Genomic DNA, 236,101 nt, shown 5'->3' on the forward strand with positions numbered 1-236,101 from the left:
CAATACAATGCAGTTCCTCCAAACAAGACTTAATGCTATCCTTAGTTTGTCTGGTTAATTTTTCATTTACTCAGAAGTCCTTATGTCTCTTAATGGACTGTTCACCTGAAGGTCAGCTCAGCAGGAAACGCGGCAAATATCCAGACGATGGGGATCAGCATCTGGGGACGTGAAAGGACATAAAAGGAGAGGGGACTCCGTGCTTTCCACCTGTGCATCTCAGAAGAAGGGGGAGTCATGACATTTCTACGACCTGTTTCTATATTGTTCGTGTGTGTGATTGGTCACGTCAGGCCACTGACGCACACTCACCACAGGTGGATGCAATAAGTGTAGTAAAAGGTTTGTATCAGCTATCTCCACATCTGATAAGCTGTAATGTGTTTGCAGCATGTTTTTTCCCAAAATATGATGATATAGTATGCATAACTGGTATGTATGCATGTGCATACTGTACACATACTTTCAGCTTTAATTTATTGGAGATTATCTATTCTATTCAGATGAATTCTGAAGCGAGCAGGTCTATAATCGCTGCTCATTCGCTCACAGTGCAAAAGCAACTCCAGAGTTTCTCAAGGTAAAGAAACGGGATATTCTTCAGTGGCAAAGTCGGTCACCTGAACCAGCAGATGTTCAGTTACTGAAGATAAAACCGAAGCAGAAAGACCCACAAATAAGCAGCAACTGAAGGTGGCCCAGCAGAGGATCTAAATGGTAAATGGCCTGTATTTGTATAGCGCTCTACTAGTCCCTAAGGACCCCAAAGCGCTTTACATATCCAGTCATCCACCCATTCACACACACATTCACACACTGGTGATGGCAGCTACATTGTAGCCACATACATTGTGGTCTCAAACCCACAAACATCTAGTGATGTTTGTGGGTTTGAGACTTCAAATGATTTTCGTCTAATCTTTACAAAACACCCTTATATCATCATAATCATATTAGTTTTTCCAGTTACCCATGAGCATCTGAAAAATGGGGGACTGTGTAGAAAATGGTTCCTGTAAAAAGTGAATACTAATTTTTTTTGTTAAATCACTTGAATTAAAGCTGAAAGTCCTCGCTTCATTCACAGGAAACAAGGCAAAGCATTCAGAGGATTTTGTCTGTGGTGATGCACAGAGGAAAAATTACAAAAAATGTTTGATTGTTCAGAAACACGTGGACTACAAACTGGACACCCGGTGAGAACGCTTGTGTTTGTGCCACGAGAGCTGTTACCTATGCAGATGTGTTTGCACAACTCAGTTTGTGTGTGTGCATGTGTGGCATGCGTGTCCACACCCTCCAGGCTGTAGTAGACTGTCCTGGGATCAGACTGCTTTGCGTGAGCCAATTCTGTGACTAATTTGGACTGAGGCAGACTCCAGCAAACAAAATACCTTCTCCCCTTCCACCATTATTGTCATCATCTCGCACTCAGACCTGCTTGTGTCTCTCCTGAATGCATATAGCAATATTTACTCTTACTTTTTTAGCCAAGCTGGCAGCGTGGCTCTATGGATGGCAGCACTGCTCTGTCAGCTCTCTCAGCCAGTTTCGTCCAGACTGAAAAAGCCGCTGTGGGTGGATCGTCACTGAATTTTCATACTTGAGGTCCCCAGAGATGAAGCCCTCCGCCTGTGGTGATCCCTTGACTTCTCGTCAAGAGCTGACATTTGTGGTTTGGAGAGAAACTGCTCTACATATTCACAGCTATTTGGTGGATAGCCATGAAATGAGCTCTCAAGTTCCCGTTACAGCTTTAATTCATTCAGTACTTCGTTTTTTTAGGGTTTTTTTTTTAATGGTTACTCTCCAAACAAATAGCATTCCTGTTGCCTTTATGTTTTGTGGCGATTAGCTAATGGGGCTTTTAATATATCAAACGCAGCATTGGAACCATTTCAACACCATCACCATGTTAGCATGCCGACGACATTCACAGCTGAGCCAAAGTACGGCTTCACAGAGGTGCTAGCTTGAATGTAGACTGATTATATACACTTGCACAGTCTGAAACAAACACTTGAACAAACACACATAATAGATTAACTTAAAAAAAAAAGGTTTAATAAAGGCACGTATGTCATTTCAAAGTCAAGGACACAAAAACAGTTCCCCGCCGAGCTAACGCTTCCAGCAGAACGTATTTCATTTGTGCCTCTGCATTTTTCTTTTCTTGATCATTTCCACTGACACCAGGAAAATAAAGTCATGCAGCTCTTTACTTTGTGATAGTTGGTCATTTATCCAGCAGTACAACACAATCGCTGTGTTTTGTTTTCCATCTCGGCATGCTGCTCCATATACATCCTGCATATCAAAGCTTTCCCTCGTCCAACTCTCAGCTCTGCCTCGAATTCTGCATCGTGCCTCATTGGACTGGAAAAATGGTTTGTTGCATTATCGATAATACTAATCAAACAGGAATATCAATACCTCTCCCCGTTGCTCTGTTCTCTTTCCTTCTTTTTGTTCCTTCCTCTCTCACCTCTCTCCGTCTCTTCTTAAAGATTCTGACAGTAGGATACATTATGTAAGTGTGAAATGTACTGGCAGGGGTTCTTCCGACCAGATGCAGAGTGTTCAAAAACACACAGAGGAAGAGAGAGAGGTGAGATGGACTGAAAGAGAGCAGATGCACGTATGCGTGCGAGGAATGCTGGATCGGGATGTGTGTGCTCGTGTGTGCACGCTTGTGCATGTGTGTGTTGGTCGAGGTGCAGATGGCGAATGTCGGTGTTGAAAAATTCATGATGCCATGTTTGGAGATTCCTGGGGGATATCTTGTTGTTCAACTGGCCTTACAGAGCAGGCATGCACGGCACTCGCTCACGCACACGCAATACACACTGGACCCGTGCATTGCGTGTGTGTGTCTACTCAAAAGACATGGGATCAAAGAAAGAGTTAGAAGTAAGAAACATGGAGAAGCTGAGATACAGAAAGTTAGAAAAGAAAGATCTTTTTGGTATTTGGCTTTTTCTTCTCGCTGGTTTTCTGTTTCATCTATCCCTCGGGGGTTTCTTTGTCACACAAAAGTTCCAAGATCTACTTATCTGTTTCACAAAATTTGCAGAACAATAACATGTTAGCACACTTCTGACAAATATATTCAGATTTCAAACAAACTCTCTTCCCACCAAGTACAAAATAAAGTCAAAAACCTACCGGCACCTCAGATCTGTTGATCTTTTAACGAATCTTGGTTTAATTTCCTCAAGTATACATGAAACTGAGAGCAGGAATGACGTTTAATATTGCACTACATATTTTAAAGAAAAAAACAACAACAACAGATATGTAGTTATAGTTGTGTCCCACAATACAGAGCCAACCCTCTTTGATACATTCTATACTTTTCCAGTCTTTTCTGACTAGATTAACTATGGTAACCAATGCAACATCATTACTGATATTACCAAAAAGAAGAGATTTTCAAAGCTTTTCTTTCACTGATATAACTATATTTAGCCCCCACTATACAATAATAATTTTGTTTCTGTACATTACCACATTGAATTGTAAATTAAACAAATGTGCAGAATCTCATCTTTAACTCAGTGTATTAAACAAAAAGATTGCATAAAAATGTGAGCAACTACAGCATTTTTTGACACAATCCCTTCCTTTCAAGGGCTCAAAAGTATTTGGACAAATCAAATAAGTGAAAATAAAATGTTCATCTCCAATACTTGGTTGAAAACTCTTTGCTGGCAATGACAGCCTGAAGTCTTGAACTCATGGACTTCACCAGATGCTGAGTTTGCTCCTTTTCATTACTCTGACAGGCCTCTACTGCGGCAGCTTTCCGTTGCTGTTTGTTTGTGGGCCTTTCTGTCCAAAGTTTAGTCTTCGACAAGTGAAATGCATGCTCAGTTGGGTTAAGATCAGGTGACTCACTTGGCCGTTCAATAATATTCAACTTCTTTGCTTTAATAAACTCCTGGGTTTCTACGGCTGCATGTTTTGGGTCGTTGTCCGTCTGTATTATGAAACGCCGCCCAATCAGTTTGACTGCATTTGAGCAGACAGTATGTCTCTGAACACCTCAGAGTTCACTCGGCTGCTTCTGTCCTGTGTCACATCATCAGTAAACACTAGTGTCCCAGCGCCACCTGCAGCCATGCATGCTCAAGCCATCGCACTGCCTCCACCGTGTTTTACAGATGATGTGGCATGCTTTGGATCATGAGCTGTTCCACGACTTCTCCATACTTTTTTCTTGTCATCGTTCTGGTGGAGGTTGATCTTGGTTTCATCTGTCCAAAATGTTTTTCCAGAACTGTGCTGGCTTTTTAAAAAAGATTTTTCAGGGTTTTTTTGTTTGTTTGTTTGTTTGTTTGTTTGTCCAATCTAGCCTTTCTATTCTTTAGGCTTATGAATGGCTTGCACCTTGAACCCTTTGTATTTACTTTCATGCAGTCTTCTCTTTACGGTAGACTTGGATATGGATACGTCTACCTCCTGGAGAGTGTTGTTAACTTGGTTGGCTGTTGTGAAGGGGTTTCTCATCACTATGGAAATGATTCTGCGATCATCCACCACTGTTGTCTTCTGTGGATGCCCAGGTCTTTTTGCATTGCTGAGTCTACCACTGCTTTCTGCTTTCTTTCTTTCTCAAACTGCAGATTTTGCCACACCTAATATTGTAGATCGATTTTTTTTTTTTCTGTTTTCACAGTTTAAGGATGGCTTGTTTCATCTGCATGAAGAGCTCCTTTGACTGCATGTTGTCTGTTCACAGCAAAATATTAAAAATGCAAGCACCACACTTCAAATTAACTCCAGGGCTTTTATCTGCTTAATTGATAATGACATAAAGGAGTAATTGCCCACACCTGCCCATGAGTCAGGTGGTCTCTTGGTCTCTTTAAAAAGAGTGCGGCACGTGTTAAGGAGCTGAAACTCCTAAATCCGTCATTCAAGTTGAATGTAGATACCCTCAAATGAAAGCTGAGAGTCTACACATTATGTCCATGTTTATTATATAACTATAACAGGAATCTGTTTCACTGAACAGGTGAAAAACAAAACTTGTGTCAGTGTCCAAATATATATGGACCTAACTGTAAACAGTACTTCTGTTAGCCTGAGCATTTAATTGTCACATTTATGTCATATTATTTTTAATATCATTATCTGAAAAGTTAAGTGTTACCCAAAATTGATTACCTGAGTATTCAGTTTGAGTGCGACTAAAATCTACTTTTCAGGTTGCAGAGTACTGGTAACAGTGTTGTGCCAAGCAAAGCAAACAAAAGCACACAACAACTAAAATATCTCATAAAAAGTGTATTTTTTGATGAAGTGAGCTGGAGACATTTTTTATGCCTCTCATTAAAATGGTTTCAGTTGGAGAAGGCTGATCAGCAATAAATCAGGAATGAGCACCATCTTTAGATAATATTTGGTCCAAAAAAATGAATCAATCATTTTTTGTGTTGTTTGTATGCATGAAAAAAATAAAAGAGGCAGAGGTAGCAATAAAGGTCGAGGGAAGATTGGAGAAAACAAGACGTGTTTTCCTTGCCAATGAACAAAGTGATCCTAACTCCCCATTACACACGTTACTCTGTGGCCGCTCCCTTGACACAGTGTTTGTTGAGTGAGGTGTTCGAGACATTAGCGTGCCAAGATCATTCGTGCAAACAGAGCACTCTGAGCCCAAGTGGAGCGGGTTCGGACTCTGCACTAGGTAATGGAAACTGGCAGCGACCGGCGTGACCAACCCGGAGCCTCACACAGAGCTGAATATGAGCCAGCGTTCTCATTACAGCCCCATTTTCTTCTCTAGTTCTACTTTTTTTAAGGAGCCATCACTGCTTTTGTTTAGAAAGAGTTGTCTTATCAACATGATTCAATAATCCTGATGGCAGTAATATAATCGTATTTGTCTTGATTTCTTAATCGTGAATCTCAGTGGAGGTTTCACTGTTGTTTTACCAGCTTTAAGGTTTATTAATTCTGAATCTGTTATTCAGAAATATACACCAGGGAGTGTGCAGGAGAGGTTTTTTTCTCTTATGAATCAATAAAAACTTTATGATAATGCTTGGGGAGGTCTTCTTTCTTTCAGTCTTATTGGGTGAAAGTGAGTATTTCACTCCTTCTACTTGTGATCACAGGAAGACGGTCACTCTTAACAGGTAGTGCAGCAGACAGTGTCCTCCTTAAAGAAACAATTACACATCACATAACTGTTCAGCTCATATGCATGCAGTACACTCAATATACCCTCTCTTGCAAGGTTAAAGACCCAGTTCAGTCGTTGTTGCACCGTCATTCGTCTACGTGGTCTGTAAAAGAAACCAAGATCTCAAAATAGACCCTGTGCACGAGAAAATGCTAACTTCCTGGTTTGAGACCGGATGTAGGGTTGTACATTTCCGGTAGCTTTACTTTGCGGTCAATCGCTACGGCGAAGATATCCTCCAAAATCATGTCCAAAACTCGAAAACGGAAAGATCGCGTTAAGTTACAAAGAGCAGAAGGTGGGAACACTCACCACTGTTGTGTCATAAAAAATCTAATGATCAACTTTGATGTTTAAAGAGTTTAGATCGATCAGTTGTTTACATCACTCAACGCAAGCAGAACTGCATCACTGCAGCAGAAGACACATCGTCCACATTCAGAAGCATCTCTGTATAGTGACTGGTCTTATGATTTAAACAGGCAAATGTTCAGCATTCAAACTACAGGTGAAGAATAGTCAAACCAGATGTTTCCCCGTTATGTCGATATCAGCTAGTCAAGTACACACCTACACAGCATGTTAACAAACCGTGAAAAAAGCCACACAAAAAATGAATGGTAACGGTTTCTATACATTAGTATTTATGAGGGTACTATGTTGTGACTTACCTTCAAAATTACAGCGGTCCCTCGCTATAACGCGGTTCACCTTTCACCTCGCTGTTTCTCGGATTTTTTAATGCAAATTTGCGTGCTTATTTTTTTTACGTCACATTGTGTCCTGCGTCCTGATCGCTGCAGACGATCTCCTCCGTCTCTCCTGTACAGTACAGAATCGCTGCATCGATCGCTAGCAGTGTGACTCTGAAGTGCAGTACTGTATGTCGACAAAACGTTTTGCACCGTCAAAAAATAAAATTGGCTACTTGATTTCACCTATCGCTGGTCATTTTTTGAACATAACACCCGCGATAAACGAGGGACAGCTGAGAAATATAACATTTGAATCCCTTTTCTCTTTTGCTCTGAGGCGCCGGGGAAAAATATCAACAAGTCGATGAACATCATTTACAGATATATTGGGTAAATGTTCAAGACATCTATAGAAATGTAAATCGCCGCTTGATTCATTCATTTGCGTAACTTGTTTTGGACCGTAAACAAGGCGCGAACAGGACACCGGAAACAAAGCTCCCCACAGGAGTTTCCGCACCGGAAGTAGCATATGCTAACGTGCACATAGTCTATTGCAGTGAAAAGAAATTTGCATGAATTTGAAGAAACTATTTTAACTAAATACTTTCAGAGATTTTTTTGTCTTTTGAGAAATATTGCTAAACTCAGGGTTGTGAACTAGAGATATTCGTTCAGCTTTTCTCATCTGTCTAAAGCATCTTTTAATCACCTTCAGTCTGCCCGAAGATGCTGCTGTAAGTCGATTAACTCAGCCTCATATCACTCCACTGCACTGGCTTCAGGTCAGGTTTAGGTTTCAGTTTAAAATCTTGGATGGCTTCACCTTGTAAGCTTTGGTTAGTAAATGCATTTTTCTTACTTTTGCTACATGACATGAAATATTGCTCCTGCTTTGCGGCACCTGCGCCGCATGTCTGCGCACATAATAACACATAAACGAGCTACGTATTTGCACGCAACGTCTTTTGCATGTGCCTAAATGATCATATCTACACACACAAATTTATTTTGAGATATTTTTTGAAACAGAAGCACAACCATGTGTGCACACACAGACAATAAGACACGATGCACGTCCCCGTCGCACACATGAGCACGCGCAAACGGAGCTTGGCACCATGCCCGGGTTATATCATGCTAATTAGAGTCAGACTCTACCAGCAATCCACAGCATTAACCCTGGCCTGAAGTGAGAGTGAAATACACACATTTGCAGAGCCTCACACACAATTCAAGAAGAGTGAGACAAAGCCCTGGCATGCAAACTTACTTCCGAGCATCTGCCATAAAAATTAACCCAGTTTTGTGTTCAGTGATGGGGGGGAAGTTAAACAAGGAAATGGCATCTTTGGGAGCTGACAGATATAAAAGTAATGGGATGTGAACACAGGTGGAAGCGTGAGGTTGTCTGAGGTAACACGGGAAACGAGGATACAGTGAAGGCAGGGACGGTGCGAAGGAAAGCGCAGGAGTCAAAGGATGTTGGAGGATTGGAAGGAAGCACCGAGTTGTGCGTTCAGTCTTAAGGCCAAGAGAAGTCTGCTACACTTTTCAGTCAACTGTCAGTGAGGTGAGCTCTACGGATTATCCAGAGTGACGGTGATATTGTTTGTGCGAAGGTGTGTGACTGTTTATTCCAAAGCTCCAAGAGCCAAAAACAATCCTCCGTTTGTGTACATCATGCAAGAATGGAGACAAATAGGAAATTAAAAAAAAAAAGTAAACAAATGAAAATATACAGTTAGGCATCACTAATGAAAAGCGGAAAAGTTTATTGTATATATTTATACAGTATATATATATATATATATATATATATATATATATATATATATATATATATATATATATATATATGTATATATGAATATATATGAGGTGAAGTGAAACTATAAACAAGTTGCTAGAGTTGACATTTCTGTCAGCAACTGGGGCAGAGCAACCTTGTCTGGCCAAATGACACCATCTGGCAGGAAGCTGGGACAACATCAACCAGGGAGTGTGTGTGTGTGTGTGTGTGTGTGTGTACTGAAAATGGTGCTATGTATGCAAGAGTAGCTGTAGACCAGGAGGAGAGAAAGCTATAGAGTTTAGGTAAAGTACATCTGTGTGTGTGTCTGTTGAGCAGAAAGTGAAGCTGTGTGTCTGGTCAGATGGGTTTCATGCAGCAGTAGCGGGGCATCCACCTAAAATCAAAACAACAAAAACCTGTAATGTGTTCCGCATCGAGCTCTGAAAGGGAAACTAATTCATCAAAACGGATCTCAAAAGAAACGTAAACTCAGGATTTCACTTCCGAAAACTAAACAAAAAAATCCACCCCTGTATTATTACTGTACGTGTTTACTGCAGAGTAAGGCTGTAAAAAAAATTTGCCTCCATCTCATGACACATCGTCCTCAGTGACAGCAGCGTTCCCTCAGAGAGTAAATGTCAGAGTGACATTGAGTGAGCATCAACCCGGTCTGGGCCGTGTGTGTGTGTGTGTGCGCGCGACCTACTCCGAGTGTCCCCTGGGACTGGAGCTGGCTGACTGTTCCCAAGCTGTCACCAGACATTGACTCAGGCACCTATACACTCACCATCGACACATCGACTCGATCCATCCATCACATTCAAAAACACACTCGGAGAAACTCTGAGTTCCACGCCGAATCTAACGATTTCAGCTTCACACTGAAAGCGTTACTTTTCAGATCTCTCCCTTTTTGTTACACCTGGAATTGGATTTGTTTTCAGGAAGTATTTCCCTATCGAACTCTCTATCAGGATACATTTCGTCCTGTTAAGGCTTCAATGATTTCGCTGGCAGCACCGTGCATTCAGGCCACAGCATCGCTGCTGTTTTTCTGTCTGCAGTGCTGAATGATTTCAGGATATGAGAGATGAACCGGCTTCTAACTGGACCACGGGCCCCTTTCTGCCTCCTACATGTGACCACCAATTCTGAGAGTAACTCAGACTTACTTTATGCAGATTGCTTGTTGGATTGTGTGGGGATTTAAAGTGCTTGAAACAACTTCATTCTGTCCATTTTGTCAAACGGTGTCTAAAAGGAAAAAGTGCACCCGACCCTCTTACCGGTCGTATCAAACTGCCTTCTCTGAAAAAGCATTTCTCATTGAAAACTGACAGTTTCAGAAATGTTGAGAGCCTGTTAGAAACAAAAAAGTTGCAGGTGGAGGGAACGTCATGCGCTGTTAGGACAACAAAATGCTTTAATGCTTAAAAAGAGGTCAGAACAACTAACAGTGCGCCCAGCATGCTTTTGAGAAGAGGTGCTACTGGACAGGAAAAGCAGGAAGAAGAAGCAGATGTGGTCATTTACCCCTGATGACAAAATGATTATTTTGTGGTGGACTGAAGATTTGCTCAAAATCGTAAAATAAATAAACAAATATTCAGTGTAATATAAAATAATAGGCTGCACATCTGATTCGTTCGCAGGGGTTGAGGTGGTGATGCACAGTTTTCAGCTTGTATTTGTTTTACTGGCTCCACAAACAGCTCCGGTTAGTCTGAGCGGTCACATCACACATTGTATATAAGCCTGTCAAACTTAGCAGCCACTTAGCCGATGAGAGCAAAAAGTTATAACTGTATTAATAATCACGCGGTAAAAAGTACAAAGGAGAAGCCGGAGCCAAATGCTTCCAAAGTTTAAGCTTTATTCTAAACTCTCATCAAGATGATTTATCTTAATTAAACTAAAATCATAAATATCACTCAGAGTTTTGGGTAGTTTGTCACTCGAAAGGCTTGAAAGTTATACACATTCAAATGAAAGTGCAGGAGCAAAACAAGACCAGGGAAGCTTTCACTTAACACCGATTGTTTGTTTCCAGGCTTCAGAGCAGACCGAACCTTCCCGTCATTTGAAAGACACAGCTGCTGTCAAAGAATAACATCAAACTAATGCCTAAAAATTCAAAATTGTACAAAGATTACACATATAAAACACCATCCTGTCAACAGGAAAGTCTCAAATACTAGCCTCACTATCAAATGCATTGGATTTTCCCTGGGAAAACTATTTGTTCCAAAGCTACATGCTAACTTCTTTCTTAGGATTTTCAGTGAAGTACAACATATTTTATTCTTTGGATGAAAGTTTCTCACCTTTGTCAAAGGTGCGTGGAGAAGAATGTAAAGTTTGAAGAGGGGAAACAGGGCGCAGACCACGGCACCACCAAAATTATTGGGACTGTGTGCAATGAACTTGTGATCCTGTTGCCTTTGAAATGGTTGCTTTGAAGATGGGACCAGGTCTGCAACTACTCACAGTCACTTACTGTCATCGAGGATACTTTGGATAAAAAGCAGGATGAGGTGGAGTCAGTCTACGAGCGAATGGGGTCAAGATGGCAGTTACATGCAATCTGCTCGTAGTAATATGGCAAAAAACTGCAAATCTGTAGCCAGTGTTGGGGAGTAACGGAATACATGTATCGCCGTTATGTATTTAAAATACAAAATATGAATAACTGTATTCCGTTACAGTTACCGTTTAAAAAGGTGGTATTCAGAATACAGTTACTTTGCTGAAATAAATGGATTACTCGGCGGTATTTTCCTGTTTCATATGTTCGGCTGTGTTCTCTCTATTTTTGGTTTCCATGCCCCAAACAAAACACGCATTAAGAGGCTCCAATGTCTGTGTCTCAATCTCGCGGCCAATGTCACCCCTACTTGCGGTTCGCATAATGATGTGAAGAAATATTTTTAAAAAAATTATTCACAAAAATGATTTAATATGAAGGCAATAGGCAGAGTGTTACAGGCGTAGCCCTAAAGAATGTAGCTTCATGGGCAGTGTAGTCCGTGCTGCAGGGAGAATGGACTGCCGTACCCGTTATGTGTTTGTGAGCGAGGGAGGGAGAAAAAGGAGAGTGGAAAAGTACGAGCTGTCACCGACCAGAAGCGTATGGAAGCCCGTTTCCGCCACTAAAAACAAACAAACAAAAAAAAAAACAATTAACCATAACTCGAAATTTCGAGTTATTTTCTTGATATTTCGAGTTACTTTAACTCAAAATTTTGAGTTAGCTCTGCCAGTCAGTAATCTACGTGAATGAGGTCACTTTCTTGTTACCCGGAAGCATATGGCGCAGAGTAACGCCCACTCAAAACCAGATCGCAACAAATTGCCGCCCTCGCGAGTACATTTGCTGATAGTAACGCCGTGTGATTCAGCTAATAACACAAGGACTTCACCTTTTTTGAAGCCACGCTGAAAATACTCAGCAATCTGTGCATTCATGACTGGATGTAATACCGGTAGCTTAGCTGTAGCATTTGTACCTGAGGGCTTCAGCTTCCGGGTAACAAGGAAATGACGTCATCCACGTAGACTACTGATTGGCAGTGCTAACTCGAAATTTCAACTTATTAACTCAAAAATACGTCGAAATTTTGAGTTAATAAGTTGAAATTTCGAGTTATGGATCCTTTTTTTTGTGGTGGAAACGGGCTTCCATAGAAGCGGACTCTGGAAGCATGTAAATATAATAATAACCACTGCAACCAAAAAAAGTGCCTGGCGAGCCCAGTTGTAAGTACGCTCTTAAGACTCGACTGTACGCTGTGTTCGTGTTTTCCTCCGAAACAATAAGTTCCGTTGGAGCAGCCTTTCAACGCCTCTCTCTGTCTCTCGCTAGCAAAGTTGACCCACACAACAAAGTAAAGCTAGTTTTCGGCTACGAGCCCGACATGAACCTGACGTATTAGCCAGAGGCCCCTTTACTACGGTTCGGAGCCGCGGTCCTGTTTTATATACGCGTGAAACTGTTTTCTATACGAGATCGCTGCAAAACGTGCAGCCTTACCTAATGTCCACCTACTGTTACTCATTTATATTAAGATTTAAACATCTAGTCGGTATTGGTATGGCGAGTAACCTTCAGTAAAAGTAACAATTCACACAGCAATAGTACATTCATGTAGTTGTAAAAAGCATGATAATATAATAGGTAATCCAAAGTATTCCGTTACATGCCCCAAAATGTATTTTGTATCTGTAATCTGTAGTGGAATACATTTTAAAAAATAACCTTCCCATCACTGTCTGTAGCAATCTAAATTCACACAACCTCACTGAAATTCCTCCACAAATAGTGACGTAGTTTGTTTGCTTACTTTAATATATCAAAGTAACCAGAATACAACCAGTGTTTCGGCTCGTTTCATTCACAGAATATGTTACAGACAAACAAAAATCAATAAACACAACAACCATTCATACATGTGCAAGGATACAAAACAGCCATTCGCATACCTACAGTTCCATGGAAGCTCCACTGTGGTTTAAAGCCAGTCAATCTCCTGCCCAGTAGAAAACCAGTAGAAAACCTGGGTGGGGTCTTTTTTGGCTCTTAAACAAGAAGGATGTAAGTGAGGGCTGCTGATTAAGCTTTTCCTCTGATGTCACGCACATCCACTACAAGGGACACTTTAAAAGATAAATAAAAATAGAATGAATACATGAATAAATGGCAATGTTTAGCCATGCAGATGCAATTATAGTCTTTTGTATTCAAAATAAAGAAGTACTGTACACAACGCTGCTGGCTGTTTATTTATAGCACCGCTTCAAGGTCTATTCTTTCATCTTTTTTTAAATTTGCGATAATGCTAGTCCTCACTCCACGTTTTTTGTAGTTTTTGTACGATAAATTGTTAAAGTGTTAGCACTGAGAGCAGGTCCAAACGGGGGACACATGGTTTAATTTAAATAAACCGTACAAACGGGGCTAATCTCCCCCAAAACTTGGCGTATCCTTTTCAAAAGTGTATTTTGCAGCCTAATCCCAGGCCTCCCGCTCTCACTCGGATCTGTGTCAGTGTTGTTAAAACTCTGCAGACAGCACTGTACAAATATAGCTGAGTAACTAGGCCTACTGCAAATAGAACAGAACTGAATTTAATCAAATCAACACAGCATGCTCTATGTTCCAACATTCACCCTCTGGCAGCAACCCTCCTCCTGTTTCCTCTTCCTCTCTCGCTCTCTGTCTGACTCAGTTTCTCTCTCTCACACAGACAGCGAAACACACATATGGAAAGTCTCCCTTTACCACATTACCTTATTACTGCACTTACTCCAAAATGGTCACCTTTTCAATTTGTGTCTCTCTGGATATAACTGTTTAATGTAACTGCTCCACTGTATGTGCCAAAACACACAGACGGCACACACTTTTTACCCACATTCGGATACAGACTCCGTCCTCTGCTCCACATAATATATCACCGCTCCCATCAGGTGGGCTAACACAGCCCATGAGTCATCGCGTTAATCATTCTCACTGACCAGTTTTCTGCAGGCTGCAATTATTGGATGATAAATGCCATTTGGTGGTATTGTCAGAAAATTTAGACGACGGGGGCATTAAGTTGAAAACAGAGCAGTAAATGCGACTCTGATGGCTGGCCTGCGTCTCTGCAGCGACGGGATAGTTTGTAATGGTTTGTGACAGGCTTGCGACAGTGGTAGCATCTATGTGTGTGCATCTACCGCCTCAATTACGCAGCAGTCAGTCAATCGGACGACCAACCAGCCAGCCAGCCAGGGAGGCAGGCAGGCAGCCGGCCGGGTCCAGACAGGGTGAAGCAGCAGGCTGGTAAGCAGAATGAACCACAGTGGCAGTGCAAACAGACCACAGCCAGACCACATCACAGCCACACAGCATCCTGCCATTTACAGAGCTGCATATGGCTGTGTGCAGGGAGGGAGAGGAAGGAGGAGGGAAGGAAAAGCAGCAAAGAAAAAGACAGAAAGTCATATAAAAAAAACACAAAGGAAGAAGAGTGATGGCAGGAAGGACAGGTGTGATGGCAGTGTCAAAGGATGAAGGAAGAAAAGTGGAGCAGGAAGGGCAGGAGTAAGAGTCAGGGAGGAAGGACAACAGGAGGAGAGTTAGCAAGAGGAATGAAGTGCTGTTAAGAAGGCAGGAACAGACTGTCAGGGGAGGAAAAACGGAGCAGAAACACAGAGATGAAGGAAGAAGACATTTATAGGGACTAAGAAGCCAGTTTGAGCAATTTTTCCGTCCTCATCCTGTCTGCGTAAAGCCCGCTATATTTACCGACAGCCGAGCAACGTCACCATGGAGAAACAATTTCCCTTAATAACCACCTGCATGCAATCCTTAACGTTATATTGCACAGGTAACCTGAGATAGCGAGCTACAGGAGCGTGTTACCTGGCAGCACACTGACGCTCCCTTTCAGATTCACTCTCACATTCAAAGAGACAAAGATGCTGAAAAATCAAAAATGAGTGGTTTAAATGAGCCTTTCACCGTCACTCATCGCTGTGGATCTGCAGCCAGTTAAATTCCAAGGTGAGAATGTAACTGGATACATTTGTTTCCTTCCTGATGCAACTACAAAGGGATTTTTGTGCCTCCTCCTGGGATCAAACCAGGGATCTTTCACTTTTTAAGACAAATGTAACTATTTTAATTATTTTGTCAAAGAAATGCAATTTAATCCATTTGGTTTCTTTTTGATTACTCTTACATCAAATGTTTTAAAGCATGCAATAAAGCAGAAAGGATATCTAGAGGCGGCAGATGTTTCCTTAAGTAGAGATCACGCATTACTTTGCACAGTTTGTTGGAGCCTTTCTCAGATGTCAGGAGGAAAGTAGTGTGGAATTTCCAGCACTGAAAGGCGTTCTTGTTTGATGATAACACGTGGTCGACTGGCTGCAGGCACGGCAAATTCAAACTAGAGAAGCGATCGTATTTGATGTTTAAAATGTGAGCACAATTTACCAAATGAATGGGCTCTAAGTGAATGGACTAAAGAGAGCTCCAACATTCCTACACTCGTGGCGTTACCTCATATTTGCTTTGGTGACACATGTTGCCCTGAGATGGAAGAGGAAGAAGGATGCCCCCTCCTCCCAGACCTTCACAGATTTTCTTTTAAAAAAAACTCCAACTTTATGACAGGAATTTCAGGTCCCAAATATCTTTATATTTTCTTACATAAATAAATAAATAAATAAATACCACATTAAAATTTTTAGATATAATATTGACATAAACTTTCTCTGAGGACCCAAGTGCAGACTCTCAGGCAGGCAACATTTAACGAAGAGCGAGCCATTTATTCTTCTGAATGTGGTACAAAAGTAAAAGTCCACAAGTGAACCGAAAACAACGACTGCTGGAACATAACAGGAGAAAACTAGAAAACATCCCAGGGCTCGGATTCAGTGAGGAAGAAGAGCAGATGCTGTGATGATGAGATAACAATATATACACAGAGGGGTCATTTAGCAGAGCGTACAGAGCTGGGGAGAGTAATACACAGGTGAACCAAATCACAGCAGACGAGACAAAGGATGGGAACTAAAAGCAAAACACCAGGACCACAAAGACTCAAAGTACAACAGGTAGTGATAACTAAATGGGGACGGCACAGACACACCAAGGAACTCAATATAAGAGACTTGTAACAGGGGGGAGGAACATCAAACTTACAGTGAGAGGAGGAATACAATAAGTAATACAAGCATTACACAATGCTGGGATCTCGTATAATAACTATAAAATTAAAACGTCCAAATAGTCAAACGCAGGGTAAACAATTCCAGGACCACGACACTGTCATTGTGTTAACTTGAACTGCACTCCTGAAACTAATGACAACAGAGATCTAAAATTTTGCATAATTCCCATTAAAACTACCTCTGGAGTCTTTGAATCTATGACTGGGTTAGGGAGGGTAAACATGGTGGAATGACCCACAGCTGGTTTTATTGTTGTGGCTGATCGGTTTACTGCCATGGGATCATTAATATTTACACAAAGATTTACAACAGTCCGCTGAATTAGTGAACTTAAAAATTCCAAGAGTCCAAATGACCAAAAGATAAACAGCGACCTCGGTACAATCTCGTTCCATCACCGAGGAATCAGCATTCGAGCAATTGAGCAAACCTAATATTTCACAGGCTGACAACCGTGTATTTTTAAGTCATACACAAGATCTAAATGGCTGCCAAAGGCCAGATCTGAAAGGGGACAAAAACACTAAAAAAACAAATAAGTTGGCCACGTGAAAAAAGTCTGCAACCTTGATCTCTGTGCAGCGGTGCTGCAGACGAGTCGCATGCATTTTTAATACAAACAACAAAAGAAAAGAAAGAAGAAGAAAAATAGAAAATCAGGTAAATTAGAATTAGGAAGCACGTGTTGCCAGGAATATATTTGTGAAGCACACAAAGGTGCAGAGAGGATCTAACATTAGCATTACTGTGTTTAGGAGACTAACTAGAGGAAGGCAATTATCTTGTCAGTGGCTCTCGCTGCAGTGCTTCCATCTAAGGGATAAACGCAGTAAGAAACAGAGAGAGGGGGGAAATAAATGGTAAAAGAATAGAATAAACAGAGAATACAAGAGGCACAAAACAAAAACCTCTGACAGTAACTAATAGAAGAGAGAAATCGAAGAAGAAAAGCCAAACTGGGAGAAAGATGGTGTTTTTCTCAGGTAGAAAAAGAGAAAGAAGCAGAGCAGGTTTCATGGTGCAAGGAGGAAGCCAGACCGCTATTGTAGCGAGTTAGCCTGAGGTGTTTTCATACTTGAGCTAGCACTGATGGATGGAGGTCGTAAGCGGATGAATTAGTGATGAGGATCAGGATGAAAGTGCTTTCCAGAAACAACAGGCCTGACCAGACAGAGCCGGGACACATGGGACAGGTAGGCCCAGGGTGTGAGGCCGGAGTGATAGACGGGACGGGCTGGCCATGAACCCACGAACTGTCAACACGTATCACACATGCCAGCCGAGCTTCAGTGCAATCTGCAGACCTGTCAGTGTGAGTGTTATCTCATTTTAGTTTTCGTAGTCTTGTTTTTTTTCCTTTTCTTTTCTCATCCGCTCAAAGATTTTCCTCCAAAGTTCACAGCTCAATGCTGGCATTTTAGCAACAATTAACAGTAAATCAAACAAGCTGAGAAATTAGCCAGGCTTTGATGAACTAGATGCACTTGGAGCGTAACAGCACTCCCTTGAAGATAAAAGCAGAAAAGGTGGAAAAGCAAGGAAGCCAAAAAACAGGTAAGACAAAACGGAGGTCAAACAAAGAAAAAGAAAAAAGAAAACCTCTGCATGAGAGTTTCAGGAGGGATGTAATTTATTCATAACACCAAAGACCAAACAGAGCTTATATGAAACATATATTAGTAAAGTTAAGAAAATGTTGTAACGTTAAAGCCACAGTCGTCAAAACCTGTGTTTTATTAAACATGCGTGCGCTTGTGCTGATTTTCTAGTCTGCGTAAACAGGTTTATTCACCTCATCTGCATAGATTTGTATCCATATGATAAATACGGTCTTTTTCCTTGTTCTCCATTATGATCAAAACAGCATAACGTCTTCTGTTTATATCTAAAACGAATGGAACTAAACTTCCTCTCAAACCTCCCGGCAGGCACTCGGGAGACATGCAAATAAGGAAACTTATGTTGGCCTAATATCTGCAAACATTACAAAAGAAGAGTTGGGAAGGCAGAAATATTTGTGATTACACTTGGCCTTCTCTGCAACAAGGAGCTTACTTCAAAAAATAAAACACTTTGAAATGAAATGACAAAAATATACAAACATATATGACTAATTTATGCTGTATACAATAACGTAGAATTATGGCATGTATGTTGCCTTATATGGAGTAGCAGACGTGCATTTTAAACCCCTTTACAGTATGTAATAAGTACAGTAACATTGTAACAGTATAATATTTAAGGCTCCTGTGAGTCTCAGCCTAAACCGCAAACAAACAGCCAAAGGAAACATGTGAAGTCCGATGTTTGTTTTAGCACATAAATAAATGTAAGATCAGGAATAATTCTGGATCCTGATTAGTTGCATTAACTTTTAGTAACAGTGAAAACAATTTAATCAGACGCCTATAAGCAAACACACAGCGCTGTGCCAAGCCCTCATCACCCATTATAATCAGGGAGCGTACGACTCATCCGGCCTGCTCTCATTCCCAGAGCATCGATTAATGCAGTTTCATCAAACTCACTTAAAGTGTCCCATTCATGCCTTTGACGTGTCTCTGCTACCATGTGATCACATAAGGATGCTCGCAAGGGATTCAAAGTTAAAATAAGTGCATGGAGTACACTGCACATCGAAGCAGAAGAGTTCAAACTGACTCTGACAAATTGCTCCAGGCTTTCATTTCAACTAGCTTCAATTACTGAAATGCTCTATTTGCAGGACAATTACAGGTACGCTGACATTTGACCACATCACCCCAGCACTGAAGTCACTTCACTGGTTCCCAGGGAACTATAGAAGTACCTCAATGGTTTGGTTCCTCAGTACATTTCTGACTTGCTCACTGTTTACAAGCCTAGAATCAGATCTAAGTGTGCTGAAGGTGCTTTCAGTTACTGCTGACCTGAGGTCAAATACACCTGTGCATTCAAAAAGAGACTCAACACAGATTTACACTTAATAGCTTTGATGTTTCATTTTGCTGTTTTCACTGCCTCAATGTACTGAAATCCTACACAGGTTTACATATAATGAAATGTGCCATTGCTGCTGTGGAGGAGCAACTTAAAACCAAAATAAAATGATGGAGGAAGTGAAAACAAAGGTCCGAATGGGATGCAAACTGCTGCCACTCCAACCCACTAATGTGGTTTTTGATGCAGCATCCAGTGCTGCCGTGGCCGGTGCATCGAGGACCAGAGGACACCTTGTGAGTGACGTGGATGCATCAGAGGCTTTGACTGAATGGCAGCATTTGTTGCAGTAAGATGGGAGCGTGCCGAGTTTGTTTAAATGTCACAGATATCCTGAATACATAAATCTCTACGGTGCACAGAATCAGTCCACTTCAAACCACTGAACCTGATCATAACCACTCTGAGCACTTCCACTGAGATGAAGTGCATTCACAGGTGGAAACGTGGCACCAGGACCTTCATCATTCTGAAACGTTTCACAACGTCTGCACAGTAGCCCCAATTTTCCCAAGCTACTTATGTACACAACGTAAATGTATGAATCTATTTACACGCAGAGTTTGTGAATGCACAGTAGTCTGCGTGCAGAGTAAGTGTTGTTCTGTTAAAACTGTGAGAAATGCAGACAGACAAAGGCTCGAAGCAAATATAAAAACAGAAGGAGAGCGAGTTGCTGACAAATATGGAAGGCAGAAAAAAGATGGGAAGACAGAAGGTAGAGGAAGAGAAAAAGAAGACCTGGTTTCTCCTCTGGCAGCCAGGAGACAAAGAGGAGGAGGAGCAGCGTGGCAGGCTGCAAATAGAGCTGGAGAGAGGGAGAGAGGGAGAGAGGGAGAGGGCACTTGCTAAATGAATTTGGCTTTCAGCGATGGGGAGTCTACTCCACTGCTGCGCCAGTAATGTGTGTGCCTGTGTGTGTGTGTAGGCACATGTGCTTGTATGTTCATATCCTCATATAAACACATGTATGACTGCCAGCAATGGTTTCTGTGTGTGTGTGTGCCTCTGCATGGCTGTCTCTGTGCATCTTAATACGCAAATTGTTCTGCAGATTTGTGTGCAAAAAACATCCGTGTGCGTGTTTGTGCATATCTTTTGGACAGGCGGCTAAATAATGTTCCTAAACTATGGTGTGTCGGAAAAAAACGAGGAGTGTGTGTGTGTGTGTGCACGTTCTACACACACACTGTCACTGGGATTGGAAGTGACAGGCAGGAAGTATCAGAGGCAGCTGGGTAACAGCCCACTAACCACACAGGGGAGGGCTCCACACTGAACAACACAACCAGTGGGGCCAGAGAGACTACAGAGGGAGATGTGGGGAGGTTTTAGGGGGCAGAGATGAAAATCAAATGGAAAGAGCACAGAGGAGAATTTGTTTTGGGAACAGCTGTTTCGGAGCTTCTTTGCTTTATTTTCAAGAACTAGATGGAAAGAATGACATCGGTGGCAGATAATACCACGAGGACTATCTGACCCCTGGCAGAAGCGTGAGGTAATGTTTTGATGAGCGATGGTGGGATTTTCATTCCCTCTAACGTTCGAGGTTGTTTCAGTGATTGCGAGTTAATAAGCGTGCGAGCAACAAATAGAGAAACGACTGTGGAAAGTCAGCAGAGAAGGAACTTCGGGAATGAGTGAAACAGAGAGGGAAGAGGAAAGAAAGAGAGAAAAGAGGGATGGGTTGGATGGATGAAGAGCCGGAAGGAATAAATGGATGGAGATGCACCAGACGCAGGCTGACACAGCAGGGCGCAAGGTTTACAACACTGGACATAACCAGGCACACCGCTCAGTCAATGACTCCCTGAAGTGCAGAACCCATGGACACCACCAAATGCTGCATTTCCTCCCTTGAGGTGTTGTGCCAGGCCTTTAAACATGCAACCACACGGTTTCTCTGCCTTCAGTTTTGTCTTCAGTAAATGCCTTCTTGGCTTGAAATCAGGTGACTAAGTCGGCTATTGAAGAATATCCCGTCTTTCCTTTTTTTCCCAGAGAAGCTGTTAATGTAATTAATTAGTACCCTTGAATTAGAGCTGAAAGTCTGCACTTCAATCTAATCATTTGATTTAACATCTAATGTGATCGTGTACAGAGGCGAGGTTAGGAAAACTGTGCCATTGCCCAAACGCTTATGACCTAAAAGCATCCCAAACAAAAACAAACAAAAACACCAGGCACGCTCAACTGTAGACAAATGCAGTCTAATGTGGGCTTAGCGTGCAATAAAGCCCCACCTGAACCTAATCCATGATGGGATTACATTGCAAAAGTAATGATGTGTTTTGTCCACATACAAAGACAACCAAGAACCAAGTCAAATGTCAGGCAAAAAGAAAATATAATTAAAGTTTCTCTTGCTTGTTTGTTTTGTTCAAGAAATACATATGAAGATGTTAATTTCATATACAAATACTTTGGTCTGAAAACTGTGAATGTGTCAGTCTGTGAATGTAGCCTGTGGTGGTAATAGTGACTTTAAGCAAGCTACACCCTGCATCTAACATTGGTGAGTAACATCTGCATGCAGTGACTAAACCTGAAATCTTCCTGGAAACGCCCGGTCTGTGCAGAAACACAACAGCTCTTAAATCAGTCACATGCTCAGAAGTGTTTAGTTTTAACAGCAGCCATGCTGAACAAGTCAAACTCCTTGCTGTAAACCTAAAGCACGGATACAGAGCAGTGTAAAAACTCTAATAACAATATTTCTGTGATTATCTTCACAGTAAATCAACAACTGTTAAAAAAAAAAAAAGACAGTGTTGACAATTTTATCAACAAAGATTCGAAAAATGTCCAAAGGGGGAAAAAAAGGCCTTGGTTGAAGACGGCAGCCGTTAGGCAGCAGAACAAGAGAGGCGGCTCAGGCAGGAAAAAAGCAGCAGAGATAGATGCTGAGTAATAGAGATAAGGTGAGAGTGGTTATGAGTCAAACACGAGGACGGGGTGAGAGATGAAAGACAAAACTGAAAACGAGAAGTGAATGAAATGGGGTGAGATGATGAAGAGAATGGAGAATGAGCAAGGAGGAAAGAGGAGGTGAGCAAAGAGAGGAGAGAACAGAGAGCGGAGAGACAAAGGGTTAGAGTAAAATTTGGGTTGTTTTTTTTTTTTAAGATGAAGATATCAAAGTGAAGAATGAGAGAAAAGGAAAGAAGAGATGAGGAAGGTGAGTAAAGGAGAGGGCAGAGCATGAAGGAGTGAGAGAAAGGTCGTTTGTATCTCGTATGAGTGCATTAAAGTTTGAATAGTCTCTCATCTCTCTTTCTGCATTCGAAAACCAGCCACACACACACACACACACACACACACACACACAGAAAAGATCAGATGCAGCACACACATAAAAGCATGCATGAACTGTGCGTGTGCATGCGTTCGGGAACTGTACAGAGAGAAGACAAGATTAGAAAACCAGGCCAAGAGATGCTTTCCCAGGATGCATCTCTGGAAGCATCTGTATTAGACCAGGCTGTGTCAACACTCAGCTCCTCCAGCTGAGGCCGCGAGAAAAGGAAGAGAGACACAGAGAAAGGCTGAGAATGAGAGAGAGAGAGAGGGTTTTTGCTTTGTGTGTTTGCTTCTTTCCATTTCCGAGCGTGCCTGACAGACACGCAGACACTGATCACTGAATGCAGTAGAGGGAGGAAAAAGGGGGATGAAGATAAATAGAGGAAAGCTTTGAACGGAGAAAGAGGGGAAATTTTATATATAAAAGAGTCACAAAGTGGCAGGAATGAGTGAGGCAGGGAGGGAAAAAGGAAGGAGAGAGGGAAAAGAATGACTGATGGATGGGCCGGGGATGAATGGATGGAGGGCTAGTGCGGCGGCGGGTTAGAGGATGGAGACACGGCAGACGTGGAGATTGACAGCCTCCTTTCCGGGGAGGGATGAATAAAGTGGCGCAGTTGGGTAGGCGTTGAAGGGGGGGGGGTGAGTAGTATTGGTGGTGGGGGGGTTGTCAGAGGAAGAGAGAAAAGATGAAGAAAAGAAGTGAGAGACGGAGGAGGGGAGGTAATGAGAGATAGAGTACGTCTCCGTAATCAAGCCATAAAGGAGAGCTGGAGCGAGGGAGCGAGGGGGAAAAGACGAGTGGGCTCTGAATGAGTCAATCATGATTAATCAAGACGCTTCTTGCTCTCCGCCGCTCTCTCCCTCTTTCTTTTTGCTTGCACTCATCATCATCATCATATACACGCGCACACACACGCACACACAGACGCTTGTTTTCCAGTGCAGGCCCTGTGCATTCCCATCAGAACTGCATACAGAGTCGGTGCTTTCATTCAGTTTGCAGGTCCACAGCCGGCATCTTCAAACGTGTCCGTTCCAAACCTGTTGGCTCGTGCAGCTTTGAGTCACGCACGTGGAATGGATTAAAATATAAATGCACATGATCTACAGATTTGACTTTTCCACTCCGACTCTGTCAACAGCATCAAGCTCAACACAAGCAGCAAGTGGGCAGTGACAATACTAACTTACATTTGTGTGCTATATGAAGAGCGGGCACGGATATAAGCAGAGCTCTCAGCTGAATGGTGGAAAGTGCCCGGTGGGAAAAGAGCAAGCAGAGAACTGACGGGCTCTGAGCGCAGCTGTAATGAAAGAGGTTCATTTGTTTATGCAGCAGTGAGAGCACCATGTCAGATTTTAACCGTTTTAACAAATAGCAGCAGAAATAAATAATGAGTCTCAGTTATGCTCATTTCCTGCTCCGTGTTTTTATTGATGGATTCTACTGGAGTTGCTTTGTATGACTCACAATTTCCCTTCTATTACATTTTTAAGCCAACTTCTTTCTGATTGGCCGCCGCTTGCAAGCAAAAGGTATAAACAGGAAGTGGGTGGAGCAGTGTGAGCGAGATTCCTATGTTGAGTATATACGCTCTTACTAATATTATACTGGGCTGTGTTTGACTCATGTGCTGCACAAAGCCTGACTTTCAAGATCGGATACCACAATATATATGTGGCAGAATTTAAGGACAAGCATAACAAATGTGCCTTTAAAAATTCATGTTGGTTACATCTCAGCATCACAACAAATGTGAGCGGCTTTTGTCTGGTTGTGACTCTCTCATTTATACAAAGTATAATGTATCTCAAACCACCCCCAACCCTGCACTCCTAACCCTCCCGCAGCCTCGATACATTGCCGGGCTGGGCACCTTTAAATAAATGTAGCTCAGCGGCCGGCACTGGCCTGCATCGCCAAGCACCATTAACAACAAATAGCAGCATATTGCTGTCCTAGCTCTGAGTCTTTTATGTGTGCTAGTGAGGAGAGGAGCTATAGGGGACCAAAGACTGACTTTCTCCAGCATGGACTGCTAAAATCTTAAAGTTTTTTTTTTTAATGGCATGTTTTGTTTGCTTTTGTCGTCCTGAGATAGCACTGAGGAATATGCTACAATAGGGATCTTTTCATGGGATTTGTTCACATAATATGACACCAACTTTATCCTTTAAAGTGCCACTAATTAAACAACCTAAGTAAGAATGTGGCACTTTTTTTCCAATGGGGTTTAGAAAGGGGAGGGGAGGGGAAGAAATAATAAAAAAAAAAAAACACTGGATGAGAGAGATGCGCGCCTCCTCTGCTGCCTGTGTAGCTTCTTGTGAGGAATGTGTGAATCCTCAGACAGAAAGAGGAAAAAATAGGGCACTTTCATATTTATTTAAGTGTCAGATCCAGAGCCGTCTGCAGGGAGACAGAATAAGAGGAAAGGGAGGAAGAGGGGAGGAAGGGCTGCAACCACAGGAACTCAGAGGGCTCACAAGTCTTCCTCTCCCTCATCTCTGAACACACACACACACACACACACACACACACACACACACAGAGCTGCTTGGACACACAGTGAGGAAGGCAACCAGAGGGAGACGGTGACAGGGAGGAAAAAGAGAAAACAGACTGAGGAGGAAATGAGAAAGAAACCAATGTAATTTTGCACAAAGAAAAACAAAAATCCACTGGATGTGCATCCACCTGAATGGACCAGGAGGAGTGGTGAATGCAGCAAACCAAGTTAGGGCTCAAACCTGATAAACAGAGCATCCAAATGGGGATATTGTACAGGCGCCAAGCGGGGTCGTGATCCGCTGCCTTCGAGATGTAACATCAAATCTGGACACACACAGTGCAGAATAGATAAAATCTCATCATTGCAGTCTTAAGAACAGAAAGCTTCCCCTCCTATGTGACACACAAACACAGGAGCGCATGTGAGAATACCTCAGAGCAATTACCTGCCGGGTTCACCTCAGTGGGAAAAGGGCTGGTAAACGTAAATCAACACTTCCTCCTGGTGGATCTGACGTGAACTACAGCCACCCTGGGGCGGTCAGAAGACATCAGGACACGTTTAAATGAATAATTCCGGGTCTGGAAAAAACCTCAAACATCGCTGATGTTAAAACACTGAGTGCTCTCTTATCTAAGCTTTGGAGTTAGACCCTAAAATTTAAAAGATGGGTGATTCACTCGTATGTTGAGTTTTTTAGTGCCACTATAAAGAACATCTGCGCTGGCGTGATGAGTAACAGTTTCCCAAAGACACGCACAAGCTCAAGTTTAAGCTGAAACACTCGAGAGAGATTTGATTAATCTGCACATTAATCAGCCATGCCAGCGTTTGGGTTTTTAATCGGTCTCTCTGAATGGTGGCAAAAGAGCACTTCAGTATCATGAAGTGAAACTGATTTAAAAATATATCACTGGCTCTGCATCTTTCATCCAATTAAAAAAAATAAGTTGCCCATGTTCCAAATAATATGTTACCTTGTGAAGTGTGCTTCATGGGCGTATGCTGTAATTAAAGTAGGATCGAGTGGGATCTATTGGCAGAGATCACAATCGTGATTTTTTTTAGAGCTGAAATTAAAAATTGTTAGGTTTGTGTTACCTTAAAATAAATAAGACTTTTACTGTCACCTGTCTAAAGTGGCATAAATCTAGAAAGGGGGTTTTGGGTTATTCTTATTTTTAGGAGTCAGTGTTGCTAAACCTGCACACTTGGAAAAGCAACGGTATTCACCTGATCACAACGTGCATATTTCCTAATAATCAATCCATCCCTCCATTTGTCATTATCCAGTCACGAGCCTGAACAGAGATTATCAGACCTCCCTCTCTCAGGCCTCTAGCTCTTTGTGGGGGTACTAAGGTGGTCCCAGGTCAGCCAAGAGAAGAAACATGTCCTGGATCCACCCTAGGGTTCCCCTCACAGTGGGGCATACCTGAAGAACCTCACTTACCCTGCAATAACATTTTCTTTGTAACTTTTTGGGGTGTGAGTGGTGCAGCAGCCAGCCAAGCTAGGGACTGGTTATTGTTAATGTTGATTGCAAATTTTTCAGTTTGCAAGTTCACACTCGAACGCTGAGATAACCGGGAAGCAACGATTCTTCCATCCTGCCAGCAATAAGCAGAAAAAGGACAATAAAATGTTGGAAGCCCACAAGAGCCACTCTTCCCAGTCAGGAGACGGTGTGCATCAAGTCAAAGACGAGCGAGACTTGTTTATGATTTGATTGACTTTATTTGTAAGGCACCAGAAGTCCTTCCTTACTGCAGAACATTTCATTTTATTTATAGTAAATGTTTGCTGTACGTTTTTTTTTTTAGAGTTTCTTTTTCGTTTGTTTAAATGAAGCTATGATTTCAGACACAAAACATTTTTTTTTTTGCCAAATTACACACTTTTAGGTTTTACATTATACACAAAATAAGTATTTAAAAAAAGACCTTTACAAAGCTCAAAACGCTTACAATGCTTCACGCTATGAGGGCAAAGAGGCGGCACAGGAGTCAAGGGGAGTGGGTGGGAGGGAGGGAGTGTTAGGGTGGTGGGAGGGGGGAGAAAAGGAAAGGGGGATCAAAGGGTGAAAAGGTCAACATACTGCAGTTTCCCTCCCCCCTGGTGTCACATCAGTTTTGTAACACAATAGCACAAGAATCATCCAGGACAGACAAGAGAAGATGCAGCCATATACACATAAAGCTTTCTATGTATAACTGTATACAGAGGCGAGCACCTCCAACTACTTCAACAAATACATAGAATTTCATTTGTACGTCTAAAACGTCAGCCTTGCAAATCTCCCTCTAGTTCATATCGATTAATATTTAAAAACGAAGAAAAGGGGGGAGGAAAGGAACGAGTGCATCGATCACAGAAAGTTTGGATCAAACATTCTTTAAAAAGAAAAAAAAAATATGTCTCCACTAGAAAGAAATCAATCTCAGTTCCCCCGCAGACATGCATTGATGTGTGTGTGTGTTCTGCTTTGTCTACACGCTCTGCATTTCACTACAACAAGTACAGTATGTATGCAACTAGATACATACAGTATGCAGCTAGATGGGAGGACGACGTGCCGCGAGCTTAATTCACAAGCAAGGTAGCATGTTAGCTTTAGTTGTAAGAACAGCAACGCATTTCATCTGGTTTAGCATCGACTACGGGATCTGTACAAGTGTTTATACACACCTTGTTTTATGTATTCACATACATACACAACAATGGGGATCATTGAAAGAGTCCTCCAGCAAATGCCATCAACAGTTTATCACCTGAACCTTTAGAAGACGGAGGCTTTTATTCTGAAAGTCCCTCATATGTATTTTCACTTTTGGATATCAAACGTGCACGTTCGCCGATCTCTTTGAAGGGTACTTCTGCAATAAAAATGTGCTTTATCATCAAACCGGAGACCATTCTGAGCTTATTTTCCCCCAAATGAAAGGAGCAGGTTTTTTTTTAAAAATACATATACAGCTCGAGATGGCTACACTCAATGAAGCCATTCAGAGATGAAAAGAGAGGAGGTCAAGACAGGTGTACGTGCTTTTAAGTGTGGTTCGACATTTTCAAAGTATACGTGGTACCTCTCAAATTGCATGTCATCTTTTTGAAAGCAGACATTTCGCCCATTCGCACTTCTGTTGCCTGACAAATCCCCGGGACAGTAAAAAGAAACTCCAATATATCCAAAAAGCAAACAAATTCAACCCAAACATGATGAAGAACGCGATGTAGTCTCTATTCTTTTTTGTTTTTTAACTATAGACAAATTTTCAGTCCTATTTTGCATTTTTTTTTGGTGTTATAAATGCGCACTGGGTATAAAAATTGGTCTACTTCCACTATTTATTAATTTGCACTGATACTTTTCACAGCAGAGATTTTGACTTGTACTAACAGGTAGAATATCTGTGTTACTGATATAAATTACAGCTCTGGTCAATTTAAATTTCCCACTAAGCAATGACAGTATGATAGCATGAACAGTACTTAACAGCTCAATGGAAGTCATTAATTCTACTATTTACACCTTACCTTACTGGGACATGTCAAAATGTCTGAAGTGAAAACCACCGAACAAAAGATACTGTCAAACTGGCTCTATACTACTTTACAAATAATAGTCTCCTAACTGACTGAGAATTTGGACTGTAATGCTATCATTATACAAATGTTCTTAATTAAATGCAACATAAGACTTTCAGATGCTTCTAAAAGCGATCACTGATTATTCTCCTTACTAATAACATGAATTCTTGCCATGCTGGTTTAAAAAATAAATAAACAGAAGAGTTTATTAAAGAGCTGCAGATGTGTCTTCATTTCCTGTAAAGACCAATTTTAGATCACAGTAAGGAACTGTATGTAATGCAAAAGACACTCTTTAATTTTAAAAAACAAAAAACAAACAGTATTTGGTGATATTATATTATGCTCCTCTCAGATCACAACCCTATTCCAGGAAGCAGGTTTAGCTAAAATTCAGAGTTTGTTAATCCTGAGAAATCAGATAGGAAATGATCGGATTCAATTCTGATCCGATGGCAGGCCTATGGTACAAACTTTTTTCTACGATTATATAGAGCGGCCCAACATAATTTTAGTTTTATTTATTTAACCTTTATGAGACTCAATATGTCACAAGCGACCTCTGTTTCAGACAGCATCATTAAAAATGGCTGCCTACTCTGACCAGCCTCCATGAAGATACCAACTCAGAGTTGCTGATCTGCTCAGTTTACAGTTAGAGTCTGACTTTAGTAAACCTGGTTCCCAGATTAGTGACCGGCTGGTTGCTGCGTTTGCTGCGTGGCATTCAAATCACGTGTGTTGCAGAGTGCCCTCTGTTGGACAAACTATGCAATGTCAACTACTACATTTTTTGCAGACCCCCACATGGAGCAGAACTTTTTTTTCCCTTAAGAATTTGGTAAAAGATGCAGTGGGTATTTTAATAAAATAATCAACCACAACTTTAAAGCCATCTGCCTAACACTGAGTATGTTACCTTGCACCTCCAAAAAAGCTCCAACAGGTTGGTGCATGGAAACGAGACATCTGGGAATTGTCCTTTGGCGTCTGGCACCAGGACGGTGGTAGTAGATCCTCTGACCGGATAAAGACCTTCAGCAATGTGGCAGAGGTGCCGTTGCTCGTAATAACATCTAAAGGAAAGTCAAACCAGAAGATTCCGCAGCTGAACTTTGTATTGCAATGAGATCATCAATGTTGTGGTGGGCTGGCATAGTTTCGCCCAGCTTCCAGCAGACTCGAGGTCTAATCTGAAAACAACCAAGAGCGTACAGGACCTTTCTGTTTGAAGGGGGTGTTTTTGTTTAGTTTGGATTCATAGCAGCAGCTGTAGAATGCACTTGTGCTTCATCTGTGTGAATTACAGTAATGTAACTATATTCAATCATACTCAGTGCCCCATGTAGGCATTAAATCAACTGTATAATGCAGGATTAATCTGATATGTGAAAGATCTTTATGTGCAGTGAATCGTAGGGTATTTAAAAGTGAATTTACAGAGAGCCCGTGTTTTTGTTTCATGCTAGGTGGAGTCGTTCCATTTAGAGACCAAAATAAACCAAAGCAGACAACTTTTCGAGACCTGCATCACTGCAGTAATTGATCCCACCGGTCTAGTGTCTACTGTGCGTTAAGTTTGCACACTCAGACTGGATAAATAAGCCATTCCCTTTGTGACACAGTCTGCACTCTGTCATTGTCCTTGTTCTGCACAAGCGAGGAGGATGGTTCAAAGACACACGCTGCCCTCTGCTGTCAAACACACAACATGCACTCTTTCTCCCCTCAGTGTCTGCTCTGATATTAGTGCACATTAAAGAGGAAAAAGATGGTGGGAAGGTGTGGACGTGAAGTGGCGTTACTTCTCTTTGCTGCACGTTGTGCTACCTCAGCTCCGTTTAATGATGCCTTTCAGTTACGGTGCTGGGTGGATTTATCCAACGCACCTCACAGGGTCGGGCAAGGATCAAACGTCGGGGGGATTACTTATCAAGGTGGGTCTGTTATCTACTCTGATGGCTCTCAGCATTAAGTCGGATCTAAGATGCTTTTATTTTATATAAAATTAGGATTACTCGCAAAATCTCTAATTTGCCCGGATATGTCTTTTCATAACACCGATTCTCTTTTGAAGGCAGAGGTTTTTGATTAGAAAGTGAGTATAGCTTTTAAGCACGCTTCTGTCTTTAGCCGGGGCATTTGAGCCCACTTTTATCTTAGAATGAATACACGCGAGGTGAAACACCATGAAATATCAACACTGCTGATTTCGGTGAGACCTTTATGTTGGGAAAATGAAGTTTTTAGGAATCCTGTGTTGCATCTGACAAGTTTTACAGCTTGCCAGCAAATCCAAGTGTTTAACAGTTTTTCTGTTAACACCTACGGAACAGTGCATTCAGTCTGACGGATCAGTCCTGTCTAACAAGGACCTATGAAAGAGGCAGAGGCAAGAGGTGGGAGGAAGACAGGGAGGAAGAGAGAGAGAGGCATGGAGAAGAAAGGAAAACACGGAAACTCAACAGGAATCAGAAGAGAGAGAAAAAGCAAGAGGGAGGCAGGAAGAAACTGAAATAGAAAGTAGTCCTGATTTTCTTTTTTTTTAAAAAGGGATAAATGTGGCTTAATCACATGCAAAAAAGAGAGAGAGAGAGAGAGAGAGCACTTGAAAATACAAGATACATAAGAAAGCGACAGTCTCATGGCTTAAAAAAAAAAAAAAAAAAAAAGATATAGAAACAACCCAACTATGGTGAATACCAGGATATAAGGTGGTATGTGCCAAAGACCTCCCAATAATGGGGTTGGCTAGGGGGTCGGAAGAGATGAAATTGAAGCCCATGTTAGGTAGTGTCAAAGAGAGGGAGACCTGGGGGAGAGGCTATAGGCCAAGTGGGCTTGAATCTAGGGATTCAGGTCTCTGGATAAAAACAGAGCTGAATAGGGCTGAAACACCATCTAATCAGACTTGTCTCCATCCTCCTCACGGTGGCTGTCGACTCCATCCCGCGATGCTTTCTCCTCCTTGGCCAGCTGGGCTTGAGAGGCCAGCAGGGAAGAGAGGGAGAAGAGACCAGAGGAGGTGGTGACGGCAGGGAGGGTCGGCTGGCTCAGGCTCAGCGGCAGCGGAGTCATGGGCAGGGCCAGGCCCTGAAGCTGAGACAGCTGGTGAGCCTGGAGCTGCTGCTGCATGGAAAAGAATCAGACGCAACTTAGAGACAGTAGGATAGATCAAGCGCACAAATCACTGCAAAACACAGGACAGACCTATTATAGAACCACAGGTCATGTTTAATATATAACCCTTGAGGCACAGCGCTAATAGTTTACAGACAACAGGATAGATGGAACGCACGTATCATAGCACATGCTCAGTAGAAGATACACATAGCTTATTTATAATAGATGCAGTTTTTAAGATGTATAAAAGCCTAAGAAACAAGTGCAGACAAAGAGGTATCTGAGCACAGAACTGGAAAAAACAATATCATGGGATCGACATGCCTTTGATTTTAAAGTACAGAGAGATACATTGTTACTGCCACGCTTCTCTTTTACACACACCCAAAAGTGAGTTCATTTTTACGGCAGCTCCCTCTGACCTCTTATAATCGACACATAACTGCCCCCGCTGATCCTCTAACTTTCTACATGATGCGACTAAAGTCAAAGCAAAAGATGTCTGTGAAGGTTCTCAGTCATCCAGGTCATCGTAGTCGAAGGAGCTTGTAAAGAAAAGCGTCTGGACTTCAAGCGTCTTCAAGCAACTTAAAGAAGTCCAGACGCTTTTCTTTACAAGCTCCTTTGAAAGCAAAAGATCCACCGACAACAGAACGCCCTACCACAAACGCCAACGCAGAGCGCCACCTTCTTTATCACAAGTCGCAGACACAAAGACAAAAGCAACGCACCACCGTGAATCATCTATCACAGTGATGGAGTGGCTGGGCTAGCGAACACTAGACAATAGTGAAATGATGGAGGAGCTAGGATAGCTAACACGAGGCTGATAATGATGAAGCGTAGCTTTAGTAGTTAAAGCTGCCGATATAAAGAATATCTGCGCATAGCAGGCTAACGAGCTGGCCTGGTTTGTACAGATTTGGTATTTTAGCTAGCGAGATAACTGTGCTGTAATTGCTTCAATGGACAGGATTGTGGCTTAATCAAATTTATCCCCTCGATGGGATGGATACCACCACTTTAAAAAGACACAAAAAGTAGTTTACTCGTGATGAAGAGTACTACACACTCCTAAGACGTAAGTGTAGAAGAGATTTTAACCCTAATAATGCCCCGAGGTTATCTCTACTTAAATCTGCACATTTAACATGAAACCTAAACAAAAACATTTCAAGGCATGGAGGCTTTAACAGAAGAATCCAGCATTTCTTTGGAGCTTAGCCACTTCTAGAAAAGTTAATTTCTTATATTCCAACTTTTGGTGCATCAGAAAAAAAAAAGAAAGTCTGTGCTTTAAAAGTTTCTCTTGGACTTCATCAATATAACTCTAAAGAAACCCTTTAAAAATTAATTGTTCCCAGAGCTGCTTAAACAAAACAGTGGGAACAATTATAAATGTTTATTTTACTGTGCAGGCATACATTACCAGCGCTTGAATATAATCATGATTTATGGGTCATTTTAACGTTTTTCATTAGCAACTGGAGCTAATAAATGCTTATTTACTTTTATAATGCTCTGTTTAGGAGGAAACAGATCGGGGCAGGAAACCTTTGAGGTTTAGGGTTTTTCATTTCACACGATATAAAAAAAGCATTAAAAAAACATTTTAGGTTTTTGAGAAAAACCCTGCGATGACACACAAAGGTTTTTATCCTCACAAACAATAAGTCAATAAATGCAAGATGTAAAAGAAAACAATAGAATTGATCGGGTTGGTCAATATTTGCACTTTTTCAGGCAGGGTTAGGGTTGCAACAACGTACCCTTATGATGGAGTTCATCTCCGGGGGGGTGACCTGCTTGGCCCTCTCTATGGCTGCCAGGACCTGCTGCTGGTGCTGGAGATGGTGGGTGGGAGACAGGGGGGAGGCAGGGGGTAAAGACAAGAGGAGGAAAGTGAGAAAGACAAAAGCGAGATAGAAACATGGGGAGGAGAGTTGGGGGGGGGTGGAGAGGTTAGATCAATATCAATAGTCCCAACAGAGACCCGACAACCCTCTCTGGTGTTGCGCCTCCCCCTCTGACCATTTTGCTATTCATCCAGTTACACACACACACACACACACACACACACACACACACACACACACACACACGCACGCCTTGTGTGACACCCGGGAATGGATGGTCGGCTGGTGTGCTGTAATGGGTGGAGGTCAACCCCCTGGTGGGCAGATAAGAGCATGGCTTATCTGAATCGCACAGCCATTTATTACACTGACACAAACACACACATGTATTAAGCAAGAGAAGAGTTGGATGGAGTAGGAGGAGGCAAAGGAGGGAAAAATGGAGGGAAAGAGGGGAGTGAAGGAAGAGGTCAAAAGGGGAGGGGGGAAGGGACAACCGTGAGGATGGGACAGATTGAATATGGCAGAATCGAGGTGGGGGCAGGGTGAAATGGAAATTGAGGTGGAAAGAAACACAGGAAGCAAGTGATGATGAATGATGGGAGGAGAGAAGAGGGATGCTGAGCTTGAGGTCACGGAGGTGGAGAGGTAATGAGGTGGGAATGAGGGTGATCTCATTCCAGGATGTAAGGAATAGTGCTGAGGGTCAGAGGGTTATTGACGGCTCTGTGCCAGAGTGTGCGTGCGTGTGTGCGTGTGCACGCGCTTACCTCCTGAGACAGGTAGGGGAGGACCTGTGCGCAGATCCCATTCAATCTCTTGACTATCTCAGCCTGTTGAAGGAGAGCATAGTGGTTTATAGTATTCCATATTTTTATCACTCCCAACAAACCCAGTGAAAAAATATGTAACTCAAATGGTTATTTTCCATCTTCCCCACCCTGTCAGCATCAAAGCTTAATAATTTTAACCTTAAAAATGGTCATAAATATAAAAAAAACTTTCCACTGTTTCCTAAAAACTGATAGTTGTTGTAATAAACAGGGATAATTGTATATTCAGTGGTTAGAATAGAACGTTGCATGTATGAGTATCTCAAAATAAAACACACTGGGTGTGTTCATAATGAAGTAAGGGGCGGATCTGACTGTGAAATGTAGGCTCAGATCCTGGGTTATTCGCCTTTCTGAATCTTACAATGATCAAAATTTACAAAACGGACTTTATGGTTTATTGAGTTCACCGCAGCGCACAGATTGGGATTAATGACCGGGTTTTATGCTCGATGCTGTTCCAGATGCAACCCTCGCATTTATCCAGGTTTGGAGCATTAGGAGTACACCTCAAACTGCAAAACTACACCACACCACCACTGTTTTATACAGTATGAAATGAGTGACTGAGCCCATAAACTCAGCGGGATAGTGCTTGCAGATTTTTTATTTTTATTTTTAGCCACCACAGGTGTCTCCCCCTGGTGGCCATTAAAGAGAATGGAGGTTTAAGACAGACAACATGGGGGCGCCTACGTCCATATTTATACTGTCTATAGTCAAGAATTAATGGTGCAGGGGACAGAGGGGAAGGATATTCTTACTTTTCTATTAGATTAAGTCACCTAAGTAATGCTCGGTCATGAGGGGATACACTAACAGAAGGAAGCTCATACCAGCTTTGCTTCTGTCTGAGGCTGTTGAGCAACTAAACGTAGGGTGGTGGTGTCTTTAGCACATAGATGTGGATTTGCTGAATGTAAAAAATGTTACTGCACCTCACTGGGTACTAATGCCTGTGAGATCCATGGAGAAGGTTTCATGAACGAATGAATGAATAAAGTCAGAGATGATAACATAGAATAACCAAAGCCAGAAGAGGTGAACAAAAACCATGCCAGGGCAAAGTGTCGAGGACAACAACTCTATGGAACAGAAGAATTCAGCATAATAGCCTCAGGCTACACAGATAAAATGTGATAGCAGCTCACGGCTCATTTTAATCTTTTCATGGGATTTAATGACAGCTCAAAATAAAGAGTATCACCACACTTATCCTTTAAACCCTTGTTAAATGTGAATCGTCATTCAGCGAATTTAAGCCACACTCATCAGTATGGGAAACATCTGCTATGACCTTCCCAAACTGGAGCAAATATATCTCACACACATGCACATATATCAGATGTGTCAGAATCCCTTTATTCACCTCATTAATTTAGTTGCTTGTACTTAATACGCTTCTAAAAACACTTGGACGGACACACACACACACACACACACACCCACGCACACACAGTAATAATCTCCCATACACGCACGCACACGCCGTGTTCTCTTTCACATCATGCACATTCCCTATCTTTCTCACATGCAGGTCTATTATCACATTTGGTTGGTAATCATCCAATCCATAAGAGATATGCAAAGCAGCAGTAATTGTGTTAGAGCCTAATTCGAGGCGCGATGAGGAGAGAGAGGCTCTTCTAACAGACATTAGGCATGCAGAGCACAGTTCCCATCAAGCGCTTCACTCCTATCTGCTCATCATTACACATACAATCTCCCTGACATCTCTAAAATGTCTCTGCGGGACTCGCTCCACGCTAACTATGGCTCTGCCTCTTTTTCAGTGCCCTTTATTCTGTCTATCTTGTTTTTTTCCAACCCAGCTTTTGTCTATTCTGTTATCCCTGCTCTCCATCACCTTCTCTTCTCCCTCAGATTTTTCGTTCTGAATGCAGCCTCCTCTCTCGTGTCCTCACTTTACATTTCACTCTGCTTCATTCTGGCTTTCCTAAAATGCTATTGGAGCACTTTTCACTGACGAAATTCTGTTTCAAGGAAGTATGGAAGGCAGAGTAAACAAACCTAACGTTACACAGACTTCCTTAGAGTGTACTGGCTTTGTCACTGCGTGGGCTCCCCTATAGTCACAGGGTCTCATGGCAAAATGTGAAATACTGAGATTTTTTTCTCGTTTATGAAAGCAAGCTGTCCTGTTTTTTGTAAGCGTGACTTTGAAATATATTTCAATACAAAGAGGAAAAGTAATAGTTTTTATGCCTGCAGCACACACATGATAACATGCTGCAGGTGGCTCTTATCAAAGTGCCATCTGTTGTACTTCAACCCAAACCACGACCTTTTTCAGAACCTAGCTAAATAGTTTTAACACCTAAATCTGCCCTGAGTAGTTTTTTTATCAAGAAGATTTATGATCTAAACTTGTGGTAGCAGGTTTGATTAGCTAAATCTAACCAAGTAGTCCAGATTGTTTAAACCTAATCAAATAGTCTAGATCAGGGGTATCAAACTCCAGGCCTCGAGGGCCGGTGTCCTGCAGGTTTTAGATCTCACCCTGGGTCAACACACCCGAATCAAATGATTAGTTACCAGGTCTCTGGAGAACTTCAAGACATGTTGAGGAGGCCATTTAGCCATTTAAATCAGCTGTGATGGATCAAGGACACATCTAAAACCTGCAGGGACACCGGCCCTCGAGGCCTGGAGTTTGACACTCTTGGTCTAGATTATCTAAACCAGGGGTCCCTAATCCCAGTCCACGAGGGCCGGTGTCCCTGCAGGTTTTAGATCTCACCCTGGGTCAACACACCTGAATCACACGATTAGTTCATTACCAGGCCTCTGGAGAACTTCAAGACATGTTGAGAAGGTCATTTATCCATTTAAATCAGCTGTGATGGATCAAGGACACATCTAAAACCTGCAGGGACACCGGCCCTCGAGGACTGGGATTGGGGACCCCTGGTCTAAACCTAGCCGACTAGTCTGAATTGTCCAAACCTAATTGAAAGGTCAAGACTGTGCAAACCTAGCAAAGTAGTCCACATTATCTAAACCTACCCAAGCAGTTTTGACTGCTTAACCCTAACTAAGTAGAAAAACAGGTCGACAGGAAGGCAGAAACAGAATACAGCTTTATTAGCCATATTCCAAGTTTAATCCTCGACTCAACCTTGCTTTTTTTCCAGACCCCAAAAAATGGCCTCTGGTATGAGTGGAAAATGAAGTCAAATTGCCCCTCTGTCCTCTAAATTTATACTTTTTCTCCCTTTAAAAGGTTGAAAATATTATTTTCATGTACACAAATGTGACCAGTTACATGACTAATCAAAAGGACTTTTGCTCCAGTTTCCATATATATCTTCAGTTTGTTATCAGATAAAAAGAATTAAAAAAAAAAAAAAAGTAATGCTCACGAAACGAGGTCAAAATAATTGGCATTTTTGTTTTGAAATTTCCTAAAACTAGGACTGGATAACTGAATCACAGCCTTTTCAGTGTCGCCACTTCTGCTTAACAAAGAGTTTCCACCATGCCGAACACGAACAACTATTCCTGCAGATGCAGCTCACATACAGATGAATATACTCAGAATTGCCTTCATAGTTTGGTTTATGTGATGAGCACAATGAGAACATATATACTATACACAACACAAACAAAACACAAATGCTGTCAGGAAGAGAAAACGAGGAAAAACAGATAAACGATACAGCTTCATTCAACACACTCCCAGTTCGATCCGCAACTCAACCTTGCTTTTCCTCACTAAGACAAAACAGAGATGCAGAGAGCAAAGAGACAGACTGCACAGAGTGGAGAGGCATTTTTTGAATTGAGTAGGACAGAGTGATCAAGAGGGAGCAATTGAATGTGTGAGTGTGAGAGAGAGAAAGAAAGAAAGAAAGAAAAAACAGGGAAACAGACAGAGGAGGAGGAGGAGGAGGAGCAGAGAGGGGAGTGTGGCTCTGCACAATAGGCCTAGACATGAATGCTCCTCGACACTCGTTTCCACACATCCCCTTCAATTTCAACTCTCTAATGGAACTAGCGATTCTCGGCACCCACTCACACTGTGCACAAAGGACGGGCGTGTGCGCACACACAGTAACAGCAGCACACACGAGCAGAGAGACACAAACGTTTATGAACATGCGCTGGTAACATACGCGCACACACAAAAAACGCAGGCACATGCGGTGATGGAGTGACTGGAGGGGCTCAGGAGCGTGCACGCTAACACACCGAAGCTCACGCTGGCTCTACCCACACACTGACATTTCTAAAAGATTGCAGACAGCCAATGGGAAAGTACATGAGCTAATGTACACACACGCACGTACGAAGATTGCTGGGTACACACACAAACACACAACTCCATTTGTGCCTATGAATTTAATCCCTATGAGATAAAGGAGAAAGGTGTGTGCGTTTGCTCAGCATGCATCGCGGTGCCCGTCTTGTGCTTCCAACCTCAGAGTTTGTGCGGGTGCATACAAGTGAAGGTCTTTAAATCATGGAAGCTGCTACTTTCATGTGTGTCTCCATTCGTCAAAGCATGCTCCCTTCTTCCAATATGGCTGTCAGCGCACGCCGTCAATCATACGACAGCGTGCGTGTGCGTTTGTGAGTGTGGATGGGCAATACCAGACGAGGTCATCGATAAGGGTTGGCCCCTTGGAGGCCCATCGCTCTCTCCTCCTGCAGGCTGAGCATAAATTACTCCCCCTGCTGCAGCAACACAAACTGATGTATGGACCACTCCCTCACCCACGCCCTGCCTGATTGAGGGCCTTTTTTTCTCCTCCATTTCAAAATACCTTACTAGTTCTTACAGCACCGTTTTCACTGGATGTAAATATAATGCCATTTTGCCAAGACCTACATCCACATGAAATGACTGCGTGATGCTCAAAATTACTAAAAACAACAAAAAAAATCAACAACAACTGGATTTACACACAGAATTAGGTGACCTCACTCAAATGAGATCCCCAAAGGAAACAGAGATTATGTTTAATAATCACACCAACAGTTCAATAAGCTGTCGGTGCATCACGAGGAATGCACAGCTCCTTTGACACTTTGTATTTTATTCAACTGAATCAATTTTAGACTTCGTCTGCTACAATCCTATGATATTTAGTTGACTAAAACTAAAAGGATTTAGTCCTAATTAGGAATAAAACTAAACGTTTTTTAATCAAAAGACTATGGCTACAACTAAATCAAAAACTGCTGGGCCAAAGGTGAGGGTAAGAAGGTACATCATAGATGTACTTTCATACTTTATCTTCACCACAACAGCCCAGTACTGCGTCTGCATCACTGTTGACACCGCATTCATCTATCTGTCAGCCTCCTGCTTTCCTCTTCCCTCACTTGTAAACAAGACCCTAAGATATCATCCACTTGAGGTAGCAGCTCGCTCCTGCACCCTGCAGTGGACACGCTGCCCTTTTCTGACTAAGAACCGTGGCTTCGGAGTTTCAGGTGCTAAATTCTCACCCCAGCTGCTTCACACTCGGCTTCCGGAACAAGGTTGATGAGTCCAAAGGAACCACACCATCCGCCAAAAGCAGAGATGAGACTCCTGAGACCATGAACGGAAATCCTAAAAAAATCCTTTTTACAAAAATTACTGGACTTATTCTAGTAATGACCATAATTGCCAAACTGAACTTCGTGTTTTAATCAGTGACCTGAAACTAGTGACTGAGCCCATGAACTCATCAGGAAGGTGATCTGATGTCAGACAGCTAGGTAGCCAAGGGCCATTGCCCCATAGACATCTATACTACCAGACATACTTTTGTTAGGAAAGGAGTCGCCCCCTGCTGGCCATTAAAAAAATGCAAGTTTAAAGTACTTCCACATTAGCTTCACTTTCAGATGTTGGCACAAAGTCCATCTTTTATACTGTGTATGGTAAATCTTTGTACCTGTCACTGTTTACTCACCCGTCCCATCAAAAAAAAAACAAAAACACTAAGCTGCTCTCTGAGTATCCATGTCTGTAGCATAATAAGGCTACCACAATACAGCAATGTGGATCTGCCAGTCAAACATCAGTGAGGCACATGCAACAGGTAACTTATGGAGACATTCCCAACCCTGGCAACCAATGCATCTGAGCCAGGTTAAAGAAAAAAAGAACCCTGTAATGAAGTGCATAATTCAAGGTTCAGTAAGTATTAAAAGTCTTTTTATCTGCATTGATGAGGTTAGCCAACTGGCACCTCAAAGTCCAGGAAATTCTCCCAGCTGAATCGTCAGTATGAACAACAAGCAACGATACAGGACAGCGAGTCCTTGAGACATTTTTCAATCACAGAGTACAAAATGACGCTAGATTATTGGTAAATGTATGATTCATCTGTAAATATTAAAACAAATTGCTCTGAAATTACTACAACTTTTATTTGTGGCTCTCGCAGGTTTATCCATAACACGTATAGAGAGAGCACTGCCTGTCAGACAGCTGCTAGCCAGGTTTATAAAATAATTCATTTATGCAGAGGAAAGTAGCTACTTCCTGCTGACAGCACAAAAGCATTTTTCACTCAGATTTGGCTTCTTTGGATTTTTTCCTGTAGTATTTAAATCCACATGTCAAAGCTAACTGACAGGAAGAAAAATTCTAAACATTGGTAAAAGCAATAACAAAACATTAGACTGATAACCCTCGGCAGTAGTTGCATGACGATGGAGACACCTCAGTTTATAGAAGCATGTTAGAAAGGAAGCCTTAAGCAACATAATACACACAGGAGGTACAATAGAAACTTGATAAACATGCATGCCCCTCAGTTTGAATCCATCACATCCTGCAAGCAGAAAAGGCATCCTCCTGTGTTTCAATTTTCTTCACAAAAGCAATCTTCTGTTTATGATCATACAACAGTTTTACATCCTATGTGATGGGAATAAAAGAGCGAACTTTAAGGAGACTAAATACAGACTTACCTGTTTGTGCATCTCAATGTTGAGCCCGTAGGACATCTCATAGTACTACACAAAGAAGAGGAGAAGAAGAAGAAGAAAAAGCTATAAAAACACAGGCACCGAACTGTTGCCAGAAAAATTGTCTGTGCAGGAGCTCCATGCTAACAATTTATCATGCTCAACTGACTGCATGTGACAAATCACGTTTGAAGCTAATGTGCATTTTGATTGCACCACAATCGGAAATCGCACAAAAATTCTGTTTCTCAGCTGGAACACTCGAAGCATCTTCAGTTTGCTTCGTTGCTTTTTTCCACCAAAAGCAACGAATGCTAATATGATCATAAAAAACATTATACGGGCCTTCTTAAATCCAAGAGATGATTCCCGAAAGGCATCATTACACTGCAGATTAATAAGAACAAGAATTCACATGGGTACAGTAATCTTGAAACACTGCGGAAGACTTTATTCGCCTTTTCATTTTTGCCTTTGTTTTTAAGTAAACAGCTTAATAACAACCTCCAATGTTCTTTGTTCGATGTTATTTGATGTAAAATGATGAGCTGCTGAAACCGAAGCTACGACGGCACATAAAAATAAACCGATCAACTGATTTGCATAATTAATCTGCCAGTTTGTCATTTTATCCTCCTTCTCATGTACACGCCAGCTCCCTCATACAAATGAAATTTGCATGTATGAACTGCCAGAGAATATAAACAGTTGCTTAATTTAAAGGGCGTACTGAAGTTCTGTTTGTCGCTTACAGCTGTTTGTGTGCAGGATGAGTTTCATTAATCTCTGCAATCATCACACAGCAGCAGGATCCACATGTGTGCGCACGTGGAACAAGAGACGCTGCCTCATTTATTATTTAGAATTATTAATTATCCAGACAAGTCGATGTGATCGGTAACAGTCCCTTTACTTACTTCTACACTTCAGACATGTTCACACACACACACATGCAAAGAGAAGACACAAAGAGGAAGAGAGACTGCGAGAGAAAAGGAGAGACAGAAGAGAAACGGCTTCTGTTGTGTGTCTGTGTGTGTGTGTGTGTTCAGTGTTAATGAGAGGGCCACCTTCTAGGCGTCAACCCTGTTAATCACCCACTCTGTCTGCAGGGGGACTGGCTCTGTCACTGGAAAACAAACAACACACAGATCTCTCACTCACACACACATTTTTGTCTCTCGCTTGTTGTCACTCACACACAAACACACACGCACATATGCACGCACACACAGTTGTTTGTGTTCAATTTCACACTGGCTCTCTCTTGTAAGTGAATGCACGTGCACGCACGCACATGCACGCGCACTAAAACATAGCTCCGTAGCTGCTTGTGCCCACGCGGAAGCTCCCTAAAGTAATTACAGCGCTGGGGAAATGGAGGTGCTGCCGCTGGCTGGGGGAGTGGGGCAACCTGATATGCTATTAGAGGAGGAGTGGGGAGGTCGTAGTGGGGATACAAGACTCGGCCTGCCACTGATGGAGTGGAAGTGCGATTGAAAGTGCGCGTATGTGTGTGCGTGGCTGACTGTGTGTGCGTTCGAGTCAGAGTGGGCGAAGGAGGCTGTTTTGGCAATACTGCATTCACAATTCAATTTTACAGGTTTTATTTCAGCTGAATGTGAAGATGGCTGCACAATTACATCAGCATGTATCCAATAAGGGCTGTGCACATATTAAAAAAGACAAATGGTAAGCAAATGGTAACAAACGTGTAATTTATCTCAGTTAATCCAATACAGCGGATCTACAGAGGGGTGATAAAGTGAAGGAAATATCTCAACGCTTGACCTCTACAAACGAGGAGATCCAGTAATTATTTTGGGGCAGGTGTCCCCTTGCAGGAAAGAGCAACTGCAAATCAATACAAATCCCTTCTGAGGCATCACCTTTATCCTATAATGAAAATTTTCCATACTGATGGGAGTGGTGTCTTGGCAAGTGATGCCAATTCTTCATCAACTCTTTCCCCATAAAAACCTTTTTTCCAAGGGTTGCTCCAGTAAGCTATACAGGCAGAGATCACTCTCACTAACTAACTTTTGATGCACAACCAGTTATTTTGATATAAAGCAGTCATGGGGGAAAGAGTTAAAAAGGTAAAGAATGCTTTAAATAATTAAGAAAATGTGATTCTTTTGGAAAAGCATGATTACTTCCCTCCAGTAGAGATCCAGAGGCTTGTGAAATAAATGCCAAGACACTCCAAAGCTGTTCTGGCAGCACGTGGTAGTCCCACTCCTCACTAAAGCCGTTTTCACATAAAAACTCTGAAACTTTTGGCAGAATCAGGTCAGGGCATCATCTGCTCTCCTTTCTCACATGTATCGATGGTGCAGCGGTTAGCACTGTCACCTCAGAGTAAGACGATCCTGTGTGAAGTTTGCGTGTAAACCCTGTATGTGCTTCCTCTCAAAGACATCCATGTTAGCTTGACTGCTTTCTTGCATTTGTGCAGAACAATCCTGTGTAAGAGTGATGTGAAAAACTAGTTTAGAGTTTATTGGCTGGACTATTGTAATTCATTATTATCAGGTTGTCCTAAAACATCCTTAAGAAACCTCCAGTTCATTTAAAATGCTGAAGCGAGAGTACTGGCAGGGACTAGGAAGAAGGAGCATATTTCTCCCATATTGGATTTTCTTCATTGTTAAATCCAAAGTCAAATTTTAAATTCTTCTCCTCACATTTTGGATAATCAGTCCCCATCTTATCTTAAAGACCTCATAGTGCCATATCACCCCAATATAGCACTTCAGTCTCAGCCTGCTGGTTTACTTGTGGTTTTGAGGGTACTTATAAGTAGAATGGGAGCCTTCAACTTTCATCACATTTCCTATGATGGCTTATTTCTTCTAAACACACCTCTTATAAATATGTGTTGCACACCACTTTGTATTTAAAGGTGGCTGTCCCTGCCTGAGCTCGCTGGAGGTTTCTTCCATTAAAAGGGTGTTTTTCCTTCCCACTGTCACCAAGTGTCAGCTGATTGTTGGGGTTTTCTCTCTATTGCTGTAGGATCTTTACCTTACAATATGAAACACCTTGAGACGACTTCTGATTTTGCCCTCTCTAAATTAAATTAAACTGAACTGAAATTAAACGTGGCTGCCAGTCTAAAGCACAGCTGGCGAAAGTGATCCATGTTCTCACTTCTGGAAATGAGGCTGCTGCCTGAGTGAAGTGCAGGAAAATGGCACAGATCGGATTTAATCTATAGGGAGAACACATATAATATTGATTAATTTAGATGCAGCAAAGAAGGAGCTGAGGTGGAATTGAATGTGTGAGATGATCAGCTGGGATTGCAGATAAGTTGGCCTACCTGCTAGCCTCAATACTGTGGCTTTTTTAAAACTGTCACAGATCTCTAGACAACATTTTATTTCTTCTTTTAAATCTGTAACAGGGTTGGACGCAAACTATTTATTTATTTGCTGGCTGCCTTTTTTTTTTTTTTTTTTAAATGTTGTTTTATTTCCCAGACCCAATTACATGTTTATAAAACAACTGGTGCGTTCACTGTTATATATGGTTTTAAACTGCTCAGATTCAAGCAGATTGCACTTTTATGCCCCTCACATTTTATATATGAAGCTTGAGTTTCAAATAAAAATGAAAGACCTTGTAACGAAGAATCAGAACTCCTCAGCAGACTCTGGAAACACTGCAAAGTGCTACTTGTCTGGCATTTTCTCTTAAAAGTGTCCATGTTTCATTCAGCTGCGCATTTCCTGTCTCACTGTTTTCCAGCACGATAGCTATAAGATGCAGGCTGAAGAAAAAGCTGCCTCATATTCTCCTCCTCACTAAAGTTAGACATGTGAGGTTAAGCAGGATTTACGCTCTGTCTGAATTGCATGTCTGATGGTCAGATAGCGTTAGAAACCCCTTTCACCCGCATCCTTCCTGACATTTGATAGTGGGTGACACACACACACACACACACACACACACACACACACACACACACACACACACACACACACACACACACACTCTATCTTTAATGTTCTAAAGCCGACATTCACACCCGCTTCATGCCTTGCAGAGGTGAGAGAGAGAAGCCAGGGATCTTACTCAACTATTTGTTCTATTTTTCCAATGTTTCCCTGGAAAGTCTTATCCCAGTTTTTACATAGTATCACATAACATCACTGCAAAGTTTTAAATGGGGCTTATTTTGCAAAATCAATGCTTCCATGGCTTTTGCAAAATAATTACACCTACCAATAGGGCTGTTTGATATAAACATAAACATTTTATGCTATTGTTTGTTTCGTGGTGTCGCAAAATTCATTGTTTACTGCAATATTTTTTCATTGTTTTGGTCACTGTAGTGTTTATATTAATTTCTTAAAGTTCTCTCTTTCTCTTATATTTAATATAACCACACTACGGACGGACAAGCGCCTGTTTTTATGCGTTGTGGTTAGCAACAACGACGGTAACAGCATCGCGTGTCCGCTTGTTTATGTTCCACATAAACCTTTCACAATAAAGCTCAAGATCCTATTGAGACTTTTCAAAATAAACTAAATCACGTGAAAGAGCAGATTATTTATGGATGAGAATTAAAAAAGAGCCGCCAGGTGCTAAAAAATAAACCTTAGACTCAAACGTTAGAACAGGCTTTCCCCCGCAGCACGCTGTGTAATAAATACTCACAAAGAAAACGGCGGCTGTTACAACTTATGTCTAAAAATCTATCGTTTCATGCATCAGTTAAAACACTCGACTCCAGCTACATGACGCGCAGCTGGAAACACTTCCCGCAAGTCGAGCTGCCCGAGATTCACAGAATTTACAGAAAATGTTAAAATTTTGTGATTTATATCATTATCAGGACGATAGAATTCTTATATCGGGATATGAGATTTTGGTCATATCGCACAGCCCTACCTACCAAATAGAGAAAAGATCATTCCCCTCTTGTAACATCAAAATGGGGAAAAGCACCACCTATTACCAAATCTAAGCAAACCAATTTATCAGTTTTGTTTTGGCCAATTTTAGCAGCTTCACCTGAGTAACTTGTTGGCGTCTTCACACGATCCAAAGGCAGGAATGTTAAGTTTCCTGTTGATTCTTGATTCGCCACATGTAAGATAGGGAAGTTCATGTGGTTGCAAACCATCCAGAGTGAACCTTGCCTTTTGACCAGTGTCTGCTGGGACTGGCTCCAGCCCAGTTTTCCCTCCTGGCTGCAGTATTGTTCTGAACGATAGATGCATCAAGTCAGAAGAAGTAGAAGATGTGGAAATGGGAAGCAAAGTTTGCTTCAGAACGTCTGACATCTCTTGATGTGTAATCTGGGAATCTCTGAGCTCCTGCACTGATATATCATTGAAACTGCAGTAAAGACCAACCCACTCGAGTATCCTGAATCAGTGTGTTTCTGTTTTAAGATTTAAGATGTCCAAAGTGCAGCTATCACATTAGAAAAAATGAAAGACAGAAAGCTAAACTTTCTGCTAGCTTTCCTTTCTTGTAGCACCAGTGTTCCCTTGTGCTTATATTCAACATATAAGAAACATATGATCTGGTCTTCTTAACAAATGTAAGAAGCACTCAGTTAATCAATTTTGTGCAGAAGAGTCAAATATACACTCTGATACTATTATATTGCAGACAGAATCTGATAAAGAAAGTCTAGCTTAACAATGGAAGCTGATAACCACTGCTGTGATACCCATTTTCTTAAACTAGAGTTTTAGGGGTTTTCAAGCCTGGCTATGTAATGTAATGTAGCACCAAGCTGCTAACTTGTACCAAAGCTGACTGTTGTTAAGCAAGAAAGGTTCAGTAACTTCAGTAAAAGCAGGAACAACCATCTGTTTAGAAATAGACACAATGCTGGGACATTAAAGACTTACATTATCTTGTTAAAACTTGGTACAATATAGGACTTTGAAGTGGTCCTAAGAGATAATGATCTGTCCCTTAGTCATTTAAAAGCAGGACCACAACATTTAAGGGGATAGAAACTACACAGAACACTCAAACTGAGCTTTGCCTCCATCAGCCTTTGAATTACCCATTGCATGTATGCAGCCTTGTCTGGTTTCTGTCTTTTAAAGTGTCCCTTAAATTGATTTAGCACATGCATCACAGAGTCACTGAGTGAACTGGAGGCAAAGGAGCACTCTTAAAAAGAAAAAAAGAGATGCTTTGGTTAACGTTGCCAAAAAACAGAGCAGCTGAAAGTTGTATATCACTTTGTAGTGCCTCACAAGCTGATCAGAAAAATACCAAACCCTAATGAAAACTTTGTGCTGATAATATCAGCCTGCAGGCTACTAAACAGTCTGTAGAACATTTTTCTGACTATAAAAGTCATCATGTCCCTTATTAATTTGTGCAGCTGCGTTTCTTCAAAACATTTAAATGCTTAAATCAACTATTACCTATAATCTGGATAAATCACTGCAATTACACAAAGAAAAAACACACAAATCAGAATTTGATGGATTCTGCAACACACTTTAGTAAGAGTTTCCATTTATTTCTGAAATTCGTGGCATCGGTTTTTCATTAAATCTGTTTTACACGACTGTGCTCTTGTTTCAGTGGGTGTGTGCTTATGTGCACAAGGACGACAATGCCCGAGTGTGTGTGTGTGTGTGTGTGTGTGTGTGTGTGTGTGTGTGTGTGTGTGTGTGTGTGTGAGAAACTGTGTGTACACATGTCTGCCTGAAAGATACACAGAGGAATTGTGTGTTTGTATGTGTCTGCTGCCCTGCTGATGGTGGAGAGAGCAGTGCGGCAGCGCAGATGAGATGAGATTAAAGCCAGTCAGAGGATCAATTAGAGGCAAAACATCAGACGGCTACACAGCTACGGCCAGCAACAATGAGATTAGCCCCGAGGTGGAGCAGAGAGCAGGCAACCACATCTGTGTGTGCATGTTTGTGTGTGGATGTGAATGTGTGGACAGAGACAGAGAGATGGGGGGGAAAAAAGAGGAAATGAAGGGGGCTGGGGGAGGCGAGTAACACATACATTAACTACAGAAGCAAAAGGGAACAAAGCATGAAAAATTCTGGTTTATTTCAGTTCAGGTTTTGTTTTTAGGGAACATGATACCATCATTTCAATCATGTTACGTGTTGAGATTTCAAGTCTAACGGGGCTACAATCAACACCAGTCAGCAACTGGATTTGATTGCACTGCGCACTTTAGGGTTTCACCAACATGTCCTTCAAACTGAACTAAAAGAAAATGTTTTTTCCAGATATGATATCCTAATTTGAAGGATGGCGTTATCTGTCTGTGCCAAAATTGTGCAAATCACGGCTGGAAAAAATTACATTTTACGATCCATTAGCACGGCAAAAGTTTTGTTTGCTCACTTAGTCCAATCTCCTCCTGCTGCAGGCTTCGCGGCTCTGTAATAACATCACCCAACTTCCTTCTTTGTTCGCTGACAGACAACAGCCTTTGTTCCAGCAAACACTAAAGGGACATGTCGCTTGATCATTAAGGCATGCTTTTTCAGGGCATTTGCTGAAACAACTGATGCCGTCCGTTTTCTTCGAAGAAGAATCTAATTAAGGGAGTTGTTAGACTGTTTAGATGAGTTTGGAAAATTAATAATGTAACTGTCAGATTCCCAAACAAAGGAAACATTTTTCAAGAGAAGCACAACGACGGCGTCACTTCTTTGCTAACTGAAATCATTTGCAAGCAATTTTAAGAAAATCTATGAAAATGACTTGCTGTGCAAAAGGGAAGATGATGAAGGGTATGGAGGAGGTAGAGTGAAAATACAAAGAAGTTGCACAACAACAAAAATCTACATTAGTTAAAAACAGTGAAAAGATGGCATTTTGTGTCAACCATCAGCTCTGATGCGCAGCACACACAGCTTAACTCACCATGATATAATGGCGCTGCATCTCTGACTTCTCACTGGCCAACTTGTCACACTCGAGCTTCAAACTGGAGAGAGAGGGAGGGGAGAGGAGGACAGAGTCAGACCTTGTTATTCAGCTCGACAGTCTTCCTTCTAAAAGTGCTGACACCAGGTGACTTCTACCCCCCTTCATCATCATTACCTCCACTTTCACCGGCAGCACTGTCATCACTTTCATCATTGCTTCAACCGCCACCATCATCATCAGCAGCAGCAGCAGCACCACCTCCGTTCTCATCATCCCCCGCCACCATTTTCATCTATATCATCGCTGCCAACTGCATCATCATCATTAGCACCATCATCATCATCATCCTCGCCTTTATTAGGTCAGTGGCAGCGTGTTCGCCACACCTGACATGTGTCGATTGACAGGAGGAGGTCAAACTCCCTCTGAACTCCAGAGACGAGCCGAGCCAAAATGTCTGCTCACTAAATCAAAGAAGAGGCAGCGAAGCAAAAAGTCTAAATATAGTGTTGACGCGTTCTCTGCGACCCTTTCCCTGCGACAGCCATTAGCTGTAATCATGTCAGCGTTGATGTCACGCGAGGCGACAGGACAAAGGAGGATGCATCAACAAGTCAGCCTGATTGTCAAATAAAAACGACAGAGGTGGAAAAAAAAGAGCCCCTCTGTGATTTTGATTGAAGCAGCCTTTTATAGCGTGTCAGTCACAGGCGGAATCATCCGATGTGAAGCGTGGGTAAGACTCATCAAAATATGCAGACACACATGCTAGATAGGTTCAGATTTAGGATAAGTCTGTAACCTGTTTGATGGTGTGTGTATATTTATGCAGGGTTGTTCTTCGCAGCTGTCTGCAGGAATGACAGCTCGATTATAGCGAGCGATGGCTCAGTCTTTGTCGCTGTTAGTCTTAACTGGCAGACTGAACACCGTGTTACACACAGGCAATAATGTAAGCTTACTCATACACACAGAATTGTGCTGCTTTTTCTATACTTACTGTAGCTACTGCAGTGTAGACTGCAGCTAGAGCCTCCACCCTTGCCCTGACTTTAAATACAAAAACCACAATATAATGAAAAAGTATTCAAGACTGGTTTGTGATAGGATGCCACCACAAATCCAGTCAAGAAATTTCCATGGTACTAAATATTCTACAGTCAGCCGTTAGAGGTATTATAACAAAGTGAATGCGACTGGGAATGACAGCAACTCAGACATGAAGTGGAAGGTCCATGTAAAGTTACAGAGCGGGGTCAGCAGATGTTGGGCACAGCACAGTGCACAGTGCACGCCAACTTTCTGGAGAGTCAATCGCTACAGACCTCTAAACTTTACGCGGCCTTCAGATTAGCTCAAGAACAGTTCGCAGGGAGTTTCATGGAACGGATTTCCACAGCAGCTGAGGGAATTATGGAAGGGGTTGTATTTCAGGAGGTGGGCTCAACCCCTTAATTAATAAAAGGAACTCTTAATGCTTCAGCATCCCAAGACATTTTGGACAATTTCATGCTTCCAACTTCGTGGGAACAGTTTGGGGATGCCCCTTTATTGTTCCAACGTGGCTGCAGACGAGCGCACAAGGCAAGATCCATGAAGACATGGTTGAGCGAGTTTGGCTTGGAAGAACTTGACTGATCTTCACAGAGTACGAAACCTGATTTGGATGATTTAGAGCAGAGACTGTGAGCCAGGCCTTCTCGCCCAACATTAGTGTCTGACCTCATAAATGCGTTACTGGAAGAATGGTTAAAAAAAAGAAAAGAAATTCCCATAAACGCAATTCTAAACCTTGTGGAAAGCCTTCCCAGAAGAGCAGAAGCTGTTATAGTTCCAAAGGGTGGGCTGACATCATATTAAATCCTATGGATTAAAAAACGGGATGTCACTGAAGTTCATATGCGTGAAAGCAGAAAAGTGAATGCTTTTGGCAATAGAAAAAGCAAGTTTTCACAGTACTATGCAGGGCTGTGAACTCCTTACTGCTTCTATAGGAAGTAGGAGGTTAAGTAGCAGCCAGGTGCTGCTAATCAAAATAAATTTATTAACTCATCAACCAAGAGCTACATCTCAGTCTCCAGAGTCCTCAGATTGAATTTCATGACTGCACAATTGTAAAAAGACTAAACAAATAAGGCTTGATGACAAGGCAAGGAAAGCCACAAACTCAGTGGATGAAACAGGTGCTGAGAAGCTTTCTCAATTCTATGGAATTCACCCAAAGTCCAAGACTCCAAGGATCTTCCAGAAAAAAAACCCAGAAGAGGGAACAAAGATTCATGTCTATACCACTATCCAGGACGTGTGGAGCAGTCATGAATAGTAAGATGCCCTCCTAGAGTGAACTGCAAGGATTGCTGCTAAGCAGTGAGAGTGCCTCAGGCAGCAGAAGACAGAGGTGTTAAGGAAAGGCGAATAAGACCAATGCTGATCCATCCACCATTGGCAGACAGAAGAAAAAACGTGCACCAAAAAAACATCCTACCAGTAGGTACAATTTACAAAAGGCCAGGGTGAACAAAAACAAACACATTGTTCAGATAAAAGCAGCACTGGAAGAGGCCCCTTCAGTCTAGTTCATTAAACACAACCACAATTGCGGAAAAAAACTGCTGACTTGACTCTTATCCAGATGACAATCGTGAATCCCACAGCCACAGAAGGTCATTACTGAAAAGTGGATTTAAGCATGTTAATGGAGAGCTGACTAGAAAGGAAAAGCAAAGCAGAAAAAGAAACAAGGACGGCTGCAACCTTGAGTGGACTGTGAAGGAAAGTTGATTCAAGAACTTGTAAGAGTTTCACAAGGAGTACCTGAGGCGGGTGTCATTGCATCATCAGCCACCACCCACAGAAATGTTCAGGAAAGGAACTTCAACTAGTACATTTCTAATATCAAGCCACTCCTGAACCAGATGCAATGTTGCAAGTTCTTATCTGGGCTAAGGAGAAAAGGAACTGGACAGATCCAATGTATCATTTCATTGGAAATCAAGGTCATAAGGAATAGAAAAAGAGTGCAGAGGCACAGAAAGTAAGGTTGGATTTTGATGTCCAGTGTGATGTTTCCACAGTCTGTGAAAATTTAAGATGCCATGTCATCTGCTGGTGATTGGCTCACTGTGTTTTATCAAATCCAAAGTCAATACAGCCATCTACTAGGAGATTTCAAAGCACTTTATCCTTCCATGTGTTGGCAAACGTTATGAAGATGCTGCTTTTCTTTTTCAGCAGACCTTAGCAACTGCATCCATGCCAAAACATTTGCTGAACATATTATTAATGGTCAGCAAACATTATTTTGCAGAGGTTTGTGATTGGCTAGCCATGTCCGCTGACCTGAAGCACATTGAAAATCCATTGTCAAGAGGAAAACTAGAAACAATTGATCCAAGAATACAGATGAGATGAAGGCTACTATCAAAGCTTCTATAAAAGTTTGGCAGTGCCACAAGCTGACCACCTCCACGCCAAGCCGCATTAATGCAATAATTTGCAGTAAAGGACCCCCAAGTACTGAGTGTATAAGTGAAATTGAACATTATTCAACTGGATTTCTCATTTTCATGAGCTATAAGAACATAATCATCAAAACTAAAACGTTAAAAAAAAAATATTAAAGTTTACCTTCTGGAATGAAAATTTTTATTTAGTTTTTTTCGCACAATTGTAACTGATGATGGGATATCTGTGTTTGTAAGTAGATAGAAACATCCTCTTCTGTCTTATCTCAGCTCTCACGGTGCTCTCACAGCAGCTGTTCCTAATGTAAACGCTAACAGCCAAACAGTTTACCTTTTTCCCCCCGCTCTGTCTCCTGTGTTTCCTTTTCTGTCTCCCTTCCTTTTATATGTGTATTTTCTGTCACTCTGAACTCTGTTAACAACTCTGTAACCCTGTTACTTCCTGCTTTTTTGTTAATAAGTCACCTTGTGTGTCTTGTGTGCTGGTTTGCCTTACTGTGTTAGCATTTTCCCCTCGTCTGCTCTGCCCTCATTAGATTCACCTGAGTCTTCTTTCCCAATTAGTCTTCTCTGTGTATTTATAGATGGTCTCTTCCTCCTTTACTTGTCAGTTCATCTGAGTTGCTTGGCTGTTTTCCTGTCTGGGTTACTGCCTCTGTCTTTCTCCACGTCTCTGTGTTGTTCTGAAGTTTTAGCTTCTCCTTTTGGCTACTTCTTCGTTCTTCCATTTATTACCTTTAGTTTGACATTTGTCATGCCTGAGGTTTCCTTTTTTTAAAAAAAAATCCAACCAGCCTCCCAGTATCAGCTTTGAGGTCTTCATATCAGTAACATTTTTAATGCCCTTTATTTTTATTATTTATTTGCCATAATATTTAAACTCATGTAATGATTGGTTCTTGCTGCTGAAAACAAGGATGTCATCTTCGTGCATGACAATGTTTCTCAAGAATCCACACGTGTATAAAACAAGTAAACAGTGACCCGCTTTAAAAGAAAATCCACTCTGCAGCAATAACACTCAACATTTATCGTATCAACCATCCAACTCTTTTTATCGATACGAAGAAATTGAGAACAGTTGCAGCCAAAATGCAACCAAGCAAAATAAAGATGTGCACTTGTTGGCTGCTCCAAGCTAAGGATATCTGGTTATGACTGCTCACACCTTGGTAAGCAACAGATGTCCAACCTGATAACACTGACATGTGTGAAGGGTTTTTTTTCTTTGGGCTGGTGATTTTAATCCTTAATCCTGTTTTCGTACGAGCAGCCTCCACTCGCCCAAAATGTTCCCCTTCCCACTTACATAAAACCCTTAGCACCATCCCTGTGTACATGCGTAGGCTGTATGGTGGGTTGTCATGACAACAGGCGTCCCCGCTGCCAGCCTACCTGGGATTGGCTCCGTGCCTCCTCTGATTGGTGCTCAGCAGCCCCCGGGCCTGCGCCACTGTTCTCAAACGACACTTTGATGGAGTTTTATTGCCGATTCTTCCGCCTCTAAATCGCTCCTGCTGTCATCTTTATTTTGATTTATGTATTCCCTGATCTATTTATGCATGTGAACGAGGGGAGGGGAGAAGAGACGGGGGAAGGAGGGTGGGCTGTCGGGTGGGAAGAAGAAGACAGCGACAGCTACAATGCTCGGTACTATACCCGGGGGAACGCCTGCGGTACATTTGCCTTTTAAAGTCTTCAGCAACAGACACACGCAGCTCAGCAGAATACTACAAAGCCTCGTCTATGGCTCCCAAGCCCCCCCACCCAATCCTAGCTCCCCTCCTGAGTCAATAGGAACTGTATGCATGTTCTGTATGCTCAGACAAAAAAGGCATTCTTTCAACTGCGCCGTGACTCTCTGAAGGGGGTTAAATGGTGCTGCTCACTGTTGTGGGAATTACAAAAACCAAAGTCGAGGAAAAAGACGCACAGGGCATTACTGCAGCTTTAGAATCCCCTACAAACAAAAGCGATCAGACCAGAGCAAGGATTTTACACACAATGTGTTACTCTTTCATCTGCCTTTGCCTGTGTCTGTAACCGGCTGAGGCAAGCCTCTGGAAGGTTCTGGGAGTACAGGTACAGAGGAACAAACCAACCTCCTCAGGAAGGAAGACAGGCTTCAAAGACTCCACTCGCACAAAGAGTGGATTTCTTGATGCAGACCCCGTGGCATCCCTCCTCTTTACAACAGCTATCAAACAGATCAGTGAAGGTCGGAATTTGGAAGCACCTCAGACTTCTGGAGCTGTAGCGGTATTTAAGCAGTAAAGGAAGATCAATAGCCGAGGGTAAACGAGATTGATTTAGGTATGAGTCAATAAAGGCTTCCTTAGTGTGCAGTATGGCAATAGAGCTGAGATACTACTGAAACAAAGGCACACATCTCCATTTTTTTCTTACCACAGAACAGTTCTCTTCGAGTTCACACTGTGCTTGGCTGCAAACATTCATCTTAAAAGTCTAATGATTTTTATTTAAATTCTTGAAGGTATCCTGCAAACAATGATACCATTTGTTGTTTTTTTAAAGTGAAAATACAGACTTAACCCTGGCACTGTTATCATATTTTGTTAATTCTTTGTATTCATCCATCCATCCATTCGCTTCCGCTTATCCTTTTCAGGGTCGCGGGGGGCGCTGGAGCCTATCCCAGCTGTCATGGGGCGAGAGGCGGGGTACACCCTGGACAGGTCGCCAGTCTGTCGCAGGGCCAACACACACAGGGACAGACAACCATTCGCACTCACATTCACTCGCACATTCACACCTAGTGGCAATTTGGATTATCCAATTAACCTATCCCCACAAGCTGCATGTCTTTGGACGGTGGGAGGAAGCCGGAGTACCCGGAGAGAACCCACGCAAACACGGGGAGAACATGCAAACTCCACACAGAAAGACCCCGGCCTGATGGTGGAATTGAACTCAAGACTCTCTTCTTTGTATTCGATTAAATTTAATTAAGAGGACGTGAACCATCAGCAAACCCTCTGTTTGCTACTTCTTTACAATTCCTATAAAATTAATTATCACTATTATTATCTGAATTTATTTAATATTAAGACAGTAAATGTTGTCTGAATATGCTCACAAATATAAACTACTTCGCTGTCCCTGAGTTTTAGCTAGCTGTAGAGTCAGGCAGTTTCCAAGTGTTACTGTTAGTGATTATTGATGTAAAACAAAGTGTTTAAAAAAAGAAAAAAGGACATACATCCGCATTAAAAGCCATTCTGACCAAGAAATGGTAGGTTTTTGTTGCCACAACACAGCTCAGTTTATGTTTAACATACCGGCTACTGGTACACAAACACAGTATGTTCAATAAACAGAAATCCTGAAAATACACATGTACAGCCTGGGGATATATTCCTTATTAAAAAGAGCTGCACTTAACAGGCTGTCATATGTACAGCTTTTCAATTTTGTTTGCATGCAGCAGTGTTTTCACCTGTGGTATTGTGCTTGAAGAAACTGGAACTCATCCTTGATCCTGTCACAGGAATCAGAGGTCGTGAATTTCAGCTGCTGCGATGAGGCCTGCAAAAACATAGAGAGAAAAACGTTAGAGAAGAGCTACTGAGAACCATGTTGAAAGAGGAAACAAAAAAAGCAGGATAGGTGAGTGAAGGCAAGAGAAGCAAGAGACCAACGTGGAGAAATAATTAAAAACACGAACATGAAATCAAACAGTTTTCAATTTGCCACAGTCCAACGAGCAAAGCATTACGAAGAAATTGGTTGCCAAGCATGTTTCCAAGTGCGACGGGCCAAATGAAAACACCCGAAACTGTGTGCATGCTCAAAAACAGAAACATCTAAACTTAACGTTCCTGCCAGCTTTTTAAACCCCTGCAAACGAACTGTTCTCTTACACACCCGCACACAAACCTGACCCACACAGAGATATAATTAGCCATAAATAGATTAAAACACACCCCTACTTAACCTTCAATAGACATAACCCAGACTCAGTCTGTCCTTGGTTTGGCACACACTGCTTCTTTACAGTGCTGAAGCAACCTTATGAGTTATTAGCCAGGGCCGTGATGAAAAACAGCCATGCTGTGAGCCATAACATCCTATTGTTTGATGATGCATGAGGTACAATGGTAATACAAAGTGGGTAATGATTATCTTAACATTCCTTTTTGTTATTCCAGCATTCACTTTGAGTGACAGTGAGTAAACATTTAGGCCTGCTTCTTGTATAACTAATGATACTTTTATGAAGATACTTTATAAAAGTATCTTTATGGGGAATTTAAATTCCAATGCTGACGTTATGTGTCTCTCTGCCACACTGTAACAGTACTTGCAGTGTTTGGAAATCCCAACAACAGCTGCTTCAAGGCACTTTATATTGTAAGGTAAAGACCCTACAATAAGACAAAAGAGAAAACTCCAGAAATCATATGAACCCCTATGAGCAAACAGTTTGGCGACATGGGAAAGGAAAAACTCCCTTTTAACAGGAAGAAACCTCCAGCAGAACCAGGCTAAAGGAGTGGCAGCCATCTTCCATGACCGGTTCGGGGTGAGTGGATGAAGACAGGACAAAGATATGCTATGGAAGAGTGCCAGAGATAATAATAGCAAATAATAATTAAATGCAGAGCGGTGTATAAACACATTGCGAGTGAAAAAGGTTACTGAAGAAGAAACACTCCATGCTGGACACTCACTGGACTGCCCCAGGACCCTAGATCTATTGCTGCTGGTTCCTACTCTTGAAAGTAGAGTGGGTGCCTGTCTCCAGAATCCAAACCGAAAGCTGGTTCCACAGAAGAGGGGCCTGAGAGGTGAAGGCTCTGTACAATAACCTCAGTTTTATCTGAAGTTAGAATCAGAAAATTTGAGGTCATCCAGGTCTTTATGTCTTTAAGACATTCTTGCCGTTTAACTACTTGGTGTGTTATCGGGCTTCATGGATAAAGCTGGGTGTCATCAGCATAGCAGTGAAAATGTATGCTATGCCTTCTGATGATACTGCCTAAGGGAAGCATGTATAATGTAAACAGAATTTGTCCTAACATGGAACCCTGTGGAACTCCATAATTAACCGTAGTGTGTGAAGAGGACTCTCCATTTACATGAACAAATTGGAGTCTGTTAGATAGACATGATATAAACCACTGTAGCACAGTACTTTTAATAACTACAGCGTGCTCTAATCGCTGTAATAAAATGTGATGATCAACAGTACTGAAAGCTGCACTGAGATCTAGCAGGACAAGCACATAGACGAGTCCGCTGTCAGAGGCAGTAAGAAGATCATTCGTAACCTTCACTAAAAGGTGTTTCAGCCAAGACAGCAAGTACTGTTATGAATAACTACAGAGACTATGTTGTAACTTACCCATATGCTAACAAAACAGGTATGACATAGTAGGGCACAGACACAGGATTTCTGAGAATTTCCCCTGTGCTGTCTTGGAAAGAGGATATTGGAAGCGGATACTTTGAGTGCTGTGGGCAGGGTTTCCATGGGGCAGGCTTGCTCCGACGTGTACTTTGGATGCTCAGTGATGTTGGGATCTGTGCCTTTAACTCTCCTCAAGTCATTCCTGAGGATTCTGGCTGGAAGCGCTGTCTTGTGGGTGCTTCCTTGGTTTCCAAAAACGTTTAAGATGGGTGGTATGTTTCAAGGTAAAAATCACATTAAATTCCACTACTCAGGGTTTCCCTTCAGATGACTTCATTTGAATTTGCTTCAGTCGCTGTTTTTTTATGTTGTAGCCAAAGTCATGTTAAATTAGCATACATAAAATAACACAATGACACTGTCTGTTTGGAGCTAATTTGGAGAATCACCTGACAAGGTTGTTTTTTCACCACATTAATACAAAAAAATAACAGATTTGGTTATGGTGACGAGGACCATTATTTGTGTTTCACTGTTGTCTTTTTTAAGATTCATTTCTGGCATTCTGCCTTTATTGATAGGAAAGCACCGAAAGCAGACAGGAAAGCAGGGAGGGGGGAATGACACACAGGAAATGGTCTGAGGCAGATTCAAACCCAAGCTCCTGCAGCAGCCTTCAGCATAAGCAGTGTCAGCTCATCTCTGAGATATTTTGCCGCCACTGATGCCTTTAAAAAGAATCTTAAAAGTTCATTTCTTGGGAGGCAAAGGTTACATGGGTTGATAATCGTCTTTTAACAGTGAAACAGATAAAAGACAGTAAGGCTACCTATTTAAAAGTTTGTGTTACTTTAAAGTGGTTTAACTCAAAGCCATGTTTTAATGCCCAGAGTGGCCTGTGCATTCACAATTAACCTGCCACACAGAAAAAACAAAAAACAAAAAACAGAGCGTTTTAGATATACTGTGATTCAAATGACAACCATGTCATGTCAAAGACACATTGGGATTTTTAGCAAACAACATCTTTTGCCTAGCCTGGATGTTGCCATTAGCCCTTATTGTAATTCTCTCCACACTACATTCCCCGGGCAGCAGTGGATGCACTGGTTGTGTGTTGGAGCACAGAGAGCATCAAACCCAAATAGGGACAAAATCTCATTATTTCTCAGCAGGCTGCATAATGGGTCATGTGGGGGGGGAGAAAAAAAAAGAAAAAAAGAGACATTTTCCACACTGCGATCGAGCAGTTACAAAAAACCATCAGAATTCTGATTGCCGCACTTACGGGAAGCTAGCCCGACATTGTTAGGAATGACCTGTCGCTTTGTACCCCGCTCACCACGACATGCCGCTCAGTCTCATTTTTAACTGCAAATAGCCTCCTCTGCATTCATAGAACAATAGACTGAGACTATACGAAGCAACAAGATAGCTTCAGGTTGTAAGAGCAGATCTATTTGATTCACAGGATAAAGTTTTTTTGTTTCTCTTTTTTTGTTAATGGCTCGGTAGCGAGTACTCTACCATGGTTTTAAGTAGGGAAGGCATTCTTTCAGGGTAACAACATTTGGTATCCTGTACATGCATGAAATGCGTTTCGTACTATGGCCGCAAAACATTTGGAAATTCAGAAGCGCTAAGGTCGGAAGAGGCACAGGCACTTAAGACTTTTATTTAGAAAAACATAAAACGTGCAGTCCTGTAAAACTCTGACAGTGACCTCGGCCATTACACATCCAAATGGTACGAGAAGCCCTGACATTATAATTCTGCCTACAGACACAAAAAAAACCCCAATCCCAAACAAACCAGTCTGCTGCTTGGAGACAGAGGCTTCGACTGTAAAGAAGAATAACCTTTTCCATTATCTCTCTAGCCAGTACGGCATGGACCAAGCTCAGCAAACAAGAGCTCAGCTATATGGGCCTGTGCCACACAGAGCCTGTGTCAACACAAGGCACTTGGCTAGAGGCAGCCGTGAAGCTCACACTGCACTGTGTGTCCATGCTTGTGTGTCTATGTACAGGTTGCCCCCTGTGCCAGAGGGCAGAGCTGTTGCTCAAGATCCGATTTCCTCAATGTGAACTGTAATATGCAAGCGTTTAACATGCCAAAGAGTCAGCTGCCCCAGGTAGCTGAAGAAGAGAAAAGAAGTGGAGGCAGGAGGAGGAAAAATAAGAAACAGAAAAAGCAAGAAAAGGAGCAAGAACTTTCTAAGGCTACGTCCACACTAATGCGTTTTCAAACGAAAACGCGTCGTTTTCTCTCCGTTTTGGCCTCCCGTTCACACTGAGACGACGTTTTCCTCAAGGAAAAAAATGCAGCGTTTTGGAAACGCTCTCAAAAACGCATTCATTTCAAAATGGAGCTGCCCCGTCGCAGTGTGGACGCTCGAAAACACAGACTTTCTAAAACAATGCCGCATTTTAGTCATGTGACCAATTAAACAAAGCTAGTTGAGTGCATTATAAAGCAGTTGTTATGATTGCTCTCAATTTTGACAGCCCTAAAAAAAAAAAAAAAGATTAATATCAGTTTGTACATGCTCCAGATAGCTTTTCTTCAAATCCTTTAATTCTCACTCGCTTTCGCGCATGCGCAGGACTGGAACGTAAGCGTTTTCGGTCGTTTCAATGTGGATGCACGCCTCTGTGAAAACGACTTCAAATCTATCCGGGCTAATGTGGACATAGCCTAACAAACACACCATAAAACCAAACACCAAGACTCACAAGGGCCAGATTAGGGCTTTTATGGCAATAACAGCTTTTCTGTCTCACCTTCCCATCACTATCTTGTGAAACAGGTGAGAAATGTTGGATGCAACAGCAAAAGATTCACATTCTATAACAGCCTACCAGCATGAAATAAAAAATAAAAAAAATCAGCTTTTGGCTGCCATAGTTATAACATGTCAATTAATAAACTAAACTGGATAAAGAAACAGCGATGATAGATCTGCGTGACGTATCAGGCAAGATAATGAAAATGTCACATTAAAAAAGTCATTTTTAGTTTAGTACATCACACACAGCACACTGAAGTCGCTGAGGACAAGTGGCTCAGTTTCACCAAAAATGACAAACAAACAGTGTCTGACAAATATTGCTCCTCCACATTTACAGCAGCCACAGCCTGAATGACAACATCTGCAGCCTGCACGAACCTGACGCTTACTAACTTATCTACTTTGACTCCAAATCACTGATGACATTTTCACATCTGATTGATAACTCTGCTTCTTGAGTAATTATTCTACACTCTCTACTTTCAGCTTGATATTTTTCATTTTATTTCATTTATTTGTGCAGCAATGGCAACACTGTCATTTACCCCAGTGCATCATATGACCCTAAGGGAAAGAGATTTGACTATATTACTTGCAGCGCTGGGTGTAAATATTGTAATCACATTACCTTTTTCAGTAATGCATTACTGTACTAAATTCAGTAATTAATTTTCAGTTACAATTATTAGTAAATTTAGTTACTAATTAGTTAAATGCATTGCAAAGTCTCTTCAGTTTCTCCAGAAATGTAAAAAAAAAAAACGTCAATCAGCTTATTTCAGTTCATGTGCCTGCAGGAGGAAAAAGGTGGCGTGATCTAAAGCCTTTAAGGCGGGGAGATATAGACTTTACTTTTATTTGTATTGCATAAAAGGACATGGTGATGGTGAAATGCAAACTGTGTCGTATGTAGGAAGGTCGATAGACTGAGTGGTTGGCAGCTGTCAACAAGTGGCTGCATAAGCCAATATAGCTTTAAAAGAAAAAAAATGCTTCACAGTTTTAAATATATTTTAAAACTCTACAGCAAAATCAAACCCTTTTTCTGATAAGACATCCAGCAAAGTACAAGAGCTATGAGCACAGTTCTCACAGTGCTAGTGAGAGATTTTTACCACTCTACAACCAGAGTATGTAGGGCTATCCGAGCGCCATGAAACATACATTGTTAACCATGTTTATTATCTCTTTCTCTGTCAGTGACTAAAACAAGGTGCTCTATGGGGACCTGAGAGCACACAACAGATGGATGCCCATAATGTTAATGAAATACTGCCGTAATATTGTGACACATGCCATCTGCGGTGACAAAAAAAAAGGTGCTTGCATGCTGCGTGAAGTGGATGTGTTTGTCCAAGAGAGAGCTGGGCTAATGCATGTGTGTGTGTGCGCGTGCGTGTGTATCATTTTGTTTGTGTTGCAGAGTGATAGCCTAGACAGCGTAAACGGTTGAGAGGATGTGTGTGTGCACATCTGTGTGTGGGGTGTGATAAGCCTCTATATATGGTGCTTGGCTGCCAGAGGAACAAATATTCACTGCCATGAATCATACACAAGGATAAAACAGCCCACACACACACAAATTTGCATAATACACACACACACACACACACGTGCGCACAGCACCTAAATGTAGGACAATCTCTAATTTGATTCTGCCCTGCTCCTTTGAGACGTAATTAAAGCATTAAAAAGCTTTGTGCGCTGGTGAGGCAATTGAGACAGTCTTCAGCGAATAAATGGGATTCATCGTTTCAGGAAATTGCTGCCCCACCTCCATCCCCCACCCACCAACCCTAAGCACACTCATCGCCCACCCCCGCCCCTCCCCACGCACCCACCCTTCCTGGCCTCATCATCTGGTCCAATCCATGTGAAGTCTACTGTGAACCATAATGTCTATTTTAAATAAGAATCAGGCAAAGGCCGTTTCTGCTCCACGGATCAGTCGACAAAAGCGATGGCAAAGGATGGAGATTACAGAGGGCACTCAGCTTTACGCACACACACATAGATCACACTACAGTGATTAGACACACCAACAATACAAGAATACAGTGGAGCATTTAGACACACCAACAGAGCCGAGACAGCAGCATGTATCCACACACACACACACACACACACACACACACACACACACACACACACACAATAACAGCAGGATACATTGGAAAACATCCTCCTCAGTATAAATCCTGCCTGAGGGTAGCAGCAGTGTGGGGATTGTATTTCCTGGAGCACTGCCTAACTGTTTACATCTCAGCCGGAGTGTGTTTCTGTGTGTGTGTGTGTGTGTGTGTGTGTGTGTGTGTGTGTGTGTGTGTGTGTGTGTGTGTGTGTGTGTGTGTGTGTGTGTGTGTGTGTGTGCTGGGGGCAGGGATGAAACCTTGGCATTGTAATCACTCACTAATGACTGGATGTTATCTCACTCCCACTTTTAAATGAATGCAGAAGAGCCACACTGACGAACAGTTGGCCTATTTTTCAATGCCAGGATGTGTTTGCTCCATAGCAACAGTCTCAAGGATGCCATTTGAGCCATCCGGCTTTTCTGTCCATCACAGATTCCCACTGCCCATCTAAGTGTGGAGTATAGGCATATTATTATTCTTCAGGCGTGACGTTTTTTTCTACGTGACTGAAAAGAACAAGTGTTTCCATCTGATTTTTTTTTTCTGCTGAAAGCAAAAAATAAAGAGTATTCTTTTTTTAGCTGAGTCTGAATGAGATTATACATTTTATGGGTAATTTACTGCTGGCAGTATGCATGTGGGCGATGCCCCAGTTCAACTTACTTTCACACCAAGTACAAGTGCTTACATTTAGACATATCTTAATACCAAGGACTCAATAATAATAATGCAGATTTTCAACCATAAAAGTGAGAAGCACCCTAAAAATCCAGTGATAATGTACACCAAATACTCATCATGAATCTGAATCTGTAGGCTCTGTATGATTCTGAAACCAGCACATATACCTGCCATGTATTTTACTGACTTTATGCAACAGGAATAAGTAAAGACAAATAGATAATACACAGGAAATACAACAATAAAACTCAGTGCTTTTTTTAAAATACAAACACTTCATGACTATAAAACTGATATGCACCACCTGTGTACTACTCTCACACCTGCTACAGCCACGTTCACTGACTGCAGTAGAAATGCGGTGTTGGTGCATCCATTCTGTGCGCTGTCATGATTTAAAATCAATGGGAGATCTCCTCAAGAGCAAAGACGGTGACATAAGTATAACTTCCAGCTGGAAGAGTGTGTGGAGTCAAAGTCTGTAAACTTTCTGGCAGCTTTTATTAAATTTGATGATTTTATACAAGCAGTTTTTATGCACTAGTATTCACTGAAATTTAACTCAATTTAGATAGCATGTCAAACCTGTGTGTACAGCTGCTTTATAATGCTACAGTCACACCAGAGAAAGCAGCAGTCGGAGACCGCAGAACAACAAAAGTATTGCAACGGTGTGAAAAAATAATTTGCAAACGCACCGTCTTTGAAATAGCCGTTTCAAAGATGGAGTCAGTCTATGATTTAATGGGGAGAAGTTGGCAGTTAAGTGCAATCTGTTTGTGATTTTAAAAAAAATCTGCAAACCTGTGGCTTTCAACAGAGAAATTCACATTAACTACTTGCATTCGGAGTCCAGCCAGTAATGCACGGTAGAGCAGGGCGATATGACCAAAAATATTTATCACGATATACATTTGAAAATTTGCGATAACGATATAACTGATGATATAACTGACACTAGACAAAATACTTTACAACTACTCAACTTTATTAGTGCAAAGAAAATCATCAATGTATTTTCACTTAAACAAGCAGCTGTTTTATATGCATTAAAGTTATATAAAAAAAATTAACAGTGCAAATGCAAATTTCTCGCTGACAGTTTAACCAAAAGGCGTTTCCAGTGGAAACTGGCCGACATATCCTCAGCATAACCATGTATAATATCCACAAAACTTAAAAAGAGCTTATACACATACAATACGGTAATATTATGTTGAAGCACAGTGAGGCGCCTGACTACGATAGCCGTAATGCTCCAACAATCCATCAAGCGGTGCGGGTTCGTAGCAAAATCGTACTGAAACATTTGACAGATTTTCGAGCGCCGTGTACATAAAATCGTTTCGAGGTCAGTAAACACAACCAGAGTTCATACATAAGGCACACGGGATTATAAGGGGCACTGTCGATTTTCAGAAAAATCAAAGGATTGATTTTAAGTGTGCCGTATTTTCCAAAAAACACGGTAATAACGACGGCCCACTAGCATGCTCTACCAAAAATAGTGCTTTGTTGTGTATCTGACGGACGAAAGCCAAACCAGTTCCACACCACTGAAGTTGCAGCATTTTTACAAACCAGTTCTGGTTCATCTGTTTCATTTAACGATCCACTTTCGCCCTTCTCATTCTGCGTCGCCGCCATGTCCGTATGTAAACAAAGGCACTGTGCATGCGCGTTTTACCCATATTCTATCGCGATATTTCATTTTCTTATTGTTGCCCAACATTACACCAGTATTACCGTGAACGGTATGATATAGCCCAGCCCTAATGCACAGAACTGAAACAGAAAGTAAGAAAATCCTCCGCCTTTAGTGATGAAGTTGCTGCAGTATGCCGATTTAACTGCAAAAAACCTTGCTTTTACATAGGAATATAACAGGCTGACAGCCACCTGACCTTATGGCAAAGGCACACATCGCAGATGAGTTTCACTCATCGACTCAGACTGATTCCAACATGTGCTGTAAACAATGTCTGTCTGCATTTATAAATATACATGCAATCCATCGCCCATTTGTCTGAGCACGACTGCAGTCATTCCACTTTCAGCATCATCCCGTCTCTTTGTACTGGTGAAACGAACGCATGGTGTGTGCGTTTATTTGGGCAAACGTTTCAGCAAAAATCCATCCTGACATGATTCACAGAGCCTTTGAGGGCTTAAGCTTTTTGCTAATACACGAGCAGCAAACAAGATCACATCCTCCATCTAAGAATAGCTCCAACCAAACAATTCCATCTAAATATCCCGGATTAGTGTTTGGACTAAAGCATATGAGCCCAGTGATCTGAGAGAGGGACAGGGCTAACTGGCCCACATCCAAGCTCACCCCCAGCCAACTCTGTCTGGGCCAAAAGGAAGCCTCGCTATGTTAGCGGCTAAGTGTGTGTATGTGTATCAGAGAGGAGAGGCTGAGGAATAGGATTGTGTCTTCAGCCGCTCTGGACAGGGGCTTTAGAGCACGGGGAGAGCCTAATCCTGTTTCGGCCAGGAATTTGATTTTGATTATTATCTCTCACAAACCAAGCAGAGGCTTACCCCCATTTCTGCAGCATTATCCCCACAACACACAAGCACACATACACACACACCTCCCTCTTGCAGCCCAACAGATTTGACCTCGTTAAGACGCTTTAAAGGGGATTATTCTACTTTTATCACTTCGAGAGAAGTGCCCTTGCAAACATAGGCTTGGCATGTCTTACCTTCCCTCCCCATTCTGAACTATCTTGACCCCCCCTGGCAAGGCCAGCCAAGTACACAGTACAAACACATACAAACACGACAGTTATAGCACACTGCCCTGCAAACACAGATGCACCTGTGTACAAAAATATAGTACACTATACCCACACGCACGCAGGCTTGTACACAATAAGACCTAACATAAGGTGGGGGAGGCATAGTGTAACACACACACACACCACAGGAAAAGAGTGCAGAGATTGCAAAGCCAAGGGAAATGGGCAATTTGTCAAAAGTGGGGAAAGTGGTGAGGCCGACAGTACTGTGGGTTTGGAAACCATGGCTGAGATTAAAGCCAGACTCGCAGAAGGGGGGCTTTAAGATTACACCCAGTACGGCTGTGTAGATGATTGATGCCTGCTTGTAAAAACCAAGGTTATTACTTACAACAGCCAAAGGAGGAGAAAAAAAACAGGAACGAAGAAGGGAAGATTAGATAAGTTTGCAACAAGTTAACAATGAAAGGAGAAAGCTGGAGCTCTGACATTTGGGCAACACCGGGGGAACTCCAAAGTTCTTTGGCACATATTGTTTTCTATCAGAGTATTGTAATTTCAAGTGTATGCTGATGAGCTCTATTTGATTTCATGTTTACGCCAACAGCATGCAAATTAGTTTTTTATAGTAATGGGACCAGGACAGACTGAACAAGGGAGGTTCTCATTGCCCTGCTCTTGAATGAAAAGGCTGTTGGTGGGGATGTGGTAGCATATTGTTTCAGTCATGGCCTTACCGCTGTTAGGCACACAAACAGAACAGCTAATTCTCCTTTGCACATTGGCAGATCTGCGGGCTGTGGCCAGGCAGGGGCAATCAAGCCGCCTCCCGTCGAGCCGCTTTGTTCCAGCCCATCGCACCGTTCTGCTCTGGGGAAGGTTTACCCCACCCACCGCCACCCTCCTTTCTTCCCACCTCCCACACTCTCCTCCTAGGAAGCAACTGCTGAATACTGATGCAGTTCCTCACTACATCCCCCCAACATTAACTCCCACACGAGAAAACCACACACGCACTTTAAGAGGAACTTGCGAACATGCATGCAAAGACACACACGCACAAAGTCATTACCACATTTTTTTGTGTGGAAACGCACGCACGCACACACAATTTGTACACATGCTAAAAGAGAAGAATGTATACAGACAATAAAAGGACATCCCACGTCAACAAAGCCGTCTATTACTTGTGAATTTGTAACCTTGACATGCAGGCCTCGTCCGTGAAGGCAATGCAGCAGAAATACACGCATGCACACTCAGAAACACACACATCAGTGTCTCCCGCAGGTTTGAGCGAAACCAACAACAGGACATCTGTTTTTGTTTATGGTCACATTCTTTCTGGTAAATTTGCTGTGGTACTTTGTGTAAAGCAAAGCAGCCCGAGCTGACAAAGTGATGCACCGACAACTCAACTGGCAAGTCTCATGCTTCTGCGGATCCTTTAGTTTCTGTATTATAATCATACAGAACCAGAATGTCAATGACGCAGTCCCTCATCTGGCTTGTGATCCATCACAATTCATAGGTTACTGCAATGTGTGAAATACATAAGGAAAGTTTTGTTTTCATTGGTTACCTGTATTGGACTAAGTGACAGTAAGAAAAGACACTGAGAAGCTAAATAGGCTCACAAAATCTGACCAGTACTCCTATAAAATGGAAAAGTGATCAAAAAAAGACAAATATGACCTTGAGCACATTTTGGATAAAGACATTTATCATCATTTTGTGATCAGTGTGTTCAAGTTTCAAGGAGGAATACTGAATCTTGTGAATTGGAGTCAGATAGATGGACAAATAGACAGATAAGAGATGGATAATTGACTCCTCGCCACTAAAGAAGTTTAGGGGAGGAGCTAAAATGAAAATAATTATTATGAAATATATTTTCATTTTAAAATTACAATTATTTTATTTTTTAATGACAGTAACTGTAACACATACAGCACATAACAAGCATTTACGAGCTCTCTCATAAAGGTTTAGCCTTGCTTGTAACTTAAAAATACGCCATTAGTTGTTTATTTCTTTCCTCAGAATCGGTGGATAATCATGTTAATTTCTCTTTATTTATTTATTTATAAAATCACCACAAGGTGAGAGTTTTGTAACTGATTGGCCCAGCAGGGAAGTGCATCATTTATAGAGCGGTGACACGTTTTCAGTCCTCTTGATTCAGTACTTTGTTCAAGCCATATGCTTCTCTGGGGTGCCATAAACTCCAAGGTGCTTGTGCGTTTGTTGTTATACATAATATACTTAAAAAATATTCCTCTTTGCAGACATACTTATGAATCCTTTATCGCATTAAAAAAAAAAAAAAAACAACTGCATGGAAACGTCAATAACTTTTTTAAAAGTTCAAACTAACTAATGTACAGTATGCTTTAGCTTTGGCTAAACTGCAGTGGAAACAATATTGATAAAAGCCAAAAGAGGCTGAAACTGACTCAGAGCATAAATCGTGATGTGGGTGAAGAATCTGAATCACCGAACACTACAGCGTCTGCTCAACTGAAGCAGCAGCAAACAACCAAAGCAGACATGACGCCAGACCACCAACCTATGACTCTCTCCCCCACCGATGTAGGAGCGGTGCTGAGCAGGATCAATGTCCACAAGGCTGCAGGCCCTGATGGCATCCCCGGGCGTGTTCTCAGAGCGTGTTCTGGGGAGCTTGCAGGAGTGCTCACAGACATATTCAATCTGTCCTTGGCCCACGCTGTGGTACCGGCCTGCTTCAAATCCACCTCCATCGTCCCGATACCCAAAAACTCCAACCCATCTTGCCTCAATGATTACCGCCCAGTAGCACTCACCCCCATCATCACTAAGTGCTTAGAGCGACTGGTCCTAGCACACTTCAAATCCTGTCTCCCCCCCACCCTGGACCCCCACCAATTCGCATACCGCCGGAACAGGAGCACAGAGGATGCAGTCTCCATCGCAATGCACTCTGTCCTCTCACACCTGGACAACAACAACACCTACGCCAGAATGCTGTTTATAGACTTCAGTTCAGCATTCAATACAATCCACCCCTCACAACTCATCAGGAAACTGACAGACCTGGGTATCAGTTCCCTCATCTGCAAATGGTTACTGGACTTCCTGACCAACCGCCCCCAACATGTCCGGCTGGATAACCGCTGCTCATCTACCATCACAATGAACACCGGTGTACCACAAGGCTGTGTGATGAGCCCTTTCCTCTACTCCCTCTTCACCCACGACTGCAGACCGGCTGATGGTTCCAACACCATCATTAAGTTTGCAGATGACACCACGGTGATTGGCCTCATCAGTGACAACGATGAGGCCGCCTACAGGGAGGAGGTAGATCGTCTGGCTGAGTGGTGCGACAGAAACAACCTGCTGCTTAACACCGAGAAGACCAAGGAGCTCATCGTGGACTACAGGAGGAATGCTGACCCACATCCACCCATCCACATTAAGGGGACGGCTGTGGAGCGTGTGAGCAGCTTCAAGTTCCTGGGAGTCCACATCTCCGAGGATCTCACCTGGACGACCAACTGCTCCAAGCTGGTCAAGAACCACCTGTCCTCAGACATCCTGGTGAACTTCTATCGCTGCACCATCGAGAGCATCCTGACCAACTGTATAACAGTCTGGTACGGGAACTGCTCTGCCTCGGACCGGAAGGCGTTGCAGAGGGTCGTGAAAACTGCCCAGCGCATCGCCGGAGCACCACTTCCTGCCATAAAAGACATCTACAGGAAGCGGTGTCTGAAAAGGGCTGGGAAAATCATCAAAGACCCCAGTCACCCATCACATGGACTCTTCACCCTCCTGCCCTCTGGGAGGCGCCACAGGAGCCTCCGGACTAAGACCACCAGGTACCGGAACAGCTTCTTCCCCACAGCTGTCAGACTCCTGAACTCTGCCTCCTGACATCTGACCCACGTTAAACTCATGGACTGAACATACACACACCCACAATGGACAACTGTACCCTCAAACACAATAATAACATGGACTGAACCACCACTCACAACCACTAGCACTTTATATAGCCTCTGTAGAAACTATCTACACCCTCACTTATCTTAACTGCACTACTGTATAGCTCCGTGTAAATAATCATTCTGTACATTCAATAATCTTTAATCCTACAACTGTTTACAACTTGCATAGTTCCCATTTCTGTATAGCTGTATATCCCAGATTCTGTAAAGTTATTTATTTCATATTCTGTATAGTTTTTCATATTTATATCCTGTTCATATCCTGTACATAGCTTGTACTCACTACAGCCTGTACATACTTATAGTTATAGAATATTCACAACATACTTCATACCGTGTACATTATAACATACCATAATAGACCCATTTCTGTAATATACTCACATATCTATATTATTGCTAATATATATTGTAATATATCTATATCACTAAAGCACTTCTGGATGGATGCAAACTGCATTTCGTTGCCCTGTACCTGTGCATGTGCAATGACAATAAAGTTGAATTCTATTCTATTCTATTCTAAAATAGCATCGATATTTGTATGATGAGAAAACGCTAACCGTCAACAATTATTACATGAAAAACTATAAACAGTACAGTAATGACGTTTTCAGCACTGTCATTCCACAGCAAGAAGATTTCGACTTTTAATCCAGACTGGGGTTTCGCATGTTCTCCCTTTGCATGCATGGGTTTCCTCTGAGTGCTCAGGTTAAATCCATGTTAGGTTAACTCGTGCTTCTAAAATAGCCAGAAGTGGCAGACAAAGTGCTTTAAGTGTATAGAATGAAGCAATGTGTGAATGTATAAATGTGGGTTGAAGTTGAAAGTGCTTAGAGTGGTCAGCAACTCCAGAAAAGCCCCTATATGCAAGCCAGTCCATTACCATGTTGTTTATAACGTCATCTTTTTCAGTCTCAATTTATCTTAATGCACTCAACTCTTAATATTTTCCCAACAGTAGTGAATTAAAATTTACATTAATCTGCCTTTTCTTCACCCCATTTCACAAAAACATGGTCATATTTTTCTAGTAACTTGTCAAACTGATGACGTGCAAAAGACAACTTATTTATGGAGTCAAACACAAAGAAGGCATACATGCGGGGAACTGCAAGGTAAGGGGTTAAAATGGCAATCATGAACCACAGAACCCCAGTTACCCCTATGCTATCATCAAGGCAAACCCAAATACAAATCAATTAAGTGAAGCCACTGATCTATTAACTTTGTTTGTGCTGTTGATGCCTTTTTGAGCATTTTTAATGCAGCTATATAACTAATAATATAGCTTCTTGTGTAAAGTTCATCCAAGAAGTTTTGGTCAGTGAAATTGTAATTAGATTAATCAGATGTGTCTTTGCATTGCGCCCCTCGGCAGTTCAAACACCATGGACCGATCGTCACTCTTGTTCTACTTCTGGGAATTCTGCTGGAAGTCTGCCTGAAGGGTCCATGTGTATAATTGATACACTGCAGTGCAGTTTCTCAGTCTGTGTGATCATATAAAATTTACAGGAACGCAGACGTGTGCACGGAGCCTCGCACACACAGTATGTGGACAAAATTTATGTCACCCAAGCACACTCTAGCAGGTTTGCAGATACAGAAACTATGACAGGTCTGAAGCACTTTACTTCTTGTGCAAATTAGAGCAGCACCGATTGCAATTTCCTCAGCAAATTATGATTTCTGATTATTTGCTATCTGCCAATTATTCTTATTCTTTCTAAGAACTAAAACTGACAGCCTATACAACACATATACTTTATAACTTCACTAAATAACAGGACATTAAACCTTTCTCTCGGATTCATGCGGCTCCATAATTTTTCTCATAACTGTTTTTATCCTTTGCTCAGACTGAGGCTGTTAGTTTGTGGCTGGCTCAGAGTTCTGGATAGCTCTAGTTTAAGCCACTTTTTCTTTGTTAATTTCTATAAAATGTCCATGTTTAAGTGACTCATTAGGTTTGATGTCACGAACATTTATGCGGTTTTCTCTGCTGTTTACTTTAGTGAAATGTCTGAGTCTTCACTCAGTTCCAAGCTAACAACAAAGTAAGTGGCTTTAAGTGTGTGTCCAACTATTTGCCTGTGCGGCTTTGTGGCATAACACAGACTAGCGCTTTAATGGTCATATGAGCGGAGAGCAGTGGAAACAGACCAATTCTTGTCTCTGGACAGTCAACTGGTGAATCTCTAATCCAAATATAATAATTTCTTGCTCAAAAAAAAGAACATGGCAAGGCTTCAATATGCACAATACATGAATGACTACATCCATCTATTGTTTTGACTACATAGCATGTTCCCACATCTGATCTACTCTATAGGTGAGCAGAAACGGTTCCTTCTACAACCAAACACATAAATGGGTTGTTGAAGAAAAAGAAACCATGAAAATTATGCTGGCACTGCAGTGTTTTCTCATTTTTAGCTGGGCTTTCTGTGTTTAGAAACAAAGAAGAAAAAGGAACAGACTCAGCTCACTGTCGTCCAATGTGCATTTGCAGAGTTTGGGAAGCCAGCCACCAGCAGGAGGTATAAGTCAGTGTCTGAATCTGTACTCGCATCTTTTCTGCCTACTTGAGTCTAAGTCAGTATGTGTGTATGCTCAACAAGAGAAGGGCTGTACCAATCTACACCCCTCCATTTTAGCCAAACCCCAAAGCACTCTGACAATCATCCACCGTGGCCTTTCACCAAAATCAACATCACCTGTGACCCATGGCCTCTACTCGGCCACTTAAATGAGGGGCCTCCTGCAGGTTGGTGATGTTTGGGTGGGTTGGTAGGTGGGGGGCACATGCAGGGCTGTGTTTGTCATGCTAATCAGCTGGCCTAACCTCAATGACCCAGACATCTGCTGGCCTGCGTGTGTCAAGCCCCACATTCAATTTTTTCCCCAGATACAAAAAGCAGATAAGACCCTTGAGGCTGGTAAGAATGTGTGTGTGTGTGTGTGTGTGTGAGAGAGAGAGAGAGGGGGAGGGGGCTCTTATTGACGTTGAAAGGGAAAAATCCTTTTATTTCTATGCATGTACTAGAGCAATAATTACCAGAAAATAAAGCCAACGTGCATGTTTGTGCGTTTTTATGCTCGCCTCTGTGCACGCACTAATGTCCAGTACCCCCCCCCTCGCCAATCATCGGACACACATAGTTAAGCTTGTTGCTCTCTCTCATACACACACACAGACACACGTTACTGTGTGTCTGTGTGTGTGCAGCAGAGCAATGGAGCAGGGGCGGGGGGAGTTTGTTTAATGGGCGAGACAGGGGACCATGGGGATTAAGCTCTCCCCAGCTGGAGGCTTTAGAGGAAAGGCTGGGGGCTGTTCTGTTAATTCAAGTGGGCTTAATAATGCCTGTGCACCCTCTGCCCCTGACCCTCCCACCACTACATTAGATCTGGGAGGAAACACATGATAAAGGGAGACAGACAAGAGGAGGTGGAAGTGTGTATGCTGTGTGCAAGAGTCTGTGTGTGTGTGTGTGTGTGTGTGTGTGTGTGTGTGTGTGTGTGTGTGTGTGTGTGTGTGTGTGTGTGTGCGCGCGCGCAACCTGTGGCCATCTCTACAGTCGAGCACATGCTCAGGGGACTTGTGAGATTTTGCCTCCCATATTACTTGCGCTACTCTCTGGATTTGGCACCAGGCCTCTCGGTTGCTCCACTTTCACGCCACTGCCAGCTTTGTTGAAGCTGCATTAGGATTAATCAACACCCAAACAATATGGCAAATGCTGTCAACTGGGTCAGGCACTGTGCCACGATCAAATGAGGCTTTTCCCTCTTAAACCAATGAACTGTGCCCGTAACCTGCAACGGGGGATTAAAACGTGCCCACTGACATAAAATGACAAGTGAATCCCCGTTAAACCTCAGAAACCTTAGTCTTCTTTGTTTCTAAAGCCCTTTTCAGACATGGAATATGCAACGTTGCTGGCTGTATCAATATATTAAAGGATTCTGACACTCAGACATGAGGGTTTTTCTTGCATGGAGAAAATCTGGCGCCCTTCCAGCGCCAAATAAAGATCACTAGTGTCAACATGAAAAGAAGCGCAAACAAAAAATATCAATTCAACCGCTGAGCCAGCAGTGCATCAGCTTAAATACAACATCTCTGTCTTACAACAGGAGCAGTCAACTCTGCTCCGTCCACAGCCGCAATATTTTGCACAGGCACTGGATAAGCCAGCTAAGCCGCGTGGTTTTAACAAGACCTGGATTCTCTGCTCAGCGCTCAGCACAAGTTATTGTCCACAGCTGGGTTGTACCAAACTCTCCCACTGGTTCTAACAGTAGAGTCAGAGCCATGCTGCAGCTCTTTGGGCTGGATATCCTCCTCCATCACTGCCAGCTGAGGAGTGCACGTTCAACTTTCTCGAAAGTTCTATGGAAAAACAATTATTCCGATGCCATAAAGCACCAACTAATAACACAAACACAATGTGAAAGTTAATTGTGTATATTTACTTCTTTTTAACGCTGTAATAAATTATGTGAAAGTTACAGTACAATTTGAAATTTCCAACTTTCCACTATAAACCAAGGAACTTAGAAACCAAAGCGATGAGCACAGTGCCAGATGTTTAAAAACCTTAGAAATGTGTCAGTCCGCTGAGATTACTCCAATTCTTTTTTAACTACAAGTGTAAAATATTTGATTCCTTAGCTGATATATGAACATCAGATAACTCACTGAAGGACATTTTAGACCAGCATCTGCGGGGCTCTTTGACATATGAGTGGGTGGCAATTACATTACAGGGTTACCTTGGCAACTGGAGGTTAAAATGTCCACTAGCAACTAGGGCTGGGCTATATCATACCATTCACGGTAATACCGGTATAATGTTGGGCAACGACAAGAAAATGAAATATGGCGATAGAATATGGGTAAAACACGCATGTGTAGTGCCTTTGTTTTCATACACACATGGCGGAAAAAGCATGGCGGCGACGCAGAATAAGAAGGGCGAAAATGGATCGTTGAATGAAACAGATGAACCAGAACTGGTTTGCAAAAATGCTGCAACTTCAGTGGGTTTGAACTGGTTTGGCTTTCGTCCGTCAGATACACAACAAAGCACTATTTTTGGTAGCGCATGCTAGTGGGCCATCGTTATTACCGTGTTTTTTGGAAAATACAGCACACTTAAAATCAATCCTTTGATTTTTCTGAAAATCGACAGTGCCCCTTATAATCCTGTGTGCCTTATGTATGAATTCTGGTTGTGTTTACTGACCTCAAAACGATTTTATGTGGTACACGGCGCTCGAAAATCTGTCAAATGTTTTAGTACGACTTTGCTAAGCTACGAAGCCGCACCGCTTGATGGATTGTCGGAGCATTACGGCTATCGTAGGCAGGAGCCTCGCGGAGTGATACGTACTGTGCTTCAACATAATATTACCGTATTGTGTGTGTATAACCTCTTTTTAAGTTTTGTGGATATTCTACATGGTTGTGCTGAGGATATGTCGGCCAGTTTCCACTGGAAATGCCTTTTGGTTAAACTGTCAGCAAGGAATTTGCATTTGCACTGTTAAATTGTTATATAACTAATGCATATTTAAAAAAAAACAAAAAAAACAGCTGCTTGTTTAAGTGAAAATACATAGTTTTTTTTTTTTTTGCACTAATAAAGTTGTGGAGTTGCAAAGTATTTTGTCTAGTGTCAGTTATATCGTCAGTTATATCGTTATCGCAAATTTTCAAATGTATATCGTGATAAATATTTTTGGTCATATTGCCCTGCTCTACTAGCAACCAATTTTCAACTTACCTTTTTTGGAAAAGCATGATATCTGGGAGTTTTTTCAATCCACATTTAAAACCCTTCCTAGTACAGATTCTGGTGACTATGTAATTCTTCTTCTGCTTGATAGAGTCGACTATGATATCCTAATACCGTATTTTCACGACCATAAGGCGCATTTAAAAGTCTTAGATTTTCTTCAAAAAGTACGGCGCGCCCTATAGCGCAGTGCGCCCTGTGTGTTGTAAGGAGGACGTAGTAGAGAACACCATGAGAACGCTAAAGGGTGAAGTGTGGGTGCAACCCTGAAAATGGCAAAGAGACACGCTTATGAAGCACAGTTTAAACTGAAGGCCATCAGCTACGCGGAGGAACATGGAAATCGAGCAGCGGCGAGAGAATTTAAGATTAACGAATCGATGGTTCGCAAATGGAGGAAGCTGGAAAACAAGCTCCGGCAGGTCAAGAAAACGCAGCTGAGTTTCCGCTGAGTTTCCGCGGACATAAGGCGAGGTGGCCCGAGCGGTGGATCATCGAGCAAAGAACGAGCGGGAGAAGCGTTTCGACGGTCACCATTCGGCTAAAAGCAGTTTCACTTTCACTTTTTATGAAACGGTGCCATTTTTCCATCCGGACCAGGACTACGGTAGCGCAGCAACTTCCAGCGGATTATAAGGAAAAGCTGGCCATCTTCCGCTCCTACTGCAGCAAACACATCGGCGACAAAAACATCCAGCCCAGCCACATCACAAACATGGACGAGGTCCCGCTCACTTTTGACATCCCGGTGAGTCACACTGTGGAGAAGAAGGGGACCAGCACGCTAGCGATACGCACAACGGGGCACGAAAAGTCTTCTTTTACTGTTGTGCTTGACTGCCATGCTAATGGACAGAAGCTGCCGCCTATGGTGATTTTTAAGAGAAAGACTTTGCCTAAAGAGAAGTTTCCAGCAGGAATCATCATTAAGGCAAATGAAAAGGGCTGGATGGATGAGGAAATGATGAAAGAGTGGCTGAGGGAGGTGTATGTAAGGAGACCAGGTGGTTTTTTCCACGCATCACCATCGCTCTTAATCTGTGACTCTATGCGTGCCCATCTCACAGCCGATGTGAAAAAACTAATGAAACAAATGAACTGTGAGCTTGCTGTCATTCCGGGAGGCCTGACAAAGGAACTCCAACCGCTGGACATCGGTGTGAACCGCCCGTTCAAAGTAAGGCTGCGAGCGGCCTGGGAGCGATGGATGACCGATGGAGACCACAGTTTCACTAAGAGTGGAAGGCAGCGCCGGGCGAGTTACGCCACAATTTGCGAATGGATTGTAGATGCTTGGGCTAACATGTCTGCTGGCACTGTTGTTCGAGCTTTCGCAAAAGCCGGCATCATTTCCGAGGAGCCGCACGGCACGGAAAGTGACTCTGACAGTGAAGAAAGTGAACCTGGCATGTTTGATGGAGATTTAGCGCAGCTGTTCAATTCAGACACAGAGGATGAGGACTTCGATGGGTTTGATTGATGATAAAAATGTGAGTACCAAACTTTGTTTTGCTCCTGCTTTATTGTTAAATATGCACACTTGTATGCTTGTGTGTTGTTGATGATGACGATTACTGGTAATAAAAAAGTTGTTTACAGCATCTTGTGGCACTTCTTTAGGTCTATTTTCCAACTATTTTCTATTTTCCAACTATTTTCCAACTATTTTCTGTCTCACTGATTCTGATCCCTGCAATGCGGAGTTCCACAGGGCTCAATTTAAGGGCTTCCACTGGGATCCGTTCAAAAAAATTGGAACCTCCTTTCACTGGTATGCTGATGATAGTCAACTCTATCTCCTGCTTTTGTAAGTATTTGGTGGCATCATCGCTTAGATGGCCAGTTAAATTGGTGCACTAGTGAAATCTAGCTTCTTTCATTTAAGGTAATTGGCAATGGTGAAACCTTTCCTCCATAGGCAGAATTTAGACAGTAATAAATGCATTTATTATAGTCTTGGCTCGATTACTGTTACACTAGCTCACCAGTCATCTGACTAGCAATGCCAATTTATACAGAAACAGTGATCTTATTTGTTTTTATTGTATTATAGTTGTTCTTACTTTTGTTGTTTTTGGACTTTTATCATTTTCAACGTAATTACTCACTTTTTCAACAGCATGTTCTATCTGCTGTGGCTGTTTTCAAAGTGCTTCATAGTATAGCAAACAAATGTAATAACCAAGCAGCATGCAATGAACTGGCCTACTCACTTAACAAAAATCATGTATGAATAGCTTAAACGGTAAAATGACCAATAAGCTCACAGCAAGGGATGCACTGACCAAAATTCACAAGAATCTCTATTTTTCCTAAAATATTACTGATAAACTAATGGGTGTTCACCCAAACTGTGCTTAAGGTCAAGGTCGAGTTCAGTGTTTACATATTCGCCAACTGATCGTGTCCCGAGTGGATCCCGGAGGAGACACAAGTCCTTATTGGGTTGCATCAGGAAGGGCATCCAGCGTAAAAACTCTGCCAAATCAAACATGCCGAGCTACCTACTGTGAAGACCCCTTGTGAATAACAGAGCAGCTGAAGATAGCCTCTTCTTTGTCATTGAGGTCACATTTTTTATTCTCACCTAAAACAACTTGTAATTCCAGCAGATATTTCAGAAGCGTTCCTGCAGCAGTTCTCCACTCTGTGCTGCTTTTAACCGAAGCAGTCAAGTTGCACAGAACACTTGAGGAGGGCAGGAAATCAAGCCACAGGAATAGCAAAGAGAATCTAATCAATTTTCAAATTAAAAGACCTTATACAGACTGAACACTGCTTCTGAAATGCTCCCAGTCTGATCTAAAGCCATGCCAAGTATGGAACAAAACTGCTTCCAAGACCCAGCTGCCCGTTGTATTCCCAGCGTCAGACAATATGATAGCGTTTGCTTCAGTGTATATGAAACCTATAAAAAAAATTAGAATCAGTATATTTAAATCTGTAGCCTCAACAAAGGTAGAGTGGACTGAAAATACAATGAAGCAAATAAATTGCACTTAAATGTTTGCTAAAATTGTAATGTTATCGGACTTAGCTGATATGGTCCATGGGTTCAGATATCCGTGGAAAGAAGCAACTATCCAAACAGCAAAAAGTACGGAGACGGGAAAATCTGTCACTTGTGTACAATTATGAAACAGCTAAAAGCCTACCGGCCTCTGCAAATATGCCTTTTAGATACACTTTGCATTGAGGAAATGTGCCTCAAGTGTCTCAGTAAAGTCAACAGCTTTAAAAAAATACCTAAATATTTTAATAACCATCCCAACCAATAAAAGCTTCCCCTGAAAATCTGACATGAGAGGATTGTTGAATGTGTATGTAACTAAATTTGTTTGCGAGACCCATCAGTTTGCTATATCGCGGTGCCACTTCTCTCATCCGCCAGGTCCTTATCGGTGACACTCATATCTATATGGGTGTCACATATACTTCCCATCCCTGAACCTTTATGACAGCAGCAGCAACTGAAGAGAGGATCTGAACAGGGAATGTGTGTGTTTGTACAGTTTATTTATGTGAAAAATCACAGTGGAGGGCGGTGTGTATGTGAAAGGTTAGGCGTGACCGACTGTAGTCGGTTAAGACTGAACCAGCTGCAGCTCCGGTGAAAAGACGTTAAATTCCCAAACCCCACGTCTAATCCTGTGAGTTTGGTCTTAATACTCCAATAAAGCGTAAAGAGCACTCAATTGGATTAGAAAAATAACCTCCTAGATAAGTAGACAGGCAGGAGTGGAGTGGCCCAGCTGCTCTCACCTTGGAAAAGGTGACTGAGGACTCACTCCATCAGGAGGTGACTGGTTTATAACTTCAACCAGAGACGAGAGAAGACCGAAGATGGCATCTCGTCCCAGTAATTACCCAATGTGAGGTGCAGGTTTTAATATTAATAATACAATAAAAACAACTGTCTGACATAAGTACCTTTACTGTACTCTCTGATAAAAGGTTTTCTTTAGGATCCACAGAGATCCACTGGAAGCAAACAAAATGCAGAGGTTGTTATTCACTCAAATGTTAGGAGTATCTGGGAGGATATACACAGTGTTGTGGTAACCAGCACTCTGGCAAAGACAAAGACAAAAGCTACAATAATAACTTTCTCTTCCAGAGATAGTCATGCACAATTAGGAGTGGGCGATATAGCCTCAAAATGACATCACAATTTTTCAATAAAATTTGCGTAAATGACAATGCAAAAAAAAAGAAGAAGTACCGAACAATGTTTTATTGATGCTTGCAGTAAGTGCAAGTAAACAACTAAGTAAACAAGGTGCTGGCAGCTGCGTTATTGCAGTAGCTCCACAGTGTTGTGGTTTACACAACACACCTTACACAAAAATGTACACCAGTGTTTATATGAATAACTATAATGACTAAATGTTCTTTTCTATCAGGAGACTCAAGTTGCAACACTGCTGGGACTATGCACAGGTGGTACTTGTTTTCTTTTAGACAGCCACTACAAAAATTAGGTAACCTAACAGACTCAATTGACTGTTACACAGAACAAACACTTAACATTAACTTTCAGTATTTTTTTTTAAATGCTACTAAATGTTATGACTTTACAGTTTTTCCTGTTTCTGTACCTGATATCTATCCACTTCTGTCCTCTAATCAAGGTAGACTCAAGTATTCATCTCTATCTGTAAACAAGTTCAACATGTTACTGTCTTCATGGTGAAAGTGACAAATAAAAACTCCCCAGTGTCTCTCACATACACACTTGCAATTTTTCACAGTAAGGAAATAACTAAATTGTAACCAGATGGCACAAAAGTACTTGTATGCAAACGTTGTCAAATTCTAAGCCCATTTGTTCTTACTAAGGAAATTTTCAGAGGTATGAACACAACCTAAAAGAGTTGGTTTTCTGAAGCTTGAAAACATGCAAAACTAGAGGACTGCCAGTAGCTTTTGGACTTAGCGTTCCTGACAGATCTGACCGGCCTGCTCGATGAATTTAATTTAGAACTGCGGGGTGAGGATAAAGATGAAATCACCATGATCAGTTCAGTGAACACATTTAAAGCAAGCAGTCAAGTACGCTGCCACCCTGTGACCCGAGGAAATCCTCATATGCAGGCAGAACTTTAATGTCAACCCATTCTTGCCGCTTGACAGTGCACGTTATGAAGAGGAAGTCCAAAACATCTTGTCAGAACAGGAGTAGCGCTACACTGCATTTGAATCCATCGAGCCTCTTGGCAGCTATCGGTTTTCTGTTTGATGCAAGTATTGATGTAGATTACACTGGCTCTAAAGTTGCGTAACTGTTTAAACTGGATTGCTCTGCTACTAAGAACAAGGTGGTTTCTATGCATTAGGGTTCAATTTAGTACATCTGCAATAAATGCAGGGTTTGGGAATGGATTACGAGGGAAAGGGGGAGTGGTCTCCCAAGCTCATGAGAGCAACCTTGAACTGCAGTTTGTTAGTGAAGCAATAATTCAAATCTGCTTTCTCTCACATGAAATTCAGCAGTTTTAAATACACATAAAGAATAACGGATTTGTGTCCTGTCTAATGTTTGATTTGTAGTACTGTGTTTAATCTACAGGGTAGACCTCAGAGAGCTCCATACGCCATGCTGGACCTGCACTTTCCAAAATATGTAACTACACGTTGTAGCTACACAAACCTCAACAACTGTGAAAGGTCTGTTTGTAACTGAAGCATATTAATTAGCACAAAGACAAACAAAATGTAAGAGGCTGTAATTGTATCTGATTTGGTTATTATGCTAATAAAATGGTTGTAGACAAATAAATTTTTTTCCTCTTGCTTTCATACCTCTGATAAACTCTCTACTTTAGGAGATATTCATAAGGATAAACAGAGACTTATGTATTCTCGGATTTGCAGATGGCATTGAAAATAACATAATTTAGCTGAGGTTTCTTGGGACTCTGTGCTTATGAAGGGTTTCACCGATCTGACAAGCCAGACTGCAACCAGAGGTTCCCAAATCCTTCCATCCTACTTCTGAAGACTCACATCAGTGGCAGCAGCAGCACAGTGCAGCATAATCAGGCTGCCACACAGACTGCCAAAGGGCAAAGCATTCGTGTCAGAAGACATTCTGGTTTCGGCTTCAGCAAACAACCCTTACCCTTTCAACAGTAAGAGAACTAGCGGTGGCAACAAAATGTTGCCAGAGAAAAACAGAGGGCATGATTCATAACAGCAAAGCAAAAGTCTTTTTGCGGTTTGTTGTGTTTACCTGGATCTATCACTCTGTTACTTTCACCTTTGCAGAGGGCAAAAACTGGAGGCCATCAAAAGGTTTCTCATAACACAATGGAGAAGGTTTCCAATGTAATTTTAAGTCACATGTAAGCCCAGAAAGATTGAAAAAACATACTTATTTAATTTAATTTTCTAGCTAATAGAATCAGGGCTCTAAAGCCATGCAGTGACAGGTGACACAGTTCTGCCAGTCACTAAACATAAATGTTTGACCAAAGGGCTGAGAGTCTTCCTCACTGATGAATGCATGCCCTGGACTAGTATCTGTTACCATGGAAACTTGGAATTTAGGAGAACAGAGATGTGCATTTTCCACTCATAAAAATAAATAAATAAATAAAATAGGAAAAAAAAAAATCACCCACCTGCATGTAACAGTGCACAGCTCAATTTGCCTAAATGCCTGCTTTTTGGCATTTTGGAGAATGAAACTAAACGGCACAAGGGAGTGAAAGCAGCGTGTGGTTATGAAACGTGACAGCATTCAACTGAGGTTTGATTTGGATGATTTTCAGTGCAATCATCTGGGAGAAAAAAAAAAGTTTAACAGCTTTTCAATGCAAATATTACAAATACTGCCATGTCGAGTCCACACGTCCTCTACAGAACTAAACGGTGCCAGTTAGAAACCAACACTGTGCTACTGCCCCACAAAGACTGCTTCTTCTTACTAAAAAACAAAACAAAAACGCAACTCTGTTTAATTGCAGCCAAGAAACAAGTCACATGCGTAATCTCCTCTCTCCCCGACTCAACCTGCATGCGTAAACACGTAGCAGACAACAGTGCTGAAATGAAAAGCCACTTACTGAGTGCCTTGATTGTGGAAACATCATGTCAGTTCCTTGTTTGTTGCTCTCCTTCCCAAACACGATGTTTATATTTCCCCTTGCGTTGCTCTTTCTTTTGTCCAAAGCTAGCCCAGCCGTACACAGGAGCTGTCCAGCGTTAGCAGGATGACTAGCTAACAGTAGCTAGGGGACTCCCCCCACCCCACCACCTCTTTTAAACAAAATAAATAAATATAAAATTAAGCCGATTATAAGTGATGCACTTTGCGGCCGTTAGAGAGGCAAAAGAGTCTGTGTCCTATCTGGGTTGTCCCGACCCCGTATTTACTGCTTTAGCGTGAGCAGGAAAGCACCATCAGTGCTGGCTAAAGCTAGCTAATTCTTCAAAAGCTGTCAGTCAAAATGATTCATCGCCGTCGTAAGCTTTCCGCTTTAGCGCACGAGCGGCAGCGTCGCGAGCTCAGCGCAGGTAAATTAATAACGCCGTGCGTGCACTAAATGTTTGGATGCAGCCCGCGAGCGGAGCGGAAGGTGAACGCCGACCGTGTTTCGCCTCGTGCCGTTGGCCCCCTTACAGCTCGCGGCTCGCTCCCCGCAGCCGCCACAGGGATGAAAAAAGTGAAGAAGAAATCTCAGAAATAACAAAATGTCTGCGGGTTCGTTTCAAGTTCAATCCCGTTTGGTCCAACGGCAACAATTGAGTCGCGTGAGTGGAGGGAGCCAGAGAGATAGGGGGGATAAAAAATAAATTAAAATCGCCGCTAACGCTGAAACTGCAACGCTGCCCGGCTTGGACTTTAACTCTGTGTTTATCCCCTCTTGAACGGAGGGAGTGCGGGAGGATCGGCAGCGGAGCCAGAAAGTCAGCCCCTTCCCGAAGCTGGTGGGTAGGCAAAGGCGACGCTGCTGGGCTGAACGCCCCACACAGAAACACCACGGATAGATGCGCGGAGAGCAGCTCTACACCCCGCGGATCTACAGCAGCAGGCCCAAGTCTGAGCAAGCAGCGCCTCATGCGGACAGGTCAGCACACACAGGCTCTCCCCACTCACCACTGGAGGTTTGTGTGCCATAGTTTATCGCCAAGAATAACGAGTAATTATAACATTAAAAAAAATATAATATTAATACATTAAAAATATATATTTTAAAAATAGGTTTTAGTTGTTAGACAAACATCAGAATCGGTCCGAGAACCACTAATCCAGCCCATCAATGGCTTTGAAACATTTGAATGAGGGAATCAAATTTAGACTTACAGAACTGCCCTATGTCCACTCGCACTACACCAAAGTACACAGACAATAACGTAACTGAAATTTCTTTTCTTTTTTTTAACTACTACAGAAACTTTTTTAAAAGTAGGTCCACACTTACAATTCATACATCAAGCAGTCATACTTGACAGAGTTAGAAAAGCTGAGAATTTTAAGTGCTTAAATTGCACTTCTTTTTCTTAAATTAAGATATCTCAGGGATTAAATGTGTAGTTAAACTGCTTTGCACTGACAGAAACAGAAGTTTCACTGGTTCGGCCCACTTAATATCAAAGTAAACGATGTAAAATGGACATCCCTGTTGTAGAGAGCTGAACTGAAGAAATCTTTTATGTGAACTCTCTACTCTACTGGGAGCAAATGACTGTTATTTACCTTTAAATTCACAGTTATGGGCATAGAACTTAATAGAACCACAGTGAGTGTTTTATACTTTTAAGAGTGAAGTTATGAAAATTCCTTAACTCTACGGTAAGATGCAAAAGTTCTGAATCACCCCTCGTTGCTTCGTTTTGTTAGGAAAAATGGGACAATTCAATAAATGACTGCACCGAAGTGGAAACATGCATGGAAATACCGTATGTGAGGCAAAAACAGTCTGGATGCTTGAAATTCAGTCTGTAGTTTGACCACCTTTGTTCTTCAACAGTGTGAAGCCTCTTTGGCTTTCTTTGAATCACCTTTTAGGGCAAAACACTTATAGCTGTCAAACTGTCATCTTAAAATTCAAACAGTTTATTTGTTTTTGCGTCAGACTGGTGGCAACAAAGTGCTCAAAGATACACTTTAAAACTGATTATTTGCCAAGTTGTCTGTTATGTGTAGACAACTGTGTCTTCAGTTAGGGGCCTTTTGTATGCTTGAATGATTCATAGGTCAGTGTTAAGTGGCATAACAAAACAAAAAATAATATTCCTCTGAAAATGGTCAAGGACAAGACTGAAAAAGCATCCGATGCCTAAAGAAAAAATTTGAAAAACTCTTAGATCAGCTGTAGAAACTGTTCAAGACCACTTTAAAAATTACAATAAAGTCTGGCTCCTTAGAAACAAAATAAGCATCAAGCACCTCGTTCATGTACTTTCCTAATATCAAACCACGCCTGAGCCAGTGACAGCGTCTATACAGCATCTCACCTGGGCTAAAGACAACAAGAACTGTTCAGTTAGCACATTGTCTCTTGGAAAATAAAGGCGAGGCTCAGAATCCAAGTGTCTGAAGTCCAGTGAACGTTTTCCAGTCTGATGATTTGAGGTGTCATGCCATCTGCTTGTGTTGGCGCTTGCCGCATTTTACCAAGTCCAAAGTCAACACAGCGTATGACAATATTTTAGAGCACTTTACGGTGATGCTAAATTCCTTTTTTGCAGGACACAGCACCTGCCCGCAGTGCTAAAACCACCACCAAATGGTTTGCTGACCATCTTGTTACTGTACTTGATTGGCCAGCTCACACACCTGACTCAAACCCCACAGAGAGGAGGATAAGAAAAATCTAACTTTGGTTCAGCAACACCTCCGCAGCGGCACATGCTGATCATATCCACTGCATCAATTTGGGGTAACTCACGGTAAATGAGGCTGAACCACATACTGAATGTATATATTTATATGCATTTCACAAGTTGGGATTTCCATACTTCAAAACCCATTTTAGGACGTCTTAATCTCAGATTTAAAAGGCGCTAAAAGTAAAAAATAAATATGTGCGCTGCGTTATCAAAATAGTTTTGTGAAAAGTAGTGTGCGATTACCTTCAAGAGTCAAAATGATTTGTTACCCAGTCACTTGAGCACTTGTTTGTTAATATCCATTTTCACTAAACAGTATCCTACCTTAAGACTGCAGAGAGAGGTCGCTGCTTTCCAAAGGGCAGCAGTATTTATACAACAAATCATTTTCCAATCCATGTGGATAAAATGCATTCAGAAATTACACATGACCTTAAATGGTGGAATCTTCAAGTCACTATTTATATAAAAAAACAAAAAAAACAAAAAAAAAAAAACTTGAGAATAAAAGTACAGGGATGCAAGAAGAGAGTATAGGAACATATTTTATTCCAATTTAAAACATTTAAAGGAGAAGGCTATGTAAAAATCATCATGTATGAATGAGGTTCAGGCAACAGTGGTTGAAATGAAACATACAAATAGAGAAATATGGCTAAAATACTGTAAATCAATAACCATTAGGACCCTTTTCTCGAGGGCGTTGCATGAATAGAGTATCTCACCCCCCACTCCCTCCCCCAACCTGACAAAACGCATGCAGTTAAAATGACACTTATTTTTAAAAACAGCAGTTCATCATTAATCTTAAATATAGAATAAAACTGTCCTTTTTGTTAATTAATCACACACTTAGTGTTTGCTTTAAAAACTGGACCACGAAATCCACAGGTCCTCTGAATTTTTTCCACAACATTGGCACTTGTTAAGAGTCTGGCTTTACAAAGAAAAGGGGATTGGCACACTCATTGTACAGAATTTACATTTGGTATACTTTAAAACAAAACAAACAAAAAAAAAAAATACATTACTTTCAATTTGTACACCACTACACAAAATTTGAATTGTCTGAAAAGAAAAATCATGTCAAGTGGTCCTAAATACGGTGTGTCAACCTTACAAAAGGGGAGGAAAAAAAAAAAAGATGCAAAGAGCTTTTTAATATCACTATATCCATCCCTGAAACCAGAATGGACCTCAAGCATAAGCAACACCCATCAAAGTGTTCTCTCTCTCTCTCTCTCTCTCTCACACACACACACTCACACACACACACACCTCAGAGTACCAACGAGCGTGCTTGAATGGACAAGTTGCATGAACGCAGGCCCATTGCAGCGGTGTATTTTCAGTGCCTTTGACCCAGGGAAACAATAGACAGTCCAATCAAATAAAGGAGATAAGAGAGAGCGCAGAATGGCAGATGTAAACACGCAGCATATTCAACCACCAAAAACACAATGGCCATTTCAGTACCTTCATTTGGCAAGTTTTTCAATAAATACAATTTAAAAAGGAAAAAAAAAAAAAAGAAAGAAATGAGGCTCAACATGCAAGCTTCATTTGCAAACTAAAACCACAAGTAAGACTCAATTAAATGCTGCAATAACTTTCACTGCACAGGCCTGGGTCAAGTTAAACAGGTTTTTGAAGCCTTTGCTTAACACAGAATTTGCTTGGCACACCATTTTGTACTGGATTGTCATGTGAGTCTTTGTTAAAATGCATTGTGTGTAGAATGAAGCAAAGTAGATATAAAAGAAAAGGATTATTAAAAATAACCGAACCGGCTTTTCTGACGGCTCTGGTCATTGGTAGTGTAACCATGGGACTCTGTGTTAGCGTAAAAATCCACGTCGTCAGCGAGTGGAAACCGACGCCACCGTGCTGACACCAGAGGCTGAACGCAACCTTTGTTTTGTGTTTTTACCGTCTGCAGGACAGTATTTTCTCAAGGTTGCAAGCCACGGCTCAAGGGAACAGCGTTTCCTGAACGTGCCTTTCTGTGGCATCCAAAAGGCCAGCTTCAGTCAGTCAGCATCACATGGGCAAGTGGGTCAAAAATAAAGGCTTTGAAATGTTTCGTGAAGCACCAAAGATTAACCATTTACCATCTAAAACAAAGTAAAGATTACAGTCCAGCAGGGTAAGTTTAATCTGACCCTGCCGCCTCGTTCAATGTGCACTTAAGGTCAAAATATCCCAGCATTCTCTCTCCCCCTCCCGTCCCCATGCAGCCAGTGTCAAAGTCAAGCATGAAAACACTACCAATGAAGAGGCAAATATGTAAAAGCACAGAGGAAAACTTTGCATCGCTGATTTCAGCACATAATTCATAATGGGATCACCTGGGTGATAAGGTCGAATAGAAAAGACACTAAAAACATCCTATTGCAACTTAAGAAACCCAACTTCCTTTAGTTATTCTCTTGAAGGTAAAAAAAAACAAAAACAAAAACAAAAAAAAAACAGGGGGAGGGCGGGGGGTACCTAAACGGCCACCAGCCGTCTATCAGGCTTCTGTGGACTGCTGCTCTCAAAAGGATGTCAACACGCTCCTGATTCAGGCACCCTCCCGAGGCTAATTAATTGCGCCTTTTGCTCTACACCATTCAGATTCCTTTCATTTCTACCAAAGCTGCTAAGAGTAGCCCTTGTGATGAGAAAGTCATGAAAAATTACCTGAATTACATAGTGAAGACAAAAACAAAAAAGCCACATATCAACTCTCGGCTTAATGGAATATTTAAACTACTATCGGGCAAGACGCACAATATGGGATTGGTACCAAGAGCAAACGCATATCCTTAAAGATTACAAAAAGTACAAGCATCTCTGAACAGTAAATATTTAACCACCAAGTAATTTTTTGTCTGTTTTTCATTTTCCTATTTGCATAAAGCACAAACCTGACACAGAAACCTTTTTTTTTTTCCTTTTTCCTATGTCAAGCACTTCAAAAACAGAACTGCAACAACTAAATATATGAAGTATCATTAGAAACAGAACACTTGACCATAAAATAGTTTGATATTTTACAGCAGTATAAAATCTACTCCCAACTTTGATGTTGAAAAAACAAAACTTGAGCTGAAACTAGGGACAACGTCTCATTTACTATATCAATAACAAATAGATCCAATTGATAAATTAGACATACAAAAAAAAAAAAGAAGAAAAATTTATGATTGTGACAGTTTAATCAAATGTTGGCTGATTAATATGGTAAAAATGAAGGCGATTACAGGAGAGGAAAAAGCCATTTGCATGATCATAACCAAAGTTGTGACTGAAGCAAACTGGCAGCGCAAAAGCTTTATTTCATCCAAAACATGACTGCTGCACCAGTTTAATCTGATGCCATCATTCACACATTGTGCACAAGAAAGTTATCCTCACACAAATAAAAATCACAGTACTGTTACACGTGTGATTGAGACAACATAAAGAAATGCCACACAAAGTGAGGTGTTACGCTGTTAAACATCTGGAACGATCCAACTCGGGAGAAAACCTTCACTTAGTTTTTGGCAAAAACCAGCTCCCAAATATGTTTCTTAGTATCTGAACTAGTTAAGGGATTAAAACGATACTGGCAATGTTACTGTATTTACAGAAAAATGTAGGTGGTTTTAATTTAGCAAAGTGATAGAGAATTACAGGGGAGCTGGTGTACAGTACGTAAAATACTGGTAGTGTTGTCTCAGTATAAAATCAGGGGCACTGAATAATAAACAGAACCTGACCACTCCTGAAAGGGTTCCTTTGAGTAGTCGCCGTCGATCGGTTTAATTAGCGAACAACAGAAGAATTAATGACGTTAATATAGATGAAAATATTGAAAGTCAAAAGAGAACATGTAGTCATCTCTGTGTAGCCCTCACTCTGTGTGAGCAGCATGAAAACTTTATTTACATTCAACAGAGCTTCTATGCTCTCATTTAGGGCACGTAACCCCCCAGAAAGAGTTAAAAGAACACATCATGGACAATTCAAGACCCAGGAGAACCAAGTACCTCTCTGCACCCCAGCACTGTCTGATTAATTCGTTACCCTCTGCAGATGAGCAGAGTCCAGTGTGTGCCACCTGGCCTCAAGCCCTCAGGCTGTAGTGTATAGCATGCATGGGTTAAATAACTATGGGAGAGAGCCCTTTGTCCGTAAAAGCTTAGTCTACCGGGAGATGGTCCTCTACCCACACGAGCGCAAGTGAGACTGTAGTGTAGAGAAAGAAAAACGTGAGCCACGGCAAGAGCCGAACGAGGAGCGCCGGAGTAGAGAACAACCTCCCAAGAGGTGACAAATGGAGGGAGTGTTATATCTGAATGTGTTTCATGTGTGATTGTGCAAGACAAGCAGTTAATAAAACCAAAAAAAAACAGAGTCCTTAAAACTGGGCAAAACAGCAACCAAGGGTCTGAGTGAAGAGAGGGCAGAATATGGATAGTGTTGGTCTGGTAAAAGCACAAAGCAATGCTCATCTCTTTACGAGTGCATTTCATGCAGATGTGGACACTGCATTGAGTGTGGGGGCTGTGGGTGTCTTGCTTGCACTCTAACCATCTGTCTTTCCAATTTTCCTTCACACCAGGTTGTATTCTTTGAGGTTGAGCTGCAGGATGGTGTCTTTGACGGCCGCAAAGACGAAACGGATGTTCTCCGTGTCGGTGGCGCACGTGAAATGGGAGTAGATTATCTTGTCACTATCTGGGTTCAAGTCCACAAACATCTTCAAGATGAACTCCCGACCTGCCTGCGCGTCCCGCTGAGGACCTGGAAGGAGGACAGAGTGGTGTAGTTAAATGTATTCGCTATGAATGAGCGAGGAGGAAAGGATTCACTAAAACAAAAATAAAAGACACTTGGGTGACAGGTTGCTCAATAAGAGAGCGATGTGACATTTTACAGGAATATATTAGTTTGTATTGTAGTACAGCATCATGGCCATAAGGTGTCAGTCTACAATAAAACAAACAAAAAAACACAACTGCAAAAGCAAGGTTCCTATATAAAGTAAAAAAAAACCTCAAGCGTGCACATCACATCCTTCACTCTTTGAAACACTCTTGTTTACAAGTCAACTCCTTACCATCAAACTCTGGGAAGTAATCAACCAGGTGAGAATACATGATCTTCTCTTCCAGCAGGTCCTTCTTGTTAAGGAACAGGATCACAGAGGAGTTCTGGAACCAGGGATATGTGATGATGGTCCTGAACAGAGCTTTACTCTCCTCCATGCGGTTCTAACAACGAAACAAGGACGTTAAAGAGAGCGATGTGTTCAGAACGCTTCACTTTCAGCTTCACTCGACACTGAAAGCAACCAAACTGTAAAGCAGACCATTTATCCAAAACCTGCAATTATATGGCATTTCTGTTTCTTTCTAATACAGGTCAGTAACGATGACAGTGTAACTTGCAAGTGCTTTTGGCAACAGTGGCTTTGTAATCTGAGATTTTTAGTAGATGCACTTATTATTTCAATTGAAAAACAGGTCTCATCTTTAGAGCTAGAGACAGAATATTTACGGTGACCTCTGACCTTCACCAATATTTGAACTTGCTTTGAGTTTAGCAGATGTACTCATGGTATCAACTTGAAAATCCTACATCAATTTGTTTGAGTTCTTGTGCTCAAAATTCAGCGTCCGTGCTGTCCAGCCAACCAGGTGACAACAATACCCTACATCAGTCTTTCATGCCTAAGGAGTAAAAATGCTGCAATGAAATTTTGGTAAAATGCACTAGCCTGACGCATCAACTCAAAAACGGTACTCAGCAGTTTGTATGGCCCTCACATTCTTGTATGCATGCCTGACAACATCGTGGCGACTTGACAGAGTCAGACGGATCGAAACACAATGTCCCAGAGGAGTTCTGTGGGATTCAAAGCAGGCGAGTGTGGGGGCAGGCCAGCGGTATCAAATCCTTCATCTTCCAGGAACTGCCTGCTTAGTCTCTCCACACAGGGCCAGCTACTGTCGTGCACCAGGAGGAACCCAGGAGCCACTTCACCAGCATAGGATCTGACAGTAGGTCCAAAGATTTCATGCTGATACCTAATGGCAGTCGGGGTGCAGATGACTAGACTGCAGAGGTGTGTACACCCCTCTATGGATGTGCCTCCCCAGATCATCTCCCACCACTAAACCAGCCATGCTGATCAATGTTACAGGCAGCATAACGTTCTCCACACTTTCTCAAGATCCTTTCAAATTGGTAATACTGGTGGAAGCACACACACGAAAAATTAGACATCGTCTGGCTCTCTCAGATTAAAAACAAACAAACAAAAAAACAAACAAAAAAACAACAACAAAACTTTAAATTTAAAAATCCTTGCCAGCGTTACTCATGCGGGGTCATTCATTACATCATGGCGAGACACGAGACAATCCTGGACAGACTTGATGAAATCAAAGGCAAAGAAAACTCCCGTCAGGCTTGAACTGGTCCACAAGGGTCAAAGTCTCAGTCTTGAGCTTGTCATCACAGCAGGATAATCTCTGCACACTGAAGTCTGCCAAGCTTTGTCTTAGCTGGTAACCTTTCATTAAACGAGTTTAACAATAGCATCATGATTGTCTGGTGTTTGCTATTACCTCTTAGAGTCTGAACATTAAAGGGGGGAAAAATGACTGTAAAAATTAAACCAGATCCGTCTGTCCAGCGAGGTGCCTGAGCTGGCACCATACGCGTGTGCAGTTAAACTGGTAACAGAGCAGCCAGACGACTGGACCCTGCGATACTTGACTTGCAGCAGCTGCTGTACTGATGTACAGCGTCACAGCTGGCAGCTGGGTTTGGTTTATCATATGACCAGGTCAGAGAAAGGGTTTGTTGTCAGAGAGGAGCAGAGGGCACACAGAGGCTGATCACATTAGCTTTATTAGCGATAATTCTATCTGAACAGTCAGAAGCCAAAGCTGACGACACGGGCAAAATATCCCTGAAATAAACAGAAGACCTGCGTCCAGTTTGTTGTGAGAGATTTGATAAATTGTGTCTCATTCATGCGGACATACGACGTTAGTCTGATGACCTGCTTAGTGCTCTCTCGAAAGCTTCTTTGATTGCTCCCATGTTCATATGGTGTCACCACAGAAGATGTTTGATTTGATAGTTTTTCTTCTTTTAAACAAAAGATGCCCTTCCTGAAGCTTTGCACATTAGGTAAATGTATTAACCACAACACGATGGAGCCACTACCTACTAAACTTTCTCCAATTCAAAAGGAGTCATTGAATAATTGTTCATTTGCATTGTTACTGCTCAACTATTGCTGTTAAAACAAGCTAACTGGCGCTGCATAGTACAGCTGCAGAGGTGTTTTACTGGAAAGCAGTTGATGAGTGCAGCAGGAGTAAACAAAAAAGTTAAACCTACAGCTGTGAGCTGCAAAAATCTAAATAAATGCACTTGCACTCCATCGTGGACATGCACAGCTGGAGACCCGATGGCTAAAAAGTCATTCTTGTTATACTTAAGGTGCCAGTATACCCTCAGTATTTGTCACTTCATGCACAGTCACAACATCACACAGTCAGGTCTATTTATGCCTGCTATTAAGCCACAGGTGGCTCCAATGTTCTCCTGAACAACAGGTTTCACTACTCGGACAATAACCGCCACATGATATTGGAAGAAGTCAAAACTGGAACCTCACAAAGTCTCATTTTTGTAACATCTCCCTCTGTCTACTCTGTGACTTTGAGCTTGTCTACCAATATCATTAGAATGGCGGATGGTGGCTTCAACCCAGCTGCGGCAGCGGCCGCAGCGTAACGCCGCAGGTTAGAAAGAGAAATTGCAATTTTCAGCATGCGCAACTCCGTGTTTTCGACGGGGGTAAGCATAAAAGCAGCCTTATGTATGCGCTTGAGGCACACTGCCTAGGGAGCATGTTTATTTAATTAAATAATAACTAATAATTTCTCTGGACGAGTGTGTGCGGGGACAAAAATGGACAGGCACGTGATGTCCACATGAACTCTCGCACTAACTTCTGATGATGAAATTCGCATCACTGGCACCTCAGTGGACTTTAAAGTAAGACTATACGCTCTGCTTACTATTCAAGCACCCTAATAATTTAAGTACACAAACCCGAGCTTGCTCACAATTGCAAAATTCTGGAAATATGTTGATATCAAAACGAACTTTAAAGTTTATTAAGAGCACAGCATCAAACTGTTGTGTGAAATTACAAGTCTCTGTCTCACCTCATTGTCCGACTCCACCAGGACCTGGTCATATTCGCTGAGAGCAACCAAAAACATGATGGAGGTGACGTTCTCAAAGCAGTGGATCCACTTCCTCCTCTCTGACCTCTGACCCCCAACATCCACCATCCTGATTGGAACATGATGGGATGAAGGGCAGAGGGGAAAGAAAAACTTTAATTAGCTGCGAGTCTTTACTGGGTAAAGTTTTCTAACTCACTAAATATTATACTCAGCATCCACTTTAACATTCGTTAAATCTTTGAGCTACTTTAATCAAATAAGACCTGAACCACAGAACGCCAGGGGTACGCATGCCCTGAAAACGTGTTCAGCACATGCGTTACAAATAAATTAAATATTAATATTCAATCCTGAAGTGATTCAGCCAGGAACAAGACACGGATCTGAAGCACGTCAGGACAGAAATACATTTCAGAAAATGGATCTGTGCAAAGAGGATTCTTAATTTGTCATTTTCAGTGGCCAGTCAATAGATTTCAAGGACGCTGTGGTCAGGTGGTTACAACGGAAGCCTATTTCAAAATAAAAATTGTAGTAATGCATTTCAAGCCAAGCAACCCAATATAAAAAGAAATGAATTTGCACTGTCTAATGACAGGGGAAATGTTCCAAGGTGAACCAAAAGAAGCATAGGGAAGTTTATGCACACATACAAACAACACCATCTTCCTCTGAAAAGCGCAATGCAATAGAATCCATGCAGTATAACTAAAGTTGTGCTGCCAATAAGGTGCTAAATGTGAAGGCATATAAGAGGAGCACAGAGAGTGGGGAGGAACAAGAATGCAGAATTAGGAAATAATTATTTTAAATAATCAGGAAGGGGAAAAAGTAAGAAGATGGAGGAAATTTCTTTAAGGCTCATCGTGTTGGCTTTAAATCTAAGGTCAGGAGATCTGGATCATGGATTAAAAAGCACTTCTGTTTGGCTCTGGGCTCGTCCAAAAAAATAAATAAATAAAAAAATAAAAATCAAGAAAATGAAAATGTAGAAACACCGAAGAACCTTTGGTGCTCGATACAGTGCCGGTCAAAAGTTTGGACACACCCACCCATTCTTGGGTGTGTCCAAACTTTTGACCGGCACTGTAAGAATGAAAGTGGGCCAGAAAGTTAAGTCTCAGCTCCATTTAAATAACATATGACACAGTGAAAGTTTGATGAGACAAAGGTGAACTGAGCAAGTCTGCCAGAAGAAATGACGGCATTGATAAATGGGGCCCTCCAAAAGCAAGCCTAAAATAAAACTCCTTTATATTAAATGACCTCCTTTGTTTTCCTCTAGCAAGGATGAGTGACCTACTTAGTTCCATAAGCTCTCCTATGCTGGATATTACTTCAAAAGCCAATTATGATGAAAAAAAAGAAAAGAAACGGGCCTCATGGAGAGGTCCATCATGAAAGCACTCCTTGTTGCAGCAGCACCCCTGTCAGCTGCAAGTATCCTTGGAGTCCTACGTGCGATTATTGCTTACAGATGCACATGTGAGCACTATGGATGAGTAGTTAGTCCTCCCAAACAGCAAGTCAGCTTAGAGTCCACCTGGTGACATAACTGTTGCATTGTTGTGTAACGTTGAGGGGCACGCTGCGTCTTCAGTGAGCCTCCTATTCACCCACTGATGAGAGAATTCATCACTTGGACAAAAGCAGACCTCCACACACAGGTGGGAAGAATATAATCACATTTACAACAAACTGAGCTGAGGAACTTGTCTTGCATCAAGTGCGCTGCATGCTCCACTGCAGAAATCACCAAATTAGCAATTTGTTATTGCATTATTCTTCCATTAAAACCTGACATTTATTGCCTCTTCACATGCATTTTTCTTATGCATATATATATATATATATATATATATATATATATTTTTAATATGCTTCTTCAATCTCAGCAAAAAACCTGATGTCACTGAGAACATGCAGTGATTCACCATCATCAGCACAGCCAAGCAGAGTAGAGCCTATTGGCTATCTGCAATAGGGCTGCTGGGAACCTCTTCAACACAGCCTCATTGCAAGCAGAGTTATTTCTAGCCTTGCCAAGCGTAGGAGGGGGCTGACATGATGGCTTCCTATCGATTTGCACTCTTCTGTAATCACTTGCGTTTCCTGGGTCCATCAATCTGCTCATCCTTTTTTAACAGGAGGAGGAAGGGAAGCGCTTGTACGTATTGGTGGCAGGTCCTAAGACATTTAGTTTTTATGTCCTGTTTTCCAGGTTCCACGTCAGGACTACAGAGAAACAGAAGAGGACTAAGATGTAAAAATACAGCCTTGGAGCCTGAGACGTTTAAAAAAAAACAGCTAGAGAAATGTCATTTGTCAGCATTTTTTTCCCTGTGACTCATTTATCTCGAGCCATTTTTATTACAAATTATACTTCATTTAGTTAGGCTTAAATGCTCTCAACAACCAAGTACCCAGTCCCACTACCAGCCAGCCAGTTTGCTACATGCCCGTCTCCCATTTCCTTTCCATCTCCACTCTGAAGTCTTATTTAAATAAAAAGCATTAATAACGTATGCAAAGTTATTGTATGCATACAATCCAGAAATCACAATTTTAAACTGCATACAAACAACTTTTTATTGTTGTTTCTTTGTGTTTAAAATATTCGATTTGAGATTGCGTGCCTTTTACTGTAAAGAAGCTGCAGTAAATGTAAAATGCTTGTCATGGAGGTTAGAGAATGTGACTGTTAACTGAAAGAGGATCTTCAGCACTGGTCTTTCAGTGCATGAGGATTTCTCAAGGAAGTAATGAAACGATGGAGCACATACAGCAAGTGATAGAAACAACGATTTAGAATCAGTCCCGTTCGATGACATCTTCTTGTGATCCTTTACTTTAGACTGCAGATGGAAATCCCGCACTGAATACTTTCACATTTACAATGAGCGAGAGGTCATGGAGAGAAAGCTGTTTAGATGAAGCTCAAATTATCTGCGATTATCCTTGACATGCACCAGAAACTGCACCCTGAAGCAGATCAGTCAGCTGCAGGTGGTCCAGTTGGTTCTGATCACACATTTCCACACATGGATAGTATGAAATTAGACTGGGATTGCTAATGATATGATAGAAAGTGTACAATTTTTGACTTAATATTAAATGTTGCAAAATAAACTTTACCATAACGACTAAATCTTTAGATCATCAGCTGTAGATATACTAGCAGATCAAGTTTCTGTTGACTTATTAATTGATAATGATATCAGGATAATGCACCGTAGGATAGATCATGGTTATAATCCAACTTTGAGCGCCAACTTACAAATAGAGACAAAACACTTTAACCCAAATTGTGTATACCCAATCCCTTTAAAATCTGTGTCAAGATAATGGATGTCGTCTTCTACCTGAAAATGATGCTTTGCAAGTCGAAAGGGTATTCTATGATCCCAGTGGTTGGGATTCGAACCCTAAGCACATCCTGTTGGGTTGGTAGATAGGACGGGTCAGCAATACGATCCAGATCACTTAGATAGCTAGAGACAAGAAGGACAACAAAAGACAGAGGGAGGAAAGAAAGTGAAGCATACAGCAGATAAAGCATATTCCATCCAAAAGCAAGTGCATCAGTCCAGATGCAACCAAAGATTTCCGAGGGGAAGGTGTGGATGGGGGACATTTCACGCTAGCGCCCCTCCAAATGAAATTGAGCTATATCCGTGATGGCAGCTCTAAAAGACATAATTCTCAGTTTTAACTTTTCGCACTGTCAAAGAGCTCAAAGTGAAGGCTTGTAGGTTTCTAAAAAGATAAGCAGTATCCTCTAAAGTTAAATTAAAAACAAATGTGTGTAAAGTCTTGTAGCTTAAGGCTTAAACTCAAGACTAGTCTTTGAGAGTGTACCATCAGGAATGTGCTGAGCCTTGCTGTGCAACACAGTGTAGATTGAGATAGCGGCATCGACGGTTTCCAACTGGCTGACCAACTTTTCTGCTGCTAGCCAACCAGTAACACCAGCAGGAGCACTAGACACCAGTACCTGAATATAATATTCTCCAGGTTAAATGGGTACTCAATGATGCCGGTGGTGGGCACTCGGACCCGCAGCACATCTTGCTGAGTGGGTACATACCCTGGTGTTGATATTCGTTCTAAATAGTTAAGGTAGCTGCGAAGGGGGAGGGAACATAACAGATGCACATGTATGCACAGAGACACAACTGTCAAGTAAAAGACAACATGCACATGAACAGTGCTTTCATTGTCAAGTTGCTCAACTCATTTTAAAATGGATTCAATAATTCTTTTGTTCTTGTTTTTCTGAGGTGCAGAGCGAAGCATCCAGCATGCTGAGCTCCACCTGGGACCAATGCATACGTTGTTATGCACATTCACGCACCAAAGCACTTAAAGTGCTGGGTAGATGTGCACATGAAAGTAACACGATATAAATGCAGTAAATTTAACCTTGCCATTTAATTAAAAAAAAATATATATATACACATTTCCCCTTTGTTCCAGTACAGATCTCTCACTTAGATTGTCCAAGCTTAGCGCGCATTTAGAAGATGTTTTCATCCTTTTAAGCATTTAGCTTCAGGTCTGAACCCACGTCCTTATGACCCCATTTGTGTCCACAGGTTTCAGTTCCTACAGTCCAGCATCTTTCTAAAGATGAGTAGCTTTGATCTGGCCGTTGTACCATAAAGGCCTGCGTGGTAAAACACTAAAGTGATGGTTGTACATGTACAAAGAAGCTAGTAAAGATAGTTCTTTGTCCCAGACTCCTCAGTTTGAGCGAGTGGCCCAACTAAGTGACTGGTTTCCAAAGGTTACTTTGCTCTTTGACATTTACAATTTTCTTGATTTTCATTGTCCAGAACTGTACTCTGACAATCATTTCTTACAGGTCTACACAGTTCTTTAAAACTTGAGGCTATTTATAATTAGGAGTTTGCATTTTACAATTATCCAATGAAATGAAGTAGCCACAGGTAGACCCCTGCCATAGCAAATGCTCCAAGTATGCATGCAAATTGACATTTCGGTTTTATTAAGTGTAAAAGAAACCTTTTGTTTTGCCCATTTGTGTTGATTCATGTGTAAAAATGAATAGAATCCATATTAAGATGAGTCCGAAACATAAAATATGGAAACCCTGAAAGGGGATGACAAGTTTGTTTCTTAACAAAACACTTACACTATAAATGCATCATGCAAAGCTTCAGTTTCATCCCAATCTTCAACTGTTCAAAGGAGCCACATTTGGCTCAAATAGATTAATGCAGGTTGGAATTGGCTCTATATATATTACTACCGTCATTTATAAACCTGCCAAGAGCTCCTCATGCCATCTGCTGAATTCTGTTCTCTTGCTTCAACCGAATGGATGTCGTCCGTCTGCCCCCCCAATACTTTTTGTGTCATTTTTAGAAAACAAAAATATAAATTCTAACATGCATTCTTACACACTGCTTAAACATAAGGCAAATAGTCATTCAGTAAATTATGAAATGTCAGACGTACTACTTGGTCGAGTCAGAGAGCTGGTACTCTCTCCTGCGATCATACGCTTCCTGGATGCCAGGGTCAGCCCACAGCATCTTTATCGCGCTAATGTACGGCTGCTCGAACGATGCAACCTTCTCTACGTCCACGTCACGCACCACCAGGGCATTGTTCTGGAAGAACAAAACAAAAACATACAAAAAGACGTTTAAGCAATGCTTCACAGCATTTCTAATAATTATTTCATATTAAAGTTCATGATTTGAAGTACCTAAACACATGTGGAGTTAACAGACAGGAGAATACTGTGGATTTATTTTCCACCACTGGAAAACTCTTAAGCCAACACAACACCAAAACCTGAAGTTCGTTAAATGGCCACCTAAGACTGGCACCATAAGTAGGTCCATCCCTACAGGCTTCCATGGTAAAATGCTCAACTTTAAGAATGATATTAGCATGTTTAGAGCCTGGTACAAAAAGCGTTTTGGTTTCAGCCCATTCCTCCTCTCATCACTATACAGAGGTTGAATTTTTTAAACCCATCTGGGTTTTTATAAAGGCTTACAGCATGGCCTATTAAGCAGACACAGATAACTGTAGCTGATCCGTCCACTAGGCTGATCTGAGACACTTAACTGGGCCTCGCCACTTCGTGGCGTTTGTGTGTTCTGGAGCAATTTCAACGCCATTATTTGCCAAATAAATGCAGGATGGAATTAGCTCTTGGATTGTTAGCAATGTTGCTTTACAGCAAAAAGGTTCCCGATTTAAATGGTCTCGCTGGCCTTCTGTGTGGCATTTGCATGTTCTTACTGCGCCTGTATGGCTTTCCTCTGCATGCCCTGGCTTCTTCCCACAGTCCAAAGACATCTTGGCAATGTTCCCTGTAATTTTTTAAGTGTCGGAGCGAACACACAAACTCCCTGAGCGGTCCCTTAGACCACTGTGAGCAACAGCAGACGTGTGCACTGTGGTCACGCCAGCATCGAATCCATCCAAGTTACATGGTTTATTAAAATGTTGTTTTTACTCACAGGTGGAGAGCGCTTTCCAGCACTTTCCTTAGAAAACACAGTTTTTACCGTTTCTTCCCGCAGTAAATATGAACAACTATAGTAATCAGGAAAAAAAAAACCCAAAACATTGCATATATTTTTTTAATTATAACTGGTTTTACGTGGCCTATCAACACATTTAAAAACTGGTCCACACTTTTTCCATCAATTGTTCCGTCTGTCCTGTTCACATCTCCAGTGGTTGTACACGTTGTCATTAACGTGGCTTCACTCCACATCAGCCGTATATGTGAATCGCATTATTGGCTGGACTATGGGATAAGGTGGCATCGTTATAATCCCATACTGGAGCAGCCAGCCACTTACTGACTAACACTACAAAACAGAATTGTTAATGTATTTATTTTAATTTAAATTCAGGTTAGATTTATTTGTGCGCAACACAGACTTTGTGCGCAGAGACCGTCCCAGCAGTGCGCAATTGCGCACGCGCGCAGCTTAGACGGAGCATGTTGGGTTTAGTGTTTATTCTAAATTGGCCGTGGATATGAGATGGAATGTATGACTAACTGTGGCTTGCAGTGTAAAAGCCCTTTGACTGGTCAGTAAGACTACAAAAGTGCTATATAAAATACCAGTCCATTTCCAAATAATATGGCTTGCTGTGTGGTAAAACCCCACCCAAGAAGTCTCTGCTGCAGTTTTCCTGAGTGAAAACCTAGTATTTTCTTAGTCATTACTTCTTAGCAGGTATCTGCGTGATGCAGCCACACAGTTTATGGATGCAGCTTGCTAATGAAGCTAGCTAACATTATTGATGACATGGTATGACATACTATAAAATGCCATTTCAAAAAATATATATAAATAAAGAATAAAGCTAACAGAGGCTTTAACGTCAAAAGGTGTTCACAAACTAATGGGTACATTAACTGTTATACACAATATTTGATGTACACTAAGATCTTCCCACACATGTTCCCAGCAAATTAGCCAGTACAAGTACTTGATGCACCGATGCCATCCAAATGCTATAACAATACATTTCTGCCTCCTAATAATACACACCTTGTTCTGTTCATACTTGAAGGGGATCTTAAGGTTCTCAGTTGCACGGATCATGGCCTGCATCGAGGTGAAGATGTTCTGGTAGACCAGTTTGGTGAAGCCCTTCTTGTCTTCATCTGTATAGCCTGAGCCATGGATTATTCTCATCTGCTTGATGAAAGTGCTCTTTCCACTTTCTCCAGTACCTGGAAAATAGATGGGAGCAGTAAGCAAACTGCTGAAAGCAACTGTTATGAATGGACAAACTGGTGTAAAAGGTATCTTTCAGTGTGCCGTGTGTGCTCTAGGAACAAAAGTTACAGCAGCATTATTATTTTCTTGCAAACATTTAACAAAAGAAGAAAAAAAAGAAAAGACAGATTCAAATGAGATAGTCGTTAATTTACACAAATTGAAATCTAGAGGAAGCAACCATTCAAATAAATACAAATATCAACCATAACACATGATTTGTAACCCATCCATGTAACACTTCTGCACTTGCCATTTTATAGTAATGTAGCCTGAAAATGTATTTTTGCCGAGAGCAAACTAAGCAAGAAGTAAAATAAAAGACTTGTGGGTACAAATCAGTTTTCAACAGGTCAACCAAGCATTCCAGAAACTAGTTTAAAAGTAGCCTTTTTTAATATAACTCGTTTCTGTGGCAATAAATTGGTCTGTCTCTGCAACAGGCTGGCCTCGTCTGTCCACCTACATCTTAGCATTGATGCATGAGGTCAAGAAGAAATGTGCACCATCGTGTCCACAGGCAATAATCCAGACCTCAATGTCAAGCCCTTCTCTGCTTCACCAGTTCAGGGTGTATGCATTTCTGGTGAGATATTTGAGCATTATATAACTCACTGTAAATAACTCTCCAGCTCTAAAAAACAAAGCTTAAACGACATAGAAGTTTCTGGGGTTAATTATGGTCAAGCTATTGTCTTCTTCCCTCCAGTCCAGAAATGTGCAATGTAACAATGCAGTGCAATGGTTGTTTTGGCAGTGGTTCCCAAAAAGGCCCGACTGACCACACGAGGACTGCATGGCTCACCTCAGCTCAACAAAGAGCTGGGTACAGCGAGTTCACTTCTCCAATTTTGTATCACTCATCATGCATATGCACATGTGCATAAACACACAAAAAGACCAAGTCACAGACAAGAAAACCTGCTTGCACATGCAGAGAAGGAACTACACATAACCCCACAGATCCCCCTCTCTCACTCACACACACACACTTTAACTTCCCCACAAGACCGTCCACAGCAGGTTCTGTATCTTTATATGGACATATTCTGTGAGCAAACTACCACTCTGGGCTTGGAGTCAGACTGAAAGCATCAGGGTTTGTATGCTGCGGACATAACCCAAAGAGTACGATTTAAAAAGACAAGGCAGTTAGCAGCCTAACCGAAACTAACCCTCCAGTATTACCATGCAGCGCTTTCTCCAGCGCAATCGTCTCTTCCACCCCCATTCCACCATCTATTTTCTTCCTCTACAACCCTGATGGAGATCTCCACCGCTCATCTCTCCATCTCACTTCTCCCAGCACTCAAGTCTGAGTCACTGCAGTTTTAGCTGCACACGCTCTATCAGGTCTCTACCTTTCAGTCTCATTTTTGCTTTATCTCAACTAAAGCTGCAACTGATAGCATGTGTTAACCAAGTCTTTAGCTTATAGAATTTTAATATTACAGGTTTGTCCACAAGTCTGCTTAACCAGATGTTACAGTTACGATGTGCACAAATCGTGACACTGCATGGTCCGTCTTTATCCTCCTATTCCAAAGGGCTTCAGCTATAAGATAAATTGTACATTTCTGAGCTTACGTCATTATAGTTAATTTACAGATTTCTGTAAAGGAAAGCTACAACTCAAGAGAGCAGGCTGTAAGGTGACCTTTATTTTCACGGTACCGGAATATTGTTAGTTTAATAAAACATTCAACTTAAAGCCATAAATGACAAGATCAAATAGAAAGTTTGATAGCTGTTAAAATATTTCAATATGGGGTCAAAGTAGAACTTAACAATTACACTACCATTCAGCACAAGTGGCTGAAGGCAGGCTATGTGTAAAGGCCTACATTGATATTTACAGCTACAATGTTGAATCATAACTGTAGTTGCTGATTAGATAATGGAAAGCACTTTGCGTTTTGAAGCACAGCTCGTATTCCCAAGACATAGTAGCTGAAATGCCTTCCAAGGATGCCGAGAGACAAGTTTTGCTCTCGCTGAATGAAGAGCACAGTCGCGCGTACAGCGAAGGAGTGCCCTGAGCACTGCCTGCCTTCTAACCAGAGAGGATCTTTCACTGCAGAAAACAGGTCAGGCAACATTGGAGTTTCCCCTTCAGACAGAGTAAGTCTTTGAGAGAGGGACATAAATAGCAATTGTTAAGACAGCCCTGGAGAGTTCACTCTCCTATTGACTGAAGAGTTGAACAGAAGGGAAGTGTGTTGGTGGGTTGTGAGGGACAGTACTGTACACATTTTCTTTCTTACCTCCTTCTAACCAGCAATACGGTAAGTTTAAAAGCAACAGCTGAGAAAAGGTGCAGCTATCCTATGAATTTGGTGTGTGTGTGTGTTCCAGCGTATTTGCCTTTCCCAAACAGCCAGAGGAGAAAAGCATGTCTTGCAGGCATGATCAGCTTAATTCAACAGTTCCTACTGTTCTCCCGCTTAACTGGAAAACCCAGCCGAAGCGTTTCTCACGGACAAGCAACTGTACACTCACTGGAGCTACTCCTGAGGGGTAATGCTAGTTCCCATGGCAACTCCTACACTGGACCTCTAAATACACGGCTGAAAACAGCAGCTGATAGGCTTCAGTGTGTATTCAGAGAGCCCAGTCAAACATGCAACTTTAAAACATTTTTTCTAATCTTACAGCTAGGGCTTGGCAACGAAATGAAAAAGATAATTGGTGCAAAATAACTTCATTAGAAATGAGACGGTGTGAGTCAATAGAACTCACACCATCCATATTTTAACAGACACCATAAAAACCAAAAGACAATAGTAGCGTTGTGCCAAACCAATCGTGCGGTTGGATTATAGCTGGAGCCACGTTGGGTTAGGTTCTCGCACAGAGTATATGAGGGAGAGCTAGCAGGGCACGTGCTAATGTCTGGGCTACTGCACCATACACACCAGCACGTTACGGGCGCGACTGAGATCAGTGACAAAATGACCAAAATGTTGAGTAGCCTTACTGAACATAACACACCAATGCACACAGCCCAAGGCTCAAAACACGAGGACAGTGTAGAAAAGAAAAGGAATTCTGCCAGCAAGCACAGTCAAAATGTCAGACTTAAGTAGCGGATTAACGTAGCTCACCCTCGTTACCAATTCTGTCCATATACATTTCTCTCAGACGGCACTTTCCCATCTACACAGAGTGTATAGAGACAGTGTAACACTTAACTACCGCATCGATTTGAGGTCAAGTCACATTGGATTCAGACGAGCCTCACTTCATTGAGACACTACTTCACTTCTAGTGTTTTTAACTTATTTTTTCTTCATCCATTTCCCCCCATTTCGCCATAAGCAGCCCACAGCTTGCTGAATGTCAAGTTTGTTTGTTTCTATCTCTCTCTCTTTTTTTTTTTCTTTTTTTAAATTTGTGGGGTTCAAATTATTGAAAGTCTATACTATAGAAATGGCAGAGTAGAGCTGTAATATTTTAATTTTGTATTATAATTCCACTGAACTGGCCAAAGAATTTGGTTGTACCCATTTCACTGAAGGCTGTGACCGATCTGTCAATTTAACACTGGCCAAATGCCCAAAGATAACGTGATAAAGACATGAAAGACTAAAGCAGGGCGATGACCAAAAATATTTATCACGATATACATTTGAAAATTTGCGATAACGATATAATTCCACAACTTTATTAGTGCAAAAAAACAAAAAATCAATGTATTTTCACTTAAACAAGCAGCTGTTTTTTTATGTGTATTAAAGTTATATAAAAATGTAACAATGAAAATTCCTTGCTGACATTCTCTGCCATGCTTTTTCTGCCATGTGCGTATGAAAACAAAGGCACTGCGCATGCGCGTTTTACCCATATTCTATCGCTATATTTCATTTTCTTATCGTTGCCCAACATTATACCGGTATTACCGCGAACGGTATAATATGGCCCAGCCCTATGAAAGACCTACCCATCCACTTTTTCATGAAGACTTCGTTGTTGTTTTTTTTAAATGACAAAATGTGAAACAAAATACAAAAACACTTGATCCACATCTGTCCTTTTACAGGCAGTGCATCCTTAGAATTTGAGTTATTAAACAGATAAGTAGACTTCAGCAGGAAAACTGTGTAGAGACTATAAGATTGTGTATTTGCAAGTTGCCCTTTGTTGCTTTCTGCAAAATTTGACTTGCTATATTCTAATAAGGTCCAAAAGTAAAGGTTTTGTATGCAAAAATGAATGCACTGGTGACCTTTAACAATTTTGAAACCCCCAACACAGCAAAACCAGAGTGGAAAAGCCCAGTAACTCACTTTTGATCGTTAACTGAAGCAGAACCATCTCACTCTGCCAACAACATGCTCTAACCAAGGTATTAGTCATTTAGCCAAATAACCATTAACTCACAAGGAACATGAGAGAGGTGGGGGGTGGAGTAGCTACTGATCCATCTTATTTAGTTGAATGCAAGGCTTTACCTTGCATTAACTAACAGCTTTGCACTTAGTCAAAAAGACAAGATGTGCCAAGTGCATGCAGAGTAAATGATTCCTTAAAATTTCTCTGAGCACATCAAAAAGGAAGCTATATCCACTTAAGCTCAGTGCTGGGAAAGACTAAAACGCTGGAGGCTGTAGTTACTGTACAGGAACTGAATGAGTAACTGTCAAGTGGCCGTATTCACCTTGAAGGAATTTAAGAACCAACCTGATGACCAGTGCAGCCATGTTTTGGCTTTTTCCTCCTGTAGAGTCAAAAGGCAGTCTAGTTAAGGTCACCATTCATTAAAATACAAGAGCAAAAAGTACTCATATTTACTTGAGAATTTATATTTTGTTACCGCATACCTCTTAGGCAAGATTCACACAGATATTGCTTCAATGCTAGACAGTGGTCGGGGATCACTGTTGGTGCGATCATCACACTGACAACATTCATTCATTACATTTAACACAACTAACAGTTAGCATTAGCCAGCTTAATGCCTGTACACTGTAAACAGATTACTCAGTGATCATCTTCAGTTTGAGATTAAACTGCACAGACACCAACACTGTTCCCAGGATATTTTTTATAATGTGGTAGCAGCCATGCTGGAGCAATATGAATAAAACAAAATTCGACTGGCTGACTCGTGCATCGGTGCTTGCAAAGTTGAACTTGGCAGCGCAAAGCAGAGCAACAGATACACAATTCAGTTGGGCAGCACATGACACACTTCATTTAACGTGACCGAAGACTGAAACACCCACAACATTTCAACCATACACCAAGCTTTAATCTGGACAAACTAGGAGAGTTTCTTACATCATGGCTGCACAGAGCACTCACTGGTGAACAAACTATTCAACATCCCTCATATACTGAAGGACGTTTATCCCATCTTTACTCTAAAAAATAAATAAATAAATAATAATAATTAAAGAAAAAAAACATCTCCATGTATGAGTCATTTAGGGCTGCAACGATTCTTCGACACAGTCGATGACGTTGACTATGATTACGCAGAATTTTATTGTTGTGACATCAATTCTCAATGGGTCACTTTTAGGGAGTTTGTGCGTCGCATTGATATCTTGTTTATGTTAGTATAGTAATGTTTGTGTTTCTACGGTAATGTTTGAACAGCAATGTTAATGTTTGCATCTGTACAGTAATGTTTATGTTAGCTTACCTGTCAAACGTCTCAGGGTGATGCTTGCTAAGCTAACACCATTTCAGTTTCATTAGCTGAAATGTGACAGTAAAACATTAAACAGAAGTAGCTAATTAATAACTAATAGTTAATATTAGGTAGTTAATCTGGGTGGGACTAATATATAGTGAATGCTACATCGTTTCCAATTCTGCTTTGTTCTGTTTAACTAGTAGGCATATCAGTGAGTTTGTCCTGAAAAGAGACTCTTGCACCTCTCAAATGGATAAAGTCATGACAGTGAGCATCTTTAGCATGGTTATCAGAAGCTAGGAGCATCATCTCAAAGATGAGAGCGAGCCTCACTTCAGAGGATGTTCACTGTAATCGTGAATTCATGAACTGAATCATCTATAAACTTCTTATTTTGGACTTGGGGGGGGGGGGGGGGGGGGGGAATAAAAATTAAAAAAAAATAAAAATTCAGCTTTAGTTGAACTTATGGACAGAAGCCATTTTTAGTTTCCTATTTGCACATTATTTTCTCATTTAAAACAATTCTAGCACTTACCCAATATTACTTAATATTTTTATACATTACATTTTTTATTCTGACGGTCCTATTGAGCAATGTTAAAAATACATTTGATATTTTCAAATTCACACACTTCCTGGGTAATTACTGTAATTTGCTGTGGGACGAGAAAACAGGGCAATATTCACAGGTGGGCAGAATTGAGCCTAAAACAGGAGGTTTGCCCACAGGAAACAGATAAATGTTACTGAAACGATCGAAATAATCTTTAGTTGCAGCCCTACAGTCATAAATGTCAATACTAAAAGAGTGACAAATGGCTAATATTGACCAATATAACTTCCCAACTGAAATATCCAGATGTTTCCCTATAACTTGTTCTGATTGAATGCAGTTAGGTAGACCGTTAAAGGGAGAGTACAGTAGATCCTAAAGTGAACAGGTGCATTGCCCTTGCAGGTGCACATAAAATACTCAGAAGACAAGGGTGCTAATCCTTTCTTAATTAACTTGATTGCACAACTCTGTTGCTTGTGAAGCTCGCACACAAGAATTTCACTCACATGTGCTGTACCAATGTACCTGCACATGTGATGTGACAATAAAAGTGATTTGATTTGATTCTTGAGTTGTGACAGCAATAAATAAAATGTACCAAATCATTTTTACATCTTGAGAATGCATTGCTACAAGTATAAGTTTAACTGAAACACGAGCTGATTCAGAATTTACACAATAAAATACCATTTACCCAACTTTAGCCGGCTGACTTAAGGTGTCACTACAGTATCCGAGTTGCCATAGCTAAAATGGTTCATTTCAAACAATGGATAAACTGAGGCGCTGCATCAAGGATGAGTACAAAATAAATAAGGAATTATCTGAAGTTCATGATGATGCTGCTCGTGTCCAGTCCAGAGCTGATTTTAGCGCCAGTCCAAATCAAACCGATACTGTGGCTCTGTAGTTTTAGATAGCAGCATTGCACAGTGAGTGACAGCAGTGCACCTGGAGTTTTGCACATCTAGAACTCAGAAACCAGTTGTTTGCTTCCACTAACAATAAAAACAAAAAGCAATGTAAGCATGCATATGTTCTGCCTCTGGTGTGTCACATCTCATTAACCACAGGAAAGAAGAAGAAACAACCTTAAATTTTCCTTACACTTTAAAAAAAAAAAAAAAAAAAAAATAGGAAAAATAAATAAACCCACCATGCCCTAGTTAAAAATGCAGACAGACTTGTGGGCACCACATACCAGACACCTGCCAGGCCATTCCTCTAACCAACTGCTAATACATTTACAGCTACATGTGTACTTCAAAGACTGTTCCAGTGACCGTCATTTTTCACATGCCTTCCAAATAAGAGGCTGACTGGAAGGAATGGGTAAGGGGAAAGGGAACCCGAGTCTCCCGTCCTCCGTTTGTAGGGTTGAAATGTGTCTGCATAAAACAAGTGGACTGTAAAAGCACATCAAGATCTTCGCTGAGAGAAAGAATGAGAAAGAGACAGAAAAGGAGAGGGGCAGCAAGCTCAGGATCTCTATTCCAGTTTTGAGAAAATTCCTGGCATACTTTTCCTTCTAAAGGACTTGCATGTCAATTTAATCATTCTGCCTATTTTGGTTCCCATTTAATCAAAACACTTGTTGTACTGGAAGAGCAGCATTTCTCACTAGACAGAGGTTTCGTAGTTCACAATCACTCAAGTAATTGTGATTCGTCTTCAACTTCACTTCCTTCTTCCTAGGCCAAGACTTTGTCAGGAACTTGTCTACAGCAAATTTGTTGCTGTGTAAACATGCAAAAAAAGCTTGTCTTTTTAAGTAGCTGCACAAGCATTACATGTTCCTTTTGGTATTTATGCACACAAGGAGGTAGTTATGTAGAAAGTGCTACCTACAGATATTTACTTAATTCTAGTGATTTCTCAAGAACGTCAGCAAACTGAAACTAGTTCTTTGTGTAAGTGCCACAGCTGCTCATGAAATACAAACCATTCATAACCGTGCCCAACAATGATGTGCTCTATTGAAAATGATCAATATTTTGATTGCTATGTGTCTGACATAATTTAATGGTTCTATAAGGCAGGTAGGCGGGGCCAGAAGGACTGGGCGGTCTTTCACAGGCCTGAATGCCACATAACTGCCGAAACTCTGGGTGTGCCAACATCAGTTTGCTAAACTAACAAAGCTGCCAGACAAACAGTGCAGAACTACTAACACCTACCTGTTGTGTCTTTGAACTACACTGTGAAACTCAAGCTTCCTTCTACCAGGTACAAGAGCTTAGGACTGCATATGTACACATCTGGGGGAAAAAAGCTAAGCAGGATGGCTGATGAAGTACAGGCATAGCAGCACTCATGACATAAAGTGGACTAATAAATCCTTTTACAACAGAACACATGGATCATTGGGTCTATTATGGTCGTCTGTGACGGACTACAGACGCTGCTTACCAAAAGGTCCAGCCTAGAAATGCTTGTTAAAGTAATTATTCAAATTTTACTAAGCAAAGGGCCAGGTAACTGTTGGGTCTATGATATTACACAGCCAAATCTTAGCAGTGTTCTCCCAGCAGATGGGAGCACTCTTCCTTACTTCTATGATGGCAAGATCTAAATAAGATCGTCCAGTGACAGCGATGGAAATCTGCAGTTCTCTCCTGTATTTTGTTGTGTCCAAGTAAACTGGAGCATAGCCATTTGACCGGAGCAATGTGCAACCACTTTCTGCACAGGTGTGTGGACGTTAACCTGCTGGCACAAGCACTGATAATGTTGACAACACTCAGCAAACAAATCGGACATTATGTATGCAAAGTAGGGCAGCGCAATATGGCCAAAAATATTTATCACGATATACATTTGAAAATTTGCGATAAGGCACTGCGCATGCGCGTTTTACCCACATTCTATCGCGATATTTCATTTTCTTATCATTGCCTAACATTATACCGGTATTACCGTGAACTATATAATATGGCCCTGCCCTAACGCAAAGTACGACAGATTCAAGCAAAATTTGAAATACAATTTGATTAAAGAATGTGATCAATGGTTTAAATAGCTTTCAAGTATGGATTTAACCTCATCTACTGGACTGCAGTTTTCACAAAGACACAATCTCTCCAGTGTGTCCTGGGTAGAGTTGCCAGAAAGAAAAACTCTAAGATATTAATACTAAAATGTTCAACAATAGTGATACAAACAGTGCTCTCTTTGCCAGGTGGCACATAATTTTACACGGTACTAGTGGTGCAACGAATCAAAAATCTAATGGTTCGGACCGGATCACGGTTTTAAGTCATGGATCGGATCAATTTTCGGATCAGCAAAAAAGAAAAAAAAAAAAAAGACAGACAACTTAAGTATGTTTTGCCTATTAAAAACATTCAACTCAAGACTCATTCCACCCAATTATATAAAAACAAATTAAAGGTGCAATATAGGGCAGTACAGGGCTTTGTATCTACCACTCCGCTGTGATATAATGAGCGGTCACGCAGCTTTCCGCTGACCTGGAGGTCCACCCGTTTGTAGTTGGGCAACAAAAGATGCCTGGGACAGTTCAGCCATAACTTTTCCTGCTCATATATGCTTGGAACGATCTTGTCACTGAAGTGGACGCGCAACAGGATACCATAGCGTGGCTCAAGCACGTTCATCACAGTTTAAATCCCTTGTTTTGCACAAGGAAATACGGCCTCCCATCTGCAGCTAAACACCCCAGTAGCTTTTGTAATAGCTTTAGCCCGGTCGGACTGGGCAGCAAAGGGCTGCTTAAATACCGCAAACTCCTCTGCTCCTCCACTTGGATCGCTAGCGCTGACCATAACTATCGCTTGACAGACCTACCACGCGCACCATACACACACTTTTTTTCCTTCTTTTTTGAATCTTCGAATCACGTGCGTGCCGAACCATGGAGTGGGATCGGTTCGGATTACGGATCAACCGTGATCCGTTGCACCACTACACTGTACCATGGCAGACCTTCCTCTCACCAACAACCAAAACACTCAATGTTCATCACAATGAACACTACTTTAAGAGAAATTTTAAGAGATCAGTAAAGTTCTTATTTCAACAACATTGAAGTAATAAACAGTTTATAAATGTTAACCTGGCCAACACACATAGTTAGCAGGGTAATTGCTAATAGTTACCAATGACCCATTGGCTACATTAGCCACCAGTTATCATTAACGCAGCGGTCGGCAGACTATAGTCATGGATGGAATATCAAACTGTGGCAGCTCAGACTGTGATCAAATGGAAAACTGGGAGGGTTGCTGGCTGTACAGAGCAGCGGGGGAACCATGGCAGAACTGAGTCAAGAGTCCAGAGTGTGAGGAACTAGTCCAAGCAAATAAGGAGTGATATCAGATGGACAAGCGACTGTTTTTACGTGCTGTCGTTAGAAACAGCGACGGTAAACCCAGCATGTGGCTCTGCCGTCCGCTTGTTTATTTTCCACATAAACCTTTCAAAATAAAGCTGAAGATCCTGTTGAGATTTTTCAAAATAAACTGAAATGATGACAAACAGAAGGACCAGTCAAAGAAAATCGAGGACCTTATTTCTAAACGAGGGGCTAGCATGGACATGGTTGGTTATGAAAAGTCTGACACGGACCAGAAAACTGTACTATGCAAATTATGCAGGAAACCGGTCCCCACCTCAGACTCAAACACGACAAACCTCTTCTGCCACCTACGCAAGAATCACGTGAGAGTATGGGGAGAGTTTACGGATGAGAAGCAAAAGAGAGCCGTCAGGTGCTAGAAACAAATAAACCGTAGGCTTTTCCCCGCAGCACGCCATGTAATAAATACAAATAAAGAAAATGGCAGCCATTACAACTTGTGTCTAAAAGTGTATAGTTTCACGCAACGGTCAAAACACGTTACTCCAGGTACACGACGACCAGCTGAAAACACTTCACGCAAGTCAAGTTGCCTGAGATTCACAGAATTTACTGAGAATGTAAAATGTTTGTGATATATATCGCTGTCGGAACGATAAATGTTTAAAATCGGGATATGAGATTTCACTGCATCCCTTCAGTGCAGATCAGTAGAGGCTATACTTCAAATTACTCCCACATAATGAGCTACCTACAACTCAACACCATAGTTGAGGGTGGGAATGTAGATCAACCAGTATCAGGAGCTTTGCTTTCCCAATACGTTCTCCCTTTATGACAACAGAGAAGATAATAATCTGACAATGTGATAATGAGATGAGCAAAGAGACACTTGGCTCAGCATTTTGATCAAAATGCTAATGCACACATGCACCAAGTAAAAATGGCAATGTAAAACTTGGAAAACATAGTTGGGGTTTAGAACTTTTGGTTTTTATTAAAAACAAAAAACAAAACACAAATGAATGCCCTTATAGTCAGCCAAAAGTACATTTCTTAACATTTCATTGTCTCAGCAGTGAATTAAGAAAAGCACTGCAAATTCATCAAAAATTAAAAGAGTAAGTTGCAACCAAAATCCTTTACTTTCATCTTAATTCAAAGTTGATAAAAATGAGGTTTACTGCAGTGTGACCACTGCTGTTTACATTTCCACAATTCAAAGACAAACTCAAAACTGATTAACCAGTACGAGTATCTGAATACTCAGCTCCACATACAAGTCCTCGCTGTAACAACTGTCTATATCCTGCTAACAGCTGTGACATGCTGTCAGGGAAGCTGGTTTTATCACAGCTGACTGCCAAGTGCAAGTGAACTGTAAGTAGATCCAAATTCTAGGTGGGTGAATGTTAAAAACAAACAAAAGAATGACTGGTAGTTGATACTGTTATGCCACATTTCCAGAAATTAAGCTGATACGGATGACTTAACCACCATTCAGTACTGCTAGACATACATTTGCAGTATTTGAGAATCCAGGAAGGAAACACTGCCTTCAGCAATGCTATTATGGCTTTGACTATAGCTGATAAACCAGAGGGCATCCCCTACCATGGCCCACAACTGTATAAACACACAGCTCTCTCTTTTGGGTCATTTTATCCTGTGTGTGGGTTGTTCATCTGTACTGTCTGCAGTTTTGTTATTTCTACCAAACCCAGCCATGCCAGCCGTTACCTTGGCAGCAGCTAACAGGGATACAAATAAATATGGCTAACACAGGGCTTATCTGCTTGGCTTACTGTAAGCCTTACTAAGAGAAACCATAATAGGCGTAGGTAGGCTGTATACATGAAACATCCTTGGGTGTTGCCAAAAAACAAATACTCATTAACCCAGATACTACCAACCTGTTTGTGCAGTGCGTGCATTGACAGATGAAGTGTGTGTTCAGTGTATGTGCATACATGCATACATAAAGTGTCCTGAATCCCATTTCAGGTAAGTGTTCAGGTGAGTATCGGGGCCTTAGCGTTTGAGCGTACAAAATGTGCTTTATTATCCAGGTTTCACTGAATACGATCTCAACACCAAACAACAGCCACAAGCCGTTAAGGACTAGCCGATGAGCTGAGCGTTTTACTGCAGGGTCTACCAATACTAGAAATGTGGTAGCTTGTCATCTTACTCTGAATGTTATGGTTATTATAAAAAAAATGCTTTTATAAGAGTTGTGTTTCCCATGATTTATGCTGATGTGCTACAGTGGGGCACTGTGTGTTTGCAGGAGAGTTGCAGAGCAAACATAGCTGGGATAGTGACAAAACAAGAGGAATGGTTCAAAATACGTTTGCCATTGTTGCCAAAGCAGTCATAAGAACTTTACATAGCCGACGGCAGGGCTTGATTGATCGCATTTTAATACTAATGAAAATTAAAATAAGGATACTTTTTTTGCACTTCTGCTAATAAGCACTGTTTTCTTGTTTTCTAAATGAAGTACATTCATTTTCTTTGCAGCAGCGCATTTTCACCTTTCCCGAAAAGTTCAAGCTCACTTGCCGTTTATGCAACTTGAGCCAACGTGATTAAAAGGAAGCCCTTAGTAAACACGAGCCATCTAAAGGAAGAAAACAGGCTTTCAGTAGGTGAGCTGATAGCATGACCACTAACTAATATGTCTGCAGCCGCTTTGGTCTGACAATCGCTTGGGATTTCTCACGCGGTCCACTTTCTGCAGTGAGCAGCAGTTGGATCACGGTGGTGCTGCTTGCCCTGTGGCTACTCTGAAAGTATGGCCAAGGCATGCAAGTTCAGTGCTGCCTGGGCTTCTTTTTGCCCACATCCACATGTGCAGACTTCCCACAGTTTAGGATGCAGGCTAAGAGCAGGTCAGCATTTCTTTGCAGGACTTGCAAGTTCTAATTATGAATCCGCTCTCTACAGGATGACCCAGTGTCCCATACAATGGCCAACACTTTATTAATTTGCCTTCCCTCTGAATTAGATTTAAAGTAATAGAGAATACCCTATGAAAACTTCAAAAACTGCCTCATCTATAGGTGTATGAATACTCAGCCCCATAATGTTTAATATTCAAGATCACAATATCGATCAAAACAATTGTAATAATTATTGCTGCCTAAGCCAACAGTCACTATAAAAACCCATCACCACAAAGTCCATCAGTAAAAGACATTTTAACCCCAGGAAGTCAGAAACCAACTTATCAAAATATTTCAAAGAGTGTTTAAAGTTAAACACGTAGGATTTCTTTTAGAGATAAGCAAACTTTTGACTCCTGTGGTGTTAAAGGATAATTAGGAGCAATAAAAGAAGTTTAGTTTAGTACAATTTACTAGTACAATTTACTGTTGTACTTTATTCCTGTAGCACTATTTATATATTACAACGGTGCAGTAAGACAAAACAGCAGTTCTACATAGATGAATGAGAAGTTATGGGAGCGCCAAGCAAAAAACATGCGTTTATTTCCCACATGCAGAATTTTATCTCTGTGGCTTCCGTATAGTTCTAACTCTTTCAAGGACAGCAGAGTCGGCTGCTGACATACATTAACTAAACTGATGGTTGCTGCTTTTGTCATACAAAAAATTAAATAAAGCCCTGGGCTTATATTAAGCAGGCTACCAAGTGTGTAAGACCATTACAAAAACACTTCAGCAGTATGAAAACGTTTGGTTTTCTATTTCTTAAACACGAACAAAAACGGATGCAAGCAGTTTTGACCGTTTTAAAGACGTTTGCACAATATGAGCAGTATTGCATGAGAAAACAGGTAGGTTTATAGGCAAGTTTTTCAGTCACATGACTCATTTAACCTTGAGTCAACAGTCGATCAACATAAATGCCTGAATGTCTCCAGTTATTGTTTGCACACTGCAGTGATGCATATCCTAAACTGCCTTTTCTTATGTTCACTGCTAAAGGACACTGTTACTTAACCCATCACAACGCAACTCTCTGCTCATGATTTATTGTTATATTTCTGAACGCAACTTCACATTTACTTTCAAATTTAAAATGAAAGGAAAATTATCCACCCTATTACCAATATCTGTCAAAGCTTCGTCATTGTTCGGGAAGCCAATTAATCACAGCCTGTATATCACTTATAATTATCACAAGCATTTGTACTAAAACTCTGTATTCAGTAAGGAGAGCAAACAAACTGTACACATTTAATTACTTGTGACTTTCATTAGCTACAGAGCAGGCAGCGAGCACTCCTCTGACCCTGACTTTTACACCGTGTACTTACAGAAGAAATCAGGCCTGTTGCTGATAAACAGCTGGAATAATTGCCTTTCAATAAAACAGCAACACTAAAAGGCAACAGCCATTTTACCGCTATATCAAACCCAACTTAGGAGAACTATAAGCATACTGTACGATTAACTACTTTTGAGCTTCATATTCAATTTGGCACAAACGTTCAAGCAAAAGCAAGCAAATTCCAAGTGTCACTTTCTTCCTTCTTATCAGTCACAAAAATCCCAAATCTAACAGCAAATCTAAGAGGTTACAAGCCAGTGGAGATAAAAGATCTAAGGGCTATTATACATGCAGTCAAAAACATAATAAAAGCTACACTAAGCATGACAATCTATAAAAGGGATGAAAGAGGTCCATAATAGGCTCCACATGAAGAGAGACAACCAGACAGAGCTAAAACCGACGCTGTAGCTAGATAGCGCTTGGGTCTTTTTCACATAGGCTTAAGTAAACAGGCCATTTCTTGTTCTGAGAGGGCCTTTATAACAGCGAGCACGATCAGGCTGCATACAGTAGAAGGCAATGAGTCCGTCTTACCCTAATTAACAGAAATCACCACACTTATTTCATACAATTATTTCTGACCATCTTGTACAAAAAAATATATATATATTTTTGAGTAGATACCCAATTACACCATTGCCATTTTGTTTCAGTTGAGCTTATTACACTGGGAGGTGAGGGATTTATGCAGTCTTTATACTGGAAGACAAGCATCTATGAAATTTCATGATGTCTGTGCAATACACAATAATAATCCTTTAATTAGCTCTTTTTCGCCATTTTCTGTTTTCCTTCCTCCCAATCCCCATTTACTTCTGGTTACCATGAAGCATCGACTCCAGTAGATCAGAGTGACACAGGTATCAGTTTTAGCATCCGAATATAAAGAGAGGAGGAGAAAAGAAAAAACAATTGTTGGTTCTAGTAGGGCTGCATCTCAGTATTTGATTATTATAGAAAGGCATTTTGCCATGTCCTTTTTAGAACTTGGAAATCTCATCCAAGGTTAGGAACTTGACATTTTTGGGAGCATTAAAAAGAAAAAAGGCACTCAGAATAGTTCTCTACAAGAACATTTGATTAACAAAAAAATTATTTTAAACTGTATAAATTACACACGATCTTTCTTACAATCTAGTCATTTTTGATACCACAAGAAAACAGTTACTTTTTAATCCGCTTATTTTTAGTGTTAGATGCTGATGCGGCGGTTTGTGAGAACACCTTTAGCATCAGGAAGTCAGGACTCAGTCACCTGTGACAAACTACACAGTCTCTCAAATATCCTCTGGCATGTCAATGAATTTGTGCGACTTACTGTGAAGTTTACTTAAACTCTATTTCAGGTTACAACGCAAGACACAAACACCAAATGGCATTCAAAGGCATAATGGCTCTGCTAATCTACCTTTAACGCACACAGACACACACCTGAATAGCATTTCCAGCTCTCTGGAGAGGACTCATTTCCCACAGCAAGCCACCTCAGTGCAGGCCTTTTCTAGACTTAATTAAAATGCAGCCCTTGCTCATCACTGAAGCCACACTTCACTCCGAGGTGTGTGTGCACAGGAACAGGCAGAATCTACTCAGGGACAAAAATATTTAGTAGTGGAAGCGTTCCAGTTTCTGACTGTAGTTCAAGTAATACTGGCCATTCACTTTCAAGAGTCTGTGTGAAGGGCAAGAGAGAAGCTCGCTGGCAAGATTTAATTCTCAAATAACCTCCTCCATCATTTACAACCCAGAACTGCTTACATCCACCGACCTTGGCCAGTCTCCTCCCTCTGCTGTCTTATGGGTGGTCTTCTAACAAAAAGAAAATCAGCAGGGGAGACGTTTCTCATGAATCCTTGTGGCCAAAGATGCAAGACTACGGAAGCTTTGAAGAAACACAGTAAAGATTACAGACTGCGGATTTTAATTCAGTCGCTGGTTTAAATTCCTGGGTGAGTGGCTGCTTCCAGCTATTCCACCGTTAGACTAAAAACACAACCTGAACCACACGAGTGCATTTTGCTTTGCATATCACATCACACGCAAATCCTGTGGTGATCGGAGCAATTTAGCTCGAGCAATCGTGGGTGTAGTTTTGCATGCGAAAGCTGTAAAACAACACAATCACACCAGTGGTTTTTCGAGCCAGATGGTTTGTGTGTAGTGTGGGTGCATCCCGAAGCAAAGCAGTGTGAGACAGGAACCTGCAGACTTACCCAGCAGGAGCAGCTTCAGCTCCCTTCTCGCATCTCTCTTGTCTCGTCGGAGCTGCTTCTCGATCTCAGCGTTGATTCGTTTGGACTCCTTCGCCTCCTCACTCAGGCAACAAGCCATCATGGAGTCTAAAGTCATCACCGCATGAGCGGGGGGGAAGAAAGCCCGTTTGAGGAGAGGTGTCGGGCTTACACCTCACACAAAGTACCAGATAAAAAAAAAAGAAAGAAGAAGAAGAAGGCCTCCTGTGTGCACAACAGTCCGATCCCAACAGGTTATATCCAGACACTGATAATGGAGCTCGATAGTCTCGTTGCTTGGTGCAGACTCTGGCCTCCCTTGTTGATGGCAAAGCTGCTGTCAAGTGTTAAATATTTGACAGCTTAACGTTAGTCAAAGTCTCCAGTAAAACCTCAGGCTACAGTGACTGTGAGCTCATCAGAAAAAAAGAAACTAAACATGTCTGCAAATATCCCGAGGAACTACCGAGGGTGCGAATAACCATTTTGATTTCATGGACCGGTATTAGTTTGTTAACTAGCCTGAAAGCTAAACGCTGCTAACGTTATAACCAAGCTAACAGGTTGAATTTTATCTTCAGCGCACTTTGTTTTCTTGCTTAGCCCAGTCAATTTAAAAATATATAGACATATATATTTTTCTTATACTAAACTACTAACTTCGGTCCCACACACAGCGGGACACAACTGCCTGGCGCGGCCACCACATTTGTCCAATCCCCTCTGCTGGCTGCCCGGCCGAGTGCAAGCCTAGCCGCCCCGAAATCAGCGCTCCAAGTTACGCCCGCGCAGTGACAACGAGCCCCAGTCTGTCCATCCAGAAAGGTTGGTTTACTGCCTCGAGTCCTCCACGAACCGCATGCACCTGTGCCGATCAGAGAAAGTGCGCGCTCAGAGCAGGTATGTCTCGCAGGCGGAGGCACCAAGTAACCAGGATAGGGGGCTAAATGGGAAGGCTAATTGTTAGCTAGCTAGGTTAGCTCAGAGAGCCTTCCCTGGAATTGCAGCCCAAAAAACAGCCAACTCCTACTGACAGAGAATCTTGACTGCATTAAACTAGCGTTCCCCAAAATAAACTCGCAAACACCAAACCCCCCTCCCCAAAGTGCCAAAACGTCTTACTGGCAGTCAAATTGACCCTTGTCCTCCGTGCATTTTATCGCTCCTGGTATTTTTTTTTTTTTTTTCCTTTTCCTGGTGGTGCTGATCGCTCCTCATCACCCACTCCTCAGCTCCGGTGTGGCGCTGTCGATTTCGTCACTTGGGATATAAGTGATTGATAAGAGGAAGAGCGAATCAACACGAGGCGTGTGGGTGTTTCAGGCGGGTCTTTCCAGCACGGTTAACTTCCCAAGTTTGCTTGAGAGGAAAAAGTCATCCTCTTTGGAGGCGTGTCGGAGGAAGCGACTGACATTTGACTGGATGGGCAACGCCCATCTCCTGTCAAAGAGCAGCGCACTCACATACAGCCTGTCTGTGTTGTGCAGTCCACTACAAGAGTTTCACCAGGTCATTTCCGAGACTACTCAAACAACGAGCTGCAGGCAGTGGAAATAAACTAAGCGGCCTTCTATTTAAGTGCAGTAACTGAGTGCTGTGCAGTTTTGAGATGAGCTACTTCTCCTTGCACTTTCGTTCTAAAGCACTTTTCATTAGTACTACTACATTCCCAATAAGATGTAATATATGCCGCTCACATTCTGTATAACAACCCCCTTTCCCAGCTTGAAACTTTATAATATCTCATTTATCTGATATTTGAAGTTTAACATTTGTGTGATATTGAATGCAAGACTTGCCACTTCCTCCAGCCTATCCCTGGCATCCTCCGCTGTCACACCAACCCTCTGCATGCCCTACTTCATTAGATCCATGAATCTTCACTGTGGTCTTCATCTTTTCCTCCTGCATTACAGCTCCATACTCAGTATTATTATCCAGTATATCCACCATCTTTCCTCTGCACATTTCTCTCTAACTTTGTCTTCCCTTTCAGCCATCCTGCCATCCCTCTGTCACAAATCACCCCTGACACTCATCTCCACCTTCTCTCCATTTACCTTCTCTGCACGCTCACCTTTCCACCTGACTCCCTCTCATTCGCGCCCATGTATTCTGTCTTGCTTATCCTGACTTTCATTTGTCTTTTCTCCAGAGCATACCTCCACCTTTCCAGTGTCTCTTCCACCTTCTGCCTACTGTCATTACAGATCATTATTCCATTTGCAAACATCATAGTCCACAAAAACTCCTGCCTGACTCCATCTTTCAACCTGTCCATCACATTGCAAACAAGACACAGTGCAGCTCCTTCTGACGTGACTCATTTCGCTCATAGGCTTCAAAAGGACATATAAACGATTTTGTGAAACCGTCATTTGAAACTTTTTCTTGTTTTTAATGACTTGGAAATTTATTCACTATTTTATCGTTCTGATTTTATTACACTTATACGAAACAGGTCTCTGTTGTAAAGGAGACAATGGGACTCAGTGGGACTACCTGTAAATGAAATCCAAGTTAAATAAAACATCTCCACGCCTGCACAGGTATCTGGACTAAACTTGCTTTGAATGCCTTCCTGTACTTCCTCATTCTACCACCAAGTCTCCCTGTCCCCTTTCCTCTGTCCAGAGGATACAGCAAACCCCTTATTGGCACTTTCCTGCAGCACCACAGCTGTACTTTCCCAAACATCTAGTGACTCTTCCATCCCACTTACAGCTTGTCTCAACTTTTCACTGAACTCTGAATATTCTTAATTGTTCAACTTCCACCATTTAATCCTTCCCTCTCTCTGCACACGCTTCCTCTTCTTGACATCCAGAGTCATCCTGCAGATTACCATCTAAAGCTGCTGAGCTACATTCTCTCCTGCCACCCCCTTTCAGTCTCCTTGCTCTGTCAGACTGTACCTCCTTCCCCTCTCATAGATTACCCTATGCTCCTCCCCCTTCTTAAAGCGCATGTTTACCAGCCATTTCCATCCTGTTTGCAAAATCAGCTGCATGTACTATCATGCCAACAAACAAAGGAAACAAACAAGTCATACAGGAATTATAAAACAAAGTTTCACATATACTTAAGAAAGTGACACATGTACAAGGCCAAGTTCAGCAACTTGCACGTCACATACAAATTAACAGAACAAATTGACTCTGAGTCATCGAGTACCAGCTGTGGGAATCTATTCATAATCACATATTCACTTTGCTTTTCAAACCCCTGACTCACTGTCGGTATACTTGCCTCTTAGAACGGTTATTAACGTGTTAAGTTTTGTACTTGAGTTTATGAGTGTGAGAGATTAAAAAAAATACTCAAGGTCTTACAAAAAATGGTGACAATATTTTGTCAAAATTAAAGCAAGTAAACAAAACTAATGTTATGAAAGAGTCAAATGTCAAAACACAGGTTTGTTTTCTCATTTTAAAGGCTTATATTCTAATGTTGTCTTATATGTGCTGTTACGACTGATCACAAATAAATTTCAGTTATTGCTAATAATTACAAAACATATGAAAAAGAACTATATTTGAGTGAAATGTGCAATATTTTCCTCTAAAAGTCGTGAAATTGCGACAAAATCTGGGACAATGTAGCAGAAATAACCTCATTATTTACTTCGTTGTGAGTTTCACAGGTTTGCATTTCCACAACACAACATGCCCAGTGTGTGACAGACTGTTTTAGCTGGTGTGATTTTGTCCACATCTATATGTTCCATACAGACCAACAATGGAGCAAACTTAAGTAACAGTAAGAATGCCACAACTTAAATTAAAGAGTCAGTTCATTGCAGTAAAGGTGGAGAAGTATTCACATCACATCATTAAACCAGCTCCCTGTTTGGATTCGAGACATAGACACCCTCTCTGCTTTGAAGATTAAGCATAAAACGTATTTGACTAAGCTTACAGTTAGGGCTGGATCAGGTGACCCTAAACCATCCTTTAGTTATGCTGGGACAGGCTCAGGCTGCTGGGGGACTTCCCAGAGGTATGAAAGAGTGCTAGACAAATAAAACTGAGTTGAATTGATATTAAATGAATATAATAATATACTGAATATATTATAATATTACGGTTCTCCTAGTTTGTAACAAAAAAAATAGATGTTAATGAAATGTGTATATATATCTATATATATGAACTTCTAGTTAAACTAACTTTAAATAATAATAGTCAATTATTTAATCTTTTGAATATACCACAGGTGTATAAGATCTTCATTCCAACTTTATCTTAAAATAGATGTCTGGGCTAATAAAGGAAAGCAACTCCAAAATTTTGTGAAATACTCATATGAAGATGGGGAAAAAACAGTTATGCTTGTCTACAATGTAGAGGTTTTGTTGTCAATTAAATCAAGTTTACTTTGATAAATGTATCCCAAAGGGAACCACCTTTGTTTTAGCCATTTTTGTTGTTTCTGTTTCGGGTAATACTGGGTGTGCCGGGATGAGGACACTGAAACAAAGAACAATCCTTCTTCACTGCTTAGAGTCGTCACCTGCTCAGCTGCAACAAGCAATGAGCTGACAGACAATTTTCTAGAGCCAAGTGACATCTTGTGGACATTAGATGTATTTGCAAGAGTCAACAACTTTCAAACTCATTTCACATAACGCAGCAGTATTTTTCATTTCTTCCGACTGTGGGTTCGACATGTTTAACCTCTTTAGACCTTGTTAGGTTTAATCTAACTTTGACAGAGAGAATAAATTAAGAGGCCAATGACACTGAAATCTGAGTCATAGACATTGGGTATGACTACAGATGAGAAGCTATCCCTTAAAAATTCAATAACTATCTTTAACCTGGGTGACTAATTGCATGTTGTGTACGGCAAGCTTCGTGCCGAGAAAGATGGCAAATCTGATGTTCTGATCTAAGACTAAAGAATGAAATGTGTGGGATATCAGCACACTCGGTATGCCCAGTATTATCAGGAAAATCTTCAGACGTGACTCATGACATTACAGCCCGACCTGGCCGCCCACATCTTTAATGAGCTGTGCCTCTTGCCAAAATCCTCCACCTACTGAAATTACTACCAACCCTGTTCATTCACTATGAACTCAGTCAGATAATTACAGCCGTTCACCAATTTAGGGTCATTTTCACCAGTAATGCACTGGGTATTTTTTGTTTGTTTGTTTGTTCTTTAAAAAACACATTAAAAAATTTTTCCAAGATGATCACATTATTCCACAAAGCCAAAGATACATAAGTCTGGATTCTCTTTATACACGGCATTGCTCTCTCATTGTCCCACACTTGACTGACGGAGCAGAAGAATGAGGAGAAAATAATCACCAACCAAATATTTCAATTAGAAAAGAAAGCAATTATTATTATTCCACTACACAGCTTTTCATTCTGTTATGTGGCACTTAAGTCAACTCTGAATATTTTTTTAAATTAGGAAATACATAGTTATTTCATTTATTTGACATTCATTTTATTGTGAAATACTGTTTGCCGTTTCATTATCAGTTTGTGGTTGGCTATTATTGTGTATGAGGGGTAGGAGCATATAAGGACAGCACATACTTTTCATCTCAGTGTGAAAAAAAATCTTTATCTTCATTACTCTTGCAAATAGTACCTTAAAAAAATATGCCCAAATTCCTGACTTTTACTAATAACATTTAAGGTTATTTAACTTAAAATCATTGCTTCATCTCTATTGAGGGTGAATGGTCTGGTACTATAGTGCCTTTCTATTCAGCTGACTGTCTTATTACATAATCACACACACACACACACGCACACGCACGCACACACACACACACACACACGAGTAACTAACTTGCCCAAGGATACTTTAGCATGCAGACTGAAGGAGTAAATATGTAGTCCCAGAAATTAGTATATATTTGCACCATCCTTAAAAAAATCTGCATGATGTTCAGTAGGAGTGTAAGACATAATAAATAAAGTATATTAAATATAAAAAATATTCAGTTCAGCTTTATTTCCATAGCGCTAAATCACAACAAGCGTCCCCTTGAAGTGGTTTATACTGCAAGGTAAAAACTTTACAACGTTAGAGAGAAAGCCCCAACAATCAGAAAATCCCCCATGAGCAGCACTTGGAGGAAAAACTCCCATTTAGCAAGTAAAGACCTCCAGCAGAACGAGGCTCAGGGAGGGGCGGCCATCTGCCACAGCTGACTGGAAGTGAAGGGAAAGAGAAGAGAAAAAAGGAGAACACAGAAAGACAAAGGACAAAACACAAACTATGGAAGGAAGAAGACAAGAGTTAATGACGTGCAGTGGCAAATAAAATAAAAGTGAATAGAAGGGAGTGGAGATGAAGAGATCGGTGTGCATAATGGGAAGTCTCCTAGCCTGAACCATATGTTTTACCAAAAGGTTTTAAGCCTAATCTTAAAAGTAGAGGGGGTGACTGTCTCTTAAATCCAAACTGGGAGCTGGTTTTACAGAAGAGGAGTCTGATGACAGTTGAAGCCTCAAATACCACAAGTAAGCTTGCAGTCTGAGAGGAAAGTGGCCTGTTAAGATAACCATGAGGTCTTTAAAATATGACAGGACCTAATTATTCAAAAGTTTGTATGTGGATGGATTTAAAACTTCACACTGTATTTTATAGGGAACCAATGAAGATAAGCTTTTTTTAACCCCATAAACAATAATACGCCACGCTGTGTGCAGAGACTCCTGTTTGGAGTGATGTTAACCTGATGAGAAGCTGCCTGCGGTGCTCTATTGTTTCTGGTGTGACACACTGTCTGATAGATGCTGTCAGATTAATCATTGATCATCTCGTGTTTCCCTCAGCAGCCGGTGACATGGGGATAGAGTCTGTGTTACTGCCGCTGCATGTACAACAAACAAGCAAGCACATAAATAATACAGGTTCTACACAAAGTGTTCCATTGTACTAAGAGATCTGGATCCATCTCTGCCAGCAGGTAAACACTACAGATGTCTAAATCCCTGTAACGGGAAGCACGAGGAAGGGTTTTTTTTTGTTTTGTTTTCCTGTTACTGTCATTCAACGCCCACTTTTTGCGCATAATTCCCCACCGTTTTACCTTTTCCGCTTTCTTTCCTCATTTCTCTTGTGTTCTCTCTCTCTTGTTCCTTGCTCCTCTATTCTGTCTTCCTTTCCTTTTTTTTCTCTCCCTAAATTCTCACTAAACACATCTTTGTTGGCAAAGATTTTAGAGAATTATATAAAGGAAGGGGAATGAAAAGGGGGGGGAAAGCCTACAAAAGGCGTTCTTCAAAACACAATATTTGCTCCATCATCTTAATAAACACACAAATGTCAAGAAGAAGAGCTACAACACAGTCGCACAATACACACAAAAGATGACAAGTATGGCAGGGCTTTGTTTACAGAGTAACACCTCTGTAGAAGTCCAGCCTATTAGAAGCAAATAAAATGCATTACATATATTAAAGCTTTAATTACTTGCTGTAATTGAAAACACACGCACACACATATACACTAAAGACCCAATATTCGCCTCACCTCGTTGCCATGGCAACGTGGGGCTCAGGTGATCTCAATATATGAAACCGTGAAAGCTGGACAAACCGGTTCTGCCAGGTGAGACAAAAGTTGGACATCCAAACAGCAGCCAAGAAGAGGAGTGACAAACCTGCTGCCCTCTTCATCTTTACTCTGAAAAACCTTTGCACGGTGAAAAATCACTGAATCACTGAGCCTTACACGGATTCCTGACGGTTGGAGTACTTTGGGTGTGTGCTTTTGTATTGTACTAGACCTGTAACCATTTTATTACATGTCATAATTTAGATGTTAAATTTTCACAATAATATTCTCGTTTTTTCATAACCTGATAAAAAGAAAATGCTTGGATTTGGTTGTTTTAATGAATGAATTTAATGAAAAGTTCTCTAAATCATTTTGAAATGTAGAAGTGTAAAACAAGCTTTTTTTTTTTTTAAATATAACATCTGGTTATTAAAAATAAATGAGTAAAAAGTAAAAGTCTGTGAGTCAGTGATTGCCCCCAGCTCAGGTGAAACATGAAGCCGTGGAGCCTCTGCGGTAGCTGAAACTTTATCCGCGGACTCTTTGAAAACAGTCAAAACAGACATGAAAAAGAAGAGCTAACTTCCGGTTATGTATTTTCATAATAATAGCGTCTGCACAACAAGCTCAAAGGTTCTCCTGCAGTTTTAAATAAAAATGTCGAATAAAAAATTTAAAAAAAAGAATTTTATTGTTTATAACTGTTAGCCCATTCCTCATCCTGCTTTTCTAAAGTTCTATTTCAGTTTATATATTCAAAAGGGGCAATGCAGTTTAGCATAGTTCCTATATGGAGCATGATAAGGATGTGCTGCCAGAGTTTATAGCCATTGCTTATTTCAAACCCTTGTCCCTTGCTGGGCTTTTAAATCCACATTGCATAGAGAAGATTTACAACTTTCAATTACATGAAACCATACTACACTGTAAAAATAAAATTATAATAAATACACATAAAAGAAATAGAGTAAATAGAGTAAAAATAAAAGAGTAAGAATATCAGTGTGTGGGGTATTTTTCACGCAAAGCATTTTTATGCCTGCATTAAAAGAACATTAAATCAACCTCAGCTGGTGTTATTAAACGATAGGCAAACATTTTTACATTGCACTTCTTTGTTATCACATGCATTGGTTTTTGGAAGCATTTGTCATACTGTGTACTCTGTCACAGGTGTAAATGTCATGCATGATCCAAACTGTGAGGCTCGTGACAAAGTTGTTTACTCTAGAACAATATACCCAAGGAGTGGTCAGTATCAGCAATGAATCAGGTGAAGCAGAGCACAGAATAAGTTTGGCTGTTTTGCCATGTGTGGAGTCAGCATCCCAAGCTCACAATTTCATGGTCATCAGTGTTGTCACCACAACCACAGGTGTTGTGGACAGATGTTTAACATGGGTCCTGATCTTGGAACTGAACGTGAATTATGAACGTGATTTTTGGGATTGCAGCTGGAATGCTGAGCAGCATCCCTAAATCTTAGGTCACTCTGCTCCTCTGGAAAACAACGGCTTGCTCCATGAAGGAGAAGAGAAGGAGTTCAAGTACTTCATGGTACTTTTTATGAGTAACAAAGCGACCATGAAATCCACTGCAAAGTCACTCTACAATACCTTGGACATGATAAGAGAGCCAGGCAAAGGTAAAACTCTTGATATACCAGTCAGCCTACATTCCTGCATTTACCTGTGGTTGTGAAATTTGTCTAATGACCAGAAGTTTCCTTTGCAGGGTGGATGGATTTACTAATCAGGTGAGAAGTTTGGAAATCCAGTGAGGAGCTAAGAATACAAGAATACTTTTTTGTTTTTATTTTTTAACAATAGACACCAATCAATTATTAACTGCAGACATTACATATCATTAAATGCATTAAATGTAGAAAATGTTCAAAGCTGTATTATTATGTATAATGTTAGTGTTATTATTAGTATTAATGCATTAATGTGCAAACATCATTTTTACACTGTACCCAGTGACGATGCATATGTTGTATGCGAAATATCAAAATGTGATGCATCTCAGGAGACCATGGTGGTAATGGTGTTACAAACTCCCAAATATTTCACATATGTAGTTTTTACAGATCTTTCTTCAGTATTAATCACACATAATTGTAACAGCTACAAAACAAATGAATAACACTGGAATCAGTTCAATTCAATTTTATGTATATAGCGCCAAATCACAACAACAGTCTACTTGGGTGACTTTACATTATAAGGTAAAGAACCCCCAACAATCAAATGACCTCCTATGAGAAAGCACTCAACGACAGTCGGAAGGAAAAACTTACTTCTAACAGGAAGAGACCTTTGGCAGACAGACAAAAGAGTCAGACGTTAGCAATAACTAATTATTAAATGCAGAGTAGTGTACTGGTAAAATGAGTGGAAAAAAAAGATGAGTGAAGAAGAAATCACATGCATGAAGCAGGAAAATATAAAAAAAATTCGGGTTTCAATTTAATCTTTCACGTTTGAATGCAACTTGTGACGACATGCTTTTATTTTGTACGTCCAAACCTCTATCTTCCGGCGCTTCTGCCGTCGTTTGCCGCTGTCTTGTGGCGGCGTCGTTCGGGCAGCATTCCAGTCGCGGTGTTTGGAGCGGCTCGGGGAGGCGGCACATTCCTGCGTAGGCGCGGTGGACTTTCCCGAACTGGACGTTGTTCCGTGTGGGCTGGAAAAAAAGGCGTTTAAAATCAGTGGGAGCTAATGAAGCTGCTGGTGGGCCACGGCAGCTGTTAGCCGCTGTCAGCAGGTGCAGAGCTGAGGGAGGGGAAAAATGGCCCGGGAAAAGAAATCTGAACCTGTACCTGCTCGTCTTCAGGGAGTGTGACAGACTGATTGGAGGTGAGAGATTAATTTTGTTTCTCTTGTAAAAGACGAGAAGGAAAAGTTCTTAGTGACAAAGGTGCTGTAGTGTTTACTCACCGAACTGACCGGCGAGTTTCATAAAGGTGGTTAAATGAAGCGTACATAAAAGTATGAAACACCCTTTAAAGTTAACCTTCGGTCGGCATACTTGCAAATGAAGACCACTGGCGTGTCACTGAGCAAGTAAAAACCACTGAAGAGCAAACAGACATCAAGCTGCCTAACAGTGAGTTTATTATTGCGGGTGCTTGGCTACTTAATAATGCATTAACAGTTTGATTTCAGTGTTTTTGGCCATGGCCGGCTGCGGGCGGTGGTGCTACAGCACCTGCGTGTGCTGTCTGTCCGAGGAGGAGAAGAACACCATTGCTGTGGACAAAGAGATCAAGAGGATCCTGAAGCAACAGAAGAAGAAGGAGAGGAGGGAGATTAAAATCCTTTTGCTGGGTCAGTAGAGCACCACACACCTGTTGGTTCATGCAACAAAATAAAAACCCCCACAAAAAACAGGCTAAACAGACATTAAACTGCATTTAAAATTTGACAAGATACTCTAAGGTACACCCTGCATACAAATCAAGACTGTTTGGTGGCCTCTGCACATGAGTGTATAAGCTATGTAAGGCATGTGTCACCATGTGAGTATGTGAAGAATGAACGATGAAAGTAGGGATTGGTTATGCCACCTGAAAACCACCTGTGGCACACGGCCCAGAAACATACAAGCCCAGCTTTGTTTGGGTTTTCTTACAGTTAGTCTGACAAGTTTCGGATTATCTGATTTTAAGATAATTTCACCTTCCTGGCAGAGATACCCTGGGCTGGTGTCATAGGTGAAATATTTACATGATAAATAGTCTAGCTGACAGAAACTCAACTGACAAGTTGATTTTTCAATCGTTTGAATTTGAATATCTCTATGTGCTGACTTTATTTTGTCTTGTTTCTGCAGCTTCTCTGCTGTTTGTTAGACAAAACCAAGTCATTTGAATATATACACTTTTCTTTTTAGTGCTTGTGTCAAACAGCAACCACTATAACACAAAGACCAGAAAGGTTGACACCCTTGTAATTATCAATGCATGATCCTCTTTTCAGATCCATACTTTCATGCTTGTACTTTAATAGAGTCTTAGTCATGGTTCATAATTAACCTAATCTGTAGAGCAGATTGAAGACAGAGCTCACAGGAATTACTTTACATACAATGTCCTCATTATTTGAATCTTTGGTCATATTTAATATAAACGCCCACGATTTTCTAATCAGAAAAATCATTTAAAAGGTCAGCGTTGGGCTTAGGTAGGGTTAGGGTTAGCAAAGCAGTAAAAAGCAGCTGAGGTTGTGGGAATTAGTCCATTGATTTGTATCATCGTGATTTCATATTTTGAATGGGTAGGAACAGACGGCGCCACCCTCACATCTAGATACGCGGGCTTGACAGGTGTAAACAAATTCGAAGAAGTCACTGGGCCGCTGCCAGGTCTCCGTTAAACAGAAAATCAAGTTTATGATGAATCAAAAGATCATAAACAAGAGATCCCTCGCCGGAGAATGCTTGGACGTTCATTTCTCGTAATATACATATACGATTGAAACATGAGGTAGAACATCATAGGTCCACTTTATTGACATATATTGAATAAGTGGGCAGTGCAGTGTTGCAGGAGTTAGCGCTGTCGCTCCATGCTGGGGCCTTTCTGTGTCAAGTTTGCATGTTCTCCTTGTATCTTTGTGGGTTCTCTCTCGGTACTCCCGGGTCCCTCGTGGAGTTCAGAGACATGTGTTTGGTTAACTGGCTGTAGGTCTGCGTCTTTTTTGCATCAGAACCAAAAGAATAACACAAAACCAAATCCAATTTTTCTAAAAATGTCTAATACTGTATTAGTTAATCAACTATCTGTCTCTGCAGCTATGCGTGAACCACAGTATCTTTTATGATAGCTATGCTGCTGCTTTGTGGCACTGTGAAAGAGCAGCAGATACCCAGTAAATAACACACAGTAAATGAGCGTGTCGTTTTTTGGGATGTTTTCAGCAGACTAAGACGATAATGAGACGTGATACACGGGGGCCAGTTTTTCTTACGTCTTGTACAAAAATTTCTGTTTTGCAAAAACTGGACTGTCAGGAAAACATCTTCAGCACGTCTCACACAAACGCTGCTTTATGATTTTCCTTCAAAAGTCGTCTTGATTCCCAGAATAAAAAGTTTCAAGAGTTTCGTTTCCTCTAGCTGACAACTGAATAAAACAAATACATCCAAAGACCACTCACTCTTTCGTCTGAGTGGTTAAGTTAGGATTTCAGGAGCGTTTACTGAAGTCTGTTCAGTCCTCTGCACTCCTTGTCTGAGTGCAGGATGCAGACTTAAAAGATTTAGGCCATAAAAAAGTATAAATGCAATCACAGAGGCAACACAGGAACCATAACAGATACCTGAAAATTAGACAGAGGAAAAGACAGAACTATTTATACACAGAGGGTTGATTACACAGGAAACAGGTGGGAAACAAGGCACAGGTTAGCGCGCTTAGCACAGGTGAGAACAACAAGATATGAGGGGAGGAACAGAAATAAAACTATTAAAAATCAACGCATTCAGCACTAGAATAAAATAAGAACTGAGACTGAAATAATAAAGAAATGAAAAATAGGAATGAAGAACTCAACCAACAGTAATACAAAACACACAGAGCACTAAAACATCAGCGAAAGCAAACAGAACCCTAAAATAATAAACACGACTTAAAACCCTGGGACTGTAACCGTGTGAGAAGCAGCGTAAATCCAGGGCGCTCGTTATGAAATACAGTCACCACACAGAATGATGTGGATACAAAACAATAAAACAAGAGGGGCATAAAATGTTAACAATAAACCGAGGTGTAACAGAACATAAATCAACTTTTCCCCCTCTCGTTCGGTGTATCTTTAACAGAGTATCTTTGCTTCTAGTCTGCAGAGAAGGTACCTGCAAGCTGTATATCAGGCCTTTTGTGTTTTGAATTGAGTGCTCGTTTTTCAGCTTCCTGTGGAATAAAGTCTCCTCATCACGCTACTTTATAGTTTATATTCACAAAAAAGCTTAAGGTTAACACTTTGATCTCCCTGAGGCTACAGGAGGAACTTACCATAGCCTTGGATGCAAAAGAGAATGATTACGTGTTGTTTTAAAGCTGCTTTTCTGACCACATCTACACCCACATCTATGAGAATATTTTTTTAAACTAGGAGCTTCTGCTTTTGTTTTAAGAGACCATCCCATCCACATGAAACATCCACGCTTTTCAGTGACCCTAAAAAGTTGATTCTGTTCATGTGGACGTAGCTTCTTGAGATTTCTTTACCTGGATGATTGAGCATATGCATCAAGACTTCTTTTCAGTGACCTAAAACATGGTTGTGGACAAAAGGCCAAAAACCGATATAAAAAACTGTTTTCCAAAATACCTGTGTGTGTGTGGGAAGGGCTTAAGGATAGTAGAATATGATGCAAACACCAGCATACCTTTTAAAGATGTTGTGTTAAATGTTTAGTAAGCACAGATATTGCAAAAACACTATGAGAGCCTGCAAAAATATACACATGCAACAGTGATAAAAAACAAAGAAAAAACTTTGTAACTGTAAAAGTGAGACTGACGTTGTGTAAGAGTAGTGCATGTTCCATTAATAAATAACATGTACACTCTAAATCTAAGAACAACATTTGCGTGGAGGTGCAATACAGAAGTATTTGTAGAATCTTATGCCTGACAGGTGTGTTCACCTGTCACAGAACGAGGAGTTATTATGTGGTTTTATATCAGTCTGAGGGAGAAGAGCTCTGCAGCCTTTTTTGTCTGAAAGGTGCTGAAGTATTCTTGGAAATGAACGGGAGTTGTGTTCATGTATGAATGTATGAATTACATTAACTCAGGTAGCACCATGGTCCCATCCTCTTAAATATACTGCTCACAGATAAGTGCTTTAACCTTCTCTCACAATTACAGCGTCTCCATTTTTTTCCATGGGAATGCAGTGCATATCTGGCCATTTTTAAAGCACCGTTATTTTCAGTTAACTCGATCTCATCTTTGCTCTGAGGAAACCTGAATGAAGGATTTCTGCTTTAAATGTAAATTATTAGCTGTTCTGTTTGCTGCCTCAGGGACTGGGGAGAGTGGAAAAACCACCTTCATCCGACAGATGAGGATCATTCACGGACGAGGCTACTCAGAGGAGGAGAGGAAGGCTTTCGCCAAATGCATCTACCAGAATATCTTAACTGCCATGACTGCAATGACAGGAGCGATGGCCACGCTCAGAATTCCCTACTCCAACCCACAGAACGAGGTAGATGCAGCATAAACACACACGGACACACCCAGTTACACATCAACGCTTATTCATAAACACGGGCGCCAGCGCAGGTGTGCAGGCGTCTGACCAGAAGTGCACTCCCAGGATTTGTGGGATTACGCCCACATTGAAGAAGAAGCATGAAACACGCTGACACCAATATACGTGCATAGCGTTCTGCAGCCTATAAATAGCTGGTGGTTTTACTATAAACATGCACAAATCCTTGGTGCAAAGCATCTGTTGAAGGATTAATTACACAGGATGTTAAAAAGCTTTGTATTCAGTGTTTTTTAAGCATTCATCATGAAATCTCCTCACACTGAGAATCTTGTGCTGTCCTCCAGATTTACGCCAAGAGGCTGGAGGATGTAAGCATAGTACAGGTCACCCAACTGGAACGGGGCCATGTTGACGCAATCCGCCGCCTCTGGGCAGACTCGGGAATACGTGCCTGTTACAGCCGCCGCTGCGAGTACCAACTCCTGGACTCTACAGAGTAGTGAGTAGCTGTGCTTTGCTAGAAGTCAAAGCTGCACCACACCCTCTGTGAGGGCTGGGACGCAGTATCACATGATGAAATGCTGTCACAACAAAGCACCAACAACAATATCAGGATATGGGAAATGATGATAGACGGCAAGTTTGGAAGAAAGTGCACGTCGATATCTGTGGGGAAAAGGGGATAACCATATATAGACAAAACGTAGTGGCCGCCACCTCCTCTTAATCTTTGAATTCAGGTGCTTTTAGCCTCATTGCCACAAGGGCATAAAATCAGGCACCTACGGTAGGCTTGAAGTCAGCCTTTATAAACATTTGTGAAGGAACTGGTCGTTCTTAAGAGCTTACCGAATCCAAGCGTGGTGTTTTAATCCGGTCGTTAAGTGATGACGTGACCAATCCTACTTCCGGGCCTAAAGTAGTCTGCGTTTAATATGGCTTTTGTGTTGTTAACATGTTTAATGTTTTGTATTTTCTTCTATTTGATCTCAAAAAGCTCCTAAAACAGTCAGTGATCACCGCTGACCTCCCTCGGCTTTTATTACCACTAATCGTTTATTTAAGCTCAGTTTTTAAAACCTTAGGATGTAACTACAGCCCAGCCCATGCAGCAGTATATGAATGACTAACCTCGTATTGTGGATGGATTATCTCAGTTGTTCTCCTGGCTGAAGTTTGGTCCTTTTACAGCATCCTGCCATGCGATTACATTTGTTCCTGACCACCGAGAACACTCACGTTAACTTTTATCGCGTGGAAAAAAAGTTAGCTTGTTTATATTATGCTAACATAGCTGTGTCGCTAGCGGTCACGTAGCACATCATTATATACCAGCTAGCCCAACTTCAGTAACCCTACAAACGTCACTGCTGTTTAGTTTTCTGTCTTCATTTATGTTGGAAGTGATAACAGAGCTGTACGTTTAAATTTGTTTCCAAAACCCGCAGTCAGGACATGCTATATTGTATTTAGATAGAAGCTAGCGAGCTAACTCCCTGCTAACTTCTAACTCCGTTAAATGTCATAAATTCCGTTTTCATGGATGCCTGGATGTTAAACACAATTGTTACACCTGGTAGAGCAGAACGCTGATAATTTTATTAAAGATGAAAGACTTTAGACAGTTTTTCAACTCTCAGTAGTGCCACAGTGATCGTTTGATATATGGACCTGCAGCGGAGTTTAGGCCCAGACGCGGCTAGTGACGTCAGACTGAACGACCGGATAGGATGCCACCACTGCAACAAGTCAGTCTGTGAAGTTTTTTCCCCTTGTGCATATTCCACGATCCACTGTAAGTGGCAGCGTGGAAGCATTTAGGAACCAGAGCAACTCAGCCATAAAGTCTCAAACCATGTAATGGACAAAAACTGTGTGCCTGGAGCTTCATAGCATGGTTTCAATGGCTGAGCAGGTCCTGTTGGTGTAATGTGTAGGTAGCCTGGTAATTTTGTAACTATTCAGATTTTGTTATCATCATTATTGATCGAGCTGCTAATTTTTTAACATCCCAGAGCCAAGAAAAACACTCAAATCACAAAGTAAATAATTCTAACTCCTTATTTTAGGCTGTTGTTTGGGGAAAAAAATCCAACTTAAAACAGAAATGGCTACAAAACCTTCAGTTCAAAATGAACAACCTTCATTTCTTTCAACAAGAGACACGGCATGGCATTCAGTCAGTGTGCCGTTGCTTATTATCAGTCTGAAAAAGTCTTAATAAATAAGTAATACATAAAGGTGTAACATCACAGCCATAAAACAGAGTCGGTGATGCTGATTCTGTTAAAGCTGTTACACAAATGATGCAACAAAAGATGAGCACAACAAACCCATCATCCGTTGTAGTCATACTAATAACAGCTGTCCTCTTCAGTGAATGTGCTACATTTAGACAGGAAGAGATTAAAGTGCTCCTTCTACGCTGTTTGGGGTTTCCATTTTTGCTGTTTTTTTAACATTGTCACGATATAATAACATCTTTGGTATTCATTTAAATACCAAAGATGTTATTTGAAGGTTTTTATGTTGGCTAAAACAATGAGTTGAGCAGTCTAAGGAGCTTGGAAAGAAAAGAAAAGCGTCTGGACTTCTTTAAGTTGCTTGAAGACGTTTCACCTCTCATCCGAGAACTGAAATAGCTTCTCGGATGAGAGGTGAAACGTCTTCAAGCAACTTAAAGGAGTCCAGACGCTTTTCTTTCCAAGCTCCTTAGACTATGATGACCTGGATGACTGAGAACCTTCACGGACAATGTCTCGAGCATTTTTGGATATTTTATCGACCAACTTTTTCCAGTTTGATAAGTTCTAGGAACCCTTCAGATTTATGCCCTAACTGTGTCATTTTTTCCATTTTCCACCTCTGCTTTACTCACTGAAATTGTACGTCGCGCTCACGGAGGAGTCTTCAGGTTTTATAGCTACATCACAAAAACCATTTTAAGCCACAGTGTAGAGCTAACCTCAGACAGGCTTTTTATTATCAATGGGGAAAGACACAGTAGGTGTGAGCCTTACGCTAAAAGTATCTCAAGTGTCACAGAACAAAGTGTGGGCTCAGCCTGCATGTTTTCTCTCTTTTATACTGCTGTTCTGGTCTGTGTTTACCCGGCAGTTCAGTCATCGCAGTGCGTGCTTGATAAGGGACAGGCAGTCAACATTAGCTAATGACAGCTTGTATCAACATGAGCCATAAAGCTGTGGTCTGTACACAGGTTGATGTGGACTTGCTCCATTCCCTTCTTGCATTTTTAATCAGTTTTTTTCTTTTCTGTCATCACCGGTTCACCTGTCATTGCCGGATGCAAAGTAAACAGAGGCAATATGTTTCAGTAGAAATATCCTCTAGTGTGAGAAACAGATTTTTTTTTTTTGCCGTTGTAATATTTTTTCTCTCTTCGGCCCCATCGCGTCTCTCTTTCAGCTACATGAATAATCTGGACCGCATCACCTCCCAGGACTACATCCCCACGGAACAGGACGTGCTGAGAGTTCGATTCCCCACCACGGGCATCCACGACTACTCCTTTACCGTCAATACCATCACACTAAGGTGACCAATCCTCGGATTTCTAACCTCTCACAGGGGCAAATCCAATACCTTCACTATTCACTGCACTGTAAAAAAAATACTATTGACTCTTGCAGAGGCTTTGTCTGCTCACGCCTGCTTGGACGCAATAGGATCGCATTTCTGATTGCCTCTGTGCAGACTTCATGTGGGTTTTATTTTGAAAATGTGTAGGCAGTCAGACTAAGCTTTGACAACAGATCCAAAGCTTATTTCTAAAGGACATTGTGTTCCAACATATTATCTTAAAATAATAACTCTTAAAAGCATTTAAAGTTGACCTAGTAAAAGCCTTTCTTCACTTTCTTTCACATGTATACTGTTACAGAGGGGGAGTGCTGATATTAAACATGGCCAAAGTTTCACTGTGCGTGTACAAGTAATCCCTATGAGCCAAAAGATCACACACTTTGTGTCAGGCAGTTATTTTTACTCTTGAATCTTTATGATGTCACAGAGGGAGGGCATCCTTGGCTTTCAGCACAGCAATCCCAACAAGCAGGTGACCAAAATAAGCTTTATTTAAAACTGTGAATCATGCAGAGCTCTTCTGCTAGACTCTAAGAATACAAATATGGAGCTGGAAATGAAAATAATGATGCACTTTAAACTAAAGAGAAAATACATCTGGATAAATTAATGGCAAAATAAAAAAGTGAATGAAAGGCAAGAAGGACATCTCCACTTCACATCGCAGCTTATTAGCACATTACTGATGTGAGGGCACCGTGTAAGCACTGAAATGGTGGGAAGGGCTTGTTTTTCGTGCATTTGTACATAAGCACATTGGCGTTCACGAAGGTTTTCTTAATTTGTAGTGCATCTTGGGTACAGCTGTAAGTGGTTTGGGAAATGCTCGGAGCAATGGAAGGGAACCTTGAGCTCAGTGACGAGGTGTGGCTGACCCCGTTGCTAGGTGTGACGTAGTTTTTCAAAAGGTGGACACAAAATGGCTAGTTATAAAAAGGCCTGATTAAATAAATTAGTATCCATTAAGACATGCTGTAATAATGAATACTATTTTATGCAGTGAACATCTTTGTTGAATAAATTGGATGCCATACTTCACCTCTCGCAGGGACCTGTTCCAATGTGGATACTTGTTATATTCATTTGCTTCATTTGCTAATTTTAGTACTTAATTGATTTAATATTAACAAAGGAATTAGCTCACATCAAGTACGCAGGGACACAGGAAAACCTGCACGTTAATGAATGCCTCTTGTGTGATTTGCTCGTGCAGGGTTCTGTCATAGTTTTTGCATTTTTCCTAGGTGTGCCAGATGCCTCACTGTCTCGATCACTATCATTGTTGGCATTACAGTGTTACTTTGTTGGGCAGGAGAAGTAAGCACATCCCTGCTCGATCTCGCGTTTGCCGCTTCAGCAGCTCACGGTCATTTGGCAATTTGTCGTTTGTTTGTTCTTTTACACGTTTCCTTCCTCTGATCCTTGATAGGATTGTGGACGTTGGCGGTCAGAAGTCGGAGCGGCGGAAGTGGATCCACTGCTTTGAAAACGTCACCTCCCTCATCTTCCTTGCGTCACTCAGCGAGTATGACCAAGTCCTGGAGGAGAAAGACACGACTGTAAGAACTCCTGTGACTCTCATTCAGTGTACAGCTGCAGAAAATGAACACAATCATAGGATCTGTGCAGATTTATCTACCGGATAGTTTACCAGCTATTCTAAGGTGCTTGGAATATTTATATGTAGGTGCTCAGCCATCCAGGTAACTGGACTTCTTTAGGTTTGCAAAGATGCTTCACCTCTCATCCCAGGTATTTAAGAGAGGAGTTCCAAGTATTTAGCCTTATGAGGGGTTGTCTTCTGAGGGTTGTTGACCCACGATTGATCATCTGCAACATCACATGAAAAAAAAAGGCGTGGGTTATTACCTTCAATGAGAATGTTGAAGGTTGAAAACACTCGTAGACTTTGCTCCAGCGCACCATGTGACCTATCGAGGTCACCTGAGTCGAGGTGTGATCGGGGGTTGAAGGTCCTGGAAAGGGTTATCGAGGCTGCGTTGTAGGTGGCTGACGGATGGTGTCGCAATGCCGTGTTTCGGTTACCTGAGTCAGAACTTGGGAGTTTGCAACACTCTGTTTTCACTTTAGCTCCTTATATGTTGTAACGTCGCTCTTCTCCTCGGCTGGCTGGTGACCCAACAAAAACACAAGCAACAGTGGCCCACAGACCGGTTGTACCACATGCTTTGTACACTGCCTCCATCCGACATCAGAGCTCACTGCAGGCAGACTTCTGCTCAGCCAAAAAAAACAAAAAAACGGCTTAAGGGTGAAAGCACAGAGAGACCTTGCCCCAACCCATCATGTGACCTATTGTGGTCCCCTGAGGCAAGGTCTGATCGGAGGTTGAAGGGATCTCAAGCCTGCACTGTAGGTGGCAGACACCACCTCAGTTTAAAGATGGCCGTTCACTCTGGACATAGATTGTGCAAAATACACAGCACATGTACATTTACACACAGCATACACTGGGTTGTTTAGCTTATGTTTGGGGGTTTTGTAATTTGTTAATAAAGAACAAAGTATATATATATGTACCAGAGTCATAAATGTGTCTCTCACTACAGTCATTCCATCGTTTCACCAGCAGGTCTCGCTCTTGTACAACAAAGCCTCTCTCTTATCTCCTCTCAGCCTCTGCAGCCCCCTATCGCCTTCTTCTTCCCTCCCATCCTGTCACTGATCCGTTTATCTCTCCCAGACACTTTCTGGTCTGCCATCGCATTTATTAACCTCCACTGTGGTCCATATGCTGCCCATAAACAACCTATTTCCTCTCTTTGAAGGACTGTTTTCTCCCTGCCTCTGTGATAATGCTCTGTGTCCTCCCCAGAACCGCATGCAAGAGAGTCTGGCTCTGTTCTACACCACCATTCACTCCCAGTGGTTCCTCAACACCTCCATCATCCTCTTCCTCAACAAGACTGACATCCTGACTGATAAAATGAAAACATCAGACCTGCAGAAATACTTCCCCGGTTTCACAGGTCAGCTGGTCTTCTGTTTGTTTGCATTTAGGGTGAGGGTGTGTTGTAGTTTTGCTAGCAACTATCGGACAACTGATCAAACAATTTGTAAAAAAAGAAAGAAAAAACCATATTCCAAGTATTTTAGTTGATTTGAAGGCTTTTTGTGAAGATTTGGTCAGACTGTAAGATGTCTGCGAGTGCCTGTGCTGAAGTTGCGGTGGATTTAATAATGGCGGGGAGCACTGAGAGCACCAAGGGTTTGATATTTGTGAATCAGTCCGACACTCAGCCTCAACGTGGAGGTTTCAGACATTCAAATAAGAAATCACAGCAGCATCGAATGCAGACTGAGCCAAGTCAGCAGCCAGATTTCACTGCCATCAACAATTACAATTGCAGCTCATTGTTTGCAAGCGTTTATTCCCATCACAGCGTGGACACAATCATGTCCGAGACACGAGGGCTGTGATGTTATTTTGCTTCAGCCAATTTGCTTTGAGCATGCAACAATTTCATCACGCCCTTCTACACCTGGCACAAAATGTGTCATTTCCAAAAACGTGTGTGCAAAGTGATTTCATTTTCTAATTCCAAGCTTGAAAGTCTCTCCCTCTGTCGCCCTCACCACGGCCACCAGACATTTTTTGCTCTTCTCTTCTTGCTTTTTTCTTTTCTTTCACTGCTCCTTCCCTTTCTACTTTCTTATCATCTTCTTTCTTTACTTACTTCATTCGTTCCTTCCTTCTTAGCATCTTTGCAGTCTTTCGCATTTCCTTGTTGCTTTCTTTATTCTGTTCCTTCTGTTCTTTCTTCCTTTCTCCCTCCTTTCTCACCATCTTTCTCCTCTTCCTCCCCCTTTCGGATATCTTTACCCTCTTCCTGTCTTCCTTTCTTTCTTCCTTGGCCTCTTCCTTTTTTTTCTCCCATCTTTACCCTCTTCATGCCCCCCTTCCTTATTGCTCACCATCTTTGCCCTCATCCTTGCTTCTTTCCTTCTATCTTTCCGTCCATTCTTCCTACTTCTTCCGTCTCTTCTTCCTTCCTTCCTTCCTTCCTTCTTTATGTCTTTCTTGTAGATGAGTCACTTCAGGTACTCTGTGCTTAATGACGAGGTTGCAGCCTTTAACTCTGCTGCTGTTAGAGGCAGTAGGGTGCCCCCCTCACCCCCACACACCTCCGCTCTCTCTCTGTAACCAACGGCAACCACAGACAGATACTGGCCTTCCTGCACCCCCACCTGAATACCCCCAGGTGTACAAGTGTGTGTGTGTGTGTGTAAGATTGAAATGAGTGACTGAAAGTGAAAATTTGCACATGTGTATGTGCGGTGCACACACTTTGTTTTACCACTAGCATTAGCGAGGTAAAATAATGACTCACACAGGGTCAAGCTCTTTGATGTCAATTTAACCTTAATGACAACTGTGAACAGCTCCTAGCACTGGCTGCTATTTGCCGCTAATGTGGCTGTGTTCCAGTGCAGGCACTGTGTGGTCCTTATTACTGCTACAGTGACTACTTCTGAAGGCTATACCTGTTAATAATCCCTGCAGTCTTCTACTGTTTTTAAAGCTGATTTGAACTTGCAGTGAAATGTTTAGAAATGGTATTATTATCATCAAGAAAGTATTCTAAATGATCGCCGTTTACGGTTTTTCAAATATATTATTTGCAGGGAGGTTTTTTCATCTGCTGATAGAATGAAGTCGAACATAGTGTTAGTTCAGGCAGACCTTGGAGTCAAGCTCTGCATGCCATTGTGATCGCTCTGCTGATATCCTTCTATGCAACTTTAGCCACCTCTAAATTCGAAATTGAAAATGTTTTGCCATGTTGAAAAATCTAATTTCCATCTCATGCTTAGTGACAAGTAAATCTAAAATTCTCTGATGTCTTTGTTCTTCTCCATCAGTCGGTTTATTCCACCCAAATTCATCTCTTTGTTGTCCACTTCCATCTTTCACCTCCACTTTTCAACAGGCAGGAAACATGACCCCGAAGACGCTATGAAGTTTATCCGCAAGATGTACGAGCAGCAGGCCGTCACCCACAACAACCGGGAGACGTGGAAGACTCTGTACCCCCACTTCACCTGTGCCACGGACACCAACAACATCCGCAGGGTCTTCAGCGACGTGAAGGACACCGTGCTGCTCAAGTCTCTAAGGGACTATGGGATCATCTGAACTTTTACCAGGCAATGAAAGCCAGGAGGAAAGATGGTTTGTGTCTCTTTGTGGACATTTTACTTGTATGAGTGAAAGCCAAAATGGGATTTCTCTTTTCCACATAAAATTCCTTCTAAATTGCAGAAGTCAGAACATCAGGCATAATATTTTTGTGCCCCTCGTCCTCCTCTCATTCTTCATTTTAATTAAGGCGCAAGTGGAGATTGAAAGCACTTTCCTTTCATCACCACGACTATCACAACTTTACTCTCATCCCCTTCTTCTGTTCAGGAAGTATTTGAAACACATGACGAGGAGCCAGTAAACTCTCTCGTTTCTCTCAGCTTGCAGCTTTTTTGCCCAATTTGATGTTTCTTTTTCTAAGATGAAGAGGCGTTCGGGTCATGCCGCGACTGAATTGATCCATAATTGAAGCGGGAGCAGAGATGCTATGAAGTGCTGTGCCGCCATTAACAGAGTAATGACTTTTACAAGTGGAGATGGGGCCACACACGAATGCAACACCACTGTCACACATTTTAAGGGCTTTATGTGTATCTTCCAGTCCCATTCAGGCACCGTAGAAGCCAATGCACACTCCAACGCAAACTGTAAACACAAAGCGTTACTGTTATGAGCTGTATGGGCAATATGAGTTACGAACTACTGCACTCTTTTTTTTATTAGATGCCCTGAATGTGGGCGATTGTTGTCACAGCGCTGTCCTTCATTGTTTCTGAAAAACATCCGCCGGCGTGCCAAAATCCCTATTGATTACAGTTATCTTTCACTGCCAGTATTTCTTTCATGTTATCTGTATTCAACACATCTGTTCAGCACAGTTGCCATCAAATCTGCAACTGCCACCTGTTGAGTCAGCCGTGACAGCAATATAGACGTACTTTTGACTTTAGTGGCCGTAAGTTGCTCTTAAATGGTAAATGGTCTGTATTTGTATAGCGCTTTACTTGGTCCTAAGGACCCCAAAGCGCTTTACACTATACACAATCATCCACCCATTCACACACTGGTGATGGCAAGCTACATGTAGCCACAGCCACCCTGGGGCGCACTGACAGAGGCGAGGCTGCCGGACACTGGCGCCACCGGGCCCTCTGACCAGCACCAGTAGGCAACGGGTGAAGTGTCTCGCCCAAGGACACAACGACCGAGACTGTCGGAGCCGGGGCTCGAACCAGCAACCTTCCGATTACAAGACGAACGCCCAACTCTTGAGCCACGATCGCCCCATCATTTAAATCATTAAATGATATAAATGTGGAAAGAAACTACAGACTATATGTTGGAGTGAATCTGGACTGAAGTAAAAATTGTATAAACTGTATAAACTCCAAAAACCAGATGAAGGAAAGTTTAAAAGTATTGAGGTTTGTTTAGATTCACTTTTTTCAGTTTTTTTTAACTTCTCATCTTCTCTTTTAACTAACAAACTTGCAGTTTTTTAGTCAAACACTAATTAAAGTGTTTTCTGTAAAGCAGTTTCGCGTTGGGAATCCATCTGTCAGAGACTCTAAATCCTGACCGGCTCCTATTGTGCTCTTATGATGCAAAAATAGCCAACTGTTTGCTTAATATTATGCCCAGAGCGTCCAAAAGAATCTGCTAAAGCTGGTTTAGGTACTTAAAGAGGACATCTTGGACTTTGTGATTCAAAAATGCTCCCTCACAAGCTTCGTCGTGCCACTGGCAACAAATTACCTCTACTTGCTGTCGAATTGTTCAGACAAGGCCACAGACATCCATCATTTCTGTGGTTTTTGTTCACTGGGCTTTTGGCAGATGAATGTATTTAAGGAGTTAACATTTTGCGCAAAGAACAGGATGCGAAATGCTATTGTTGTTTTAGCCTCCAGAGCTGCCAGCTGCTGGAAGCTAGCCAGCAAAACAGAGTGGGCTCACTGAGAGGAGGAGCGCTCCAGAGTAAAGACAAAGACCTGAAAAATAAATGTCACGTCCCATGTTAATGTGTATCGTTCGGTTTTTTTTCAAAAACACAGCAGGAGATAGCTCTCTTAGCTTGACTTTTAAATGTCCAGTTCGCATACGGTAAGCTAGAGAAAAGCAGGTTTCTGTACTTGAAGTTGTAAAACACCAGTTTCTTCCAACTCTGCTCAATATTTCTGTCAACTCCAAACACAATTCATGCTCTGTGTTAAAATCATCACCACTCAGAGAGTTGATTGTTTTGTGAACTTATTTTATAAAGTTAAAGATGGTAAAAGGTAAAAATAAATAAATGAATAAACTCAGCAGGTGATGCCTCATTTTGACAAAACTGTGTGTCAGTGCAAGTCAGCTGGAACCACATTAAGTCCTTTGTTGGCTTTTATGTATTAGCAAAACAACTCTCTGTTTTTATATTTTTGCCTTGTATATTTTGAAAAATTTGGATTTGGGAGAAACTAAAAAAATATTCAGTAATTTCACTACATTAACAGTCAATTTATACAATTTATATAATTTGCATAATTAAAAAATAAAGTATTTTATCCAAGCTGGTAATTCTTGTCTTTGGAGATACTTAATTCTTATAATATGTAATGGTTATTGTGATAGCATGTTGTGGAAACACGATTATTGTGTTTCCACAACATCGTTGTAATCCAAACAGCCGTCCGAAGAAGTTTATCCAACATGCAGCAAGTGCTTTAAACTGCAGTTTCTCTAACAGCCACTTGAGGCTCTAAAAGCGAGTAAATGGTAATAAACCCGACCAATATAGGATCCATTTGAAGTCCAGAAACCAATGGATGACTTCACTACGTCCTTCTTTTATCTACAGTCTGTGAGAATTACTGACACCAAACAAAGCCGTGTGGAAAAGAATATTAAACCAACCTTTTATGATATTAATCGTGTGTTTGAGTTCTGCTCTGTGTGCCTCATTTTATGACGAGTGGAAAATGCCCGTGACTTTAATGACTTTGAAGCTAATATCAGCTCACAGTGGTGGTTCCAGCTGCTTTTTTGTTGACTGTATATAAAGTGTTTTGATCTTGACTCTGCTACATTTTTCAGATGTGGCAGCTATATTTTTACATCTTTGATGATGCCCTCAAAGAAAAGTAATTCTACTGTACATGATAACTTCCGTGTTACTGCTGTATTTTTTTTAAACATTGTTGACCAACAGGATGTAAACTGTGTGTTTGAGCTACTGTGTGTGGTAGGTAACTATTTTTCAGAATTGTGAAACCTCTAATTTGGTGACAGTGAATTATTTTATGTAGAATCTGGTGGAGGAAGTGGACTTTTTTTTATAGTTAATATTAAAAAACCTCTAAACACACATTCCTGTTCTTCCTTCTTTCTTTGGGTCACTATTCACTGTGCAGCAGGCAGGTTTTGCACCCAGTATTAGAGATCGGTGGATCTAAATATCGATAGAATGGATACCAATGATGATATTGGTTTCAGATTGATACTAGCGCAATAGAAACAAAGTATCAACCCTAGGAAACAGGGTTTAAATACACACATTAGGGAAAGCAGACACAGCTGGGGGAAAATGAGACAGCTGAACATAATACTAATGAGACACAAAAGTGATCAAAAGCACACAAAACGAATGACTGGTGAAATAAAACAGGGAAAAAATAAAACATGAAACTGACGAACACTAATGGGGACTTAACAACTAGACACAGGGGAAACCAGCTCATGGACCGACATAACCTATCCAGAAACTGTAACCCCACACAAAATCCAAAACATAATAACATAAAACATAGGATAAAGAACACAAAACTCAAAATATGGGTTCAAATACTCAGGATCATGACACTCTTTGACCAGAGTGGACTCATGGACATGAGTAAGGACCCGAATGCAGACACAAAGCTCAGTTACAAAAGGATAGACCAAAAGCCGACATCTAGAAATAAACTACAACAGGTGTAAGAAAATAAACCTTCAAAATAAGACAGAAAGCAACCAAAAGACATGTAACTAATCCTGAAACATGAAGAGTAACAATAGCATGACAGCAGAGCTGGGCAGGAGGAACTAGAAACACAGAGAAGCACAAGAGAACCAGCAACTATAACAGGGACCTTCACAGATATGTCCAGAGTGAGCCGCCGTGTCTGTCTGCGTGATGCGTTTTCTCCGTGCAGCGTTGTGAGGCTCTGTCACCAAGACAAATAAGGTCTCACAGGCGTCAATCACACGTCTGCTGTTACCTGCAGAAAAAAACCTGCAGGATTTGCATTGGATTGGCACACACACCGCTCATTTTCACCGAGCAGCGTGTGTGTCTGAGTTTGTGTGTGTCTAAGAAACAGACTGCAAAAATTCCTTTGTGAACACTGGTGTCACATCAACAAAGGACCAAACGTTCACCTGTTGTCCTTCTGAAAATGCAGATTCGACAGCTGACAGTAGATCAGGCTTCACATGGTTAGATCATAGTCGCCTCATCTGTCCATCTGACTGCCACAACCAAAGCAGCTCCTTATTAGTCCGTGACAGCCCGCATCCACAAACATTCAGTCACCATTTCTCCACTAAACTGTACACGCAGCATACATATTTAACAAAAAGGGATACATTGGAGCACATTTAAGAGAAATGTAATTCTAACACACACAAATGGGGATGCACACACAACCTCGCACTGCGCCTGATAATGGCTGTCCAAAGGAGGGTGAGACCGGTGCTGTGGCTCAGGTGACTGTTTCATCCAGACGGCTTGACATTTTCAAGCGTGCGTATGTGAGACGGGCGGGGTAGGCGGGGTATGTCTGGGTGCGCATGTGCTTGTGCATCTGTGTGTCAGTATATCTACAGACAACCTCTGTGCCTGGCTTTCTGAGAACCAGTTTGAGGAGATTTTGGAGCTAGGGTTAGGATTAAACTAAAGCAGTTTAAACACTTAGTTGTGATGGTAAATAGTGAACCTGTCTGTTAAAAGCACTGCCATTGTGTTAGGGATGAAAATGTTAGGTTCAATTCCATCAGACCTCTAAACCCTAAAAAAGTAAGACACTGAAACCACCGGCACCCTGCATAAAACTGAAAGGCTACTGTGAGAGAAACTGTTATGTGAGTACAGCCTTTCAGGTCGCACATAGACTCTCGTAGTTTGAAAACTCCAGGACAGGGGCAAGGGATTCCCAGTGTATGTGAGTGCCCATGTGATGAGCATTTTCAGACGTGTTAGTACAAGAAAACGACTTTCTAAATTAATGTAATAATTTATACAAATATTTAATTGCCAAACGACCAGTGTTGAAGTCAGAAAACACACTATACCACATTATTACAACACTGTGCTTTTCTTATCCTCTACATGCATTTTACAGTCAGTGTGCAGGATTGATGGGAACTTTGCAGCGGCTCTGCAGGACTTGAAGAAAGGCTTCTGTTGGCCTTAGGCAGTTATTCTACCTTTTATCTTAGTAAGTCTTTTAAAAAAGGAAAAAATGAACTTTATTCCTACCTCAGCAAGCTGCAATGACTGACTTGAATCCATCACATGAGCTCACAGAATGAGGTCCAATTTTTGGGACAGAACCAATTTTACATGGCTGACATTTAAAACTGATTCCTGTGGGAGTGTGTGGGCGAAGCTTCCAAAAGTTGGCCTTGCTGAGAAATGAAGGATATAACAACAGGGGGGAAGCCAGGACCTTACACCCTTTACTCATAATGAAGGATTTGTGTATGTAAATCTCAGGTGGCAAACAGACAGGAGGCAAAGGAAAAAGAAAAAACACAACCTAAATGTCTTAGTAAGGTGTTGGGCTACTATGTCCCACCAGAACTACTTCAGTGCACCTTGGCATTGATTCTACAAGTTTGTGGAAATGTATTGGTGGTACGTAACCCCATTCTTTTTCCTATTTAGAGTTTTGATGATAGTGTGGTAGTGAGGTAAGAATACCTCATACTGCTAGGTCCATAAACATTTGTTTTCATACATTACTACAATGAATTTTAAATGAAACAACTCAAATGAAGTTAAAGTGCAGACTTTCAGCTTTAACTCAGTGGGTTGAACAAAAAGATTGCATAAAAGGTGAGGGGGAAAAGCATTTAAAAAACCCCACAATCCCTTCATTTCAGGGGCTCAGTGGTAATTGGACAAATTAAATAAGTGAAAATAAAATGTTCATCTCCAATACTTGGTTGAAAACTCTTTGCTGGCAATGACAGCCTGAAGTCTTGAACTCATGGACATCACCAGATGCTGAGTTTGCTCCTTTTCATTACTCTGACAGGCCTCTACTGCAGCAGCTTTCCGTTGCTGTTTGTTTGTGGGCCTTTCTGTCCAAAGTTTAGTCTTCGACAAGTGAAATGCATGCTCAGTTGGGTTAAGATCAGGTGACTCACTTGGCCGTTCAATAATATTCAACTTCTTTGCTTTAATAAACTCCTTGGTTTCTACGGCTGCATGTTTTGGGTCGTTGTCCATCTGTATTATGAAACACCGCCCAATCAGTTTGACTGCATTTGAGCAGACAGTATGTCTCTGAACACCTCAGAGTTCACTCGGCTGCTTCTGTCCTGTGTCACATCATCAGTAAACACTAGTGTCCCAGCGCCACCTGCAGCCATGCATGCTCAAGCCATCGCACTGCCTCCACCGTGTTTTACAGATGATGTGGCATGCTTTGGATCATGAGCTGTTCCACGACTTCTCCATACTTTTTTCTTGTCATCGTTCTGGTGGAGGTTGATCTTGGTTTCATCTGTCCAAAATGTTTTTCCAGAACTGTGCTGGCTTTTTTTTTTAAAGATTTTTTTTTTAGTCCAATCTAGCCTTTCTATTCTTGAGGCTTATGCATTGCTTGCATCTTGCAGTCAACTCTTTGTATTTACTTTCATGCAGTCTTCTCTTTATGGTAGACTTGGATATGGATACATCTACCTCCTGGAGAGTGTCGTTCACTTTGGCTGTTGTGAAGGGGTTTCTCATCACTATGGAAATGATTCTGCGATCATCCACCACTGTTGTCTTCAGTGGAGTCCACCAGTGCTTTCTTTCTTTCTTGGGATGTAACAAACTGTAAATTTTGCCACCCCTAATATTGTAGTATTTTCTCAGATGTTTTTTTTTCTGTTTTCACAGATTAAGGATGGCTCGTTTCATCTGCATGAAGAGCTCCTTTGACTGCATGTTGCCTATTCACAGCAAAATCTTCCACATGCAAGCACCACACCTTAAATGAGCTCCAGGGCTTTTATCTGCTTAATTGTAACAAATGAATTACCTACACCTGCCCATGAAATAGCCTTTGAGTCAATTTTCCAATTACTTTTGCACCCTTTAAAAAGAGGGTGGCACATGCTAAGGAGCTGAAACTCCTAAACCCTTCTTTTAATTTGAATGTGGATACCCTCAAATGAAAGCTGAGAGTCTACACATTATGTCCAAGCTTATTATATAACTATAACAGGAATCTGTTTCAGTAAACAGGTAAAAAACAAACTGTATATATCCAACTTGGTTGGAATCTTTTAGTTGGAGAGGTTGACGGATCTAGGACTCAGCTCATCACTGTGTCAGTGGATCCTCAACTTCCTCACAGACAGACCCCAATCAGTGAGGGTAGGAAAACAAGTCTCCCCCTCCATCTCACTCAGCACTGGAGTGCCTCAGGGCTGTGTTTTAAGCCCCCTGCTGTACTCACTGTACACTTATGACTGTGTAGCCACATCCGACACCACCTCCATTGTCAAGTTTGCTGACGACACTGCTGTTGTGGGCCTGATCTCTGACAACATCGAGACGGCCTACCTGGAGGAGATTAGGAACCTGGAGACCTGGTGCCAGGAGAATAACCTCCTCCTAAACATCAGCAAGACTAAGGAGCTGATCGTGGACTTCACTACAAAGCAGGCGAGGAATTACAAACCCCTCATCATCAGTGGCACGCCAGTGGAGAGAGTGGACAGTTTCCGATACCTGGGTGTCCACATCACTCAGGACCTGTCATGGTCCTGTCACATCAACACCCTGGTTAAGAAAGCCCGTCAGCGTCTCTTCTTCCTCAGAAGACTTAGAGACTTCCATCTGCCACTGAAGGTGCTCAAGAACTTCTACTCCTGCACCATCGAGAGCGTCCTGACGGCAAACATCTGCACCTGGTTTGGGAACAGCACCAAGCAGGACAGACGAGATCTGTCCTGCTTGGTGCGCTCGGCAGAACGCATCATTCAATCAGAGCTCCCTGACCTGCTGTCCATCTACACCAAGCGGTGCAAGTCCAAAGCTAGGAAGATTATGATGGACCTCTCCCATCCCAACAATGGACTCTTCTCACTGTTGAGGTCTGGGAAGCACTTCCGCTCCCTTAAGGCCAAAACAGAGTGAATGAGGAGGAGCTTCTTCCCCCAGGCTATTCGGGCCCTGAACCAGGTGTAGGACTGGACTCTCCCAAACACGTCACTATAAGACTGGACTCTCACACACGTCACCACACGCACCACCACACATTTCCTATAATCCTATAATTCCTATAATTTATAATCCTTATCTTTATAATCTCTTCTGCTATTTGCACATTCTTTATTGTAAATTCCTAAGTTAATTTGTAAATTTTTGTAGTAAACTGTAAATATTGTAAAACTTTTCTTCTGTCATTTAATGGTCGGGCATTGTACAGCTACAAGCATTTCACCCCCATGTCATACTGTGTATGGTTGTGTGTGTGTGACAAATAAAATTTGAATTTGAATTTGATTTGAAGTATATGACTCGATTTCATTTACATTCATCAAATCATTTATTGACCCCTCGTGCTGTATGGATGTCCTGAAAGAGACCATTCCTATTAGGATGCTTCATTATAGAAAAAGTCTAAACAAAATAACTTTGTATTGATTTGCAAGGCACCCTTCCCACTCCATTGCATAAAAGGGCTCCTCTCACTGCAGCGATCAAGGGTACAGATTTGCCCTTTGATATATTACCTGTCTATATCTGCCTTCAGTTGCTCCCACAGACATACCACTGCTGCGCTGATCTAACTCCCTGTGTCGGCTGACATGTGCTCGCCTACCTCTGATGCTGAGCGCTGGGTGAGAAGTCCAGCTGCTTGCATCACAGGTGATCTCCTGCGGAGAAGCAGAGCTAAGATGTGTAGTGCTGGCTGTCCAGTGGGCTCTCGTAGGATGGATTTTGCTGCCTGGTTTGTTGCTATGGACTGCTTAGTACTGATAAGGGCTGGTCAAAGCTTCCATTTCCTCAAAGCAGAGACATACCTGCTGTGTACTTGCTGCACACACACACACAGGTGCACGCACAGATTGTCATGCAGCTGCAATCACAGCAATAAACTGCTGAGATCACGGCATAAAATAGCAACTACAATGTAAATAGATGTAGAACACAGTGAAAGCCCAACACAAAAAGCTCTGCAGCAAAGTTTCCAGCATTCAGAAAGGTGCAGTTCGTACCAAACGCCGACTGTCGAAGCTGTAGTTTGTGACGTTGACCTGGACTGCACCGCTGCACATTGTAAGATGTTGCTGTCATTGTGTGCCCACCCTGTTCCTTTACGCTGTGGCGATGGAGACGTGTTTCTCAGCGGCTCTTTTCAAAGCTGTTGCAGCATGAGGGTACAAAGAAAAAAAAAAGGTGCTTATCAGCACAAGAAATGAATCAATTTGCCAGCATGAATCACTACTCGCTTTCCCAAAGCAGCACCAGCGTTTGCAGCAGCAGCTGGCCCTTTGTTGCTTGCTTCTCCCTCACTGTGTGCCGCTTCACACACCCATTGCTCAGCTCTGGGGGAGAAATTTATTGAGTGGATACTGTATGTCAATAAATCCTGCAAGAGCTTAACCTGATCTGAAAAGGAGTATTTGATTGTTTCTCAGAAGTCATTAACAAGACTTTTTTTTACTCGGTAATAACGTCCAAAGTAAATTGTCTCTTCACGTGTCAGCGCAGCTAACGGTGCAGCAGCAGAAATGGAAACGACGAGAGAAAAATTATGGCATTTCTGATTGTGAAACGAAAATCTGACAGCAAATAAAACGGAGAAGGAGGAAAATGGCTTTTCTGATGTGCCCTCTGTTCAGGAGCACCTGCGGATTGGACTGCTTCTTGCACATTAATGAGTTTTAAAGAAACTGCTGCGGGGTCCTGGTTTATTAATGTAGAGAAGAGAGCAACAAAATGTTCCCAATTAAAATGAAGATGAATTGCAGCAGCGGGTGCCTGTTGTGGCTCTCCTTTTCTATCTCTGCCATACAGACAGGTCATTAGGCACTAAAGGCTGCTCTGGTCCCACGGTGGTGAAGCCTGAGCGCATCACATCCCTCTCAGAGAGCTTTACTGTACCACGCCATTTAGGGTGGACAGGAAGGAAATGTGGACTCTGAAGTAATCAGGGTTTGACGTTGCTGACTTACTTAATAAGCCTAATTCAATTTATGGAGTGTCCTACTGATATTCTGTGTTGTAGTTCTCAGGAAGTGCCATTTTTCTGTTTGGAGTCTCACATGCGTGAAAGAGTAAAGAGGAGTAAAGATTCTGTAAAGTGCTGTTGTAGCATTGTAGCAAGACCATTTACAAACACCCTGTTGTGTTAAGATAATGAGATTTTTGCACCAACTTAATGTTACGTTTGGACTCTTAAGCGTTATATTTTTCCTCATTAAGTGAATTCTAGTCATAACCTTTAACTGCAGGTTTTTAAAAATCTCCTGCTTCCTTTGTCGCCTCCTTCCGGTAACAGAACTCTTTCTTTTGGCAGATAGTTTTTCCACAGTTACCCTGCATTTCAAATACCCAGGGAGACCCAGGATACTGTCCTCCCCATGTTTTGGTTACGCCACCCAGCCTTCATTTTACAGTGTCCTATCTGATGACAGACTGAACTGCACTGGGAATGTGGTGACACACCAAGTGCCAATGGTTTCTCTACTCTACAGGCACCACAATCTGGAGTTAACATTACTTCACAGTGATGAGTCTAAGCAAAAAAGTAGCTTTTTCCCATTCAAACAAACAATCACACACACAAAAAGATCAAATTCTTAAAGCTCAGATCAAGGGTAATGCCCTATAGTACCCTAAGTGTGTCCTTTCATATATCACCTGTCTGTTTCTGTACTGAACTTTCCAGAAAGGCTCAACCTGGTTTGATATTTCTAAATAATTTGGGATTAATAGTTTTCTTTGGACATTAGTTTGTCTGCGTATCTGACCATTTTCAGAGGATTTTTTAAAAAGCCACTTAACACTGACCTATGAATCATTCAAGCATAAAAAGGCACATAACTCAAGGGGTGAACCAGTGTTGTGCCTACACATAAAAGACAACTCAGGAAAGAAATTATTTTTTTTAGCACCATGCAGGACAGACGAGCTCTACAGAGGGTTGTGCGGTCAGCTGAGCGCACCATCCGCTCCGAGCTCCCTGACCTGCACTCAGTCTACAGCAGGCGGTGCTGGACCAAGGCCAGGAAGATCGTGAAGGACCTCTGCCATCCCAACAACGGACCGTTCTCTCTGTTGAGGTCAAGCGATTCCGCTTCCTGAAGACCAACACAGAGACTGAGGAGGAGCTTCTTAAGATAAGATAAGATAAGATAAGATAAGATAAGATAGAACTTTATTAATCCCTCGGGTGGGTTCCTCTGGGAAATTCGACTTACAAAAAGCACAGCAACGACCGAAGTTACAGTTACAGAATTGTTATATATATATATATATATATATATATATATATATATATATATATATATATATATATGTACACACACACACACACACACACACACACACACACACACACACACACACACACACATATATAAATACAGAGACAAATATAAATAAAATATACAAAGGGGATAAATAGAATAAATAGGAATAAAAAATAAAAATACAAGTGAATTGCACATTTCAAGTATTGAGGTCTATTGCACTGTTGACTATTTACAAAAAGTATTGCACAAGGTATTGTACAGTGAGGTGCAGAGGCACTACAGTTTAGTTGTTCCCCCCTCCTTTGTCCCCCTGTTTCCCCTCCCTCTCCCCTCCAGAGAGGAGTTAAACAGTCTGATGGCGTGTGGGACAAAGGAGTTTTTAAGTCTGTTAGTTCTTGTCTTGGGGAGAAGCAACCTGTCACTGAACAGACTCTTCTGATTGTTTATGGCCGTGTGCAGAGGATGCCCAGCATTGTTCATAATGTCCATCAGTTTCTTTAATGTCCTTTTCTCTGCCACTGTCACCAGAGTGTCCAGCTTCATGCCAACCACAGAGCTAGCCCTCCTGATCAGTTTCTCCAGCCTGGATGAGTCCTTCTTTGCTGTGCTGCTCCCCCAGCACACCACAGCATAGAAAAGTACTCCAGCAACCACCGACTGGTAAAACATCCTCAGGAGCTTCCTGCAGATGTTAAAAGACCTCAGCCTCCTGAGGAAGTACAGTCGGCTTTGGGCTTTTTTATACAGGTGCTCTGTGTTGCATGACCAGTCCAGTTTATTGTCCACCCACAGCCCGAGGTACTTGTACTTGTTGACCACCTCCACCTCCTCCCCCTCTATCTGAACCGGCAGTGGACCTTCTCTGGACCTCCCGTAGTCCACAACCAGTTCCTTCTTCCCGCAGGCGATACGGTCTCTCAATCACACCACCACACAGCACATATGGTTCTTACACACACACTGGACATTCTGGACATTGTTTTCACTTCATCACTTAAATCACTTTAAGCATATTTGCACTGCATTTAGGCTGCTGTTATTGTCTATATATATATTTATATTTTCTCATACATTCTTATATATTTCTATACTGTGTATTTGTGTATTTTGTTGTACAGTTGTTTTATTTTCAACTTTAATTTATATATTTTATCTTATTCCTTCCCAGTTAAATTTACCCTTCATTCTAATTTGTGTTGTACAGTTATTTCATTTTTAACTTTAAGTTTAATTTAATTTAATTTTATTCCTTCCTAGTTAAATTTACCCTTTTTAATTTTCATATTTATTTCCTATCTTTTCTTTTTTCTTTAGGTCACGAGCAGTTGTGTAAGCATTTCATTGCATATCGTACTGTGTATGACTGTGTATGTGACAAATAAAATTTGAATTTGGAACGATATCAGTCATGGACTGGCCTCCCCACAGCCCATAGCAGCTTATAAATACATATTTATTCAGATCTTTGTGGCATTTGTTAAAATAAAATCTATTTTGGAAAGTATCCATCACTGAAATTCTGATTAAAATGCCTCAACAGCAACATCTGGAGGTTAGAAGAGTCATAGCCATCTGTGTGATTATGAAGAAGAAAGGAGATCAGCAGGAGTCTCGCCTCATCAGGATCGGGATCTCTTGTTAGTTCAAGGTTCAAGGTTCTTTATTCATTATATGCATAGTTATACAAGTATAACACACTTGGGGGGGAGAACATTATATATTATATACATTAGCTGAATGTGCAGTAGTACATTTAACTCACTTCAGTTTGTTCATGTTAAAGCTTGTAGCAGATCTAAAGGACTGTTAAACTAAAAGAGTGGATTTCGAAGGAGAGATTCATCAGCGACGGAGCGCTGCCAGGGAAAGGATGGACAGTTTTGCTCTGCTGCCACAGCTGAAGGCCTCACTGCTGGATCCTGTATGGCCAATGGACTGCTTCATGGGCTATAGCATGGAGGGTGCTTTTGTGCTTTTCTCCTGCTGAGTACAGGTCATTTGGCGTTACAAAGTCCAGAGAAGAAGATCTTTATTTCTGCCATGCTCTTAAAACTGTTATTACCACATATTTACTACTGTGCAAACTCTGGTTTTGCTGTATTTCCATGTGTATTTGCACATTTCAATAAATCACTGCAACTAATCCACATTTTCCTTGCAAAAAATGTCACGGTTCTGGGTCAGTTTGACCCAGTATTTTGAGTTGTTATGTTAGGTGTGTGTTTTGCATTATGGATTGTTTTCTTACTCTCTTGTAGTGCTTGTGTTGCTGATGGTGATGATGATTATTATTAGAGTTTCATGTTTTAAGGATTTGTTGTCTCGTGTATAGTTTGAGTTCCATGTATTATTTTCTGTCTGCCTCTCAGTGTTGAGTCTGTGTCTTTGTGTAGTGAATCATGTTTCCTGTTTTATTGTGAAGGTCTGTGTCTCATGTGAGTGTGTTCAGTTTTACTGCTCCCCTGTCTCGTTAGCCCTGATCTCTCCTAGCTGTGTCTCCCTTCTGTCTTCCATTCCCTGATTACTTCCCTGTGTATATTAGCCCTGTGTTTGCCCTTGTTCAGTGTCGTGTCCTACCCTCAGATTCTGCCTGCGTGTTGCCAGTTCTCATATTTCATTGTTCTGCTCATGTTTGTTCATTGCCAGCAATAAAACTGTGGTTTTCTGTTGAAATTTGGCTTCACGACTCCTGCGTTTGGATCCTCACCTCCGCTTGCCTGCACACAGAGCCCTGACAAAATATAAAGAAATGAGTGATGGCTCAAACTTTTGCATGGTCTTGTACACTGAAACTTTGGCCATGTTTAATAAATATAATAAAAACTTAGAGAAACGGAATGGGTTTTAAATTCTTTAGAAGATGTTATCTGAGGTGTGAGATGAAACAGAATGAAAAACAGTGCTGTTATTCTAAAAGAGCAAAGCCATTTGCAGGTAAGGGAAGAATTTATATAGCACCTATATCAGACATCACAAAGTGCTTTACAAAAGAAAGACGAGGTGCTTTAATAAAACTAACTTTATTCTCCATGAAAGCATCAAAGACATATTTTTGCATCTTCTAAAATGGATCTGAATAGTATTTTTCAAAATCACAAATAATTTGGACAGCACAAACAAAAAGCACTTCACTCCAACAAGAAAACACAAATTAATAAAGTAAATCAACAAGAGGCAGGCCACTGAAACACAGCCTAATACAGAGACGCAAGAAGGCTAGATATTTAAATGAAAGCGCGCGTGGTAGCGAGGTGAATCGGGAACACGGGCCGATCTTTTATCCTTTCTAAGCCTACTAGTCTAAATGTATACTGGAAGCAGACAAAGTGCTTTGAACCTTGAAAATTGTTTAAGAAAAGAAGCCTAAACCTAATGTTTTCCAGACTAAAACATCATAAACGCAATTCCTTTTTGACTGAAACTGAAGACATAAATGAAAATTAGTAGCGGTAACGTCAGAGCATTTTTGCTGCACGTTTATTTAAATCATTTTCAGAAGCCAGAAGAGGCAAAAACAGAGAAGTAACACTCAAGAATAAATGTCAGAAAAATCATTTTCACCACTATTTTATACCAAAGACTTTGATATGATAATCTGATATTTAAGTGATTATAGTTTTGTCAGTTGGCCACCAGTTGCTCCTGACAGCTCAAACGTTTCCATTTTATTTTCATGTAATAGACAACAGAGTTCTGCTCTGCTGCTGTGATATCTTTGTGAATCATAAGAGCGCTGTGTGTTTTTTACTTTCTTTGTCTGTCACTCTGCAGGGTGCCACTCTGATCACTTCATCTAATGGAGCACAAGTCAAAAGGGATGGAGGGAAGCAGAGAGAAAGCGAGAGAGATTGCAGAGCATGCTCTTATCTCCCCTGGGGCTTAATCTTACAGCATCGCACACACACTCACACAGAATTATCAATTATGTATACATAGAAATGTATCTAAAGTCTACCTTGCCTCCTCCTTTCACTCCCTTGAAGATATCTAACAGCAAAGTTTCAAAAATGTCTTCTCTTCCAGCTGGCCAGACACTCGGCGAGCAATACACTGTTTACCCCATTATCGTCCCTGACCGCTGACACCAAATCAAATGGAAAAGTACATACACATATATTTGTAGCCGGGGGAGACGCTAGCAAGATATGAGATCCACATCGGGTCAGCAGCTTGCCGCTTCTAAATGAAGAGGTTTTTGTCTCTGTGGCCCACTCCTGTCCCTGAGGGAATGCATTGTCTGGTCTGCCCCGGTTTGGAGCTGCAGTTCAGTCTCTAAAATGCTTTAAAAGCTCCTGGTTGTAGTAATCTGAAAGCGTAACACGGTTTTCTCTGAAATGCTGGGGAGATGTGCAAAGTAGGTAGTGTTTGAAAATGTGTGTTTATCATTAGCGGAGGTCATTTTGTTCTCAGACCATTTAATCTGCAAATTCATTATAATTGCAAGATTGCACAAAAACAAAAGCTTCTTCCCTCGAATCAAAGGACATCATGCTTGCTGCCAAAAACACCAGACAACTGACTGCTCACTGTTCCTTACTTCCCCGTTGCTACGCAAGTACGTGGTTTGCATTGCTGGTGTCAGATTTACCATCAACATTATTTTTCTTATACTGGGACTTTATTTTCATGGAAAGGCACACAAAAGCATATTTTCATTACAAGATGGAAACAGCCAGTTGACTAAACCTGACTGCTGCTGAGATGAAGGTGGTTATGGCGCGTAAATGTTATTTGAGCTCCTCTCCAGTAACAGACGTCGATATTCCAACCAGTCTCTGACAGTTATTTTTCATGTTATACTGCCATGAAGCACATCCATAAAACTGTGAATCAAAGATGGCTGCAGTAACTGTTACATCAGCCACGGCTTTGTGATTTTCACTTTTATCGTTAGCAAATGCTAACGTCCATCTAGGAGCGCCACAAGTGGGGGAAGGAAAAAACCCCGTATCTTTAATACTCAGCTATTATTTCTTAACATGAAAAGTGATTTAACTGTATACCCAAGCCTACGAAAAAATATTAATACTTTCCTAAGTCTCCCTACCACCACCAACACCTCCTCTTGCTGATCAGATTATACCTTCTGTCTGGGGGGGATGGGCTAGTTTTCAGATGTGACGCCAGAAAGCATTATCAACAATGTCAAAACTACCCAAACGTGACAGAGGTACAGTGAAGATAATGTGATGAAAAAAGTTGTCTTTTACTTTAGTTATGTCTTTTACTTCAGTGTTGTGTTATCCTGCTAATTTGTTTTTGAATGGTAGTAGCCGTTAGCCTAACATGGTTAGCTAATAAGTCAAGCTAGTTTTAAAATCAGTTAAAGTACAGTAGCATTGGGGAGGGGGGAAGTTTTAAAGGTTATAAAGGTTATATCACCCACCTTACATTACTTACTGAAATTTATAAAGATTGACTCTATTTAGCAGGTTTTATATTTGTCAATATTTTTTAACCTCTGGTTAGCTAATGTTTGCCCTGCTTGTAGTGAACATGCTATTCCTTTTCCACCTCTTCATGTATCATAATGTTAGCCAAGTTCTGTGTTTATAATGTTAATCTTTATCTCAGTGTTAAAGTGCACATAATGAATATTAATATTAAATTATCGCATTCTTACCGATACAGCAACAATACTGATGAGCTTGTAAACATACATGGCTGGAATGTTCTGGCTTTCCCCCTGGATTCAGATAGGCTGAATTTTATGAATATAGCAGGGTGCACACACATTCATGCAGCTGTTTTAATAATACACTAATGTACAGTCATTTTCCTTTTACACTCATACCACTGATTTGTCTACACCAGCTGTATTTAACCTCTCCATTTTAGTACGGAGAGAAAGACAAAGACTATGAGGAAGGACAGGACTGTATACACATTAACAACTAACTGGGGTTGGAAACAGGATGGAAACCAGACACAGATGAAAGTAATCAAAGCAATCACAGCAGTAAGAAACAAAAGCCAACAAACCATCGAAGTAAAACAGGGAGTATAACAACAAACACTGGTGAAGCAAGCATAATAAACTCAAGATAGAAACAAACCTAGAAGAACAAAAACTAGAATAACTAAGAATCCAGAACAGGAAAACATAAAACCCAATTATCAAAACCAGGAACTTAGTTTTGGGATGCAAGGGTGGAGCGACAAGTAGGGATGGGATTTTGATTCCATCTTATTGATTCTCACTGAGTTCTCATTGGCTCCGCCTTGAGAGTCACCGCCATCTCTAAGCAACATGTTAATGAGATTACATTTGTGGAAATTAATTGCATGCTGTGTGGTCAAACATTTGTGCATATTAGAGGTATTGCTGACTGTGTAGATGCTTGTAAGGAGCTGAAGTTGAGTTAGTGGTATAATGCAGTTGTTTCTATCTTGAATGCAGTCTGCACTTTACCATCACACTCTTGTCCTTTTGTGTAATAAAAAAAAAATCTATATCCACGCTGTTGACTGTGCCACTATTTCCTCTATCGGCACACGAACTGAAATTGGCTTACTGACAATTGTAAGTGGAACTGTGATAAGCGGGATCAATAGGTAGGCAGACTAACGAACCAAGGATTTGAACTGGGAACTGGTTCTTGTAGAGAACTGGTTCTCGACTCCCATCCCTACTGTTAACACAGGATGGTTAACACAGTAATAAAATGTCAGAATTTTATCAAGTAGACATGGGAGTTTAAATGGGGAGTTGGGATTAACATGACTTAGTCTCTAGTGGTCACATAAGGAACTGAGTTTTTGGCCTTTTTCAGCCCCTGAGTGTGGGCGACACCACTGGCTACTGATGGCAATGCTGGACTAGAGCGACAGCGGAGTTCTTTTACTGCACGTTTGCATTTATGCAAATACATTCATGTTTTTTCCACGTCTGACGCACACGTGTGTGATTGAATGTCAAAACCGTTGAGGGTACGTGAAACCTCTCGTTGTGTGAGTTTCGTGCACTCTCCTGAAATGTGATAGAGGTAATTACTGCATTCACCGGTGCTTGTAGATAGCACCTCTCAGGGAGCACTGCACGGCGCTGCTTTCCCTTTCTGTCCTGGACAATTAATAGCTAAGGAGAACAAGACGCTTCTTGAGGGGTTGAAGACTTTAATGGAAAAACTAAGGCTTGCTCTTCACAGATCCTTTTTGCACCTCTGTATTCATAACTTATTAACATGAAAAGCTTGTGCATTTTAAAAAGGATACATACACAAGTAAAGCCGGCAACACCTTGACATTTACACATTTTAATTTCACTATAATCTTTTTCTTTCAGTGTTTTCATAACCTAATTACTTTTCAAACCTTTACGTGTCTGTAATTACTCATAATTTTGCACCAACACAGTTTGCATGCTCTTTGTAGATACATGGCATCGTACTCATTTGTAGTAATTAGCACAATTAAGCCATTGCCATGGGGCTTTTAGCTGATGTTGTGTAACAACAGTTGATTAGGCTTAAGTTCTTCTATTACCAGCCTAAAAGGCACCCAGTACAATAATTTTATACTTTTTATCCTTTGGGAGTTTGAGCCACTGGTCACACGCTTGATGAGAAGAGCCAAGCTGCTCTTTTTGTCTTGAATAGATAGTTTTCTTTCTCATGCGTACTCCTCAGAACTAATAATAAGTATTTTGGGGGGAAGTTGATCACAACTGCACAACTTTTGTGTACTGCTAATCTCCACTTCTCATGTCCCTTCAAAAATCACATTATGCTCATACTTTCAGAGATCCTTTTGGAATTTAAAGTACAAGAGTTTTCCGTTTCCCAAGGGGAAACATTTCTTTTGGACCTTCCCAAATTCCAAAAGTTTCTGGGAAATACAGTTATTTATTTTCTTACTGAGAGCTAAATAAGAAGCTACTTGTTTAATTTGGGAAGCAATTAGTGTTTGAAAACTGGAGAGTACACAGCTGCAGTGTTATGCTGAATCATTAACAGTAGCTCCATCTCAGGGGGGTTTCTTACACTTTAGAGATATCATTAAACTTAGATATTTATGTTTTCTGCATTTGACCTGATAAATGTGCCTTATTTTGCTGAAGGTAGAACATCGGAGAGGAGAAAGAAGTCTTAAGAATTTTTTTATATATTCTGCTCACCTTTTCTTGCCATGACCTTTGTGTCTTTTAAGGCCAATTTGTGGTTACTGAGCCTGTGCTTGGTTATGGTCTGTCTCTGCTTATTATCTCTGACAGTAAGAGAGGCTTTCTGTCAGTTCAAAATATCCATTTATGGCCAGATAACCTTTTAATCTACTTTGACTTTTGCTTTCTTCCCCTTAGTGTTCCACGTTATTTCATTGCATAGCAGTGTTGTTGTGAGACAGTTCAGCGTGTGTGTCGAGGAGGCAGTTAGTCTCACCAGACTCTTTTTAGTTCACGTCCTGGATTTGGAGGTTTTGTTTTATACCCTCCACTATCTCTGTGAGGAAGAGCACAGAAACAAGGAAAGGCTGTTTCTGTGCTGGAAGATTTGACTTTTAAAGCTTTCTGTGTTCCCTTTTAGTGTCCCTTATTTGACCCAAGGGTACCAAACTACATTTGTTTGGCTGTGGAAAGCGTTAGTGCCTTACAGTTGTATCTACTGTTATTTCTGTTTCTGTTTGTTTTGCTTTGTGCGGTGACTTCTAGTCTTGTCATTGCTTTAAGAGTTCCAGGCAATAAGCAGAAATTCCATTAATTCCATCTGCCAGATTACATCATATAAACCACATCTTATAGTTCAGTCAGGATCAGTATAATGAAAAGAAGACTGGATTGACTGGGATCCCCCTGCTCTTCCATTCACATATGTAAAAAGCCATAGAAAGTAAGCAATATCAAAAACATGATGCATGGAAAAGAGCAGGCATCAATGACAACAGATCTGGGTTGGAAGTGGGTTGCAAAGCAGCTTGCAAACTGCATCAGTTATAAATAAATGGTAAATGGCCTGAATTTGTATAGCGCTTTACTAGTCCCTAAGGACCCCAAAGCGCTTTACATATCCAGTCATCCACCCATTCACACACACATTCACACACTGGTGATGGTTATCTTATGAAGCTAAAGCTAAATAGTGCAGCAGGTTTGTGATAAACAAGTGGATGTGTAGAAGGACATCAGCTGAGCCATAAGCTGCTTTGGGCTTGCTGAGTTGGCGCTATGCTCATTTTTTCTCACTTTAGATTTTTCATAAATTTGTGCTAGTAGGCAGATTTTGTTAAACTAAATTAATTGCCGCTTGGTTAGATGAGTGAGTGGCATTTAACTTTTGGCTTGCTCAAAAGAAACTATGGTGATGTGAAGACCAGAATCAGCCAGGCAGCAACATTTGTCCAGGTGAGGAAAGTCTAGATCTGCCAACACACCAACTCGAACATCTGCACTGGGCAAAGTTAAGATTAATGTGTACCAGTGCCCATGACAGATCCTCTCACTCTAATGGGAAGAAAAGACATACCATCATCAGCTTGTGTTGATGTAGCAGACAGACCAACGGCCCATAGTAGACGAGATCTTGGGAAGGAGATGGAGATGGCTTGGACACACCCTGACAAAGTTGGTAACTAATATTATAAGACAATCCCAAAACTGAAACCTAAAGAAAGTGGAGACGACTGGGAAACACCTGGCAGACAAAGCAAGAGGACTGGGATGGGGATGTGTGGTAAGGGAAACTGAGGACAGGCGGTGACGGCAGTCAGTTATCTCTGATAAAACAGAAACTCTAATTATTGCTCCAGACCATATGGTCCCAGAAATTAGACAGCATATCAGCTTCTTAGACCCTTACGTAAAATCAAGCCTTAGAAATCTCGGTGTCTTATTTGACAGCTCGATGTCGCTCGAGCAGCATTCTAAGCAGCTAGTCCGAAACTGTTTTTATCATTTACGGAATATTTCTAAACTCAGACTAATGGTATCAAAGCTTGAACTTGAGATGATTATTCATGCTTTTATTTCTTCTCGTTTAGACTATTGTAATGGCCTTTTTACTTGTTTTAACAAATCAGCCTTAAATCGTCTTCAGACTGTGCAGAATGCTGCAGCACGTCTCTTAACAGGCACCAAGAGAAGATCGCATATCACTCCAGTCTTGGCCTCCCTTCACTGGTTGCCTGTAAATTTTAGGTTTCAGTTTAAAATTTTAGTTCTAACCTTTAGGGCCCTGCATGGTCAGGCTCCTCAATATTTATCTGACCTGCTGAAATCACATACATCTTCTCGGGCTTTAAGGTCATTAGATCAGAGACTGTTGGTGGTACCACGCACTCGTTTTAAAACTCGTGGTGATCAGGCCTTTCAGACTGTGGCACCACGGTTGTGGAATTCTCTCCCACTGTCTCTTCGCTGCACGGACTCCATTGATTGTTTTAAGAAACAGCTGAAGACATTTTTATTTAGAAAAGCATTTGATTAATTTCTTCTTATGCTGTTTTTATAGTTTTATTGTTTTACATTGTTTTATTTACTGTTATATTGTTTTATATTCCCATTTTCTGTGTTGTAAAGCACTTTGTGATTTTTATCTGTGAAAAGCGGTATATATATAAATTTTACTTACTTACTTATCAATGGGTTGTGCTCCGGGACGGGAAAAAGGTCCTAACTGATTAAACTGAATAAACTATTAAAAAAACATTGAGTTGCAGTGATTCTCTAGACTTAATTTGCCACCTCACGTAACTTTACTGTCAGGAGCTTTTCCACTCGCTAGCTGTGAATTCACTGGACTGACATCAGTGCCAATCAGACATTACACAACTTTGGACTATAGTTCTGTCAGCTTAAAAACGTATCAACTACATGCAACATTAATGCTCATCTGCACCTCTGTGAGGTAGTGACTTATGATGTGAATCGGATATTAGGCAAAATAATCAGCAGGCCAAAAAGAGCAAAATGGCAAAATAATAAGAAAGCAAAGTAAGAACCCAGCGAATTAGTCAGTAAGTCAGTTTCTCATTCTCTGTATTATTTCTGTGAGCCAGCCACAGTGTGTGACTGCCTATTTAGCCTAGAAGCTGCCAGAGTTTGCAGGAGTTCTTCGATTCCTTTCTGAGGGGAGTAATGAGAATTCAGGGACAGATGGTGTGTATGCAGTGGCCGATGATGTTTCTACCAGCCTATTCTAACACCTGGGAGCCAGAGAGAGTCTGAGTGCCACACACTTTGGATCCCAGGGTAACAATCTGCCTAAGCATCACATTATTGCACTGTGCTGGGGAACAACGCGTGGCTCCTCATGCAGTCGAAATTAAAATAGATGATTCAAGTCTCCTAAATGTACACCACATGCATAATATACGAAGACCTGAGAGCGTTCATTTTTAATGAGAACCAGCTGTCCAGACTGTTCAACACTTCCCTCAACCATTTAGTTCCACTCTTTTCTGCGTTAGCGTTACCTCTGCCTGCTTTGCTATCTGTTTTGTTTTGATGCGTGTTAAGTTGTGACTTCTGCTGTTTTATTTTCATCTTAACATAGCTTAGAAACTACAGAAAAAATAAGGTTCTGGTCAGAAATGTAAGACTGAAAAAGAAAAGAAAAAAGAAAACCCACACACAGCCTTTGTTCTTGTCCTTTGTCTGGGTCCAGAGCCGCAGGAGGAGGTGGGAATAATGGCGCTTTGGACTGGTGCAACATCACCAGGCAGAGCAGCTGTACAGCACACTAAATGATGCGTCATTATAGCGATTCCATAATGGCGTTGTAATTGGGCCCGGGCGGCATGGCAGCACCGTTTTATGTCAATCATTTCTCTCACTGGCACTCTCTGTCCTTCCTGCCCTCCCTTCCCCCTTTCAGTACCTGTTTATCTCCCTCTCAGTTTTCCCTTCCTTCTGCTCATCTTTCATTTTTGCCGTGCTTTTTGTCTTTTTAGCTCCTCTTTTCCTTGAGATTCATTGAATAACAATAAGCCTGTTGGCTTGTAAGTGGAGGAGGCTGAAGCCAACTATTCTAATCACAGAATCTATATCGGTCATCTCCTGTGATTGCCGGGAAAGGGTTTGTCGGAGATTGAAATATGTGCACAATGGCAATTAAGAAACTTAATTCATACTGGCCAGGCCTCCTACACAGTGTGATGCATACACACTCAGAGGTGAGTCAAAGGCTGCAGTGCTGGGTTTAACAAATGCCTCTGAGCACAGAGTCAAGCTTTTTCTCCTCCATATGTCAGTGCAGAGCATCTCTAGTTATCGGTTTTTCTAAATATTATAGTTTATAAACATTAGATTGGCATGCAGAGGAAATCACTTATGAGATGCTAGTTTTACATAACCAAAACAGTATAAACACTATTGTTGCTTAAATTATGTTCAGTTAAAAGCTTTCATTGGAAATACAAAATGGTCATAAAATGCTGTAACAATATTATCTAATATACCAAGTTAAATGGTTCATTACATCATAACTGGTATTTCTTGAAGTAGGAGTAAGAGCAGAGTTAGTTTGGTAGTTGGCCCATATTTCACATGCAACAATGCAACACCAACATATTTAGTTTGTTTAAAGGACAGAAGCCACTGCAGCACATGGTGCAAATGATAAAGAGGAAGTTTAGTTTGGTTTTTTTTTTGTACTTTTATGGGTCCCAGAGGTGATTTTATAGCAAGCATGTGTGCTAAATGAAGCCCATAAAAGAATCTCAGTCATTTCTTCAAAGCAGGAAATGTAACACCGATCATTGCTCAATATTAGCTGATACCCAAAGCCAAGCTTTGGGGGACTAAAACGACTAAAATTGGTTAGATTGTTGCTTTCTTAATTATGTAGCATTTGTAATTTAAAGATTTTTAAAGGCCTATAGTTCGTTTGCTGCAGTGTGAATCAGTTGATGAGTTTGTAAATTTGTAGTTTTTCCCCTTTGGTTTACTTTAACACAGAGAAAAACAAAAAAACAACCCAGAGTGATGTTAAAGCTGAATGAATGCTGACCCCAGCCCAGCAGCCAAACCCTGAACCTCAACAGGTAACAGATGGATGAGCAGTGAGGCAGTAGCCGCTGTTTCAACCTCTTCATAGTTCTAAAGTAGAATCAGTGTGAAGATCGCTTTAAAGTCTCTGTGGGATGCTTTTCACCTTTGCTTCGTGCTGTTGGCTTTGCATTCATATCTAAATGCTGAGATCATATGTGTCCTATATGTTTATTTTGTTAATGTCAAGGCCGAGTGGCCGGCGTGTAAAAGTGAACCCAAAAGCAGACTCAATACTTGACTGTTTTGAACTCAAACTAATTTTTATTAAACACAGACATAGTCAATAGTAGAATGGAGAAGGGAGGAAACTTCAGAGGCTGGATCTAGGTTCTAGGTTCTAGGTTCTTTATTATTTGTCACATGCATAGTTATACAAGTATAACACACAGTGAAATGTAGCCTCTACTGTAACAAACGTGAGTGTTATTATTTCCAGTGCAGGAGATAGCAGGTAAGTTTTATAGTAAGGTGAGTAAAGAAGGTTGCTTACTTAGCAAACTGGTGAACTAAGGCTATTGATGGAGGGGTGACTCTCCAGAGGCAGTGGCACAGTGAGCAGCGAGTGAAGAAAGATGTCCGACCTTATTTTCCGGGTGGTGGATGGTTACAGTGAGTAGTAGGCAGGTGAGTTTCCAGATTCTCTACAGGAAGTTGAGTGAACCAGCTGGCAGGTAAGGTTCAGGCAGTGAGTTGGACCAGTGTCAGATGAAACCCAGGTAAGTGCAGATGTAAGTAGATAATGATCCAAAGGTGCAGGAAACTGGAGACAAAGAGCATGAGATTAAACAAGGAAACACTTTACAGGCCAATTTACTGCTGCTGTTTAGCTGACGATCTAGCGAAGAGTGGAGTCTGAACTGGTCCTTAAGAGGACCACGTTGATTGCGGAGAGAGACCCAGGACTCTGCACGGGGGCGGGACCTGAGCTTCACACCAAGGACGAAAGCATGCATCAGAGCAACACTGACACCCCAGATCATTGACAGTTAAATGGTCCTTATGAGACAGTGTGTTTCAGGTTATTTTTACGGAGAAATGCAGCATAACAAATTACTACCTCCTGGGAGTAATTAAGTAAAGTAGTGCATTAAGTTTAAGAAAAGTGTGCTGTGTAACGACTGCAACACTGATCACAGCAAAGAAATACCTCCAGCATGCACAAACATTTGACCACACAGCGTTCAGTTAATTTGTGTGAATGCAATATCTTTGATATGCTGCTAAGTGATGGAGGTGATTCTCAAAGCAAAGCCAGTGAGAATTGATAAGGAATAAAATTGATTAGTCACATCAATAATGGAATCAGAAGTGCTAAATTCACATCAATTCCCATCAACAGTGAAAACGTTCAGACTGCTTATTGGCCAGTGTGTCTGTTTTGTTCTGGGGTGGGAGCAACAACAAGGTGCTGTGTTCTGGACTAATGGATAACAGGACAAATTCACTTCTAATGTTCATATTTAACTTTATTTTCTGGTAAAACTCTACTGCAACTAGTGTAAACCTGATAGTTGGTTCACATTCTCACCTTAAACAAACCGCTCTGGAGTTTGTTTGGAAGTGGATCGAGACCACCTCTTCCAAAGGTCGTGTGGTTATCCACCTTCACATCTGCACATGTGAACCCACACCAAGGGGGAAAATGAACCAGAGCAGGTGTGAAAACACTCTTAAATATTGGATACAGTTATTGAGCACGGCCAGGTATCTTACCATGAACTTTTTTTATTCATAGATACATATCTTTTTATAAACAGCTGAAAAGAGTAAGTAGAGAAGGTAAAGTTAAAATACTCTTCTTACCAGCATAGCCTATGTTACTTTCTCTCCATCCTCAAAGGGGACCAGTGAACTATCCCGTGTGGATGGTGGAAAGTCTTTTTGCGTCGTTCTCGTTAAGTCAAAAACTAAATGGTGCTTTAGAAAAATATTTCTCCTCGATAGACTAATCTTCATCTGCAGAGGCCTTTAGTTCAGTGGCTGTTGCCATCTTGTAAACAGCTCGCAGATGTTCACTGTAATTTCGACATGCATGGTGGCTCTGCTCCTAAATGTGCTTCCCTCGGAGCAGTGAACTGGATTTTCTGATGGTGCAATTTTCTACCTATATTTCTACCACCTGCTTTTTCTTGGTTCTCTCTGGGATTGTGGCTTTTAGTATTTATGTTTAAAGCTAAAAAGTTTAAAGGCAATTACAAAGACCTTAATTAGCTTAATTTCAAACCAAGTGATGACACCTGCAGAGAAATGACACACATTTTTCTGCCATCACATCATTTCCTCTTGATTTGAAGTGCTCAGGTCAACTGAGGTGCTTTCTTACAGCTCTGACCACACCAAACAGTGATAGCACTGGAGTGAAGGGAGTAGGAGCAAACTCTTCAGAGTCCACATGCTGGTGGTGGTGGAGATGAAAATGAAGGCTCGGATGGGGCTCTGAGTGATAAAGTAGAGGCCTTCCCACTGTCACCAAGTAGTTGCTCATTCGTCCATCTGATTTGGCTTTTCTCTCAATTATTGTAGGGTCTTTAGCTTACAGTACCAAGCACCTTGAGGCAACTGTGTTGTGATTTGCTGCCATGTAAATAAAGCTAAATTGAATTGAAATTTGAACCCACGACAATCTTCCTGTGAGGTGATATTGCTAACCGCTGTGTCACACCATTTCAAATTATTTTCTTATAATCTGATGCCCTTCAGTGAGATCTCTCTTTTAAAGCTATGAATGTATCATCAGATGATTAGAGTAAAGGTTTTGCATTAATACATATTCATGCAATTTATAAAGAATCAGTGATCATTTTTCTTGCACCACCTGAAGTAAAAAAAAGAAATCCATGATCCCTGCTGTACAGGAGAAATTTAAACATTTCATGCACTAATTCAGTGGTTCTCAGCTTTGAGATATGATGCAGTGTGGCTGCAAAGGCTATAATTACAGAGACAGATGAAGATAAAGGTGATATTACCACTGGAGAAAGTTCACTGCAACTGAGCCCTACCAAAGAGCGTGCGTTCACGGCTGAATTAAAGGGTTGTGACAAATGGGTTGTAACCAGAATGCATGAGCGTGCATGCAGAGTTGGAGGGCCGATTTACATATTGCTCACTAATGGATGTTTAATTAGACGCGGTTGATGAGTCTGACCTTTTCCTTTTGTATGAGAGCTGTAATGACGCTGCTATCACACACTGTTAAAAAAAACATCTTAAAAAACAGTAATATTCAAAATACTACCGTAAAATAACTTTCTCATAAAAATACAGTTATTTTCAGTAATGAAAAATTTAGTTTGTTGCGCTAATTTTACATGGGATTTTGCGTTTTCAAAGTGCTTTTAGACATTAAATTAGGAACATTATAATGTGAGTAAACAATGAAATTACCTATAAGCAAGGTCAATTAATGTGGCAATATGAATAATAATGCTTAAATTTACAGAAATATACAGTTAACAGTTGGGTTAAATCTAAGTGTAGATTGAGCTGGCTTTTGAGTGCGTGTTTGGACATGCAGGTCATTGTGGAACAGACGGGTGATGCAAAGATGTTTGGTTAACCTGTGAGTCTATTGCAAATGCTGTTTCAGGGTAGTGAAACATCTGTGAACATCTACTACTCAAAGGTCTCTTTCTATAACTTGACATGAGCATGAATCAAGGATATTTTTAGAGACAGCCATCTGAAACGCAAATATTAGTTATTTGTTGATTTATCAATCTACAAATCATCTCAACACTCAAGCATTGCTCATTCTTATGTGTTTTAGCTGCAAATGTAAGGAGATCTGATGATTTGATTTGGATTGCATAACTTTAGATTTCACTGTCTCATCATTCTTATGTCTCAATGCATAAAATTGACTGGTGCCGCCTTACCGTTGCAAGAACTCCAAGGTTGCTGCCTGGGCTACTGGATAAGAAATGCTCGTGCAGTAGTAAGACCCAAACATCAGGATAAGTGCGTCGCTGAAGATAGTGATATGGCCATTCACAATTGCCTGGTCCACAGATAACATGAAGTGCTCGGCTAGTAGTTTCCTGTTGTGTACATGAACAAGAGACAAGGGGACAAAAAAACAAGCCCACACATGACGCAAACAACTAACTGCAATGTTACAACTGATGTATATCAATTACATACACTGGCATGCAGTTTGGGCCCTACGGTCAACTACAAGGTGTCCAAACTTTTGCTTTGGGCCTTTTCCTTTTCTGTTTAAAAAAAATGTGAAAATGATTTTATTTAAAATTAAATGTCATCTATAACTTTAAGCCATTTGGAGATTATTTCATCTTCTACTTGCTTAACTGTTCACATGAACTGAAATTTTGACCATGGGTGCCCAAACATTTACATTAAAGCACCACAACTGCGACATGTGTAATCTTTTGACATCCGTAAATGTAACACAATACTCACCTTTACAGCTTACTGAATAAATTTGAGAACTCACGCTACTAATCTGCAGGGAAAGAAAAAAAAACAACCTTATGAATCATGAAACCTGCCAAAATTCAAATACATGTATGCAATGTACGTTTAAATGTAGTCAAATAATTCGCCTCAGCTGCTTTAGCCCTACTTCCTTTCCACAAAATAGAAGGAAATACTTGGCTTACATGTCCATTACATTTTACAGGGCAAAGCTAGCACAGTGGGCTACTTCTATTTCCTATTTCTCTCACTTCATCACGCAGCACGTCTTGGCACGTGCAGGTGTGTTGCTAGAGTGGAACAGGTCGCCTATTAGCTCTTAAGTTGCATACTTACTTTCACATTAAGACAAATGCATCAGTGGCAGCTGTCATCGTGGGCCCCCTAACGGGTATTAGCGTTGTAGAAACTATCCTTCATAGCTAGGGATTCCATGCCTTTTACCGTCTCAGTAAACTTCGAGCCATAGTGGTTAAGCAATGCCAAGTTGATTCACTGAGCTGAGTTTGATATACTTTTCTTGCAGCACTGCGTGGATGATCTTTCAATCTGTCTCTTCCACCGCGCTTTCCACAGCCATACCCGCGACCTTGTAGTTGTCAGTTCTAATTCATTGGCTGATGTTTATGGTCATGTGTCCGAACATCCAATGGCATGTCACATTGTTTTCATGACCGCGCCCTCACCCCAGGTGCAATGTATTTTCACAGTCTAACTATGCATATGTACAGAGAAATATATTTGGGTAACAAGGAGATTATGTTTTATTATGTTATTTTACATGTGAAATCACAGTTGATTCATGTAAATTTGATGATATTGTGGAAGAACAGTGCACTGAGAAAAGGCTACGACCCATGGATTCGCTAAGATATCTACATACATTTACATCACAGACTCAAACTCACAAAACAATTCAAACAATTTTACCAAAATGCAGCTTTGATGGCTGAGCTTAAGCATGAAGATGGAGATGGACTGTTAGTTTTTTAACTGAGACTAAAAAGAGGCGAAAGCAGTCAGTTTGTCTCAGTTAAAAAACAAAGTACATGTATTTTGTAAGCAAAGTTATTCATGCAACTGCTGTTGCTATAGTGGGGACGGGGGTTGAAACCCAAAATATCCAATATCCAGCAGTGGAGATGGAGTACAGCCAGCTATAGCTGGGCTAAAACTCATCGTCCGCTGATTTCACTCACTTTTCTTCAAGCCCTCTCTTCTTGTTTCTATATAAAACTGAAGCTAACCCTTATGGTTCTGTCCACCCTTAAGGAGCTATAGTTAGATCATCCAACATTTCTGACTGTCAGTGGGGTCTGGAGAATCTCTGCTGATAGGCTTTCAGGAGCCCAGCATGAAGTGCAAGGTGAAATATTTCTAACTCACACAGATTCACCTCCATCCCTGAATGTGTCTTTGCAAACCTTCTGCATGTAATAAGTTATTGTAACAGTTCTGCTTTGTGTTTGGTGTGAACACACCAATAAAGTACACTCGAAAAACAAAAAACAAATAATTTTTGCCTCATGCTTTTCCTGCAAGTTTGACTGCTGAACCAACAAATCAGCTAACGCTCACCACTCATTAAGTACACCTGTTCAGCTGCTGTTTTAATGCAAAAATCTAATAAGACAATCACACAAAGCAAGTCAGTGCATTTAGGCATGTAGGCACAGACAAGACAACCTATTTAAGTTTAAACTGAGCATCACAATGTGGAAAAGTTAACTCCTGAAACTGCTGATCTGAGGGATGTCTCAGCACCTTGTTCAACTGATGTCATGAAGAACGAAGGAAGTTCTGAAATCCGATCCAGAACCAGCAAGGTGGACGTAACTAAACGACTAGTGATTAAATGTATCGTGGAGTGGTACAAATTATTTTTATTAACCAGATTACAATTTTCTTAATGGAATAATTTAATGAAATACACTTTAATGCTGTTGTTGTATTCAAAGGATCTTCAGCTATATACATGATGGGTGGTTCAGCTGACCTCAGATTATGTGGGGAGGAGAAGGAGTGGAGATATGTTAAAGCGCAAACAGCTTGGGACAGAAAAGACTGCTACAACCACAACACTGAGTCTTTTCAAGCATTTGCAAAAGCCAGATGCTAACAGAAAGCTAACAACACCCCAGGATAATCTTCAAGCTAAATGTAACCAGGTCGAGTCGCAGGCAAACGCTGCTTTTCAGATAACGGGTTACAAAAGAGCAGTGTAGCCTTCATTTCTACCAGTAACTGTTTTTCTACAGTAGAATTGCTGTGAAGTGCACTTTAAGCTGTCTTTTTAACATTGTTGTTAGACTTGTGTTCACACACTGAAAGAAAGCACTTTTGCTCCTCATAAGCGCAGGGCTGTAGCCTGAGGTTCATGCCATTAACTGGTAATTATAAGCATAAGTGATGTAACTTATAGTGTAGCAAGTTACTTTCCTCAGGGAGTAATTAGGAACATAACACAAACTGTGTGTGAGTGAGTCTCCATCCCAGACTCCAACTGAACTTGGATTTTACCACTACCATCACTTTCTCCTTCTTCTTTTGCTCTCTGTTTGTTTGTGAAATTGATTTTAAAAAGTTTCCAGATAATTATTTATTTTTCACCTAAGCTGAAACCCTTTCAGCCCGCATGTACGTGTTTGTGCCTCGATCTTCACCATGTAGAGCAAATTGTCATCTATTTGTGATGTTAGATTAATTTTGTATGCACTTATGCTACATTAAATATTTGCTTCAAATTCTGTCTGAATATTCCCTTTACCTCACTAATTGACATGCTGTATCTCATTTGCTCACATAAACACAAAGATGTAAACAAAGAGTTGCTGTTTTTTATGGGGACTTTGCTCTATGCTGCGACTGTGTCACAGGATGAAGTGACTTAGAGCCACAAAATGAGTCTTACATTTCTGTCGGGGAGCAATAAACAAAATGAAATATGCTAATTAGTGAGCTTTAGAGGTGCTATTTTGCAAAGAAGAGTCAGGCTAGTATTTCCCTTGATTATGTTCAGTTTTTATTGCTCATAAATTAACTTTTTGTATCTGAAGAGCAATTCCTTCAATTTGTGAGTGAGAAGGAAAATGTCTGCAGGAAAATATCAGTGAGAAATTTGGTTTATTTTCCTCCGTCTCTCTCTCTCTCTCTCTCTCTCTCTCACACACACACACACACACACACACACACACACACACACACACACACACACACACACACACACACACACACAGCCAGAAAAAATGGTGATAGATTTATTGCTAGTTGATAAACTAGCAATAGTTTTCACTGACCACTTCAGTTAGTCACAACTTGATAGTAGCGCGTTGGCCCCTTTGTAGCTTCAGAACTGCTTTAATTCATAAATTCAACAAGTTGCTGGAAACATTCCTCTTTGGTCCATATTTACATGATGGCCTCACACAACTGCTGTAAATTTGTTGGCTGAACATCCATGATGAGACTCTCCTGCTCCACCACATCCCAAAAGTGCTCTATTGGATGGAGATCTTTTGACCGTGGAGGCCTTTTGAGTACAGGGATCTCATTGTCATGTTCAAGAATTCATTTTAAATTATTTGAGTTCTGTGACATGGTGCATTATCCTGCTGGAAGCACGCATCAGAAGATATCTACACTGTGGTCATAAAAGGTTGTGTGCTCAAAAGGGCCCAAAGTGTGCAACAAAAATATCCCGTACACCACATTGACAGACAGAATGGATCCATGCTTACATTTTACCATCTGAAAGTTTCATCAGAGTCTCATCAGACTAGATGATGTTTTTCTAATCTTCTATTGTCTAATTTTGGTAAGCCTGTGTATTATTTGCTGACAGGAATGCCACTGGATGTGATCTGCTGCTGCTGCCATCTGATTCAAGGTTAGACGTGTTATGTATTCAGAGATGCTCTTCTGCTTAGCGTAGTTGTTACAAGTGCTATTCCTATCAGCTTGAGGCAGCCTGGCAATTCTCCTCTCACGTCTGGCATCAACGAGGCCTTTTCACCCAGAGAACTACCATTCACTGGATATTTAATCTTTTTCAGACCATTCTGTGTAATCCATGCTGGGATTTTGTGTGGGGAAACTCCCAGACGAGGAGTTTCTGAAATAGTAGGGCCAGGACACCTGGCACCAACAACCATGCCACGCTCAAAGACACCGAAATCACCTTCCTTGCTCATTTTGATGTTCAGTTTGCTTCAGCGCGTCATTTTGACCATGCTTACATACCTGAATGCACTGAATTGCTGTCATGTCATTGCTGATGAGATATTTGTGTAACAAGGAGATGCATCAAATAAAGTGGCTAATGAGTGCACATGATGCTCAAAAAAATGCATAACTGGAAAACTGTCTAACTGATTAAATTCATGCAAATAACGAAAGACCAGACTAAACCAGACTAATGCCCTCCCAGATTACTACATTAAGCTGGCAGACACGAGACTTCATTTCACCTTTGAGATGTCTACCTCAGTAAAAGCTAGATTAACTTAAGAGGATCACTTCTTTGACTGGATATACTAATTCCAGTTTGAACCAGCAGAATAGAGGCATGGAGAGCCATGCAGATCAAAACAGATGGAGGGTAAAGAAGGAGAGAGAAATGTTGGGACCAACAGTGAGTCGAGGGGGTTGGGTATTTAAATGCACTCCCGACCTTTCACAACAAGACATTATGGAGCACTTACCCGTGCCAACAATACTGTAATAACATTTTCCAGGCAGCTCTGGGTGACCTGCAGGGATGTGGCCATTGCCCTGTTGTGTGGTGGTGTGTATTTCATGTGAACTTAAATTTACCATCATATAACAAGACAAACTGCTTCCCTGTTTCCAAATAAGGGACACCGTGTAAAATCTAAATCCGGAATGAAATGATTTCAACCCCATGCTTAATGGAAAATTACATATTTCAATGTCAGTCTCATTATTATGTTCATAAAATGCCTCTGTTATTATAACTGTCTCGTCTCTGCAGTCTCGATGTGCATCCCTTGGTTGATAAATTATGACACCGTGGATCCTTTTTACTCTACAAATGCTGGATAATGAGCTCCAGGTCATGTTTCTGCTGCCACTGAATAGCTAGTGTTTTGGGGGTTCAGCTGTCAGCTTGTCTGTGATGCTAAATCTTTCTGCAGCAAAAAGAGAAATCCCAGCCTGAAGCACTGTGCAAATGAACCCAGGGAAGTGTGTGTGAAAAGTAGACGTTTGAGACAAAAAAACGAGACTGAAAGCGCTGGGACTTAACGGTGAAATCGACAAGCAGCCACAGAGGTACCTAGATGCATTGCACAGTCCAGATACCATTCTGGCTCTGACTTTGCCAGAGGTAGAGGGCTTACCGAGTTTACCTGGCAGCGGAGCATCAGATAGGCTCCTCTGTTTTCTGTCATGCTCCATATCAGCACTATAACAAACCTCTGCAGGCCAATTAAAGCAGATATCGTGGCTGTGATCGGATCACTGAGCCTTAATGTGACAAGAGCAGACACGTCAAAACGTATTCATGTGTACATTTTTAGATTGAATCGTTACTATACTCTACCATAACTGCATCGAGAGCTGCATGTATGTAAATCCTCTTTCTAATTATAAATTGTTTTTCTTATAAATTTAGAAGTGCTTTGTTTGCTTCAAACTACAGAGATCCAAAAATGCTCATTTTTAAAAAAAACTGTCACGTGATGTTTAAGGAGTGTTTGGTTGCTGATGATAATGGAGAATGTGCAGTTTTAGCACGAGAGCTGACTTCAAGATTTGATGAATGCAATCGCTGCACCTGCAAAGTTTTGCATCAGTGAACTCAGTTGAGGAAATTCCCCACCACAATTTAAATTTCATCATTTATCTCTGCAGCGTTTGCCTCAGCTTGCATGCTTGTGACTCATCATTCATATGCATGAGCATCACTGAAGCTAAGAGTTTGCTGGAGACAGAGAAGCAACTGGGAGATTTTGGTTAGTTCTGCTTATGAGAAAAATAATTCATGTGAATGAGGTGGTACAGCTGCTATAAATAAACAGATAATTAACAGGTTATTACCAAAATAATTTTTTGTTTCTGTAATGATTAATCCATTGGTATGAACAAGATTTTTAATTTAAATGATATTTTTAATGCTGAAATAGAATCATTGTCATTGTCATTCTCGAATTTTCACATTTTTTATTCCGATACCAAATTATCTTGGCATTCCTGAAGTTTTAGTGGTTGAATGTTTTGCCTAATTAACTCACGACTTCTCAGAGAAGTCCAGTTTGGCTAAAAACAGCATAATTTCAGTTTGTAATTTGCTTAATAAATAACATTAAATTTGTAGTTTTAAACAAGTTTTTGTTTAAAACTTGTTTAAAACATTTGTTTTCTTGGTTTTATGACAAGTTATAAACCACTATATGTCCAAGAGTTGCATGCAGGATGTTTTTTGGCTGCAATTTCTTACAAAATGCAGAACTTTTAACACTAATGTAAACATACGGTCCCTCCAGTGACATCGCAAAGCCACTTCCACCTTCAAAATATCCCTTTTTTCTTCATCCCTGTGATGCATTCACAGCATTTGCATGTAAAGTTGAGGTTGTTGTACTTCAGCTTCTACTTAGTGCTTAGTGCATTTTCCTGCTCTGTTTGAAAGATTTTAAATCAGATATTGGCTCTATACATGACGTATCACCTTACGTTTTTGTGAAACATCTTGCAAAACACAATGAAGTTTTGTATTAATTAAACTTTGCATGAAAATACTGTAGGTTGTAACGGCAGTCTGGAGAGGAAGGAGCGGCTAGCAGGTCCAGCGGGCATGTGATGTGGAGGTTAGCTGGATAACTCAAAGCCAGTCAGTTAAATAGAACAACAGACCTTTATTCGTTGTTAGAAACATAAGACCATGCAGGCCAGGTCCCCACAGCCCTACTCTGTCCGTACATACCTGCGCGGGGATTGGTAGTTGCTGGCGTTAGCCCGTTACAACGGTATGGTTTCTCTCTGACCAGATTGCTCAGATGCAATGGCTGCCGCTGCACTCACAGACACTAGGAGACTCCCCCCAACATACTACAAAAGTATTATTATTAATAATTATTAGTATTTGAAAGATTTTTAATATCTCAGTTGTAAGTTTTACAGTTATCTTCTGATGAACAAGAAAAGCTTGCTGTGTCTTTTCCTTGAGTATATAAAAACAACAGATCCCTGGTCTGCTCTGATTGTTGAAATGTTGATGAGCATTTATTTATATGACCAGATGGGGTCAAATTTAGGTTGGATCAAAAAGATTACACCCACCGTCTAACCGTCAGTATTTTGCCCAAGGACACGGCGACATGCAGATTAAAACACTGACCTTCAAATTAGTAAACGACCCACTCACCCACAGTCACTCTGAACAATCGAGTGTTTCTTAATTTTGATCTGTTGGATATTTGTGGCACATTAGTAACAGGTGATGCAGAAACTCTTGACCAAAAACAGTGACTTTGTTCTCAATTCTAATCGGCTCATCCAGGAAATTTGTGCCAAATTCAAAGAAATTCACTCAACGCATGAATATCACATTCACCACAGTGGGATTAATGGAAGAGCAACCTGAAAACGTAATAATGCCTCTTGTCACCGATGCTGCCGGTGCAAAAACAAAAAACAGATCCATTTGGCATGTCAAATATTTTGCACCTGAATCATTATGTTACAGTAGCTGCTGCTTCCCCAAACGAGAATGACATTAGGCTTTTAGTGATAACAAGGTTTCACCCTGCTCTCCTTCATCATCGCAGGTATAATTAGACAGGTAATGGAGAGAAGAGCAGCTCCGGGCTCATCCTTCTTAATCAAAAGAGCCATAAGAATGCAAATACTGACTCTTTGTTGACTCAGATGCCTGAAAGAGTTATCATTTTAACTTTTAAAGTAGGAGAGAGGCACGAGAGCCCAGCAGAGCCACTGGATTCAGATGATGATATGCACTTCTTAATTCACAGGAGGAGGGAAGTTATGAGTCGGTCCAGATGAATAAAACTGGTAATAAAATAGCCAATGCGGGCATGATGAAACTCCCTCCCTATCATCTTCCATCTACTGCTGCCCACCTCATTCAGAGCCCATCCACCCACTCCTCCCCCTATGGCACTGACTGCCTGTCTTGTCCATTCTCTCAGTCTTCCTCTTTTGTTTTCCTTCAAACTTTCTCTCCTCCTACACTCATCTTTTTCTACCCCTTTGGTTCTTCCTGTCTCAGCTAGTTTTACTTTCCCTCCCATAGATCAGGCAAACAGCGAAGCATGGGGATGCTGTCTCCAGTGAGCAGCACTGGAGCTCAGACCATAAAATGTGGGAAACCTAGACTTAAGAGACTACAGAGCTGAGGAGGACTGAATTAAGGGTTTCCGACCATAATAAAAAGGAATATTTAGACATGAGTACTGAGGATGGACTTCAGGCTGATAGTTTCTGCAACCTTTTGGGGAAACCAAAAAGAGATATTAACAGCAGACTGTGAGAGAAGAAACAGTCATGCTCAGTTGGAGGAAATTAATCTCATCATGGTGATGGTTCCTTATAAAGATGGGCCACATTTGCTGAATATCATCATCGCGCTTGGTGCATGAACGTGGCCAGGGCACTTTACATAATTAAACAACAACTTGTTCATGTGCCAGAAGACATTTAAAAGGCATTAATTAAACCTCTACAATCAGGGCAAGTGAACAATCAACACAATTCAGAAGTCTTGCCAATTTCAGGCTATCGCTGTGAAGGACGGACTTGAGACGCACACCGCTGCGAGACAACACTGACATCAAGAAAGTTATCTAACCAAGGAGCCTCAAATATGCTTTTGGAACAACATTTGTAATATACAGTACTTTGCGAAAGTCTTCAGCTGCCTCGCGGTTTTCTATATTTTGTTGGACCTAATTTTTCTTATAATTTATTGTAATGGAGATCCTTGGCTGCTTTTTCATTCCTTTGCCGTCCAGTCCTTGTACCGGACCATTTTCGTAGACATGTTTTTTAACTTGTTGAGCCACGTAACACTAACATTTGAATCACTGAATCATTCTAGCATAAAAAGTCCCCTAAATGAAGCGGTAAGCTAGCGTTCTCTACATATAACACACAACTAAACCAAGTTTAAATTGTATCTTCAGACACTTTGTCACTAACAGAAAGCAAATCAGTTGCTGTAATTACTGGTGAAAACGTACTTAATCCAATATGAGGTGGACGTACATTTATGCTGTCAGTTCTTGCCTCTGGATTTAGTGTCTGTCAACCCCAAAAGGTAAAGTTTTTAAAAATCCCAAAAGCAATCCCTACATGATCCATAATTGTGAAGTGGAAGGAGTTGTTTTGAGTGTCCAAGCTTGTTGGAATAAAAGTGAAGCTTTTTTACCTGAAGCCGAACCACTTCTAACATTAAATTCTCCTGGATGAAGAGTGTAATGTACAAAAAATAGAAATAGATATGATTACTAAAAAAAATCCAAACCCTAAGCTCAAACTTTCTGTTTCATGCACTAGGGCTGAACGATATATCGCATTTGCGATAATATCGCGACATGATCAAGTGCAATTTTCTAACCACAAAGGCTGCGATTATACTGCGATTATATTATACAATTCATGGGCTGCATCCTCCTGAGGCCGCATTTGTAGACCGATTACGTCACAGCGACGCGCCGAAGGCTGTCCAAATTACTACCATATCCCAGAATTCATAGCGCGGCCCAGCCAAACTCCAGTTTCCAGCAATGGCGGCCGCTACTAAGTTTTAAAATTACTCATACTAATCTTTCTGGGTCACAAAATAAACTTTTAACATATTTTCAGGCGAGAAAGTAGTTGTGTAAACATCAAATATCTGCTCGGTTTATCAAGATATCCCATATTTGCAAAAGTGCTTCGACGTTTTCAGAGGCGTCTGCTACCCACCAGCTCGACAGCTAGCCGGGAGCTCGAGGGTTACTGATGCGGCCGAGAACGGCACAACTCCCGGCACATCATTTTCAGATCACCGCGGAGTTTCGCTGCTCGGGTTAAACGTAATATATAAGTCACTTAGACAACCTAAAAATGTTATTGTTGGGCTTTTTTCAGTGTTTTGTTTGTTCGTGAGTAAATCGGTTTGGCTGAGATTAAAGTTATTAGATTAGATAAAATAAAACTTTATTAATCCCCCGGGTGGGTTCCTCCTTGGTTTTCACACAGCTGACTAAACGTCAAACAGAAAACTTATTAAACAGAAGTATGAGACAGTCGAGAATTTACGCCAGTGTCTGGTTATATTTTAGATAGCAAGAAGCAGACGGCCGAGTTTAATAAACTCCACCGAGACAGCGGTGACGCTAATCAGAACTAGACCGTCCAATTTCACGCCTTTAAACTTTAAAGGCGTGTTTGTGTGTGTGTTTATACAATTGCTATTATGTTTGCACTTTATGTGTAATGTTACTGACTGCAGAGATCAGTAAGATGTGTGTATTTTTTATTTATTAGTTTTATTTATTTAATATTATTTTTTAATTGAATGACTGTCTAGTAGTTCACAGATGTCGAAAAACTGAGTGTGGTAAAGCCACTGATTTTGTTTATGTATATTTCTGCAATCTGCACATTGTACTGACTTTCATTTTAATGTTTACACCAGGGTTCCTTGTCAGCACTTTATGCTCAAATGTTTGTAAGCTAAAAATAAACTATTGTGTATGTTCAAATATACTGTTGTGATTGAAGAAGTTAAATAAAAATGTCAGTCATCAATTCATGCATCACCTCATGTCATCATAACAGAGGTCTGTCTTCCAGGAAAGAACAGTTTAAAATTAATGTAATATAGTATTGGCCATACTATATGATGTATTGCTTGTCTTTGTTTAATAATACAGAAGACAAATACCTTAAAAAATAATCGCATATCGCATCGCAATCGCAATATTGGGGCAAAAAATCGCAATTAGATTATTTTCCATAATCGTTCAGCCCTATCATGCACTTCTAATGGCTCAATGTGTATTTTATATAAACCTGAAAATACATTGAAGCAGTTCACATTAGAAAGCTCAGATTTGGAGTTATTTATAATGCAAGTTTATAGCACTTTTCCCCCCAACATAAAGCAGAAAAAAAAAACACCATTTATATACTAATATCCATGAGATTTACTAGGACATCAGTGTTATGACAAAAAACATTTAAAGGAAGCGTTTAGAGAAAAAAAAAATCCTTCCTATGTTGCTAAAGCAGAATCTACAATGTCCTGAATTAATGCCACAAAATTCAACTGGAGGTAAAATGTAAATTTGATAATGCTGAAAAAATTCAAAAGCTAAAATACAAATGTGGCAAAGCTGTGGCCAGTGGGTGGTTCTCACCTGGATCAGCCAGTAGTTTCTTTTTTATTTTATTGTGGTGTGTTCGTCATGTTTTACTGAACAGGCTTGGCTGGGGTAAAAAAGGGGTGTTACTATGTTTAGCTATAAGCTTAACAGCGTTACCGTGGAAACAGTCAACAGTGGGCAAATGAAGGTATGATGTCATTTCAGCATAATACAGATACCCTCCAGCCATGACCCAGTGAGGAAATGGAGATACTGTGTGTGTGTGTGTGTGTGTGTGTGTGTGTGTGTGTGTGTGTGTGTGTGTGTGTGTGTGTGTGTGTGTGTGTGTGGATTACAGGTGAAATTAAAAAGGGGATTGAAAGAAGAGATGGGGTGATAGAGAACGATAATAAAAAAGGAAGGCTAAGGTTGAGAAAGCAGACAGATAAATCTACCTGTGGGAGAAAGAAGCAGAGGGACAAGTATTAGATTCTAATGAAAAATCCGCCTCCAGGTATTCAAAGTGTCTGCAGGAATATCATTTCTCAAGCGAGAGGGAAACTGGTGTATTTCAGGCATAAGCTACCGGTTGCTGTGTAAAATGTTAAGTTTTACTAAGGTGCGTCCTCTTTTAATAACAGCCTGCTGGCAGCAGATAGGACACAAGAAAATAAAGTGATCAAATTAATGTTGCACTTAGTCTTTGGAGAAAAAAGTTATTTTGTAAAGGCTGCTGTGACAAATGTTACCACAATTCTGATTATTTATGGCAATATTTGAAATGGACTTGGGCACTTAAGGAGCTTTTGACTGGTAGTCACAATCTCACACATCATTTAGCCTTTTTATCTATTTCTAATACAAGCTATCTAATACTCACACACACGCACTATGACGGAGGAGCAACTTGGAATTCAGCATCTTGCCCAAAGATACTTTGGAATCCAGGCTCAGGGATGGCTGGCCATCTGCCCCCAGTGGTTGGGTGAGGGAAGGAGGCAGGACAAAGACACAATGAACAATACAAGAGGTCTTGAAGCTCCAAGCTTCCGCCCCTGACTGATGGAGCACCAAACCCTTGTGGCCCCTCCTGTGCACCCACCACACACAGATTTTGAGCTGTGCCTTGTTGGGCCCTCTGGGTACCTATTGGTCCATAACTTATGAGTCAATTATACGGGTTTGGGTACTGAATGACACTGCAGATACAAAAGGCCAAAAGGAGTTTCCAACATGTCTCAGTGCTTTTTATCTAACACCCACACTCCAAGCAACCCTGAGTTCAGTATCTTGCCCAAGGATGCTTCGGCTTGCAGGCTGAAGCAGCCAGGGATCAAACCACCAACCTTTCAATTAGTATATAACCTGGTCTACCTCCTGAGCCAGCGCCACCCAAATGGCATCTGACTAAAATTCCTCTTTGGGGGCGCCTTAACTAGTTAAGAGCTGGAGGAGGTGGTCTGGGAAAGACTGTCCCACAACGTGGACAGAATAAGCATCAAAAAAGCAAGGATTAGATTAGAGATTAGATGAGTGTGGTGGAAGATACGAGACTGCCCAATAGGAAGTTACACCCTGACTGACAGCAAAGCTTATCTCTACATAAGACTATCGCCAGTCCCTGGCAGCAGCCTCACTTCACCTGTAGCAAGTCTGCAGGTGCAAACAGGGGTAAAGAGCGCCCTAAGCAGCAGCAGACTCTCATGCTTTGTTAGACCTGCACAGGTGGCCACAAGGCAAGCAATGCTGTGCCAAAGCCAGTAGCTAACAGCACTAACAGCCACAGAGAACAGTTAATAACCTTTCCACAGGTGTTAATATTACTTTGCCCAGCTTTGTCGACCAAAGATCATGTTTTATTCACGTTGCCTTGAGCTGCACTAATAAACAGCAAGTGAGTTTGAGCTTAGAGAGGGGAACTGTAAAGAAAAGGGATGCATTGACCCTCAGGCTTCTTCGTAAACATTATAGTTAGAATTCAGATCACTGACGAGTTTCTGCAGCTTTGCAACAAACTTCATTCACCACTAACTTTTGTACACCCCCTACCTACCTCATACTGTACCTCCGCGATGCTTTACATAAATGTAGCACTTCACCTGAAAATATGTTGCCTCTGAATCTAATTCAGGCAGCAGTTACACTGCCGCTGGGTAAGCATTTCATACTATATAAATGTAATTACTAGGGCACAGGTTTGACCTGGCAATAGAATCTGAAGCAATATAAAAATAATAATAATAATAATAATGGATTGCATTTATATAGCGCTTTTCGGCACATTTTTATGGTCTGCTTTACCTTTACCTTTTTATGTCAGTGTATTTAACTACACAGTGGTTTATTCTGTGGATGTGACGTTTAGTTTTTCTTTTTATCTTTTCTATTTCTGTTTCAAAATGTTCTCTATCGTGAATACTATTATTATATGACACTTTTTCAAACCTCCCGAGGTTTTATCAATCAGTGTGTGTGTTGTGTGTAAAAAGAAAAAGAAAAAAGCATCCTTGGCTCACATTATTTTGATAATTGCACTAAATTACTTCTCTCTCGAGCCCACAATGGGGTCAGTTTGAGGTGACGAACACCTCTCGACCGTAGAGTGCAATTCTATTGTGGAGTTGGAGGTCCAATTCTCTACTACATCACGGAGATCAGGCCTGGGTTCACTCCCAAATAAAGTCTACAAAGATCAACATCAAGTCCACTGACACTAAAGGACGAACTATAGGTGGCCTTTTCACATGGGATAAAACAACTGATTTACTCAAATCTAGAGATGGACCGATCCGATATTACGTCCGATACTGACCTAAATTACTGGATCGGATATCGGAGAAAAATAAAAAATGTAATCCGATCCATTAAATATCACGAAAGCACCTCACAAAACTTGCAACACGCTGTAACTCACCTCAGAACGTTAGCACGTCGGAGCAGTGGCTGTGGCATGCTGGACCTGTCGTGGTCTGGATAGCATGTGGAGCTTCGCTAGCAACCTGGCATTTCATCTCCGACAAAGTTATCCCCGAGAGAAGTAAAGCAAGTGTGTAAGTCCATCTCTGAATGTTTGTAAAGCATTCCTGCGTTAAGCTTAACAAGCGACTGCCTCTCGCTCTCCGGCTGCTACTTCAATCATGAAACTGATCAGCTGATCGGCTTTTCTGTCGCGAGTCTGTCTCTCTTGTTTGTTTTTGGTCCACTTTGCACCAGAAAGAGCAAACCAGCGGCTGAACAACAGCAGAACGTTTAAGCTTGATAAGCTGTTGTTAGAATTTATTTAATATTTCTTTCTATACCAGGATCTTTTTCTACGTAGCTGACGGCTGTAACTGTGCAGGGGCGGATCTAGCAAAGTTTAGCCAGGGGGGCCGATAGGGCATGAACAGGGAAAAGGGGGCACAAAGACATACTTTTCTTTCTTATTCTCATTTAAAATGTCGAGCTTTTAATAAATAATTATCTGACACCCAAAGTTTTAATTTGATGTAAAATGAATAGAAGTCAATTACTGTATATAGTGACTATTAAGTCTAATATATATACCCTAGTAAGCTATAGTACTTTTTACTTTGGGAAGGTACCATCTGTGCAGTCTGCAATTTTGTTGAAGAAAGATGTTGAATCTATTTAATATTTCTTGAAAAATAATTGATTTCTGTGCATTTTTTTTTCACACTGCATCAAATTAAGGTTGATTACGTCGATTAAGCATCATGAGGTGGCGCGTGAGGGGTGGTTCCCTATTTTTTATTTATTTATTTTTGTTGTTGCTGGGAGTTGGAACCCTATTAGTTAGGTTGCTTAATATTTACGCTAAGTACTCTTTAACCTTCCTGCCTTCTTGGGACCTTTTTGTGCCACTGCTATGTGTTAAATGGCTGCCATTTCCACTGTGTTCAGTGGAATATAACCAAACTTGCCACAGGATAGTTTTTACCTGTCAATGTTAATATTCCAGTGTGAATTCCTTAAATCAGCCTAAAATGGCTGAGCAGCAGAAATCCCCACACCCATCACCCTGGGGACCATTTTCTGCCCATTGACTTCCATTATAAACGCTATTTTTCAACCCCAAATTATCATCATATGATTTTATTCTTTCTTCTTTTCTTGGATGTCAATGAAGACTCAGGGCCTTGAAGTTTTAATTTTTAAATTGCAAAAAAAATGCAAAAAAAATAATGGCAGGTCAAAATGTATGTTGGTGCCAATCTTTGGTCCATCTAAAGGCCTACTTATAATGACAATCACATATTACTTCAACTGGTTTTTTGTGGAAATATTTAGTTTCGTTTTTTGGTTTTTGGGGCTTATAACACAGGGCGCTCATGTAATAACACTGGGATTTGAAGGGTTAAAACAACGAAAATATAATTAAAACTTTACATGAATATTTCAGGGAGAAGTAGTTTTACAAGGTTGGCTAATTTAAAGTGGAATAAAATATGGATATATGGTCTTTTTATGGCGTGGCTGAGAATGGTCCCTAGGGTGATGGGTGTGAGTTTTTTAAAGGATGGCAGGAGGGTTAAAATACCAGAATAGGGAGGATGGTGTAGGTCTAAGTTTATTAGATTGATCAGTATTGCTGAACTATGAAATATTTTTTTTGTATACAGGTATAACAGAATAGCTTTAGTGTAGTTGTTGTTTTAAACTTGAGTATGAACTTGCAGACTTGCAAAATGCAGCAAGATATTTTAAAAAACAGTTTTGTTGATTAAAAAACACTATATCGGATTCATATCGGTATCGGCAGATATCCAAATTTATGATATCGGTATCGGTATCGGACATAAAAAAGTGGTATCGTGCCATCTCTACTCAAATCACAACCAAGAAAGCAGAGCACATAACATCAGACTCACTAAATCACAAATCTGTTAACATGTGCACAGAAGTTCATATCAAACAGTAACGGAAACACTTCAGAGCCATGATTTCTTTCTTATCATTAGGGTGGTTGCAGCTCAGGAGGTAGAGCAGGTCATCTGCTGATCGGAAGGTTGGTAGGCTCCCCCTACTCTGCAAGATATCAGGTCCATTGGAGTGTGAATGTTAGTTAGTAAGCACTTAAAATCATAGAAGAAAGTGAATGAAGCATGTTGCATTAAGCACTTTGAATACTCCAGGAGAGTAGAAGAGAGTCCATTTACCAAATTCACTGCAATCAGAGTTCAAGGTGAAATTTAGAGATCTGAAACAGAAATTCATAAATTACGCCACAAGTAGTGACATAGTTGCTGCAGGATGGTGATTGAACTGGAAAATGATAGAGCAACCATGCTTTGACACTGGGCTATAATATAACCAAGATACAATCAGCTGGCAACCAGATGAGCTGAGTCTGATACTGGAAAGTCACAGACGAGTTGCAATCATCTGCAGAGAGTGACCCCGACTAATTGTAATGTGTGTTTCTAAATTAGACTCAGTTATCTGCAAGCCTTTATCAGTCTGTGCCTGTGTGATGCGACCGCAGTCAGACCATTATCTTGTGGTCATCCAGAGCTTGAGGGTGTTGCACGCTCAACTACTTGCAATCAGTCTCTGACCATGAAAAAACTCAATGCAATCACCGGGCAACTAGTTTTTCTTATTTGCGAGGTTGCCATCCTGCTTTTACTCCAGTGTAAATGAGCCACAATGTGGGGGGACATATCACCATCATACTGTCTCACCTCCTGTCGTCAATGGCAGTGGCAATTTTATGAAAACATGAAGGCACTCTTAAAGAATCCCCCTGCCAGTCTGACCAGAGTCACTACACAGCTCTTCGATGTCGAATAAAAGCGGTTAAAGTAAATGGAAGTAAATGGAGTTGTGGTTAGGAAGAGGACATTTTGAACACTGTCCACTGATAATTAAATCACAGTGACTTTTATTTTCCACAATAACTAGCTAATAACACAAAACCAACTTTCCAGAATTTCTTGAATTTTGCAACTGGGTTTTTTGGAGACTTGGAATGTAAATGTGTCCATCTCTAAAGTACTCCCACTCAACTTCTGTTGTTTAAATGCTAAAGGCTATAAATAAAATACTGACAGTCAACACAAAAAGGTTCAGACACAACTCATTGGTCTTCATACTTAATCTAAAGGATAGAAATAAAATATTGATCCTGTCTCGCTCGTATCAATCCAGTACCAACACCAGCTTTGGTATTCATGCTATCAATATTTGGATCGATCCGCCCACGTCTACTGATTAGAAAACAAGATGCAGGTGAAGCTAATAGACTGGCAGGTGGGAAAAAGACAGGATGTCAAACAAAAGAAGGCACACAAGAAAAATAATCTTCAAAATAAGACAAACTAAATGCAACAGAAAAACCAAGAACATTTCTTTAAACAGAAATTTTATAAATAAGAAAAAGCACAGCATGCTGCCTTAATTGCAAAACAGATACAATCAGTAAACTAAACATTGCTCTGGAATATTGTGTGTGAGTCTGTGTGTGAGAGAGACCCGGCTCGAATTTGAAGTTCTCTTTATTCTTGCCCGACATTCTTTTATCTTCTACATTTGACATGTGAGCTCACCTGGCTGTGTCATTTGTTGTTGTTTGTTCTGGGAGTTTCTCATTTGGTGCTGTAGATAGTGCATCAAGCATACCACGGAGGTCACAAATATATTGAGTAAAACCTTTATTATCTTTGACATACAGTAAACAAGGACTGAAGTGTGTTGTGTACCCTCTTTTCTGACTTTAATAACTGAGGGTAAGGCTGTTCCAGAAATATATCGAGGAAATATATTTTTGTATTTATGTATTGTTGTTATTTTTGCTCAGAAAATCTTTGTTATTGCATTTGTTTAGCCCATTCCCATGAGATGCAGTCACATCCAACTACAAGCAAATATTCACACTACTGCCCAGTGATGCGCCGATAATAGTCCAGTTGTTCATGCTGTTCGTGCACTTGCACTCATTATCACAGCGCTTCTGACGCAATACCCGTGATACACACCCAATCAAGAAGAAATGTCAGCAGGTGGTAGATTTTTCAAGAGATTCGCAGGGAATGAAAAACAGCTTGGCAAAACATCTAAAGACCAAAGACATTGCTGTCCGGGGAGTTTGCTGAAGCTGTGTGAGATGGTTTAACAAAATAAACAGAAATGACCCATGACAGGCAAAAAAACCCCAAAAAAACAACAAACAAATAAACAAAGCTCGTACCCCCTGCAGTGCACTGATAACCACTGGGTAGCTGGTGATAAAACAGGGTGTTGTTGCCTTCTTGGCATGCTGGAGACCAAGTATGAGATTCTCAGCCATCACCACATGGAATCAGCTCTCTTACCAAGCATTCAGCTTCAGTGGAGATACTTGGATCACCCCAGTGTTCTCATCAGTTGAACCACAAGGAAGAAAGGCACACTAGCCAATAAAAAGTGGTTTACATTGTGAATTAAAAACGGTTAGATGGTCCCCTATTAACAAACACTTGGAGACAGGGGGGAGGAAGAACTCCCTTTTAACAGGAAGTGACCTTGACATCTTGAAGATGGGCAGCCCTGTGTGTCATAAGGCCAAACATGCTGTTTAGTATTACAAATTAATTTAATGCACAGAGAATCGGTAGGATCAACAATGTATGATGTGTAGGGTGAGGAAACGTGTGTTTTGTAAGTGCAGAAAGCAACTCAGGAAAACCAAAGGGAGACTAAAAAGATGCAGAGCATGGTGGCAGGCAGGCTGGAGAGCAAAGGGTAGAACGAAGTGCCATCGGGAGCTTTGTAGTCCGGGAACACGTGGCCCAGGTGTTCCCATCTGGCACTCGCCCATCGAGACCCTGAAACACACGGATAAATGATCCACTGTGGTGATTCCTTGAAAAATAAACAATGAGTCCAAAATGCTTTGTCATCAGTATGGTTCACTGCATTTTCAAAAACAGCCACACGACATCAGCAGACCTTACCGGAATAGGAGTGCTAAAAATCAACCACTGCTTATGTTGTACTGCTTTGTAAACTAGAACAGAAAGATGGGCAAATGGCAATACAATCCCCATGGTACATCAATGTGAGCAGAGGGTTATGTCCATGAAGGTTATGTGATAACATTATCTGAAATGTCAAGCAACTAAAAGCCAGAGGTATTAAAAATGAAGTTTTTACTCTATTGACCAAAAACATATCAATAGTCAAGTATCAATTTGATATTTTCTCAGTTTGGCATTTTAGAAAACTGATATGACTCTAAAATCAATAAAGTTTCATTAACATTTAAGGTGACACTATAAAGTTGGCTTTTTGAAACAGTACTCATCAGAATCAGGTCCTCAATATTTAATATTTTGTCTTCTTGACATTCATTCTTATAGGTAAATGCTTTTAAATGCTGAATTAACTCTCTGTGAACTTTCATTCTCTCCATAGTAAGAAACTTTTTACACTCTATCATCTAAGTAATTAAACTTATTAGTTGTTTAATTAGTGTTTTGTTTCTCTTGTTGTTTTTAAATATCAAACATTTTCTTTCCATGAACGACTAAACTTTTTTAAATTTTGTTTCCTGGCATCAATTTCCCGAGCACATATTACTTGAAAAACATTGTTCAGTTTGACCATCTGTTGGTTTTGTAACATTTTAATAAATATAGGCTTTAAATGATTTTCAGATCATTGTTGTTGTTGTTGTTTTTTTTAATTACATTTTGGTTTCAGAGCACTCTCTTGGAGATTATCCATCACCCTTAGACATTTGAGACAGTTGCTGCAGCGTGGTGTAGTGTGGCAGAGCAAAAGTGGCAGATTTATTAAGACGGGTTGCAAAAGAAATCCATACTCCTCCGTCTGTCGGCTTTATAGGAGCACATGGCCCTCAGCCCTGCCGAGAAAAAGCAAACTAAATCTAAAGGTAATTCTCTCATCACTCTGGTAAATCTGCACCCAGAGACCATGACCAGACGCTGCTGGAGGAGAGGGCAAGGACAGGAAAGGAAGAAAAATGTGGAGGTAATGGAAAAGGTGGGGTAGAGATGAGATGTCAAAAAATGGGGTGTAGAAGGTAATGTCACGGTGAAAGCACTGGTGGGTGTTTATAGGTCTCGAAATATTAGCTTCAACAGAGTTCTTCCTATTCGAGAGTGAGAGCTTAATGATGAGATTGATACTCTTACACATAACTCCATGTATACATGGGTATTTCAGCAAATGTATTTGTGCTTATGGGTTGTGGCCTTTCATCCACATGTAAACAGCATTTCAAATCACTGAAAACTCACCTTTGGAAAACGATCAGAGGTGATACATTTACATGTAGACAAACAAAACCCAGATTTTGTTTTGCATTGTCAGTGGTGTTTGCCTTTCTCTCCTTTTTTGACATCAGACATCCATCAGAAGCTTTTTATTGTAGCCTTCTGATGGATATCGCTCAGTATGAGCCTTGATTTAATATGTGTAGCCCTCCTTCTGTGCCTCTTAGTTGAAATGCGCAGTTTGTCTGTGAATCATCCTTGTTGTGGGACGGGAGTGTTCTGCTGAAATAGTCTAAGGTTGTGCAGGACTCTTTGTCTGGGGTTCTTGCAATTTCCTTGGGCTAGGCCATGTTTAGACATTCACTCACACTGTGCACACATTAGTGGTTGTTTTGTTTAGGTACATTAGTTACCATGGTGTTACTGCTCTGTATTTTGGATTAGTTGCATTTGTCTTTTTCAATTTCTTTTATGGTTAGGACACTTGTGAACTACGTAACACCGCAATTGTGCTTCTGTGGTGCATCTATATAGAGCCTATGATGGCGCCAACTCAAGTTGACAGTGCTGCTGACAGCAATATGTCTGCGTTGTTGACTTTGTTGCTACAGCAGAGGTTTCCCAGAAAGGTTTAGAGTGTAGATTTAACACAGAAGTGTAAATGCACTCTTAGGTCCGAGTCGCACAGGCTGAGAGATCCGTTGGTGATCGTGTGGCACCATCCAGTCTCCAGGGCGAGATGTTTGGTGGCTGTCACTCTGAAATTGATCACAAAGGGGGTTCTGCTTCAAAAAATTCACTGTGGTCGTCTGCAATTTGGATGGAAGACACTAACTAACAACTGAGCGATAGTGAACCATGAAAAAGTGCAACGCACACCTGAACGAATGTTCGCCTCCAAAGTAAAAGTTCAAAGTGTCTCACAGCTGAAACCAACAAGATTCAAAAGGTGGCACTTTCACCTTGAAGGTGAATGCTCTCTGTTCCTGGTCTGCATTGAACCTTTTACAGTTTCTTTACCTCTTGGTGGATAGTTGGCAAGTGTTTGCAGACAAGTTGGCATCTTGCATACAAACTACAGGTGACTGCAGCAACCTGCTAGCAATCAAAGTAATTTTTAATCAAAGCAACCACTCACCAATTTTCAAGATATTTTCTGAACCAACTGTTGCATTCTTCAGGCATCGACGAACCCAGAACATGAAGCCATTTGTTTTTGCATGTGTTCATAAATTTGGGGGACATTAAAATCTTCCGGTGTAAACGGGCAAATGCTTTACTAACAGCAACAGACAATTAGACCAGAGAATACCTACTGAAGCCTGAAATAAACATGCCAAACCTGAAATAGAAACAGTGATTAGTTTGTGCAGTGATTCATTTGATTGAGTGCAGACAGGGAAAGACCTTGGGCTCGGATTGCAAGTGCACTGTAAAAATAGATGGCGTTTATCAAAATACATGAAGCCGTGCCATGCTATTGTAATCAAAGAAGAAAAATTAGAAACAGCGAGCATGCAACAAGCACTCTCATCTCCATCGCATTCAATCCCCAAATGCAGCTGGAGGTCTGATTTCTATCTGTGCCTCTCTCAGCTCTGTGACCGATCAATACATTTAAGCTCCTCTGCTCTCAGCCCGACGTGAATGAACAAATATACTCGGAGCAAGACGACTGCTCGTTTTCCTGATGAAAGTCATGAAATTGTCCCAGCTGGAGGTAGACAGGGTGGAGTCGTCTGTCTCTCTGTCTACTGGGGCACAGTTCATTAAGCCGCATGCTACTTAAGATGAAGATGAATATTTTTAGATCACTTTAAGCTGCAGTAACGACTTTTTAGTGAATACTAACAGAAAATAATTATAAACAGACCACTAAACTGGATTTTGTCTGTTTTAAGCAGCCAGATGTCAGACTGCCAGCATCACCCAGTCCATGTTACCCCTCAGGTGAGGTGTTTAAGGTGTGTCCAATCGGGACATGTTGTGGCTTGAGACAAAGTGGTTTGGACATCTATTATTAGACTCCTGCCCCCACGACCCTGGACAAGGATAAGAGACAGAATGTAAATGAATCAATGGATAATGCGTCTTTTTTTCTTACCATGAAGTTTCTGGCTGTTAGTATGGGCTTTGACTCCCTTTTTCTTTCAGAACTGCCTTAATTTTTTTGTGGCATAGATTCAGCAAGGTGCTGGAAACAGACCGCAAAGGTTTTGGTCCAGATCTCGTAAATAAAGAGTGAGCATATTGTGATATTAAAGAATCCTGTTTAAGATTATTTGACGTTCATTACATTGTGGGTTTTTTTGCTGTTCTCAGCTGACAGGTGTGACACCTGGTCTGGTCTTCTGCTCCTGCTCTAAAGGCGGCAGGGTTTCCTCCATCGCTGCTCCGAGATTCTGGAAAGTCTTCCCTCGTGTATAAAGTCCTCCTCCTCTTTGGAAATCTTCAAATCGAACTTGAAGAAATATTTTCACAGGGTCTTTGGGTCATTTTGGGTCTACTTCAAGGTTCAACATGTTGCTCTTCTGCATACCTTGATTATAACGAGTAGTTATTTTATTAGCGGGCTAAAATAGAAGTTTGTTGAAACAGAAAAGGAAAAAGTTTCTACCAAAGGTTTTGTACAAACAAATTTGTGCTCTTTAAAAGACGTTTACATCTTTTACGACGCTTGTTTTGTTTCCCCGTCACAATAGAGGGAACAAATATAAAGGAAATAAATAAAGCAAAAGATCTTCTCCTATCAGTCGAAATGTTATTTTAAATGGTAAAAGATGGAAAGTCAGCCCAGAATTTCCCATTAATAGATTCTCCTTTTAAGAAAAATGCCATTATCTAATTCATCACACCCAGAAATTAATCTTCGTATTTGCACTTTTTCCATTAAACAATTAGTGCCTATCAGTCTTTTCCCGGCTTGTGTTCAAAATTATAATTTAATTGGATACCTACATATCCATGCATAGCTGTATGGGATGCCTTTATATTTAAATATTTGTCAAATTTATGTTTTCATAACGATAAGAGCCCCACTGTTGCTGTTCCTGTGCAAACAGCTTTGCTGATAACAGAAACTTTATTTTACATTTCATGGATGAATGGAAGCTAATTCTCACATGTACCTGTCACACACACACACTGTAGCAGAGCACGAGGTCAGAAGCTACATTTTATTTTTCATTTCTCTCTGAAATGAACTGAAAACATATATGAAGCAGACGAGGAGGCTCGGCGTCCTCTGTTATGTAACTCTTAGGAAGGATCAATAGAGAGCACCTGTTCACCTACTGATTATTAGCCGCTGGAACAGGCTCAAGCAGCGCTGTATTAAAGAAAAAACTAAGCTTCCTCTGCTTCTTGTGAAGTTACCATGACATGTACACTTCAGGAACACCCACACAGCGGTGAACATAATTGACTCCTACTGGATGAAACCACGATGAATATGGAGGAGGGATTTTTTTTTTCTTTCATCCTCTTGACAGGAACCCATTGTGCAACTTGAAAGGAGCAGTGAGCTTAAAACAGTGCCTCTGGAAATCTGTGGGTGACGTCACAGACTTTACACCTATGATGTTTTAAGAGCTGACACAGAAAAGCATGTCACAGATCTCTGAGATGATCTCATGCTTCTCTTTAGGACAAAAGTCAGGTGAGGTTACGAAAGCACTCCAGGTATGCTTTGGTGGCTTTACTGTAGGATACAGACTGAAAACAGTGTGGGAGTGTTGTTTATGTTACAGCTGTAACACGAGTCCATCCAGTTTCATTAGGTTTAGCTGAATACTGGATCAAGTTTCTAACACTGTCAGTCAGGATTTGAAAACAATCGTGAGCTAAGCTCTAAAGATGCAACGTTCAGGTTCAAAAAGTGTTTTGCATAACTTGCAGTGATCCTGTCAAAAGAGTTACAAGTCCTTTTAAATCCAGACGTCCATTATTCTCCTGCCCTTTCTTGAATGAATTTACGAAGAAAGCCATGTTTCTGGATATTGGTGGGGGTTTAACTAGAAGTGCACTGACTGCAGTTTCCCAACTAATTTCCAGTTTTTTGACATTGTGACAATCCCGATACTGCTTTATTTTATTACATTTTATTTTTGTAATTAAAGAAATTATTCGACTTTACAATTTCCCCCCAAACTAGTTAAAGGTCCTTCTCTCATTTAAACAACTAAAAATAAAATGCTCTGCTACCAGCAAATAATTAAATGAAAGTGAGTACTTTACACCCACCCACCGTTACGTGACACACTCGCCCGGATCGATTTGAAAACAGCGTTTTTGTCTGAAAACGCTCCGCGTCCACACTAGCGTTTTCTGTTGTTTTCACAGAGTTGTGAGTCCATATTGAAACTGCCAAAAACGCTCACCTTCTAGTACTGTGTATTCCGCTTATTTACTTTCCAGCTCTTTGAAACATCGCAGCAAAATGTTGAGGAAAAGCACAGAGTTTTTTTTAAATGGACTAACAATGCGGTGGAGTTGTTGCTGCGAGGAACATAAAAGTACAAAGTTGCAAAGCGAGTGAGAATTAAAGAATTTGAAGATGTACAAACTGATATTAATCTTTGATAAAGTTGTCACAATTGAGAGTAATCAAAACAACTGCTGTATAATGCCCTCCGCTATCTTAGTTTAATTGGTCACATGACTGCATCTTATGACTAGCATGCGTCATTGTTTTAGAAAGTCTCCGTTTTCGCTGTCCACACTGCGACGCGAAAGCACAGTTTTGAAATGTATGCATTTTCGAGAGCACACCCTCTTGTACACAGAGGGAAACTGCACACAGGAGGGAGACACAGCTGAACCTAATTAACATGATGAGACAAGGAGGAAGAAAAACTGCATACACTGACATAAGACACTGACCTTCACAATAAAACAGGAAGCTCAACACACATCCAAAGACACAGACTCAGAGACACGGGCTTTACACAGAGACCTGACTGAACTAGAACAGAGGGAACATGGGAACCAAAACCTAGGAACTAGAAATCTTAGCAGATGACATAAGATAATATTAATTAACACAAAACACTGAGTCAACAGACTCAGGACCATGACAGAAGGTGTGTTGTGACAAACGTTTTCATAGAGGTCCATCTGGGCTTACCTTAGTGAACTTTGTGCCTTTAGTCACAGTGAAAATCATCTACACAAAAACATGTTAGCTTTTGGCTGCGAGTGTGCGCATCACTATCTAGCTGTACCGCTGTGTCTGTGTTAATGCATGGATGAAAAAGACTGTCTCCTGAAGCTGAGTCACAGGTTCAGCCTGAGCACTCTGGTCTGGAAATTGTCCAACTCCAGTCCTTGGCCAGTCGGTGAGTGCATCCCCAGTTTTAACTTTAAGTCCTGGTTTTCCTCCTTCTTCCTTGTGTAGAGAAATTTCCCCAGTTTCTCTGAGTCTTTCGATGACAGCATGTATCGAGGTGATGAAGCCTGCAATTTTTTGCACATTAAACCCTAAGAAGCCATCTTTGTCCACTGTGAGCGACCATCTTTGAACAGAGGCGGTGGTTTACGACACCAACTGTCTGCCATCTATAATCCAGTTTTGAGTTCCTTCCCCAGACGCCTTAACGCCCACTCACATCCTGGGCCATCTGATCTCAGGAATTCACATGATAAGGTGGGGCCAGGTTTCACAATGAGCTCACCCGAAACTCTGGCTGATTGGGACCCACACCCAGTTTCACACCTTGGCTCAGGCAATTAGAGGATGATCAGGGGGTCCTTTTGTCCCTCTGTGGGGGGAAACTCCCACTAGGTTTAAATCTGTGACTCTCCACCATTTGACCTTGGAACTGAAGAAGCTTCTCGGATGAGAGGTGAAACGTCTTCAAGCAACTTAAAGAAGTCCAGACGCTTTTCTTTGCAAGCTCCTTTGACTACGATGACCTGGATGACTGAGAACCTTCACAGAAATTAAACCCTGATCTTAATTTATTGCTAAATTGTTCAACTATTGGTCAGCACCATCTTTCACCGAGTAGTGAACTCTCATATCCCCATACTTACTCCAGAAAGAGTCAGCCTCTCTGGATGCTTGTTTCAACCCCAGCTACTCTATCACCATTGGTAAATTACCTGATAGTCAATCCTTGGGATGAAATCTGATGAGCGATGCTCTTGTTACTTTGCTTAAGCTGTTGTCTTTAAGGAATGCAGCCTTGTGGGTAACCTGTACTGTGGGACGTGAGCTGCTACAGAAAAAAGTGACACGAGTAGCACATCGCAGCAACTACTGTTGAGTGCAGGCACAGATGGATAGTTGTAGTCAGCCTTTCTTTGCAAGATCACGCACACACTCGGGACAATGAAGACAATACCGCGGTCACTGTCACTGGGGGTAAATGTGTCAGAGTTACACTGAAGCACCTGTCCGCCTGATGGAGATAATTTAATCTGGAAGGAACTCCCATCTGTCAACAGACAAGTAGGTGTGCGGTTAAGCTGATGATGACTACATCCTTCTTATAACAGCTCAGAGATGACATGCAACGAGGGAGGAGACGCATAACATCCAGGAAATGGTTGACAATGAGTCTCAGCTGTTTTATTCACCCGTTGTTTCTGTGTCATACTGAGTGGGACAATTTTAAATAAATACTTCTGTCCCTTTGAGTGTTCACAGCACCCGCCTATGCCAGAAGCCTGTGTCTATGTCCATTTTAATGATACATCGTAGGGCTGTTCGATCTAACGATATATATCGGATGATGATATAAAAACGTCTGTTTCATTTTACGCTATCGTTTGTTTCGTGGTGTTGCGCAATAAACTGTTTACGGCAATATTTTTTCATGGTTTTGACGGTCACTGTAGTGGCTATATTAATTTCTTAAAGTTCTCTCTTTCTCTTATTTTTAATATAACCACACTATCGACGGACAAGCGCCTGTTTTTATGCTTTGTCGTTAGCAACAACGACGGTAACACCATCACGTGTCCGCTTGTTTATTTTCCACATAAACCTTTCACAATAAAGCTCAAGATCCTGTTGAGACTTTTCAAAATAAACTGAATCACGTGAAATAGTATGCAGAGTATTTACGGATGAGAAGCAAAAAAGAGCCGTCTGGTGCTAAAAAATAAACCTTAGACTCAAACGTTAGAACAGGCTTTTCCCTGCAGCACGCCGCAAAGAAAACGGCAGCTGTTACAACCTATGTCTAAAAATGTGTAGTTTCATGCATCGGTAAAACACTCGACTCCAGATACACGACGCCCAGCTGGAAACACTTCAGCTGCCCGAGATTCACAGAATTTACAGAAAATGTTACATTTTTGTGATTTATATCGTTATCGGACGATAGATGTTTTATATCGGGATATGAGATTTTGGTCATATCGCACAGCCCTAATACATCGTGTGCATTGTCTGCAGATGATTGTGGTATCTCATCCAAAGAATCTATTCAGCATTGCTCCCTTGTTGGCAGAGGTATGAAAATGCGCAGGAAAATCTGACGTGCATGGCAAACTTCACCGACGATATTTAGGGAGGAATAAACACACATCAGCCTTCGGCCATTTTGATGAACGCATACGCCCCCTAGAGAGCACTAACTTTATTAACAGCCACACAAATGTAAACCACACATCAAACATAAATGAACCATTTGACTGTCTCCATAATTGAGAGCATTTTCTCTTCTTATGTCAACATCCTTCCATTAGGGTCTCTGTCATGGTCACTTTCATGACCTCCGGGCTTATCTTTAGTTACAAGTTAGTTATGAGATCGAGGAGGTATCAGTGCTGATGTATAAGATCTTTTCTTGCTTTTCTGGTGATGTCAGTCACAGTAAATCTCAAAATGAAAACCACTTTGTTTCTTTCCTCCGACTCCTCATTTAAAGCCTTGAGTGAAGCTTTTTGTCTGTCACCATGTTGATTTGTTTAATTAAACCGGGCGTCATGAGTGAGGGGTGAATCTGACTGAGAAACTGAGGAAACTGGATGCTCATATGCAGAGTTGGGTGTAACAGCGTTACAAAGAAACACTTTACTGTAATCACTTTACACTTCTCAGCAACATAGCATTGCTTGCATGTTTTTCCAGTGGCAGAAGAAGATGGATCTCCCGCACACAGACTGCCTGAACCCAGGACGCTCTAGCTGTGCGGCAACAGTATCACTGTGTATCATGTGCAGCTGAAGGCGATGTAGCAGATTTTCTACTTAGCTGTCAATCCTACCTGTAGTGTTTCCTAGTTTTGAGCTTAATGTAATAGTTTTGACTAGAAACACACACCGTCGCTTACCTTCTAAAGTAATGAATATAATGCATTTAAAAACCAACTGAGTGTGAGTCATAACTGCAGCTAGTCTTTAAACACAGTTGTTTAAATTCTACAGTACGCGCAGCACAAGCCACAAAGTGCACAAAGGTGTGTGTCTCTTGTTTTTGCTGTGTTAACAGATCAGCTATTGTTCACTAGCTTGTGTCTATAGTCCCTATCCTTATTTGAACTGCGATAACATCACTAACCTGCGCTGCCATGCCAACCACACAGAACAGTTAAAGCAAACACAATAAAACAACAGTTAACGGCACGCTTCCCAGAAATGTATGCAGACGGGACAGGCGACTGTGGAACAGGCAAAAGGGAAAAGACTGAATGCTGTACAATGGACAAATACCACTCTGTACTCACACTATGCATCTGACACCAACCTCGATGTGCAATGCATCGACTAGTGCTGAGAGTGCCGCTTCCTGCATCTGCAGATACCGCTTATCAATAACAAGTGATTCTGGCAATGCAGTGAAAACAAGTCAGATGCTGAAGAGCCTCTGAAATTGATGTCTGTGTTTTCATTTGTCTGCTTTAATAAAGGTTAAATTCTGTATTTTGATTGCTCACTTTGAATGCACATCATTTAACTGGTAGTTGCGCTCAAGATATAGAGAGGGGGAAGTTCTGATCCAGACTTCTTCTATTAACAACCTCAATCCTCACAGGATGGCAACATTAATTTCTATTTTTGGTGCACGAATTAAACAGATTCACAGCTCTGCCTGAGTAAAGAATGATTGTTGTACAAGAGGTTTGGATAGTAAGTGCTGCCTTTTCATTATTTCTGAGGTACCACGTTAGTTTCAATAACACTGAAGTGCCACACAGGCAGACGTGCAAAAACCACGTAAAGGAGCCTTTCAGGCTGTGTGAAACTGTTAACCTGAAACCAGAAAAGCACTTGAGCTTTTAAAAACTCCCAATATTTTTAAAAAGCACTATACTGAACATAATTTTAGAGACAAACACATTCCCGTGTATCGTCCTGATTGTAAAACAGAGCTTTCTACTTTGTCTGGAACACAGAGTGTTTTAATAAGCACCCTTCTGAGTTTCCATGAAAACCCTCTCTGCAGGAGCTTTCATGTCGATTTAAAAACCCTCCCTTACTTGCTCGTTAAATGAGGTGACAGGCAGAATAAGGGGCACCGATCTGACATTTTCTGCATCGCAAGTAATTAATAAGGCAATAATGGAAAAAGTATAAGACAATTAATTGTTCCAGCAGCTGACTTCATTCTCACTGCCTTTAGCTCTTCCTGTTTATCTGCATTAAGAGAAAGCAGAGCGAGTGTGCTCTAACAACTCTTTCTGCTAACACCCGCTCACCTGTTGCTCCTGTGCACCTCCCTGCAACTAACACTGGATCAGAGGATGTCATGCTCTGTCAACTCCACCTGACAGAAAGGTCATAAAGTTCAATCAAATACTAACAGTAACAAAAACAATTTAATCAAGGGTGAGATGAGTCGTTTATATCGAATGTAGTTAAAAATAACACCGAAACAAGAGACGCTATAGTTTTTGTTTTTTTCTCCATGTTTCTCTGAAGCTGCGCGGTCGACAAACGAATCAACGACTGTGAAGTAAACGGATAAACAAGCTCCTCGTGACATGACTCACAAATTACTCAGGATTCAAGTCAATTACATGAGGCATTATTAAAGCATCTGAAAGTGAATTATCATAATCAAAAAACAAATGGAGACCAGGTTCAGGGGAAATAGACAGAGTAGATAATTATTATTTTAACAAGAAAATTACACACCCTGCAAGCACCGCACTGAAATGGTGCGCCTGATATCCCCATGTTGGTTTTCCTCTACATCACTATATTCATACCCCTCCAGCACCCTCATTGCTACAGACCAATAACACTGTTGTGATGTCATAGCTTGGCTTGTAGGGGTAGACACGTGATGAAGTTGTGGCGGATGAAACACAAAACATTCACCCACATGTAAAGCATGAAACTAAATTCTAATGTTTGGACACTTAATGGGCATTTTCCTATTATACATTTAAATATATAGGTTTAGGCAATTAAAATTACTTGGTGGGTTTTTACAAAAAACCATGTGCGCCTTAGCATATGCTACTTCCGGTGGGGAAACTCCTGTATGGTTTTTTGTAACGGCACGAACAATGAGATAGTAGAGTTGCCAACTGCTCCTTAAAAAACGGAATTGTCCCTCATTCAGAGAAAATATTACGCGTTTTGTATTGAGGTGAGAAGGAACACAGTTTGTTACGTACTTCAGCTAGAATGGAAAAAGACACAAAGCTGGAGTTATCCTGTCTTTGCTGCACAGCTGCCTCTTCTCCTCTCATCCTCCCCCCTCCCTCTCCTGTTGCTACTTCAATCATGAAACTGATCAATGATCAGCTGATCGGCTTTTCGCCCACTTTGCACCAGAAAGAAGAAACCAGCGGGTGTCGTGCTAAACAACAGCAGCACGTTTAAGCTTGATATAAGGAGACAAAAGGAAGCAAAGCCGACTACACTGACATAGGACACAGACTTTCAAAATAAAACAGGAAACATAAGACGCAGACATGACAATACAAACCTGACAACCTGAATTTACAGACAGAAATACATGAGACTAACCAGAAGACGTAAGTGAAACATAAATAGATTAAACTTGAGGCAACTAAATAATGAACCTAGAACTTAACATTATCTTCAAATTATAACAAAAGAGATCAAAAACCAAATGAAAGCGCTGGGTCATAGACCCCGACCCTGACAAAGACGAGCTTCTCTTGTTCCATGCCTGGTTTTTTCCTGCAAGGTGCAAAATTACCGCGTCAAAAAAATGCCATTTACTCAGTTCCTGTAGCGGTTTTGATCACAACTCCAGTTCTGATTCAGAAGCTCCTCTCCATAAAATGTCCCGAGGACCAGATTACGCTTAAATTGATTATTTTTTTTTGTAAATGCAAAAACCTGTCCTCACTCATCCCTCTCTTCCAGTGCCTGACACCTGTTCATTTGAAAGCTAATTCTCTTTGATTTTATGGAAGCAGCGCGCTGATAAAGCGCCCGGATAACGCTCTGAATCGCACGGCCATCCTGCTCTTTCCCTGCGTCTCTAATTAAGATCCTGGTGCTGCAGCACTAATGTTAATTCACAGGTGTCTGCTGCCTGCCAGTCACCATGGCAACTTCAAGGTATGCCGCCTAATCCGTAAAACAAACACACACACACACACACACACACACACACACACACACACACACACACACACACACACACACACACACACACACACATCATTTTATTCTTTTCCTCTTATCAGAACTGATTAATCTGGACAGCAAACAATGTTCACGGCAGCACGGGCAACCTGCCGCTGATTTCTCCAGAACAGGAAATTGAGGCTGTCTGTTAAAAGACGGATCTTAAAGTGCATTCTGGATGGCAAATAAACCATTAAGATTTGTTCTTGAAAGAACACTAAAGCCTCTCAGCTGCCTAACTCCCCTGGATGTTTACTCAGGCCATGAAGAGTAGATCAACATAACTGCGAGCGCTAAGAGTCTCAGAACGGGCAGCTTAAAAACCTGCTGATGGCAGATCAATGCCCACACCTTCAAAGGAATTCAGGTTTCACTCGTGGCATTTCTGCACTTCATCTAAAAACACCATCCCTTTCTTTCATCACTCAATAGTCTGCAGTCTTTTATAGCATTTCTACTTCCCCTCTGTGCTCCGTCTCAGTAATAGGCCTCCTGCATATCTGCATATTGTTACATCTGGGAGTGTAACTGCACATGTATTCAGTCTGCAGGTGTTTGGTTTAGTATGAAATTTTAACCGTTCTGGATGCCTTGTGAATTAAATAGAAGCCTACACAAGTTCCAGAGCACTACGGTTTGCTCTTCCAATTCCTGTTTTTACTTTAAGGTCACCTCCTTTGTGTAATGTTTGCACAGGAGTATTATTACAACCTGATGTCTGCGTCTTTCCTGCCTCATTCCAGAAAGGAGAAAGAAGGAGGAGGTGGAGAACACAAAACCAAAAAAGGTTGAAGGTGCTCATTGTCATTATCACATTATCATCACAGTACTTCTGTGTTTTTTGCAAAATATGACAGGTTTGTGGTGAAATGTTAACTTCACAAATTACAGGCACGGCGTGATGGCATGGGATTAAGATTGCAGAAAACCTGATAAATTACTAGAGATTCCCAGATAAGAGTAGTCCTGTGTGAAGAGCTTTTATCGCCACATCTCCTCTTGTTTTATTTGTGTGCAGCAGACGTTTGGAGAGATTTGAAGTGTGCTTGCAGCAGTCAATAGATGTTTCTGGGTTGGGCACAGTTTGAATTTTACTGTCACAATCTAGTGGTTTCAAGAAAAATAAAATAGAAAAGAAATGCTTATAGAGTGCTGTGCAAAAGTTTTGAGCCACTCCTTTCTTTCTTTTTTTGTTTTCCAGGCTTTCTGGAGCTCTTTTTCTTTGGACATTGGCTGCTTTTTCACTCATTTTAAGTCCAGTCTTTGCACCTGAACATTTTCATTTTTTGTTTCTTACACTACTTAAGACTGACCTGTGAATCATTCAAGTATAAAAGAAAAGCACCATCTGCTGTTCACTGAAGCATCATCTGAAATAATCTCACAGAAGGGTTGCCTGTCAAGGAGTCGTTCTTAAGGAGGGTGTAGCGGTCGCAAGGTAACGTGAAGGGGACCAGACGGCAAAAAATAACTACACGAGCCCTCAGTCGTTTTTCAGAGCTCTGATTATATTTCTCTTACAGGTACACACGGTTTCACACTCTCAGCAGCAACACATCAAAACACAAACAACCCAGCCCCCCAAGATCCCTCCTCCTTAAATAGGCACCGGTCATACCACCACCAATAAAATTTAAACAATTTCCCCCAACACACTCCAGCTACAAATAAACATATACAGTCAAACACTACAGTCATTTTAACACACCTCACATACATCTGACTACAAACAAACCCCAGTTAAATAATACACAAACTAACTAAATCAAACTAAAGATTCACCCCACTCCCACCCTCAGCCCTCATCTGATGGTTTACCCCACTAACAGTGGATAATTAGGGAACTCCTTTCAGGTGAACATCATTAGCCTGTAATCATGGGTGAACTCCATGAATTAGACCTTCAGGAAGTTGACCTCAAAAGAGAGAGAGGACTTCAAAACAAAAACATAACAAAACCAAAACTTCCTGTTAGACATTGCAGGTGTGTGCTTCACCTTAGTGAGCGAGATGCTTCCCAGCACCCTCACACTGGGGAAACTGGGAGAAAAGGCTGGGGTATGGCAAATTACAACTGGACTGAAAATCAGTGGCAATGGGATCAAGTAATGAGTTAAAATTTACACGGAGGAAGTCAGGAGAAAGATACAACAGCCATCTGTAAAATAAGCTGGAGGCTCTGTCACCAGTTTGGGGCCAGTGCTGCTGGGAATCTTGTCAGACTTGATGAAACGCCAAATTGATGGTACCATTCGGTTTTTAATCGACCATATTTTGTGGAAATTGTCTGACTGGCAGTGGCTTCAGTCATCCTAAACTGTCAGGGATCACAGGTCTAGAGACGCTCAGGGTAAGACTCCAAAAGTCACAGTTGATTGTGTTTATTTACTGTGAAATGTACAACACAATATGACCAACAGTAGTGACCGTCCCCTCGAGGCAGGGTTTTCCACAGATCCATTTGATTCGACAGACACAAAACAGCTCACTGCTCTCCAGCGCATGCTTCTCCTGGAGGATCTGTACACAGCGAAAAGGCTGGTGAGCAGTGACATCACAAAGATAGAAGCTGGACTTTACCAACTGCAGCAATTCAATGATTCAGCAAGGACTGAAGGTCTGAGAAGTGGCAACAACAAGTTTGGAGGCAGAGTCCTGCTTCTGCACTAAAACCAAACCCCACACATACAGACACGCATGAGTCAACCGGTGAGGACAGAGGGACTGTGACACAAACTCACTACCATGGTCTGTGGGAGTGTCTGGGAGGTTTTCCACCTATGGCAGCTGGTCCTTCCCTTTTTGCATGGGACCTCCAGCACCTCACCTGCACTTCATCTCCAAGCAATCAGCAGGAGAGCTTCTTAAACCTGTGCAACCTCCTTTCCCTTGCCAGTAACTAGGCTGACCTCCTGAAACTCTTTCTAGTTGTCTTTCTCTGTGTTTCCCTGTGTTCAGAGGTGGTTGCTTCCACGGTTTTAACTCACCTGGATATCTGTTTCATCTCCCTGCCTGCTTGCCTGCCCGTCAGCCTTCCATTAAACCTCGGACTCTTTGGAAATTCCCTGGAACCTCCCCTCCTCAGAGCTTGTAAACCTGGACCTGGATAATCACTCACCAGTAAATGTCTCCTGCAGTAACTCCCTCTCCGTCTGTTTCAGAATCCCTCAGGTTCCTCTGTCTCTCGCTGTGACCACTCCAGTGACCCAGTTTGTTTGGACAATCCTTCCCCCGCTCCAGTAGTTGATTCCCCGTGGCCCTTATTAACCTGACTCTTAACCTGTTAAGCATTTTCTGTTATCAAAATAAACTTTCTTGTAAATAGTTATTTTACGTGTGATGGTGTCTGCATTTTGGTCCATTTTGAACCTTGAGTTCATGACAGGAACACTAACAGGCGTGGATTGGGAACAAAACAAAAGTCACTCAACTTTTACTGTTGCTCAAGAAGCCTGGAGAACTTTCCCAAAGACTGCTTTAAGAAATTATAAGAAAGCTTAAGAGAGTTCAAAGTTCAATTCATTGACTTTTAAGTTCGTTTTAAATATACAAACTTTTTCTTTCCCGTTTTCTGAGTAAACTAGAAACAGTTGAGGAGTGGCTTGAAACCTTTGCACAGTATTGTTAAATTTTTTTTTTTCGAGAATACTGTGCACATGTAATATCTTTAGAGTAATCAGTTACAGAGCTGGTGTCCCGTTGAAAGCAGACAGCCAATTAAACAGGCGATGAAGCTGAGAGTCTGTATAGACCTGTAGATTTTTCCACAAAGAAAACTGATCTGTTATCTATATACCAATGGAGTAATATGTTATCCATTTCCATTCACAGTAAAGGGCAGCATTTTTCCTTCTGCTTCCACTTTCTCTAACTGTAGCATCACTGCAGCAGCATCATCTATGCAGACACCACACAAAGGCCAGCTGCAGCAGTTCAGCAGGGTGACCATCACACACACACACAGAGGTAGGTGGTGTGACCCTGATATTGTTCTGTGCATTTCCCTTCCAATCATCATTTCCACTGTGTGTCCTACATGCCTTCGCTATCTGGCTTTTTTTCATTATCGTGAATACTTAAGTTTGTCTACATGGGGCGACCGTGGCTCAAGGGGTTGGGAATCGCATCTGTAACCGGAAGGTCGCCGGTTTGATCCCTGGGCTCTCTGTCCTGGTCGTTGTGTCCTTGGGCAAGACACTTTACCCTACTTGCCTACTGGTGTTGGCCAGAGGGGCCGATGGCGCGATATGGCAGCCTCGCTTCTGTCAGTCTGCCCCAGGGCAGCTGTGGCTACAACCGTAGCTTGCCTCCACCAGTGTGTGAATGTGAGAGTGAATGAACAGTGGCATTGTAAAGCGCTTTGGGTGCCTTGAAAAGCGCTATATAAATCCAATCCATTATTACTTTTACTCCAGTGTTTAAGTTTCCTGCCTCGACGCGACTGTTTTATCAGCTTAGAATTAAAGCTTTTTAATATGTACTTTGATGGTTAAAGGATATTTACACAGGAAAAGATAAAGAGTAATGTGGTGACCGTGCCATGGGAGGTCAGTGAAATTCAGTGACTTGTAAGAAGTGAGCATATCCAAAGGTAAACTTTTCTAGGCTGTGTTTGCCCAACATTCACTCTGCAGTAAATCACAGGTTGGCAGGTCATTATATATCAACTGTACTGACTTCAGCAACCCTACAAAACCTCCATAGACCCCTAGAAGGAATGCTTTTTATTAAACACCCAGAGAGAAAAGCTAAACCCTCAGCGCTGCCACAGTGTTCACTTTTGCAATCTGAAGGAACATTTGGACTCCAAAAACAGCTTTTACATCAGATTTGAAAAGCAGATGGACTCTATCACACAATTTAAAAAAACAAAAGCTACTTTTTATCTGGATTGCACAATTTTGTCTGTGCAGCAGCTTTTGTCTTTGAATATTCTGTGCAATCAAATGCGCAAAAGGAGCCTCTTTTATCTCAGCTTGTGCGGACATGCCCACAGCTTACAGACCGGCCTCAAAGTGTTAATCGGAAAGCTGTCGTTCTACACGGTGAGAAGAAATAGAGGTTTAGAAGAGGACGCATCGTAAAAGGTTGAGGGAACAAGAGTTGCAGAGATGAAACTGTGTAGTGTGCTTTTGTTTATAAGGACATCGCGTCAGGAAGAGGTGAATAATGTGCTGCTTTGTGAGAGAACAAATGCTACAGCACTCCCCTTGATATCACCCTAATATGATGAGAGATTAAGGAGGAAAATAGCCCTCGCCTTGTCTCCAGGGTGTTGATGACTATTTAATGTAACTGCCTTCATTTCCTTCCATCCAGTTCATTGTGTTTTCTTAGTGAAAGGGGAAGCTTCGGCCGTTTTGTTCCCTTAATAAAAATCAATACTGGCTGTCAAAGAGGTGGGCATTTCCTGTCTTTTATGACAAATAAAGGAAGATAAATGCAAACATTGTTTTTCATCACTGCGCCACTTTTATCCCCACAGCGATGTTGGTAAATACAGGAGTGGGATGGATGCAGGAATACTGATTGCGCTTTCTTAAAAGTTGTAGCCCTCAGTCGTCAGATTTCACACATGCACCTTATTAAGTTTCATCATTTTACGAAACCTAAACATCAACATTAAAAATTCCGTCTCCAGCTTCTCAAATGTGAATATTTAGATTTTTTGAAACTTGCATCAGACATTTTCCATTTTAAGAATTATTAATAAAAACACTGATTTATTCTTTTATTTTCTTTATAGATACCAGATGCAAAACCTGCTACTACAAACTAATCACTCACACTGACCGTATGATGGGTTTTCTCTTGTTCTTTTTTTTTTTTTTAAAAAACAATCTTCAGTTCCCTCTCACCTGTGACAAACGCTCCCCGTGTTGCCATGGAAACAGTGACATGGTAGGTTTGGTTTGACAGCACATTTTCTCCAGTTTTCACCCTAACAGAGTGTACAGCTAAAGTGCCTCTTGAGTTCACGGCTGCTGAGCCACAGCGCTTTTGGATCAGGCTTACCCGATCTCATTGGTTCGGTTCAGAGCGTGCTCGCCGGCAGGGTCAGCGGGGGCCACGCCGACAAAGGAGCAGCAGCTGATCACTAATGCTGCTGGCTGATAAATGAAGCACAAACACCCTTCGTGGACAGCCTGCCTTTGACTTTATACACTTATGACACCTTCCCCTCCGTGTGCTTTCTCACGTTTTCAACAGTCAGTTGACAAAGGCCTGAACTGAACCAGTGCTCAGGTTTAAACTTACCTGGTAAAACAGAACAGAGCAAACTGAGCTGCTATATCTCTACCAAATAATATGACGTTGATAACGTCATGGGATTCCCATGATGCATTGAGTTTTTCCTTTCCAGTCACCTTTCTCACTCACTATGTGTTAATAGACCTCTCTGCATTGAATCAAACTTGTTATCAATCTGTGTCTCTCTTCCACAGCATGTCTTTATCCTGTCTTCCTTCTCTCACCCCAACCAATCGCAGCAGATGGCCCCGCCCCTCCCTGAGCCTGGTTCTCTTGGAGGTTTCAGAATCAGAATCAGAAACTTTATTGTCATTGTCATGAGAACAACGAAATTAAGAATGGTCCTGTTAAAAGAGTTTTTCCTTCCCACTGTCGCCAAAGTGCTTGCTCATAGGGGGTCATATGATTGTTGGGTTTTTCTCTGTATCTATGAAGCGCCTTGAGGCGACTTTTGTTGTAATTTGGCGCTATATAAATAAAATTGAATTTAATTGAATAACTTTTGGAGCTATTGCGAGTCTGCATGATCAGTCATTGCTATAAAAAGACATGGTCCATTGGAGTGAACGAAGATCACATGACTCTTTGTGATTCTGGGTTTTATTGGTTGTAGCCATCTGAAAAATTATGGTTATTTTCACACTTTATAGACAGGCTCTAATCTTTTATCAGTTGCATGACTAGCTTGTAGAACCACCTTTAGCAGAAATAACTAGAAGTCATCAGTCTCTGACATTATTGGGTTGGGTTATTTGTCCGAGTCCTTGAAATACATTCATTCTTTTACTTTTCAGCCAGTGTTGTAGAATTGCTAGCTTGCTCGGGCTCATTGTGCTGCATGACCACATTTCAGCCAAGCTTTTTTGGTCAAACTGCCAAAACCTCTGCCGTTAAAGAGGTGGTCACGCTTGCTGATGATCGAGTTAATCGAGTGCATTTGATTAGCAGCACCTGTCAGCACCAGTACCTGTACTGGTCCTTGCTCCTAGCTTTTATTGTTACTGAATTATTATAATTGAACTGATAAAACATGGCAGAATGAGAAGCTTCTTCTTATCCAGCTTTGATTGAATAACAGTTCCAAAATGAGATGGAACAATGTCACAGCGGTAACCTCACCCTGGCTTCTTCTGTCACGGTTGGAGACGTGAGAGTCTGGACCCAAGCGCAGACAAATAGATGGAGGAGAATGTTTAAACTGAAAATGAGCCTTTATTTGGCGGCAAATACTTCAAAGCAATGAATGAAGGGAGGAACTGAAAAACACTAACGAAACCTAAACTGGGAGAAGCTAACCAAAACAACATGAGAAACATAGAAAACATGCAAAAACCAGGAACGAGGAAGCTGAGACATGGAAACACAGAGGAAACGCAGACGAACTGACAAGGAACAGAGGAAAATACACACAGGCAGGGAACACAGCTGAACATAATCAGACGAGACGAGACAGTGAGGAAGCAAAACAGAATACACTGACGCAGGGGACTGTCAAAATAAAACAGGAAATACACGAACATGGAAGCCAGGACGCAAGGAACACAAGGTAGGCAGAGTGACAAAACCTAAGGACTGGAAAATCTCTAAAGTACTAAAGAATAACTAAGGAAACCATGAAAAACCACTAGATCACAGAACAATAAAAAAACACAACATAAACACAGAGTCACCTGACTCATTTTCAATACCATTTGGATACCTTTGATTTTCTATCAACAGTTGGTTTGCGTAGATGAAGTGTTTTATATTATCCTTTTATTAAATAGAATAAAATTCAATAAAAAACAAATCAATCAAGAAAAGAATAAGCAAATATCTAGTAAGGTTAAATGAAGTGCTTGCGCTTGTCTCTATTTATTATTTTACTTTGCTTAACTGGTTCAGTAACCAGTTCCACCACACCTGTCCAGACAAATAAGCTCACAATGCAAGTAAGTAGTTCAGACTTTAAATGCATGCAGTGTTGTCTGAACTGAGAAACAAAGGCTTTAATAATACTTGTCTGTGTATTTGGAGTGGGTCTGTCTATCAAATTGATTGATCCATTTTCTAAGCAGAGAAGCCCAGACCTTCCTCTACCCGTCTACCTCCTCCAGCTTATCCAGGGATAGCCACGACATGTAATATCTCCAGCGTGACCTAAGTCTGGCCCGATCACCCAGGAGACGCCCATCTTTGTCAGATGCCCGAATCCTCTCAACCGGTTTCTTTCATCCTTAGGGGGAGAAGTAGCTGTTCTACTCTGAGCTCCTCGAATGACCTATGTCCATATCTCTGAGAGAGAGACCAGCCAGATGATGATGGTACACATCCATGATGTTGGATTAAAAAAAGACACATGCATTTGTTTTCTTTATTGTGATGATATGAACAATATTTCTTGCTTCGTATGAGACAGTCTGACTGGAGTCTGTGGAAAACATGGAAACATCACCAAGATCTGTCGATCTGCGGTGCCGTGTTTGCCCTGAGAGCGATATAACTGCTTCAACCAAGTTTGTTGAGTTAGTTTTTAGAGACCTGTTCTCATTGGCTGCCACTTTTAAATCTAGTTTGAATCAATAAAGGATAAATAAAGAAAAAATGTGCACACACACACACACACACACACACACACACCTATAAACAAGCAGCTAATCAAGACAAAGCAGACTTTTATTACAGATCCACCAACACTACTGTAGGTGGATCTGTAATAAAAGTCTGCTTTGTCTTGATTAGCTGCTTGTTTGCTTCCAAGACTTTGTGCCGGTTAAAGAGACGATAAAGGAGCAACGTTAAGGCCAGATTTATTGTGCATACAGTAGCCAACAGTTTGCTCATTCACAGGCCAATCAGGGTAAAGTTTTAAGAGAATCACGGCAACAATCAGTAAGACCTGATAAAGGCTGCGATTTATGATGCAGTGTTACAGCATGATGACTTACATAACAGAAAGATCCTAATAGCTTTTCACTGGCACATGGTCTAAAAAAAAGCTTTTTTTAAAAAAATAACAGACTAATAACCGGGTATTTTACTGGAAGTGAGAACTAAATGATGCTCAGAACATTTTAAAATAGGATACAGTAATGGGTAACCATACAGAAACTTGGGGGAAATGATGTTAACAGGATTGACATTCTGCAGAAAATCACAGGAGCAATATAATGTTTTTCTATGGTAAGATTGCTGTAATTACACATGTGGGAAGTCGTTTTTGACTTTTGTTTTTCCAAACCAGAACGACGATGACGTAGCAGCTCAATCGACTCATCATCCATCACAATTCACAGGTTCCTGTCATGTGAGAAGTGCAGGAAAAACAAGTGTTCTTGTCCTTGGCTGGCTGTATTTCACAAACGGCTCACCACCACACTGAGATTTAAATAAACACAGCAGCCAAAAACGCCCCATTTAAGTGCTACTATAAGCACTTTTATTAATTATATCAATAAGTAAGAAGTGCAACTTGATTAATAAAATTCATTTGAAAAAAATCCACAGGTCCTGCTAAAGTCAGAAAACAAGACGAAAGGTAAAAATGCTGTGTTTCCTGTTTTATTTTGCAAAGTTTCTTGTCGTGGGTGTGTGATGTTCACTTTTACTCGCTCTGTCTCATTGTCCCTCATTTGTTCCTGTCGTGTTTCCCACCTGTTATTCCTTAGCCTCATCACCAGCTGTGTCTCCCCTTCTTCTCTATCACGTCCCTCTTCTGCCTGTGTGCTTCCTCCTTCCATGTCTTTTCTTAGATTATGATTTGTTTTGTTTTTTTTGGCTCCATGACACAGGTCATTTTTGTATTTTATTTCCCCTGAGTGTGCCAGCATTAAAGCTAAAGGTAAAAGGTCTGTTTTCCATGCTCTGCATTTGGGTTCACACTCTGCCTGCCACACAGCGACACACAACAGAGTGGCTGATAAATATTTGTCCTTTACGTTGTACATTCAATATCAGACATAAAGGACATTTTGGAGCAAAGTGTGTAGAGCAGTCGGTCTTGATTACGAGATCAAAAATTACAGCCTTTATTTAAGGTTACTGATTTTGCACTCCCAGAATGAGAACCAGGAGGTGTAAGCATCTCTGCTTAGACTGCTGCACCCAGGAAGTCAAAGACCTTCTCGATGCTCCATCTATCCATCCAGTTAACCAGTCATTCCTCCTAACAGACCCCTCCCTTGTCAGATAAAAGGGCACAAAGCAGTGTGAGAGCCCTTAATACATTCTGCACATATTTGTGCATATGGTCACAGTAGTTTTTCTCATAGTTTTGTCATAATTCTAACAGAGCAGAAACAGGAAGAGTGGGGCAGTTGATGACAACTCGACAGCCTGCAAAAAGGCTTGCAAACAAGCGCTGAGACATAAAAAAATGCTGTTTTCTTTTGCACAGCATAAAACAATGAAACTAAATTTAAATTAAACAAAAGTGTAGCCTGAAATCAAGTCTAACAGTAAAAGAAGCAGTACTTACAGGACGGTGCTTTTGTGTTACCTAACAGCACTGGATCTGTGGCCTTTAGTTTATGTTGCTTGTAACTTTTGTAGGCTTGTGCAGTAATCTGAATCTCCACCAAAACCCTACTGTACATGTGGAAACTGAATCCAAACGAAAAGTTATTTTATCTGCACACAAGCATCTGCAGAAACCAAGGATAGCATGTTGTTCTCATGATACTTTTTTTTGTAATTCACCTGGAAGAGACAAGCATAGTCGTCGCAGTGTCCAGAGGTGAAGGCCATGCATTCAGGCTCATCACTAAATGGGAAAATCTTCCAAAAACCTGTTTAACTGTTGGACATCATGAGAAGTCATTGGCAGAAGAAATTAATGATCCTTTTTAATTGTGGCTCGTTCAAAAGTCCATATATGACAAACCACAAGGAGGAACACAAAACAGGGATCCGTGACAAAAACGAGGAGCACGAGGGATGCTGGGAAAACACAGACCAGACAGAGAAGAGGTTCAACAAACTCTAACCATAAAGTCCGAGTGCTGAGATGAGCCAGTCTGAATTTCCAAGAAGGCTGACCGAAGTTAGTTCAATCAACTCTGAACACCGTCAGCTCGAGTTAAAGCCATCATCGGTAGAGCTCCAATACCACGATCCACCATGGCAACAGGTACATAAAAAGCAGAGCCTCCATTTAATCTAATGGAGCGAGGAATATGAATGTGTGCGCGTTTATCTTTTAAAAAAAATAGTGGCGTGGAGAAAAGAGTCATTTCAGTCCGCTCGGTCATTCACAGTATAAGATATCCTTATTCTGTCTGTGCTCGTCAGTTCATTAGATAAAGCTGTAATCCTAATTTTACACTCGATTTTTAAATGTAATTATTCAGCTGTAACCTGACAGGGTGACAGAAACTGAAGATAAAATATGGAGAAGCAGATGAGACACGGTTTACTGATGGACCCGTGATATTAGTCAGACCAAGTAAACAACATGAAAACACGGATCCATCCTGCCTTGTATCAAAGGTTCAGGCTGCTGGTGGTGTGATGGTGTGGGGGAAACTTTGGGCCTCTTAGTACAAACTGAGCTTCGTTTAAATGCTACGCTCTACCTGAGGATCAAACTGGCTTCTTGCACGATGAGTTCACTACTCAAACGGCCTCCACAGTCACCAGACCTCCATCCGACGCAGCACTTTTGGGATGTGGTCGTGGAACTGGAGATTTACATCACTGCTGTGGAGTCATAAATCTGCAGAAACTGTGTGTTATCATGTTAACATGTTAAAAAGATGAAGAAAAGGGCGCCTGACCCACTGCTGTCGACGTTGCTCTAACAAAGCGTTCAGCGCACATTTGATTTTTATACTAGAATGACACAATTATAATCATTTTTTAAAAAGTGACCAAACATGAATAACCTTTAATCTGTTTAAATGCCAAAAAACTAACAGCTTTGTTTTGACACAACAACAGAAAAAGGCTAAAAGCATTGGAAACAGCAAATGATGCCAAACCGTCCACTAAAAAGAATAATGTATGTACTAAAGCACAAACAAAAAGATTCAAAAAGCTTTGGTGACCCCACAGTGCTCGAATCCAGTATTTAGTTTGATATATCCTTTGAACTGACAGGAAATCGATATTTGGGTATAGAAGTGTAATCGCACATCATGCGCCCCTTCCAGATACAGAAACTACACAAAAGTAGCCAGACAGGCGCAAATTTAAGACTTCACTAAATATTTCATTTTAATGTGGAAATGAAAAACAGAAATACTAAAATCCCCCCCCACACACACACACACACACACCCCACCCATTTCATTCCTTCACTCAAAGAGGGCTCTCCTCTGTGGTTGCCATAGTAATCCCAAAGCCAATAACAGCCCTAACCCTTTCCTCCTTCCAGCGAAGAAAGCCAGAGATGAAAATTGCCCCAATCAAATTTGCCCCAGCAAGCGTAGGTTCTCATTTCTGACGCCATGTCACACCCTGAACCTTGCACCCAATACCAGACCTTTAGCCTGCACTGTGTCTCCGCCATCATACCCCCACCCACCTCCACCCTTATTCAGGAGAGGACAGCATTATAAATCAATTTACAAGCTAGGAGAGACATTGGGCAGACGATGGAAACGAATGATGGCAGATGAAGCATATTGGAAAACATTTTCTTTCCCCTCACTGTGAGCGGGTGAATGCGTTGGTACCACCTCGTGTGCAGCTGGCCAAGAGAAACCTAATCGTATTTTTGCGTGTGCACGTGCGATGAATTAGAGAAAGGATGGGAATAATAAGGAGAAAGGAAGGGTTAGTGTGAGTCTGCTGCTTGTGTGGATTTCTGAATAATAAATAGTGGAAATGTGCAATCATAGCTGGCAGAGCTGTTTGCGCTAACTCAATTTCTGAATGAGGTGGTGGAGGAGAGGATACAGAAAGTGCTTACACTTGTGATTCTCCATCAGTCACTCTGACACCAGCTTACATGAGTGGATATGTGTATGTCAGCTTGGTGTGCTGTGGCTTCTGTGAATCTCTCCTTAAATCATGAGCAGATGTTCTAGAGCCGAAAGGAGAGATGCTAAAAATCAGACCTGTGACCACCGAGACGTACCGCTCCACTGATACATGCATGAAGGGATCGACCATTAATTAAACAGTATAAAAGGCGGGCGTAGCCACCATGCGATCACCCACTTATTTTAGACTTTTTGGAAATCACCGTGTTTGTTTTTGAGGTCTGAAGTTGGCTTATATGGATAAAAGGGTGCTAATTTATCAGCAGGCTTCATTAGCAAACTGAATTTATAAACCATATGGGTGCAATAGACAGACACACATGTGCTAATTCGCGCTAAGTAAACATAAAGGCAATTTTAGAATTTCACACACCAAAACCAAACTACAAACATCTGGGATTATCTGCACCGTACAGCAGGATATAATATTATTCCGAGAATCCATTCAAATGTTCCAAAAGGCGCTGACAGCACAAACACAGCGAGGAGGTTTAGTTCGGTGACTCGAAGCAGCAGATGAGGCCAGCGGACACTAATCGGCTCCAACTGCCTTTGTGAGGACACCTGTGATTATCCAGGTGGATGATTTAGGTAAAAAAACAAATTCACAGATGGCCAAGGCCAAATCTGTTGGTTAAGACTTTTGTACTGGGCTATAAAAAAAAGTATTTTAATGCATTTTCATATGGGAGACTATGGAGATTTACTTTTAACCATATTAACATAAAGAACTAAGTAGAAAACTTTGGTTTTTGAAGGCTCTCAGTTGGTCTAAACCAGGGGTGGGCAATTCCAGGCCTCGTGGGCCAGTGTCCTGCAGGTTTTAGATCTCACCTTGGATCAACACACCTGAATCACATGATTAGTTTGTTACCAGGCCTCTGGAGAACTTCAAGACATGTTGATGAGCTAATTTAGCCATTTAAATCAGCTGTGTTGGTTCAAGGACACATCTAAAACCTGCAGGGACACTGGCCCTCGAGGCCTGGAGTTGCCTACCCCTGGTCTAAACCATAACAAGTATAAAAGACGAATGTAGCTTCTGGATCTTAAAAATGAAGCTGTAGACAAAATGCTCCTTAAACCTACATCTTTTAATGACCAGCAGGGAGTCACTCCTTAGCTCCTGTGCTCGGTGACCTCCGTAAACACGCTCCTTGCTCATCAGGTCCAGCTTAAAAACACCAGCATGGTCACAGTGATAATGCTCAGCTCAAGCATTCACAGGGGACTTTATTAACTGCTGGGTGATGTCACAGTGGCTACATCCTTCTTTTAAACTATGTGTGAGCCAGGCTTGAAATGATACATCAAACTGGTGTTTGTGACCTGAACAGGAGTTTTAGTATCACCACAGTAATAAAAAGCAGAAACCATTAGTCACAGCTCAATTTAAAGGTAACAGTGATAAGAAAATTGAAATCGAATAGGCAAGAGAGAGAGAGACTAGTTTAGATAGCTGCCATAATCCAGACTTTAGTTTATTTGTCTGTCTGTGCGGTGGAAACACCTCAATCGACAATATTTGCTTGCCACCTCCAGTGTCCAGTTACACTTTTCACACAAACACAACAAGGGTGGCACCTCGACAGGTAGGCAAACAGCTCAAAACAGAGCATGCAATAAACTGAGATGCCTCAGCATTTCACCACTGAGGCCACGGATGTTCATCTTGTATGCCTGCCTTAGAAATGCAATGGCAAAAGAGTTTTTAAGAAAACACAAGTGACGGAATAATAAATGACCTACCAGGCAACAGGTTTGCTCTAATCCAGTATTATTCAGGTTGATGGATAATCTTCTTGCAGGTTGTTGTATTTCTATAATGTCTGATCTCCCATAATTATCAGGAGTTAAACTAAAGAAATGCTTCAGTGGCTTTTCTCCATCCTGCACTGTTTGTAAGCCATGTCGGCTAATGTTAGCCATTAGCTAAGCATTGTGTCATAAGGTTGCCAAGTTGGGCGTTTTTTTTTTTTGTTGTTGTTGTTTTTTTAAATTAGGCAATATAAATTTGCATTTATTTATTTTTATAAACACTCAGAAATTCATATGTCAGTCAAATTATTTAAATGACACGAAGCTAAACAAATTCATTTAAGTTTATTAAAGTACAAACGTTTCATTGCAGCTCTGTGGTAAAGACCTATAACACCTGCACGCTTTTTTCCCCAGTTATGTAACAGACACTTTGATTTACTGTTAATGCTGAAACGTCTCTGCAACTATTGACTTAATTATAGGAAAGAATTAACAGTTCTTACAGTGCAGATCTCCTTATTTATGGCATCTAGCAGTGTGTGGTGGTTGGAGCACTCCTGCTCTACATCATTAATTACCATGAAAGTTGCCTTGGTCCTCAGAAGATTCGCTGACTTCTTCCTTCAGTTTCTCAGGGTACTTTTGATGATATGTTCTCACTTCGCTCATCACATAAGATTCAACCTTTGCTTCACTTTCACCAGTTGGGGTGAACAGAAACTTCTAAAACCATCCCACCAAATGTAAAAAATAAATAAATTACTGACAGAAAACTATTTGTAGAGCTGAGGGCAGCTGTAGATTTGTCTGTTGACTCATTCACTTTGGGTTCATCACAACAAGCGACCACTAAGCATGCAGAGGAACACAAATGTGACATTAGCATCACTTATTACCGGCGTATGTAACAGCTCATGTCTCCGAATGTTTCCCACGTGCTTCCTCTCCAAACAAACAAATCCAAGACTGACTCCTCCCTGAGGATAATGAAGATGGAAAGATTGTGCAGTATTTTTACACTGCAATTACAGACAACACGTCAGAGATAAGAGGTTTAATGTCTCTTTCTATATATACCCTATGCCTTCACATATTGCTCATTCTGAATCATTAAGAAGATGCATACAGAGCAACAACTGAGCAAATACGGAGGCTTGAAATCAGGGATGTGGGATTTTAAGGAGGAAAATTGGGATTACTTTGAGAAAGCAGGAGAGTTGGGCACATGCCTTTCATTATTTCATTATTGCATTATAGAGCATTTACTTTGAGGGAAAACTTCAGGACCGTATGGATGCTTTCATTCTTCCAGTCACATGCACCTTGCAAATGAAAGGTCTGTACAAATGTATGAACATTTACTACATCTACTGTAACTAGAGTTGAGGTTTTATTGATCAAGAACCTCAGCCCATGCTCAAATATCACCTGAAGTCAGAGCACTCATTAACATCAAACCAATAACAAGATAAGAAGGAGAATTCATTGAATTTCACTTTTAATTAAAGTTTTTCACACCCATTAACACAGCAACTGGAGAACATCTGTAAGTGGCTGAAGCGTCACAGTATAAAAATCTCTACCTGCACAGGTCCAGAAACACAACAAGAACAACAACTGCACATGGAAACCAACTTCCACCAGAGAAATGAAGGAATTCGATATCAAGTAACGGACCGGCACTTTGCAGCTGCATTTTCCAGAGCGAACCTGTCAAGACAGGAAGACTTGAGAAACACAGTGTATTTAAAATAAAATATATATATACAGCATATTTTTCAAGCAAATCTTAGCAAGAAGTGTGACTAAAGTCAGCGTCAGTATAATATTCAGCTCAGTCTCTCTCTCTCTCACACACACACACACACACACACAGGTATTGACACTTTTCTCAATTCTCATTTTAAATGTCATCAGTCAGGCCTCTCTGGCCTGTGTCTAATTAAACAGCTATTGAGTGCAGAAATATACAGACTGATTTCCACCACAACAGCAGGGTGGATAATGGGAAAGTTAATTGTAGTAAGTTGATTCTGGTAATTCCTCTGCTGATGTAATAAAGGTTAGCTGCACAGGCGCAGTGGCGATTAGAGATGCTGTAGTTTAATACCCTGACAGCTGCTGGGTAAACTGTCGTAACATCTGGTACGTATGGTGTGTTCGAGCTTATTACTGTTGTTTTTTCAAGCTCCATCATCAGCTAGCTCTTTCCTGGTGGTTAACTGCTAAGTTGTGACATCAAGGAAGAATTCAAACAGTGGTCTGACATTTTCCCTGAATGTCAAAGTTAAGATGAATAACTCGAGTCCTGTTGGCCTCAGCTCTTGCCGTCTTTAGGGGTCCCCATCGCAGATCATCTGCCTCCATCTCACCTTATCTCTGTCACATCATCTTTCTGCTTCTCCTTTACTACATCCACGAATCTCCTTTGTATCTTCCTCTTTCCCTCCTGCCCAGCAGCTCCATACTCAACATCCATTGTCCACAATATCCACTATCCCTCCTCTGCTCATGTCCAAACCGCTCAACCCTCTGCTATACTCATTACTAATCCTGTCCATTCTGATTACTCCTAATGAAAATCTTCAACTCTGCCACCTCTGCCGCTTGTCTTTTTGTTAGACCACACATCATAGCAGATCTCGCTACCATCTTATAAACCACTCGTCTCCACCATTTCCACCCCGGCTCCACGCTCTTCTTCCCCTTTCTTGTGCACCGTTCATTGTTTTGGATGACTGACCCCAGGTATTTACACTCCTCTACTCCTCGCGATTTCAGTTCAAAATATCATCCAAAAGCTGACAAGAAAATGAAGCGAGTCAGATGTGAATAATAAAAGATTCGGGTAAAATATTCTTCAGAAAAACTTTTAAAACCCCAGTTTGTACTTTGGTTTGCATTCATTGTGATAAAAAATAATTAACTGGTTGAATTTATTTAAGTTACAAGATGTATGTACTGATGAGGGTCTATCTCACAATTTGCAGAGTATGAACCTGTGACATATTAACCAAGAACAGCACAGCCCATCCAAGCAGAAATACCAGATTAAAGGCATTGTTTTCAACTCTATTAAAAGATAAACCACATGAAAACAGTTATAAAAATTGAACACACTCAAATACACCCTCCATATATTAGCTGCAGTTTTATATACACATTAGTGTCTGCAGGAAATCCTCACCTATAGCACAAGGAGAGCCACAACAGCACAATAAGAATCCACTGAGATTTAGTACTGAAACTACTGGAACATTTTAGGCATGCAAAAGAAACATCGACAACCAAACAATTTGGAAGTTTGAGTAAAAGAAACAACAACAAAGTCTACAAGCAGGCACTGTATGTTGCACACAAGTATGCAGCAGGGATTGCAACAGATCACAGAGTTTCACGCCATAACAATCCAACCAACAGAGTCACTGTATATGAAGCACAACGATAGTGGTGCTACAAGTGAGCTACAAACACCAGGTGAGAGCGGTCCTCGTATAATTAAACGAAGCTTTGGGTGGACGTGTGAGGAACTCTCAGTAATTTGCATCAGTCTGATGTCTCTGACTTATTTTCTTTGTGAAGTTGCTCTCCTCTGCTGGGCACTCGAGGTTGCAATCACTTCCAATTTCTTCTAATTCTTCAGAAGGACGACAGAGAACAGCAACAGAAGGCGGGGCGGCTGCTCCCGTTAAAGCACACAAGGTTGTTCTCTCGACATCTCTTTCCTGACTCGTCTGCTTCCTCCCCATCGGACTTCATTAAAGATGAAACTGTATATCTGAAAATGTCTGTCATAAGCACTTCTCCCTCGCTGGTGCATAATTAGCATTTCACAGACAAGTGTATATACACAATACAAACCCAACATACATCGAAGAGTCGTTTCAAAGCATTCAGTTTACAAAATACGACATAGAAAATTAACAACTTTAGACGAAAAAAGGAAAAAGAAAGGAAATCAGGCTCAAAACACACACTCACACACACTCACGTACACCCACAGTGTAAGGCTTTAGGGTTTAATTAATCCTTGCACACATCATGCAAAGACCAGCGCCATGTTCACACTGTGCAGCTGGTACTTGCTGTGACACAAGTTTTCTAATCTGCTCAAATGAGACATTGAATAAAGTTACACAATGCACAATGGTATGATCGTTTGTCTACTGCCAACAAGGCAAATGTACAGTACAGTGCAAAAGTCTCAATCCACCCTTCATCTCTTTATTCATTTGCTCCCAAGGAGACAGGCTTTCGTGTCATTTTTAAGGTGGCCTTGAGCAACAGTTTTCCTTTGGCAGCTTTTTCACTCATCTTCAGTCCAGTCCTTGTACCTGACCATTTTCAGAGTCTGTTAAGCCACTGACCTATGTGTCTACACATAAAAGACGAATTTAGAAATGAGCCGATTTTAAATAAGTATATTTTGGTACTTTGTTACTAGCGGCTGATCACACAAACCATCGTTTGCTCACATCTTTTTTAGTTGAAAGGCATACTGTCCTACTGGGCATGTACGGATACGGGGCTACGTTTTAACTAGGATCTTGTCAAAAATGATGGAAATGTGAACACAGAAAATCACCACTAGGTTTCAATCCACCGTACAGTACTATCTGGAAAGCATCTGATCGTCAAGAGCTTCATTTTTCTACATGACAGTGATCCCAAACACACCAACAACGCAGTGAAAGCATACTCGGGTAGAAAATTAAGCTGTACTATCAGTCATGGGTTGGTCTCTCCAGAGCCCAGATCAGAATTAGTGAAGCAGAGTGGGATCAGTCAACATCCAAAGGAGAGCTTTGAATGTCCTGGAGAACTATTCCTGAAGACCACTTAAAGAAATTAGCAGAAAGCTTGGCTTTGAGAGTTCCGGCTGTGTTGATGAATATAAAGTGTTCATAGCAAATATTGACTTTTAAGCTCCTTAGAATTGCACACTCTCAGTTTTTGCCTCGTATACTGTTTTTCCACTTATGTTTGCACGTTTTAACAAATCGCTGCACTTATTTCCCATTTTCCTTAAAAGGATAAAGAAATGAGGGGTGACTATTGGACAGTACTGTGTTGTTGCATAAATTTATAAATTAAAAAGTTAAAAAGTTCGACTTTCTTGTCCTGCTGCAAACAGCAAATCAACACTTTGTCCAGTGTAAACCTTACATTCACTTGTAATAATCAAACTAGAAAATGTCCTTTACATGCTACTATATTTAAAATGAGTCCTTTTTTCATATCTGTTGAGATTTGGAGTAAACAATGAAGAGTGAAGCGACCTGGAATGAAATTTTAAATGAGGGAAAGACCATTTGAGTATTTGCCTGCGTTTTTTATCTTGTAGTTCAGAATTACCAACTGGTCTTGGAGTCGATGTCGATGTTTAATCAAGGTGCCCACACTGGACTTGACTGCATGTTGACGGACTGTTATTAACTGGAGTGCCCACACCGCTATTTCATCACAGTATAAGGATTTCATCAACCAGATAAATATGTATATCAAATATACTGCAACCAGTTTCCCTTGCTGCTCCACTTTCATTAACTCATAGCTGTGTTTCATACGGTTACAGACATGACTGGAGGCTATTAAAAATATTAAAATCCAAAAACATTACTGCTCACTAATAAAAATCTCATTTTAACAAGTCATTTCTGTCTATAATTAAGCTTTAGGAATATTTTAAGGTGAAGAAATCTGCTTCTAACATAAGATTTTTTTCATGGATAGTGTCCGAATCTTGCTCTGCAATCAAAATAGATGAGAAATGATTTGTTTACACCTAGGCTATTTTTCATATTTTGCATGCTTGTAAGAATACAGGTGGTTTTGCTCTGTTTTGTTCAATGACGTGTCAAAAAGACAGCGACAAATGCTTTCTTTAAAATGTTTGATGCTGAAGGAAAGGATTAAACACGGGTGGTTATAAACTCTACAGACATCGTTTCCCCACATTTGTAAATGTTCTGTAACGTTCAGTTATCCTTAATTGTATCGTTATAACATAGACTTTAGTGTTTCTTACAAGATCAATCGTATTATAATTGTACTTTTTGATGGGCATGTAAATGTGGGCTGCTCTGGCAACTGGGATCAAAGGGTCATTTGCACATCAGGCTCTAGTGCCACTTCAAAGCTCCCACCGTTTCACAAAAGCATCTCTGTGCCCGTGCAGCACATGGCAAGATGGGGAATCGCATCCAGTGCTGCTGCGGATTTCTGCCACATTACAATAATAAAACCGTGGCACGCACAGATGAGCGCAGTGAAGCACAGGTGTCCTCCAACCTTTGAACCGGAGCTGGCTGGGAGACCCGGCCAGAAAGAAAACCTTTCATGTGTCAAATTCAACCGTTGCTGTTCAGCCCAGCTTGGTTTAATGAGTGTTCATTAATGGGAGAGGGAGTTAGGCAGAGCTTGGGATGATAAATCCTTGAGGTGTCCACATATCGGCTACATCTGGGTTATTTAGTGCTCTTAGTGTTTATTTAGATTTATTAAAGCTGATGTTCCTTATGGGATTGGTTTTCATTCTTGGAGGTCCTTCCCTGTCTTCTCCCTTTGTCTTTATGGTCACTGTTAGAATAAATAAAACATAGAAACCAGTGCAAACATCTAATTTAAGCTTAATCTGTATCCTCGCTCTTTGCCCCCCTTTGACCTTCAGTTCCTGGAGCTTTAAACCCCTGAGAGCAACTTCCCCAGAGGCACCTCTCGCTCTCCCAGCAAGGTGTCCCTTTTGAGGCTGGTGCCTTTATTCACCACCTTGAACTTCACGGAGAGGCTCTTCACCTGAGTCGAACTTATGGAGTCGAAGAAGAAGTCCTCGTTAAAGACCGGGTTGCGGCTGTTCTTGATGATGTTGCTCCTTTGCTTCTGCAGCTTGCCCGGGTTCAGATAGACAGACACGCAGCAGTTGATGCTCTTCATGTCGAAGTGCTTGTCGTACAGACTCTCCGCCGCCAGGACGCGGATGAGAAGGCGGGAGGTGCTGGAGTCGTAGTTGACGCTGATCCGCACTGTCCCGCCTTTGTGCAGGTTGATGGTGTGCTCCCGATGGAGGCCGTGGTCCGAAGCTCCAGCGCCGCCGTGATAGGTGGGGACGTGGAGCCGTCGCTGGACGTTGGGGCTGGGCTCGGCCGAGCTGCACTCGTCGGTGGAGAGGGAGCTGTGGCGCGCGAAAGTCCGCTTGGCTTTCACCACTTTGGCCTGCGTCTCATGGGTGAAGATCTTGAGCAGGGACGCGGAGCGAGAGAGCAGAGGGGAGCTGAAAGGGGAGGACTCGGCTGAGGAGCAGGTGTCGCTCTCTCCGCCGCTGAAGTATCGGTAGGGATTCATGTGAGAGGTGTTAAAGTCAGCTGGATTCAGGTGGTTTCCCGTGTCGCTGCTTCTGCCCGGAGTCTTCCTCTGCGTATTTGGGGAGGTGATGGGACTGGTGAGCTCGCAGTGGAACAGCGACTCTTTACGGCGCGTGTGGGGGCTTTCCTTCAAGGTAGCAAACCCGTAGGACGTCTGGGTCTTGGGGACATAAGGCAGAGACATTGCAGTCTGCGACTGGGGGTCTGCGTTAGTGTCTCCAGCCACCACATCATCAGCACTCTCTATCTGTATAATGTGGCGGTTTGCAGCTCTCAGCAAGTTCTTGGTGTCTCCTGCAATCTTGGCTACCAAACGTGGGCTTCTCGGACTGCTGATCTTCCCACTACCGATGGTGTGCTCAGAAGTGGACGGGTGCAGGCCTTCTTTGGGCTTTACGGCGGGGATCTCGGGCTCTGGGGGGCAGCTCACCAACTTCGGAGGAATGAAAAAATCTGGGATCCTGTCGGGGGTGAGGACGTTGCTGTAGGTCGGGGTGCCACCCTTCTTGTCCCCGTTCTCCCCCTGTCGCAGAACACCACTCTCCACCGACCCGCGGATCTTATCCAGAACCCACATGGTCCCCACTGGAAAGTGGGATGTGTGGAGTAGGTGCAGTCAGGTGTGTCTGCAATTAATAACACACATGGGTGGGCGGGGAGAGGGAGAAGGGGGGGGGGGGGGGGTTAAACGATCAGAGCGTCACTCCACGGAGAGAAGAGGGATAAAAATATCACCTGAGTGCTTTCGCGCTGAAACGCAGTCTGTGATTAGGACCGCAGGCGTTTACAGGAACAAGACTTGAGTAAACAGGAAATATTATAGCGTTATCACACTGAACCTGAGCTTAACTTTCTGTTTAGTGTCGAACATACGGACAAACCCTTCTTTAAAAAGGTTTTCTAGGCTTATAAACAATAGGAGAGAATCCTTTGAACGGACAAAAGACAGAGCATTACTAAAAATAAAATAAAATAAATCCATCTACATTAAATCTCCAACACATGGAATAAAGTCTTTGTGTAGTTTTTAAATAACAGAGTGTCTTTACGGACTAACGCAATCAGTCTGCGGATAAATCAGCAACAAAGGATTTACTTCTCGATTTCCGATCGCACGGTCACGTTTTAATGAGCAAAATTTAAAAGTGCATTCTTTGAATTAGAAACTCTCCCTAATGATGTAACTGGAAACTTTTAATTTGCACTTATGCTTTAATCTAATTTAATTTCAGTTCCGGGAAGACGACAAGAAAAGAAAAGCTCACAAATATAAATTATTTTACCAAATGCATTAATAACGCTCCTGCATATAGATATTCGATACGTTTCGACATTGAACGATCACATGAACTCGTTTTTTAAGAGAAAAACTCAGTAATGAAAAGACAGTTCAACAGGTGCCTGCATGTTTCCTCTGGTCTGCTTCGAAAAGCTCAATAATGTTGATATCTGTGCTATGTAATAAAATTATGATACTTACAGCAATACAGAGGAAGACGCAGTCCTCTTTTTTTCCACTTTGCTTTCGTTTCTTCAGTAACAGGTGTGCTTTTTTTCCCCCTCTCTCTCAACCTCTCACACACACCTCGGATAAGTCTGTGCGCTCCGTGGCGCTACTCTGCGCCCTCAGACGGTCTCGGCTCCGGAGCGCCTGTGGTGCGTTTTATAGATGGCACACAGATGCAGCTGACCAATAAGATCAAACTGTGCGTTTCCGCAGAACCAGCTAGAAAGAACACCAGTTGCTCCTGTGAGGAAAGGAATCATACAGGTTGGGTTTACATGAGTCCCCAAGAGTCACTGCAGTTAACTGCCGGGGTTTTCTTTTTAACCTTTGCGCACAGCACTGAGGTTTTATGTTCCAATCATTCATTCTCTCTCTCTCTGCATATATCCATATCTATCTCTATAGAGATAGATATGTACATGGGGCTGTTTGACCAGAAAAAAGCACAAGCAGACAATGCAACGTGGAGCATATGCAACTGTGTGCTGGTCCAATTAACTTTAGACTGACCTTTTTTTTAACTCTTCTTTTGTGTGTGTGTGTGTGTCTCTCTCTCTTCGCGTTTAACCCGACCTATTGGTCTCCCTGGAAACTTTGCTATGGCAACAAATACATTTGTCTAAAATAGGGCTGACTTCATTGATCTGCAGCACAAAAGGCACTTTATTTATCCAGATTGCCTGGTTTTGAGTCAAGTGCCATACAGCCCGTGGACTGAGAGGGCTACGGCTGCTGCTGCTTTATCAGAGATCAGTAAATAGGCAGCAACACTAGACTGGCTCGCCAACTTAGAAATGTGCAGATGGAGAGTGTCCGTGTCTGGTGACTCTGACAAGCGCTTTGCAAACAAGTGATTAGCCAACATTTACCGCGCGCAGACCTGGAATAGGTGTCAGCATCTCTGCCTGTCTGTGCCTCAGGCGCATGGAAAACGAGCTTGATTGCCATGGGTCGTGTTGTTGCCCTTCTTGTCATAACTAATTGGGAGCTCACTGAGGGGAAACAGGCGCTCTACAGTAAACTAACAGCTATATTTGAACTCCGCGCTGAGTTCAAAGTGCATAAAAGGTTCTCCGTATAGCCTGTCATGGATACATTATTTCTCTTCAACAAACTCAGAAAAAAGAATAATAATAATAATTAGACTAAATTCTCTTGCAATGTCGGTTCTTAATGTGCTGAGGAGAAGCAGCCAAACATTAGCATGTCAACAAGTTCACGGTGACACTGAGGACACAACAGCAGATGCTTTGCAGACAGAGTTCAGCAGATATGAAGTCAAATGGATCTTACTAGCCGTCGAAGTGCTTCCTCAAATTACAGGTCATTTTTACCTGGTCTATATAGCATAGGTATGGTTGAGGGTGACGGCAATCAATAGTTTAGTAAACAACGGATACAATAAAAAAAAAACATGCAACCTTTGCATGGCAGCTGATAAAACGCCGAGGGCATCATCAGATATTGTATTGAATAGTTTTGGAGTGGATGACGCACATTAATCCCCCTGCAAGGATTCAATACCTCATCAAATGTGTGTAATCGGAGTTGTGCAGGTGCTTTTGTTTTAAAATCAGAATTGATCGACACTGGTCTGTCAACATGTCGTGACATTTGAATTTAAATATTGCGGAATCCTTTTGAAACACGGGTGCAAGAAACCGCCATTCTTACTCGAGTGTCGGAGTGGACATAATTATACATCTCGTCTTAGGAGGTCCAGCCAGGGGTCACCGGCTGATGTAATCTGGAGGGGGCACTTACCATATAGATTGCAAAGACACATTTGAACCCTCATCCACTGCATGCCAGAGCTGCCTGATCACCATAGAGACACTTGATGCCTCTTTAAGCAAAGCCCGTATTACAGTGGGAGGCTGTCAGTTTAGTAGGTGCGTAACGGAGAGCGTCAGAGCCTTAAACTACTTTCGATTTATTTTCTTTCTAAGAACTCATGTCTGTTTATAAACCAAACTACATGTCTGCACCATCTGGCTTCAGAGTTTATTTAAATGATTAACCAATTATCACATTTTCTGTCCACAGACTAATCAGGTAACCAAGGTTTGGACACTACAGCATAAATTTAAAATGTGAATATATTACCTTAAAAGTGTAATAGAAAACGAGGCTCATTAAAACTGAAACTACCTCTTCTGAATGTGCTACTACTCTGTGCACAACTCCAGCTTCACACTGCGAACAGCTTCCTCTACAAAATAATGAGATCAATACACCAGCGGCGGAGAATCTACTGAGAAAAGGTTAATGTGTCTGTTCTGCTCTCATTAAGGGGCTGAACCCTACAACTCTGTCAGAAAATGTGAGGAACACTGAAGCTATTACAAACCTGACTGTACCAAAGTGGCCTGCCCCACTGAATAATACAGAGCTGAGTCAGTGTGATCGTGTTTGCTTGTTCTCTCTGTGGATGGACAGATGTACCGCCGAGGCTGTGACTAAAGGACAAACCCCCGAGTGTGTTTCAACACTGTGGCATCCTCTCTGCTGACGCTCGACTGGCTTCCTAGAAAGACGGGAGGGAGAAGTTGGAGCTGGTACACAGAAAGCTGCACCAAAGCTCTGCAGGAGGTTCAGTGCTCCTCCTCGTAGAGTCGCTTGTTCCGTCATCGCTTTGAGTGTGTTTACTCTTAGCATGTATGGCAACCCATTAGTGCCACAGCAGACACGCAATAGTGCGGTATGCTTCATCACTGTTCTTTGCGTGAAAAGGTTGCACAGACCTCCTTTTCACTGAAGAAGAAAAACAGCCATTCCCTGTTATTCATTCATCAAAGCTCTGCTGTAAAAGCTTTCAAGCCATCTCTCATACCATGTAAATCAGGATCGAGGAGATCGCTAACATAAGATGCTGCACTACCTTCAGTAGAACTGGCTTCAGATACCATAGATTAGATTTGTTATTTCCTCTAAGAAATGCTAAAATCTCACAATGTTGTTTTTAATACTTTTTTTACTGTCCTCTTCTTCCTGCTAATTACATTCTTGTTATGGTTTCTGGTCGCAGGTCTCTCTTGTAAGAGAAATAAGATTAAGCGGCCCACTCTTTATTGTCGTCATCCATCTTTCTTCCCTCCTGCCAGCCTCTTCCCACCCTACAGACAGCTTCTGCCGCCTTATGCACAGACATAGCATCCCAATAACCAACTCTCTATCCTCTCACTCTCATTTCGTCACCTCCTCCAGGCTGTCCATGCAGGTCACAGACGGCTCGAGCTCAGATGCTTGCCAGTTGGAGCAGAGCAACTGAGTAACGCACGTGGCTCGGGGTCACAGCGTGAAACCAGAGCCACTGTTCGTGGCATCCAGCTCCTGCTCAGCAGCCTGCTTTTTCTGGTCCACTGAACTGGCATTTTGATTGGGTGGACGCAGGGCAAAAGGTCATACCCGTCGCCACAGGAAACACATCTGATCGGCTCGGCAGAAAAAATGGTGTATCACCGTCAGAGGACATCTCGTGATCTAGGAGCATGGGAGAGCGTTAGCACATAAATGAGAAAAGTATACTCCTGTGTGCACTACTCTATTATTGATCGACATTTTTGTCAGCTGAAAGCTCCCGCATGGCATTTCAGATTCATGATTTTCATTTTCAAGCAGCATATTACAGACAGCCAAATGTGGGTCAACTCTACCAGAAAGCATAGCGTGGAGATAATAAACCATATAACTCAAGTGTAGGAAGAGAATAGAAGGGTAGAGCATGTCAGCTATACAGTCCATTTCAACAGGCACGCTGGTTGATGAGAAAAGGGAAAATGACCAGATGATGCATTTGCACTTTTTTAAAGATGGTGAAATATTGAATATGGCACAGATTACTCTCAAGGATGCAAAGTGCCTCCAAGAAAGGTAGAAAAAAACATGTCAAAAGATAAGAAAAACAAGAAGGAAAAAGACAACAACAACAAAAAAAATCAGTTATTTAAAAACAAAAATCTCCCTCAGCTTTGCGCAGACCACTGAAACGGCTCAAAGCTCACAAGAAGCAAGCTGATGCTGCCCCCTAGAGGCATTAAACAGAAACAAACTGAATTCATGGTGGAAAAAATATTGTTCAGATCTGCAAGTGCAGATCTTTATCCTCCCCTATTTGAACATGTGCAACTAAGACAAAAAACCAATGCAGGCTTGAGAGAAATACATCCACCACCACAGGCATCACTGAATGTCAGGGTGTTATTGCCCCACAATGAAATAAAACACCAGAAATAGAGCAAGACGTACTCACAGGAAGCCAGAAAGTAATTGCACTCTGGAGCAGGCACAATTACTGAGTGATTATCAAACACCATTCAGGTACGTGATGCAGTATAAATAATACTGTGATCTGTTTATAAATTAGAAACGTCGTCGCTGAACTCCAGCTCAGGAGTAAGTCAGAATACTTTTATTTCTGGGTTTTGGTTATTTGCACACCTTTCTTTACTGACAGACCAAAGTCCTTGGTCTGAACACTGAATTATTCTCTTTCAGTACGACTGCAGATCACAGTAAACTTTTGAATACAAAGATTATAACATCTCAACTCTGCCAGTAAAGATTCTGCAAATCAGCCACACATGCTTCATATGACCACGGCATGAAAGGATAAAGAGGCACAGCCCTGATATTCCTGAAAGGTTTTAACACAAAAAAGTAAAACCAATTTTAGCCAAAAGCTGAAAAATTACCCTCAAGACATGTCTTATGTCACTCAAGTGTCCTCGTCTTGAATAGAGTGGCGTCTTTTCCTATTAAAAATGACAAACGATCTCAGTCAGTCCCAGAATTTATCAGGTTACCAGAACCGTATGGAAACATTTTATACACTGGTTAAAAAAAAAAATTAAAGGAACATTTTGAAAGCACATTAGATTTCAATTTAATTTCCATCAGTTCCAATGATGAAGAACTAAAAAGAATCCACAGATATCCTCCTCACCCTGTGAGGCAGGTGCCGAGCTGAGAGGAAAAGAAGAAGAAATGGGACAGAGAAAAGGAATTAATGGTTCACTGCAGAACTTGTTTGTTTGATGGAAATGAAAGCAAACCTACAGAGGGTTGAATTCAAACATACCCCAAAAATTACAGTTAAAAAATTGACGTGAAAGGCTAGTCCATTTTGCTGAAATGTCATTGCAGTAACTCAGAATGGTACTTACTAGTTTGTATGGCCTCAACATGGCTTGTATACATGCCCATAATGAGATGATGGATGGTGTCCTGGAGGCTCTCCTCCCAGATCTGGACCAGGGCATCACGGAGCTGCTGGACAGCTGAGGTGCGACCTGGCAGCATTGGATGAATCGAGACGTGGTGTTCCACAGGATTTAGCTCAGGTGTAGGGGGTCAGTGACTGGTATCAAACCTTTCATCCTCCAGGAACTGCCTCCTTACTCTCGCCACATGAGGTTGTACTAGGAGGAAACCAGGACCCAGTGGGGCCAAGGATTTTATCCGACACACAGAGCTGTGGAAAGCTGTGCGCCCCTCCATGGGTATGCCTCCCCAGACCATCACTGGCCCACCAACAAACCAGTCATGCTGCACAATGTTACAGGCAACATAATGTTCGCCACACTTTCCTGCTCTCATCTGTGAAAAATCACTGGTTTCCAGTGGTTGCCAACTCTGGTATTCTATGGCAAATGCCAATCTGGCTCAGCAGCCAGGCAGTGAAAATAGGGCCCACAGCCCACACTCACCAAGTCTAATTGTTTAGTCAGAAACATTCACACCAGTAACGAGCTGGGGGTCATTTTGTAGGGTTCTGGCAGTTCCTCCTTGCACAAAGGAGCAAATACCGGTCCTGCTATTGGGTTAAGGACCATCTACGCTCCTCTCCAACTCTCCTAGAGCAACTGCCCGTCTCGGGAAATTTCCACCATGCTATTGAGCCTGTGCTGGGAGACACAGCAAGCCTTCTGGCAATGGTATGTATTGATGTGCCATCCTGAAGGAGCTGGACTACCTGCACAACCTCTGTAGGGTCCAGGGTCTTTCATGCAACACTGAGCTAAGTTTAAACATAATTCACAGAGCATGCAGCTGGACTCTTACCTCAGTTGGGCTAAGATCCAAAAGGTCCTACACAGAAGAAATAAATGAAAAAGAAAATGCGTCCACTTAGAGGAGACGAAGCTCAAACTCACGTTTGTAACACAAAAACACAGAAAGCATCAGGAAATCCTTTAAAAGTCTCCACCACCCTCTGAGTGTAGCAGGGTGACTACGGGGTACACGCCTCATCACGTGCTTTCCTTACACTTCAACTCAAACAGAAGTTTTAAAATGAATTAAGAAAGGAAACAGGTCTTACCTCTGCAAGACAACTCTGAGTTTCCCTCAAATGGTATTCACTATCATCATTTCAGTGACTGCAAGACGACACAGAAAATGCAGAAACCAATGAGACCGTGAAAATCTCCAACGCACGCACACGCACACGCGCACACAAATAAAATAAAAATCAGCCAATATCTAATAAAGAGCTTTATTCAGATTTTAAATAGATTTACAAACCATAAGAAAAAAAAGAAAAGAAAAACGAGGAAAAAAAAAATATCAAGTGATCGTCAAAATATCCACATGTGCATATCAAGGTAGATTGTAAACAGTCCTTTGAAGCCAAAAAGTGAGACTGCCAGGGGTCAGGTTCACTCAGCTGGAAAAGGGTTTGTTTATTGGTGGTTGTTTTGTTTTTTTCCTGAGGTTCTTGTTGTTTTCTTAACTGCTGGGTTTCCCTCAGTGAGGCTGCCACCAACCAGAGCTCAGAGTGTGGGGAGCAAGGACGATAAAACAGTAGTTTGACCCAAAAAAAAAAAAAAAAAACCCATTCTCACAAACCATTACAATAGAGAGGCAGGGGTTCATTCATAAACTATGTAACAAACACTGATCAATTATACAGTAATGACAACTCTGTGGCGTAAACAGTAGCGGGTAACGATCCCTGCATGGTGTGCCGACTCAGTTTGGCTCTGTTCAACTTTTCCGTTTCATATCTGTGTAACTGGTTCATATCTTTACTCAGTCTTATATGAACAACAAAAGGGCTCTTAACAATAAAGTCAATACATATAAGAGAAAACATTGCAGCCTTTACCACAAATTACAAAGAAAAAAACCAACAACCCTGAAAACAGAAAAGCAGCCCCCCCCCCTCCAAATGCAGCTCAGATAAAATTGAGTTAAGAGGACATTTTTCCTTGGACACAATCCCAACCCTTATAGCAGGTCTAAAACCACAAACACATCATAACAGCATGCTAGTGAAGAACCACATTCTCCTGTTCATGCTTAGAGATAAACCCCATCCCAGTACCTTCCCATTTTTGCTTTTCTTTTCCACATATTTCAGCTCATCTAAAAAAAATAAAATAATAAAAAAAACCCATCAGCAAGTATTCTCTCTCTCTCTCTCACACACACACACACACACACACACACACACACACACAGGATTTCATCAGAAATACTGTTGGGTGGTGGTAACGGGGGTGTATCAGAGCACTCTTGGCAGTTAGGAGAGGGTCTGATGGTGTACAGTAGACTGAAAACAAGACGCCCCCCCCCTCCTTCCCCCATCTGTCTCCATTTTTAATTCTTCTGAATCACATCCTGCATCAAGCTGCCACCCGTTTGCCTTTGAGGTAACAGGATTCATTGATACTGATGAGTCAAAATGGCTGGCGCAAAGAAATATGCCAGTACACACAGCCGCCAGCAGGGGGCGAGCTCTGTGAAGGGCAGTGAACAATGCAACTCTTCAGCTCTGGAGACTTGTGCTACTCAGGAGTTGGGATCTCAAACCACAGACCGACACAGCTTCACATGTCCGTCTCTGACCAAGGACACGTGGCTGGCTTGTGAGACTCGAGCTGGAGTTTGGGACACGCTGCAAAGCTCAGCTTTACTGACACGCTTAAAGCACTGCATATTGAGTAAGTTCAAGCACTGACTGCATAGGTTTGTTAAATACAGTACGTTAAATTTCACGAGCAGCAGTGAGCTGGGCTGGCGGTTTCTTAATGCATCCGAGCCACTAGTAGCGCGTGCTTGTACGACGAAGGCCGTGTGGCAGTCGGTAGAGGACGTTTCTGGGGTTCTGGTCTACATGCCATTCTTTAGTTCAGCTGTTCGATCTTACCTTCCTCACTCACACCTCGGACAAATCTGACAGGTGCCGCTATAAATAAGTTCCCTCC

At 41.3% G+C, this 236,101-nt stretch overlaps 4 protein-coding genes across 8 annotated transcripts; 1 reads left to right on the forward strand and 3 right to left on the reverse strand.

The window, feature by feature from the left end:
* Positions 1-27,043: 27,043 nt before the first annotated feature.
* Positions 27,044-84,515, reverse strand: tle5 (TLE family member 5, transcriptional modulator). Of its 2 annotated transcripts, none has more exons than XM_026157999.1 (7): positions 83,482-84,515; positions 56,342-56,430; positions 49,415-49,478; positions 41,540-41,584; positions 34,544-34,606; positions 33,687-33,761; positions 27,044-31,920 (listed from the first exon to the last, which is right to left on the reverse strand). In XM_026157999.1, exons 1-7 carry the CDS (start codon positions 83,506-83,508, stop codon positions 31,696-31,698), a joined length of 588 nt encoding a protein of 195 aa, XP_026013784.1. In that variant the 5' UTR covers positions 83,509-84,515; the 3' UTR covers positions 27,044-31,695. The 2 variants fall into 2 exon arrangements, with proteins under 2 accessions (XP_026013784.1, XP_026013783.1); XM_026157998.1 differs by having other exon boundaries at positions 27,044-31,923; positions 83,482-84,514.
* Positions 84,516-86,778: 2,263 nt separating this feature from the next.
* On the reverse strand, positions 86,779-120,653 carry LOC113015699 (guanine nucleotide-binding protein G(q) subunit alpha-like). Of its 3 annotated transcripts, none has more exons than XM_026157838.1 (8): positions 120,452-120,653; positions 119,312-119,437; positions 102,048-102,232; positions 99,979-100,133; positions 97,860-97,988; positions 94,474-94,603; positions 91,341-91,494; positions 86,779-91,024 (listed from the first exon to the last, which is right to left on the reverse strand). In XM_026157838.1, the coding sequence occupies exons 2-8, from the start codon at positions 119,430-119,432 to the stop codon at positions 90,834-90,836; spliced, it is 1,065 nt and encodes a 354-aa protein (XP_026013623.1). In that variant the 5' UTR covers positions 119,433-119,437; positions 120,452-120,653; the 3' UTR covers positions 86,779-90,833. The 3 variants fall into 3 exon arrangements, with proteins under 3 accessions (XP_026013623.1, XP_026013622.1, XP_026013621.1); XM_026157837.1 differs by having other exon boundaries at positions 119,312-119,666; XM_026157836.1 differs by having other exon boundaries at positions 119,312-120,194.
* An 8,781-nt stretch (positions 120,654-129,434) lies between these two features.
* Positions 129,435-143,801, forward strand: LOC113016248 (guanine nucleotide-binding protein subunit alpha-11-like). 2 transcript variants are annotated; one of them, XM_026158941.1, is made up of 8 exons: positions 129,435-129,720; positions 130,019-130,191; positions 133,898-134,082; positions 134,436-134,590; positions 137,518-137,646; positions 139,124-139,253; positions 140,531-140,684; positions 142,647-143,801. In XM_026158941.1, the coding sequence occupies exons 2-8, from the start codon at positions 130,041-130,043 to the stop codon at positions 142,850-142,852; spliced, it is 1,110 nt and encodes a 369-aa protein (XP_026014726.1). In that variant the 5' UTR covers positions 129,435-129,720; positions 130,019-130,040; the 3' UTR covers positions 142,853-143,801. The 2 variants fall into 2 exon arrangements, with proteins under 2 accessions (XP_026014726.1, XP_026014727.1); XM_026158942.1 differs by having other exon boundaries at positions 130,030-130,191.
* Positions 143,802-220,503: 76,702 nt separating this feature from the next.
* On the reverse strand, positions 220,504-231,391 carry LOC113016774 (C2 calcium-dependent domain-containing protein 4C). Its single transcript, XM_026159882.1, has 3 exons — positions 231,090-231,391; positions 227,865-228,132; positions 220,504-227,010 (listed from the first exon to the last, which is right to left on the reverse strand). The coding sequence occupies exon 3, from the start codon at positions 226,959-226,961 to the stop codon at positions 225,705-225,707; it is 1,257 nt and encodes a 418-aa protein (XP_026015667.1). The 5' UTR covers positions 226,962-227,010; positions 227,865-228,132; positions 231,090-231,391; the 3' UTR covers positions 220,504-225,704.
* Positions 231,392-236,101: the final 4,710 nt, after the last annotated feature.

This window comes from Astatotilapia calliptera, chromosome 23 (assembly GCF_900246225.1).
Source record: "Astatotilapia calliptera chromosome 23, fAstCal1.2, whole genome shotgun sequence".
NCBI lineage: Eukaryota > Metazoa > Chordata > Actinopteri > Cichliformes > Cichlidae > Astatotilapia > Astatotilapia calliptera.

What these genes read in the sequence shown, in the direction of transcription:
- LOC113016248 (XM_026158941.1), top strand. Translation starts at nt 130,041, where the DNA reads ATGGCCGGCTGCGGGCGGTGGTGCTACAGCACCTGCGTGTGCTGTCTG. An exon ending in GATTAAAATCCTTTTGCTGG is followed by an intron (nt 130,192 to 133,897) that starts GTCAGTAGAGCA and finishes TTGCTGCCTCAG; the next exon opens with GGACTGGGGAGAGTGGAAAA. An exon ending in GTCAATACCATCACACTAAG is followed by an intron (nt 137,647 to 139,123) that starts GTGACCAATCCT and finishes GATCCTTGATAG; the next exon opens with GATTGTGGACGTTGGCGGTC.
- tle5 (XM_026157998.1), bottom strand. Translation starts at nt 83,508, where the DNA reads ATGATGTTTCCACAATCAAGGCACTCA. An exon ending in TTCCACAATCAAGGCACTCA is followed by an intron (nt 56,431 to 83,481) that starts GTAAGTGGCTTT and finishes ATGTTTTTGCAG; the next exon opens with GCCTCATCGCAGCAGCTGAA. An exon ending in ACATTGAGATGCACAAACAG is followed by an intron (nt 34,607 to 41,539) that starts GTAAGTCTGTAT and finishes CTCCTTCAACAG; the next exon opens with GCTGAGATAGTCAAGAGATT.
- LOC113015699 (XM_026157837.1), bottom strand. Translation starts at nt 119,447, where the DNA reads ATGACTTTAGACTCCATGATGGCTTGTTGCCTGAGTGAGGAGGCGAAG. An exon ending in GCTGAAGCTGCTCCTGCTGG is followed by an intron (nt 102,233 to 119,311) that starts GTAAGTCTGCAG and finishes TCTATTTTCCAG; the next exon opens with GTACTGGAGAAAGTGGAAAG. An exon ending in TCAAGTATGAACAGAACAAG is followed by an intron (nt 100,134 to 102,047) that starts GTGTGTATTATT and finishes TTGTTCTTCCAG; the next exon opens with AACAATGCCCTGGTGGTGCG.
- LOC113016774 (XM_026159882.1), bottom strand. Translation starts at nt 226,961, where the DNA reads ATGTGGGTTCTGGATAAGATCCGCGGGTCGGTGGAGAGTGGTGTTCTG.